This window comes from Urocitellus parryii, chromosome 7, assembly GCF_045843805.1.
Source record: "Urocitellus parryii isolate mUroPar1 chromosome 7, mUroPar1.hap1, whole genome shotgun sequence".
Taxonomy (NCBI): Eukaryota; Metazoa; Chordata; class Mammalia; order Rodentia; family Sciuridae; genus Urocitellus; species Urocitellus parryii.
Genome location: NC_135537.1, coordinates 147,576,005 through 147,864,362, shown reverse-complemented (window position 1 = coordinate 147,864,362; position 288,358 = coordinate 147,576,005). Strand labels below are relative to the sequence as shown.

The following is a 288,358-nucleotide window of genomic DNA, read 5'->3' as shown; positions in this document are numbered from 1 at the left end:
TTTAAATATTTATTTATTTATTTATTTATTTTTTCCAGCAGATACAACATCTTTATTTGTATGTGGTGCTGAGGATCGAACCCGGGCCATACACATGTCAGGCGAGCGTGCTACCGCTTGAGCCACATCCCCGGCCCCTGATTTGGATATTCTTAAAGTAAATTTTTGGCTTGAAAAGGGCAAAAGGTGTTTTTTCAGATTTCCTTATAAAGATGTTTAGCTAGGGAACAGAAACTTAGTCATCTTGACTATGACAGATTAAATAGGGTTCACTGGAAGCATGAAAGAGATCTACTTAACTTTGGGAGGTGGGTAAGAAGAGGTGTTCCAAAGGAAGTGATAATCAAGTTGAGGTAGGCAAAAGAAGTTTGGAGACAAGAGTGCAAAGGAGAAAGGGAGCAAGTTAAGTCTAGCTGGAGAATGAAGTATAAGATAGAGTAGTGATGAGAAAGAAAAATGAAGAAGATAGATCCTAAAGGACCTTTTATAAAGAACAACACAAAAATTTATTGTGCAAACTGAGGCACTTTTAAGAGTGAGTCAAGGAAATATTAATAATTATATAGATACAGATGAGGTGTAAACAAGGAAATGCCGAAGCAAACCAGGTATTATGGTCACGTGCAGGTGCTTGGACCTCCAGAGAAAGTACAGTGCATAACTTCTCTTCTATGCATCTTGCCTAAGTGACTTCATCTATACCTTTGCGTTTATCTATTCATTTCACAAATGTTTGTTGAAGATTCATTTCTGGGTGCTGAGATTACTAAGAAAAGACACTGTCCCCAGGCTCTGTTTAGGGAAGACACAAAGAAACTATTCTATATTTATGTAGGTTTAGCCCTTACCTCTCCACTGACCTACAGTCTCATTTGTCATTTCCAGTTTGAAGGCAAAACACAGATCCAAAAATAGAACTTTAATTCATTTCTCCTCCAAATCTCTTTGTTCAGCTGGCCTTTCCCATTCCCCTCACCTGGTCTAGTAAGTGATGCTACTATCACTCCATTGCTTAAGGCAAAAATTCAAAAAAGCACTGCCTCAATATGTGTTATTCTCCCTCTTAGTGTGCATTTTAATTTCTCCACATCTTTCTTAAGAACACTGACTAAACTGTGCTTAGAATTAATTCTAAGGAGGACTTAAAATCAACTGAAGAGGGAGGGTAATTTCCAAGCGTTTGAATTCTACGTTTTTAATGAACAGATTGGGATATTATGTGGGACTGTTTATTCCATAACAGTACAACATTGATGCCTTCAGTTAGTTAATAGTCATGACATGCAGATCTGGGCATATGCCCAAGCCAGACTAAAAAAAAAAAATCTGTTTATGTGATACACACACACAAACATGTTTAAGTAATTGACTCTAACTCTACTTTCATGAAAAATTGAGAGTAGACGTAAAGGCATAGGTAAACTATCAGCATTAACAAGTTATTTTTTAATTAGCTGCTGTGTAAAAGGACAATTGATGCTTTACAAGGCAATTTCTATGTTTCTACCATCCATTCTCTACAACACTGCCAGAGTGATCCTTTTAAAGTAAATCTGATTATTCCTTTGGTCTCACTCTTCATGGCAACACATTCAAATAAAATCCAAAGTCCAATCATGGCTTACCAGATGGTACATAATCTAGCTCCTTGGCTGTGTTTTTCATCTTATTTGTCTAATTTGCTAGCCACTCTGATCTCTTTGCTTCTCCATTCCAAACAAATCCCTATGTCAAGGCACTGCATTTACTGTTTCTTTTCTAGAATAGTTTCCCTCTAGAAATTCACTTAGCTTCCTTTCTCATTAAATGATTATGTTTTTGCTTATGTGCTGCTTCTGCTAAGAGGCCTTTCTTGTCCACCCTAACTAAAAGAGAATCTCTGCATTACTCTTATCCCTTTATCCTGATTTATTTTTCCATAAAACCACATAAACTGGCATGATTATTTAGGAATATGTGTATTACTTGTCAATCTTCCCCCAAATAATACGAGCTCTATGAAATTGCACCTTTGCTTTGCTCACTACTGAATTCCCAGCACCTAGTACAGTGTCTGCTCATTAAATATTTGTCAAATGAGCAAATAAGTATATTTTCAGGATACATCAAATATAAAATATCGCATATTTATTTAAATGATGCATAGGAAAATGAATGGAATGGTATAAGTCAAAATTTAACTATTTAATATGGCGAGGCGGTTTCGCAACTTTTGCTCATGAGTTTTCTTTCTTTTTTAACAAGCAACTTGTATTACATTTAAAAAAAGAAGAAGAAGAAAAAAAATGAATATGGGGGCCTATAGGTAGAAGTGTAATTGAATTCTAAGAGGTTGGGCAAATGTATCAGAGACATACTTCTGAATAAATAGTATTTGGTTAAGATAAACCATGGTTGGAAGCCCCTGTGCCAACACTTCCTAGCAGTGTGATTCCAAGTTACAAATATGCCAGTGCTTGATTATCTTCACCTGGAAAATGGGGAAAATAATGCCTACATCATAAAGTTGCTTTAAATGAGACCACATATGTAACCTGCTTTGTACAAATGCCTGGCATGCAATAAATCCTCAACAAATAGTAGTTACTATAATAACCACTGGTAGTAGTAATAAGAGATGTTGGGACATACCTAGCCCTCAAGATTGACATCAGAGTGGACCACCACATCCTCTCATCATTGCACCTCCATTTGGGCCTCTGAATCCCAAAGAGGGGATGGTTCTTTCCAAAGAAGACAATTTCGACGTTGCAGAAGCATCTAAAGGAAACGTGCCCTCTTCACCCCTGGAGCCATTCAGTCTGATCAATCCAAGAGCTGCACTGAGGGGCTGGGACTGGAGTGGCGGCCCGCTTCGCTGTCCTGGAGACCCGTGCCTCAGCCTCAATTTCCTTGGCTGCAACTGGGGTGGGAGTGGGAATGTTAACACAAAACCCAGACTGCACCAGTCGGGCCTGTCTCACCCCGCTCAGGAGGGGACCAAACAGCACCACGAACAGGAAGCCTCTGGCGCCGGACCACGCGCCACTAGGGAAAAGTGATTATTGCTTAGATTCAACAGTCAGGCAAACGTCTCAGCCAGTCCTCAAGCACCCGAACGGCAGCGGGGGCCGGGTGGGGCAGGGGGAAAGGACAGAACGGGAGAGGGGCAGAGGCGTGGCGGGCGGGGCCGCCGTGGCCGGAGAGAGGGAGGGGAAGGAGGCGGCGGGGGCGTAACACACGGCGGGCTCGAGCCTGCGCAGCCCGGGACCGCGCACGCATACCCTGGCAGCGCACGCCGAGTCGAGCGCGCACGCAAGCCCGGGTAGGGCACGCCACCGCTGGCAGCGCGCGCGACTGGTGGCTTCTCCGAGACGAGGTTGCAGACGCGGTGAGGTGAGGCGCGGGGCAAGCTTGTGGCGGGGCGCGAACCCCTCGGGCAAGACCTAGGGGGACGCAGGGTTGCGAGGTACGGGCTGCTGCGGCGGCGAGGGGAGCCTCACATGGCGCGGCGTTTGGCCACGCCGCACCGTGGGGGAGGGCGGCGCGCGGCCGGGCCTGACCCCGCTGGAGCCCCGCCCCACGCTTGGGCTGCCGGGCCGTGTCCCAGCCTTGGTGTATCGTTCGCTGCAATGGAGCCCATAATCACTCCTATAGCAGTGCTGTTCGAGATGCCCTTGATCGACGTTACCAAGTGAAATTTCCAAGTAGGCCTTTGTAAGTAGGTGCGTTAGCACCATTTTGGAGCAAAGAGAAAAAAAAAATGACTTGCAGCTAATAGAGACGAAGTAAGTTGGCTGCAAAACTGTAAAGCCTGCGTCTCCTCTGCATCACACGGAATCGCTTTTCACAGCGCCTTTCTTCCACATTCCAATATCTAATTTGAATTTAACCAGTGTTCCCGTGGAGCTGGCGCCTATCCTCTTATGTTAGTGTCACTGTTCGGTCTTCTATGAGATGGAGAGAAAGGGAGATTCTGCATACTGCAGTTTTGTGTTTTCTGACGTGGGGTGTTTATCAAATTATTCTAAACATCCTTTATTTGACCATCTGTATCACCTCTGTTGAAATGGCGCAGCTGTTCACTACCAGAAAGACATTGTGCAAGCACTCTAAATCTTTCAGAGCTTTTATTTTGGGCGGGGGGTGGCGTGCTGGGTATTGAATTCTGGGGCACTTGCCCACTGAGCCACATTCCCAGCCCTGTTTTTTTTTTTTTTTTTTTTTATTTAGAGACTGGGTCTCACTCATTTGCTTAGCTTTTGTTGAGGCTGGCTTTGAACTCTGATTCTCCTGCCTCCCAAGGTGCTGGGATTACAGGCATGCACCCCCCCCCCCCCGCAAAGCTTTATGAAAAAGGAGCTTGTCGCGAGGCTGAGGCAGGAGGATCGCAAGCTCGAGACCAACCTCAGCAACTTAGCTAGGACTTAGACTCTTTAAAAAAAAAAAAAAAAAAAACATTAAAAGGGGTGGAGAGGACACAGGGGACTGTGGCCCAGTGGTTAAGCGACCCTGGGTTCGATTAAAAACAGGTGGTGGGTAACTGTACCCAGAGGCTGAAGCAGGAGAACCCCAAGTTTCAGGCCAGCCTCAGCAACTAAGCAGGCCCTAAGCAACTTGGTGAGACCACGATGCAAAATAAAGAAAGGGATAGAGATGTGTCTCAATAGTTAAGTGCCTGTGGGTTTAGTCCCCAGTACTAAAAAATAAAAAGTAGCTCACCCCAGAAGGTAGTGAGGATTCAGAGATCATCTGCATGGGTGTTTAACAATCAGCACCTAGCATATGGGACAAGTTCAATAAATGTTGACCATTCTTTTATTACTGGATGTATAATATGCCCTTGCTAACCTCATTTTTTGTCAAAAACCAACTAGACTTGGGACTTTGTACAAGGAGGCTCCACTCCAAAAACGGGAAAATTGATTGACAGCCTTATTATGGGTAATGATTTGAGCATTTTGTGCATTTGATTTATCAAAGTGAAAAAAGTCACTCCAGGAAAACTAAAGATGAATTCATTTTTTTAAAAAAAAATTTGGAATTGGGGCTGGGGTTGTGGCTCAGTGGTAGGGTCCTCGTGTGAGGCACTGGTTCGACCCTCAGCACCACATAAAAATAAATAAAGGCATTGTGTCCAACTAAAAAGACATTTTTTAAAAATCTGGAATTTATTCAGTAGCCCAAGTAGAACTAACTTTTGTGATTATTTAGTGAACTTAATGAACTCTATGTATTTGGTACTTTAAAGGCATATAAATTTGTATCGAATGTAGTCCCTGTTTTTGTTTAGTCTTAAAGTGAGAAAAGGTGTGCAGTTAGAAGTAATCTTCATAAAATATATGGGGAAAATTCTAGAAAAAGGATGGAAAAATCTGGTGTATAGAAAGAGGATGTTTCTTGGTTTGATGTGAAATAAGATTTCATTTCTGCCTTCAAAGAAGGTATTTTGTATTTTGTTGAAAGAGTAAATTAGTTAACTATGTGTTTTATAGATAGGATTTTGGGGTTTTAGTAATAGAAAATAATTCTGATTAAAGTTTTTATTGGAAAGACAGAGAAATTAGAGCCAGAACTTATTGACTAAATTCTTTGACTAGAGAATAAACTCTGTCTACCTTCTGTCCTGGAGCAATGTCTTAACTTAAGATCCAGATTTCTGGAAAAAAAAAAAAAAGAAAAGAAATCTTTGGTGTAGCTTCTGTGGAGGTGGAGATTTTGAATATTGATTGGTACCTCTACCAGTACCATATAAAATATTAAAGGGTCAGTTCCCCAAAAGACAGAGGCCTTAAGAGAGAAGGGTAGAGAAAGCTGGGTAGAGAAAGGCAACAGTTACTATTAGAAATATATAGCATTTAGGGAGGGACGATATAGCTCAGTGATAGAATGATTGCATAGCACAGCATGCATGAGATTTTTAAGTTTGATCCCCAGCACCAAAAACAAAACAAAACAACAACAACAACAAAAACCCTTTATATCTATATAATTTATAAAGGACTTGCTCTAGGCCAGATGTTTGATTATGATGACATTTTCAGAACAACCCTGGGAGATAGATATTATTATATCATACCAGTTAGACATAATAGAGGTAAACTAATTTGCTCAATATTACAATGGTAGAACTGAATATGTTGTGTATTTTCCTATCTCTGAATGATTTTCTGATCCATGTGCCACTTTTGTTTGTTCCTAGGGGGACATCAAGCTTTGGCGTATGTGCTGGCCAGTTCTGAGATCTTGAGGAAGCTCTGCACAAAGGAACATAAAAAGCAGCAATCTTTGCCAATTAGGGAATGGACCGTTTGGGTTCCTTTAGCAGTAAGTATAGTAGAAATGAGTCTCAGGTGAATATTAACAGCAAAATGAAATGGAAATTTATCAAGGAAGAAAAATAACCCCTTTGAAGTTAAGCAATAGTGCCCTGTAGATCTGAGCCTAGAGTATCAAATCAAAATCAACCAATAGGTATTGATTATCCACTGAAAACTTGATAAAATATATCACCCTAGATCCTAGAAGAAAATGAAGCTAAATGGATCAGGCTTAGTATGTATAACCTGTAGTTAAAAGCAGTGGGGTTGGATAAGAGGAATAACTAGAAATTCTAGTGTTCTGGTGCATGATAGGATAACTATGATTAACAACAATTAATTGTATAATTGAAAATAGCTAGCGGTGACTATTTTGAATATTCCCAAAGCATTGATAAATGTCCAAAGTGATGGATATGCCAGTTGTCCTGATCTGATCATTACACATTGTATACATGTATCAAAATGTCATACTGTATCCCATAAATATATGTAATTATGTGTCAATTAAAAATAAAAAAATTTAAAAATAAAATATTTTTGTTTAACAAAAAAGCAGTGGGATTTCTCTTTAGAACTAATAACTTGTATCAGGCACCTTTATAGTGTTAATTTTGGATAAAGAAAATATTCCCTTTTCCCTCCTTGTAAGTGGAACTTGTGTTCTAAGAGTAAACTACAGTATGATAATGATGTAGAGAATTATGGTGTGAAATAAATTGAAGAAGCCACAATTATGGAGACTTATGTTGCTATATTGTGAAGAGATCAAATTTGCCAGAAATAGCAATCCCATTATCAGATATTTAGTAGTGTTCCAGTAAAAAGATCAGGTACTTTTGGGGTTTGCTTCTTTAGCAACTTTTTTAGTTTTAGATGGACACAACACCTTTATTTTATTTATTTATTTATTTTTGTGTGGTGTTGAGGATCAAACCCAGTTCCTCACATGTGGTAGGCAATTGCTCTACTACTAAGCTACAACCCCAAACCTCTTCAGCAGTTTCTTAAAGGAGCTCTAATTTACTCTTTTACCACACTTCCTATATATTCAGTTCAACCCTTTCATTTTACATTTGGAGAAAGAATCTAAATTGTTCCAGTGCTAGAAGCATAAGCTGAAACTACTCCCCGCCATCTTTGAAAATATAATTGTTAAAACGTGTTATTTGGAAATAATTTCAACTTACAGAAAGTTGCAGTAAAGTTGTATGAGAATACACAGAATACCCACATATCTTTTTTTTTTTTTTTAATATTTATTTTTTAGTTCTCGGCAGACACAACATCGTTGTTTTTGTATGTGGTGCTGAGGATCGAACCCGGGCCGCACGCACTCCAGACGAGCGAGCTACCGCTTGAGCCACATCCCCAGCCCCCCACATATCTTTTGTATGATTTCTGTTTTTTCTCTTGTTATAATAAGCAGTGCAAAGGGAGATAGTTTGAGGTTAAAAAAAAAATGCAGGGCTGGGATTGTGGCTCAGTGGTAGAGCGTTTGCCTCGCATGTGTGAGGTACTAGGTTTGATCCTCAGCACCACGTAAAAATAAATAAAGATATTGTGTCCATCTACAACTAAAAAAAAAAAAAAAATTAAATGCAGCTTTTAATTAGAATTTCTCCCATGATTTTGTATCTTCTGATTTTTGCTTGATCAAATCTTTAGTATGATGGTTGCAAAAAAACATATTTGAAGAAATGCCACTCCCTTTTATATCTCTTCCACTACATTCCAGTCCCCCTTTAACCTCTTGTAATTATCCAGCTTGCTTGTTTTCTAGTTTATCTGCCCTTTATTTCTTTTTGCAGAGATAAAAGGATATGTGGTAGGCTGGGGCTGGGGCTCAATGGTAGGGCACTTGGTTCGTGTATGTGGGGTGCTGGGTTTCATCCTCAGCACCACAAAAATAAATAAAGATATTGTGTGTCCATCTATAACAAGAAAAATATTTTTTTAAAAAAGAGATACGTGTTTTACTTCCTTATAATTAAAAATTTTTTACCTTCAGTACTGGGGATTGAACCCAGGGCCTTGCACATGTTAGGCAAGCACTCTACATTGAGCTTCATTCTCAGCCCCCCCCCCTTTTTAAATACATATTTTTTAGTAGTAGTTGGACACAATACCTTTATTTCACTTATTTATTTTTATGTGGTGCAGAGGATTGAACCCAGGGTCTCGCACATGTGCCAGGTGAGCACTCTACTGCTGAACCACAACCCCAGCTCCCTAGCCCTTTTTTTTAAAAAAATTATTTTGAGTCCAGGTGCAGTGGCACTATAATCCCAATAAAGTGGGGAGGTTAAGGCAGGAGGATTTCAAATTTGACACCAGCTTTGACAACATATCAAGATCCTGTCTCAAAAAAATTTTTTCAAAGGCCTGGGGATGTACTTTAGTGGTAGAGCACTCCTGGGTTTAATCTCTAATGCTGTTTTAAAAAAAAAAGTTTTTAAAAATTATGAGACAGGGTCTCACCTCCAACTTGTAATCCTCCTGCCTCAGCTTTCCAAGTAACTGGGATTACAGGTTTGTACCACCATGCCTGGCTTTCTGTAATTTCTTATTAGAAAGATAGCATACTAAGTATTTTTTTTTGTACTTTTTTTTCTACTTAATAGTACTTTCTGGAAATATTAGTTTACAGAAATTGTTCTCATTCTCTTTGTGTGAGATGCTGGGGATCTAACCTAGGATCTTGTACATGCTAGGCAAATACTCTTACGCTGAGCTATACCCCCAACCCTTAAATTTTTATAGTGGCAGAGTGCTTCATTGTGTGGAGATAGCACTGATTTATTAAAATAAACTAGTGCTTGGACATCTTCATAGTTTTTTATACTTAAAAATAATCTAATATATAACCTTGGGCATATGTGTGTATTCTTGGAGATGTATATTCAGGGTAAATTCCTGGAAATGAGATTTCTGGCTCAAAAAATAAAAAGATGCATAATTTTGTTTAGATACTGTGTATTCTGCTTTATAGGAGTTGTACTCTTGCATTCCCACCAACTACATATGAATTCCTATTTTCCCATTCTCCTAAGAAACTATTATTAAGCTTTGGAATCTCTGCTAATCTGATACATAAGAAATTATATCTGAGTGTAGTTCTCATTTTTATTTCTCTTATAAGTAAAACTATATAATTTTTTCATATGATTAAGGCCATTTTTTTTAACTTTCTTAGATTGATTAGTTTGCCTTAATTATTTTATTTTAGTTTTGTGGTGCTGGGGATTGAACCCAGGGCCTTGTGCATGAAAGGGAAGCACTCTACCAACTGAGCTATATCCCCAGCCCAATTAAGGCTGTTTTTATGTTTCTCCTTTTCCCCTAATTTTTTTTTTCCAGTACTGAGAATTGAACCCAGTGCCTCACATATGCTAGGCAGGCACTCTACCACCCAGCCCTTTTTATTTTTTGAGATGTTGCTAAGTTGATAAGGCGGGCCTTAAATTTGCGATCCTCTTGCCTCCTGTGTCAGCCTCCCAAATCCTATGAGTACAGATGTATACCACAATGCCCAGCCCTCAGCCCTTTTTGAATTTTATTTTGACACTTGATCCTGCTGCCTCAGCCTACTGAGTAGCTAGGATTACAGGTATCCACCACAATGCCTGGCTTTTTTTTTTTTTAGTGGGGTTGGGGTAATGGTTTCTCCCTATGTTGCCCAGGCTGGTCTCCATCTCTAACTCTTGGACTCAGGTGATTCACAGTTCTTTTTTGGCCTCCAAAGTAGTTGAAACTATAGCCAGGTGCAATCGTGCCTGGCTCCCCCCCCCCCCCCCCCCCCCCCCGTTAGAGATCAAACCCAGGGCCTCACATATGCTAGGCAAATTCTTTTTACATTAGGAATTTCAGCCCTTTATCTGTCATAAGTTTGCAAATATTTTTGTTCAGTTCATTTGCTTTTTACTTTGTTCATGGTGTTTTTGCCAAAAATAGTTGTTATTTTGTTTATGTAGTCTAATTAGCCTTTTGTTGCCTCATTATTGGATGATGTTAAAAACGCCTTTCTCTGCTTCTAAATTACAGAAATATTTTGGAATACTTTTTTGGAAGATAGTTTGGCTATGTGTATCAAAAAAATCTCAAAACCCTCAATCTGTACCCTCAATAATTCTAATTCTAGGAAAATATTTATTCTGAGGATAAATATAAAATGTAATACATAAGAGGATATGGATCTCAGCATTCTTTGTAATAGTGAAAAATTAGAAACAACATAAATGCATAAATGCCCACCCCACCAGTGGAGAACTGGTTAGATTAGTTGTTTGTTATCAATATATTAGCCGAGTGATTTCTTTTTTATGATTTTTTCCCCCTTTTTAAAAAAATTTTTAATTTTGAGGGTCTCACCAAATTACTGAGGGACTTGCTAATTTGCTGAGGCTGCCCTTTAACTTGCCATCCTCCTGTCTCAGCCTCCTGAGTTGATGCACCCAGCTACTTTTTATGATATTTTCAAGGTCCCTTTTACTAATTGCTAGTGAAATATAGATATGTAGATACTGTATTTACACATATGGTTTCAAGAAATAAAAATAATGATCTACTATAATAAGGGACAAAGTAAAAGAGATAACAAAGTAAGGCAACTTACTATATATCTGAATATTCTTAGACATAATAAAAGACAACAACATGAGTAGGTAGTCAGGTACCCATATATTGAATCACTGAGCATCTTACACTACAAATGAAGAATGATTCAAGTGCATTAGTGAATAAGAAATAGCATAAGCCTGAATAACTCCTGGTAAGATTTTGAACAAAACAATAATGTACACACACAGCATATATTTTATATATATAATATTTTGCTTTACATGTAATATGGAATTAGGTTCATCTCTAAGTATGAGATTTCTCATCTACTTGAATGGTGGCACATTTGAAAGTTAAGCAGGATGTAGGTCAGTATTTTCCTAGTGTAGGAATGTCATAAGCACTGCAGGGTATCTAGAATCCTGGTTTCTTGTCTTCAAAATGCCAGTAGTGCTCCCTCGTCATCTGGGAACCAAAAAAAAGCACCTCCTCAGATTTCTAAAATGTCTTCTTAAGGGGTAGTTGAGAATATCAGTTTAGATAATTGATACATTAGAATATCATTCATCCATTAAAGAGGACAAAGGGAGAAGAAAAACCAAGAAGATCTATGTGTACTATCATTAAAAAAAATGACTGCAAGTGTATTGTTAAGAGAAAAAAACAGGCAAAGCATGATTAGTATTCCACTTTTGTGAAAATAAATATGTAGATACATGTAAGTAGAACAAAGTTCAGAGAAATATTTTTCAAAATGTTAATAGTGGATGACAATTCATACTTTGTGTAAAATTTTAAGATGGATTGCTGTTACAGAATAATTGCTTCTTGAAATAAGGGTTTAAAAACTCTACTTTGGTCAGTAGACAATCTTTTTTTCTCAGGAAAGTTTGAAGAAAGACAACCTTAAATATTAAGATAGAAGATTGCTGGTTATGGTAGTACATACCTGTAGTCTCTGCTACTCTGGAGGCTGAGGCAAAGGAATTGCTTGAGCCTAGTAGTTCAGGGCCAGCCTGGGCAATGTAGTGAGACCCCTGCCCCTTTTGTTGTTTTATTTTTTAATTAAAAAAATTTTTTTGATACTGAGGATTAAACCCAGGGGTGTTTTACCACTGAGCTACATCCCCAATCCTTTTTTTTTTTAAATATTTTTTTCAGTTGTAGATATGGACACAATACCTTTTGTTTTTATGTGGTACTGAGACTCGATCCCAGTGCCTCACAGTGCTAGGCAAGTGCTATACTTGAGCTACAACCCCCATACTCCAATCCATTTTATTTTTATTTTGAGATGGGGCCTCATTAAGTTCCTGAAGCTGGCGTCGAATTTGCAGTCATTCTGCCTCAGCCTCCAGAGTAGCTGGGATTAAGGCATGTGCTATCTTGCCTAGCCCTCCCTTTAAAAAAAAAAAAAAAAAAAAAACAAAGGAAGTGAGAGAAGGTAATTTGGTAAAAATTTGCATCTAGCACTTAATATAAAATAATTTTGTTTTTCCATGTTATAATTTAAAATCGGTAAAATGGGAGAAATTGAGTAGTTGATATTCCATGTAACTAATTTGAAACTACAACTAGGAGTATGTTTCTTTTGTCATTTTCCTTCATGTCTTCATTTAGAAATAAAAGAACAATATTCGCCACTTAGAGGAGAGCAAGGTGCCTTGAGGAATATTTCTTGGACTAAGGAAAATGCCATTAAAGAATTTAAGAAATCTTGGGCTGGGGTTGAGTGCTTGCCTAGCATGTGTGAGGCCCTGAGTTCAATTCAGCACCACATAAAAATAAATGAATAAAATAAAGGTATTATGTTCATCTAAAATGACAAATATTTTTAAAAAAAAGTTTGAGAAATCTTGCCAAGACTAAAAAAAAAAAAAAAATCTCTTCATCTACCTTCAAGGTCTTTTTTCTTGTCTCCTGTGGTTGATCAGAACATAGTTTTGCTGGGTTGCCCAGATTCCAGAGAAGCAGAATTTGAGGCCACTGAGGACACATATGAGTGTTGAGGTCATACTCCTTGCCTTAATATTTTAGAGATACATTACTGTCATGGAAGTGGAAAAAAGTTGGCTGTGCTCTGTGTTTACTACAGCAGAAAGGGAGGAAGCGTTCTTGAGTTTAAATCTCAACTCATACGAAGTTTAAACCTCAAGACGTATTTAAAGATTTTTGTCCTTCCTACTGTTAAAAGAACGGTAGAGTGTTTACTTATGTGCCTGTTACTTGGATTCATCTGTTGTTAACATTTTGTCAGATATGCTTTATCTGTAAGTATTGTGTAGGTATGTTCTTTTTCCCCTATGGATTTATGAGACTTTGTTTAAAATCTGTGTATAGGGTTGGGGATGTGGCTCAAGCGGTAACTCGCTCGCCTGGCATGCGTGCGGCCCGGGTTCAATCCTCAGCACCACATACAAACAAAGATGTTGTATCCGCTGAAAACTAAAATAAATAAATAAATATTAAAAAATTCTCTCTCTCTCTTTAAAAAAAAATGCAGGGGGCCATGACTACCTAACTATTTTTGAAGCCATAGGTACACAAAGCTTCCCTAAAGTTAAAAAAGGAGGATACTTTTTTTGTTTTTGCTTGTTTGAAATGAGCTCATCTTGTCTCCCATGTACTTTTCAGCCCAGCTCACTTTCTATGTAGTCATTTGCAATTTTTTCACCTTTTTGCACTTGTGATATAATCATGAGGTGTTTTAAAGCTTGTGTATTTTCTTTTTCTTTGTTCTAGATGATCCGTCTGATAAGCCACCTTGCAGAGGCTGTTCTTCCTACCTTATGGAGCCTTATATTAAGTGTGCTGAATGTGGGCCACCTCCTTTTTTTCTCTGCTTGCAGGTAACTCACTAAGGAGAGGCTTGGCTGATTATGGATATAGTAATTCAGAGATTACTGTAGATTGCTTAGGATATACCTTATTATATCAACTCCTTCTAGTTAGTCTTTCAGACCAGATGGTTCAGGCAGATTGTTGACTGTTCCACAAGGCATATCAGTCTAATGCTTAAAAGTTTTTCCAAATAGATTAAAGTAATGAGATTAAAGGAATCAGAACTGGAGAATTGTTCCATTTGATGACACTGTTTATTGTCTTGTTGAAGACTGATCTCTGTAGAGGTGACAAGAGAACAAACTATTGTGTGGGTTGTAATGTTAGCAACAATATTAATTATAAGTGATTCCTGTGTGCCAGGCACTATTTTGAGTTTTTACATGAATTAACCCTTAAATCATCTCTAAAATCTTATGAAGTAAATAAATAAGTATCCTCGCTTAATAGATGAAACTCAGGCAAAGAGAAGTTAAGTAACTTGTTCAAGGAAATACCATGTTTTATCAGATCCCAAAACACTTGATTTTAAAAAACCATCCCAATTTCAGAAATACTAAAATGTAAAAATGGGTGATTAAAATTCTCATATACTTTAAATTACAAGGTGAATCCAAATTTTAGACTGTAAAATATGAAAAAAGAATTGTTAAAGGGGCTGGGGATGTGGCTCAAGCGGTAGCGCGCTCGCCTGGCATGCGTGCGGCCCGGGTTCGATCCTCAGCACCACATACCAACAAAGATGTTGTGTCCGCCGAGAACTAAAAAATAAAAATATTAAAAATTCTAAAAAAAAAAAAAAAAGAATTGTTAAAGTATGGTTAAGTACGGAGCCAGGGTTCAAATTTAGGCCATCTGATTTCAGGACTCATGCTTTGATTGAGGGAGAATCATACTATAAAAAAGCCTTTTTTCTCCATAAGGGCCACTGAAAAACGATAACTGTAAATATAACATCCTATTGTAGCTGCACAGAGGATTAAATTAACTTTCTTAAAAACTTCATCATAAGCTAGAGCACCCACAAACCATCTTCTACCTTTTAAGAAAGCATTTTTGGAAAGTAGATTTTTGGTAACTTAATTTTTCTTTCTTTACAGTGTTTCACTCGAGGATTTGAGTACAAGAAACATCAAAGTGATCATACTTATGAAATAATGGTAATGTTGAAATTGCTGGGATTTTCCATTCATTTTTCAAGCATTAGATTGGGAATTAGTTCTCTTTAAATATCTTTTTCTTTTTTTCTCTTCTGAATTTGATAATCATTATTTAGTAAGTTTTTTAGGATTTTGTGAACCTGCATTTTTTTTTTTTTTTTTTTTTTTAATGTGTGGACCTGGGGATCAAATCCAGGGCCTCACACATGCTAGGCAAGTACTCTAAAAAACAAGTATTATTGTTATACTCAGATTTTTGTTTCAAACTTAGAAGGTGTTTAAAGGAGATACATTTCAAGATTCTCTGATATGAGGATAAGAGGTATGTTGCTTTTTAGGTTTGCTGATAAACATATAGTCAGTGTGTTGTCACTTTGTGCTAACGGCATTTGGGGGTGAATATTAGGGATTGAACCCAGGAGTGCTTAACCACTGTCACTGGCCAGATCCCCAGCCCTTTTTTTTTTTTTCCTCCAATTTTTTATTTTGAGATAGGGTCTTGCTAAGTTGCTTAGGGCCTTGTAAGTTGCTGAGTCTGCCCTCAAATTTGTGATCTTCCTTCCTCAGCCTCCTAAGCCTCTGGGATACAGCAGTGAACCACCATGTCCAGCTTGCTAATGATATTTTTATGTGGTTCCTGTTGGTGATGGTGAAGTTCATGTCTAGTGCTCCATTCCTCTGCCTTGTGAAAATTAATTATCCTCTAAGAGTTACATCATAAATGTACACAGAGCAAATAAATTACTACTCTACATAAAAATGACATTGAAGAGGCAAATTGGTTTATAGGCCAGACTATGACTTTGCTCTGTTTGATTGATTGTATTACCACCTTTAAAGAAAAAATGAGAATGCCGCTAAGTGCCCCCTCCTGGCTGGGAGAATGGGTGGTTTAGTAAGCCAAAGTGAATACCCAGTCTAGTCAACAGGTATGTATAACAGATACTTTTGTCAAAATAGTTTTGTAAGTTTCAGAGCATATTGAGCATCTAACTAAATCTCCAGTTTCACCAAGCAGTTTTTGACACTTGGCCTTCTCTGTAGTTTTTCTTATGGAAATAATGCTGGTTGGCTTGAAAGTAATAATTTCACATTGTAGTTTAATCATTTAGCACTATGTTGCTGTAACAAATAACCAAAATTAAGTAGCTTAAGACTGCACAGATTTATTATCTCCTAGTTTTGTAAATCAGGAGACCATTAGGCACACCTGGTTTGCTACAGGTCTCATAAAATTGAAATCAAGGTGTTGGTGGCCTAAGCTTTCATTTGGACGCAAATGCGAGGCGCTAAGCAAATCAGTGAGACCTTGTCTCTAAATAAAACACAAAATAGGGCTGGGGATGTTGCTCAGTGGGCAAGGTGCCCCGGAGTTCAATCCTTGGTACCAAAAAATAAGAATGAGCCCATTTCTGGGCTTATTTAGTCTGGTGGCAGAATTTCATTGCATTAAGGTAGGACTGATGCTACTGTTTGTTAATAGGCTGTTGCTCAGAGCTTATCAGCTTCTAGAGGCTGTTTACACTCCCTGGTTCCTGGCTCCCTTTTGTCATGTTCAAAGCCATCAATTCTGGGAGTCCTGGAGGGTTACTGATGAAATGCTAGGAACCTCTGCCCTCCTGCTATCCTTCCTGAGCAGTATTTCTACCTCTTCTGCACCCCCCCCCCCACAAACACACTTTTTAAAAATTTAATTAATTAAACCTTTTAAGGGCTCATATAGACTACTTTGAGCCCATTTGGATAAACCAGGATAATCTCCCTACTTTAAGATCAGCTGATTAATAAACTTAATTCAGTCTACACAGTCCTTTCACAGCAGTACCTAGTGTTTGAATAATCTTGGGAGCAGGAGAAACTACCACAGAATTCATAGTATTTTACCTCAGTCTCTTAAAAGTTTAGTGTGAGCTGGGTGAAGTGGCACATACCTATAATCCCACTGGCTCAGGAGGGTGAGGCAGGAGGATCACAAGTTCAAAGCTAGCCTCAGCAAATGCAAGGCACTAAGCAAATCAGTGAGACCTTGTCTCTAAATAAAACACAATAGGGCTGGGGATGTGGCTTAGTGGGCAAGTTCCCTGGAGTTCAATCCTTGGTTCCAAAAAATAAGAAAAAAGGGGCTGGGATTGTGGCTCAGCGGTAGAGTGCTCGTCTTGCACACTCGGGATCCTGGATTCAATCCTCAGCACCATGTAAAAAATAAATGAGTGAAATAAAGGTATTATGTCCAACTATAAAATAAATGTCAAAAAATAAGTTAAAAAAAGTTTAGTATGAATCAACATCTCAGAGTTCTTGGGAGCCAACTGGCTAGTTTTCATCTACCTCTTTCAAAACACCTTCAATCTTTTAAATAGTCTATTCATTAATTATAGGACTTAGGATAATTTTTTCCATTTTAATTGCAAAATGAATGAAGGGTTGAAGACTGTGGCCACAGTAGCTGTGACTTTTGAGTTCCTTTTATCAAAGTCGTCAAATCTTCAGAAAGCTGATTATTTTTCCCAGATTCACACAAGAATGCCTAGAGTCAGACTACAGATTTCTCCTCCTGCTCTTCCTCTCCTTTCCCCTCATCCCCCGTCTCTTTCTACTCCTCCTGTCCAGGGCCTCACATATTCTGCCACTGAGCTACATCCCCAATCCCCAAATTTATTAATTTAAGATGGTGAAATAATTCCTTAAAAAATAATTCAGTATAGCTTGGGTAGGTTGATAGTCATGCTTTTTCACTGGAGAAAAATTGACCATGAGCTATTCTGGGTACCTCATCTTCTGCTTAATGCTGAAAATACTGTTTTGTTCCAAGTTCACTTAATTCTGATTACATCATCCTTTTCTCACGTTTTCAGCACCCATACAAACACATTTCAGAGTTCTCTACTTTCCTTTTGAGGATTACTAATACTCTCTCTCTCTCTTTTTTTTTTTTTTTTTTTTTTGGCCAATCTTATCTATTCCAGTGAATCTTTTCTTCTGTGGGAATGATGACCAAATTTTGGTTTTCTACATGTGAAGCTGCTAAAAATTCGATTTTTTGCATATGAAGCTTCAAATAACTTTAAATGATTTTTAGTACTTTTGTCATCTCATAGTGCTGTATTTTGGGGAGTTACTCATGCTGTGGTGGGTGGTGCATTAATCAAGATTTCTGAGTTCTATACTTACTTTTGTCTTGTAATTCTCAGAACCTTGAACAAGTAAAGGCAGCTCTTTCTACCACACCCTTTATATCTGTGATTTTTAAACTTTAGTGCATAAGAATCATCTGGAATCTTCTTAGAAATGTAGATGTCTAGTCCCTACTGTTGGAGATTCTGGTTCAATAGGGCTGAGATTGGGTCCACTAGTTAACTAACATTGATACAACATCAAGAAAAACTGCCTTTAGCCTTTTTTTTTTTTTTCAACCTGTAGTGTAAAATTTTTTTATTGTTTATCTCTCAGTGAAGTTGGTAAGGAGTAATTAATATTTCAAAATACAGTTTTAGAACTGGCTCTTCAACTAATGTGTGAGTTGTCATATTTACATATCATTATGGTACTTGCCAGATTGAGAATGATTAGTATGAATTTAATATAGACATAGCCTCCAAGGAGTGTTTCTTGGATCTCATAATAGCGCATATGTTAGGCATATATTCATAGTATGTAGTTAGATCAAAATGTGTTGCGTATTGGTTGTATAATTTTGTTAATCATGACAGATTTTTTAATCACTAATAAAAAATGTAAGATGTTTCTAAATATCTGTTATCTGGAGACCTATTGTATCACTTTATGAAACTTCTTATGGAATATTTCAAACAGACATTAGAGAGAATGGTGTTTAAATATCTGTTGCTACATAGCTACTTCCTCAAAATTTGTGACTTAAAGTAACAACCAGGGGCTGGGGTTGTGGCTCAGTGGTAGAATGCTCGCCTAGCATGCTTAAGACAGTGGGTTCGATCCTTAGCACCACATAAATGTAAAATAAAGATATTGTGTCCACCTAAAACTTAACAATAAATATTTTTAAAAAATAAAGTGACAACCATTTAATTATCTTTCAAGATAGAGTGGCCCTTAGCTCCACATGAGGTACTGGAGTTAGAGAAGTACACCAGACTTTCTTCATAGACCTCTGGCACCTCATTAGGATAGCTTGAATTGATTGGGAGTTAGCTAAAACCTCTTAACTGAGGCCTTGGTTCTCCACGTGGTCTCAGGGTCATTTCTACATGTGGCCTCTCCAGATAGTCTTTCCCACAAGAGGGTTAGATTTTTTTATTTGGTGTCTTAGGAGTGCAAAAGTGGAAGCTGCTAGGTCTTCAAAAGAGCAAGTCACAGGTCCAAGCCCATATTAAATGAAAATTCTAAGAGAAATTCATCAGGGGCCACTACTGTAACCAGCTACCACATATAGAAAAATAAATTTTCATATACCCACCCTAGCTCTTAAAATGATCAATTTATGGCTAATCTTGTTTGATTGAAACCCTCACCCGTCTGCATTATTTTGAAGCAAATCCTCCCAGACATTATAGCATTTAAATGTTTCATTTAGGTCTCTTAAGTAATTCTGGTCAATTTCCAGTCATCTCATAAAGTCTTTATTTTTAAAATCCTATCTACTTCTCCACCTATGAAGTTATCACTGTTCTGATTTTTATCAACATAGTCAGTTTTGCATATTGCAGAACTGCATATAAATGGAATCCTACTGTGTGTGCCTTTGTTTCTAGTTTCTTTCACTCAGCATGTTTTTGAGATGTATTTATTTATGTGTATATTAGTAGTCATTCCTTATAATTACTGAGTGATATGTTATTGTGTGGATCCATTCTCTCTCTTTAATTTTGTTGTTGTTGTTACTGGTTTAGTACTTTACCACTGAACTACACCCCCACCCTTTATATTTCTCTCTCTCTTTTTTTTTTAATTTTCTTTTAGTTGTAGATGGACACGATACCTTTATTTTATTTATTTATTTTTATGCGGTGCTAAGGATCGAACCCAGTACTTCACACTTGTGAGGCAAGCGCTCTATTACTGAGCTACAACCTCAGCCCCTATATTTCTCTTATTTTGAGACTGATTCTCCCTGAGTTGTTGAGGCTGGCTTTGAACTTGGGATTCTCCTGCCCCAGCCTCTAGAGTCGCTGGGATTACAGGCATATGCCACTGTGCCAATTTATCTAATGTTTAAAAACTGGGTTGTTCACCTTATAGGTGTTAGTACAGTCTAGGTTTTGCTTATTAATCTGTTCTTCCATCTTTTGTGTTTACTGGAAATTATGTTCACTGGCTACATCAAATTCATTTATAATCATTGTCTAGATCTGTTAATTGGTCAGGAGTTGCAGAATAGGGATCTTTTAATTTTTATTTATTTATTTATTTTTTATTGTGATGCTAGGGATCGAACCCAGGGCCTTGTGTGTGTGTTTCAGGCACTCCACTCCACTAGCTGAGCTGTATCACCAACCCGTGATCTTTTAATTTATGAGTTGGAATAATTTTGTAAAGAAAGTTCTTATCATTATCTATGTGGTCATCCTGAATAAAGTTTGTATAGGAAAGGCAGGATAAATGCTAATTTCTAGTTTTGAAAGTTGGTTACCTAGCATCATTCGAATATTTAAAATATTTGGTGTGTTTTAGTCTTTTGAGGTTGTCCTTATTGATGCTCACAGTACTCCTTTTTTGGTTAGTAGGAGCTTTTACAAGTTGTCTCTTGAATCCTTTTGATATGACCCTTTTAGTCTTGGAGAGCTGCTTTGCTTCTCAGTATGACAGTGTGTTTCAATCTGGTCTTGTTCATTTCCTGACCCAGACTTGGCGACAGCCTTTTCTTTAAGGAACCCTAGTTCCTTTTAGTGGAAAGTAGTATTTAAAGACTGTGAACTGGGTACTAGAAGTACTCATACTGCTGGGTTGGTTGTCATTTAAGATAAAATATATCTTATGTGTAAATACATATGGCTTGGTATATAGCTCATTGGTAGATATCTTGCCTAGCATATGCAAGGCCCTATGTTCAATCCCCAGCACTGTGAAAACAAACAAAAAACCCAAAACATTCATACTAAAACTTTCTATTTTATAACACTTTTTAGTTAAATTTATTTCAATTGGTACTTAAAACATAAAAGTTGTATATATTAATGGTATAACATTTTAGTATCACCAAAAAATGAGTTGTTATTTAAAAAAATGTTTAAACAAAAGTAATTTTGATTAAAGTACATTTAGAATCCCAATTTCTTTTGTATAATTGATGTTTTTGAAACATACACTCTAAAAATATTATTCAGAAAAAAAAAGTCCATTTGGAATAGATCAAAATGGTCTGTTCTTTCTTTATTTATTTATTAGTTGTAGACAGACACAATACCTTTATTTTATTTATTTATTTTTTATGTAGTGTTGAGGATCAAACTCAGTGCATCACACATGCTAGGCGAGCACTCTACCACAAAGCCATAATCTCAGGCTCACTTTATTAATTCTTAAACATATATGGGCTGGGGATGTGGCTCAAGTGGTAGCGCGCTCGCCTGGCATTCGTGCGGCCTGGGTTCGATCCTCAGCACCACATACAAACAAGGATATGGTGTCCGCCGAAAACTAAAAAATAAATATTAAAAATTTAAAAAAAACCATATCGTTATATTTAACAAAAATTTTAACTGATAACACAAAAACATTAAAGTTGTACATATTAACGGATTACTGTGTAATGTTGGATGCATTTATGCATGGGTAGTGTTTTAATCAGGTTAAACATATTTATCTCCTCATTTTATCAATTCTTGGTAATGAAAAATCAAAATCCTTTCTTCTAGCTTTTGAAATGTACAGTATATACTGTTCAGTAGTGCTCCAGAGCTTCTTGCTCTTATTTAACTGTAACTTATGACCCATTGACTTTACCTATCATTCCCTTGTAGTAAAACTTTCAGTTCAAATACAAAACTACTACTTTTCTATTTCTTCCTTGATCTCTTCTTTTTTCCCAGGCCAAAACTCCCAGTTTCCAATGATGATAACATAATTACTAATTTGGTTTACCCCGTAAAACATGTATATACAGTCTCAGAAAAATTATCAACACTAAAGAAAACAGCCGGATGCGGTGGCGCACACCTATAATCCTAGCGGCTTGGGAGGCTGAGACAGGAGAATTGTGAGTTCAAAGCCAGCGTCAGCAATTGCGAGGCTCTAAGCAACTCAGTGAGACCCTATCTCTAAATAAACCACAAAACAATACTGGGGATGTGGCTCAGGGGTCTAGTGCCCCGGAGTTCAATCCCTGGTACCAAAACACCCCCCCAAAAAAAAGCAGTTTAAGATTTTCTTTTGTTTGGTTGGTTTGTTTTTCTGTTTTCAAGGTATAGCCTACTGTAGGTATAGTCAGTTTATAGTGTTTTAAAATCACTTAGTTTGTTTCTGTATGATTATGCCTTCAAGTTGATTTGCATGTTTGTTACATTTTTTCTTTTGATTCTTACAGTTTTGAAATTTGAAATTTAAAATTTGGTTTTAAAATTTTAAGTTTAAAACTTCTCACTTTTTTACATAAATGGGAGCATAACTTATATCTCTACCTCTGTGCCAAGTTTGAAATGTATTGCAGTTATGGGTGAGAATATTTATTAGAACCTTTGTAGCTAGTGGTGAATATAGAGGTGGACAACTAATAAGAATGTACTTTAGTTGTTTCTCAATAACATGAGAATGAAAACCATTTAACTGTAGTACTTACTACAGTTGGGATTCCTTGAGTTTCATTTCTATCAGTGTTCTTAGTCAAAACTTTTTTCTCTTAGACTTCAGACTTTCCAGTTCTTGATCCCAGCTGGACTGCTCAAGAAGAAATGGCCCTTTTAGAAGCTGTGATGGACTGTGGCTTTGGAAATTGGTAAGATCTTGGTATTAAGAGTGGTCCTTCCCTAGTGGGCTCAGAGAAGAAGTCACTGTTGAAGGGTGAAGGGAGGAGCTTCAAAAAGAGGAAAACTATGCTGCTCTCCTATTGATTCAGGACTCAGAGACAAGTTCTCTTCCTCTTTGCACATTATTTTCCAGGCCTGAAATGCTTCACAGGAATGTGGGATGTTTAGTGGTCCATGACTGAGCAGCTCTAAAAGGCTACTTTGGAAATATCAACACTGGGAAGGTTTGTTGTTCCTTTCTGAATAGTGGAAAAGTTTTACACTTATTAGTTATTGCTCCCTTATAATTTTATTTTTATTGGCTATAGATGCCCATGTCATTTAAGTGAGTCAGACTTGAGGTAGATGATCATAGCTTATGAAATTCAAGTCGTCCTAATAGCACTCTTTGGTTTTTGCTGTCAAACTGCCTTAGTCCAAGCTGGGCAGAACTGAATTGCATTCACTACTATTTTGCCCTAAGTAAGCACTTACTTAAAAATACCATCACTTGCTGGGCATGGTAACACACTCCTATAATCCCAGTAGCTCAGAAAACTGAGGCAGGATGATTGTGAGTTCAGACCCAGCCTCAGCAACTTAGCAATACCCTGTTCCTAAAGTATTTTTTAAAAGCTGGAGATGTGGCTCAGTGGTTAAGTAAATGCCCCTGGGTTCAATCCCTAGTCCCCCAAAACCCCACCACTTTCATTTTTTACCTTTTGAGAGCTCTTTCATACCATTGATTTTGTTTTGTGAACCAGATAGCATATGCATTATTAACTATATTTTGTTTCTGAAGAATCTGAAGCTTAGTTAGAACTATTTTTTATTATCATATGGCTTATTAATGAAGGACTCTTAACTAGATCCTCCCTATCCTGACTTGCTAGTATATATAATTTTTCCTGGTATTCATCAGAATAATCCATGCTGCCTCCCTATGTCTAGGGTCCTGAAGAAGGAGCCCTGAGTTCAATTCATTTATTCAACATTAAGCATCATAAAATATTTTGTACTGTGGACAATACTAAAGAAGATAAAAAAGTGATCACTTGTGAGGAGTTTACTAGTCATCTTTGGCCTAGGTTTTCAGTTTTTGCTTGCCATTCTAATTCTAAAATGGGCTAAACCTTTCCCCCTTATCCTCCTTCCCTCTTAATAAAGGCCACAAAAAAGACTATCACCTCTCTAGGGCTGGGGATATAACTCAATGGTTGCGTGCTTGTGGGAGGCTCTGGGTTTGATCTTCAGCACTACATGCACACAGAACAGAGACTTGCTTCTCTGTTCCCTGTGGGTAAGACACTAAGGTTGGTGGTGAGGGCGCTAGAACTAAGAATTAAGATATGTATCTTGCCCTCAAGAAACTCGTAGTCTAGTAGAAGAATCAAAACTGTATATATAGATGATTGAAGTACACAAAACAGATCATAATGATGCTTAGAAGAAGGAAGTGAAGTGCTCTGGTGAGGCACTAGGGAAGTACTCTGGAAGAGTGAGCTTAAGGAGGGCACTTTGAGAGATTTTACTATCATCAGAAATATATAAATTTTGGCTTTGTCACATAGGAGCTTTATATTCTTGAGCAGGTTTATTAATCTCTTTGAGTTTTATTTTTTCTTCTCTGAAGTTGAGATGGTAATAATAATATACCACAGAGTTCATACTAGGAATAATTTAAATAATTTTATGAATTTTCTAGCTCAATGTCTGGCATATTGTAGGAGCTCTAGTTGAGAAATGTTTGTTCGTGTGAAGTGTTTTGTATATTGTAAAACATTATGCAAAAATAAAACTATACTTGAGTACATTGTGCATGTTCTTATAATGCTATAAATAATAGTGGCTTATTATTTATAGCATCCCTGGGGTCTAGCTCAGAAGGAAATTTACAGATTATTCTAGTCATCTTTCTCATGGCAAGAAAGGACTTCTCAGTTATTGTTTCTACATCTTTAAGTACTAGGATTTAGAACATCAGATTAAACTAAGATTAGGCTTATGTTCTTCTCATAGTTCAGCTGATATCTCCATGATATCTGTTTGGAGGTATTAGATTATTGATGCTATATGGATTTACTTAAACATGGAAAGAAGAAATCATGCTTTTAGAATTATGTATACATGGAAAAATTACTCCCCTTCCTTTTTTTGCCCACACTTCTCTAGGCAGGATGTAGCAAATCAGATGTGCACCAAGACCAAGGAGGAGTGTGAGAAACACTACATGAAGCATTTCATCAATAATCCTCTGTTTGCATCTACCCTGCTAAACCTGAAACAAGCAGAGGAGGCAAAAACTGCTGATACAGCCATTCCATTTCACTGTAAGTTCCTCCCTAATTTGGTAAGAGATACTTAGTTCATTTTGGAACCCTGTTTCAGTTGCAGATAAATAATGGTTTGATGACTTGGATAGATAAAGAGCTTATGGAAAATAGGAGGAGTTGGAATGAAGTTGTTGAGAGTTAGGGTTATCAGTGTCAAGAAGGGGTCAGTTTTATAATGGACATCTGGATCCTTTAAGCCAACATGTAATTCTACCCACTCAGAGTGAATATATCAGTTAACTTTAATGCATGTTTCTATAGATGAAGTGTCAAAAAGGGATCAACCTGTCCATGCTTTTATGAGTACAGGCCCTGTAATCCAAGGGTTTGTCATCATAGATAGAAGTTGCTTAACAGGGTCCAGTATTATCTTATTATCATTAATTGCCCCAATGTCAAGTCCAAGGAGCAGTTTGTTATTTTTGTTTACTTAAGGTTGTGGCAGTGAAGGCAAACATTTTAATCTTATGCGCCTCTGGGATTAATGGGTCTTTTTAAAAAATCAACCAAAAACATGATGAATTATAATAGACATATTTTCTGAATGACATTCAAAGCACAAGTAATGAGATATTATTGTTTTCTCTCCTCCCCTTTTCTCATACTTCCTAGAAACATTTTTTTTTTTTTTAAAGAGAGAGAATTATTTTTTTTTTTTAATATTTATTTTTTTTTAGTTCTCGGCGGACACAACATCTTTGTTGGTATGTGGTGCTGAGGATTGAACCCGGGCCACACGCATGCCAGGCGAGCGCGCTACCGCTTGAGCCACATCCCCAGCCCACAGTTTTTTTAATATTTATTTTTTAGGTGGACACAATATCTTTATTTTTTTTATGTGGTGCTGAGAATCGAACCCAGTGCCTCATGCATGCTAGGCAAGCGCTCTACCACTTGAGCCACATCACCAGCCCCTAGAAACAGTTTTTATAGTTGACTAATTCAGAGGCTGGTGATACCTCCTATTTGAATAATATTTTAGATTTTAGCACTTTATTCTAAAATTTATTAGACCATTTGTTTCTCTAGTAACCCAATGAAATAAATAGAACAGGTGCTTTCATTTTACACATTGAGGTAACTTAGATTCAGAAAGTTAATTATTTAATAATAATTATTATATAATTATTATAATATTTGTTGTATAAAATTATAGTAATTTAGATAAATATTAATTAATTTAGATTGTTAGATAATTTGCATAAAGTCACAGAACTGCTGTATATTGGAGCTGGGATTCACCTTCAGCTAACTTCCAAATGTAATGTGCTTTTGCTTCTCAGTTGGATGAGATTTGTAAATTGAGATTGACCCTAAGGGGTAAGAGAACGGAAACTGACAGGATAAATACTTCGGTTCTATAATGTTAAAATAGAATTCTTGCTGGGCGCAGTGGTGCTTGCATGTAATGTAGCAGCGTCAGAGGCTGAAGCCTGAGGATCACAGGTTTGAGGCCAGCCTTAGCAATTTAGCAAGGCCCTAAGCAACTTAGTGAGAACCTGTCTATAAATAAATTTTATTTATTTATTTATTTTTCATTTTTTTGAGAAACCTTGTAAGTTTCTTTCTTTTTTTTTTTTTTCTTTTTTTTAGTTTTCGGCAGACACAACATCTTTCTTTGTGTGTGGTGCTGAGGATCGAACCCGGGCTACACTCATGCCAGGCGAGCGCGCTACCGCTTGAGCCACATCCCCAGCCCTATAAATAAATTTTTTAAAAAAATTTAAAAACTGGTTTCCTTTCATTTCAGAAAAGCAAAAATCAGAGGACATTTCCCCATTTTAGAGAATCCCTTATTCTTGGTTTTCTTTTTTAAGAAATCAGTCTGTTTCTGTAATGCTTCATCTTTTTCATAAAAACATTTATTCTCTCCAACACTGTTTATTTATTTATTCTCTCCAACACAAACAAAAATATTTCCATGTTAATAAGGAATTTTTTGTGTGACTTCTTTGTGCCAATATTTTATTAACTGAGGAAAACTTAATTCTTCCAGCTGCAGATGATCCTCCTCGACCTACCTTTGACTCCTTGCTTTCCCGGGACATGGCAGGATACATGCCAGCTCGAGCAGATTTCATTGAGGTAGGAGAAACTTGTTTTTAGCTATAAGTTAGGAAAAAATTGTTTTTGTTTCTGATAAGGCTTCTATCTGCTACCCATGCCACTGAAAGTAGATTTTCAAATCACTGTTATTTGTGGGTCCTTTATGCAGCCACACTCTTCCATTTGAGTTCCTTTTCTCATTTGTAAACATTTCCACTTATGAAACAAGAATCTACTATTGAAGTTTCATCACTGCTGGCTTTTATTTTCTTTGTAGTATGGTATTTTTACAGCCTGGTTCTCATTTCACACCTATGAGGCTTCAAGTTTGAGCTAAATCAGGGCTTGAGCCTCTTATTAAGGACCAGATAGTAAATATTTAAGTTTTCCATATCATAAAGTTCTGGTTTAAATTAAACTTTGCCATTATTGGGTGAAAGTAGCATACATAATACATAAACAAATGTATACCTGTGTTCCAGTAGAATCATATGTAAAAAACCAGATAGTGGGTGGGATAGTTACTTGCCTATTCCCATAACTGCATTCACCAGTATATAAAGAATGACGAGTGTATATAAAAACCATGTTCCCCATTCAGCCATGGAATTAAAATCCATGTGAATGTAGTCACAAGTGTCTTATTTATTATTGATCAACACAATAGTGCTTCTGGAGGCAGCTTAAAAGTTTAACAAACTGCAAACAATTTTGATACCCAAGTCCACATTTTGTTCACGGCAGTGATATTGTAAACCTACACAATAGGGACTACCCTGATAATTTTTACTCATTGAATAGAATGTGAACAAATCTACATATAAGTATAATATTAACTAATTATTAATATTAATTATTAACTGTATAAGCAATATTATTAACTACATAGAGTCTTCAAAAGAATATAAAAGGTAAATAAATTAGTACAGATAGTTTTTCTTACCTAATATTTGAAGGCCTAGTCAAAGTTCAGTTTTCTTGATAATGAATAGAGTATTTAAAAATTTTAGAACAGTAGATCTGGCTTCATTCCTAGACTCCTACAACTATTCTAATTTTTTGTTTTTGCTACTGCCTGAAAGCTTCACAGATTTTCACCATGATTTCCTGTTACTTGTGGCAGAATCCTGGCTTTTTATCACATTTAGTATTTTTTTTACAAATGATTGTTTGTGTATTTTCTGTTTCTTCTAAAGCATGGCTACTGTAAAGGCATTATTCAAAGCTGATGGGTTTGGGGTGGGGGGTTTCTTTTCCCCTAACAGGAGTTTGACAATTATGCAGAATGGGACTTGAGAGACATTGATTTTGTTGAAGATGACTCAGACATTTTACATGGTAACATTTTATTTTATCAAATGTTCATTGAATACAAATATGAGATGACACTTGTTTTGGATGTTGGGAATATAAGAATAAATAAAACATGCACCTTGCCCTAGTGGAATTCAAAATCTAGTGGTGGGGGCTGGGGATGTAGCTCAGTGGTTAAGTGATTGCCTAGCGTGCATGAGCCCCTGGGTTCTGTCTCTAGCACTACTATGCACGCGCGTGCACACACACACACACCCCTTATGATTAAGTTGCTGTATGTATTCTGTTGTTGGGTTTTGACTATATCAAATACAATTTTTGATGATGGTGAAAATATTGATCATGTAAGAATAGTTGGGAATATCCCATCCCTTGGGCTGTGTGATCTTTCTTTTGACTGAGGTAAGCCTATACTGAGATAATTGGTTAAGTAGCCCTCATTTCTCCTTAGAAGAAAGGGAAATGGTGTTCAGTCCTTGAGATTTCAGTAACTGCTGATACTGAATGTTCACTATAATTTATCCCCCCAAATTGCCAATAGCAAAGAAAAAGAATGGAAAAATTTCAAGGGTTTTTAGTTCAAAATTGGGAATTTCTTGCTTCTTAAAACTGTTGGAAGTTTTAGCACTTCTGAATCTTAACCTTAGATTAGATCTCTACGTTTTTATGATAACTCTTCTGTTATAATTTAAGTGCTGAATGCCACAGAGTTACTGAAAGTGGGTAGTCAGTAGCATATGAAGCTTTAGGTTCTATTCCCAGTACTCTGCATCCTCCCCCCAAAATGGTTGAGCTTTCATTGAATCCCTTTTCCTCTCCATTTTCAGTGAACTGTGTACTTAAATAGCCCTCGATCTTCTCTTTCATTTCAGTCCAAAATTGATTATGATACAATAGATCAGTAATGCTCTGTTGGGGTCTGTATTCCTCAAACAGTTTTCATTATTTCTTTTAAATCTATATCCTAGATGGGAAAGGCAGGTAGGATACTTGTTGAATTATAAATCAACACTGTCACTAGAAGAAGAACATGTTCCTCTCTCTGTGGAAGAGCTGCATGAGTATTTGTCTTCAAACCAGGGACCAATACAAAAATTTTACCTTTGGGCTGGGGTTGTAGCTCAGAGGTAGAGTGCTTGCCTAGCATGTGTGACACTGGATTCACTTCTCAGCAACACATAAATAAATATATGTCCATCAACAACTAAAAATTTTTTTTAAAAAAATTTATTTGAAGTTTTTATCTGTATACATTTTTTGAGCAATTTTTTTTCTATTTTGCAGAATTTGATTCCTCTTCTTTTCTCCCACACAAGTTTAATGAAAGTCAAAGTGACGCAGATTGAACTAAAAGAGGAAAACTTGAAAGCAGACTACCTTGGCACTCATTAGATCCATTGTATTTGTTCAGTCTTTTGTGTCAATCTCTTCTTTTCAATTCCAGTGACTCATGCTGTCTTTTCTCATCTCATGGGCTGTTCCCTTTAAGGTAGTGTGCAGATTGCCATTCAATCTTTCTCTACAGACACTTTCTCTACATACATACCTTTAATTAAAAATGTATTGTTTCCTGGCTTGTATCTTTCTTATCCAAACACGAGGCTCTATATGCAATAGGGAAGCTTCATAAATATCATCCTTTTAGATATTAAAATTCATTGCCAGATGTGGTGGCACACATCTGTAATCCCAGTGGCTCCGGAGGCTGAGGCAGGAGGATTGTGAGTTCAAAGCCAGCCTCAGCAAAAGCAAGGCGCTAAGCAACTCAGTGAGACCCTGTCTCTAAATACAATAAAAAATAGGCTGGGAATGTGGCTCAGTGGTCAAGTACCCCCGAGTTCAATCCCCAGTACCAAAAAAAAAACAAATTCTTAAAAGTCAAAAATCAAAACCTCTAATTGTCAATAATGGCTCAGTTATGCAGGGGACTTGCTGAATCACTTCTCTAGGCTTTAATCCAAAGTCTTCATTCTTACATTTCAACATTATTAAGAAAACGGTAGTAGGGGCTGGGATTGTGACTTAGTTTTAAAGGGATTGCCTAGCATGCGTGAGGCACTGTGTTTGATTCTCAATACCACACATAGATAAATGAATAAAATAAAAGTCTGTCAACAACTAAAATTTTAAAAAAGTGGGGGTGAGGGAGCTCAGTGGTAAAGCGCCACTGGGTTCAATTTCTAAAATAAAATAAAACTATAGTAGTGATTGGCATTAGTTTTTTTCTTCATTCTTTGTAGAAGCAGGATTTTTACCTTTTTCTGATGCATTTGTGGTTCTTTCTATAATTAAGGGAAGACAAAAAGAAAAATCAAAAAGAAGCAGTTGATAAGTGATATTTAGCTTAGCTAGCTTTTCACACCTGTAACATAAGTTATTTATGCTCTTCCTACAGTTTCAACAACCTTGTAAATCACTGATTTTCATTTGTACTAGAACAGCAGCACTAGTTTTTAGTTCTTATAAATAAGTGACTTTAATATAACATGAATAATAATCTTTCTCCCAGCCCAATAGTGAACTATAAAATTTTTAGATAAGTACCTTTATTTACTTATTTTTAAAATTTATTTAGTTGTAAACAAGCACACAGTATCTTTATTTATTTTTATGTGGTGCTGAGGATCAAACCCAGTGCCTCACATATTCAAGGCAAGCTCTTTATCACTGAGATACAGCCTCAACCCCATATTTACTTATTTTTTGGTACTAAGATATAGCCCAGGGGTACTTTACCATTGAGCTACATTCCCAGCCCTTTTTAACTTTATTTTGAGACAGGGTCTCACTAAGTCACTTAGGATGGTCTCAAACTTGGAATCTTCATGCCTCAGCCTCTCCTGAGTCACTGGGATTACAGGAATGAGCCACCATGCCTGGCTAGATATGTACTTTTAAAAAGATAACATTTTAAAGAGGTTTGGCAGCACTGAAAGTCAAAGGGTCGCCTTGGTGGTGTTACCACAGAGATGATTTGTTTATGATTCTGCATTCTTAGGTATCTAATATAGTAGCATGACCCATGTGTGGGGCATGTTGCCCTTGAGCAGTCTCTCCTAGAAAAGGGATTGAGAGCCCAAGGAGACTCAGAAAGCCATGAAAAGGAGTTATTAAGTGTGCCTGGCTCACAGAGATGGGCACAGATATAGTGAAAATCAGGACACTGAATCAACCTCAGACTTGTTTCTGAGTTACAAGTGGTCAAGTCCTTGGAGTCTTGATTGATGTTTTTTCTGTGTCTCCTGCCAGTAAAGAGGTGACACTGATTAGTCAGAGTGTAAATGGCTCCAATGAAAGATGGTGCACAATTCAGGTTGGTGTTATTACCATTCCATTATACGATTATACTCCTAATATTACTGAACATTAACATTCCTTTTATGTTCCCTCACTTATAAGTACTAGAAGGAAGCAGAGTGGCTGGTTTTTGTATTTGGAACCCATCTAGAATATCACCTGGTGCCACCAAGCCATTTTCGTCACCTGAAAGCTTTTGCTTTGGTTTCTGGAACTTGCCTAATAAAATTGGCTTGTATAGTCCATAATAGAGGCCTGGGATACAATGGAGGAATAATTAATTGGCATTCCAGCTATAACAGGAGGCTTTCAGAATGGGTCCAGAAAGAGTTCTATAAGTGAAGGCACATCTGAGGAAAAAAGGAAGTGCTGACATCCCTAAATGTCATCTTCTTCTATTTTATTGACATAGGAAAAATTTTTGGTTCAGAAAGAGATGCAGAAGACTCATAAACTTGGATCCTTTAATGTCTCGTGTATGTTGTGGGAGCTCAGTGCAGATGCTTAGTATAGTTCTGTCATCTCTTTTTGCTGACATCTCTTTCCCCATCTTGTGAAAAACTCTCCTAAATCTGTGTACTCCTCTTTCTTGAGTTCCTCAGTGTTCCTAAATTATGGATTCAGCATCCTTCTGGTCATTGTTGTCTCGCAACCCAGGCAACCTAGAAGCATTATGAACTTCTGTTATGTGTTGGGTCTGTGTTTTCAACATAGGGTTGCACATAAGTAAGTTTACATTTTCTCTATTTGGAAAGCTTAGTTCATCAAGGTTTCTCTTCTAGGCATGGAGCCTCTTTCCTTTTTCAGATTGTATTTCTTTGGCCCATATTCTTCGCCCATATCCTTTGACAATTCGTAGATCAGAGATCCAGCTTCGTTTCAATGTGCATTTACCTGTTTGGGAGTGCCCTACATTTAAGTTATCTAGATGGTTTCTGCATAAGACAGTTTTAAACATAAATATTATTAATAATAGGGTTGAGGTTATGGGTCAGTGGTGGAGCGCTTGCCTAGCACATGTGAGGCACTGGGTTCGATTCTTAGCACCACATAAAAAATAAGTAAAATACAGATAGCTCCATCCAAAGCTGAAAAATACTTTTTAAATATTATTAATAATATTCATATATATATATATATACATATATATATATATAAAACATATATATAACACTTTTGTTTGCCACATACATGAAATCATTTAATCCTCACAAAACCCTATTGAGCCAGGTGTGGGTAGCACACGCCTGTAACCCCAGCTTCATGAAGCTTGAGTCAGGAAGATTGTAAGTTCGAGACTAGCCTCAGACCCTGTTTCAAAATAAAATAAAAGTTCTATCCATTTGTGTTTCAGTTTGTCAGGATGAACCGAACTGCTCTGTATAACCATAAAGCTCTTAGTACAAAAGTAAAAAGAAGGGCTGGAGTTGTGGTTCAGTGGTAGAACGCTTGCCTAGCATGCATGAGGCACTAGGTTCAATCCCCAACACCACATTTTTTAAAAAAACTAAATAAAAAAATGAGCAAAGGATTTGAATAGTTACTTCCTTTTTTTTTCCACGTGTGGTGCTGGGGTTGAACCCAGGGCCTTATGCATGCAAGGCAAGCACTCTACCAAGTGAGCTATATTCCCAGCCCTTCAATAGTTATTTCTTAAAAAAAAAAAAATGTAATAAGAAAAATGCTGTAAGATAGCTCAGTAATAGAATGCTTGCCTAGCATTTGGAGGGGCCTGGTTTCAATCCCCAGTACAACAGAAACAAACAAAAAACCTCATGCGTTGAGTGTTATTATTGGTCCCATTTTATAGATGAGAAATTGAAGCATGGAAAGATCTAGTAACTTGCCTGCGATCATACAAATGGCAAGAGGCAGTGCCATCTCCAGAGTCTATGTTCTTAATACTGTATAATATCTTTACATTTTTTAATTTTTGTTGCTTTTAAAATTTTTTTTAATGTGGTTTCTGGTTTGTTATGGCTTCATCACATTGTTGAGAAGTAGGAATAGATATTTTCCCATTTTACATTCGGAGAAATGTGCAAAGAAGTTAAGTAATTTGTCTAAGGTTTTTTTTAATATATTTTTTTAGTTGTTGATGGACCTTTATTTATTCATTTATATGAGGTGCTGAGAATTGAATCCAGTTCATACATGTGAGGCAAATGCCCTACCACTGAGCCACAACCCCAGCCCTATCTAAGGTTTTCTACTTGCTGACTTTAATCATTAGGTCACATAGGTTTCCCCTCACAGAATTATTTGTGTGTATCTTGGCTAAAAGCTCAGAGGATAATGACTTTTATTTAAAAGCTTTGCTTCTGGGGAATACCTGAGTCACAAGTTTGTGCTTATGTGGTTGCAATTAGGATTTTGATTGGTCTTCCCGAAGTTAAAGCCTCTGAGTTGATTTTCTTGCCAAGCAAGCAGTAAGTGCCTTCTGTCAAGAAAACAGAAACATGTTGCCAGCTATTTTGAACAATGTTAGAAATACATTGCAGTGGGAAGGAGCTGCCTCTGTCTTCTGCCCACTTCTTGAAATATTTTAAGGCCAGCCGATGGGAAACTTTATCAGTCCTCAGTGTAATCACAGAGAGACTGTTCTTCCCCCAAAGCTGAGATTTCAGAGGCCTTCTATCAGTAGATAGGTTATGGGTAGTTTTGGTTGTTCATGTTTAATGATCTTTGTTTTTTATTTGCCAGCTTGTATTGGAGCTTCCAGTCACTTTAAACGAACATGAACCAATCCCTGATTCTCATTCTTAGTTTGCTTTCTTGCTTCTATTCTGCCTACTGTGCTGAGGTCCTCCCTGGATTATTTATGCAGCCAAGATTTTGAAATCAGTTGCTGCTATCTGAGTGTGCTTTATAAAGAAAAGAGAATTTCAAATACGAATTTTTTTCTGGGAGAATTTCAGTTTCCCTCCCATTTGTCTCTATGCATTCTTTCCCACCTTTTGTCTTCTAAAGCCAGTTGAACAAGTTTAAACTACTGATGTGATCAAGCAGTAGAACTAATCATTGGCAATATTTATTTATAGATTTGTGTGTGTGTGGTAATATAGTCACTTTGGTTTTTTCTTTTTTAATTAAGCCATTCCCACACAAATCTCAGAAAGCAACATGGTAAAGTTAGTGTCTTAGAAAAATTATAGAAATTAAATTAAACAAAATGTTTTAGCAAAATTAGCAGTAATTCCCACTGGATCTTTAGACATTTCTTTTCTATTGAATTTATTTTATTGAGCAGACAAATAAGGTATATAAAGAGCCTAAAACATCAGGCTGGGGTTGTGACTCAGTGGTAGAGTGCTTGCCTAGCATGTATAAGGCACTGGGTTCAATTCTCAGCACTGCATTATAAATAATTAAAGTCCATTGACAACTAAAAATCTATTTTTTTTAAAAAAGCCTAAAATATAAGAAGTTCTCAGCTATTTTAGCTAATACTACTATGTTTGTTTTCCTTCCTGCCTTGAACTGTTGACTTCCCAATTCTTCCCTTTTAGTAAGAAATAAAGTCTATAAAATTTGTATTTGGTTATAATGTATGTTAGAGACTCTTTTACTCTTCATTTTTCCACCATGGTGGCACATAAAGTGCATCTCCATTCCACAGCAATTGTTTTGTAAAACAGGTAAAACATAGGCCATTCTGTGGTATCAGGAGTTTTATATGGAACAACCCCATAATCAAGAAAGATGTCCTGTGGCCTGGCATGGTGTCACATGCCTGTCCAGCTACTTAGGAGGCTGAGGCAGGAGGCTAGTAAGTTTGGGGCCAGCTTGGCTAACTTAGCCAGACTCTGCCTCAAAAAAAAAAAAAAAAAAGAAAAGAAAAGAAAAGAAAGAAAGATATCATTTGTAGAAGGAGTTTACTACCTGAAAAAGAGTTTGAAAACCATTACCTTAAATCTTAAGATTGATAACATTGAAATATTTTTCATTTGTTGGCACTTATGAGGAAAAATCAACCATTGTGGTTTAAATCTTTGAACTTGTTAGAAACAAAGAAAAAGAATCCATGGTAGATTTTTTTTTTTTTAAATACTTAAACATTTTTTTTTTAAAGGTTGCATTTACTCATCTCTTCAGATTATCCTGCTAAGATTTAGGTTATTTTTTAAAATTTTTAAATTTTTAAAAAATCTCTGACCCACAGGAGAATGGCCTGGATACAAGTATTCCTGGACATCTTTCAGTGATTGAAGCTACATTTATATATAGCACATTCCCTCAGAGCCCAGAATGTAAGATTTGGGTATGGAACTTTCTAATCTAAGAATATCTCCAGGGCAGGTAGCAGCAAGATGCACAGTAAAATATTTATATGGATTATCCAGAATTTATTTCTGTTATCTTGCCAGGGTACCGTATTGACAGCCTTTGAGAATTGTACATGTGTAATAACTTTTGTTCATTTTCACATAGTAAAAGAAATAGGTGGGGTTTTTTTTTTTTGGGCACCAAGCACCAAGGATTGAAGTGAGGGGTACTTGGCCACAGAGCCACATCCCAAGCCCTATCTTGTATTTATTTAGAGTCAGGGTCTCACTGAGTTGCTTAGTGCCTCACTTTTGCTTGCTTTGAACTTGCAATCCCCCTGACTCAGCCTCCCGAGTTGCTGGAATTAACAGGCATGTACTTCTATGCCAGGCAAAATTGTGATTCTTATAAGCCATTGTGTGTTGTTCTTTTAATTAGAGCCCTCTCCCCTTTTTTCTCCCTACCCTAAAGTCTAATTTTCCAGTAAGGACTTCTGCTAGTCAAGATAGTTGGGGCTAGAGTAAGAGATCTAGCAAGAGTAGATCTGACTTAGTAGTTTATATAATGTTTTGTTTGAAAACAATGTTTAAAACTTATTGTCATAGAATATGACTCATGGCATCCACTGGGCTGAACTTGAACTTGGATTTCTGTACTCTCTAGAGCAGGATGAGATTACATTATTGTTTTGAGTTATCAGCATTTCAGAGGCTCTAGGCTATAATTTGAAAAGAAGCTTGCTATCTTGAAAGAAGTGATTCTCATACAAAGCCAAATTCTTTGCTACAAAGTCTGGTGGTTTTTTTTTTTTAGGAATTATATTACCTAATATTTGGATAATGTGTTGTGCTCTAGGATCTTTCTTCTGTGAATACAATCAATAATAAAAATGAAATACCAAACTCTCAATTTATACAAACCTTAAGGAAACAGGAAGTTGTTAATGTAGTTCCAGAATCTTCTAAAAATTCATTAAATCTTAACATGCTTTCAGAATCCATAGATGAGATAAATGGTTTAATGTACCATAGTACAGTACTCAAAATTTTTTCAGGAGTTGTTAATAATTGGTCTTCATTTTTTAAGCCTAGAGATCCTTTGATTATAAACGGCCTGTGGTAATTTTCTGCCTCTCAAGTTTTTTTTTTTTAATATATTATTTTTAGTCAACGCAAAGCTAGAATGTGGGACTAATATGGAGAAAGTAAGCCCACTAAAAGTAAACATACTGGGGCAATTTCTTTTTTCCTACTCACAGCCTTGGAACCAGGCCATCCAGTTTATCTGTACTCAGTAGCCATGTGATCTTGGCCTGGTGTTTTTGTGTGTGTGGTGGATAGGGCCTATGAGGAAATGGTAGGAAACAAGACTGGTAAAGGTAGGCAGTATTGAGACAGTAAAAGACCTTGTATAATATGTAAGAGTTTGAACTCTTGAAGTGGATGGGTAGCCACTAGAGAATTTCAAGCAGGGGAATTGCACCATGGATTGTTTTGTAAAATATTACTCTGGCACCATTTGGAGGGGGTGAGTTAGAATAAAGCAGGAACAAAGTGTTATAATGCCTCCTACAAGATGGCATCAGGATGACAAGAGAAAAGAGGCCTGAGTTAAGGCATGGGATTAAGAGTGAAGAAATGAATTTGAGAGACAAATATTTAGATAAGATTGACCATATATGAAGAGAGGGGGAAGGAAGAGTCTACATTGATTTTTTTGGCTTAGACAACCAAGGTAAGAGGATGGGCAAGGGGTGAATACAAATTTGCAACTAAAGGCCATGTGACTAGAAGTATCCAATAAGATCTAAAGCTTCAAATAGATACTGAGTTTGAGAGCATATGATTCTAGGAATCATAGAAATATAAGAATAAAGTGAAAAGAGAAATTAGGATAGAAGAAAAAAGTGGACAGGGAAAGGAAAAACTGGAACTGTTGATTAAAACTTACAATATCCACTGCCTCTTTTCCACTTATGAGGCTAAAGGCAGGAAAGGATTGGAAATGGGTAGCCAAGTAGGGCATGGCTTTTACATTGATTAGGTTACTTTTAAAAATTTTTTTCTTCTTAGTTATACATAACAGTAGAGTATATTTTGACATATTTATACAAACATTAAGTATGTCTTATTCTAATTAGGGTCCCAGTCCTGTGGATGTACATTATGTAGAGATGCACTGTGATTAGGCTACTTAATGTATCTTTTCATTACAGAAAGCAGAACCTTACCACCCTAAACAGTTGCTACTACTCTGGAAAATGTCTGTACTGAACGTTAGTTCTGTCTTAACATTGTCTCTTGAGCTTAGTCCTGTACAGTTAAAACCACAATCCATCAATATTCATTTTTGGATTGGGGAATGTAACTTAGTGGAAGAGCACTTGCCTAACATTTGTGAGATCCTAGGTTCCCAAGATTACTCTTATTGATGTAATTTCTAGCCCATATACTGCCATAGTTTTAACATTTCACTGTATGTAGTAATATACATAATAAATGTCCAAAAGAGGTATGTATGTATTTTTGTGTGTGGTACTGGGGATTGAACCCAGTGTTCTCTGCCACTGAGCTGCATCCCTAGCCCTTCTCTTATTTTATTATTTTGAGGTACAGTCTTGCTAAGTTGTTTAGGCTGGCCTCAAATTTGTGTTCCTTCTGCCTCAGCCTGCTGAGTAGCTGGGATTATAGGCATGTGCCACTATACCTAGCAAAAGAGATGTGTAGTAGAAAGGAGAAAATGTAGTCTACAGAGTACTGCCATACACTAAATACATAGGGAAAAAGAACTTCTTCATAATTTATCATCAGAGAATTTCAGAATGCTAGGATATTTTTGTGCTTTTAGTGGACATATTTCCAAACTAGTGAGTATGGAATTGTTAGAAATTTCAGGTTTACAGTTTGGGTAAAAGATTGATTTTTTATAACTTATATAATTTTTATTATATATATATATATATTTATTTATAGCTCTGAAGATGGCTGTGGTGGATATCTATCATTCGAGGTTAAAGGAGAGACAGAGACGAAAAAAGTAAGTACAGAAAAACCATCCTGCCTTCTTTCAGCTTTGGATTGTTTGATTGCATATGGTCTATAAGAATGCTTCACTATGGCTCATCTTGTGACCTTGGGGAAGAAATTTATTCTCCTTGAGCCTCAGTTTTTCATTTGTCAGATGGAGATAGTATCTCTTATTTTTATATCTTCCTTTGTTGATGTTAGGATAAAACATGAATAATGTGGTTACAGGGTTTTAAGCTCTTAGGAGAAAAAGAATAATATCAATTCGAAGTGTTTAGTCATTATATTCTTTTTAATGCCCTCATTCTTACTACTGTAATTTTATGAGAAGTCTTTCATTTAAAAGGATTACAAAGAAGTTCCGAACAAGTTTCAGGCACCCTGGTTTTGCTTCCCTTCACAGTATGTCAAATATACACATTCAGGGGTTGGGATTGTAGCTCAGGTGGTAGAGCCTTTGCCTAGCATGTGTGAGGCACTGGTTTCAATCCTCAGAACCACATAAAAATAAATAAATAAAATAAAAGTATTGTATTTGTCTACAACTAAAAAAATAGTTAAAACATACACACACACACACACACACATATTCAGGCCAAACATGGTGACGCGTGCCTGTAATCCTTGTGACTGGAGAGACTAAGGCAGGAGGATCACGAGTTCAAAGCTAGCCTTAGCAACTTAGCAAGACCCTAAGCAATTCAGTGAGACCTTGTCTCTAAATAAAATATATAAAGTTCTAGGAATGTGGCTCAGTGGTTAAGCACCCTGAGTTCAATCCCCAGTACAAAAAAACATATATATAAATATACATATAGATATGTATATAAATATACAATATAAATATATATTTATATTGTATATAAATATACAATATAAATATATAAATATAAATTACATATTTTTATATATTTACACATTCAGCCAGGCATGGTGATACATACCTGTACCAATGACTTGCCAGGAGGATTGCAAATTCTAGGGCAGCCTTAGCAACTTAGCGATACTCTGTCTCAAAATAAAAAATTAAAAAGGACTGGGGATGTAGTTTAGTGGTAAAGCACTCCTGAGTTCAATCCCTGAACTAAAAATATACACATACATATACACATTCAGATTAGAAATTATGGATCCCTGATGCTTGTTGGATTACAGAGACTTACCAGTTCTGAGAGGGATTTGCAGAGGGTGTGAGTGTGCAGGTATGTGTATATGTGAAGGCATGTATGTTGAGATATTACTAAGTATAAACATAGTGGTATCAGCAATAAAAATGTGAGGGAGTAGTTGGAGGCACTCCTGAGAGACCAGATGTGATCTAAAGTGAAGTTTACTCTCTGCCTGGCTGGAATCAGCTTCCAAGAAGTACTGAAGAAGCTTACCCAGCTACTTCCATGAGATGTTTCATTGCTAGTCATGAATTCTTCTGGAATAAATAAAGGTTCCAGAAGAATAACCCTGTGTGGTTTACTTAAATTCTCCTTTGCTTAAAACACATAATTAGACCTAGAGAGTATTGAAGAACTCAATTGTTGAGAGGTGCTGTTAGATCTTATGTTTTATGATGCCCTTCCATTAAAGATGCACAATATATACTTATTTCAAATAGCTTCAAAGTGTTGTTATGAATGCACAGTTGTAAATGTTGAATATGTGATCATGGTGCCTTTTTATGGTTAGCAGGTTTCCCTTGAATGAGTATTCTCAATTAACATTTCCACAAGCTGAATAGATTAATTGTATAATGTGGACACAGATTTCCTTCTGTTCATCTTAAGTGACAGACACATATTTTTCAGTATTTGTGAGTAGTAATTGATTCATTTATCTAGCAAATAGCTTTTTAGAGTCTCCAACGCCAAAGAAGAGGGAAAATGTGTGATGCTGGAGAGCCTAAAATTGTGTTAGTGATTCACTGATTGCAGAATTTTGTGGGGAGCGACTCTTTTGGATCTCCGTATTCTACCTCAGAGTGTTTTAAGATGTCTAACAAAAGCTGCATATGAAAAACATTAAATGTGAAACTTATTCTAAAAGAGATTATTATGGTTTTTTATTCTAGAATTATAAGAGATCATGGATTAATCAACCTTAGAAAATTTCAGTGTAAGTATTGGCTATTTTTTCTAATTTCTTCTAATATTACTGAATAGCTTTAACAAATCATGTAACAAATACTTATACCAAATTATAACAGATCATTTATAGCACTAGTTCTTAATTCAAGTTGCATGTTAGCATCACCTAGGATGATTTTAAAAATTCTGATACAGGACTGGTGGTAGAGCACTTGCCTAGCATGTGCAAGGCCCTGTTGCCGCAGTCTGGCTGGGCACAATTCAGGAGACACTTGTCAAAAGAAACAAACTTTATTTTTAAAACTACAAACGCCAAACAAAACAGCTCCTCAGGAAAAACCCTCAGAGCCCAACTGCCACCACCGGCTTCCACAAGCCTCTCCACACACCAACAACCACCTCCCACCATCCTCCTGCTCTTGAGGCCGATTGGCTAGGTCGCGTGGGCGGAGCCAAAGAAGTCCCCCAATGAGCAGTTCCGTAGTCTGAAGGGCAGGGAAACAGCCCAATGAACATGACCGCAGAGGAGCCAATCAGCTAGATGTTGCTGGGGCCACTGTGAGCCAATCATCAGCTGGCAGTCTGAAGGGCAGGGAAACAGCCCAATGAACATGACTGCAGAGGAGCCAATCAGCTAGATGTTGCTGGGGCCACTGTGAGCCAATCATCAGCTGGCAGCTTGAAGGGCAGGGAAACAGCCCAATGAACATCACCGCAGAGGAGCCAATCAGCTAGATGTTGCTGGGGCCACTGTGAGCCAATCATCAGCCGGCAGCTGGAAGTTTGCTGGCAGCTGGAAGTTTGCTGGGGCCCCTTTGGCTGTGGCTCTCAACATCTCCCCCTCTCTGTTTAAACAACAAGCATGTGGCTTAGGGACCGTGCCTGCCTTAGGTTGTCCAATACTACATATGGTCCTTACCCGTCTTCGGATGAGCTGACCTCAGGGCGTCAGCCTCCTGTCTTAGGTTGGTACCATTGTAATTGGATCTTACCCGTCATTGACTACCGGTCCAGTATACAGCCACACCTGTGGAGAGGTACCAGCGGGGGGGGGGGTGAGGTTCTTTGCCTCACCTCTGTTGGCCCCCAAATAGCTGAACGATCATTACAAGCAGAAGGGAGGAAGATATACCAAATCAATACTCCAACACTACCACAAGTCGCTGCACCAACAGATAGTTCACAATGCATACAAGTGAGTTTACAATGCATACAAGTGACACATAGTTTAGGCAAGTTCTGTAAGCGGTTCAGTGATGGCTATTGCAGAAACTGTAGATTAGTTTTATCTTTGTCTTCACCGGCACAGGGATGAAGATAGGAATTCTGGCAATAATGGCTAAAGAAAAAATTATATAACATTCTAGAAGGTACTAAAAGAAAACAATTTTCTTAACAATTCTTCACTGGCACTGGGATGAAGATAGAAATTCTGGCAATAATGGCTAAAGAAAACATTGTGTAACATTCCAGAAGGCACTAAAAGAAAACAATTTTCTTAACAATTTACATTATCTTCACCGGCACTGGGATGAAGATAGGAATTTTGGCAATAATGGTTAATATTAATAATTGTGTAACATTCTAGAAGGCACTAAAAGAAAACAATTTTCTTAACAATTTACATTATCTTGAAAAGAATTATTAAATATAATGAAAAGGATAGGTGAAAGTAAACAAACAGATCTGTTAACCTTTTTTTGTTTACATATTAAAACAATTCTTAACAGTTATTTACCCAATTTAAATTTTTGGATCTTTTTTTTTTTTTTTTTTTTATGAGCGCTCATCATATATGATATATGGACATATGAACATTCAAACACATAACACAAAACACAAGTGTGCACACATAATACATACAACACATAACATAATGGTAAAGGCCTTATAACTTTTTACAGGTGAAATCTCCATTGCAATGTTTAACAACTCTATAGTAAAAAAAATATATATAGAACTGATCAGCAAAACATTAACCTAGGTCTGTATGAGCTCAAAAAACAAAATAGAACTTCATGATATGGGAAAGGGCAATAATAAAATAGATATTGAAAAAAGCATCCTGGTTCTGTCGCAGATGTAAGGATAGCCAAATTGGAGTTTTGGATATCAGCTGTTATGGATTTGAGCCAAATCATCTTCTTTTTGGTCTGTAGAAATTGCTTTAGTTAATCTCTCTGGAATCCAAATCGGCTGCTGTTCTCCCTGTGGAAACACAAAAACAGGCCCCCGACTCCAGACAATCACTGGGTCAGGACTTTAGTTAATCTCTCCGGAATCCAAATCGGCTGCTGTTCTTCCTGTGGAAACACACAAACAGACCCCCGACTCCAGACAATTACTGGGTCAGGACCTTTCCATTGTCCTGTTAGAATATCTTTCCAAAGTACCTTGGGCTTATGTACATTTTTTGGACACATATGCCTTTCTGCAGCACTAAGTCCTGATGAATCTAAATTTAAAAAGTTTAGAGTAAAAAGGGTTATTTTAAGTTTATCTTTGGGGAATATATACCCCTTCCCAATTCCGTCTTTTTGCTTTAATAAGTACATTTTAATAGTTTGATGAGCTCTTTCAACTATGCCTTGTCCCTGTGGATTGTATGGGATTCCTGTTATATGAGTAATGCCAAATGATGAGCAAAATTGTTTAAAAGAAGTAGACGTATAACCAGGGGCATTATCTGTTTTTAACTGTTTTGGAATGCCCACAGTGGCAAAATTTTGTAAGCAATGAGCTATAACATCTTTAGTTTTTTCTCCGGCATGAAGGGAGCCCATCAAAAATCCAGAAGAAGTATCAACTGTAACATGCAAATATTTTAATTTTCCAAATTCTGGCAAGTGTGTGACGTCCATCTGCCAAATATGGTTAGGTATCAATCCTCTAGGATTGACTCCAAGATTAACTTGTGGTAAAAAGGTCACACAATTTTGACATTGTTTTATTATTTGTCTAGCTTGCTCCTTAGTTATTTTAAAACGCTTTTGTAAAGTATTAGCATTGACATGGAACCTTTTATGAAAATTTATAGCTTCTTCTAGTATAGAGAAAATATGTACGTCATGTGTAGTTTTATCTGCTAAATCATTGCCCAAACTAAGGGCTCCAGGCAATCCTGTATGTGCCCTGATATGTCCTATAAAGAATGGATCTTTTCTGTCCCAGATTAAACTTTGTATAGTGGAAAACAAAGAGAAAACAGTAGAAGAAGGCGAAATCCTACCAGCATCTTCAAGGGATACTATAGCATTAACTATATACTGACTATCAGAAAATAAATTAAATACAGAATCTTTAAACATCACAAAAGTTTGTAATACTGCATTAAGCTCTACCTTTTGAGCTGATTGTTTGGGTACTAAAAATGTAAAAGTTTGATCAGGTGTAACTATTGCTGCTGTACCATTATTTGACCCATCAGTGAATATATTTGGAGCATTCATGATAGGTGTTTTTCTTGTCATTTTTGGAAAAATTACAGGATGCAATGACCAAAAAGACAATAAAGGATTAGATGGTAAGTGGTTATCAAATGAAACATTAGATTTGCACATGATTATTGCCCAAGTATTTAACTCATTAGCTAATTCATCAATTTGATTCATAGTATATGGAGTAATAATTTTATTAGGAGAAATTCCAAACACTGCCTTTGCTGTTTTTATTCCTTTGAGTACTAATTGTCCTACAGCCTCAGGATACCTAGTAAGAATAGTGTTAGGAGAATAAGATAAATGTATCCATAATAATGGACCTTCTTGCCAAAATACTCCTGTAGGAATATTTTTTGTTGATAATACAATAAATAATAAAGGCAAACTTATATCAATTCTATCCAAATGCATATTTTCCATATATGTTTCAATGATTTTTAATGCCTTTCTTGCTTCAGGCGTCAACATTCGGGGTGAATTTGGATCTGATGGACCTTTTAGGATATCAAATAAAGGTCCCAATTCTCCTGTTGGAATACCTAGATAAGGCCTTATCCAATTTATGTCTCCTAATAACTTTTGAAAGTCATTAAGTGATTTGAGTTGATCTACTCGTATTTGAATTTTTGGTGGACGGACCATGGTTGAGGATAATAGAACTCCCAAATAATTAATTGGAAAATTTAATTGTACTTTATCTATTGCTATCTCTAGATTATAATTTTTTAATAAGTTTGTAAGTGTGGCATAACATTCTAGCAATGTGTTTTTAGCTTTGTGTGCTAATAATATGTCATCCATATAGTGAAATATTTGTAGCTCAGGATTTTGATTTCTAAGTGGCTGGATTACTTTGTTAACATAAATTTGACACATAGTTGGGCTGTTAGCCATCCCTTGAGGGAGTACTTTCCATTCATATCTCTGATCAGGACCTTCATGATTTAGTGCAGGGATAGTAAATGCAAAACGTGGACTATCCTCAGGATGAATTGGAATTGAAAAAAAACAATCTTTAATATCTATAACTAAAACATACCAAGTTTTTGGCAAAGCAGACAACTGAGGAATCCCCGATTGAGCAGGTCCCATAATGACCATTTCATTATTAATGGCTCTTAAATCTTGCAATAATCTCCATTTACCAGATTTCTTTTTGATGACAAAAATGGGAGTATTATGGGGAGATACAGAAGGTTGTATATGTTCTTCCACTAATTGTTGTTTGACCAGATCATGGGCTACTTGTATCTTTTCTTTAGTCAAGGGCCACTGAGGGACCCATACTGGTCTTTCTGATTTCCAGGTAATTTTTATTGTCTCAGTGGCCCTTTGTGAAAATCCAACCCATGTCTGTCTGTTCCTTGATTTATTTGTATTGGTGCTGCTATACCTTGTTCTTGTTTTTCTAATCTTTTTCCTTTCCTAAAACCTTGTCTAGCCATAATAGTGGGTGCAGTTTGATTGATATTATTTGTTAATGTCAAACCTAATTGATCTAAGACATCTCGTCCCCATAAATTTACAGGAAGATGATCCAATACATATGGCTGTATAGTTCCTTCACATCCTTCAGGATCCTTCCAATCTAATACCATTGCACTTTTATCGGGATTATTCGCCACTCCTAGGCCTCGAAGCGTTTGAGTGGCTTGTTGTAATGGCCAATGTTTTGGCCATTCTTGACGAGAGATAATGCTAAGGTCTGCACCTGTATCCAGTAGCCCATTAAATTCATGTCCTTGAATATTTAGTTTTAGCATGGGGCGAGAATCTAAATTTAAAGAAAGCATAGCCCAATCTACACCTGTGGAGCCTAATCCCTTGGAACCTCTTTCTACAGTATGATTGGAAAATTTATCATGTAGGCTTGGTATTATTAGTAATTGTGCTATTCTATCTCCTGGTGAAATTACTGATATACCCTTTGGAGAACTGGCTATAATTTTTATTTCACCTTCATAATCGGGATCAATTACCCCAGGACTTATCAAAAGTCCTTTTAGAGTAGAAGAGCTGCGTCCCAATAATAAGCCTACTGTTCCTTTGGGAAGAGGTCCTTTCACCCCTGTGGGAATGATTTGAACTCCCATCTCTGGAGTTAGTACTGATTTGACGGAGGCGCAGATGTCCAACCCTGCGCTCCCTCTAGTCTGTCTGATGAGGGATCTGATGCCCTGGGCACTACCCTGATGGGGTTGCTGGGGTTGCTGGGTTCCTCCAGAGCTCCGTATATTTGTGGTTTGGGGCCCCGGAGCATTGGGGCCCCCTGTCCGTTTTTTGGCAACGGAGCCCGATGCCTTTGTCCACGATATTGTGGATAAAAACCTTGTCCTTGTTCGTTTTTTGATAATGGAGTACCCTCTATGGTGGTTTGAGAACGGCATTCATTAGCCCAATGTCTCCCTCTACGGCATCGTGGACAAATACCCGGTATTCTATTCCTTTGATACCTAGTATTGTTAAACCCTCCTCCTATGGGGCAATTCCTTTTAAAATGTCCTGCTTGTTGACAATTGTAGCATGTTCTTAGCCCGGCATCTAAAGCCTGTTTTACTGCAGCTGCCACAATTTGCCCTTGTTCATTAATGTCTCTGGCATCTAAAGCCTGTTTTACTGCAGCTGCAACAATTTGCCCTTGTTCATTAATGTCTCTGGCATCTAAAGCCTGTTTTACTGCAGCTGCCATGACTTGCTCTTGTTCATTAATGTCTCTACACAATTTAATATATTTGTTTAAATCTTCCTGTTTCCATGGTCTAATGATATCTCTGCACCAACGATTCGCTTGGTCATAAGCCAGTTGTTTTATTAATGGCATTGCTTGTTCTGTATTCCCAAAAACTCTGGTAGCTGTTTGAATAAGCCTATCTACAAATTCAGCATAAGGTTCATTAGCTCCTTGTATTATCTTAGATAATTGACCTTGTAAACCTCCATGTCCTTGTAAAGTCTTCCATGCCTTAAGTGCATCTATAGCAATTTGTGCGTATACACCAGGATCATATGCAAGTTGTTGCTGCCGATCCTCATAAGGTCCCTTTCCTAACAACATATCTAGATTTCTCTGAGGATAACCAGCTGCTGCATTTCCCATAGCTGTCTCCTTGCAAAATTCCTCATTAGCAACCTTCCATAACAGGTATTGTCCTCCAGTTAACACAGCTTTACACATATTAGCCCAATCTGCTGGCGTCATGTTTAAGTTGGTAATGGATTCTATCAAGCTTACTTGATAGAATAACCTTGGTGCTGATAACGCCAAGGTCGCGGGTTCGTTCCCCGTACGGGCCACCAAATGCCGCAGTCTGGCTGGGCACAATTCAGGAGACACTTGTCAAAAGAAACAAACTTTATTTTTAAAACTACAAACGCCAAACAAAACAGCTCCTCAGGAAAAACCCTCAGAGCCCAACTGCCACCACCGGCTTCCACAAGCCTCTCCACACACCAACAACCACCTCCCACCATCCTCCTGCTCTTGAGGCCGATTGGCTAGGTCGCGTGGGCGGAGCCAAAGAAGTCCCCCAATGAGCAGTTCCGTAGTCTGAAGGGCAGGGAAACAGCCCAATGAACATGACCGCAGAGGAGCCAATCAGCTAGATGTTGCTGGGGCCACTGTGAGCCAATCATCAGCTGGCAGTCTGAAGGGCAGGGAAACAGCCCAATGAACATGACTGCAGAGGAGCCAATCAGCTAGATGTTGCTGGGGCCACTGTGAGCCAATCATCAGCTGGCAGCTTGAAGGGCAGGGAAACAGCCCAATGAACATCACCGCAGAGGAGCCAATCAGCTAGATGTTGCTGGGGCCACTGTGAGCCAATCATCAGCCGGCAGCTGGAAGTTTGCTGGCAGCTGGAAGTTTGCTGGGGCCCCTTTGGCTGTGGCTCTCAACACCCTGTATTCAATTTCTAGCACCAAAAGAAATATAAAAGTCTTCAAGGCCATTTTGATTTATAGTGATAATAAAGAACTATTAATTTATAGTCAAAACATTAACATGAGAATTTTTTACACTAGTGTAGTAATTACAGCATGGAAAAATTATCATTTTCTAGATTTGTCATGTTTTGAAACAATGTGTTAAACATAAAATAACCTTTATCCTTAGGTTATAAAATTATTTTTATAGAAACATCAATAGAAAGTGATGCTTTCATTTTGCATGGTGGCATATAAAAAAGATATTTAACATTGTGTGATGATGATAGTAAATAAAGGCTTTTTTTTTTTTTTTTAAAGAGAGAGTGAGGAGAGAGAGAGAATTTTAACATTTTTTAGTTTTCGGCGGACACAACATCTTTGTCTGTATGTGGTGCTGAGGATGGAACCCGGGCCGCGCGCATGCTAGACGGGCGCACTACCACTTGAGCCACATCCCCAGCCCCAATAAAGGCTTTTTAAATGAATTGCTAACTTAAATTTTACACTTTTAAATAATGGAGGAACTTAAACTGGCAGAAAAAGCCCCAGTACTTTTTTTTCTACAACGTAGAGTCTGTTCAGGAAATAATAATACTTTCATAATAATAATAATTGTAGTGTTCAAAATGTTTATAATGGTTATGTGTCATAATACTCTTTTTGTAAAAGTCTTATTTGGTAGAATCTTCAATAGGTGTCTTTTGGACACTGTGGCACTGACAGGGTCAAGTTAGCCAGTCAGACAGGTTGAGTGCATTTTCAATCTAAATAATTTTTTTTTTTTAAGAGAGAGTGAGAGAGGAGAGGGAGAGAGGGAGAATTTTTAATATTTATTTTTTAGTTCTCGGCGGACACAACATCTTTGTTGGTATGTGGTGCTGAGGATCGAACCCGGGTCGCACGCATGCCAGGCGAGCACGCTACCGCTTGAGCCACATCCCCAGCCCAATCTAAATAATTTATATATAATTTTTTAAAAATATGGTTGTGGTCATAAGAATGTTACATCTTATGCCTTTATTTTGGTACTTTATACATTTTTCAAGTTATTATGGTGTTTTATTTACTTTACATAGTCAGAATATGTTGTATATAAAGTAATACAGTTGTGTGTTTAATCACTTATTTCTAAATATTTAGCTTGTTTTCACATTTTTTGAATCATTACATAAATAATGCTATGATGAACTTATTTGTTCTCTGTCTAGGTTTTTCTTTTTTCTTTTTTGAACCAGGGATTGAATTTCAGGGGTGTGTACCTCTGAGCTGCAACCCCCAGCCCTTTTTAAATTTTCAGACACTCTTGTCAAGTTGCAGAGGCTGGCCTCTCACTTAACAATCTTTCTGCCTCATCCTCCTGAGGCACTGGGATTATAGGCTTGTGCCACTGTGTCTGGCTCTATTTATGAATGTTTAATGGTTTTTTAGTTTTTTTTTTTTTTTTTTTTTTTTGCACCGCTAGGGATATAAGCCAGGACCTCATGCATGCTAGGCATACACTGCACACTGAGCTATAGTATCCCCAGCCCTATTATTAAAGGTAGATTCCTTAAAGTAGAATTAATAGGTCACAAAATAGAATCATTAAAAATTCTTGGTCTGGGGTTGTAGCTCGGTGGTAGAGCACTTACCTTAAGACATGTGAGGCATTGGGTTTGATCTTCAGTGCCACATAAAAATAAGTAAATAAAATAAAGGTATTATGTCAATTTACAACTAAAAATTAAAAAGAAAAAAAATCTTGGTGCATGTCGCCAGATTGCTTTCAAAAGAGGTTATATCAATTTATATTCCTTCTTGTAGTATTAGATTGCTTATTTAATTCCATCCTCATCAAGACCTGTGGATTTGCAGTCCAGTGTGGTGGCACAAGCCTGTAATCCCAGCAGCTTGGAAGGCTGAGGCAGGAAATCTCAAATTTGAAGCCAGCCCCAGCAATTTAGCAAGACTCTAAACAACTTAGTGAGACCCCATTTTTTTTTTTTTTTTGGCAGGGTGGGAGTACTGGGGATTGAACTCGGGCACTAGGCCAGTGCGCCACATCCCTGGCCCCATTTTGTATTTATTTAGAGACAGGGTCTCACTGAGTTGCTTAGTGCCTCACTTTTGCTGAGGCTGGCTTTGAACATATGATCCTCTTGCCTCAGCCTCCCTCGTGGCTGGAATTCCAGGCATGCACCACTGCACCTGGTGTAAGACCCCATTTAAAAGTGAAAAATAAAAAAGTCTGGGATGTAACTTCATGCTAAATGTGTCTTTGGCTCAATCTCCAGCCCCCCCTGTATCCCCTTCCAAAACAAGAACTATGGATTTGCAAAAATAATTCAGGATCAGATTTCCCATGCTTTTTCTATAGACAATAATTATCCGTGTTCTGGTAGACACAATAATGAGTTCCTCTATCTGAATTACTGGGTTTTTCATATAGATCAGTTAAGTTTTGACTTTTACTCATGAAATTTCCTGTTACATAAATCCAATTTTAGCACACTTGCCTAGCATGCGTAAAGCCTGGTTTCAATCCCAGTACTAGAGGAAAAAAATCTACCCCTGTCTCTGCTCCCCTTTATTATTATGAAATAAATTTGGAACTGTCAGAGCAAGAGAAAGGAGGGTAAAAAAGCCTAATGGCCTCCTCCCGCCCCTAGAAAAAAATGATAGTTTGGTAGTTTTTCTCCCTACTTTTTATTATGGGCATATTCAAATATACACAGAAGTAAAGGTAAAACAAAAAAAGTTATTTTTCCAATTTCATTTCAGATTCTTTGTTGTTATCCTTGTTATGAGTTGTGATTTCTGTTTTGTTTTTGTTTGGTAGTAAGAAAGAAATAATCAGTCTGTATTTATTCAGTCAGCTCCTAGTCCAGGCATGGTGGTGCACACCTACCTAGCTGCTTGGGAGGCTAAGGATGGAGGATTAAAAGTTTGAGGACAGCCTGGGCAATGTAGTGAGACCTTGTCCCAAAATAAAAATTAAAAAGATGGAAGGCTAGAGCTGGAGCTCCATGGTAGAGTGCTTGCATAGCAAGCATGAAGCCCTGGGTTCAGTCCCTAGTACCACCAAAAAGAAAAAAAAAAAGAAAATTAAAACAAACTCCTGGAATTAGTAGATAAGAATGTCTCTTCTAAGTGAAGTAGATAAGAATGTGTCTTCTAAGTGAAGAAATTCATCTAAAATAAAGGCAATTTAAATAACTGTCATGTGAAAAATTATCTTTACTTCAAGAGTAGACTGAACTAGGCTGGGAATACAGCTGTGCTGGTATCGATTGCCTTGCATGCACAAGGCCCTGGATCAATTCTCAGCACCAAAAATTTTTAAAAAGAGAGAGAGAGAGAGAGAGTGCGCGAGCGGTGACCTAGTTACTGCTGAATATGGTTAAAATCACTGAAAAGCAATCAGAGCTCCTGGCCACATCAACTTACCAGTTGTTGATTGGTTTTACTCCTCATCTTCTTTGTAAATTTTACTCTTTTGATTAGAGATTTCATCAAAAGAGATCCCCAGAGTTGCTGCTCCTGGCTCTGTTGGATATGTGACCATTTATTTGCATGATAATTGTCAAATTATAACTTCATTGGTTAATTAAGTTGAACTAGTTAATTTGGTCTGAAGAAAGGCAAAGTAACCCCTATGGGCAATGAAGAAATATACACCTCACCTGAATGTTTGTAGACAGGGAGATTTCACAAGGGTCATGTGAGCAAGCACATACTTTTCTAGGCTAATCTATGTCCTGTAGATAGATTCTGTGTCTGCAATTTCCTAGTTATCCTGTGGGTAGTAATTCCAGAAATTTTGGCCAACATGTTTCTGAGAATGCAAGATCTACCATTAATCTTTTCCCATTACTATAGCATTGCCTGTGCAGATAAAAGACAGTGAGGTGGGAGAAGTCACTAGTGCTTAGTGATGGAGATGATCTCCAGTGATAATCCTTATGGAGATGCTGTGAAGCAGTCACTATGATTAGTATTTTGCATTCTTAGCTTTCCTGTTTGCTTCCTGTCATGGGTAAATTAGTCATATGAGGTCAGGAATAATGTCCTTCCATTTCACTTCTGTGAGGGGGAGAAAAATGTGGCCAACTTGGGAATCCTTACATTCTCCAATGACACGGTTATGTTTTACTTTCTCTGTAGTAATGGAACGGCGTTATCCCAAGGAGGTTCAAGACCTTTATGAAACAATGAGGCGATTTGCAAGGATTGTGGGTCCAGTGGAACATGATAAGTTCATTGAAAGCCATGCATGTAGGTGGTTTTTGAGCCTTAATGAACAAGTGTGTGTGTGTGTGTGTTTTATGTGAAGTAAATAACATGGATATGTCTGTTTCTACTCCCCTTTATTATTATTGAAATAAATTTGGAACTGTGAGAGCAAGAAAAGGGATGTTAAGGGGCTGGGATTGTGGCTTAGTGGTAGAGCGCTCATCTAGCACAGGCGGGACCAGAGTTCAGTCCTCAGCACAACATAAAAATAAATAAATAAATAAATAAAGGTATTGTGTCCAACTACAACTAAGAAAATAAATAAACATTAAAAAAAAAAAGGTAGTTTTAAAAATGGGAGGCTGAAGCCGGGTGTGGTGGCACACACCTGTACTCCTAGTAGCTTGGGAGGCTGAGGCAGGAGGATCCCAAGTTCAAAGCCAGTCTCAGCAACTTAGGGAGACCCTGTCTCTAAATGAAAAATTTTAAAAAGGGCTGGGGTTGTTGCTCATTGGTTAATAGCCAGCCCCTGGGTTCAATCCCCAGTACCAAAAATGGGAACAGAGTTGGATGACTCATGGAAATTGTACTTCCATCATTCTCTTGCCTTTCTTTGGTATTCTGGAGGGAGGTCATCCATTTTATATTTTGATTTTTTACTAAAAAAAATTTGAAGTGAGGTCAGTAAGGCCTAACCTAAGACCTAAGACTGGCTGACTTTTCTACACTTTTTGTTATAGATTTATTTGGCCCTTTAGTTTTGTTCTGGGTGGTTCTTTGCCAGGGCTCTTACCCTGTTTCATGCAAATATTTCTGAGGAAGCATCACAGGCATTTATCTGAGGTTGATTGTCCTCAGCAAACACCTTGTTTGGTTGGCATTCTGAGTGACTGATCTTTTACTTCCTGTCCCAGTTTGTGTCATCCCTGGTTTATGTGTCACTCCAAAGAACTACACCCCATGGATTGTCCAGGCTTTTCCTTCATCCTCTGTTTCAAAAGCACCCAAGTTTGAATGCCCTTTCACATAATAACATGAGCAGTGCAACCTGATCTGTGTTCTCAGAGGAGGCAGAAATCTTTGGTTTATGGAAAACACAATGCTCTTTTGTCCCTATAGGAGAAAAGCTGTAAAGAAACTAACTGGGACTTGAGTAGAGAGCTTTTGTTATTCTTTTGCATTAGGGCAACATCAAGTAATACCAGAGATGGGTTTCACAAACTTGGTTGTATGAGTAAAAATTTTGAGAGAGAATAGATAGACCAGGAAAGCTTGGTTATTTAAGAAATTATATTCATTACTTTGGGGGACACATGAATTCAGCCAATTTAAGTTTTCTAGGAGAAAATTTAAAAAAAAAAAAAATTCCAGCTACTGCATTTGGAGATGGCAGCTTGAGACATTTAGAGTAGGCTTTTCTCAGCTTTTGGGTAAATTTCTAATAAGAGATTATCAATAAAAAGGATTCCCTAGATGAAATTGCCCAGCCTTTTATGTAAGACAGAATTACTGAAAATGCTTAACAGCAGAAGTACTTATTGATGTTGATTTTGTTTTTCAAATTTTTTTTTCCTTTGTTCTTTGGGGAAAACAGTGGAATTTGAACTTCGAAGGGAAATCAAGCGGCTCCAGGAATATAGGACAGCAGGCATTACCAATTTTTGTAGTAAGTATATAAAAGGGGCGTCTTTATATGCAGGGATTCTCAAAGGGGTTGTGATTTTTTTTTTTAAATTAAGCTTTTCTTTTTCAGAATGAATTTTCAATCTTTCTAGAAAAGTTTCATCTGTTAAATCCCTATAAATATCACTATATAGATTATCTGAGGTAGCATAAAAGTCATAACACATAGAAAAGAGAGTGGTGCTTTAGATGTAGGATGCATCATGTCATTTAGTGTCTCATGACAAACTTATGGGGTACTGTTACTTCTGTTTAATGAAGAAACTAAAGTTTCAAGATCAAGTTAACAGTAAAGCCAGGTTGTATGGGAAGGCAGTGTATTACTGCAGTTAAAACCATACAGCTTACGCCTGGGGATATAACTCAGATAATTTGGTGATAGAGTGCTTGCCTAGCCTGTGTGATGCTCTGGGTTTGATCCCCAGCACAGGAAAAAAAAAAAAAAAACTAGTCAGGTTAGGTTTAGATTCTGACTCCACTGTTTACTGACTCTGTAATTCTGTTCAAGTTTTCATTTTCTGAGTCTCTTAGAATGAAGACTAAATTAGAGATTGTGTGCCTGGGCAAAGTGACACATGCCTGTGATCCCAGTGGCTTGGGAGACTGAGGCAGGAGGATCACAAGTTGAAAGCCAGCCTCAGCAATTTAGCTAGGCCCTGTCTCAAAAAATTAAAAAAGGGCTGGGGATGTGGCTTGGTGGTTAAATGCCCCTGGGTTTAATCCCTTTACAAAAGAGAGAGAGAGAGAGAGAGAAAGATTGTATGGAAAAACATAGCACCTGGCACACAGCAAATCCTTAATAAAGGCTATTTTTTATATATATATTTTTATTTTAGATGGACACAATACCTTTATTTTGTTTAGTTTTTTGTTGTTGTTGTTTTTTATGTGGTGCTGGGGATTGAACCCGGTGCCTCATGCTTGGCAAACACTCTACCACTGAGCCACAACTCCAGCGCATATACAGGCTGTTTTCTGTTGTTTTACTATTGCTGTTGGAGTGATCTATAGCATTCCTTTCTTCTGCATATTTGAAGTTTCTGTGGTAGTTAAAAGATATCATCCACTACACACAAGAAGTAGCTATGGCCCAGTACATAAAAGATATCATCCACTACACACAAGAAGTAGCTATGGCCCAGTACAGTGGCGCATGCCTGTAATACCAGCAACTCAGAAGACTGAGACAAGAGGATCATAAATTCAAGGCCAGTCTCAGCAGCTTAGCAACACCCTGTCTCAAAAAATAAAAAGTAGCTGGCTGAGGCTGTAGCTCAGTGGCAGAGCACTCACCTAGCATGTGCGAGGCCCTGGGTTTGATCCTCAGCTCACATAAAAATAAATAAAATAAAGGTATTGTGTACAACTACAACTAAAAAATAAATATTTAAATAAATAAAAATAAAAAGTAGTTAGCTTCTTAACATAGCTCTATGGATATAAGTTCAAGTGTAATAGTCTTTATTTTTAACAACAGAAACCATTTTGGAAATGTAAAATTAGCCAGGCATGGTGGTACATGCTACTTAGGAGGCTGAGGCAGAAAGATTGCAAGTTCGAGGCCAGACTCAGCAACTTTTGTGAGGCCCTATTGTCAAAATAACAAATAAAAAGGATTAGGCGGGGGTGGGGGTTGTGGCTCACTGGCAGAGAGCCTGCCTCACACGTGAGAGGCACTGGGTTCAATCCTCAGCACCACATAAAATTAAACAAAATAAAGATATTGTGTCCATGTATAACTCAAAAATATTTTTTTTAAAAGGACTGGGGGTGGTAGTGCTGAGGGTGTGGCTCAGTGGTAGAGCCCAGCACATGTGAGGCCCTGAGTTGATCCCCAGCACCATATAAAAATAAATAAAAGTATTATGTTCATAATAAAGGACTGGGGGATAAAATGACCGTGTGTTTAATCCCCAGTTCAATAATAATAATAATAAATGCAGTTTTGCAGAAAAAAAAAAAGACAGACTGTTTGCTGATTGGTTAAGAGGCCCTTGCGTTCTGCTGCATTGTTGTTGTGATCATGGTGTTTTCTACACCTCCAGGTGCCAGAACGTATGATCACCTAAAGAAGACGAGAGAAGAAGAACGCCTTAAACGCACCATGCTCTCTGAAGTTCTCCAGTACATCCAGGACAGTAGTGCCTGCCAACAGTGGCTCCGTCGGCAAGCTGACATGTGAGCAATTCAAGACCTGGATGGGGAAGCACTCCTTCTGGGACACTTTAGCTTCACATGTGTTTCAGATTCTGTGGGCACCTGAGATGGCTAAGTAATAAAATCTGGGTAGCTAGAAGAATTCAGAAAGATACTAGGGAATGATATTAGCCAAATTATATTGTTATATTGTGTGTATGTACAAATGTGTAATGACAGGTCCCATAATTAAAAAAAAAAAAAATTCAGCTGGGTCCAGTGGTGTACCCCTGTAATCCCAATGATTTGAGAGGCTGAGGCAGGAGAATCACAAGTTTGAGGCCCTAAGCAACTTAGTGAGACCCTATCTCAAGATAAAAAACAAAAAGGCTTCTTTGTTTTACCAGTGTTCACAGTCTGTTTACTGTTGTGGATATTCTGTTTATTTACTGGAGATATGGCTCAATGGTAAAGTGCCTCTGGATTCAATCCCCATTACCCTCCTGCTCCCCAGTTGTTTTCAAAAAGATTTTAGAAGTTCATCTCAGAAATAGTACAGCACTGACAATTAAGAAACAACTGGGCCTCCTCCTACTTTCCTATTGTAATCTTATTTTTAAAAATTAGTATGTTCTGCCTAGCTTTCCATCTGTGCCCTTTTTTTTTTTTCCCTTGTATGATTTGCATTGAAAATCACATTCCTTTCTCTTCCCCATGAATGCTGTTGGGATGTTCCATGCTAAGAGCTCTTATTTCATACAAACTAACAAACTTTCCTTAGCCAATCCAAGGAATTTTTTTCCCCTCAGAAGAGATTTTCTTTCCTGGTCAGTATAGTAAGGTATCCTATAAAACATTATGTAGTTTATCTTATTATATCTCTTCAAAGTGACTTTCCTGATAAAGTCCCATAGGGACTTTTGGAAATTGCCTTCTTTGATATGAACTAAGCTTAAATTCCTTTTCTTTGTTTTAGTGATTCTGGGCTGACTCCTTCCATTCCGATGGCTTCGAATTCAGGTAATTATTTCCCAGGCAAGTCTTTTTTGTATGTTTGGTGCTGGGGATGAAACTCAGGGCTCTGTGGGTGATAAGCAAGCTCTCTACCACTTAGCAGCCTCCAGCCCCAGGTAAGTCTTGATTGTGAAGTTTGTATTTGAGAGGTGATCCAGCAGTCCTCCTCTTCTCAGTGGATTAATAGTAATCAAATGTTAGGCTAATTTATAACCAGAGTACAAAGACAGGTGAAGAAAGGATTCTAGAAAGGTAGCTTCTTTGTTTTACTAGTTTTCACAGTCTGTTTACTGCTGTTATATCTACCACAGATTCTGAGATGCATCTCATACAAGATAAGTTAAAAATCTTTCTGATATGGGGAAAGAAACATGTTACTTGCCAGAAACTTCAGGCTTTTTATAAGTGGTAGACTTTATGTATTTCTATTTCTAAACTTTAACTCTTTGGGTATGTCCTATTTTTGAGATTAGTTTTACAAAGCAAGATTAAGCCATATGCTGTCTGATGCTCTTGGTGATTGGAAATCAATGACTAGGGATTTGGGAAGGTATTACTTGTGTTGCTCTGAACCAAGATTGTGGTGTTTCTTTGCCTGTTTTCCTAGTTATCATCTCCCTCTACTCCATATGAATAGATAGCCATTTCTCCTAATAAGAATATACAGACCATTCCACTGAGTAGGAATAGAGTAGTCAAAAAGCAATTCATGGGGCTGGGGATGTGGCTCAAGCGGTAGGGCGCTCACCTTGCATGCATGCGGCCCAGGTTCGATCCTCAGCACCACATACAAACAAAGATGTTGTGTCCGCCAAAAACTAAAAAATAAAAATGTTTTTAAAAAAAAAAAAAAGCAATTCATGGGGCTGGGGATATAGCTCAGGTTGGTAGAGTGCTTGCCTCGAATGCACAAGGCCCCCAGCACCAAAAATAATAATAATAATAATAATTTGCTCTTTTACCATTCTTTGAAGGCTCTGAACAATGGACTTTGCTAAATTATTTATGATATTCAGAATCTAGACAGGGCTCAGATAAGGCTCTTTGATGAATAATATTCCCCCCCCCCTTTGTTTTAAGTAAATTATTTCTGAATACTTAAAAGAGGAAAAGAAGCCATTTAGGGAGTTGTCAAGACAATGAAATCCATGTTTTATTTTCTAATTTTCTTACTTCCAGTCCTTCCATGCAATCTAAATACAGAATACTTAATACTGGCTAATTAAAATGAATGAACTGGCTAACATGATTACACAGCTTTGGTATTTGTGGGGTTTTTTGACCACATGCACTCACTTATTCACTGTTTTTTTGTTTTTGTTTTTAGGCTAGCGTTAGTTTTCCTCACCCCTTATATTTAGGTTGAGGAGACCCTGCTTTCTTACTGCTGGGAGTTGCTCTTTAGGTAATGAAAGGTTGAAAGCCTGGCATCACTGCTTGTAGCCAGCCTCTGGTGACTTGTGAGATGCCATATGATTTTTATCTTCTTTTTTGAGCATTTAGGGTAAGCCCTTATCGCCTTTGTTGATATTATAGAGGAGCCTCTTTTCCAATAGAGCAGTTTAAAATAGTCCCTTTTCTTTCTGTAAAAGGTGTTCCCCATAAAACTTGTTAATATAGTATTCTACATTTTCTTTTGCCTAACTCACTCCATTCACCCCTAGAACATTAATCTCAAATATACATTCAAAATACACCCACCCCCCACCCCCGCCTTTCCCACCGCTACCACCCCAAACTTGTACCTCAAACTTGCACCTCAAACTTCCCATCTTGGCCTGGCCAGTGATCTCCTGTTTGGATTTCTTTCTCAGGTATGTGAGTTGACCTTAGTTCCTGCTTTGCCAAATAATGGCTTATTGTTCCTGTGTGTGTATCTTTTAGGTAAACAGGGCTCCTTTGAAAGGAACAGATATTCTCTCACATATTAATAAGAAGGGCCTTTTGCTGGCCTAACAGTTTGCCTTTGATCTGAAGGCACATGGTATTTGGTTAATTACCATGTTTACCTTGTCTTGCTGGCAGAGTTGGGAGGATTAGGAATGTCTCTCCTGCAGAGTTGTTATTTCCATTCATCAGTTGTCAGGTTAGGCAGTGGATGTCCTTTCTTTACTGAATGACATCTGGGCTTCGGATTTTAGTCTCCTATGTGGTAGGAAGAAATGGATGATAACTGCTGTGATGAGCAGTCATATTACATGCTAAGATATATGAGATTGTGTATTTTGGCAGAGCAAAGGACACGTGAATTATCATTTTTACTTTATTTTTTTTTTAAGAGAGGGAGAGGAGAGAGAGAATTTTTTAATATTTAGTTTTTAGTTTTTCGGTGGACACAACATCTTTATTTTTATTTTTATGTGGTGCTGAGGATCAAACCCAGCACCCCGCGCATGCCAGGTGAGCGCGTTACCACTTGAGCCACATCTCCAGTCCCTCATTTTTATTTTCAAGTGAATATTGGGATGTGCATGTTTCTAGCTAAACAGGCCTGAGGGGCAGGTTGAGTGTTTCTGCAGATTGATGTATTGATCCTACACCTAACTGGTCTGTGCTTCGAACTTTATTTTACTTTATACCGGAGCAGTTGTTGCTCCTATGAAATACATGTGTTTTTTTTTTTTTTTTTTTTTTCCTGCCTGTGTCTTGTAGGTAGACGGAGTGCACCACCCTTGAATCTCACTGGCCTCCCTGGCACAGAAAAGCTGAATGAAAAAGAAAAGGAGGTAACAAAAAGAAGGGGATTTTGGGGAAGAGAATACGGGCTGATTATTCATTTACTTGTTATGAGAAGCCTATTAAAAGCTGGGCATGGTGATACCCTTGTCTGTAATCTAAATTACTTAGGAGCCTGGGGAACTATCTCAAATATAAAAGAGTAGGGGCTGGGGTTGTGGCTCAGCAGTAGAGTGTTCGCCTAGCACGTGTGAGATGCTGGGTTCGATCCTCAGCACCACATAACAAAAAATAAAATAAAGGCATTGTGTCCAACTACAACTAAAAAAATATTGGAAAAAATATATATATATATATAAATAAAGGACTGGGGATGTAGTTAAACCCTAGTACCACATATACAAAAAAAAAAAAAATCATTACAGTATCAAGCCTATTTTGCTGTGCTCATCTAACATATACACAGGTCTAGTGTGTCCCAGTAGTCTAGGAGCTATCCTTGGTAGGTTTCAGAAAGCTCTTTTCTTGCCAGGCATGGTGGTGCATACCCATAATCCCAAGGACTTGGGAGGCTGAGGCAGGAGGATTGCAAGTTCAAGACCAGTCTCAGCCGGGCATGGTAGTGCACACCTGTAATCCCAGCAGCTTGGGAGCCTGAGGCAGGAGGATCACAAGTTCAAAACCAGCCTCAGCAACTTAGCCAGGCTTTAAGCAACTCAGTGAGACCCTGTTTGTAAATAAAATATAAAAAAGAGAAGGGATGTGGCTCAGTAGTTAAGTGCCCCTGGGTTCAATCCCCAGTATCCAAAAAAAAAAAAAAAAAAAAAAAAAAGCAGTCTTAGCAAATTAGTGAGGTCCCAAGCAGCTTAGCAAGATGCTGTATCAAAATAAAAAATAAAATGGACTAGAGATGTGGTGGTAAAACATCCCTGGGTTCAGTCCTTAGTGCCAAATACAAACAACAACAAAAAAACTTTCTTTGCCCTGCTACCATTCCTCTTTTGGGGGAAGTTCATGTGATAATGTCAATTAAATAATAACGATTCTTATTTACTAAGCATTTACTTTGTGTCAGACAGTAGGTACTTTATGTAAATGAAGTTTTTTTTATAAACTTAAAATAACTTACATGAAAATAGGTATTTCCTATGAGATTGGTCACTTTGAGAAGTTCTGTACTTATTCCAACTATGTAACCTTCACTTAAAACATTTTTGGACTGTCTCTATACCACTTTTTATAGTCGCAAATTAACTTTTATTCGTTTGTTTTGTGGTGCTGATAATTGAACCCAGAACTTTGCACATGCTATGTAAGGGTTCTACCACTAGCTATGTCCCTAGCCCTAGTCACACATTAATTTTTATGTATTTAGTGGGACTGGGAATGTAACTGAGTTATAGAGTGCTTGCCTAGCATACTTGAGGTCCTGGGTTCTATCCCCAGCATATCTCTGTCTCTCATATCTCTCTCTCTCACTCTTGTGAGCTTTTCTCTCTCTCTCTCTCTCTCTCTCTCTCTCTCTCTCACACACACACACACACACACACATACACACACACACACACTGCCCTTGTCAGATTTTCAACAGGATATGTCTGAGACATGAAGTCCATATTTCAACAGAGAAGCATCCTTTCTGTTCCTCACGTACCCCTTTTACAGTTCCCCAGATCAGTCCCCCACCTGCCATTCTGTGGCATTAGCTCATGTCACAAGGAACCATTGTAGTGCAGTTCTGTTTTATCCATCAGGAATGGTAAAGATTATTTTGGAGGTAGAAGGAGGTACATATTTTATCTACATATTGCTTAAGAAAGTCACAGGCCAGTCTGATTCAAATTTTGAATGGCCTGGAAATATTTTTATCCTTAGCCACATAATGGTGACCTCAGACTACTCATTGCTAGATAATGGCAGGTGAACTGGAATTGAGCAACCTTTCTAGGTTTTTAGCAGTTAAAGTGGCCTCTTCTCCAGAGTAGGAAATGTAATCACAAAAACAGGGACTACTCCTTAATGACAGTAGTACAATAATGTGATTCACACTTGGGAATCTAAGCACCTATACTCTGTCCCCACTGTGCCCTGTGGCTCTTCCTGGACAGAGTGTTGGGATGGTGTTGGGCCTCCACCCAGGCATTTAATGCTCCACTCCTGAGTGAGCCAGGTTCCTCAGGAACACATACATGTATTTCCTAACAGATCCAGGCCCCTGAGCCAGCCTGCACGTGCTATAGGCTCTCCTAGCATCACACCCTGATTTTTTTCTTCCTGGGTGTCTATCCTTAGGTAGTGTTGGTCTCCAGATAGGAACAGACTAAGTGGAATGTGGTCCAGCCACTCAACAGCTCCTATAAATAGTTTGAAGTTGATGTCACTTTTTTGTTTTTTGCTGTACCTGCTGGATTAAATTATGAGAAAGACAGATGTTAATGTTTATTAAATTTGCTGTGTCTTGCAGCTCTGTCAGATGGTGAGGTTGGTCCCTGGAGCCTATTTAGAATACAAATCTGCTCTTTTGAACGAATGTAACAAGCAAGGAGGCTTGAGACTGGCACAGGCAAGAGCACTCATCAAGATAGACGTGAACAAAACCCGGAAAATCTATGATTTCCTCATCCGAGAAGGATACATCACTAAAGCCTGAGGCTCCAAGGGCTTGGGATCACAAGTCAGAAGTTTGGAATGTGGTGGGTCAAAGGACAGTATAAGCATTCTGAAGAGTTTGATTTTCATCCAAATTATCATTGTAAAAAGAGGGGAAGGACAAAGAAAACCTTCAGTTGTATTAATGTCTGCTTTCTTCTTTACCCTGCTTTAAAGCACTCCTATGTTGGTATTGTGCTGCAGAATTGTGTGTTAGATAAGCTATTATTAAATGTGAGTGGGCATTTATTCCTAACACCTCTTGTAACTAAAACAAGAACCATAGTACCTCACATCACAGTGTTGGTAGAAATAGAACCAAACCAAACCACAGTGTTTATTCCCAGGAGTTCAGCTCAGATCCTTGTACTTAAGAGCTATTTGCTGATTATCTGTTTTGCCTTCAGACATTGCAGAGATATTTAGAATAAAAGAGAAAGGTTTGAGAGCATGAGAAAGGCTCTCTTCTAAGGATTTTTTAAGCTGAAACTTATGTTTATAAGCAAAGAGGAGGAATATCTCCCCGTGATGTTCTTGTCCCAAACTGCATCTCTGATGTCTGACTTTGTACTTTGCAGTGTGGCTGTCTGATCTGTAGTAGACTTTTGAGGAGGTGGCACCGGATATAAAATGTCTCTGTTATTTTTAGAATTAATGGATTAAAGTGTTTTTGCTATTTAATTTGTGGGTGTGTCGAATATTCTGGTAACTAAAGCACACTTAGGGTGTTGGATGCCCGCCCCGTCACGCTGCACCATCTCTCCTAACATGTGTGTCCTGGACTCACCCTGTTCTTACCCAGGGTTTCCCAGGATACCAGGTCCCTGAGGATGGAGATGATGCAACTAACCTCAGCTTTGCTTGGACTGAGACCTGAACCCTAATTTCTTATGGTGAAAGGCTAGCCTGCAATAAAAGCTGCTTTTAAAACAGAAGTAAAACAGCTTCATATACAAGACTCACTAGATATGGGGTGAGTAGCACCACCACAACTGAAACTTGGACATCAAACCTTTCTGCAAAATTAGAAGCCAAATTCATGGATATCTTATTTCTGCTAGAAGCAAAATGTATATAGAAATTTGTGCAGAATCTGCACAGATCACTTCCAATAGCCAATGATTCTTCAGTTCCTTTAACATTCAAACATGTGAGTAGTATGTGGTTGTTGGGAGCATCAGTGCAAAGTTTTGACTGATGTAAATATGCTTGCAATTTGCTAGTAGACATCATATAGGAGATGAAAAGTGAAAAGGATACTTTTTAGAGAATTTAAATAGAAGAATTCCATTCTTTGAAAAGGATGGTTTGTGGAAATGGTTTTCTTTTTTTGCATAGTTTTATCTCTAGAAAACATATTCCACCACCACCATCACCCTGGTTAGTTATGAAGGAATTGCCTCTTATTTAAGAAACATATTTCATGTTTTGAAAATTTGGGACACAGTAGCCATCAGTGCAGAATCCTTCATCTTGATTAAGGGAGGCTTCTTGGGAGAGGTGGGTTTTGAGGCAATGGTAAGATCAAGAGGCAAGAGAAAAATGGCAGATGGAAGTGGGAGGCTGTTCTAGACATAGGAGGTGGGGGATGGTGTGGGGGCAGCAGTGGGAATAAGGAAAATGGTGCCAAGAGATGTCTTTGGCTAGAACACAAGGGGCAGCTGTGGTAGTTAGGAGTGGGAGGTTAGTAGGACAGACTGATAGAAACCTCAGAACCAATTGAGTGCTGAAAAATGGGTGGGGAATCAGTAAATTTGAGGAGGAGAAAAACATGGTTGAAAATAATGATAGGAAAATAAAGTTGCAATAACAAATGACTAGATTTTAGAAAGTTGGATTATTATTGTTTTGGTAAACCCAGCTTTGCAAAATTTAAGACCTAGTATCCCTAGTGGGTTTCTCAAAGGTCTAGCCTTATTTTGGGTGAGGAGTACTCTTGAAAGGAGTCCTTATTTTTTTGCATTTATAATAAAAGAGCACTTACTGGTATCCGATGTGAGTATTTTAAATACATTATTTCCTTCTGTGTCATCCCCTAGAGAAGGCCACTTCTTAGTATTAAAAAACCAGAGCTGGCAAGGGTCTTTCCAAGAACATTGGATCTCCTTCTTTGCTTTTAGGCAGGGTTGGCCATAAACCAACTCCACTGATTAGATGTCACTCCTAGTCCAGATCAGCTCAAAAGAGGGAGAGTTTACTCTGGAAACTCAGCAGTATAAATAAAGAACAGGATCACAGAACTCAAGAATTTTTATTCCAATTTAACAATAAAGATTTCTGGTGTGGGGCTGGGGATGTGGCTCAAGTGGTAGTGTGCTCGCCAGGCATGCATGAGGCACTGGGTTTGATCCTCAGCACCACATAAAAATAAAATAAAGATATTGTGTCCACCTAAAACTAAAAAATAAATATTTAAAAAAATGATTTCTGGTGGAGTTTTATGCATATCTTTCTCTCCCAGTGGTAGGAAATAGAAAACAAATTTCTTTCCATGTAATGAGTCTCTCCTGTACTCAAAGACCAAGACTGTTTCTTGAGATCAGTTAATATGAAATATTTACAGATTATTTTTCCTGGGTTCCAGTTTCTATCCTCCTCGTTTACCTTTCTCCCCACCTTTTTTAAAATCTGAACTTCAATTAAGCAAACCAGTCACTGAAATCTTCTTCAGCTGGTGAGTTAGCTGGAAAAGTAGGAAGATTGATAGTATTCATCTGTAAAAACACAATCCCAATTGATAAGTTATTCTAATTTAGGAAATATGTAATCAGAGAACTAAAATCTCTGCTGTGAAGAATCAGAAGCCCAGGGCTGGGGACATGGCTTAGTGGTAGAGCACTTGCCTAGCATGCATGAGGCCTTGGGTTCCAACTTCAGTATTGCAGAAACAAAAGAATCAGAGGCCCAAATTACACATTCCCTATTTACTTCAAAAAAACACTATTCTACCCATCTCTAGGCAGGAGAGTGATCTGTGTTCTAAACAGCATTCTGCAACATCACCCATCCATTTTTAAGTATGTCTTTGTGGATGCTTTCTGTTTTTTTGTTTTTGTTTTTTGTTTTTTTTTTAACTTGTTTGAATTACTGAACTGGGAGCTTTGTTTTCCTTTCCAATGTGCTTAGCTAGATACAGCTCACCTTTCTCAGATCTGCCACACACACACACACACACAAAAAAAAAAAAAAAAAAATCTCTGGTACAATGGGATACTGCCATTTCTGTGGTCTTTTTTGATTTTTCTGATACTAGAAATTGAGCCCAGGGGCACTTTACTATTGAGCTACATCCCCAATTCTTTTTATCTTTTACTTTGAGGTAGTTGCTTAGGCTGAGGCTGTCCTCAAACTTACCATTCTCCTGCCTCAGCCTCCAGAGTTGCTGTGATTATAGGTGTGCCTCACTGTATCAGGCTCATTTCTGTTGGTCTTGTGTAGAAAAGGTGGCCCAACTAAGGTAAATGATCCCTCTTTGATCAGACATAATAATTAGCCCTTTTGAATGAAATTGAACAGGATCTCAGAACTCAAGAAGGATTAGAGCAGCCTGTATGGTCAAAGTTATGTTGCCTTAGGACTTTTAGGAGTGGAAGAATAGTAAAGAACATTTAATTTGGGGGATTTTAGAACCTAAGTAGCCTGTCCTGGAAACAGGCATCAGCACTGAAGTCTTAGTGTGCTGCCTTTGAGGAGGGGATAGAGTGGACAGTTTCCATGTCTAATGGAAGGAAGTTCTTTTTCTATTCATCGTTTGCCTGCTCTCCTGGCTTCCAGCAGTAGAGGTATATACTACAGTGAAAGAGTATCAGCTGCCCTTTGATTTGATCAGCCAAGCTTATAAATCAAAAACATAGGTATTTGAGGGAAGGATGAATGTTTCGCTCTGACATTAAAATTGCTTTGTCACAATGAGTTACTTGCTTGTTACCCATCACATGCCCTTTCCTTGTTGAGATGGTAATAAAGTGGGGATAAGAATACAGATAGTGCTGATCGAGGTGGCACATGCCTGAAATCCCAGCGACTCAGGAGGTTGAGGCAGGAGGATCTCAAGTTCAAAGCCAGCCTCAGCAACTTAGCGAGGATGCAAGCAACTAAGTGAGACCCTGTCTCTAAATATAAAAAAGGGCTGGAGGTATGGCTGAGTTTGATTAAGCACACTTGGGTTCAATCTCTGGTTACAACCCCCCCCCCAAAAAAAAAGAGAGAGAATATGGACAGCGCAGATTAAAGGCTTAAAACCTAAAGCCAAGAGAAAAAAAAAAAAAAAAACTTAAAGGTCACTGCCCTTGTCTTTGAAAACCCAGTGCTTAAACTTTGCTAGCCCAGAATTCAGAATTGTTCTATATCTTTTAGGGCTGAATAATTGAATTTGATGCATTCATTATCTACTTTGGAGCACAGGAGGTGGGTTTCTGTGGCACCAGACTAATCTTGGGTTGAATTCATTCTAAGCCAAGCAATGGTTTTTCTTTCCTTCCTTCCTTCCTTCCTTCTTTTTTTTTATTTATTTAAATTTCCCTGTGCTACTTGGATTGAACCCAGGGTCACTCTACCACTGAGCTATATCCCCAGCCCTTTTTTTTATTTTGAGATCGGATCTCATTGAATTGCACAGACTGGTCTTGAATTTAGGATCCTCCTGCCTCAGCCTCTGGAGTCACTAGGATTACATGTGTGCACTACCACACCCATCAAAGCAATGATTTTTCATCTAGTATGATCACTCCTGAGGTCTTATGTAGGGTAAAAAAATTCCAGATGGCTTACTGCCTTGATTCAGAATACCTTGACTAGAATCAACATCTTAGGAAATATAGAAAGAAGACCTCATAATCATTTTAAGAAACCAGCACTTTCTTAGATTGAAATGTTGTCATCTTATCACCTCTTATTCAGTGAACTGACAGCTAAGTTCCAATTCATGACACTTCAAATACAGCTCTCTTTTGTTAGGAGAGCTCTCTCCCAAGGGTACTTCCATTTCCAATTGTTTGAAATGACCTAGCCTCTCATTTCTCCCACTGAACAATAGAAAAACTGATTTGCTCCCCCCACCCCATTATCACCCTTCATGTAGGGAATTTCTTGAAAACAGAAACGTTTTAAGAAATAAAAATGAAATGGATTCTGGGATGTGGAACTTATTTATTGTTTTGGTACTGGGCTTGGAACCTGGGACCTTGCATGTGTTAGGCAAATACACTACCACTGAGCTACAGCCACAGCCCCCCCCCCGCCCTTTTTTTTAATCAATCATTGTAATTTATTCATTAAACATTGGTTAAGCTCGCTCGTTCTTGCTCGCGCTCTCTTTCTCTCTTGCGCGCGTTCTCTCTCTCTCTCTCTCTCTCTCTCTCTCTCTCTCTCCTCTTTTGTGGTGCTGGGGCCACAGCCCCTTTTGAGACATGGTCTTGCTAAGTTGTCCTTGCCCAGGCTGGTCTTGACTTACCATGTTCCTCCCTTGGCCTTTTTTGAGTATCTGGGATCACATTGTTGACATAGGCAACATTCAGGGTAATTGGCTAGTTTCTCCCAAAAATTATTGGAAAAAAGTTCAGATATGCCTTGAAGGCACTGGCTGCCAGGTATCAAGGATGGGTGGGCTGATGTGAATCTTCTGTGACTGAGGGCAGCAGTGTTCTGACCCTGATAACATAAGCATTTTCTATTGGTGTCGGGAGAGATGGGAAACAGCTCTTCCACCTGTTACCACCTTGTCCCATGTTAGAATCCTCTTTTTAATCAAGAGCAATCTGCAGCAGATAAAGCTACTCTGCTGGGGGATAGGAGCCAGAGCCCCCATGTACCTAAACTGCAGCCAGACAGCTGAGAGCAATGTCAACTTTTCCTTGATCCCCCCACTCCCCCCCCCAAAAAAATAATAATCTTCTCCTAGTTCTGAGTGTACACAGCTTCAGATTCAGGACACTGTCAGATCTAAGTCAGGGCATGGGTTTTAACTTCTTGATGTAAAGCAAAAAAACGCTTTTGAGAGCACAGTCTCCCAGGAGTGCCTCCGCCCCCAGCAACTGCAGAAAAGAAGGCGTCCGTCTGTGGGAGAGAAGGGTGGCTATAGACGTCATTGCATCATCCAGATCCCAGCTGTGACCTGGCTCAGAGTTTTCCAGTTAAAAATAACCATGGCTAAGACTTGGGGGAAAAAAGTAAATTGTTGGGTCTCCATGGAAACTAGGAAGAGGAAAGACAAAGCATGGGATTTCCAGCACAGGTGGCAAGATTGGGGAGGATATAGGAGCCCTAAGCTTAGAGGCCCTCTGATGAAAAGGGATACCCCTAATTAGCATCCAGGATATAGCCAGACACTGCCCCAGGGCTCTGGAGACACACAATGCAGAGGGTATGTTTATAGGGAAGTATGCTTCTTGAGTCTGGTGAAGAATTATTTGAGGTTACTGACTTTCTGTTACAAATTTGCTACTATTTAGCAAAGCAAGAGCAGATGGGCAACTCAGGAGGTTAGATGTTGCCTTTTAACCCATCTGGGAACCTTTGCTGCTCTACTATCACATTCCACTTCATCATTTGCATATTCAGCGGCTTTGGATGTTATGGGTAGCATTCCATAACCAGAGAGAAGTCTCCAAGCTTTTGGGCTGACGTGTACATGTACTTCCCTTTTGTAGGACCAGGTTTTTCCTCTTTGGTGTGGTAGGAAGTTATGCAAAGCAGCATTAATTACGTTAGGTGTCTTTAAAAGCATGTCTTTTACCTTTTATGGTGGTGTTATCATCACTCTTGGGGGAGGGGAATATTTTCTTTCTTCACTCTACTTAAAAAAAATTTTTTTTAGTTGTAGATGGACACAATACCTTTATTTATTTTTATATGATTCTGACAATGGAACCCAGTGCCTCACATGTGCTACGCAAGCACTGTACCACTGAGCCACAACCTCAGCCCTCTTTGTTCTACTATTTTTTTTTAATTTATTTTTTAGTTGTAGTTGGACACAATACCTTTTATTTTGTTTATTTATTTTTATATGGTGCTGAGGCTCAAACCCAGCACCTAGCACACTGCTGAGCCACAACCCCAGCCCTTCGTTCTACTTTTTCAAGAAGATTTTTAAAAAATATTTTTTTCCTTTCAAGAAATACTAGAGTACATTCTAGTTATTAAAAAAAAAAAAAAGTACCAGTGCCATGAAGGGGGGTGCGGGGCACTTAACTCCAGAGCCACATTCCCAGCCCTTTTTATTTTATTTTTTATTTTGAGACAGGGTTTCACTAAGTTGCTTAGAGTCTTGCTAAGTTGCTGAGGCTGGCATTAAACTTGTGATCCTCCTGCCTCAGCCTCCTGAGCTGCTAGGATTAAAGGTATGCTCCACCATGCCTGGCTTAAACACTCACTTTTGTTTTGTGTGGGATTTTTTGGTGGTGCTACTAGGGATCGAACCCAGGGCCTTGTGCATTCAAGGCAAGCACTCTACCAATTGAGCTATATCCCTAGCCCTCTTAAACACTCACTTTTAAATGAAGGGTTTATGCAAGAAATAATTGAGGAAAAAGTACGGATTTTTTACTTTTTTGACATTACTGACCTTATACGGATACATGATCTCTTGTTTACCTGCCTGGTGTGTTAGAAAAACCTGAGTACTAATCCTTGTTCTGCTATTTAGTAATATGCAACCTTGGGCAAGTTTCTTAACCCTCCAGTCTAAAGTGTGGTTGATAATCCCTACCTGACTGGGTTTGGCGAAGATTAAATGGGATAAATAAAGCTGAGGGATGTGATCAGTGCTGGAGCATCTGCCTAGCAAGTGTGAGGCCCTGGGTTCCACTCACAAGTACTGCAAAAGAAAAAGATGAACAGTGGGGGGATAAAGTATATATCACATAAGATACACAACACAACTGGCATCTCCCTTTCTTTCCCTTTGAACCTTTGCTAGTTCCGTTTAACTGCATTCAGGTTGTACCACATAATTCACATCATGCTAAAGTCACATGGAAGGACACTGAAATCTGAGCCACAGAATATAAAAAGAGGCAGATGTGTATTGTGCATGGATGCTGTTTATCTTCAAATTCTCATCACTGCATCATTGCCATAGCCCTGGTATTGAATTAAAGGTAGAAAATTTCAGAGACAGATTTCAAATTACCTAGTTATCCTTGACATGTTGTAATGTTCCCTTATGTAATGCCTAGTCCAAGAAACTTGATGTTGGTTACAGAACTATATATTATGATTGTAACTGTGTAAAGAAAACTAAAAAATCTTTCATAGAAAAAAGACAAATTCAGGTGCTAATCACTGTTTTGTTAATAAAGTGATGGTGATGCTTTTTTCTCTTTTATTTTCCTTTTTTCATTTGTAATATGACATTTCTTTATTACTAGAAAATTAATTTTATGAGAACTATGAAACTAAAAATGGAAGATTAAAGCATTTTTTCATGTAATAAAACCTAGTTAGTCCTTATATAGGTGTTCTTACATCTTCTGAAATAGCACACGCCTTAGGCAAACCTCTGTAGTAGATGAAATGTATCTTAAGACTTCTGTCCTGCTAATTCTTTTATTTTTCCCACATGCATAGAGTTTTCTCCCAAGTACCTGGTGACCACTGTTCCTCTCAAACCTGTAAAAGGACAGTAGTTTTAAAAATGTTTGCTTCTCTTAGGGTATTTGCATCTTTATAGAAATCAGTGGCATATATATAAACTGTAATTACAGTCACTAGTGAGCAGGCTTTGAAATACCTGTGAGGCACAAGACCTAATGGCTACCTGAAATCAAACTTCTGTAGACTGGAGTGTCCTGATCACTGCTCTTATCCAATTCTGACAGGTAAAGCAAAGCTGTTGCCAGGTTTTGTTTTTGTTTTTTGGTATTGAATCCAAGGGTATGTACCACTGACATCCCCACCCCCCTTTTTAAATTTTTTTGTCGTTTTGTTTTTGTACAGGGGATTGTACCCCAAAACTGCTTAACTACTGAGTCTCTCTCTTTTTTTAATATTTATTTTTTAGTTATCAGCGGACACAACATCTTTGTATGTGGTGCTGAGGAACGAACCCAGGCCACATGCATGCCAGGCGAGCGCGCTACTGCTTGAGCCACATCCCTAGACCCACTACTGAGTCTCATTACCTGTATTTATTTATATTTTTATTTTGCTGGGTGTGGTGGCGCACACCTGTAACCCCAGTGGCTTGGGAGGCGGAGGCAGGAGGATTGCAAGTTCAAAGCCAGCCTCAGCAAGAGGCACTAAGGAACTCAGTGAGACCCTGTCTAAATAAAACACAAAATAGGACTGGGGATGTGGCTCAGTGGTCGGGTGCCCCTGAGTTCAATCCTCAGTATCCCAAACAAAATTTTTAAATTTTTTTTTATTTTAAGTGTATCACTAAAAGGCTTACAGCCTCGCTAAGTTGCTGATGCTGTCCTCAAACTTGGAGTATTCCTGTCTCAGCCTCCTAAGAATTTTAAGTATACACCACCACACCCAACTTTTTCAATGTTTTGAGACAGGGTCTCACTAAATTCTCAGGCTGGCCTTGAACTTGCCATCCTCCTGTCTGAGCCTCTTAAGTAGCTGGGATTACAGGTGGGTGCCCTATGCTCAGTTTATTGCCAGTTTGTTAGCAAGAGGCAATGATATGAATGGAAGATGCAACCATTCTTTCTCAGGGACCCATAAAAGTGTATTCTAAGTAGCCCATTGCCCAACCAGTGAGAATATGTTCAGAAAAAAAGACATTAGGGCTGGGGATATAGCTCAGTTGGTAGAGTGCTTTCCTCACATGCACAACACCCTGGGTTCAATCCTCAGTACCAAAAAAAAAAAAAAAAAAAGAAAGAAGACATCAGAAGCTAATTGGAGAAGAAGTCTCCACTCTTTATTTGCTTACTCAAATCAATTCTCATCTAGCACAGATGCTGCAGTGCTCTAAAGAACTGTTTATTTAGTTGTAGTCAGGAAGACCCAAACTCTTGCTGGGCCCAAATCATACTTTTGTAGGAGATGACCCCTAAAATAATTGACACCCATAAACTCACATATTTATATTCTAGAAAGTGCTGTCCAGACCAGGTGTAGTAGTAGTGCATGCCTATAATCCCAGTGACTTGAGAATCTAAGGCTGGAGGATCAAAAGTTTGAGGCCAGATTCAATTATTCAGCAAAAACCTAAACAATTTAGTGAGATCATACCTCAAAAAAGTAAAGGGGCTAGGATGTAACTCAGTGATAAAGCACCTTGGGGTTTAATTCCCGGTACCAAACCAAATCAAACAAAGCTGGGCCCCATCATGCACGCCTGTAGTCCCAGAGGCTCGGGAGACTGAGGCAGGAGGATCGCAAGTCCAAAGCTAGCCTCAGCGATTTAGCGAGGTCCTAAAGCAACTCAGCAAGACCTTGTCTCTAAATAAAATATAAAAAAGGGATGGAGTTTAGGGCTTCATCATGTCTTTTGGGGGGAACACAATTCAGTCAATAACAGGGAGATAATGTTTTGCTTAATTGGTGTTCAAGGTGGGTGCTCCCTATCAAATTGATCACAAACATTCATCTGTAAAAAAAAAAAAAACATTCTCAACTTTGGTCATACATACATAGGCGGTGCTCAGATTTGGTTTGTGGGCCATAGTTTGCTGACCCCTGGTTAAGATATAGATATACAGATAGTAGAAATGATTTAAACAACAGCAGCAACAAGGGAAGAATGATAATATTTAAGGTAGTTTTTACTTGTGAGGTGGGACAAGGAAGGAGGATAGAGTGGAGAGGAATAGACAAGTGGCTTCTAGGGTGGTGGCAATATTTTATTTCTTGGTTATACCACCGTTCATTTTGTGGTTCAATGGTTAATCGCCCCTGGGTTCAATCCCTGGTACCACCCCTCCCCCCAAAAAAAAGTGTTGTCCAGTAAGATTTAAATTTGAACTGATTAAAATAGAATAAAATAACAAATTTAGTTCCTTGCTCACCCTAACTACATTTAAAGTGCTCAGTAGCTCCCTAAGGCTAGTGGGGCTACTATATTGATACTGTATTGGATAAATGAAGATGTTAGTGGTCACACCAAGTTCTATTGGACAGTGCTAATCTGGAACGGCATACTTTACAGACCCTTTTTTTGGCAGAGGCAAACATGAGTCCACACTTCCTCATTCTGTAAAGACAGAAAGCACCTCCCTCCCCACAGGCATATGTACAATCATTACATGGTTATTACTTGACTTCAGCACTTCTTCCTACTTAATCTCTCCATCTTTAAGTCAACAGCACACTCCACATGTACTCTATTTTAGCCCATCTCCCTCCTCTTCACTGATGATGATTCTTCGTGCTAGGTTTAGTTCCCATAGTCCATGAAATGCCTAACTCCTTGTCACTACTTAGAGATTGTTTTGGAAACCTATGTTAACAAACAAGCTGGAATCTGATGGGCGATATGACTCTTTGTCCTGCTGAGTCATTAAATTGGCTGAAGGAAGGACTGTAGGGAGAAAAGCTGCATACAATCATTTCTGTTAAAGAGTTTGCTATTTTGGTATTGGCATGTCAAAAATAAGTCACTATATGAACTGCTGGAACAATTTGCCTAATTTAAAAGCTTTTTTTTTTTTTTTTTGAGAAAAAGGAAAAAGGTTTAGGTTTATTGCTTTGCTAGCAAAGGAGAAACACAGGGAACTCCTGTCCCAAAGGCTGTGATTCTGCTTATCCATAGGGATACAAAGCATCAAGTGAACCCCCTATTACAAAATCAAACTCATGGCATTAAAAAAAAATTGTAAGATATGAAAAATTTAGTTTCTATCAAAATAGGTTCCTGCTCTCATAATGTTAGGTTAAAAAAGTATAAATTTACTGGAATTTTAAAACAAGAAACTGACTGGGCCTCGCAGGACACGCCTGTAATCCCCGTGATTCCAGAGGTTGAGGCAGGAGAATTGCAAGTTCAAAGTGAGGCTCAGCAATTTAGCAAGGCCCTGAGTAACTTAATGAGACCCTGTCTCTAAATAAAAATATTTTAAAAGGGCTGGGGATGTGGCTCAGTGGTTAAGTGCCCCTGGGTTCAATACCCAATACCAACAACAACAACAAAACAAAGGCAGAGCTGCATGTGCCCATCTACCCCTCTAATCCCAGAAATTTAGGTGGCTAAGGTAGGAGGAGGATCACATGTTTGAGGTCAGCCGCAGGTAATTTAATGTGACCCTCTCTCAAAAATAAATAAATAAATAAATAAATAAATAAATAAATAAATAAATAATAAAAAGGGCACGGGTGTAGCTCAGTGGTATATAATACCTCTGGATTCAATTCCCAGTAACACAGAAAACTGAAATAACAACAAAAAGCACCAGAGGCAGAGAAGATTTGTCAGCACAGAGAAGGCAGTGTTGTTGATGAAAGCTTGGTCCTGGTCCCTGATGCCAATCCAATAACAAGGACACCGTTTTGAGAAAAAGGAAAAAGACGAGTTATTGCTTCGCTAAGCAAAGGAGAAATACAGGGGACTCCTTTCCCAAAGACTGTGGTTCTAGCTTTGATTCTTTTTATGGAGGCAAAAATAAATCTCTACGTAGCATCTAGGCCTTTTTCGCTTTCCCAGGATTATCACTAAAATGTCTTTGATGTTATATTTTTATCTGGGAAGCAGACAAAACTTCTAGATATTCCAGCACCCACAGGATGAGTCTGAATCTGGTTAGCCAATGGCGATCAGGAAGAGCATTTAAAAAGCCTCAAAGCTTTTGCTTCAAGCTGTAGAGAGATGTAAACCCAAGCGCGGTTCATGCTCCCCCTTTAACCCCTCCCCCCAAACCTATGACTACTCGTTTGACTGTTCAGCAATTCTGATGCCAACGATTTACAACGGTGAGGAGCTGGGTCTGGTGAGTACAGGACTGGGCATGGAGTCGGCACTCCGGTGTCTGACTCACTGCAGAGCTTGAGGAAGTCGCTCATACCTCCCCTGTGTTGCCCCTCACCTGCTGGAGGTGGGAGGGCGGGGAGGATTGTGCTGAAGAAAGTCCTTTTTGCATCTACTCACGCTACGGATGGGCAGACCTAAATAAAAAAGGACCCCCCCCCCAGAGTGTCACAACAAATAAACCTTCAATGTCCAGCCTGGACTCCCGAGACCCTACCTGCCCACTCTGGGAGCACTGATGGGCACTCGCGCTGTGGTGCCGGTGGTTTGGGCGTCTTGGAGCAGGCAGGAGATCATACCTTTACCTCCGTTTGAGTCTCGGACAAGATAGCTTTCCACAACAGATACTAGAAACTGCCCACACCTGTCCAAGCAAAATTCACCCAACAGTTGCCATGAGACTTATTTTTCCTTCAACCTTCCATCCTAACTCCTGGGTTCTCCAGCGCCGCATGGAAGGTGGGGGTGGGGAGAGAGGCGGTGATTAGTCACTCTCTGCGGTGCTCGCACCTTTTATATTTGTATTGTTTTGTTGCCTTTAATACTCTCCCATCCAGAAAGTAGTACCCAAGTACACTACCCCTGCACCCCTTCTCAAAATCAGCTGGTGGGCAAACGCCTAAGTGGGATGGAGGGGGTCTATGTGTGGGAGACAGGTGAGAAAACTACACCTGACCCCCCTAGACTGAAGCGGAGGAGCTGCTGACCTCTGAGTCCTAGGGCGCGACCCGCCGCAACGCTAGGCGCGGAGACCCAGCGCGCACGCGCAGCGACGGACGCCCCACGCGTCTACCTCGGGCTCCCCCCGCCCATACCACTCCTCCCCCGCCCCGGGTTCACCCCCTCGGGAGAGGGCGACGGGGCGCAGGGAGCGTGCGCGCGGCCCGCCCCGGGCGCGGGCGGAGAGGAGAAGGAGGGGCGCGCGCGGCTCCCAGCCCGCAGAAGCCGGGAGCCGCGCAGGAGGACGGAGCGCCAGCAGCGAGCCGCGCCGCACCGGTAGGGGGCCCTGAGGCCCGGGGGGTGGGGGCTGTGCGGGCGGGCGGTGCGGAACTTCGCGCCTACCGGGCCCGGGTCCTGGCGAGACTAGGGGCCCGGGACCCGCTCGACCTTCGTGTCTGGAAACTTTGTGCCGGCGAACCTACCTTCTCCCGAGCGGTCTGGCGTCCTGGAGGCGGATCCGGAGCCCTCCGCCGCGCCCCCTCCTCCCGGGACGTCGGCGCGCACCCCTGTGGCTCAGCAGCTGCCGCCGTTGCGCCAGCCCTGGGACCCCGACCCTTTTCGCTATGCCACCAGCATCCTGGTCTGCTTCTCCCCTCTGATCCCTCTCCTCTCCAGCCCCGCCATGGCCTTTCTACCTCCTCACCCCACCGTGAGCATCCACTTGCGGCGGATCTTCTGGAGCCGAGGAGGCTTTTTGCATCTTTCAAAGGTTTCTAGTGCATTGGTAGAAACAACTTGACTTTCAGCGATGCCAAGTATTCAACTTGAGTATTTTTCTGGTGTGCACGACGCCAATAAATAGCTTTTAAAATTTCTCCTAAGTACCCTTGCTCCGGAGCGAAGTTGAGTTGTGTGAGGTGGTGGGGGTGGGGAAAATGAGTGCTGTAGCCACCTTAAGTGGATTGTATAACTATATTTTATTTAGGTGGATGTTGCCAATGGTATCAGCCAGTGTTATGGTAACTGGGCATCCCGGAGGCAAGGGAAGGAGGAGTGACTTAAACATACAGTTTTACTGTGTAGGGATTTTTTTTTTTTTTTAAACCACCTTGTACTTTCCACCCAGCAGGACCTTAAGGCATTTGGCATGTGTTAACTCGTTAGCTGTTCATTATAGTTTATAAGAGGAAGGTGGAGAGCATTACCTTCCCGTTTTACAGATGCAAAAACGGAGGCAAAGAGCAAACTTCTGATTCTTGACTGGCCTTAGAGGAATAATGGACCGTAAGATTTAACCCAGAGTTTGCTGGAATTCCTCCCCCTAAGTAGCCACTCCGAAGTATAAATGGATGGAACGTTGAAAAGTCTTCCCATGGGATTGTACATTTCAGTGAAAAAAGAGGCCAGTGATTAGCAGCCCGGTGAATGCTACTGCTACAAAGTTAAGTAACATCTGACAAGTCACAACTTCTCTGTTAATTTCCTGCTCTTTAAATGAAGGAAGCATAAGTACTGTATTCTTTGTAAAGTTGTGTGTGTGGAGGCTCCATTCCCTGGAGCTGCAGTTTGGTTGTTGTTACTTGTAGACTCATAAAGGTCCCCAGTCTGGGCTCCCTTGAGAAACACAGGGAATGAGGCACTCGCAGAATGAATTACCACCTCTTCTTCGCCAGAGACATCTTGAGAATTCACATCAGGCTGGGTGAGAGCTGCGAATTGAGAATTCCCGGGAGGAGGCAGGAAGGAGCCCTACATAGGCGGCTTGACACATGGGCCCCATTCCTGCCTCCAGCTCTGACTCACCTTCTGACGCTTGGGGGAGGAGAGATAGCTGCTTGGTATTTTTGGCTTTCCCCCATAAAACAGGAGACAGTTTCCTTCATTTCAAGCCTTAACATCAGTGTAGAAGGTGTCCCTGCTGAGTTCTCATCTAAAATCTTTCATATTGGTTGACTGCAGGTATGAATTCTGTGATGTTCTTTAATAGAATGGCATATGTGTGTGTGTGTGTGTGTGTGTGTATAATATCATTTAAAAAATTGGCCAGGTATACAAGTACAGCAAATCCTTTAAGATCTTAGCATAAAAACTAGCATTTTAAAAAGATGGGCATTAGGAAAGGAACTGTTTGATGGATTCTTTTACAATAGGGATTTTGTTCTAAGGCAAGGGGGATTAAAAATATGTTTTTCCAATATCACAAGAAATGCTTTAATTATTCTCTGTGTAAAAATTGAAAGTTTACCAATAGGTTATAGCTTTCTTTTGGACATCTTTCTCAAAAGTAACAGCTGTGTCTGTCTCTATTGGTTTGTGTTATCCTTCAGACTTTTCTCAGCATCTTCATAAATGTCTATTTGCACAAAGTGATTTTCTAGCTGAAATTAATTATTTTACAGTTGTCTGGTTCTGTTTATAGAGATTTTATTTCAGTCCAGAATAAGCAGCGTGTTTTTTTTTTTTTTTTAGCTGTAGATGGACACACTATATTTATTTATTTATTTTTATGTGGTGCTGAGGATCAAACCCAGCACCACATAAAAATAAATAAATAAATAAATATAGGGCCTCACACTTGTGAGGCAAGCGCTCTCCCACTGAGGTACTGCCTCAGCCCAAGCAGCATGCTTTTTAAGTACAACTGATTGTAAAGTTTTATTAACCCTGATGGCATGGTGGTATTTCTGAAGGCAGTGGGTAAATGATCTCTTTATAAACAACTTCAAAGTAATTGAATCATTATGATCCTTACTTTACTCTCAGATGCAAATGAAAACTTTCCCATAAAAAGAAATCTAAGACTAGGGTGTTCATCATTTCTTTGCTTAAAGGAGGCACAAAAGGTAGTGGAAGGCAGGGAGAGTTGCTAAAGCAACAAGGTGTAAACTTACAGAGCTAACATTTAAGGTGGTAGCTTTATTATTTATGAAAGCTTCAGGGGGTGAAGACAAAGGAAAGTGTTAATGGTTGTACAGTTCAAGTAGGTAATTTCAAGAAATGAGTGAGTTAAGTTCATATCAGCAGTTTATGCACTTATGAAGGAAATATTTTTTGAACTTTTACCATGCCAAAGGTACTGTGATGAATACCAGGGTAGAAGGCAAATAAGGTTCCTGGCATTATGAAGCTGATAGGCTCGTAGTAACATTCAGTGAGGAAGAAGTCTTTCCAGACTGGCCAGAGTTGTAATGGTTCTGAATTTCTGGAAATCAACATTATATTTATTTAACCTTTTAAATTGTGAATTATAACATGAAGAAGAAGGAGGTATAAAACAAATGGATAAATTGATAAATTATTTTAAAGAAAACTCAAGTGTAACTAATCATCTTGCAAGTCGAGAAGCATCCTCTCCCTGTTCTTTCCTAAGGACCATAGGTAACCTAGCCAGTGACTACCCTGGTTTTTATGAAAATAATATCCTTTCTTTTCTATAGTTTTTGTCTTCTAAATAGCATAGTTGTTTTTGCTTGTTTTTCACCTCTATAAAATAAAATCAAGTGAGTAGTCTTTTGGATTTTTTTTCTTTTGGTTAATATATAATGCTGTAAAAAGTGTGTGTGTGTGTGTATATTATTATATATTATATATATTGTGTGTGTATATATAATATATTATTGCTGCAGCATGCTCTTTTTAAAAATTCATCCACATTGTTGCCTGTGACTCTAATTCGTTTATTTTTGTATGACTTCCCACAAATTGTCTGTCTATTATTGAGGGACATCTGGATTGTTTCTGATCTTGGGCAATTATGTCAGGTGTACATATTTTTAGCTTTACTAATTGATGCTTTTTGCCCAAAGTAATTGTACCAATTTTCATTCTTGCATTGGTGTCTGCCTTGAATTTATAATCCAGGATATTTGCTGTTTAACCACAATATGCTTGCATACTTCTTAAATGAATAAATAAATGACACTTGTGTAGTCTGCAATGCGTTTATATTTACTTCTGTTTAGTTACATAGTTTGGACTAACATACTGCCCAAACCCTAGAAGTGTTTTTCCATCGTGTTTGGTTGACAGATGCCCAATAGAATCCATCCATTGATTTTTTTTTTTTTTTAAGATAGATGACTAGTTATAGAAAATTGAACTACTCACTAACTACTGGAATCAGTGTTCTAATCTCTTAGTGGAAACTTTCAGTTGCTTAACTGTGTATTTGAGGATTGTTTTATGTTCTACATCATTTGTTGTATTACAACATATGTAGAAACAGTAACCTGTAAACTATGCTTTTCCATAACTTTTTAAAAATATATATATCTAAATGAATGCAATGTGCATAAATATTTTTTAAATGCCACAGTAAACTATTGCACCTTTTGCTAATGCCTCTATTTACTTGCTTTGGCATATGAATGAGCCAATGAACCTGTGTCCTGTGGAAAAATGTATAAATGTTATCTGATATTTCTCTTAGATGTTATGCTAATTAATGTTAAATCACAAATAAACAGTATTTTAAATATAAAAAAAAAAAGAAAATTGAACTACGCAAAATGCAGTACTGGAAATAAAAGTGTCTAGTACCTTGAAACCTTTTAAAGGTCTTGAGTGAATCCTACTGGTGAATGCTTGCCTGAGCCCAGCTCTGAATATAGAACAGTGAGTGTATCGTGGGTGCGGGAGCTTGGGCCTATCCTCATTAAAAGTACCTTGAGGACAGGACTCCCACATTGTGTGTATACACACATTCCCTACGGGGCAGGGGGGATAGATTATTAAATTCAGGTACTTGTCCCTTTCTTTCCTATGAGCAGAATGTTATATACATCTGTAGGTTTTTACTAGTTGCTCTGGGGTAGGGGGGATGATGGAAGAGCCCAAAGGACCTGAGATTTATAGTTCCTTTTTATTTCCTTTCTTTTCTGTCTTTATTTACATAGATCACTTTTTTTTTTTTTTTTTTTTGGTTTACTAAAGTTTTTTTTTTCCCAGATCTTCCAATCATAATGTAAAAAACCACATACATATAAATTGAACTTTTTTAAGAAAAGATGATGGGAGGTGGATTAAAAAACATTGTTGGAACCTTTTAATTTGAGTGATGAAGGAAAAGATCCCGCTTGTGTGCTTTGATATCCCCTTGGCCTTCCAGGGGCTGCTCAGGTCACTGCCAGGGACCTGCTCAAGTCACTGCTGGGCATCCCATCCAGCGCACCTGGACACATGGAATTCTTGCTCATAACTTAAACTGACATAGAGCAACTTCTTATCCCCTTTGGTCAGCTTTTGCATTCCCCTTGCCTGTATTGAAGTCTCAAGACTTCAGTTGATAAAAGGGCTCTTTTGAAATTCATAGTTAACAACTACTGGGCTGGCTTCTGCCTTTGTCCAGTTTCATCATGGATGGTCCTGGCATGTTTTCTTTTTTACTTCTTAGGTCATTAAGTTTGTGTATACATATGATAATACTCTTTTTGTTTGGTTTTGAGGTGCTGGGGATTGAACCCAGGACCTTGAGTATACTAGGCAAATGCTCTACTACTGAGCTATATACCCCAGGCACAAGAAAACTTTTTTTTTTTTTAGGCAAAAAAGAAACTTTTTTTGTTTGTTTTTGTTGGTGCTGGGGATTGAACCCAGAGCCTTGTGCATGCAAAGCAAGCACTCTACCAACTGAGCTATGTTCCCAGCTCTTTACTTTATTTTTATGTGGTGCTGAGGATTGAACCCAGCACTCCGCACGTGCTAGGTGAGTACTCTACTGCTGAGCCACAAACCCATCCTGAAGAATATTCTTTTTTTTTTTTTTTTTTAGCTAGAAAATTTTGTTCCCATTGACTGGTAGAAATTTGTGTGGCCAAGAGAATGTGTGAAGTTCTGGCCTTTCTCAGTTGGAAGATGACCTTTCTGGAAGTTCACGGAAGCACTGGTGAAAAGAAAGGCAGGAAGAATACTGTGAATACACAAGTTACATACAAACTAGAAATCAAAAAAAAAATCTTTTTTTTTTTTTTATCTTACTATGGTTTGAACCCAGGGCCTCTCGTGTGCTAGGCAAGCACTCTAGTACTGAGCTGCCTCTCCATTAACTTTTTAAATTTTATTTTGAGACAGAGTCTTGCCAAATTAGGTTGGTGTTGAATTTGTTATTCTCTTATCTCAGTGCTGTGGGCCCCCTTCCCCCTTAGTAGCTGGGACTATAGTTATGTGTCACTGGTGCCCTGTGAAACCAAGATTTTTAATTAAGAATTTTGCTGATGTAGCTGTTGGGGCATGCTAGTATCTTTGACAGATTTTTTCACTAAACAACTTGTTATTCTAGTCCCATGTGAAGAGTACTTCCATGTGCAGGCCAGAGACTGGAAGCGGGTTTGGATGGACAGCTATTCCTAGTAGTTCATTTTCTTCTATTAAAAGTAATTTTGGAAGCCAGGCATGGTGGAGCGTGCCTGTGATCTCAACTGCTTGGGAGACTGAGGAAAGAACATGGTAAATTCAAAGCCATCCTCACAGTCGTGAGGCACTAAGCAACTCATGAGACCCTGTCTCTAAATAAAATACAAAACAGGGCTGGGGATGTGGCTAATTTGTCGAGTGCCCCTGAGTTCAATCCCTAGTACCAAAAAAAAAAAAAAAAAAAAGAAAGAAAGAAAGAAAAAAGAATAGTATTAATAATTTTGGATCCTGGGACTGTTGCTCAGCTTGCCTAACGTGTGCAAGACCCTTGGTTCAGTCCCTAGCACCACAAAAAAGATGGACAGGGATGGAGCTCTGGTAGAGCTCTTGGCTAACATATTGGAGATCCTTAATATTATTTTTGGAGTGTTAACATGCTAGAAATACAGAATCCTAGACCTTCATCTCCCCCTCCCCAAATTCTGATTAATTAGATCCCGAGTGGAGTCTAGGAGTCTGCAGTCTAACAAGCAGGTGATTTTGATGTAGGGCATCTTAGCACCACACTTTGAGCAATACAGTTTACCATACCATGATGGTTTTATAATGTACTAATTTCAACCAGGTTTGGTAGCCTTCTTCTGTAAAAGGCCTCCTAATAAATATTTAGCTTGTGGGCCATGGCGGTTTTTGTTGCGGCTACTTAACTCTGCCATTGTACTCAGAAAGCAGCCGTAGTTAATATGTAACAAATGAGTGTGGCTATGTTCCAATAGAACATAATTCGTGAATGCTGAAATTTGAATTTCATGGAAGTTTTATGTGCCAAAGTACTGTTCTTTTGATGTTTTTTTCCCAACCAACTAGAAAATGACTAAATGATTCTCAAATCATGAGTGATACAAAAACAAGTGGTGGACCCAGGCTATTCTTGGTTGACACCTGATTGGAACAAGAATAAAGTTCAGATGCCATTGCATCCTCTTATAGAATGTGAATAATATAGAAAATTTTTTAACATTTAATAATACAGTCTTCTAATGGGGCCTGTGTATATATATTTTTAATTCTTTTTAGATATACATGACAGTCGAGTGTATTTTTGACATATTCATGGAATATCACTTCCCATTGTGGTTGTACATGATGTGGAGTTACACTGGTCGTGTATTTTCATATATAAACATAGGAAAGTTATGTCCGATTCATTCTACTGCCTTCCCTATTGCCATCTCTCTCCCTTCCCTTCATTCCCCTTTGTCTAATCCATTGAATTTTTCTCCCTTATCTGTGTATATTTTCTTTTTTACCTTTTTTTTTCATTTGTCTTATTTTGTTAAGACATTATTTTTTCAGGAGATTGTTAAGGCCACTGGAATAATCAGGATCCTCTGCCTTTTCACTCATATTCAGCTTAAAATTCAGTTCCTCCCTTTGCTATATGTTGGTTCAGACACCCAGTTGCCTTCAGAGGGCTACTGGCCTGTTGTCTCTCAGTATGAGAGGGTGTAGGGCAAGAGACTTTATTTATTTTAGTACTCAGGGTGGAACCCAGGGACACTCTACCACTGATCTACATCCTCGCCCTTTTTATTTTATTTATTTTTGTTATCATTATTTGTTCTACTTGTATATGACAGCAGAATGCATTTCAATTCATCATACCCAAATGGAATGCAACATTTCAATTTTCTGGTTGTACACAGTGTAAATGCACCATTTGTGCAATCATACATGTACCTAGGGTAATGAGGTCCATATCATTCCGCCATCTTTCGTACCCCCCATAACCCCTCCCCACCCACCCCTTTGCCCAATCCTAAGTTCCTCCATTCTTTCCATGCCCCCCACCCCCATCATAGATCAGCATCCACTAATCAGAGAAAACATTTGTCCTTTAGTTTTTTGGGATTGCCTTACTTCGCTTAGCATAATATTCTCCAATTCCATCCATTTACCTGCAAATGCCATAATTTTATTCTCTTTTAATGCTGAGTAATATTCCATTGTGTATATACACCAGTTTCTTTATCCATTCATCTATTGATGGACATCTGGTTGGTTCCACAGTTTAGCTATTGTGAATTCAGCTGCTATAAACATTGGTGTGGCTGTATTGCTATAGTATACTGATTTTTAAGTCTTTTGGGTATATTGATTGGGTTGTTTGTTTTTTTGGTATTAAGTCTTTTGAGTTCTTTATATATAATCATGGAGATTAGTGCTCTGAGATGCATGTGTTAAAAATTTGCTCCCATACTGTAGGCTCTCTTTTCCTCAATGATTGTTTCCTTTGCTGAGAAGAAGCTTTTTAGTTTGAATCCATCCCATTTCTTGATTCTCGATTTTATTTCTTGCGCTTTAAGAGTCTTGTTAAGGAAGTTGGGGCCTAATCTGACATGATGAAGATTTGGGCCCACTTTTTCTTCTGTTAGGCGCAGGGTCTCTGGTCTAATTCCTAGGTCTTTGATCCATTTTAGTTGAGCTTTGTGCATGGTGAGATGGAGGTTTAATTTCATTTTGCTACATATGGACTTCCAGTTTTCCCAGCACCATTTGTTGAAGAGGCTGTCCTTTTTCTCCAATGTATGTTTTTGGTGCCTTTGTCTCGTATAACTGTATTCATGTGGGTTGGTATCTGTGTCTTCTATTCTGAGAAATGGTCTTGCTAAGTTGCTCAGGTTGGCCTCTTAAGTTGCTATCCTCCTGCCTCAGCTTCTTGAGTTTTGGGGATTATAGGCATGTGCCACCATACCTGGCAAGACTGCACTGTTTTTATCTCATCCTTCTCAGAAATTCTTATGGGTTTAATGCTTTTGATTTTTAAAGAAAAAATGGGAAATTAATGTATCAGTATTTCATATATGTTATTAATTTAGCATAAAGTCACACACAAAAAAGTGGAATTGGACCAGGTGCATGGTGAAGAAGTGCTTGTAGGGAAATGGGTGAAGCTCACTGCTGGTGTGTTGAGAATTTGATATGTCCTATGAGATATCAAAGGGTAAGGTGATCAAAGGGTGATTATTAACTCAGATCTTCTCCTTTGAACTTAATTCTAATTGGTAAATTCCTTTTTTGTTTTCTTTAAAATAATGAACTTTCAAGAATTGAGATCTTTTTTTTTTTTTTAAAGTTTTTATTTATTTTTATGCAGTGTAAGCATCAAACCCAGAGCCTCACACATGCTAGGCAAGTAAATGCTCCTTACAAAAATATCTGAGACCTTACAAAAGTATCAGCAGTTTCTGGTCCTGCTTCTCGGAGGTCACTAATGACTTTGGCAATTTTTTTGCTGATTTGTGATTTTTTTTTTTTTAGGTACTTTGCCTCTCAGAATTCTGACTTATAAAAATCAAAAGTTATCTAAGTGTCTATGATTCACTTTTAATTTTTACCTCTTACTCCTGTAAGATTTTAAAATACTATTTGTGTAAGTGGTTGCACAAATTGGTTTGTGGTTATCATTAAGCAAGGGTAATGTAAGTAATGTAATTGTAGACTTTGGCAGGCATTTTCTTGGTTCAGTTTTTATCAGATTTTTTTTTTTTTTTTTTTTACTTAAAAATCATCTCATAGCACCACCAGTTTAGGATTTGGGGAGATTAATTCCTAGATTATAGATAAAGCACAGACTGACCTTATGTTCCTTAATTTGTTTCTCTTTGCAGTTTTTACTTGTTTTCCCCAAGGAAATGTACATTTCTGTAGTCTTTAGTTTGGTTGGTCTGTTGTGGTCAGGTTGTATGACTGATCAACCATGGACAGCTCATGGAAGGAGGGTTCTGGTCCCAGAGGGGCTACTAATTTTCTGTCTAGAGTCTGGGAAAGCCTCTTAACCTCCATTTACCTCTGATACCTAATCTGGGAGCGAAGACAGCAGAATGATACTAATCTGGGAAAAGCTCAGCAGGCTCATGTGGCTTAAAAAGGGCAGGTGCTCTAGCTTGCGTCAGGAAGTTCCTTGAGATAGTGAGGTAGATGAATGAGTGGCACTGGTCACTTTACTATGTATACAGTGACTTGGGATCTTGTTCTATAGGTTTTGGGATGGTCCCTGAAATTCTTTCTATCAATGCTGTTAGGCCTTTGGTCACCTCTTTTGAGTAGTGCAGACAGAAATGGATTGGAGAAAAGCCTGATAATCTAAAGACACCTATGGTTTGAGTGTCTCTCCTAGAGGTTCATGTGCTGGAGGGTTGGTCCTTAGTGTGGTACTGTTGAAGCAGTGGAGTCTTTTTGAGAGGTTGGGTCTATTGCAAGGTAATTGGGTCATGAGGGCATTGCCCTGGGAAGGATTAGGGATTAATGCTGGTCTTGGAGTGAGTTCTCATGAGAGCAAATTTTATAAAAAGCAACACTTGACCCTTCCTGGTGTCTAGCTTCCTGTTTTGCCATGTGATTTCTCCCCCTCTCCAGTGCTCCCACCATGATGCCATTGTCATGTTGTCATATAGCCCCAGGAGCCCTCAACAGAGGCTGAACAGATGGAGCTGCCTAATATTGGACTTTTTGTCCTCCAAATCTGTGAGCTAAATAAATCTTCTCTGGGGAATGGGACAGATATGAAGAGAATGTTTTGGGATTGAATGCAGGGCCTCTTGCATGCTAGACAAGAGTTCTGCCACTGAGATAATACCCCCAGTCACTCTTGCTCCTTTTTTTTTTTTCAGTACTAGGGATTAAACTGAGGGTCTCATGAATGCTACGCAAGTGCTGTACTACTTAGTACATTCCTAGCCTATTTTGAGACAGTCTCACTAAGTTGCCCAGGTTGGCCTCAAACTTGCCATCTTCCTGCCTCAGCCTCCAGGTAGCTGGGATTATAGTCACCTGCCACTGTGCATGGTGCACCATCTCTTTAAGATAATCAAATCGAGCAGTGTTATATCTTGTTACTTTTATGTTCCCTGTTCTACTTTGTGTTGCTGTGTAACATAATCCCAGAACTCAGTGGTATAAAATAACTATCTGTATTGTGCTCACAGATTCCTTAGGTCAGGAATTTGAACCTTATAGGGTGAGGCCAGTTTGGTGGCCGGCTGCTTGAATGTCAGTGAAGTGTCTTTACTCACATATATCTTGTTTATCACCAGGGCTATTGATTGGATCACCCACATATGGCTTTTCCATGCATAGCTCTGTTGGGCTAATTTGGTTTTCCTCATAGCATGGCAGTTGAGTTGCAAGAGCAGATCTCAAGAGAACAAGGTAGAAAGAAGTATGTGGCATATTTGTAAGCATCATTTCTACTGTTTTCTTTTGGCTCAGGCAGTTGGGAAGTTTCTCCAGGTTCAAGGGCAGGAGATACCATCTAACATTGGATAGGAGGAATGTCAAGATTATACTGTAAGAACTTCCATGTAGGGCAGGGCATGGAGGTACACGCCTGTAATCCCAGTGACTTGGACTTGGAAAGTGGAAGCAGGAGGATTGCAAGTTTGAGGATAGCATCAGCAATTTAGTGAGACCTCAGGCAACTTAGCAAGACCCTGTCTTAGAATAAAAAATAAATAAATGAAAGGGACTGGAAATGTAGTTCAGTGGTAAAGCACCCCATCCCTGGTTTTAATCCTCAGGACCAATAAAATGTCTTGTAGGATGGGTATTGTTGTGTCCATCTCTGGGCAAATACATTTTGCAGCAGTCTGCAACAACATTTAGTATTGAACACGGCACGGATTCAGCAAACACTGTTGTATGGATGAGTGATGAATAATTTAAACATTTAGTTGGGCAAGGAACAAATTTATTTTATTTTTATTTATTTATTTTTTTTTTAAAGAGAGAGAGAGAATTTTTTTAACATTTATTTATTTTTTCTTAGTTCTCGGCGGACACAACATCTTTGTTTGTATGTGGTGCTGAGGATCGAACCCGGGCCGCACGCATGCCAGGCGAGCACGCTACCGCTTGAGCCACATCCCCAGCCCAAGGAACAAATTTAAAATTGCAATTCCAGATGTGAACAGATTATGGTACTCAAATGAATATGTGTACCTTCATCTTTAATAGTTATTGATAGTGTCTTTGCCATACTCATTCTGTTCCAACATGGAAGATACATGAATTTATCATGTGGAACTAAGTTCTTAAAATCACTGCCTTGGCATTTTTTTTTTTTTCTTTCTCCTGTGCTCATGAAGTGGCCAGCCTGTCTCCTCCTTTGGATTGTGGCGTGTTCCACATCCATCAGCTGGCTGGAATCTTACAATGATGGGCTTTTGTTAAGTTTAGCAAGTGCCATGTTCAGGGGCTAGAGTCCACTTGTGGTCATTGAGATGGGCAGGTTGGTCACCACTGCATAGGCAGTTGCTTGGTAGCTGTGTGTCACACTGGGGGAGGATGTGGCTAAAAAAAAATGGTACTCTTCAGTCTTTAGCTTTATGTGTATGATGTGTATTTAACTTCATGTCCAAACACTAACATATCAGTTAATTAATCTGATGGGTGACCTTGTCTTCAAATATAAGATGTTGTGCTGCTTCAGCCAACCGCTGAGGCTTTTCAGGTGCCTGAGGACAATTGGTGAATATCTTTTACTTCATTTTACTTTGACATGAATATTACTCAATATTTGTTTGATTTTTTCTCTATATTTTTTAGTTGTAAATGGATCTTTTATTTATTATTTATTTATTTATTTATTTATTTATTTATTTATATGCGGTGCTGAGGATCGAACCCAGAGCCTCACACATGCCAGGCAAGTGCTTTACCACTGAGCCACAACTCCAGCCCCTGAATTTTATTCTTAATGTTCTATCAGAAAGTTACTTTTCTTTAATGAAAGATTGCCACATTGTGATTTTATTTTTCTTTTATAAGAGTAAATATCTTAACTCTTCCCCCAGTGGAATACATTTCTGATTTAATAATGACAGTGAGTTAAAAAGTAATATTATGACAGTGCAGGCTAAAATGTTTCTTTTTTAAAAAGAATGACTTCAAGGTGTTTATTTTTTGATGCATGCCATATTGGAGGCTGAAGCAGGGGTGCTGTACTACTAAGCTACATCCTAAGTCCTTTTTATTTTTGAGACAGGGTCTTGCAAAGTTGCCCAGGCTGACCTTGAACTTGTGATCCTCCTGCCTCAGCCTCCTGAGTAGATGGGATTACAAATGTGTGCCTCCATGCAGTTTATCTGTTTTTTTTTTTTTTAAGAATTATGCATTAAGGGAAGGAGAAAATGTGATTTCGTGAGCTTTTTCCAGTATAAAATAGTGACAGTGTAAACCTCTAGTGTGTATTCTGACCCTCTGAAATTCCTAAAGCCAAAAATATTTTAGATAATTTTATATTCTCTGGCACCATTGTGACCATTTTCTGCTTGTTCAACATGAGAAGAGAAAGCAGTAAGTAGAATTTTACTTCTTTAACTGCTGATTCTAGTGGTGGTTATCTAGAGAAAGAGAAGGAAAAGTAGCCCCCGATAGCACTGGGGTGGATGCTGTGAATAGGCTGGGACCCCAGATAGCACTTCCCAGAGGCACCATCAGTAAGGATGCTGGTGCTAACCTCGGGATTGGTGCTCCGGTACCAAAGAGAGCAAGCAGCTGGTAGGTTATGGATTATTGAGATTACAGGTGGCTGGACAGACACTAATTCTTTTAGCATTTAATGCTTGATGTTTATTATTCTAAGAGTTCAGCATCATTTTTAAAAAAGTATTTTTTAATTATAAACAGACAAGTGACTTTATTTTATTTATTTATGTGGTGCTGAGGATTGAACTCAAGTGCCTCACACGTGCCAGGCAAGCACTCTACCACTGAGTCACAATACCAGTCCTCCTCATCATTTTGACAAGATATTTCTTATAGCTTGTTAAAAAAAAATCCAAAAAGCAATAATTAAAAATCCCCCTAACCTTCTGGGGTTGGTGTAGGACAGCTCTTCCTTTCTGTGTTTAATACTACCTCACCTCCATCCTCCTGGCTAGGAAAGCATTTTTCCCTCCAAGAAGTGAATGCAGTTGAACACCTTGGAGCTGCGTGGATGTTCTGTGTCCTCTGACCACCCTCATCCCAGACACCATTGTGCTGTAGCACGAGTGTCATGTTCTCTCAGAGCACCATGCCATCTTTCATGTCTCAGATATGGGCCAAACTCTCCTAATAGATCTCCTTTCTCTGTCTTCTGGTACACATTTACTAAGTTGATTTTGATGCAACTGTGATGTAATACCCATGGGTTTTTTTTTTTTTTTTTTTAAAGAAATTTCTTTATTATCAAGTTCTGCTAATCTTAGAAATGGACCAAACTAGGGCTTCTTGTTGTGACCATCCTGGGACTGTTCCTGGACTCCTCCTCTGCTGTGAGGAAGTCTTGTCTGTGACCAAAAGGTGGCTGTGGCAGCTCTCTATTTTGGACACTAGATAAAACTGGAACACCTCCGCCCATCTGGGCCTAGTCTTTTTTCTGTAAATAGCACTTAAACATGTTCTTAGGCAGGTATAAGACCCCTCTGTGGCACTGCAGGTGCTGACTGGTGGTGTTAGAACCCTGCAAGCTGGGTAATGAGGGCACGGCTGCCCCACACCATCCACAGAGAACATGTGTGGTCTAGAGCTAGAAATGGAGCACCTTGGATCTTTTCCTGGTTAAAAACTTGTCTTCTCCAAGTTGCCATCATCTCGCTGTTTCTCACCTGGTATTGTCCAGTCTGTAAAGGGGGTCAAGAGGATCTGTCAGAGGAGCATCTGTAGTATCTGCCCTCTGAGTGCTCTCTGGCAGAAGTTGTTTTTCTGAAACTGTGGACCAGCTTTGGCATTTTAAGCAGATTTGTTGGCACCAGATTGACTAGCAGCAGCAGGGATGGAGCATCTTGTCTGTCTCACTTGGATTCTGCCCTAAGGACTCACAATCTGTTTTCCCTGCAGCACCAAATACCCTATCACTGTTCAACGAATGAGGTAACTGAAGCAGCCAGGCTTCCAGCCCTCCATTGCACAGCCATGGTCCCTCATGAAGCCCTTTCTACGGAAAAGGCCAGTGAGCCTGGGCACCCAGCTCAGGAGGGCAGGTGACTTCCAGTCGGTATAATTATCTGGGAGGACACAGAACCAAGTCCTTCCTAATTAGAAAACCAAATAACCTACTTGAATATTTGATTAGCATCTTCCAGATTTTCTTCAGTGAGGAGAGTCCCCAGAAGTTTGAAGGCCTAATTTTGTGTTTGTTATCACAGTGACTTTGCTTTTTAAACTGCCAGGAAAGAGTGTTCTGCTGTAGGGAACATGTACTCACCTAAGTTACTGTCCTGTTCATGTTTTACACCGAACACACCTTTCCTTATATGACTACCTCCTTGTGCCTCCTCATGATGCAGTTTTACCTGCAGCCCTGGTTGTACCCCTGTGCATGAATTAGTCATCTGGTGAGGGCCCCCACGGAGGGGTGTAACCTTGGGTGAGCCAGCACTGATACTAGGAGCTGTCAGATACAGCACTCTAATGCCTCAGTCTTGAATAGGGGATCTTGCAGCGCCCCATCCCAGCTACTTCTGCAGTGGTTCTCGGAGTGTGTCACTAGCCAGTAGCTTCAGCTTGAGCCCCACTCTGGATGTACTGGATCAGATTGGGGCAGGGCCCAGTGACCTGTGTTTTAACAAGCCCTCCAGGTGATTTTGATAGTTTGAAGACTGCATTACAATGATATAACCATGTTTTGATATTTTTTTTTTAAATCTTTGGGGCCTAATGTGTGCTAGTAAGCACACTACTGCTGAGCTAAGTCCCAGCCCTTCAGGTTTTCTTTTAACCTATTGTTTTTTTGAGGCGGGGTTGAGAGTCTAGAAAATGCAAACTGTAGTAACAAATAACAGATCAAAAGTTGCTTGAAAATGAGGGAAAGGGCAAGGGAGTGAATTATAAAGGAATATGAACTTGGGGGGGGATTATTTTGAGGTCACAGTGTCTTGAGTATATCTATATGTCAAAATTCAGCAAGTTGATTAAATCACACAACAGTCTGTTATTTACACCTCCACAAAGCTATAAAAAAATTTAAAGTGATACTTACCTGGGAAAGGCAAGGGACCAGGTGAGAACAACACATTTTTTATGATGTTCACAGGTTCTCATCATATTGTTACATAAATGAGTAAAATAAGAAGGCTAACATGAAAAACAAAATGGAATTTGCTCTCCTGAACACCACCATTGCTTGCAGCTGGCATTGGTGGCTAAAGCCCTGCTGCCTGTGAAACTGTCCTCAGTGTTCAAAGACAACCCTCCTGGCCATCCCCCTCCTCCCCCATCTTAGATCTCCCTGTACTGTCCTCCACTGTTAGTCACATGTCTGCTCATCTTTCCTTGCATCTTGCATAGCTTTTCTACCCGCTGTGGCATCCATCCCAGATCCTCACTCTCCTGGGTTAGTTGAGGGAACCAGGAAGAAACTCTGGATCAATTTTGCATCTTTTACAGACCTAGTGAAAGGAGCATTCTGCAGTGTTTTGTATTTCATTGATATGGTCTCTGAATTATTGTATTAAACATTTATACACCACAGTTACTAATAAAAAGCTGAGACTTAGGTTGACTTTTTCTTTTCTTTTTCTTTTTTTTAGTACTGGGGATTGAACCCAGGGGTCCTTTACTGCTGAGTTACATTACCAGCTCATATGTTGAGACAGTCATGCTATTTGCTGAGGCTGGTATCAAACTTGTGATCCTCCTGCCTCAGCCTCCCAAGCAGCTGGGATTATAGGCTTGCACCATTGCACCTGGCTTTAGATTGATATTTCTTAGCAGTGCATTCCTTGGATGCAATATTTAGGAGGCCTTCTACTTCCTAAATTTATTCCAGTCAAACTTGATTTAGTAGTAAAAACCCAGGGGGAATTTTTCCTCCTCAGTATGGGGATTGAACCCAAGACCTCATGCATACTAAGCTAACCCTTTACCACTGAGCTCCATTCCTAGCCCCAGGGGGAATTCAGTGAACTTCCTGACAGGCTGTGTCCTTGCTTCCTTGTCTTCCTGCAGATCTGAATTTTATCCACTGTAATCAGGACTGCTCACCTAAGAATTTCTGGATCCAGACCAAGGGCTCCAGCATTCACTGGATTCTGCAGCAAGTGAGTGGCCGCAGCATTACCTCTGTAGAACCTGGGGATGCTTTTGTCATATTGAGCACTATAGTCTTCCTGTGGTATCTAGGTGTGCATGATATACTTCCCAGTGGGCAGACTATAAAGCATTGTGACTTTGCAATGAGAGAAACTGATAAATCCAAAATCTCAAGAAATGAATAGTTTTCTTTTCTGTGATTATTAATACTCTTTATAGTAAGCATATACTCAAGAGAGTGAACTATATTAATTTTAGTTCCAATATATTTGAAGCTACTGGGATTCACTTGAGAGCTTAGAATTGGCCGAGGAAGGTAAAGTTACCATTTAGCTCTACCCAGGATCAGGTCAGGTCAGGTCAGGTCAGATCAGGTCAGATCACATGCCCATTTAATTTATAGGAATGAACTTTTAAGACCATGGCCTTCAGATTGCCTAGGATTATTTCCATGGAAATGCCACAGCATATTACCAAATTTAATTGGATTTCCGGTGTGTTCATGTGTCACAAATATGATAGAAAATAGTTGTTTTTAATAATAAAGGAATGAGGTGATCTGGCTTTTCTGTTTTGATCCAATTCAGTATCTTTTTAGTCTATAAAGGTGGTTCACTAAATACTTAATCTAATATGAGGTCCATTTTTGCTTTTGTAAGATCTCTGGGTCTGGAATTAGATTTAGGAAAATTCAGCCACCATAGCTGCGGGAGTAGGCAAAGTATGAGAACATGACTATCGGGAGATGAAAATTTCTGATTTCTAATCAACATAGAATGCCATTCACTTTAGTAGGGGCAGGGCCCTGCAAGATGGTTCTTCAGGAACTAGTTGGTCATGTTTCTTCTGTCTTTGACTTTTCTGAAAATAGGATAACTAGTTCCACTTAGAGCTGAGTTTTATGTTGATTTTACATATTGGGGTCTTAGGCTACCTGTTAATCAATAGAAAATGATTTTTCTTCATTCTATTATAGAAAATAACTATTTCTCACCCTTTCCCCTTCCTGTTTCACGAAACACTGCAGAAGGCTGTGATACATCAATAGCTTTTGAAGTACTGACAGATACCTGTATTTTGCAGGAAGGATATTGTGACTTAGGATTCCCTGGTGGAAGACAACCACACACTCTGGTCTTACCCCGACGATGCAAGTGTGACTGCTGGCATCTTCATGAGCTCCAGAGGTCACAGCACACTACCACGGACTCTCATGGCTCCTCGGATGATTTCCGAAGGAGATGTAGGAGGCATTGCTCAAATCACCTCCTCTCTCTTCCTGGGCAGAGGCAGTGTGGCCTCCAACCGGCACCTCCTCCAGGCTCGTGGCATCACCTGCATTGTTAATGCTACCATTGAGATCCCCAATTTCAACTGGCCCCAATTTGAATACGTCAAAGTGCCTCTGGCTGACATGCCTCATGCCCCCATCGGACTGTACTTTGACACTGTGGCTGACAAGATCCACAGTGTGAGCAGGAAGCATGGGGCTACCTTGGTGCACTGTGCTGCAGGGGTGAGCCGCTCGGCCACTCTCTGCATTGCCTACCTGATGAAGTTCCACAACGTGTGCCTGCTGGAGGCGTACAACTGGGTGAAAGCCCGGAGGCCTGTCATACGGCCCAACGTGGGCTTCTGGAGGCAGCTGATAGACTACGAGCGACAGCTCTTTGGGAAGTCTACAGTTAAGATGGTACAGACACCTTACGGCATAGTTCCAGACGTTTATGAGAAAGAGTCCCGACACCTGATGCCTTACTGGGGGATTTAATGCCACCAAAGCCTGCATCGGCAGCCCCCGAGCAGTACCAGCATCTGCTACACACTGTCTGCTCCCCTCTTCATCTTTCTTTTCAAATTGTTGACTTTTGGTTCCCCCTTAAAAGAGTTTTTAAATTGGGTGTGAAATTTATTTTGAGAGAGAGGGAGGGGACATAGGGGAATGCATACATTGCTAGTAACATTTTTAAAACTAGCATTTTGAAATAGTGTTTATGAAAATCTTTAACTGGCTTTTAATCATTTTTAACAAATTGAACAGTTTAATAAGCTGTTTGGTTCTGCTTTTGGCACCATGGCAGGTGCAGGAACAACTCAGTGCAAAATATCACTGTGGGTCCTGACCAACCCTTTAGACAGGCTTTGCCCATGGCTGCCCGCCAAACAGACGCTTAGAGAAGACTGATACCAGCTTCAGTCTACTGGATTAGCTCTACTCTTTCCTTTCTCATTATTTAGTGACTCTGTAAGTTAAAATAACCTAACCTTTATTATTTAGTTGATAAGTATAATGAAATCTGCTGCAAAAACCCTCTTGAAATCAATGTGCCCAGGATTATATTAGCATTATTTTTAATAAATATATCTGCTTAACAGAAGTTTTACTAATTTGGGAGTGTGTATGTATGTGCATGTGTTGACAGTGGAAGATGGTATCCAATAACTGCTAACCTATGGCTCTAATGACAACTATGAACACTACTTGAAGTAGACCTCCCAGTCATGTCAGTGTTACATGTCCTTGTGGACGGCAGACATTAATATTCATGTTGGAACAGTGGAAAGTTTTTGTATTGGGGATTTACCTAGGATGCTTTACCTTTGGGTCAACCTAAATTACTTAGGGCCTAAGTTGCTGAGGCTAGCCTCAAACTGTGTTCCTCCTGCCTCAGCCTCTCAAGTCATGGCTAGAGTGTTATGTTCTGATAAATGATCTGGCTTTCTGCTTTCTCTTGGTATATGGAGTGCACCAAAGTATTGAGTCCTTCATCAAAGAAATCAGTCCCACCCCCCCCAGTCCCGTACCCGGGATTGAACTCAGGGGCATCTGACCTGACCCAAGCCACATCACCAGCCCTATTTTTTTTTTTTGTGTGTGTGTGTGTGTAAATGAACCTTTATTTTGTGGTGCTGATAATTGAACCCAGTGCCTCACACATGCTAGGTAAGCACTCTATCACTGAGCCACATCCCCAGCCCTAAAGACAGGGTCTCACTGAGTTCTTTAGTCCTCACTTTTGCTGAGGCTGGCTTTGAACTCATGATCCTGTCTTAGCTTCTGGAGCCACTGGTGTTACAGGTGTGCATCACCATGCCCGGCTAAAGAAATCAATTCTTAATAGTCAAGCAGACACATACCTTTTGTTAACACAAAAATATTCTAAACCAAACCTTAAGTATAAATGATAAGCAAATAATGGCTTCCTTTAACTTTAGATATGTCACCCAGTTTCCTGCTCCCAATAAATTCGACAACACAATCCATGAGAGTTGGGATAGAAGTTTAATGACCAGGTTGCCCCTTGTTTTGAATGAGAAAGTCATCCAGAAATCTGTACCACACAGCAGGAAAGTCCCATCACTGCCTCATTTTACTTGGTCTGTTTTGGCAGGAAGCCACTGACAGGCCAGCAGGTAGGCACATGTTTAGACAAACAAAAAAGTCAAAGATAAAATTTCCTGACTTTACCTGCTTTGTGGCAATAGTTTTCCGTCTAAAAATCCTACCTTGTTTTATACCATTTGCCTACTCTTATAAAAGTACATCATTCTTGCCTAAACAGGAAAATTAAAGTTTATATGGAAATTCAAAGGAACACAAATTAACATTAGCACATGATCAAAGATAAAATCCAGAGATTGATTCTATTAGGAAGCCCAGTTTGAGAACTGATAGTCTTTGAGTAACAGCTCAAAAATAATCATTGTACTATGAGGAAAACAGCTGGTCACAGGTATTAAAGAAAATTTCCTGTAGAAATCCCAGCAAACTCCACTACTGAGCTGTGACTAAGAGCTTTCTTTGCGTTCGTGAAGCCTGATAACCTAAGTGCTTTGGCCTTAATTCATTCTGCTTACTTTGCATGTGCACAATGTTATTGGGGATTAAACCCAGGGGTGCTCTCCCTTTGAGCTGCCTCTCCAGCCTTTTTTATTTTGAGACGGTCTCACTGAGTTTCACAGGCTGGTCCTGAACTTGGAGTCCTGCCTCCGCCTCCTGAGAAGCTAGGGTTACAGGTATGTGCCTCCACACCTGTTAGAAAAGACCAAAAGACTAGTAGCTTGAGATTTTTCTACAGTTGGCTTTTCTGTTAGAGAAGCTTAACACATGCTTAATTCAGAACAAACCTTGACAATATTTTAGAGATCAATCTTTATAATGTCTAAACATGGCAGTTAGGGCAATTGTTTATTAAAATGTAAGCAAAGGGGAAAAAGCCATACCATCTTTTAAAATACAGGACCAAATTCCACATCACACCAACTCATTTCACTGTGGATGTACAGCACTGGTTAATATGGCCACCACTACAAAATCATGAGATGCACCCCCATAAATGCTTTTTCAAAAAAACCCACTTTCTTACACATCAACATGAAGAATGGAATTAAGAAAAAAATTTGATATATTTTGTTAGAAAGGTATTTGTAAAGCATTTTTCACCCAAGGGCTATTTAAGATTTTTTTTTTTCAGCTTGACCTAAGGGCTTTTCAATATTTTTATTTGGCCTATACTTCTCCAAAGAAATACTCCCCAACCTAAACAAAATAGGCTAAACTTGCCCTGCATTCTAACATTTGCCAGAGTGGTCTACAACAGACTATAATGCTCCCTTCTAAATGGCAAATATCTTTGAAAATATCAGTTTATTAGCTGTTCACACAAAGTAACATGTTTGACCTAGAAGGTATAAAAGGGGAATTTTCATAGTGGTCCCAGTATAGAGCAAGCATTTCAAACGTATAGGTCATATAGCTCCTCATAATCTTTTTATAGCTTTAGGAACATACTAATTAAATAGGAAAGTAGAACATATCTTTAACAAATCAGACCAAAAAAACAAAACGCCCAAAGTGCCCACAATATGTGTATATACACAAAATATTCAAATAATTTAGAATATGCAACCCATATACAATGTTAACTAGTAACCATAGGAAAAACATGGAAACTGTCCTAGTATACCTTGTACTTTTCTATCTCAAGCGTGTCCAGACAAAAATTAAATTACATAATAAGCCATAGAAATTTTAAAGCTAAAATGCAATGCCAAAAAGAAAAGTGCTTATTAATCACCATTCAAGCAGTGGGGTGAAGCTGCCCGACACAATACACAGTATGGAAATAAGTAACCTTGGTTACTGTTTCCAAGGACACTGGGCTCTTGGCTAACAGGAGCCGAGGTGAGGCTGAACGCAATGATGAGTCATTTTAACAAACATGTACAAAGAAAAATCAGCCTGATGGCATTCCACACTTAGCGAATCCTTATTGGGGTAGGTAACTAAACATTTCAAGTATTAAGCAGATATTAAAAAGTAGTGAACACTTTTCATCACAAAAGGTTTTTGTTGACATCTACTGAATTTTCTTCTGGCACCTCCCAAAGAGTCACTGAACCTATCACTTGATAAACACAGCTGTGATTACATGCAGGAATTTAATCTGATGCATTCTAGAGTCAATCTAGGAAGGAAAACCAATCTAGTGAACAGGTACTTTAAAAAAATATCATTGACATAGGCCACTGTGTCCATACAGCCTTCTCCCCAAAGTATTTCAGCAATATAAATTCCATCAAACTGGGAAACATTCTTGCTAAGGTAGATTCAATTATGGAATCTGCAAGACAGTTAAGCCTGCGTGTTATTTTAGTGCCATAATGAAAACTGTTGCAGTCCAGGATGAAGTGGGGCAGAGACCTCAGGAAAGGTCTGCTAAACACCAGCCCACCTGTCCCGTTACAGACACCACACTCACCTTGCAAAGGCAGAAGGCTCTAGGTGACAAATCAGAAAGCCATCTCAGTTACAAATAGCTGGAGATGGCATCATTGAGAGCAAATGAGAAAAACAGACTTGACTTATCAACACTTCTCTGTGCACCCTGTATACAGTAGGGTAAAGCAGAAGCCACATCAACAGCTGTTTAAAATGCTCTACGACTTTCTTAAAGAATATGTAAAAGGTGTAAGTTGAAACAGCACAATTCCTCCAAGTTTTGTCCCAAAGAGAGAAAACAATTATGTAAAAACAGCAGACATCCAGACAAAAAAATGCAACCTTCTCAAAGTTTACAAATAAAAAACAAGCCTAGGTCAGAAAGCCTAAGTCATACAAAGTGAAACATACTAGATCCAAAATATCTTCATGGAGCACAAAAGCAACAGAGAAATATGTGTCCTAGATTGGTCCATTCTTCCAAGAAATAACAGCCTTTAACATTTGGCTCTGGGTCCTCTGATTTTATGCATTCGGTATAAGCGGCAAAGAAAATCTTACACCAGAGAACATGAGCCTTTTCCTTCTAAAATTTAGTGAGGTTGATGAACAATTTCCTTCCATGCTTCTACGGCATGTATCTCTACCATAAATAGACACGTATCTTACTATCCTGCTCACTAGGCTGGGAGTTCCTCTCTCACCCTGAGTTAATTTTCAGATCTCTCACAGATATGCAGTGCTGGCCCCTATGCAGTCATCTTTGGAAATGTGGAGAGATGCCACTGCAGAGAGATTTTGTTTCACAGCCTTTCCAGATCTTGTCTGGAAAAATAACTAGCCTTTTTGTGGGGCAAAAATGGTTTTCAATGAAGGCTTCAAAGGGGAAGCATATTCATCCTGATGTGCAGGTTTGGGGCCTCTGTCAGAAGTGGATGCTCCTCTCCACTGCAAAGGACTCAGGCATGTTTTGGGAAAGAGTTTTCTTGAAAGGTGACAAGGGTCAGGGGTTCAGTTGTGACAACAAAGATGGTACATCTGCCTTCACTGCCCGCTATTGTCCAATGGAGATGAGCAAAGTTTTTTTCTTTAAGAACATAGAGTATCAGTTTAATCACAATTTCCAGTTTATTCATTACAGATATTTACAAACTAAATGCAGAGAAATGCATTCTACTTCACAGGACCACGTGTTCTAGACATAAAATAAGCACTGGCTTGAACAGTCCTGCCAATACCAGTACCACAATAATAAGTTATTTTTCTTCAAATGTCGAATTCTTCACAGTTTCAGTACTGCAGCAGCAAAACATTCTTTAAAGAAAACTGTGGTCCATATTTTCAAACATCTTTAAGAGAACTAGAAATAAGTGTGTGAACTTCTGTTGTCACATGTGGTTTAGGTAGGCAATTTTATCTCAAATCCAAGAGACTGGCAGTAGGAATCAGAGATCAAAGGTTGTCTATAGGAATGTCGGGGAACTTCCACTGCATTTTCTTTACCTCTTGGGGAATTCATAGATCCATGCAGGTGAACCTTGCAGTACTCATATTCTGTTTATTGACCCTGTCACCCTCAGAGGTGTGACAGAAAAAACACAAAAACAAAACAGTGCTTCCTAAAGGACCTTTTCAGAGCAAGTCAGGCAGGATGAGACCAGGAGGTTTTGGTTCAACACAGTTGATCCAGAAGTTTGCACAGCTGGCGTGATACTGGTGCCCTCCATAGGCCAGCTTGAAACTGTCTGTTTCTGAGTTGAACGCCTGCCGGAAATAGAGATATGGATGGGGCAAGTCAGGTGTTTTCTGCTCCCAAGTGCTTATCAGCAACCAACACATACACCTCACCAGTTGTCACAGAGGCTGAGGCCTGAATGGCACACACACAAAAGCTGAGCAAGTAGCTTGGGAATTCAAGTAACAAAAGTTGTTTACTGCTAATTAAAGGTAGAAAGATTGTTACTATTCAACCTAGTTTCAGCAAAAGAAGGCCAAGTCTTTCCTAGAAAAGGCAGAGGCTGTGGGGATTGGGGAGAGGTCATGACCCGGAACTAAAATTACCAACAGCCACAGATAATTGCCATCCCTTACTGTGCTGAAAGATGCCCTCTAATTGTAACCCCTTAAAATTCTGTGGCTGATTATAGTCCATTTATGGCAGAAAAATTATAGGAGAGTTAGAAAAGAATCAACAACTCTTAGGTCTAATGCCAACAGGAATAGTCCCTCTTATTTGCAGTTCTGCATTCTGCAGTTTCCGTTATCCACAGTGAACTGTGGTTTCACAATATGAACACATATCCTCACTCTTTTGAGAGATCGAAACCACATTCACCTGACTTTTATTATAGTGTATTGCTATAATTATTTTGTTATTGTAACTATTCTCTTACGTTAAACTTTATCATAGGTATGAGCATATAGAAAAAAACATGGCATATGTTGGGCTCAGTACTATCTGAGGTTTCAGGTATCCCCTGGGTGTCTTGGAACATATTCCTTTAGGACAAGGGGAGACTATTGTAGTTAAAAAGTCCCAACAGGTATAGGGTTTATAAAAAAATAATGAACATTAAACACACAAGACTTATTTCCAGATTAGTAATTTCTAAAGGTAGGTTACAGTCAACTGGGGAAAAGTAGTACCAACCTGGACCACTTCTGTGATTAGTTTCCTAAAATGCTAAAAGTAAGTAAATAAAACTCTAAAACCCAACGGATTTGTTTTTGTCTGTTAACAGCTAATTCCTGAAGCTCTCTGATCTCATTCTATGCGTCACTACAACTTCCAGTCTTCCAGAAGTTGCTCATTCTGTTACCCTGTTCACTGCAGAGAAAAATAACTATAACACCAGAAGCCAATTATGAGACACAAGCATGCAAACAAGACAGCAGTGGTCCACACAGATGTTAGTTGATTCAGTCAAACATTATGGGAACAGAGATGACTCAGTAAAGGATCATGATTGGAACGGTCCAGGATGGCAACAGAATCGTCTGTTTGCCTTCCACACTCAAAATTAAGATGGACACGCTAAGATAATGTGTAACTGGTTCATACTTTTTTAGGATGTTCTTCTGCAGGCTTCTCTTCTTTCTGAAATAATGTTGAAACCATAAGGTCAACAAAACAAAACAAAACAAAAACAAAGAAAACCCAAAACAGGGCTTCTTGCCTCCACATAAATCCTCATAGGAAACCTTTCCTCTTTTCTACCCCAGGGTGCAATGCAGACAGCATGTTTATTAGAAAGGGAAGGACCACATCTGCTCCTTCAACAGCACCCCCGACTGCCCCTGGAAAGAAAGGTATTCCCTACTACCTCGGCTTTTGCGATTTTTTCAAATTCCCACCTGTAGTCACAAACCTTGCACTGAAGCATGCTACATGATGTTGTCACCCAGGTCAAGTTAGGGAAGCACTTTGCCCTCTTTGGAAGGCATACGACTTACCCGGCTCCTAGAATCCACATTTAAGAGGCACACCCCACAAGCAAGTTCCTGAGCATTTTTAATCCCAGGTCGCAGCATACAAGAAGAAAAATCCAGGGAATTTTCATCTGGCTGTAAGTGACAAGACAAATGGGTAAGAGTCCAGGAATTTCAAATGCTGTTTGCTTCACTCCCTGATCATTCATCCTCCGGAGGTCTGGCAGCAAATTAAGCCAAGTCTCTAATACCATCCTAGTTTCCCCCCTCCCGCCAAGCACTTGCCAAATACCTGCTATATTCTAGGTAGTAGGGATGCCACCATGAGTAAAAAAATGCTCCCTGTACTTTGAGGACTCACGGTCTACAGAGGGGTCAGGTGGGTATCAGGCAATTCAGGGTCATAATTGTAGCCAGTGCTTACTCAGAGGCAAGCACTGAGTACCAGGACAAGGGGAAGGGCACCTCACTCAACCTCGGGAGAAGGAGCCTGAGGTCAGGCAATGCTTCCTAAAACTTGAAATCATCTTGGCCGAGTACAGATGGGATGTGTTGGGTGAGGTAGGGGAGCAAAGGGTATTAAATGTATTAAGTGGCACAAGGCAAAGACCTCTAAGCATGGATGTGGGCAAGAAGCTAGAGGGTGGGAGTCATGCTTATGAAAGGTGGGAGGAGGTGAGGCTAGAACACGAAGAGCCTTCAAAGGGATGTAAGGAGCATTGTAACCAGATCACAGCAGGATCCTTCTGGCTGCATGGTAGGCAATGAGTTGGGGGTGGCCACCCTCAAGGGATAGCCTGTTAGAAGGCTGCTGTAGCAATCCAGGGGACATACTAAAGGTTAGAGCTATGGCAGCAACAGTGGGGAAGAGAAGAGAATGGACACATGGAAAAGCTTTGAAGGCAGTGGAATCAAGGACTGAGCGATCTGTTGGATGTGAGAGGAGGATCAGGCTTGAAGGTAGAGGGTGGGAGAAGAGTTCAGTTTGGAACAGCTGAACTGAAGCTGGAGTTGCTGTGGGACAGCTAAGGTCAGGTGCTCTGTGTGCAGGTGGCTGGCTGGCTGGGCCTAGTCCTGAGAATGAGATTTGAAAAGTCAGTACTCCAAGATCTGAAAGTCAAGCCTTGCTTTTTTTTTTTTTTTTTTTTTTTGTACCAGTGATTGAACTCAGAGGCACTTGACCACTGAGCCCCACCCCCAGCCCTATTTTGTATTTTATTTAGAAACAGGGTCTCAGCCTCCAAAGCCGCTGGGATTACAGGCATGCACCCCATGCCCAGCTATTATGCTCACTCTTTATAGGAGTTATCTAATGCACTCCTCCAAAATAAATCTATGAAATATGGAATATAGTGATTAAAAGGGTAAGGTCTGTATTTTGGAAAGTTGTCAATTTCTTTCCTTTTTTGGTACTCAGGATTGAACCCAGGGGCTCTTAACCCCTGAGCTACATCCCTAGCCATTCTTATTTTTTCAGACTAGGTCTAAGTTATTGAGGCTGGCCTTGAATTTGAGTTCCTCCTGAGCCTCTAGTATTACAGGCATGCACCACCACACCCAGTTAGAAGTGTTGGACTCTTAATGTGAAGAAGTTTGATTCTTTTAAATATTTTTTTAGATATTGATAGACTTATTTTATTCATTTATTTATATGAGTTAGTGACAATCTAACCCTCACACACGCTAGGCAAGTACTCTACCACTGAGCCACAACCTAAGCCCTGAAGAAGTTTTTAAAATATCTAAAGCAATTTATTTCTGACATTTTAGGCTGGATAATCGTTTGTTCAGCAGCATCCTTGGCTTCCTTAGAAGCAAAATGGTCCCATTCTCTGCCATCAAGAACTGATCTTCCAACAAGAAAATAGTATGCATACAAACACTCACAATTTACTATAAACTTAACTGCTATAAAGGAAGTGCAACAAATAGTTTACAAATAATAAAATATATAATCATCTTTATTGTAAATTCCATTAGTCAATTGATTCTCATGGAATGTTTTCTTTGATTTTGGCAACTCTTGGATTCATAGTCACTCTTCGGTTACTTTCACAAATGTGTAGTTTTGAAATAAATACTGGTTGATATTTTCATGTTAAAGACTAAGACTAAAGTGAAACAATAAAGACATTATCTCAGAACTTCACTCGTCTGTCAAAGACTGAGTAACTTCTTTGCTGAACATTGAGGAATATTTTCTCAACTTTGTGGTATTCACAATACAATCCCTATACACACAGCATGCATAAATTTAATGCACGTTAATATTTTTTTGATTTTTGGTACAGGGATTGAACCCAGAGGTGCTTAACCCCTAAGCCATAACCCCAGCCCTTTTTATTTGTTGAGACAGGGTCTTATGAAATTGCTTAGGGCCTTGCTAAATTGCTGAGGCTGGCCTTGAACTTGCGATCCTCCTGCTGAGGATTACAGGCATGTAAACCTCTGGGATTACAGACATGCGCCACCATACTGGGCTTCTCTGACACCTTTTAAAATCTAAATAATCAGCTAAAATAAAATAAAGCAACCCTGATATAAAGCATTTACAGGTTTCCATGATACAAATACTCCCACCATTGCTGATTTCAGGCTTTTAAAAGTGATGTCAATGAACAAGAAATTGGGAAGAGATGTACAATCATATCATTACCTAGTATCTGTATCATGTTATACAATATTCTATGGTGACTACCTGTCTTGGTTTGTGGAAGACTGTTCTGGTTTTAGCACTGAAGAAATTCCTTAGTCCTGAGCAAACAGAGACAGATGGTTGTCCTATGACAAACATAAATAACCCACAAAGCTAGATGATAGTAAAATATAATAAAAGAACTAGAGAGCCTTGAGTATTTGTCTTTTTTTTAGTATTTTTTTAACCTCTGTTCTTACTTTTTAACTGCAAATTTATATAATTTTTAATAACGGTGTGCTTAACAACTGACTTACAAAATTCCTGAAAATATAACAATCAGTTCTTATAAGCTGGGAAGAATTGGTTCCAACACACCACTGCAATGGAAGGAAACTCAGAGGGCCTGTCCTCTCTCTATAGGAGGTGGTGAGCTTATCAGTAGCGTATAAATGGCAGTGGCCTTGAGAACTGATCAAGGGCAGCAAACTGCGGTGGTGGGAGTCCCTGTACCAGCAGTGGTCAAGATGGCTGTGAGAAGGAAAATGGCTGCACATATCTGGGCTGGCTGTCTGATGAGCCTGACTGAAGGAAGGGAGTTGGGCACACAGGGATTAGCAGGTGGGAAAGGAAGTGAAGACAGACAGGAGTTGAAAGGAACAAAGTAAATGGTCCAGCCAGTGTCCTGTCCTAAGAACCAAGAACAAGGGCAGTGCAGGTGGAGTGTGGGGAGAGTGGAGGCTTGCCAGCGTGGCTGGGCTCAGAAAGTCAGCTGTCTGAACTGAGGACTGCAGACGCACTGCAGTCTGACACGGGAACACAGTCTCCAGGGATCATGCACGCAGGTGAAGCCAGCAAGTGGACACAAGGGCCCTGCGTCCAAGTGGTCAAGGACCTGGGAACCTGGCACGGTGTTGGTTTATCCTCATGGACACTGAGGTGAACCGGGATGATGGCAAACTCCTACCAAAGTAGTAGCTACATTTTCTGAAGTTACTCTAGGTTGAACCACAGAGGGTTACCAGACTCTTTTTGAACAACAAAGGAAAGCTGTATTATATACTTTTAGTTTTCTTCCCTAGAGAAAAAAAAAAGCAGCTTCTTCCTAGAAAAATGTGTGAACTACGTATCATGTTTCTCCATCCCTTTCTATTGTGAAATAACAAAGCATTAAGTAGTTTCACAAATTTTTCTTAAACTCCAGGTAGGGCAGGAAAAACATGTGTGTGTGTGTGTGTGTGTGTGTGTGTGTGTGTGTGTTGTTTCAATTATATTCTGAGGATTCTACAGTAAACTCACATGGCCTTAGCCAAGTCAGAGGATAAATTTTCTTCTCTCCCTTTCCTTTTTTAGTGTAATCATGGGCACTTTGGTCAAATGTCGTGCGATGGTACTGTTACTTGTTTGTTTTCTAGTTCTATCATCTGCAAATGGTAATAATTTCACTTATGCTAGCTTACTTCCTTAATAGGCGTTGAGACTCTCAGATATCTTTGAGAAATGTACTTTGAAGGATTCGATTCCCAGCACCACACTAAAAACAATCAACCAAACAACATCAGACCAAAAAATAAAACTGCTCTGGAAAGTAAAAAATAGTCTAAAAGATTGTCACAATCATTCACTTTGATAAACTAAAGCTTTCCAAAGAAGTTAAAAATACATTACCACCTCTGTCATCTACATTACAGACATTCATCATCTTACTGAATCAGGACTATTTGAGAAATAATTGGAATCTGAGAAAACTGTGAATTTGAAATCAAATTAATAAAAGCCCTTTAATATGTGTTTACTGAAGGCATTAGAAAAGTGGAGGAAAAGGTCACACTGTAATCTCCAATGAAAATCATAAGGCTCTGCATAAATTACCCTGTGATCAAATTAATCTTTCAAATGACAAAATTAACCTTCCTAAATACACCTCTATAAGCAGGGGATTATTGTAGTGTATGTAGCAGTTTGACACCAATCAATAGCTGAAGTTATGCTTTCAACAGGCCACCATAATTATTTAATTAGAAGATGTTTCATGTATTTAGCAAGGATTTTTAAAAAACATACTATATATGACTTGCTTATACTGACAAGTCCCAGAGTTAGACTGAGATACACAGTATTGAATCCTTAGCTAGTAATGACCTGCTAAAATGGTGTCCAAGAAAATCATTATTAAGGAAGAAGAGTTTGGTGGTAATTAGTATTCCTTACCAATATTCTCAGTCTCCTTTTCTGGAAAAGTGATACCCTGATCTTCTCTGTTTCCTTGAAATTAGGCATGGCCATGTAACTTGCCATGGTCAAGAGACCATAAGTCACATGTATCACCTCTGAAAGGATGCCTTTAAGAGCAATGTGCTATTTGTCAGGTTAGGTCCTAGACCCTTCCTCTATTTCACATGGTGGAGGTTCTGTCTACCTGGGTCTCTGAGTGAGAAGAACGTGGCATAGAGCCCCCTCGAACTGGAGATGAACACACAGCATGAGCAAGAAAAAAAAAGTGTGGTTGTAGTATATTGCTAAGATTGGCAAGGGGGTGTTTGTTACTGCAGCATAACCTGGTCTAAGTTGACAGATATGAAGAATGATCTACACACGTTTCAAAAGCAATTCTAGACTTTTGGATATTGGTTTCATTACAAGGTTTTGTGTAATACTCTCCTAGTCTTCTGTGACAAACTAGTGCAAATTTAAAGGCTTAAGACATAAATTTACCCTCTTATAGTTCTGGAGGTCAGAGTCTAAGATGGCTTGGAAGAGCTGCCTTCCTTCTGGAAGTTTTAGGGAAGAATCTCTTTCTTTGCCTTTTCTAGCTTCTAGAAACTGCCTGTGCATTCTTTGGCTCCAGGTCCCATCTCCAAAACCAGTAGGATAACACTTGCCAATTTCTCTCTGCTTCTGTTGTTTCATGACTTTTTCCTTCCTCTTACTCTCCTACCTTCCTCCTATAAAGTTGCTTGGGATGACACTAGGCCCAACCAGATAATCCAGGATCATTTCCCCACCTGAAGCTACTTAACTTATCGCCATCTGCAAAGTTACTATTACTAGTAACATCTTCACAGGTATCAGGGATGGGGGCATTTTTGTGGGGCCATTATTCTGTCTACCACTGCCACCTACTGTCAGCTGAGAATTGCCATCCAGAGACATGGTAAAGATGTTTTCTCTAAAACACTGCACATACTGGCAAGAGAAAAAATTGCTATCATTAAACTGTTCTCTTGATATGCCACAGCAATCGGAAATGAATCTGAAATTCACTGCTTAGTTTACACTGAAAGGCATTATCAAACAAACAGCCTGTATCATACTCACCATAGCAGTGAGATCAAAGAGGCTGAGTGATTTCTAGTTGACTACAGGTCTGAGGAAAAGAGTCCTTTCTCTTCTTGTAGATTTTATATGGCAAAATTGATTGGTTTTGTTTTCCAGGATTGAAGTTTTTTTTGTTCCAAACCTACTGAACTTCAACCCACATCCATGAGATAAAAGCTTGGGTAACTTTTCTCTTTTGTATCAGTTCCTTCTTGGTCTGGGTGCTCAGAGGGGAAAATGCTTCTACCAACGGGGAGTCTCAGTTCACAGGCAGAGGAAGTATTTAAGGGAAGTGTGTGTGGGGGGATGCAAGCACCTTTTTGCCTCATCAACATCCAGCTTAAGTACCAAGGAGTCCCAATTTGAAATTTAAGACTGTGTATCCCGCTTTCCTTAGCCAAGAATCCCGACCTACTGTGAAGCACACTATACCTGGGACTTTTTTCCATTTCTTTTTAAAAATTTTTTTTGATGTTCCCTTGAAGGGGTTGCACCATTTCTGCAGGTACTATGATATTAGATGGATGTGTGGAGCACATCTCCCTCCTCCAAAAATCCATTTAACATTTTGTTCTTGGACAGAGGATATATCATACATTAAACTGTAATAAATAGATACTACACTTGATCTTAGGCAAAAGTCCAAAAAGCAACCTAGGGGACTTTTTCAGTGGAAGAAAACAGTGCAGTGAAGATTTTTTTTTTTTTTTTTGCACTGGGGAATTGAATCCTGTTTATGCTAAACACTTGCTCTACCACTGAGCTCCACCCTGGCCCCGCTGCAGCTGTCTTTCAAAGGGAACAGTCCCATGTAATCTTCACAGCAGAAACAAGTCTATTTCAGCATCTTGCAAGCTAGAAATAGCATAGCAGGAAGAAATAATTTCAAAACAATGTGGATTCAAATCCCAGATTTGTCAGATTCAGTCAGGTTTTATCTTCTCTGAGCCCTAATTTCTTCACCTGTAAAAATAGGGTTTAGTGGGGCAGGGGAGATAGCTCAGTTGGCAAAGTGCTTGCCTTGCATGCACAAGGTCCTGAATTCAATCCCCAGCACCACCACAAAAAAAAAAAAAAAAAAAAAAAGGATTTATGCTAATGACCTTTAGGGTTGTTACCAGGATTAAATGTAAATGGATGTAAAGATCATAGCACAATGCCCAGCAGGTCAGTTCTAGGTACAGAACAAATGGCAACTCTTTGCTGGTAGCAGTATTAAATTCAAAGCACCTCACCATGGCAGTGTAGTCCATGGGGAGCTTATGTACCTAAAATGAAGAAATGGTATAAAGAGCAAAAAGTTTCCTATACAACCTCCATGAGGATGCTGTAAGAAGCTACTGAATGAAACCTATTATTTTATTAATTGAAAGGGTATTTTTTGAAGATAATGTTGGTTACATTAGTTTTCTTTTGTTGCTGTTGTTTCTGGAAGTTTTCTCCTAATGAGAATTCACAAAAGAAATTACTTTCTGATATTAGTGCCAGCAGTAATTATGCTGCTTCTGAGTATTAAGTTATGAACGCAGTGAATCATGGAACTGGCCATGTCTTATAAAATCCTAGAACACATAATGTTACTGTACAGCTCACCAATAATAAATACAAACACTTTAAGCACACATTTTTGTACAATTAACTTCATTCTTGGCTTTATTTATCTTCCCTATTTGTTTTCTTTGCTTCATTTTTCCTTTTCATTGTCTTTATCCATTTACTAAAACCAAAAAATCCCATCAAACACTGTGTCAGAATACCAATAAAGAAATAAAAGACAGTCCTCTTTTTAAGGAAATGACAAGCTAGGGGGCAAATGAAAATAAAACACACAATTATCAATAAGCACAGTAAATACTATGAGAATTGAGAGAAATGTGCTAAGGACACACACAGGAAGGGCTCTTGGAACACCTTTTGGGGAAAGGCAGCCAAACCGTGAGACAAGCGCAGTCCAACGACAGGAAGACCTTCACTGAGCTAAGAAATTTGAACTTGATCCTGAAGACCATGGAGAGCTCACTACAGGATTTTAAATGGGATTTAAATGGCATGATCAGATCTGCATCTTGGAAAGAACAGTCTAGTAATGGTATAGAAAAGAGATTGAAATGGAATTTAAAAATGGAATCATCACTCTAACTATAAGGTCAGAAGTTCAGTAGTGACGAGGGCCTGAATGATTTAATACTTAAAAAAAGATTTTCCACTTTCATTATATTTTCCAGCTCTTGTTAATTTGTAGGAACACTATGATTTTTTAATTTATTTTTATGGTACTGGGGGGTTGAACCATTGAGCTACATCACTAGCCCTTTTTATTTCTTGAGATAGTCTTATTAAGTTGCCCAGGCTGGCTTTGAACTTGTGATCCTCCTGCCTCAGCTCCCCAATTAGGTGGGATGGCAAGAGTGTACCACAAAGCCCAGCTATGAGTTTTTGTTAACTTATACATTTAACCTCTAGAAGAATTCCATATTACCAAATGAACATACTTTCATCTCTTCTTTCCAAATGTTTGCATTCCATTTCTTATTATATTATCTAGGAGAGTTATCTATTTTTTTTTTAATTACCCAAGTTGTACAATTTTAGGTTATAAATTGAAAAATCATTCTAAAGAACAAAATAGAGATTTTGGAAACTATGTAAACTCTTTAATAACTTAATATTGTAATCCAGAAGCAACATAACAATGGTGAGAAGATTTGCTGATATTTAATACATGTTGTTGGGATAACTGGGTTCTCAGTTCAAAGCAGTAAGAATTGCTTTCTACCACAGCTGCAAGCTGCAATCCTTTTCAGATGGGTCACAAAGTTAAATATAAAAAAAAGAAAAAAAATAGCATATTTATTCCAGCTGTAGAAGGAAGATAACTTTCTGACTATTGTGAAATAAAGAATATCCTAAGAGACAAACTGAGTAAGTATGAATACATAATACTTTTGCACAATGAAATTAAAAAGGTGACAGTAATAAAGGAGGGAAAAAACTGATAAAAGTTTACTAGCCTATATATATGTACATAAATCTATCACAAATATGAAATGTGCAAGGTCAATAACCAATATATTTTCTCAGTTTATACATGATGGAAATAAAAACAGCAAATTATTATTTTGCAAAGCCTCTTACAAAATTAAATGCTATCTGGAAAATCATCTAAAAAAATGCAACAGCAGCTATAAATGATGCATGCATATACACATGCAGCCCCACACTCTGGCCTCTTAAATGCACTTCGAGGAACTTTATCACACAAAAAAACCCTAATCATTTGTTTATTTGGAACAGTACTACTCATAACAGGAAAAAATGAAAATAACTCAAGAATCTAAGAAAGGTAGTTAACTTTAAGACAGCAACATGACATTTATCTATCATATAGCTTTTTAGAAGGACACATATGAGGACATAATAATTAGAAGTGCAAAAGGAGGAATTCAAACCAATGCTTTTTTGCAAAATTTGCATATATGTGATTTAAGAAGGATGTAGATAGAGCAAATGTCCTCTACCCCCCTTTTAAATTTTTCCTAATTAGTTATACATGACAACAGAATGCATTTCATTTCATTGTACACAAATGGAACACAATTTTTCATTTCTCTGGTTGTATACAATGTAGAGTCACACTATTTGTGCAAACATACATATGGCTAGGGTAATGATGTCCTTCTCATTCTACCACCTTTCCTACCTCCATACCCCTTCCTTCCCCTCCCTCCCCTTTGCCCAATCCAAAGTTCCTCCATTCTTCCCATACCCCCTCCCCCATTATGGATCAGCATCCACTTATCAGAACATTTCAGCCTTTGTTTTTTGGGGATTGGCTTACTTTGCTTAGCACAATATTTTCAAACTCCACCCATTTACCTACAAATGCCATAATTTTATTCATTTTTAATGCTGAGTAATATTCCACTGTGTATATATACATAGCTTCTTTATCCATTCATCTATTGAAGGGCATCTAGGTTGGTTCCACTGTTTAGCTATTGTGAATTGAGCTGCAATGAACATTGGTGTGACTACATCACTGTAGTATGCTGATTTTAAGTCCTTTGGGTATAAACCAAGGAGTGAGATAGCTGGGTCAAATGATGGTTCTATTCCAAGTTTTCTAAGTAATTTCCATACTGCTTTCCAGAGTGGTTACACCATTTTGCTGTACCACCAGCAATGTATAAGTGTATCTTTCCCCACATCCTCGCCAACACTTACTGTTGCTTGTATTCTTTTTTTTTTTTTTTAGTTGTATATGGACACAATACCTTTATTTATTTATTTTATTTTAATTTTATTTGGTGCCAGGAATCGGACCCAGTCCCTCACACATGCTAGGCAAGCACTCTACCACTTAGCCATAGCCCAGGCCCTGTTGCTTGTATTCTTGATAACTGCCATTCTGACTGGAGTGAGATGAAATCTTAGAGTAGTTTTGATTTGCATTTCTCTAATTACTAGATGTCTTTTACTCTCATTTTATCTAGGTACAGTGGGCCCTAAAGCTATCCCAAAGTCTACCCAGCACCACTCAACTGCCCACACACACATTCTTTCCTCCTTTAACATGAGGGATCCAGTGGGCACCTTCATCCTCCTGTAAGTGCCAGCATAGAAATATATTTGCTGCTGTGCAACATAGGTTTCTGGAAAGAAAAGCAATTACTGAATTGTTCACCAGGCTTACTGTGAGTGTGGCGAGGGACATGAAGCCCATGAGATTATTCCATACTTTATCAATGTCCTTCAGCAACTGCTGCAGTTTCTCACTGCACACTGCAGTGGCTTTTATTCCCAGCTCCACGCGCTTGGTTACTCTGTACACTTCAACAACACCTGACCGACAAGAGAGGAGAGAGTCAAGAGTTGCAAGTGCAGAAAAAGACATGAGCAAGATAGGGCAGCACTGCTGTTTGCTGGCACACTGGCTGGAATTAAGGAATGTATCTAGACAGAGGGGAGCCTACTATTCTTAGGGACCAATTCACCTCTCAATGCTGCAGGACAGTTTACTGGTAAAAACAGACACTCTAGGGTGACACTGCTTGGGTTCAACCTTATTCTGTCCTTTATTAGGCATGTAACCTTGAGCAAGTCACATAAATTGCTTTCTGCCTCAGTTTCCTCATCTGTACAGTTGGGATAATAATGATATCTCCTCCAAGGATGGTTGAAAGGATGAAATGAGTTAATGTTCTAAAATAAAGCCTAGAATAGTGTCTGGAGAACAACAAGCATTAGGCAAGTAATTAGCTTTTTTTTCCCCTTCCAGGTTTATGAGTTTCTGTTTGAATCTAGGAAATCCCATTAAATTGACTGAAAATAGGAATAATAAAAGTTTAAAAGAATCTAAATGTTAATATCATCATAGAGTAATTAAAGAAATATCTCACCCTTCTGAATCCTCAAGGATTTACAAACTCACTGGCTTCACGTATCATATATATATTTTAGTTATAGGTAGACACAATATCTTATTTTATTTTTATGTGGTTCTGAGGATCGAACCCAGTGCCTCAGGCAATGGTAGGTGAACGCTTTACCACTGAGCCACAACCCTAGCCCTTCATGTATCTTTTATACACTTAATAGGATGCAGAATGGTTCTTTTCCTTCTAACCCTGCATTGGGCTGAAATCTTCAAGTAAGGATGAGAGGTGCCAAATACCTCCACATTCTAAAGACAGCTACCAGGCATACCTGGATTCCTACAATGTGACAGTCACTAGATAGATTATCCCAGCCTCTAAGTGAATGCTGGAGAATCCGGGGTGGGGTGGGGGGGCAACAGCCTTGTATACAGCACTATGGCTTTTCCTCTTCTTTCCCCAAGGGAAAGGGAGAAATTATGTCTACTCTAAAAAGTGAGTGGGCTTTTAAGAGAATCTTCCACTACTAGATAGAAAGACAGGTACCCCGTTTCCTGGTGGATATCTGCTAATACAGTAGAACTGTGCCTATCTGAGCAGGAAAAGGGGAACTAGAGCGAGGTGTCAAGAGTCTGGCAGAGACTCCAGCCCTTCACTATCTACTTGTCCAGCAAATCCTTTGAGTGACTTCCATGTGTCAGGTACTCAATGAGATGTTGGGGGCACAGCAGTGAACAAAACATGCCCAAATCCCTGCCTTCATTGAGGTTCATCCTAGCAAAGGGAGAATAGACAGTAAAACAAGGATAAGTAAAATATATAAAATATTAAAGGTGACAGGATTAGGTTCGATCCCCAGCACCACAGGGGGGGAAAATGGATAAGGCTAAGGAGAAAACCAAGCAGAGACAGGGCACAAGGACAGGAGTGCTAGGGGCAGGAGAAGAGATACCATTTTGAGAAAGAATACAGAGAAACCTCAGTGAGAAGGTGACATTTAAGTGAAGATTTGAAAATGATTATTAGACTAGTACATGTGGCCCTGGCCACAGATCAGGTATGAACTTGGGGAGGGGAGGAACACTGAACTGGACAGAGACTGAGGTTTCAAGTTGAGTTGGAACGTTTAATAATTGAAAATGACCAGGAAGTTAAGGAAATCTGTTTATGCCATTAAGGAGTAAGGAGAAAGAACCTACTGAGTATGGTAAGGAACTCATAAGAAATATATTTTTTCAATATGGGAGACTGAACCAGGGGGTGCTTTATCCTTGAGCTACTCCCTCAGTTTTATTTTGAGACAGATTCTTACTAAGTTGCTCAGCTGGAGCCTTGAACTTGTGATCCTCCTGCCTTAGCCTCCCAAGTTCCTGGGATTATAGGCATGCACCAATGCACCTGGCTAATAATTTCATTTTAATGCCTCATTAATACAAACTCTTGGATAAACTAGTTAAGTAAGTATAATTTATATTGCTATTATACATATAAAACAAAGACTTAAAACTTGGCCCTAGAGTCAAAGTTACTGCCTATGAATTAAGTGTCTTATATTCAAATGCAGATGCCACTTAGTGAAGTTGTATATGGCTTGAGAGATCCAGCTTCAAAATACTTAACATAAGCAAAAACCGATAATAATGCGTTGTCATGATTTCAAATAAGTAAAATACAAAACGAAGATACCTAGTAAATATTCCATGCCTTGAGCTGACTGAATAACTTCTGTGCAAACAGCACTACTACTAATTCCATTTAAGGTGTCATTTGCCTTCTTAATGACCTACAAGAAATGAAATCATATTACATTATGTAACCAAAAAAAGGTCACCGCAAAACAAATTTATTATTAGTAGAAAACCCAACCAGGAAGTGTGAAAAACCATGACTGACTGGCATATTATATACTGAAACAAATCTGAGAATTTAAGTTTAATCTTAAAGAAACCATCCTCCGTTACATTGGCAGAAAAAAGATTGAGGTTCTTTAGTTTAAATATTATTTTGATTTAGGCAGAGGTAATGATATCACTTTGTTATTTCTCAAACATAGTGACAGTCAAAGAGACAGCTGACAGGTGAGCCAGCATTTTTAATAATTTTTGCCATATGAACATGAAGGAAGTCTTATTTATGACCTATGACTTTCACTTTCTAAGGGCCATGGGAGTAAGGCTCCCCTCAAGTTTTCTTCTGTTGGTTCAAAGGAACCAAGAGGAAGGCAAAATGATACAAAAGAACACTTATGTTTGTTTGAACACAAAGGTGACATACTCACATCCAGGGCACTCCCTAGGCATCTCTGCCATTCATATGCGTATCTCTCATTTTCCTGTGAATTTTGGTAGAAAGAACTAGGTTATAAGGCAAGCCTAGGATCCTGTAATTAATAACTTCTGTCAAAAAAAAGAGCTTTTAAGAGTTTTTATAAAAATCATTTTTGTAAAAGCAGTTTACCCGTGTGTGTGTGTGTGTGTGTGTGTGTGTATTTGTTTTTTTTATTCTAGTCCTGGTGATTGAACCAGAGTGTTCTACAACTGAGCTAAGTTCTCAGCCCTTTTTATTTATTTATTTTTAACTTTTTAAAAATATTTATTTTGGGGCTGGGGATATGGCTCAAGTAGTAGTGCGCTTACCTGGCATGCGTGAGGCACTGGGTTCGATTCTCAGCACCACATAAAAATAAAATAAAGATATTGTGTCAACCTAAAGCTAAAAAATAAATATTTAAAAAATATTTATTTCTTTTAGTTGTACACAATATCTTTGTTTTTATTTATTTATTTTTATGTGGTGCTGAGGATTGAACCCATTGCCTCACGTGTGCTAGGCAAGTGCTCCACCACTGAGCCACAACCCCAGGCCCTGAAGCACATTTCTGAGGCTGGCCTTGAATATGTCAACCTTCTGCCTCAGCCTCCCCAGTTGCTGGTATTACAGACATGTGCCACTGCATCTAACAATAATTATTTTAAATTATTAATAAATGTAACTTCCGAGCACATGACTTGTGAATCTGAGGTAAATGTTTAATAGCAGCTTCCCTCTACAAATGCTGCCTCATTTGTTTTAGTAACAGTGTAAGCCTTTTTCAAAGGTACTCACCTTGGAAGTTTCTAGTGTGAGAGTTCATGTCAAATCACTGACTTCCACTTCAGTCACAGTGCTGTGTGAGTAGTGTGTGTGTGTGTGTGTGTGTGTGTACGTGGAGCAAAGAGAGTTAAGTGTGTTAGTCACAGGAGGAAGACAGCATGAGACTAAGAAGCAATAAACAGAAGACTCAGAATATTTCCCTTCTCTCCTCTATTTTGACATTTTAATATTCAGTAAGATGATATATAACTATGAACTCAAAATTTAAGTCCCAAGAATTTCCCTCCTTGTAAAGTCCCCCAAATAATTTCAGTTTTAGGGTCTCTGACTACTTCAGTGGATGCCACATCTGGGAGGTATTTCACCCAGGCAGGGCCATGTTCCAGTGTCTCACTTTGATTATGTATTTTATGTGTGGTGCCTTGTGTCTTTCTCCCCCTCATATTCCTAGGTGAAAGCTGGAAGGACTCTTTTCTTGGAGTTCTTAGGGCTCAGCTACTCTTTTATTTGTTCCTCTGAAGAAAACTACCCCACTCACCTCCACCTCTCCGGTCAGATCTTTGTACTTATCACGAATGACAGGCAGAGCAGGCTTCTCACTTAGAGTATTGGAACGGTCTCTGAAAGGTTGCTCCAGGGCTGGAGAAGGAGAGGACCGGCTTATTTCTTTATCACCAAGGCTCAAGCTCCTCTTGTGTGATCCTGGGAGAAGTGGATGGTACAGTTGGACCTTTTGATTACTCAGTTTAGCTCAAGCAGAGGCTCCTGCCTGTTAACAGGACTCTCCTTTTCAGATGGTTATGTCATGAGGCATTTAGAAAAACAATCTCATTCATTCTTTCTAGAAAGCTACTAGCTTTCTAGAAAGCTACTTTTACTGTTTTTTCTTGCTTGGTTTCCCTGCACTGGTTTTCTTCGTTACTCTGATCTATTGTAGCTCTTCTATAACTCTAAGTGCAGAATCATCAGAGTCTAGAGGACAGAAGTGCATTTCTAAATATCAGTGCACATGAGCTGTGCTGCTTTTCTACTTACTGGTCATGGATTTGTACCTGAGCTCCTACATGCTCTCTCAATCCAACTGAAATCAAAGATCTCATTAGGATGGGATTAAAGCAGAAGAGGCAAATTTGAATGTCATCTGAAACAGGCAAGCAGTGTGAGGCAGAAAGTGGGGGGACAATCACAAATTGGGAGAATTACCTATGTGGGGTAATGCTAATCACCTACAGCTGATTGTCAAGACATGGGAATGCAGGCCTAGTTTTGCCAGATAATATGACTTTTCAAGAAAAGCTAGAAATAGAGATAATTTCATAATTTTTAAATACTGGCAATTGCTTCCGACTTTATGGATTAACCAAAACAGATCTGCAAATTAAAGGCAGATCCACAGCCACCATATTGAAGCTTCTGGGTTAAAAGACACTGTAGCCAGGGAACAAGAGCAAAGCTAACTTGTCCACAAGTGAAGCAAATCCATTTCTCTAGCTATTTTAAACAGCATACCACTTTAGGGGCTGAGACTGTGGCCCAGTGGTAGAGTGCTCACCTGGCGTGTGTGAGGCACTGGGTTTGATTCTCAGCACCGTATATAATAAAATAAAAGTCTATCAACAACTTAAAACAAAACAAAACAAAACAACACCAATATATATATGTATTTTAATTAAAGAAAAAAAAACCCAGCATACCACTTCATTAATGAACAACAGATACTTGTGTTTCATACAAAAGCGGTTAAAATATTCTAACAATAATGTCAATTCAGTTTCAGGGAAAACTTTATTAGAGCTATCTATAATTGACCTGATTTCAAAAGTTGGAAAATCTATTTCTTGCTAAACCCCAAACTTTCTTTTTCTTTTCTCTCTCTTTTTTTAAATTATTTTTTGATATGGGGGATTGAATCCAGGGGTACTTAACCACTAAGCTACATCCCCCAGCCCTTTCTTTATTTTTTGTTTTTAGACAGGGTCTTACTAGGTTGCTTAAGGGCCTTACTAGTTCTAAGTCTGATCTTGAACTTGGGATCTTCCTGCCTCAGGAGGGATTATAGGTGTGCTCGACCACATCTGGTAGAACACTTTATTTCTAAGAAAGGTTGTCTAAACATCTCAGTGGAATAAACCCACAATAATAAAATCTACCTTGAAGTTACTTACCTTGAACAGAAAGGTCAAAGGTTGCCAGCTCACTTTTGATCATTTCTTCACTGGATTTCATTTTGCTTTGCGAATTGGCTACTAAAAAGTCAAATTTGCTGATTTTGGGCTTTTCACTTTGAAACTCTCCAAAGTCATCTGAACATTCTTTGGGGGTTTCATGAGAGGCGCTGCTGGAAGCTGGGCTTGAACATGTGGCCTCTTGGCTCTGTTCAGCTATAGATAGGTCTTGTCTTATAAAATTTTTATAGTCCCCACTTTCGTATTCCTTTTGCTCACTGGTCTGGGGAATCATGTCTTTAAAACTGGCAAAAGCTGGGAAGGTAGTTTCTGGAAGAGCATCTTCACTTGCAAAAGTTGTTACTTTGGAGAGAGAGGTCATGGTGATGTTTTCAGAACTGCCAAATGATGTCTCTTTCTTTTGAAGAATTGAGGCAGCTGAGGAGGATCCACTTCCTGCTGAGAGGACAAATGGAGAGAGTTTTCTGCCCTGAGATGCATCATCCCTGTCTGACCAGTCATAGCTTGTAAGGGTGCTCATTGTAAAAGTGCTACTGTAGCTCCCAAAAGCAGCATATTTTAAGTCCTCTATATCTGAAAGGGAAATAAGACCCCACAATTAGAGGCAAACTCACAATTTGGGCAAAATGCCCTGAACTCTGCAGAAGCAAAATGCCTAGCACATTTGACTAGTTTTCTACTATGTTGAAGAATAACTAAATTTAGAGCTTCTACTAAAGGAGTTGGGCTGTAATATCTGATCTGATCTTTAAAAAACCTGCAATAGTTTTGAGTTGGTATTTACATTTAGTTTAAAGGGGTCACTTTGTCTGGCTATAAAAATTACTAAAAAATGATGAAAGATTCATCTATATACTGTTGAAAAAAGATTAAAGTAATTTAATACATTATCTATTTCCTTATAAACTTTAAAATGTATAACATATTCCCTGCTTAAAATATGTCTTCCTCTGGATTTTGTTGGAAAATATTCCCCGAAGACGTGGTCATATAAAATGTACATGGCAAACTGGTTAAAAGTTAAGTTTCTCAAAACGAAAGTGAAAGCAGTATCACCTCACTTTAATAAATTAGGAATTTCTGTCTCAGGTAAGGCCAAATATGAGATTTGAATTAAGCAATTACTTACCTAATTGTTATTTTGGTCAATGTGGACGTCATATTGCTGTGGTAGATTATGAGGAAAGAAAAATCAATCTAATCTACTTTGGCCCTTAGAAAATGGAATCAAAGATCTGGGTTCTATTGGGCTCCCATGTCAGCTTTAGTTATGTATCTACTCCCCCCACCCCTCCAACCATTGAAAAAAAAGAAAAAAAAGAAAAAAAATGATGGGGCATAAGACTTATTATATGACACATTCTTAATATGTGTTTAAATAATTTAAGAGGAGCATAAGTAACAGAAAGAATGTAGGATTTTCTTAATTTAGAGAGACCTGAGTTCAACTCTGACACCTACTTACTTGTGGGTCACTAAGCAAATCACTTCACATTTCTGAATCTTGGTTTGCTGATCTTTCAAATTAGGAGAAGACCATGTACTTGGACGGACTGTGTCCAGGATGATCAACTGTGATAATGTGTGTGGAAGGCCAGCGCAGGGCCTGGCGAGCAACACATAACAGCTAGTGGTTGTTCAGCATAGCTGCCACCACTCAATTTGGCATTTAGTTACTAGTTTATGGCCTACGATGAAATTATTTCAAACTAAAAATTAAAAGTCAATTTATCATGTTAGTGATGTTACTAGGGAAAATTTCTTGCTGTTTCAAAAAGCACAATCAGCTGAGGCTGAACATGGCTGGTGTGGAAAAGCCACTTTCACAGCTGTGCTGTCCAATCTGTCAGGCCGAGCAGTGTTGGGTTTCATTTTAGACACGGGTCCAAGGCAAGCTAAATGCCCCTCTGAAAACCACATATGTGATTTTCAAGGAAAATGTTCGAAAGTTTTGTGACCCAGATTTTCACAATTAAGTCAAAACACTGGGTCATTTCTTTTACAACAAATCTATTTTACAAGGTGAAGGGCTCCTAACATTTCCCAAACTCTCCCTCAGCTCTTTTAAGGAAAAGGTACAAAATTAATAAAACTGCTAGGAAAAAGTCAACCAGTGGGCTGGGATTGTGACTCAGTGGTAGAGCACTTACATAGCATGTGTGAGGCACTAGGTTTGATTCTCAGCACTGCAGACAAATAAATAAAAATAAAGGACCATCAACAACTTAAAAAAATAATTACTAAAAAACATCAACCAGTGATAAAAAATAGGTATTTTTAAATTGTGTAATGCAAATGGTACCCTTCAAATATGACTTATTAAACAGAAGGAAAAAATATTCAGGCAAAAAAAAATGCGTAGTTTGTAATGAATGAAACGAGCCTTTAGACAAAATGCTTTCCTAGTCTCTTGCTGGAGTGATTTTCTCCCACTATTTAAAGAAGTCAGAAAGTACCCAGACTCAAATGAGATGAAATTCAATCAGGAGGCAGATACAATTAAACCTGTCTAGTCTTCAAGGGATTCAGCAGAATGTTTCATAGTATAGATTTTAAAATTGTTATTGTTTTTGTCATTATTATTAGAGCCTACCAGAAAGTTCTTTGGGGGGAACTATATGAGAAACAGCTTTTAGAATCTCATCTATTAACAGGAAGCAATTTTTCTAGAGACCAAAGGTAAATTTAACGAACACGGCTCCAGTTCAAACACTGCAACCAAGTTGCTATGGTAATAAAAAAGATCATTTTGTGTAATTATGTGACAAGAAGATTTTTCTTTTTCTTTTTTTTTTTTTAATTAGAAATGACTAAAAAAAAAAAAAGAAAGAAAAGAAATGACTCATCAGATTAAAGGCTTTATAAGCAACAGGGACTACCTTAGCTGAAGAACTTTTAAGTATTTTTATAACTATATAGGTCTTTAATAAATCTTATTTTTTAAAAAGTGACATGCATATAACATTTTGCCTTCTGGGGCAATTCACAAAAATGGGCAAATAAGGGCTAGAAATATAGGCTTAGTGGTAGAGTGCTTACCTAGCATTTGTGAGGGCCTGGGTTTGATGCCTAGCACCAAAAAAGAAGAGACTAAAAAACCAAATGAAAGACAGAAAAGGAAATATAAAAGATTCACTAAAGTCAAGCCTCAAAGTTGAGTTTTAAATTTACTTTTGCTTAAATATACTGGCTACAATGGGGTCAAAATGTAATTCACTAAGGTGTAAATCCTTTGAACAAATAAGTACTAAACTGAACATTATATAAGCGATATAAGACAGAACATTGACATAACACTTATCTTTAACCTTTAGCATTTATCAACAATATGGTAGTGTTTCCTGGCATAATGAATACTTATAAACCATTTTCTAAGAAAAATGTGATACATCAGTTCATTGAAGGTAGATAAAAGGAAAAAAATTCCTCATTTCCTGTGTTATTAGTTCTACAGTTTCTAAGCAGTCCTGCTATACATTATTATTGTATAATGGCTTTAAAAATATTAGAGATTATGTAAAGCTTACACTATAAGTGCTAGAAACCTTATCTGGAAAAAATGATGTGGAACATCCCACACTTTATTTTGTAATCACTGAAATTACTATAGATGGGTTTTCAATTTGATAGCTGAATTCTGAAAATTGTCAAGAGAAAAAGGAGAAAAGAAAATGGAGAATGAATGCCACAAAATGAACAGAGAATCACTACTGTATTTCCAATTCTCCTGGAGGAGAACTGCCAGGCTGCACTAGGTTGAGCCGCAATTGCACACAGATAATACACCAAATTGTGTGCTTTAATACAACTATTTGTTTGCAGCCAGGAAAGTCCTCTTACAAAGGGTAAAGGAATAAACTATACAATCTGCTTTCCATCATGGATCTCAAATCAAGACATAGATTTCTTGTGCATTCTGGCAAGTAACCCTATCAGTCTCTTCTGTAACCTCTATTCAAATCCTTTTTGAATGGAGGTTGTACATGAAAACAAGGTATTTCCAGGAACGTGAGCTGGCACTATAGGACACAGAAGGCCATACCCAGTCCTATGGACATTTTCTAAAGTTGTGAACACAGGCCTGGGGGATTAAGAGTTACTAGCTTTTGAGGAAGGAATTTAGAGAAAGAAGAAAGACAGCACATGCTCAAATTCCACTATTTTTGAAGGGATTTTTTTATAGCAATAACAATGTTCATTGGACTAAGGAAGAAACATCTTTTAACTTCCCATACTGATTTAATTCAGATTTCACCAAATGCAAATTATGAAATATTTATATATTTCAGTTTCTCTTTACTCCTGGCTCTATTCTACCCTAGAAAATATTCTGCATAATTATAAAACTTGGTCTCAGTGTGTCCTGTTAAGTTTCTTCTGCAACACCCAGATTTATACACTTAAGATCATTTTCTTTCAAATTTTTAGCAGAACATGTAATAATTAAAACATAATGCATTTATACAAGGTTTTTTGAAACCAAGTATTATTCAGCTTGCTCTGGAAAACACCCAGACAGGTGTCGCAGAAGAAAAGTGGGAACAAAAAAAATCATAGTACAAGTGTGACAAGCTATCAAACGCTGCTGTATAACTGCCTTCCAGTATTGTCTAATCTGCGTGAAAACCTCCAATTCTTTCTTGCTGCTGACTTCCCTAACACTATGGTTTAAATTATATCCACACCCTCTATAAGCACCTTTAGGTTTCTACATCAGTGTTTTAAGTTCACTAAAGAAAAATGGCGGGGCTGGGGTTGTGACTCAGTGGTAGAGTACTCGCCTAGCATGCATGAGGCATTGGGTTCGATTCTCAGCCTGGGGGCTTCCTTGCATCAACCATGAATATTTCTAGTTCATAGATTGGCAACTGAAATCCTGTTTAGATTTACGGTACTCAGTCCATCTCAATACCTTTTGATGATTTTAAATCAAGCTTATGTTGGGCTGAGGATGCAGCTTAGTGGTAGAGTGTTTGTCTAGCATGTGCGAGGCCCTGCAATAGATCTCCATCACAAGAAGAAAAAAAGTTAATTTAAGCTTATAAATATCTAGTTATTTAACATCAGTGTCTTTTTTTCCAACACTTAATTCTTACATTCTCTTTCTCACCTCCCCTTTGTCTCACAATGTAACTCCTAGTAGACAGGCGCTCTGCTAGAATATACTCCAGTTTCATCTAGAAAAGAAAAATTTCTCTTTCCCTATTATATAGTGTAAGGTTTAAACTTTTTAAAACAAGTTTTAATATATGTGTGTGTGTGTATGTGTGTGTATGATGTATACATGAAAAAACATGTAAAAATAAATATAAAATATTTATAATATATATGATCTATATGGCTGGTCCCCAATGCTGGGAATCAAACCCAGGGCCTAAGCAAGTGCTCTACCACTGAGCTACATCCCTAGCCCTATAGTTATATTTAAGCCCAATGCCATATTAAGAACATACATCAATGTTATTTATAAGGGGCAAAGGCTAAAATGTACCAGTATTCTTTTAGGAAACAGATGTTTGAGGAAACAAAACAAAAGGGAAAAAATGGTCTAATCTCAAGGGATACTGCTGCTTTAAACTTGATACCAGCCAGGTATTTCTGTGGTCTAACCCTGAAAAAATACAAATTACACACACCCCCACACTTTCAAAATATGCCAAAGAATTATTTATTAACACAGGACTTACAGATCACAAAAGATAGTGGTACAGAAGAGCTGGAAAAGAAGTCATCAGAATAAGCATGCAGATCAGTATTTGCAGAGGAATATACTAAAGCAAGTTCAAGAAGGCACATTCACACAGAAAATGTCTAAATTGAAAAAAAGACATTAGAAAAGCGGCCAAAAAAAATTAAGGCGCTGATTAAAATACAAAGATTTTCAATGTCAAAGAAGAGCTACTTTACAGGTAGGTAGCTACAGAAGTCTTACTAACCCTTTGAGGATGTCACAAATAAGAGTAAGCTCTTGCTGCCAACAAAACCCAATGATCTTAATGACTGAACATCAAGATGCTTCAGTGCCAGAGAGATTAAATTTGGTGGGGGAAAGAAGCAGCCTAGTTGAAATTATATGCAGCAAGGGCTCAAAGGGTTAAATGTAATAATATGCAGAGAAATCAGGCAATGTTATTAGTATTATCTACCTTCCATACAAAGAATTATAGCAGGAGTTAAAAAGAGACAGTATCCCCTTCAGAGTTAAGTTAGGGTTTCTAAATAGAATTAAGGTCCACAGTTCAATCTACTAGGTTTTATTCACTTCATCAGTCCCCTTTTAATTTCTCCAATAGGATACACCCTTAACCCTCACACTAAGAGAGCAGGAGATACTGTGGTGAATAGAAGAATAAAACCACATCACATTGAAGAAAGCTCTGCCATTTACCCTCTCGGATATATTTATGTAGCAAACTTGCTCAACAACAGTACAGACATCCTTGGTCAGACATCAACCCTTTTTAACAACCGCTCTAAAGGGATACTGCACCTTTCCAACAGGAGGTTTACAGATCAATGGGAGGAAACAATCTGCTTTTCAGAGTATCCTCACACTAAAGAGAGGTGGCTTGAACATGACAGGTTCCAATCTGGGAATGTTCCAAACATACATAAAGAACATGAGCACAGATTATTTTAACAGGTTCATCGGAAGAAGCTCAATCAAAAACCCAACCTCCCCTCCCCAAATAAAAAGAGGGAGGAGAAGACACCCCAAACCCAGATTAGACTCGTTTCATAAAGACATCTAGCTTGGCACTGTGAAAGAATATAGATTCATTTTCAGAAAAATAGCTTCTAATTATAACTCCAGAGTCCAAAGGCTAGTAGTATACATGTTATGAGCTTTTGAAATAAAAGTCAAATATTGTTGTTTAGAAAACAGAGCACTTTGCAACCAACTGCTGTGGCTCAAGCAGCTCATACAAAAGAGAAAAACAAAGTCACCCTACCAAACAAACAGCAGCAAGGGAAAAAAAAAAAAGAAAAAAGAAAACTTGCAAGAAAAGTACCAAAAATTCAACAAAAATGAAAGAAAAATAGCCAAGGGCACAAGGAGCTCTTCAGACAGCCCACTGCACTGGCAAAATACCTTTGCAAGTAGCAACACTAGACATAAGGTCTCTGCTAACTTGCTCCCAATTCAGCACCCAGCTTAAGAAAACCTCCAGCATTTCAATAACCAAAGGACAGGTACAATTTTGTTTTCTGACTTAGCAATCTGATATATGCAAAAGCTATAGTACTTTACAATTTCTGCCTGAACCTGTAAACTTGGAAGTTGTCTTACGTGTCTCTCTCAGGTTAAAGGAAAAACAAACCCTTCATTTGCCGAATACATTTTCTAGAACACAGTAATACTGAGATGTTCTCATTATTAAAGGCCACAAAATAGGTTTATCTTATTATATACATATCAAAAAAACAAAACAAAAACTAGGACACTTGGGAATCTAGTTTTTGTGATAGGAAGTTGGACTAGAGAATAAACTGCTACTCGTAATTCCACACAGAATTTAAAGAGGGTTCCATAATAATGTTTTCAAATATTCTATCAGAAAATCAGTAGTCACCTGATCCTAGCATCTACACATTTGTTAAAACTTAATACTTCCAGTAATAGAGCTCACACTGAAAACAGTACCTGGATTCCACTAACACAGGCCCTCCTCCTTGCCAGACAGTGCCACACAGACATCCATAAATAAGCTCTTTCCCTCTTCTTCTCTTGAAGGGTTGTGGCACACTGAAGTATAACTCATTAGATTTTTTTTTAAATTTTCTTAGGCTAATAAGAGTCAGTTTCTGTAAATCAAACATAATACTACATTGGCAGCTTCTAAATATACCCAAGAGAAGAAAAAAGGAGAGGAAAACACTGATTTCGCTCACAGAAACGAAGACTGCTGACACTGCAAAAATCTATAAAATTTCTGGCAATGTAGGGTTCATTTAGCAGTGGGTTTTTATGTGCCTCTGATGCCAAGAGAGTATTGGATTTCAAAAATAAAAATATTTTAGCTATCCAACCTAGTTTCAGTGTAATCACAGTATCCATATATTCAAGGATCCATAGAATCAAATTTAACACTGCTTCCAGGAGACTGGCAACAAGGAGGCTAATTATCAGAAATTCATTAAGGGCCAGAGCCTCACTCTTCTGTAAATCAACACCCACAGAATCACTTTTGAGATCTACGTTACCATCACCAGAGCAATCTCACCAATTCCTCACCTGCAGCAGGAGGATGCTGGCCACTAACTGTTGGTAAATCCAAAGAGCTATCAGACATGACATGCTTAAGATCTCCTCCCACATCAGCCAATTTCATGTCAAACTGAACAGAGAGTGCATCTTCAGAGTCCTCCTTGCCAACGCTGCTGCCACCAATGGAAGGGAGATCCAAGGACTTCACTGACGCAGAGTCTTCTTTGGTGTGTCTGAAAGCCACTGCTTTCTCTCCCAGGGATTTGTCCGAGTTCATGGAAGAAAATTTACTGGAGTGGAAGTCAGCAAAATCATCATCACTTTTTCCAGAAGGAGTGTTATCTTTTAATTCTTCCACACCTAGTCCAGCTCCTTCTAGAGAAAGCTGTTTGAAGACATCGTACTTGGTGGATAAAGCAGGTGGGTTTTGCGCACTCTTCACTGTACAGCCTGTGTTGCTGGTTAGAGGAACAGGACTAGCTTCTTCCTTAAGGACATCGTATTTGTCTTCTGCCTTTTGCTCAGATGGAATAGAGCTATTACTGAAGGCCATAAAATCTGCGAAGTCATCCTGCTCCCCAATAGATGCTGGACTAGAATATTCCCCAAAAAGGTTGAATTCTCCAAAATCATCAGCCAAACTAGAAGTTTTAGTTGATGCCAGTGCTGTCATCGTTGTGCCTGAACCTGCTGGCTGAGGTCGTGTGGAAACGGGTTTTGATGTGCTAAATGCAGCTGAAAAAGACAAGGGCTTCTCGCTGCTGCAATTAACCGAAGAAAACATATCTAGGTCTGCCAAGTTCAGAGGATTTTTCATGTGTGTTTGCTGTTTCTGTTGTACAGTTCCTGAGGGGAAGGGTGCTGGAAAAGTTTTGTCTTTTGTGGGTGGCTCTAGTGGTGATATACTATCTGCTGTTTTAAAATCGGTGAAACCATCATCAGTTCCTGCAGATCTGAATTCTGCAAAGCTCTCTCCTGAAAGAAAAAACACCGACAAATAAACAAGAATGCTAAACTGAAAAACCACATAGGGCACAGCATATTAAACTGCAAGTGTAACTTTATAGGGTTTCCCCCACTGGTTTGATGTTAATCATAGTTTGAACTCTATCAAACTGTGTATTTGTTTCCACACCGAAGCCTAGTGATGAGGAAGTAGGCACTGTTCTCAGAGACTTTTTCTTGCTTTGGCCAGCCAGTTGAGCATTCAACAGAACAGAAACAGGCACTGGAGGTTCCTGAGAGAGGCATATTGAAATAGTAGCCCTTTAAAGATAAAACATGTTACACGGTTAAAAAAAAAAATTCCCCAGAGGTATCAGCAAAGTATTAAGAGCAATCCTGCATCTAATATTCAGATCATACAACACTTTGAACAACTGGACATCTTTAGAATCATTAGAAGCTGGGGATGTAGAACAGTGGTATACCTTGTGTAGCAAGCACAAGGTCCTGGGTTCAATGCATAGCACCAAAGCGCGGGGCGGGGGGATACTATGTGATCTTGCTCAAGTATACAGAGGCACTATTAATTTGAGGAAAACTGTGGTGAAAATCTTTGAAAAGGTAGCTAGTTATTTGCCAAAGAGTCTGGCACAATTTAAAGCAGCTCCTCCCCATACTCTCTAACAAATAAATTGAATCTCACAGAAAAAAATCTGTGATCCAGTGACCTTTCTTGAAATCAGCCATCTCACTGTACTTATGAACACTTATTCTTAACAATGGGCTCATGAGTCTTAATAGGGTCTCTATTCATTATTTCTTATATTAATGTTATCATTCATAGGTATGATGTTAGGATACAGATGATCTCAGTTTTCTAAAAGCACCTCAAGGTCTACCATAAAATCCACTAGGAAACACCAGGTAATGAAAATCAGAGCTAAGCTAATTATGAATATAGAAATTCCAACCAGTATTTTTACTGTCATTTCTGGAGGTTTACAAATTAAAATAACAAACTTTAATTTCCTTACCTAATTTTTAAATATCCTATTTTTCCCCAAAAACTGAGACATAGAAGCATAAGAACTATAAAATATTTTAAAAACCAAATCCAATTCTTAAAATTGGCATATAAAATGTAGGCTTTAAATATATTCTTAACATAATATATACTTTGATATATCAAATGAAAATAATAGAGGCTGATTTTTCCTTCTAACATGTTATTCAACTTACTAGCGAAATTCATCAACACAAATCTGTTTAATATTAGGAAAATTTTAGAAACAGGAACAGCATTCAGATTTTCTGTAATTTTTAAAAGACATACCATTAATAAAACTCAAGTCAATTTCACAAATTGACAGGAGACACAGATAAAACTTACAAAAATCACCTCAGAATTTTAGACAAGCATGTCACTGATTATATTTGTGTTATTTCTATAAAAGAAAAGGTAATGACCACCAATTTTCTCACAGCTTAAACTTTTGATGTATTGCTCTGATTATTTGTGAAATTGACAAGTTTTGCTTGGTTATTTTTATAAAGAAATCACCACAACAAACTAAACTTACTGATGAATTGTAAACTTTTCCATCAGAAATGGAAGCCGGGTGAAGGTTAAAAGAAAATAAAAATGGGTGGATTTATAAATTCAAAACAAAGGAAAATTTTCTGGCAAAATAAATTAATTGCAATATTTGGAGTTTGCATATTAAATGGCACACTGAACATTATTTTGTAGGTAGCTTTTGGGTTAACTTGTGAATTAAGTTTTCCTCTCTAATTTGTCACTTTTGGGCCCTAAAAATCTCAAAAAAGAACACTTTTGTTAAAACTTCAATAAGAAGTGTCCTTTCTATATATAGAACATTTTCTTCATCTATATCAATTCATGGCTCTAATTGCACAGGTAGAAATAAGGAAATACAAAACCGTCATTTATTAACATAAGAAATTCACAACTCGGGCTGGGGATGTGGCTCAAGCGGTAGCGCGCTCGCCTGGCATGCGTGCGGCCCGGGTTCGATCCTCAGCACCACATACCAACAAAGATGTTGTGTCCGCCGAGAACTAAAAAATGAATAATAAAAAATTCTCTCTCTCTCTCTCTCTCTCTCTCTCTCCTCTCTCACTCTCTCTTTAAAAAAAAAAAGAAATTCACAACTCTAATGTAATATCTAAGATTCTTTATAAATTCCAAGACACTAATATACTTTGTTGAAGTTAAGCCATATAAAAAAAGATAGCAAGCAAACAAAAATGACAACAATTTGGGACTTTGTTAAGGACTGAAAAAGCAGGACTAAGGTTCTGCTTACATTTTGGTGGCACCTCTGTATTTCCCTATTGTCTTTAAAAGGAATAACATATATATCATGATCATTAACACCAAATTACCCAAAGAACCTAGATGTTTTAAATCAGTGGTCTTTAATCCAAACTTGTCTTGGCTCAAGAGCTGAAGAAAGCATTTCTAGGAGTAAATGAAACATGTCAAAAGTTCCTCTAGGGTTCATCTTTATACTCCTAGTACCTAATACACACACTGAGGAAGAAATAGTTGTTACACCCTAAATGCTTGGACAAATACAAGGAAATAGTTCTGGAACCTAGGAGCTATAAGGGATTGGATATTCTTCCTAGAAGTGGCTTTAACTCTTTTATGTACTGGGGATTGAACCCAGTACTTTACTACTTCATTCCCAGTCCTTTTCATTTTCTATTGTGATAGAGTCTCACTAAGTTGCTGAGGCTGGCCTCGAAATTGTGGTTCTCCTGTCTCTGCCTCCCAAGTCCCTGGGATTACAGGCATGTGCCATTGTGCCTGGCTGGCTTTCCCCTTTTAGAGATGTTCAAACAGTATAGCATGTACCTTACCGCTATAAAATCTTCCCATCCCAAACAGAAGGGTGGAAATAAGTAATTGTTGAAGGATGTCCCAAGTTTGAGCATTTAGTATATAAAGGTAGAATATGGTACTGTTTCTAAAAGGAAATATATATGCCTCATTAGAGCATATACATTCCATAACATACACAGTTAAATTGTGGAGGACACAATTTGACCTATAGATTACCTAAACTCTACATATATATCATGTTTATCACAGGATTTAGCCACAAATATTAGCTTTCAGTTTTTACATGTGGTTCTCAAATAATCATTCTATATTCTCCTTTTACTCTTTTTTAAGCCTTTCTATCAGAGATAGTAATGACACATGCATATAACCTCTTCTCTCATTAATTCATAGCCAACTTTGGAAATCTTGAGTAGTGATGACTGAGTCAAACACAAGCCAAGGACAGTAAGTGACCTCCCCTTCTTCCTTTATGAGTGAGAGGACAACTAAATTTTATTGTTATATTTGATTTTTTGCAGTGCTGTGGATGGAACACAGGGCCTCGTGCATGCTAGACAAGTGCTCTAATACTGAGCTACATCACCAGCCCAGAATAATTAAATATTGATGTTAGCATCCATAGAAATAGCCATTGGGCACTGTTCAGCTACTGCTTCTGTTTGAAATGATGCTGTGTTCTGATTGTGGCCTCAGATGCTAGAAATGCTCCCCTTTCTTCCATGGAGCTCTCACCATTCAAACATGGCAGATTTAGCAAACAGTAGTTAGGCCGAGCCTTGCTTACCTGCACCTGGTCATCTTTATATGAATTCAATGTTTTTTTTTTTTTTTTGTTATTGTTCTTAAATGATTTTTAGCTCATGTTCTTGAAGAGTAGTAAGTACTTAGAACTGTGCTACTATGAAAAGAAATCCTAAGAGACACATTTCTTTAGCAAAGCTAACATACCATACTTTGGGCCCTCTGTGAGAAAAGTAGATTAAATCTCAATGCCTTCTAATTCTATCCTCTTGCGTTATAGATGCACTATATCATACCTCTGTGAATGTAAAATATCTTGTATCTACTTATGATATGTAATAGTGACTGCTGTATCAGAGTTTTTTTTTTTTGAGGGGGCGGGTATTGGGGATTGAACCCAGGGGTATTTTTACCCCTAAGATACATCCCAGCCCTTTTTATCTTTTATTATGAGACAGGCTTTTACTAAGTTGCTAAGGGCCTCACTAAGCTGCTGAGGCAGGCCTCAAAATTGCAATCCTTCTGCCTCAGCCTCCCAAGTCAATGGGATCACAGAAGTACACCACTGAGCTTAACTTCAGAGCTGTTTTTAATAAAGTTATTCTAGAATGTTTTCTTTCTGGATGATGATTTAGAAATTAATGTACACACATGGGTGTGCACACATACTTTTGTAGTACCTGGCACTATATGTAACAGGAAAAAAACCTTGAAAAGTAAAAGACTGGTGGATACCTTTTGCACAGTCCACATGCACTGTGAAGAGTTCAAGTCTTCTCTAACATAACAATAAACAAAAGTGGTCACAGCTGACCTTTTGAGACAGGATTCCAACTTGGCTTGCAGACTTCCAGTGAAAGGGAATATACTATCTTCAGATGAAAAAGCAGTGATTTGAGCTTTGCTCTTAATTTTAGAAAAGAATTCCCAGTAACTGAGCCACATTTGCCTCTTTTAATTTTTTTTTTTTAATCTTTTTTTTCCCTTAGAGATTGAACCCAGGGGCACTTAATCACTGAGTCACATCCTTACCCTACCTCCCTATTTTTTAGTTGGATGGACAAATACCTTTATTTTATTTAGAGATAGGGTCTTGTTGAGTTGCTTAGGGCTTTGCTAAATTGCTGAGGCTGACTTTGAACTTTCCTGCCTCAGCTTCCTAAGCTGCTGGGATTACAGGTATGCACCATTATGTCCACCTTCCTTTTAATTTTCAAAACCACAACATTGAAAGGAATGTCCCTCTTCCAAAAGATAATTCCCTACCCATACTCTATCACAACATTTATTAAATGTGGTAGATAGTCATTGAAGATTTCTGAATTAAAATATTTCTAGCTTAAATACCTATCCCCAAAATCACTACTACACCATATTGTCTTATCTACCCAGTTTTTTTTTTCCCCAAAACATACATAATGTTCAGAAGTGAGAAGTGTTACTGAAAGAAACATCAAAATTCTCTTCAACAATAGAAACAATATATCCTTTAGGGATTCAAAAACTTACCTAAAGATTTACTCTCTGATGTCTGTTCCAGTTCTCTGAAAGCACTATACTTATCACCAGGCTCTATAATAGAAAGACAGTAGCTCAATTACGGAAAGGAAACTTGAGATCACATCTCAAGGAAAGAAGGCAGATTGGGTTAACCAAATATACTTAATACGTGATGCAAGCATTTTACATATGTGTATATATACACACATTTGCATCCATACATGTATGTTTACACATATGTAAAATGCTTGTATCATATATTATAAATATATACGCACGCATACATACGCGTGTGTGTGTGTTTGTGTGTGTATTTTTTCAGTGTTGTAGATAGAACCCAGGGGCTTATACATGCTAGGCAAGCTAGGCAAGCACTCTACTACTCAGCCACATCATAACCCACATTTTATGTATTTAACATAAAAGGTCACCATTTAAAGATTCATATAATTTAAATGTTACATTCAAAGATTTATGAATTTATAAACTATTTTTACCTCCAAATGGAACAGTATTTTCAGAGGACTTGTCAGCAGCAATTCCTTTAAATACTGCATATTTATCCGTTGAAGCCATTGTTTTAGTTCCAGGTACTGGCATCAACAAAGATGGAGTACTAAAAGGAAAAAAGAAAATGTCTTAATGACCAGAACATTCAATCCTTCCCTTGTTATCAAATAGGAGCTTAGAATTAAAATGGCAAGCAAATTACCTAGTTACAACTCATGGCTCTCTGCTTTAAAAGCCAGAAACTATATATACTACCACAAATGACTAAAAACAATGTTTTTCTTGAAAAAAAAAAAAAAAAAAAACCACAATTTTTTTTCTTGATTAACTGAAGAGGGGTCAAATCTACATTGAACATCTAAGCATCTCTTTAAAGCATAATAATGATTTGAATGGCAAGGGAAATAGATTATTAAAGAATAGCCATCTTCCACAATGTTTACTTAAGGTCCATAAATCTATGAAAGTCAACTGCTCAAAATAGGTATACACAATATTTTAAAATAAATTCTGTTAAGCTCAATATAAATTATTCTCTAAAAGAGATCGAGAGTGCAGAGGTGGAATAGTTAAGATATAAATCTATTTATGAAATGATGTTTAAGCCAACATGTAAATTGTTCTTCTTTTGATCATACTGCACTGCTTTCTGGCAGAAGTTCATACATCTGATAAGCAGCAGCAGAGTTAATACAATTTGCATTTTTACAAGGATCACAACAGCAGTTCCAGAAGCTATCTTTGTGGCAAAACAACAATCACTTCAAAATTAGATAAAGATACTTCTGCCTGTGGTTGTATTTTTCCCTGGCTGGAAAAATAATGTAATGAGTAGTATCTGGGTGGGTAATTCTTGGAAGGCTTAAACATATACTATAAAAGCACTGCTTTTTTTCCCCCCTTATCAGACTCAGGCAGCTCCCTGGAAGAACAACCTTTACATATGAATGACTACATTCCACCACCAGTTTGTGTCATTCAATACCACACATGCAAGGTATATAAATGGATTTCTATTGAATTCTTTGCCCTAGGGCAAAAATCTTTCCACAGTCATTTAAATCTTCTTATCAGTGGCCTACAAGCAAGGTAAAAACCAGGCTTTTGCACATGCATGCTAATAGGGGTCCACAGTGCTTTAGGACTTAGTGCCATCAAATATTAAAATTTCACATCACTACCAAACAGCTGCTACATATCTGATCTTGAAAAATATAATGGGCTATCATCTATACTTTAGGTGGATTTTTAAGTTTCATAAGTAATTAAACTACAGCTCACTGCACAGAATGTTACATAGGAATAAAAGTAATTAGTGTCTTAAAAAAAAAAAAACCCACAAAATTGGATGATCTATTTGTTTTTCATGATCCTCCAATTTTAGCTATGGTCATCTAAAGCTCATCAGTAAAATCTTTCTACTAATTATGATATTTAATTGAATATATTTTAAAACTATATCCACATAATTGGAAAAAAAGAGGATCATCAGGGTAATGAAGTACTGCTGATTGAAATCAACAAAATAAAATTCTAGCCAAGAAGGGTTTGACTCAGACTATATAATTTTGTGCATGCTGCAAATGAATGTTTCATTTCAGTTCTTTCTCCGAAGTTATTAAAAAAGACTAATCACCATGAGAATGTTTATGCCAGTTATATATAGTAGTTATTATCTGTCTTAAACATGAAAACAGTTCTCTCTACTTTCTTTTTAAATATTATTTTTTGTTATAGTTGGACACAATACCTTTATTTTATTTATTTATTTTTATGCGATGCTGAGGATCATCCCAGTGCTTCACACGCTTTACCACTGAGCCACAACCCCAGCCCCCCTCTACTCTTTGACTCTAATGAAAGTATTCAAGTGAGAGAGGCACACTGTTTTAAAATTTAAGAACCTGCATTCTATTGGACGGTAAAGCTAAAAATTTGGCCCTGAAAAACCTGTTTTGCTTTTTCTTTAGTGAATCCATTTGTTGTGTAATCACTCTACCTGGTTGTGGTACATAGCTTCACTTAGTTGCTCACTCTACTAAATACAAATATCTAAAAGAAATGTTTTGATCTCTACAAAATAAAACAAACTGATGAACCCCAGACCTTAATCTTTTTGAATTTTTCTATCATCAATGCCCCGTGTCTGCTTTGTTGATTATTCTAGGCCCTCTAGTGCCTGGCACACAGTATGTTCTGAATGGTCAGCTGTCTTCCAAAAGTCTTCTGTCTTAGGAGAAGGCTCAATTGCTCTCTCTCCTCTGACTCTGATATCCAGTTCAACATGGAGTCGAACCAGGTCCTCAGGTAGAAACTGTTCAGTGTCTAACTCTAAGCTCTAGGGTATCTCATCTCACACCAGGATTATAGCCACAGGTGAAGGGATATCATACAGCAGCTGAAAATCCCTCTCACTGTGCCACTTCTTTTTTTTTTTTTTTTAAGTTGTAGATGAACACAATACCTTTATTGCAAGCGCTCTACCACTGAACTGAGCTACAACCCCAGCCCTCATTCTGCCACTTCTTATTCCTAAGATGCTCTATGAATCATAAGGCTTCCCATAACTGGGGCTGCTCTTAACTAAGAACATTTTCTGACTGATTAACGTTTTCTATCCCAGTCTACTTCTAACACTTTAATGACTTTTTACATTTTTTAAGACAAATAATGTCCATTTCCTATGTAAAAATACTGCCAAAGTGGTTGCTAAAGTTTAAGGTGGATAAAGAGCAGTGAAGTTCAAAGAGTAAAAGTATGAATAAAGAAGGAATAATCAAGCAAAGTATTAGAGCAAGTCACCTTAGCTGTTCTTACTTAGGCTTCCTATTGTGGATGCCTCTTTAATGATGAAATACAATATTAAATATATTCAGCTCCTTTTTACCTGTTTCCATGTTGGGAATTGCTTGGTTTTGAAGAAGTAGGTACCTCTTGGAAATCAGTGAATGAGTCATCAAGGGATCCTGACTTAGAAGCATCTTGAAAATCCTGGAAGTCATCTTCTTCTGGCTTTCCCACCTAGATTTAGAAAGGACATTTAAATAGAAAGTATCAAATTGATAAAAATAAGTAAACAACAAATCTCCAATTGTCAATCTCAAAAAATGTGATTTAAATTTCCCAATTTATAGAAAGAAGACCAGTAGAGTAGAGAAAGGGGATTAGGGAGGGAGGGGGCAGGAGAAGTACTCAGAAATGGAATTGACAAAATCTTGTCATGTGCATGTATGGACATGTTATAATGAATTCCACTATTATTTATCATTATAATGCACCAACTTTAAAAAATTAAAAAAAAATTTCTGTATTTATAACTACTTAATTTTAGAAGAGCACTTTGTGTGTGTGTGTTTGTGGTGTTAGGGATCACATGTTAGACAAAGCACTCTACCAATGAACTATACCTCTAGCTCAGTAGAATACATTTTAGATATAACATCAACTCAAGTGCTTAAGGCAGGAATCCTATTTTGTATTTTTAGATACTTTCTAGTATAAATGGTAGAAGATTGACCAAAAAAGCTAATCTATACATTTTTTTAAAAAGCCTAATCATGGGGCTGGGGTTGTGGCTCAGTGGTGAAGCACTTGACTGGCATGTGAGAGGCACTGGATTTGATTCTCAGTATCACATATAAATAAGTGAGTAAAATAAAGGTCCATCAACATCTAAAAAAAATTTAAAAAAAAAATAGCCTAATCAAACTTATTTGGGTTACTGAGAGGCTGTCATCTTTAAAAAACATTTTATGCATATTTTAAATTATAATAGTGATGCAAATATGGCATAACCCGTCACATAAATTTATAAAGTAAACTGTAAACACTGGCTCCTCAGCATACATTCCAGTAAAAAGTACTGTTAGAACAGTAGGCTTATATGGTTCTATACTTTAAAAAAAAAAAAAAGTAATTATATAACACAGACAACTTTCCATGCATATCTTTCATTTATTTTTAAATAATTAACTTGAGGCAGTAAGCTTTCAAATTAGACTAGTCTTGGTAAAAAAGATACAAGAGATCTTATAGTATTTCTACAAAATTCACAGGTGTGGAAAAAGGACTGCAAAGTTCACTTCAAAACACATTCTGGAAGCAATCCCAGCATTCACTTATCCAAATGTCACACCTGTTTGTCCTTTGGTATAAGAACACAGACTGACCAATGCTGATGACCATTGCTAGAAATGAGCAACTGCCGAGGACGCTGGAAGGTGTTTCTGCAGGATCATCCAAGCTCTTAACACTTGTGGTCTTTGCTTTAGCTTCCACTACAGAAAACAAAGACGCTGAAGGCCACCCTGTCCTCCACCACCAGAACCTGCTGCTGGCCACTTCCAAAGCCATCTCATACCATTTGGAATTGATTGTGCTGTTTCTCTATCTTTGAAAAAATAAGTTTCACTTATTTTCTGTTGAAAGTTACAAGTGAGACAGAGGCATCCTGTCTTCTACCAGCACAGTGTCCTTCCCAAACTGGTCAGTGCACTGCTTCACGGTGGCTAGTACATTCAGGAGCCGCTGGTCCACAGCGTCCAGGTGAGGATCAGAGAGCATGGGAGAGACAGGATCATGGGCCATGGCAGATTTTAAGGCAGACTTTAGCACTCCATTCTTTAGGTAGTTTAGTCTGTTCTAGGTAGAAACCCTAATGATGCAGCACTGATAGAAAGGGGTGAGGATATTTCTCTCATCCAGCAAGGGGTTCCGAGAGCTTCTGGCATTATCAAGAAGGATGAGCATACTAGTGACTTCACCATCTTGAAAGCTCTCATAGTGATTGGCATTGCCAATCAGGTAATCAAAGACAGAGGTGTCAATGATGTCCAAGAGGCGTGGGTCTGAGTCATATGGGGACGTTTTCTTCACAGTAACACAGTAGCTCTCATCATACTCCCACCTGGCCAATTTGCCCTCTTGGTAAGTCCTACTCCAGGAGTGTCAGTGTTTCTGCAGAGGCCACACATCTGGAAGCCAAAGCGTGACAGATCCCTCCATTGTGTCTCCATCTTCACAAACTGGCTCTGTTTCTCAGCAGTAGTAGCACTTCCCATTGAAACAAGTATTGTTTCCTACAGCTAGGAAGGTGCTCAACAGCTGCTCCGTAGCAATAGGCTTGATCTCTGTCCGTAGATTAACAAACTGCCAACCACCAAGGAGGCTTGGCAGAAACCCCGAATCCTGTCTAAATGAAAGGCTGCTACCTCTGCATTGTGTCTATCATAACCAGCATATGGCTCCCCTTCCACCACATAGTCTCGCCTACACCGCTTAGGTTTGAAGACAACTTTCTGTCCTCCTTCAAGTATCAGTAAGGCTTTCAGCTCTGTCCCTTTATAACCTACATCGGCTTTATTGATTTTCTTGGTGGCCATGGCATGCATGATTGCTCCCAGCTCTGGTGTCTCTTCAGGGAACACTTTTCAGGGTACCACCCCCTGGGCTGCAATCTCCCTGGTGACTGCAAGGTGTGGTCCAGCTTGGGTGCCAACTCTACCCGCAAGCCATCATTCGGTGAAAAGCCCTCTGGTCCTCCTGGTTGGCAGCTGATGTATCTAAGTTGTCTATCAGGAAAATTTTGGTGAAGATAAAGATGACAAGGAGTATTGCTAAGAGCATGGCTCGCTGCTTAAGTTTCATGGTGACCCTTTTCTTTCTCCCCTAACCCACTCTCTTGCTTATTAAGGAAAGCAGGTGGTGATGGTCAGCAAGGAGATTCCATGATTATACACACTCGTCCATTTCTTCACTGGAGTGCCTCCTGTCAATTCCCGTCAAGCCCTACGCTCACTCCATGGTCGCCCGCGCGGTGCGGTGAAGTACAGTGAAGTGCAGTGAAGTGCATGCAGTGTGGCCTGGCTGTCCCCGCCGGGGAGGGGCAGCACACGCAGCTCTCACTGCCCCCAGCCGCGGCCAGCACTGTGGCTCCTTGGACAGTCAGCTTTTCTACTGTTTTATTCTAACAATATTATAACAAATATCCCTTTACTCATAACTCAAAAAACCCTTGTAATATCAGTGACTTGACAGCAGGATCTCAAGTTCAATGCCAGTGTCAGTAACTTAATGAGACTTTCAGTAACTTAGCAAGACAATGTCTCAAAATAAAAAGGACTAGAGATGTAGCCCAGTGGTAAAGCACCCCAGGTTCGATCCCCTGTACCAAAAACAAGTGAACAAGGGCTGGAGTTGTGGCTCAATGGTAGAGCGCTTGTCTAGCATGTGTGAGGCACTGGGTTCAACTCTCAGCAGCACATATAAAAACAGACCTTAACAACTAAAAAAAATTAAAAAAAAAAAGTGAACAAGCAAAACAAAACTCAAACATCTTAATGCTTAATAAATTTCCTTGTGGTTTTAAATAATGAAAAGTTAAAACCTGTCTAGATGCACTTTCTGTGATTATTTGGAATACACAGCTTCTTCACTTACCTGATTTGCTGAGTAAGTTGACATGAAGCCACTAGGAGCCGGGGCTGCAGCTCCACCCACTGGTCCAACAAGGTTAATACCCATGACTGGCTGTCCAAGGCTGAGGGGCATGGAGCCAGCAGGGCCTGCAGGTAGCACAGTTGGTTGACTCACCGGGGTAGGCAGTGTCATAGGAAAACCACTTAAAGTTGGAATAGGAGCAGCTGGGAACTGATTTAAAGAATCAGGACTCAGGGCAGGAACACCCCTCTATATGGAACAGGAAGAAAAGGGACACATTTTAGGGGGTTACAAACCACAATTTATATTTGGTAAAGAGAGACCTAAAGGTAAAACCTGAAGTCTTGGGCTGGGGTTGTGGCTCAGTAGTAAAGCACTTGCCTAGCAAGTGCGAGGCACTGGTTTGATCCTCAGCACCACATAAAAATAAATACATAAAATAAAGGTATTGTGTTCATCTACAACAACAACAACAACAACAAAAACCCTGAAGTCTTCATATTGTTTTCACTCTCTTTTTCTGATTCCCAAAACTCATGAATTTGATACAAGAAAATAAGTAACAAGGGTAATGTAAACCTAATATTCAGCAAAAAAGTGGCTAACACCCATCAATTCCAATATTTTCCCTTTCTGACAAGTTCAGTTAATTTGCTATCATCAAATAATTTTAAATGATTTTATAAGAAAAACTATTACCAGACTTAGACTTACTTTATCCGTACCAAAGGAATTTTGTAAAAAGACTTTGAAGGACAGAGAGAGTAATTTGTCCACCTATTACCAACTTTCAAGTTTAAAAGGAATAGAGTGAGGCCAGAGAGTATTCATACATTACATAGTCCTTAAACAAAAGATTATGCTAATATGTGCACCACATGAACTGAACATTTTTGAAGTAGAGTACATTAAAAGTGATCTACAGGGCTGGGGATGTGGCTCAAGCGGTAGCGCGCTCGCCTGGCATGCGTGTGGCCCGGGTTTGATCCTCAGCACCACATACCAACAAAGATGTTGTGTTCGCCGAGAACTAAAAAATGAATATTAAAAATTCTCTCTCTCTCTCTCTCTCTCTCTCTCTCTCCTCTCTCACTCTCTCTTAAAAAAAAATTAAAAAAAAAAGTGATCTACATTTTAGTGTACAAGGAGTTCTACAAGGATAGTTAAAAAGGATTAATATTCTTTCAATTTATATTTACAAGTTTATTTGAACTATCTTAAGAAACATCACCTACCTGTGTTACTGCTATCATGGCGAGAACAGTATAAAGTTCTTCTTTAGTAAGTTTGCCAGGTGTAGTTCGATTAGCTAAGGCCCATATCTGTCCAAGAGTTTCTCTGGGAAGTCCAGATGACATCAGAATGGGATAAAGTTTAGCAGTATCTATTCCAGTTGGAGTCATTGTGGTTTCTAAAATTTTCTTATAGGCATCTAGTAGAGGAAAAAACAGATTATAAATGTAAACATATTGTAAGTGGTCAATCCTTTTTTTTGTCATTGTTGGTGTACAATAATAATCTTAAATCAAACTGTTTTAATAGAGCTGAACACATAAGGGTCTGAATAGCTATCAAGAAATTCAAGTGGGACTATCTAACAATTAGGGTATGGAGCTCAGAAGAAATGAGGCTTGGTCCTAAAGCTAAAAATTTAGGGCTAAGGTAACAAAACATCTCATAATTTAGTAGAAGACTGTAACGATGTTTTTGTATTTTTCTGGATAAAAACAACATACAAAGATGAATGTGCTATAAGCAGATGCTTTGGACTTTAAAAAAGAAGAATCTGTAAGTGATGCTGGTGGAAACAGTTTAAACATAGCAATGGGAAAAAAGAATAACAACAACACCACCTTTCTCCTGGCCCAGTGAATCAGAGGCTATGAAAGAAACACCACTGGAGAAGATGCTCTGGAAATACAGCCTTCAAGGAAAAACCCAGTTGTAGTTAAAGTGATAAAACAGAACCAGTGTTTGAAAAAAGGGAGAGACTGCTGATGAGTTTTTCACAATCACATGGGTTTTTCAAAGGACAAAGTAGAAAAGGCCTTTAGAGATAGGGTGACCAATCAAGGATAAAGAATACCAACACTGGTTAGGTGTGGTAGTACACACCTATAATCCCAGTGACTTCAGAGACCCAGGTAGGAGGATTGCAAGTTTGAGGCCAGCCTCAGTAAATTACAGCAACTTAGCAAGGCCCTAAGCTACTTAGTAAGATTCTGTCTCAAAATAAAAAAGAAATAAGGGCTCAGTAGTTAGCAGCCTGGGGTTGGATCAGTACCAAAAAAAAAAAAAAAAAAAAAGGCAATATTACATGGGACATACTAACACTAAACAACTATTTGCTGTATATCTGAAATTCAAATTTAACCAAGCATCCTGTATGTTGTATGTTAAATCTGGCAGGCCTAGTTAGAGGAATTGATAGAAATGAAAGTCAGTAGGGCTAAGAGAGGCAGAGAAAAATGTTTAAAACAAAAACTTTACACCTAGGATCATAAATATGAATATGGGGGGCTGGGACTATAGTTGAAGAGTGCTTGCCTTGCATAATTTGCACTGGGTTTGATCCTCAGCACCACATAAAAATGTACAAATAAAATAAAGGCATGTTGTCCATCTACAACAACAACAAAAATTTTTTTTCGAAAAATGGATATGGATTACAAGTTAGTAGATTGGCAATAAAACCACATATTTTGGTGCTGGGGTTGTGGCTCAGTGGCATAGTACTTGCCTAGCATGTGTGAGACACCGGGTTCAATCCTCAGCACCACATAAAAAAATAAACAAACAAAATTAAGGTATCATCTACAACTAAAAAATTTTTTAAAAAAACATATTTTAACTAGGAAAGTATGTGTATATGTTTGGAAGGAGAAGAAAAAAAGAAATAAGTTGGCTGAAAATGGATAAAACTAAAAAATATTCAAAATCTCATTGCTTTTTGGGGGGAGGGCTTAAAGAAAGAGGAAGAGAAAAAGACACAAAATGGGTAATTGAAAGAAAACTTATTATTTTTATGTAAAATTGAGATCCCATTTTTAAAATAATTAACCTTTTAATTTTTGATTATATCATTGTAATATAGACATTACCAAATTTCTTGCAAAAAGAAGTTCAGCTACAGAACTCTTGCATGAATTTTATTTAATCAAATGAAGAACAACTTTAGCCAACCCAGAAAACTTAAGATCTAATGAAAGCTATCTTTAGCTTTCAAGGTGTTGGCAAAATAAAGTAAATTCAACAAGTTACAGTGTATTAGGATTAACATATGCTGCTGTAATAGTCATTAATTTGTGCATATCAGTCATGGCTAAAAATGACCATTTCCTTATTTCAATTGAGTACTACTACAATATGCACTTTAGTAGGCCTTTTTTTTTTTTTTTTAATGCTAAGCAGTAATAATACACAAAAAGGAAAAAATAAACAGCAATATAAAAGAGATGCCACCGGGTCTTTTACTTCATATAGTATCACATAACAAAGAATATTTTAAAATATTAACTAATCACTGAGAATTCAGAATATGACATTAAATATATTCGTGTAGTTCTTGGTAAGTTATTGATAACCTCTGAAATAAATATTTGACAATGTCTTTAAAAGATAACTAAAGAAAGATTTTGGAAATAAAAGTATATTATAGTCAATCAAATATTAAAAAGCAAAATATTTCTCTTTCATTTATATAATTACTCTATCAGTCTGAAACACTCGATCTATTGAATTTTCTATACTCTTTCTGGAAAAAAAAAGAGAAAAGTGACAACTCCTTCTGCATATTTTGCAAATACTTACAACTACATCTATGATATTTAAAGCAAAATATTCAGATGGTAAAGAGGCTTTTTTACCTGGGACCAAACTCTCATTGTAAATCCAAGGAGGCATTCTGGGCTGAACAGGGTCCTGTGAAGGAAACACTCCCACACCTAGAAAATAAGGAACATTAATGTATATAATGGTCCATGAGAAGGTGGGAAAATGACATTGAGTGATGACTTTTTATAAAGAACACTGTCTGGAGACACTAGAAAAAAGTCACCAATACAACTGAAGTATTTGGTTTGTTTTTTCTTTTCTTCTTTGTACTGGGGATGGAACCCAGGGGCACTCTATCACTGAGCTATATAGCCCCAGCCCTTTTCATTTTTAGACAGGATCTCACTAAATTGCTAAGGCTAGTCTTAAACTTGAAATCCTCCTATCTCAGCCTCCCAAGTCACTGGGATTACAAGCATGCACCACTATGTCCAGCAAGTGTTTGGTTTCTAAACAACTCTTACACAGTAACTGCGTCCAAAAGAGTAAATTAAAGAAAAGCTAACATGTACTGAATCAATATTCTAAATCATGAGGCTTGAACCATTTCACATTTTTATAACTTAAAGGAAAAAATGATTGATGATAGTTTAAAATTATACATGTAAAAATTTAATTGCCTAAGTTTACTTGCAGCTTTTTATAAATGACTTTTTTTTTTTTAAATGATTACTGATGATTGAACCTAGGGGCTCCCGGCCAAGGAGCCCTTCTTGTTTACTGAAACAGGGTCTTGTTAAGTTGTTCAGGGGCATCTTGAACTTACAATCCTTCTGTTTCAGCCTCCTAAGAAGCTGGGATTTAGGTGAATGCCACTGTGCCCAACCTGATTTTTTTAAAACCTGAATACAACATTGCTGCATTAGATATATGGGATTTGGAGATATTTGTACTATTCAGTAAAGTATCCTCTAAAAGTCTGCTTTCAGGGCTGCCACATTCTAATTTATCTCTGAAGATTAATTGAAAAAAATTTTAATTTCTGTGTGTGTGTGTGTGTGTGTGTGTGTGTGTATGTAATGTGCACGTACTGGGTATGGACTGAACTCAAGGCATTGTGCATGCTAGTCAAGTGCTCTACTACTGAGTTATATCCCCAGCCTCCAAATTTAGATCTTTTAGGCAGCAATGCATATAATTTCAAGGAACACAAAACTATATTTTCATTGGTGACTTTTCCAGTTCCAACTCTTTGATCTTTGTGGAAGAACAGAAATTGTAAAGGGAAAAAATAGAGAATTTTTGTCAGACAAAAGGAAAGGAAATTTTAACAGGAATGATTCAGATTAAGAAAACTGGTTATCAAAATCATTTTTTGAAAAGGAATAATACAATGTGTTGAAAGAATTCAGAGCAAAAACTTAGGGGTTAATTGAAGAAAGGATTGCATTAAATATATTTTAAGCAAACTTTTAATTGGCAAAATCAAGCAGCATTCATTTTAAGATTAATGCTTAAGGTGTTAGCAGCTGAGCGACATTTGGTTAAACAATTTTCTTGCTTTGTGAGCTCACCACTTTCGTCAATTGACAGGTTTTGGTCTGAAGTCTTTTCTGCCTCTGTAGTGGTGGTACCACTTATATATCCATCTACAGCACCCCCGTTATTGGCTGTTAAACTGGAATGGTTCTTACTGGAACCTGGGCCTACAGCTTTGTGCCCAACTTCAGAAGTATTTAATTTAATTTGTTCCTGCTCAGGTGAACTTATATCACAAGATATTAGGAGCTTCTCCTCCAAGGAAGGGCCTAAACAAACAGCATGAAGGATTATTTGTACAGACCTGCATATTTCTCATCTTTTCAATCATCCCTTTCCACCCCAATATTCTAAAGGGAAAACCCTGCCACATACAAAGTAAACTTAGACATAATTCAATAGCCACCCATTTGTATAGGACTTGAGAGACTAGAGATTTTAGAAAACTTAAACATAGTTATCTAATCTGATTCTCAAGAATTCTGAGATAGTAGGTAAACAGTGTAGCAGAAGCCACTACTTAGAAATCTGGCAACCTACAAGACATAGACACTTTCACTAACTACTGGGAAGGTCTCAAGCTGGGAGCATCATCTCCAGGTCTGTTTTCCTATCTGTCAAATGAGAAAGTCTGGACTAAGTACAAGCTTGCCAAGTTTCCTCCCAGCACTATACCATTTCAAGACAGAGTGCGTAGCTACCCCCTTTATTTCATAGGTGATAAAAACTGAGGTACAGACTGTTTAAAGACTTGTCTAAGGACAAACTGATAGTAAATGAACAAACATCCCAAGCCTCTGCCTCCAGTGCTGTCACTGAACCAGAAAGAGCACTTTCTAAAGGAGTGTTCCCAAGCTCATGATCTTAAGACAATGATATTGATGATTTTCCCAAACAAAAGAGTAATGCTAAGAAATGAACTTGTTTTTAAAGTTTTAAGGTGGTTTAAACTTTTTCTACTTTAGTAGCAAAATGTTTTAAATTACTTTTCTGGCATGTGAAGACACTAGAACTAAAAATCAAGACACTTATTTTAGTGAATTTCAACAGTACTCATAGATTTGTGTACATGTCTCTTTGCAAAACACCACTGTATCATTATACGGTAACAGAAACAAATTATCCTAGAATAGCTTAAGAATATTTTCATTAATACTGCTAGGAGTTACCTGCTTTCTGCACATTGTGTGAGGCTGAACCAGTAGAGAAAAAAGGAATTTGCCCAGGGACACCATGTAAGGCAAAAGACACTGGAATCTGACCTGGAGGGAGAGGCTGTGCCCCGGCCTTCTGAGTAAGCAACTGGGCAAGTGGGGTGGTGGGATGTAAAGACTGAAAGGGCTGGGCTGCGGAAGAAGGCCCACATGTGGGAACTTCAACCGGCCCCTGCATAAAGTCACTGAATTCTTCTTCATCAAGAAAGGCAGGTGATGGGGAGACAGTTTTAGTAGAATGAGATGAGGTGGGACAATCTGCAAAATGGAAAATGGCAATGAAATGCACAGATATGAAAATCCACAGAAAAAGAAATTAAGGTGTAGTACAATTCCAAAAGAATACAATGAAATATGAATAGTGGAGGTGAATAAAAAATAACAAGTAGTAACAGTCAAGTGGAACTATACAACACATGCAAAACACTTTGATGTCTATGCACAATTTGTCTTTTTAAAAAGAAGTTTTATAGCTAACTTGCATTTTGTCCAAAAATGGATAAAAAATAAAACTCAAAATCTCCTTCTTTCATTAGGTGAGTACTAATTGCTTTTGCTTACCCAAGACCACTAATAAATTTACATCAAAGTGGTAAATACTCTTGAAATCCAAATGATCTATTTATCTGGATAATATTCCTTCAAACCAATGTATATCTTATATCAGAAAAAAATCTACCTATACCCTGCCAAAAACATTCTGATGTTTACATTTTGTTATTTAGAAAGAAATTCAGTAATAATCACACAATACAAACTTGTAATTTTTATATCATGCCTGATCTATACTTTGCAAAGATCACATTTCAGTAAAATGATCATATGAGAAATGAATATCACAGAAGCCAAGAACACTAAACACATTATTAAGGTGATATTTTCTTAAATATCACCTTAAAAAGCATTAAAACTTAGATACCACAAAGTGTTGAATGAAACAAGGGTCAACTTAGAAAGTAAACTTTGACTGAGGACTATATTTAAAAGATCTTTGAAACTAAAGGACAAAAACATTACTGTGGCTTTTTATCACTAAATGTGACATTTCAATTTAGGGAATAAATCAGCTCTACAGGGGCTACATTTAACCTAACGCTCATTAATAATACTATTTTAATGTTGCTTCACCTGTTTGTTTGTTTTTTTTCTGGTACCAGGGATTGAATCCAAGAGCACTTAATAAATGAGCCACATCTTCAGCCCTTTTTTAAAAATTTTATTTAAAGACAGGATCTCGATAAATTGCCTAGGGCTTTGCTAATTTGCTGAGCCTGGCTTTGAACTTATAATCCTCCTGCCTCAGCCTACTGAGCCACTGGGATTACAGGCGTGCGCCACAGTGCCCAGCAGTTGCTTCAGATTTTTATACATTTTTAGTAAATATTTTAATTATTACTAAATATTAAAGCAATTACTTATAGATAATCTTTTTTTAATAGCTCTCATCTGAAATATGGGGACATTAAATGATTACTCCCTCTCTTTAGGGTCAATCTGCAAGCACTGAAGGTTCTATGAAAGATGCAAAATGAATATGCAAAATTACTGCCATACACAGGCAATTTTGTCTAAAAAAGAAAAAAGCCACACATTGAATCCCAGTCTTCCCAACAATGGTTATCAAGAATATGGATTTAGATTCTCAATTTAGGTTCTCAGCTACTTTGAATATTTTTTAAATGTACCCTAGCTATTTACTAGCAATAACCATCGAAGGCTAAACCAGTGTTTCTTTGCATTTGGTTGCAATTATGTTAATTACTGTAGATATTTTGGCTCATAAAATCAGGCAGCTATATATATTATTAATAAGAATTATTAAAAGTTTCATAATATAGTTAGTTTATTCAATATTTTAAGTTAAAAAGTCTATGGGGAAAAAAATTAAAAGATGGCTTTGGTGGTAAAACAGTTGGAACTCTTCTTATATACTTTAGTCCTAGTTTTAACCCTAACTTGAGAAGTTTTGGAATCTCCCTGGGCTTGCTTCAGAATACTCTTTTTCCAGTGAGCTAGAAATTGTTAATGGCAAATATGTTGACAGAATCCAGAGATTTGAACAGCAAAACACCAATTTATTACTTAACAGTGAGCCTTCCTCTTTGTCAATACTTATTGTTAAAACTATAGCTGGATGCTGAAAATGGCATTTTATATGGACAGCACATTGTTAACCTAACAGCTATCATTCCTCTCTGCCTGCCTTTCTTTTATCCAAGTTCAGTGCCATGTCCAGTTTTTAGTATTAATTTCTGATGTCTGTTTTGTTTCAATGCTATGCCAAGGTCTATTTCTAAACTACTTCTTACTGACATATTTGGCTTTTTAAGTTATGGTTTCCTTTGCGAATCTCAATCTGATTGCTAATACCTATTCTCTTTTGAATCTTGGTGTATAAGTTTATATAGGGACATATTTTTGCAACAGAATCTAGGCACATACTCTAACCCATGAAATTAGTAGAAAGAGTAAAAGCTGTCCCGGAAAACCAAGAATTGAAAGCAATGCTGATATCAGATTATTCTCTCCTGATACCCCATATAAGAGGTACCATAATATAAGGAGTTAAGATAAAATTTAATAATCCTTAACACTTTAAAATAATACTTCCGGGGCTGGGGATGTGGCTCAAGCGGTAGCGCGCTCGCCTGGCATGCGTGCGGCCCGGGTTCGATCCTCAGCACCACAAACAAACAAAGATGTTGTGTCCGCCAAGAACTAAAAATAAATAAATATTAAAAAAAAAAAAATAAATAAAATAAAATAATACTTCCTTGGTTGGCTGAATGGTTTTATGAAAACTCTTCACCTATTAATGATATGTTATTTTTGAAATTAGCAGATGTCAAAATATTGTATTTTTAATACAATATTGTAAAAGGCTGTAATGACAATTATGCACAGGAAAGACTCATTTCAACTGCTAAATGTTCAAAGCAATAACAAAAAACCAAAAGCATCTTTTTAACCTGCTCTAAATAGGTACTTTTTCGCTTATCTAATGATAAAAACTTCAGAGAAATTTACTAAAGAAATCTTTCATAAGGAGTATCATTAAACTCATGACTTTAAAAAAAAAATGGAGCATTTGAAGAATTTGCAATCTGCAACACTGAACATAAAATCTGAACTAGCTCATAAAAAAGTAAAATTATAGTAAAACAATGAGGATGAAAGTGTAAACTTTATTACATTTGCTTTGAGTGAATAGATTTTGCTAGTGTTAACATATTCATTCATATATAAAAGATCTGATTTACAATAAAGTTGTCATATTGACATTTAACTAGAAGACAAAAAGGGTTTTATTCCTCCCAAGACAGTTGTTATCTAGACTGGATCCTTTAAGCCACTGTAAAGTTTTCTTCCTTTCTTTTTTCTTTTCTTTCTTTTTGGCAGTGCTAGGGATCAAATTGAGGGCCTTGCAAATGGTAGATTAACTCTCTGCTACTGAGCTACATTACCAGCCCAAGGCAGCGTGGACACTAAAACATCCACATCTGTACTTAGATTGAAGGCAAAGTCTAGCATTCACTTCACACATACATAATAGTCAATTAAACACAGAGGGACTCTAAGTTTTTTCTAAGAAAGAAAATATTAATACTTCTTAAAACTACCTGGTTTCTTGGGGTGCGATGCTGGAGTAGGATGCATCTTAGCATCTCTGGAAAACCCATCTAAGTTTCCTTTTATGGCTTCCAAAGCATCATCTCTACTCTTCTCTCCTGTCTAAGAAACAAGAAATGTACGTTATTTCTTCACTTATCTCTCTTTGCCTAAATCCTCCAAGATTAAAGGAAAAAATACAGATATTAGTCTATTTTCAATATTCTTTTTAAAAAATATTTATTTTTTAGTTGTAGTCGGACACAATACCTTTATTTCACTTATTTATTTTTATGTGGTGCTGAGGATCAAACCAAGGGTCTCACGTGTGTGAGGCAAGCGCTCTACCACTGAGCCACAACCCCAGCCCCTATTTTCAATATTCTTAATACCTATTTCCGATAACAAATTCTCCAAGTCAGAAAGACACTGATATGTTCATAAAACAAAGGCATAAAATGACATTCCACAGAATATAAAAATATTAAAGGCCCATTCATAAATGCTTTCGGATAGTGCTCTTAGACATTAAGTGTTCTGTGAGGTCCTAACAGAAACCCATTTCATATCACTAAGATATGATCGGTCCCATTGGTATCCCTGCCTAGAAGAAAATCAGTCCCATTGGTATCCCTGCCTAGAAGAAACAAAGGCTTAAAAAATATATATTCTTTCCTTTTAATTATCACAAAGAAAAATGTAACCTGCACAAATTCTTTAACATTTACTAATATTTATTTAACATTACTAAGATTAATACCTCCTAAACTAAAAAGATTAGAAACATTACCAAGGTAGTAAGAGATAATTGAGAATATAATGACTGAAATTCTATTCTTATCAATAAGAGCATATTTACAGAAAAAGAGAAATCCTTTACTTTAGGATTTAGGTAAATTGAAGTGGAAGGAATCAATCAGAGCTTCAGCTTGAGTTGGTGCTTCAGAGACAAAATCCACCAAACAGGTGAGAGGAGACACAATGGGGATGTGTATGTCTGGGGAGGGAGAAATGGTAAATACTTTACCTTGGGTTTCACACTACTCAGAAGTCTGAGCTTTTGCTTTTGCTCTTCAAACTGGCGCCTTTTTCTTTCTTCTTCTAGGAGTTTTTGCTGCTGTTCAAATCGTTTTCTGAAGGAAAAACAATCTAATAAATATCCATCTTTGGGATTATTAACTATGTTATAGTCAGATTTTTATTTTTGTACCAGGGATTGAACCAAGGGGGGCTTAACCGCTGAGCCACATCCCCAAACCTTTTTATTTTTTGAGACAGGGTCTCACTAAGTTGCTGAGGGCCTTGCTAAATTGCTGAGGCTGGTTTTGAACTTGCAATCCTCCTGCCTCAGCCTCCCGAGCCACTGGGATTATAGGCATGTACCACTGTGCCCAGCTTATAATCAGATTTTTACTAACAACTGTAGCAATATTATATTTCTAGAACTATAATTTTCACTCCTAATTATATCTAATTTTTCTATGACAATGTTTGATCACTATATTTGTTCTAAAATATTTGAAATGAATCTAAAAATGGCTTAAATTATGTATATATGTATTCGATTTAATTTGCACCTTTGCATATAAAAGTAATCTCTCAGAACTAGAGGTAGATAAACATAAAACCATCTTCTCTGCATATGAAAAAGAAACTTCCTTCAGAAGGCAGCACCAAGAGTAGAAAGAGAATCAGTGGCCTGCATCTGGGCTCAGGCTTTGCTGGTAATTATAAACTGGATTGATGCATCATTTCATTTCTTTGGACTTCACTTCCCATATATATAAATCAACAGCCTTAAACTGGAGGATCTCTAAAGTCCCTTTTGACTCCAAATGTCTAATAAAAGTATTTTGAAATGTTTCAAAGGCAACTTTACTATTTCAGCTTCAACTATGCTCTACAGAACATCTGACAATTTATAATAAAGCTGCTATTATGTATCTTTGTTAGCCTTGAATCCTGGAGATCTCTTACTGCTGCTCTTCAGCAAACTGCTTCTGCATGTCTGGAGTGTACTGTGGACCTGGAGGACGCATGCCCAGGAATGGTGCTTGTCCTAGGTAAGGCATTCCCGCTGCTGGCATCGGTCCCATTGGTATCCCTGCCTAGAAGAAACAGACAATGGCTTAAAAAATATATATTCTTTCCTTTTGATTATAACAAAGAAAAACGTAACCTGCACAAATTCTTTAACATTTACTAATATTTATTTAACATTACTAAACTATAAAATATACTCAAAGATTCAAAGCAGTAGGCTAAAAATGGAAAGCATCTCCATTCCCTTCAGTGTCTCAGAGGTGACCACTGCTAACGGTGTGTGTAAAATCCTTCAGGGAGGGTATGGAAGCCCCTACACAGTTGTATTCCTGAGAGTTTATTAATCCACACATTTTGAGATGAGGCATCTCATCACGCTTATCTCCGTATTTCCAGTATTAGATAAGAGCCTGAAACATGGTAGTAATTCTACAAATAAATTAAACCTGATTTCCCAATATTTATGATAATATCTTGATGTTCATTATAACAGGCCTGATATCCAAACTTTTATAGGAAATATATTTAATCAATAGTAGATGATGTATCAATGCAACAGTAAAACGTTTACTAAAGTGTCAGAAGTAAGAGTACAATAACATAACAAGTAATCACAAAATCTAATATTAAAAATTATGGTGACATTGATAATAATGGCTAATTTTCACTGAGTGAAAACTCTTCTACTTCTTAATCTTCTCCCTTTTGCCCTAACTGAAACCTGGCTTTCTCTGAAGCCCTCTCATTTGGAGATTGCTGCTTCTACACTTCTGTAAGTGGGGAATATTCCTTCTCGACTCTTGTAAACCTTTCCTCTTCTTTAAAAAGTTGAATACAAGGGCTGGGGTTGTGGCTCAGTGGTAGAGCACTTGCCTAACATGTGTGAGGAACTGGGTTCAATTCTCAGCACTGCATGTAATTGAATAAATAAAAAAATAAAGATCCACCAACAAAAAAAAATTTTTTTTTAAAGTTGAATAAATTTTAATTCCCTGCCATCCGACTTCATCATTTACTATAATAACTTGTTCCTGTCATCTGTTCACCCCCAACTTTCTCACTTTTCAATTGAAGACTTTAGAACTCTGTTATCTTCCATTCTATCCACAAACTACTGGAAGTGATGTTAACATTCATATAGATGACTCGTCTAACGCTGTGGCCTTTCAGGTCTCTGATCTCCTCACCTCAGTCATGTCCAACATATCATTCTATTTTCCCATTTCATGATCATATCCTTGATTAATCAGCATCAATAACATTATCTTCAAATTCTTGACTTTAAGCATCCCAACATTTGACCATTTCCTATCCTTTCAGTTCACCTACAATCACCAATTCTCTTCTCATTAACACTTGCCATCTGTTCATTTTCCCACATTTGCCACTAGCCTTCATCTTCATCATCATGGCCTCACTTTTCTTCCTGCTCAGCTTAGATCCTAAGGTTTGATACTAAATGGCTTTTTAAACAGCCTTAACTCCCTTAATTGTCAATTTCTTAGTATGGTCTCCTAGTTTCTCTCTGATGTATCTGCATCTGAGGACTTGGGGATGGTACCAGGGGTTGAACCCAGGAGTACTTAACTACTGAATCACATCCCCAGGCCTTTTGTTTTTATTTTGAGACAGGTCTCACTAAATTGCTTAGGGCCTCACTAAGTTGCTGAGGCTGGCTTTGAACTTGAGATCCCCGGCCTCAGCCTCCCTACTCGCTAGATTACAGGCGTGCATCACTGCACCCAGATTGCTTGATAGGATTTCATTTTGCCTGCATTCTAGACAGCTTCTCCTGACCTATTGTCAGTTCACTAATTCTTTCTTTAGCCATTTCTAAATTTGCTATTGAACTATTCATAGAACTCTTCTTTTGGTTAATGTATTTTTCAATTCCAAAATTTTAAAATATGCTATCAATTTTTATAATTTGAGTCTCCTGCCAACATTTTTCACTTCAGATTTTATTTCTTAGACAGAAAATGCAGTTCCACAGTCTATTCTGCTAGTTCCAATAATGCACATTTTCATAATTTTTAGAGTACTTGCTAAGCATGCTTAAGGACCTGTCAGGCTGCTGCACTGGGGGTTGGAGGTAAAGATGGTGTGACATAGGAGGCCTGAGCCCAGGAGTTCAAGGCCAGTATGGGCAACAAGGCAAGACCTCAGACCCTGTCTTTAAAAAAAAAAAAAAAAAAAATAAGTAACCTTGGGGCTGGGGTTGTGACTCAGAGGTAGAGCGCTTGCCTAGCATGCGTGAGGCACTGGGTTCAATCCTCAGCACCACATAAAAATAAAGATATTGTGTCTACTTACAACTAAAACATAAATATTAAAAAAAAAGTAACCTTTGTTTTTACAGTACTGGGGATTGAACCCAGGGGCCTACATATGCTGTGCAAGAGTTCTATCACTGAGCTTCATTCCCAATCCTGTTTATTTATTTTGAGAGAGGATCTTCCAGGCTCTCCTTGAACTTGCTATTCTCTTGCCTCAGTTTTCTGAGTAGCTGGAATTATAGGTGTGTGCCACCAAACCTGGCCAAAAGCTTATATTGGTAAGCTCTTAAAAATACAGTTCTTTGACCAATAGAATAGAAGAAGAGGGCTAGGGGAAGGGAGGGGAGGGAAAAGGGAGGTACTAGAAATAAAACTGATCAAATTATATGGTTTTATTGTGTGCATATATGAATATATTACAACAAATCCCACTGTTATGTATAATTATAACATGCCAATAAAAAGGAGAAAAAATACAGCTTTTATTCAGCCATTGAGAAGAATGAAATGATGTCATTAGCAGGAAAATGGATGGAACTTGAGAACATTATGTTGAGCAAAACAAACCAAACTCAAAGTCAAGGTTGTATGTTTTCTCTCGTATGTTGAGGGTAAAGAGGCAAAAGGAAAAGCAAGTATGTATGTGTGGAATCTCACAAAAATAAAAGAGATCGGCAGAGTAAAAGAAAGGGGAGGGAGGAGGAGAGAGAAAGGGGAAATAGTGAGAAATGATATAGGCCAAATTATATTGTTATATTATGTGCATGTACAAATATATGACAATAAATCCCACTGTTACGTATACTTATAATGCACCAATAAAAAAAAAACAGCTCTTGGTGTGCTTGCATCTAACAAAAAACAATAACTTTATAAACAATCAACCAAAGAGGCAAGTACCTGCATAGCGATGGGTCCTTGGGACATTTGGGAGCTGTAATTCATTCCCATCATGCCTTGCATATTAGGCTGCATGACAGAGACCATAGGGAATCCTTGTTGCTGCATTGGCATCAGGCCTGCTGGAAAACACCAAGGCAAAACTAAAGTCAAGATGTTTTAAAGTTTATTTTCTTAAATACTTGTTAATTAGAAGACTACACAGTATAGTGGGAAAAGCACAGGTTCCTAATTAGACAGACTTGAATATGAATTCCAATTCCATCATTTATCTAGTTGTGTGTTTAACCTATAAAACCTGATCAGTATAATGAAGATAACAATATCTGTTCCACAGAATTTGTATGCATATTAAAAAATGGACAGTATGGGCTCGTTGTAGTATTTCTACCTCCTGGTATTCATATGCTTGCATCATTCCCTCCCACAATGAACTAGTCCAACCAATTGGATATTGTGGAAACAGCAGTATGCAACTTCCAAGGCTAGTTGTCAAAAGACACTGTAGCTTCTTCCTACAAGCAAGCTACTATTGTGTCATGGGAATGCTCAAGCTGTCCTACAGAGAATCCATGTGGTGTTGAACTGAGCCCTCCTGCTAAAAGGAAGTGAGAGTTTGCCACCTATGTGAATGAGCATCCTGGAAAAAGATAGTCCAGCTCCATGAAACCTTCAGACTACTACAGTTCTGGCTGCCATCTTTACCACAATCTCATGAGAGGCCTCAAGCCAGAATCCCTAACAAAGTTACTCAGATTCCTGACCTATAGGCACATAAAGCTTTGAGGTAATTTGTTGTGCAGCAGCAGATAGCTAATACAGTAACAGTTAAGAGCATAAGCTCTGGAAGCCAACTAGAAGTGTCACTTACTAGCTTTGGGACCTTGGGCAATTTGCTTAACTTCTTTCTATGTCTTGTTTTCTCATATGCAAAACTGTATAATACGTAAAGAAATTTTGTTATTCTTCCTTTTCTTAGGTGATAATATTATAACATTTATCACAAAACAGCCTTTGACATGCAAACTCTAAAGGCAGAGACAGGAAAACTACTATGAAAGTATGATTTAGACTATTATCTCCCAAACTTTTCCAATGAAGCATTTCCAAGATCAGAAGAAAATAAAAATATATCCCTTTGGGGATTTAAATAAATACTAAATGCCTAATGTTAAGGCACAGTTACATATGCTTGGTGTATAACACTGAATAAAACAAAATCCCTATATAGCTTGAGTGTACATTTCACTCTAAGTTTGCATTTACCACAATACAGTCATGTTGGTTCTACTAGGTGGTTTTTTTCTTTCTTTTTTTTTTTTTTAAATATATACTTTTTAGTTTTTTTTTTTAGGTGGACATAATATCTTTATTTTATTTTTATGTCGTGTTGAGGATCGAACCCAGTGCCTCACGCATGCCAGGCGAATGCGCTACCACTTGAGCCACATCCCCAACCCGGTTTTTTCTTTTAACCAAATTTTCAATTTAAAAAAGTAAAGGGGTTGTGGCTCAATGGTAGAGTGCTTGCCTAGCATGTGTAAAGCACTGGGTTCAATCCCTAGCACCAGATAAAAAAACTAACAAAATAAAGGTATTGTGTCCATATTCTAAAAATATTCTTAAGAAGAGTAAAGGTCTAGTAAAGGTTATCAATGTTTATCTTGTCACTGTTTACTACCCAGTTTGCTATTATTATTATTTTTAATGCTTTTGGTATTAGGTATCTAACCCGGGGTTCTTTACCATTGAGCCACATCACCAGTCCTTTTTAATTTTTATTTTTAGACAGGGCCTCACTAAGTTGCTGAGGCTGGCCTCAAACTTAGAACCCTCCCGGGTCAGTGAGATTACAGGAATACACCAACCACTGTGTCTAGTTTACCCAGGTTATTTATACATAGCTTAATTTCAGAAGCATGAACATGTACATTTGTAGGTAATAACTATTAGAGACAGAGTAGTCCTTTATTCAGGGGATCATTCATACAGATATTTAAGGGACTACTCTATGTCAGGCACAATTCTATAAACACAGCAATGAACAAATCAGATCTACACCTTCATGGAACTTACATTATAACTGGAGGAGACAGATAACAATAAAAAAAAATCCAAAAAACCTATGTATCAGGTAGTGGTAAGACTAGAGAAAAAAATAAAGCAGAGGAAGGGGGAAGAGGAGAGTCAGAGAATGGAGTGGCTGCTCCTTCACACAGAATAGTCAGAACAAGTTTCCACAACAGAGTGGCATTTGAGCAAAGACCTGAGGAAAGGGAGTAAGCCATGCAGCTATTAAAAGGAATATTTCAAAACAGAGGAACATCAAGTGCAAAGATCTTGAGGTGTCATGGAGAATTAGAATGAACAGATTAAAAAAAGTCATAATAAGATATTTTTCCTCTTATCCTTTGACCTGAAGTTTTATGAATTTTAATTAATTTTATTTTTGAATGGGTAACTCAGATGTTTGATATCACATTTAAAAGAATAAAAGTGAAAAATAAGTTTTCTCTCCCAGCTTCTGTTGAGGTACACATGATCTTGTGGCCACCCCACTGGTTTCTTGTGCTTTTAAAAACAATTTGTGCATAATTTAAAGCCTTTGAGTGATCAAAAAGCCCATTGCAACATATTTTATAAAAAAAAAAAAAAACACCTCCCAAACCATTACAAATTTAGAAGAAATAAGTGTCAGGAAACCTTTGGGATCTCTCCTTATTCAGTTTCTTTGATCCATATGTAGATTTTTACTTGCAAGTTTGTGAAAATACAAAGTAATAAACCACACATGATAATGAACATGTAACTCAGTAATACCTACTTGAGGAACAAAAGGTCTCAAAACCATTTGATCTAAATCTGGGACACATCTTAATACAGGTACCTTCAATAATGTATAAATGTGAATACAATGAAAAGAATACAACTGACCCCTGGAAAATTTTACCTGAAACTCAATCTTCACCACTGATTATAAACAGAGACAAAGTCAGAATGAGGTACTGACCACCTGCTACTGAGTCGCTCTTTATCTTTCATCTCTTTTGGTGACCTGGAAGTCTCTGTTTCCCTAGCGAGTCTACCACAACCAGTCAACACTGGAGAGCCAGTTTTCAGAAGCAGCTTGACATGGGTGAGATGGAGACAGGAATATGCTGGAGTGGAAGAAGTGAGCAGAAAGAAGAGAAGGGTAGAGATATTTATCTCTCAATGTTGTGTCCCCGTTGCACAGAAGCAGGGGTCAAGATTATGTCCCTTCACTACTATTTCCTTGAAGACAGAGCTAGAATTGATATTAGTGGGCCCTGGTTCTAAAATCAGAGGGGGTACATCTAGTAGAGAAATTTCTAGGAATAAAACTGAGACTTGAATACTTTAAACTACATATCTTTTACGTACAAGATCATATACAGAACTAAAGAAGCTCTTTTATTCATTGAATAAACATCTATAGGGAACCTACTACATACTATTAGCACATTGGGTGCTGGAGATACTGATGAACAAAGACAGTCGTAGCTCTGATTGTATGGCACTAACAGTCTTCTATTTAGAAGACTAAATAGAAGGAGGAAAATATCTTTAAGAGAATTACAGGTCATTTCAATTTTATTACCTTTTCTTAATAGTCTTGCCCTGAAAGTCTCCTTCATCTCTGAGATGAAAAATCAATCTCTTGACATAATGTTTAAGTAAGTTTGGTAGAAATGAGGAGTGATTTAAATAATTCTGAAAAATCTTAGAGTAAGTTATCTTAGAGGTTCAATAATATAAGAAAATTTTACTCTATTTGGCAACAATACAACTTATTTTCTACTTTGCTTTTTTATCCCTAGTTTCAAAAATATAATAATAAAAAACAAAAGTTAAAAACTCAAGTATTCACATACCTTGGGGGGCTCTTATTCCACCTGCAACAGGAAACATGAAGCTGAAAACAGAATACAAATACATCACGATCATCATATATACAAAGATTTCAAACAAAACATGAATGTCTTTACATGAATGAAAGAATCACAGGCAGGGCCTGATGTTTGTTCAGCAACACAATACTGAATTGCTCAACATTAATATACATATTAAAAAAACTCCATAGGATGCATGAGCATCAGCACGTTAGTATAGAGCGAAAAAATTTTAAAAAGGTCTGGCTCTGTCACTTGGTGACTTCCCTGGATTCCATCCGTAAAATGAGAAGGTTGAATTAGTTTCAACTTGGTGAACATTTATTGAGTGTCTACTACAACAAAGTACTGACATAGCTTGTGATCTTGAAGACTCCGATGCAGGCAAATAATATATCACTGGATAAATGTGCTAACTGCTATAAGCAAAATACTAATAGGCATGAGAAGTCAAAGATTAATTTTAATGGGTTACATCTTGGAAAGTTTTTTGGAATTAGCTTTTGAGCTAAATCTTAAATAGAAAGAGAGGCACACTACATAGCCTGGGCAAAAGATCTGAGACCAGAGATGCAGGGATATTCAGCAAAATAACTTAAGGGTAAATATAAAATATATGATTATAAAGCAACTAGATTGTAGAGGGTCTTTAAAGTGTTTAATGTTGATTTTAATATCATATATTTCCAGTGGGTTCTTTTGTGGTTATGTCTTCATTTTAGTCATTTTTAAGTGTATAATTCCGTAGCATTAAGGGTATTTAAATGTTGTAAGACTATCCTTTTCTAGAACTTTTCTTTCCTCTCAAATAGAAACACACCCATTGAAAAAATGAATCCTCACTGATTCACCCTTTCGAAGCCCACTCCTAGTAACTACTATTCTACTTTTTGTCTCTATGAATTTGCCAATTCCAGGCACCACATATAAATGGCATCATATAATATTTGCTCTTTTGTTTATTTTATTTAGGGAAACATTTTCAAGATTCATCTATATTGTACCACTTTATTAAAATTTCTGTCCTTTTTATGGCTAAATAACACTCCACGTACATATATAGCACATTTTATTTATCCAATGATTTCTTGATGAATACTCAGGTTCTTTCTACCTTTTGGCTGATGTGAATAATGCTGCCATGTGTAAGTATCTTTGAATCCCTCTTTTAATTCTTTTGGCTACATATTAGGAGTGAAATTGCTAAGTCATATAATAATTCTCTATGTATTTTTTGAGAAACTGCCAAACTTTTTCACAGCAGCTGCATCATTTCACATTTCACCAGCAATGCATGGGGTTCCAATTTCTCTACATCCTCCACAACACTTCTTATTTCCTGTTTTTTGTTTTACATGATAGCGACCCTAATGGGTATGAAGTAGTATCTACTGGTGGTTTTTATGTGATTTTCCTAATGTCAGAGATTTTTTTAATATTTATTTTTTAGTTTTCGGCGGACACAACATCTTTGTTGGTATGTGGTGCTGAGGATCGAACCCAGCGCCTCGTGCATGCCAGGCGAGTGCACTACCTCTTGAGCCACATCCCCAAGCCCATGTCAGAGATTTTTAAGAAGATTGATCAGAAATGTGCTTTAGGTTATTCTGTTAACAGAATATGGCAGAGAAGAAGTAAAAAGAATTAGCTAAGAATCCCATTCCCTCTCCCCCCTCCCCACACACACAGGGTCTCAACTGTGTTGCCCAGGCTGGACTTGAAGTCCTGGCTCAAGTGATTCTCCCATTTCTGCCTCCTAAGAAGCTGGGATCACAAGAGCACACCACTGTGCCCAATTTCCATTATAATAAGAGATGAAAAGCTACCAAGACAGAGAACAGCAGTGGAAAAGGAGAGGGAGCAGATGCTGCTGAGACACCGAGTGAGTCTAGGAAACTGAAAGGATGAGGATGCTGTTTGCTGGAAACAGGAACCTGTCATGGGTAGATTTGGGGAGAAAGGTGGGCGGAATGCCTTCACAAGGAGCAATCTAGCTAGCAATCAGAAAAGTAACTCAGGCTCAGGAGAATGATCCAGATAAATCTAAGGAAGATCTTTCAAATGAAGACTAAAAACAATAGCAAAACCTGACTGCAAATGAAATGTTCCTACCTAGTGAGAAGATGACAATTAATGACAATCTTGGGAGAATTCTCACAGTGAAAACTGAGGAGGGAATGGTCACTGAGAATCAAAGGAGCTGCTTATAACTGAGGAAGAACCGTATTTCAGAAGAAAGTAGCTACCAATGTTTAATATTATAAAAAACGGTGGTCAGAATGAGGATTAAGCAAAAAAAAAAAAAAAAAAAAAAAAGAAAAAGAAAAAAAATCACTGCTTTGAAAATGATCATCTTTGGGCAGTTTTAATAAAGGAAAAGGAAGACATTGCTAAGAAGACAAAAAGATATACTTAGCGATTCTAAAACAAGGTTTCCGAAGGAATGGAATTAACATAGCAAGGCAGCAAAAGAGGTCTGCTTTGAAAAGGAAGGGGCACTTCATTCTTTGAGATTAGAGGAAAAAACAAAGAAGAGAAACTCTTGAGTGGGAAAAGTTCTTAATTTTGGAGTCACAACTCTGAAGAAGCAGTTTCTAGATAGTCTTTAGAGAATCTAGTGAAATCCAGGATTGGGACATGTCAAATTTATTAACCCTTGCACTTTGCTATTATAAAGCCCTCTTCCCCAAGAAAAAGGTTATAAACTAAACTCCAAAGTGTTTAAGACTGTGGAAAGATGCGTAATGTGACTGCTAGCTAGGCATCCATCTAGTTGTTACTTACAGCCTTGTAGACCATTGGGATCATGAGCAAATTCTGCTGCTGACAAGCAGGCCTGAGCTGAGTGAGGCCTGAAGAGTGAATAGCTTTTTTGAACTATAATAGCTAAATAATGTGCTAAATGGATAAAAGATTTAAACTGAAGGTGAAATATAGTGGTATTCTGTTTTTAGAGAAATCACTCATATACTAAGATTGATAAAATTTGGGCACAATGAGTGCATTTAAGTAATCAAACTGTCAAAAATTTTTCAAAATTATCTTTAAAGATAAAATTACCAGTGTGGCTTAGTGGCTCAGTAAACACTGGACACACTTGAGTTATTCTCCTTTTTCTTCTGGCTCTGCCATAAGGTAACTGTGAAGCTCTGTGCAATCCCTTCACCACTATCTGCCTTCCTCTTTGTCAGAAGAGGACACAGAACTGAAAGTCTGCCAAAGTTCCAACTATGACAAGCACACAGATAATAATGTTACCTACCGATGCATAAAGGTTATTTCAAAAAATAAAACAGAGATAAAAACAAATTTAAGAACGCTACTGATAGTGTCCTATTTTAGTAAAAACTTAGCAAACTGAACTGCCTCAAGATCCATGTGCCATTCATATGATTTTCTGAATCTATATCTAATATAGACTATATACTCTAATGTCAATATGCTTAAAGACTGGTTAAGTCAGCAGCTAAGTAAGACTATAATACAGCAAAAGCTTGGCAAAAAACTAGGGAGCAGGGTGACCTACAATTTGATTTCAAAGGTAAAAGCACTAATTCATATATTGCTAATGTCCCTGTGGGAAAGAGACCTGTGAGTTTTGTCTCAATTCCTATCTCCTTCATCTTTCCTTTTCAGATACCTCTGTTGGTAACCTAGATTCCCTCCTATCCTCATTTCTCAGGCCTGGACTCCTAAAGATTTCCTAATGGATTGCCACACCTCCAGACTTTATGGTTTCTAATTCATCTAACACAGCACAGGAGAGATGCATATTCCTAGTGGATCATTTAATAATGACTCCTTTAGGAAGATGCACATCTGGGGTTAAAACTATGTAATGATTGCCCAGGAAAATTGAATTCCCTTAGTTTAGCTTCAAGGCCTTCTCCAGTTTGAGCACAACTTCTCTTTTGCAGTTTTCTCTCACAGAACTCTTCTCTCCACTCAGGACCACAGCCCATCTGGCACTGTAGAAGTGTTGTTCACATTGTTCCTATAAGTGTTAATCTCTTGATCCCTTCCTCTTTCTCCAACTGAGGGGCGCAGCTGAAACAAAACAGCTTTATTTTTAATACAGGTGGAATCATCAAATATTTACCAAAAAATTTTTTGTGTGCCCAAATGGGCCAGAAGCGGTGGAAGATAGAATGTAAGCCCTCAAAGAGTATACAAGACCAGGAAAAAACAGAAGAGCTCACAAATTAGAATATCCCCAAAGGATGTGATCTCTTTGTTTTCCTTTCCTTAGTGCTACAATTATTTTATATACTTTCCTAGGATAGGAATCTCGTCTTGGATATCTTTTAAATTCATCAAAACCAGTACCTTACACACATAGGTATTCAATGACTAGCAGTTGAACAATTACACTAATCCAGATCTTCAACTCTTTTGCTGCCTTAACTTCATTTAAAAAAAAAAAAAACTATACTTCTCCATTCTTGGAGAAGTATATATATTCCCTTTATACATTATCTACCATTTATTCTAAAGTCATCCTTTCAGGATACCAAACAAAAGCAGATGATTGTTAAAGTTGGAAAATGCCACTGGTTTTTACTTAGGTTTTTGGAATAGAGAGACGTTCTAAGAAATATGATCATTTCTAATTCATAAATATTCCCCATTAAAATCTTAGGGGGACAAGTGGAGGGGTTTAGAGAGGTTGCTTGTTTCTTTTTCATAAAACATAGTTAGGTATGCCCCTTACCATTGCCCTCTAAAAACCATAATGTTCTTTACTGAGCACATAGCTTCTCAATTCAGAAAGTTTCCAATATATGTAGCAAACTTGTCATAGAGTTTTTGAGAATGCAGACATTACTATGTTTACAGTACGGTATTTTTTTTTAATGAGTCATTCTAATTTCTATCAAAATTCAGGCCACAGTTAAAAAAAAAGATCTGTATCCTTGGATCAATGATATTAAAATAGTATAAACCAAAGTTAAAAAACAACAACAAAATAAAATAATCCTCTTAACTTTCTGCACATGAGATCCTTTCTAAATAATTTTTTTTAAAATTGAAATTTGAGCCAGGTATGGTGGTGCACACCTGTAATCCCAGCAACTAGGAAGACTGAGGCAGGAGAATCACAAGTTCAAAGTCAGCCTGAGACCCTGGCCCAAAATAAAAAAATAAAAAGGGCTGGGGATGTGGATCAGTGGTTAAGCACACCTGGGTTCAATATCTAGTACCACTTCCCCCTGCCCCCCTGGCAAAAAAATAAAAATAAAATTCTTTTGATATTTTCCAGAACTTGATGCTATTAATCATATACTGCTTTTTTGCTGCCTTACTTGATTTGAAAAAAAATTATACTTCTCAAGTCTTGGGCAAATTTTGCCCTTTATAAATTATCTACCATTTATTCTAAAGTCATTCTTTCAGGGTACAATCAAAAGGAGACTAATGTTAGAGCTGGTCAAATTAATGTCACAAACATTTTAGAAACTGTCATCATACACAAAAATAAATAGATTAAATTTTTCTTTAGAAATTTATACCAAGTATTCACAAAAAGCTCTAATGAAACAAAGAAGAAAACAAAAGAAGAAGCAAAAAGTTTTATATTTGAAGTCAAAGAGGTCTGCAGAGAAAATGAAAAATGGGGCTGCACACAAGTGGTTTCAACAGAGACTGCTTTTCCCCCTAGCATACAGTAAGCACCTGCAAGAGGGGATAATATTAAAAGGTCTCACTTTGTAGTGTTCATGACTTCACAAACTATATGTAAAAACCGAATACTTTATTTTCCAAGACAATTTAGGTTATTAAAGATAAAAAGCTAATATTACTTACAAATGTGCGTGTAGTAATGTGTTAGTTAATAAAACAAACTCAGACCAGGTAATTGTACCTCTCCCCTTACAGTTCTGGGTATAAGAACTGCAGCCATCTATTACCTGAAACATGACAATAGACAGATTTTTAAAGGGCTAAGTCAAAGTCTGGAAGCTTTGTTCTAATAAATGCATAACTGCTGTTTAACAATGAATTTTCTTTGTTTTTAAATGCCTTTTTGAAAAGGACACACATGAGTCTTATAGTTAATCTTCAAGAGCACTATTTCAAGCCAAAGGTCTTCAGATTTTCCTGATTGTCGTGTGTCAAGAAAATAAACAAAAAGGAGGACAAGACACAGTAAAGGGAGAAAAGACAAATGGAAAACATACACATCTCGGCAACAGCTTTGTATTCAGATTTTTCAAAGCTTGCCCTACAACATCTTGGTCAGCCCAGGAAAGCCCTGTAAAAGGGAAGACCCCGGTCGCTTCAGATGCAGGGGGACTGGAGGCGAGGAGTCGGGGTTCCTGGTGGCCCAACCCGCCGAGCGGACCCTTCCTTTCTCTGCCTCCCCTCCCCGCACCCGAGCTCGCGCTCGCTCTCCCGCGGTGTCCCAGGCTTCGATGCCCCGGAGCTTGGGACACTAGCGCCAGGCGCCGCGTCCCTGGAGACGACCCTTTTCCTGCAGCCCAGCCGAAAGGAAAGGGGTCGGAGCTGGCGAAAACCGCCATAACCGCCAAGCACTCCTCGCTCCGGCGAGGCCAGCACCGCTGGGCGGCGGCGGCGGTCTGGGGGGCTCCCCGCCGGCCCCCACCCAGCTCTTCACACCCACCTGCCTCCCCCGGCGGCCCCCGCGCCGGGTCCCGCGGTCCCGCCGCCGCCAGCTCCGGCTCCCGGCCGCAGCGCCATCTTGCTCCGGGGCCGCCGCCGTGCCAGCAGCTGTCAGCTGAAGACAGCCACTTCCGGGGCAAGCGCCAGGCCCCACCTCGCCGCGGCCGGGCGACGAGGCGGGGCCGCGTGACACCCCCTTCCCCCGCCCGCCCTCGGGGAGGTGCGGCAGCCCTCGTCACTTGGCCTGGAGCCGCCGGGAGGCCTTCAGGTGCAAAGCTGGCTCTGGGCTGGCCGGGCTCCCCTCCGAGGGAGCTGATTCATCCTCCGGGAGGCCCGCAGCTAGGGCCCAGCTTGACTCGGTCTTTCGCGTTCGCAAACCTGCAATTCCATTAGTGGAAAGCAGGTCGAATCGTAATTCTGAAACTGGATGATAGGTACACGGATTTCATTGTTACTTTGCACATAAAGAATAGATGAAGGAGGGCACGCATGAGGTACCGGGTTCGATCCTCAGCACCACATAAAGTAAAATAAAGATATTGTGTCCACCAATATTGTGTCATATATATATGAAGAATGTATGGAGGGCTGGGGTTGCGGCTCAGAGGTAGAGCGCTCGCCTAGCATGCCTCAGCACCACATTAAGTGAAAGAGTGGATGGATCCCGGCTGGCCCTTTGATAGCTTCACAGTGCTTGAACACTGATGAGCTCTCTCCCCCTGATACTCAGCATGCTGTTTCCTTTCAGCATTCGAGACACCTAATGTATTTAAAATTTACTTTAGTAAAAAACCAAAAGCACAAATAAAAAAACAAAACCAATCCACATAAAAAACCTCCAAGGTGCACAAGTCTTGTATTTGAGCCTACCATGGTGCCACTTAGTAGTGCCATCCTGACCTCTACCCCATTCTTGCAGGCAGAGGCAGCAGTGGTGTTTGGAAAGCAGTTAATTGCTCTAAATATATTTGGGCATGTTTTTCCTGTCATTTCCCCCTCCCTAAACAAACTACTAATCTGTAAAGTTTTTAAGCCCTTGAGTAATAGATTAGAATAAACCTATTCACTCTTGCTTTAGGACTGAGAAATAATTTGTAATACGTTTTCAGTTATTGGGCACAAACCACTAGTCAGGAACTTTAGGTGCATTTACAAGTCCGGTGTACCTGTGGAAAAAAATTACTTTAAAAAGTTAACATACCCTGATCATACAGCTATAGCAGTATGACCAGAATTCAAACCCAGGTCAGTTTGATTCCAGTCCTTGCTGCTTTTAACTAGGGGCAGCTATTCAATTTTTATGTATTGTCTTTTCACTAAATTTCACTCCTCCCCTTCCTTGGACAATGGTGAAATTTATGTAGCCGATAGCTCCAACTGATATAAAGGAGTTAAAATCCAGTATTAACCTATCAACAAACCAATTTGATACAGATTTCTAAAGACACTTTGTGGACTGGATGTTTGCAAAGGAGGGTATACTTGAGAAAATAAAGTAGTATAGATTGAGGATTGCAGATGTGATCTCTGTGTCTGGTATACTTTGTTCCTCTTCACTGCCTATTAATTTCTTTATCTGCAGGACTCAACTCAGATGCCAGCCTTCCAAGGCATTCCCAATCTGGGTTAGATGACCCCTGATTATGCTTCAGCATCTTGGTCTTACATCTAACAAAGCATTTGCCACACTATTTGTTCTTTCACTTATCTCCTTCAGTAATTTTAAGAGCAGGGATTGTGCTATGTAGCCAATCTTAATGTTTGTTGAAGGTATATTTGTTATGAGTTTAACTGTATGTCTTGAGACATAGTTTTCATAAATGAAAAAAATTAAAGCTTTAAGAAAAAACATTCAAAGTCATACAGTTCACAAATGGCTTTGGACCAACATACCTACCTTCAGAATATAGAATCAGGACCTGTTTGCAAGAACAAACAAACATAAAATAATATGCTTATCAGTATTTTTTGCATCCTGTGGCAATAGGTCCCATTTAAATAAATTCCAATGAATAATTCTACCCCATGTAAAACATTCAAGACAGCGTTAATCTGTGTTGACTCTAGAATAAAAGGCTGAATGAATAAATTTAAAAGTTGCTAATAACTTTTTATATCCAAGTCATTCTAAGATGTCACTCTACTTGTGTTTTTTTTAATTCCACTGTACAAAAAAATTAGTTATTGAAAAATATCTGCTCATAGCAAATAGCCTCATTCACTACGTGATCATGATCCTTTATCTCTGACAGAGACTTGCTTACTCAATATATGAAGGGCCATCAGGCCTCAGGAAAGATAAGCTGTAGGAGAATGAAACCAGAGTATATCAAGTAACAACATTCTTCCTTATTGGGATAAACTTAATGGGTTCAAGCAAACCGATATTAAATGGAAAAGAGCATGGTTAAATGATGGAGAATGAAGTAAAGGGAGAGGCTGATCATAATCTTGCCATTGCAACATTACAACAGCTAAATACAAGCTACCTTACTAGAGGTGTAAGAATACTAAGGGTAAACTGAGCACAATTTCAAATCCTAAGAAACTTGAATAACCAGCCACAGAATAAACATCTCTTTAGTGTGACCCACATCACAAAAGATCATCAAGAAACTGAGAAATATTGGGGCTGGGGTTGTAGCTCAGTGGTAGAGCACTTGTCTACAATGTGTGAGGCACTGGGTTTGATCCTCAGCACCATATAAATATAAGCAAATAAAATAAAAGTATTGTTCCATCTACAACTAAAAGCATTTTTTAAAAAATTAATATTAATAGAACAATAGTTTTCTTTTTGGTAGATAATCTGTGCTGCCTCCCATCCACCCCCCCCCCAAAAAAAAAAAGCATGTGGAAGGGGCATTCAATCTCAAGGCTTTATTTTAAAATTTAATTCCAGGGGCTGGGGATGTGGCTCAAGCAGTAGCGCGCTCGCCTGGCATGCGTGCGGCCGGGGTTCGATCCTCAGCACCACATACCAACAGAACACATCCACATCCGCCGAGAACTAAAAAAATAAATATTAAAAAAATTCTCTTTAAAAAAAAAAAATAAAATAAAATTTAATTCCAGATGCCTCTTTATAGCATACATCACACTTTCCTTCAAACTTGATGGGAAAAATCCATAAGAGTTCACCACATTTGGATGTTATTTTTTAGCATAAACTTTTATTCTTCTATAAGAAGTATCTCTCTGGATTCAAACCACAAAAATAACAATGAATATTACATTCATTGTGTGATTTTAACCTACAAATTAAAATTTGGCATGCTGCATTGATAGTTTCTGATCATTTTTCAGTCACATGTAGTTGTAGTTGATTTCAAATGTTTGGTAGAGGTGATATTAAAACTTGAAGTATTCCAAGAAAACATCATTCATGCTGGTATCATATAATTATATTTCTGGGTTACAAAGTCTCTTTTTAACTTTTATCTTCAAGAGCTACCTTCTTTTTTGCTGTTCTGACTGGTGACCTTTTTCCTATGAAAAGGAAAGAGAAATTCAATCAGAAATTCTATATATATTGACTTTCCATAACTCTGAGGGTTTAATAAACACTGAAACTTGCTGAATATCAAAATATAAGAGGCACAGGAACACAAAGATGCATTAAACATGGTCTCTGCCCTACAGAAAATCATTATCACATAGAGGAGACAGAAACATCACAACAAACTACACTAGTACAGTCTTTGATCACTTTCATACTTATAACAAAGACAGATTCTAATACTAACTTAATAATACAAGTTCACATTGATTCACTGCTTATTAAATACTAGACACTGTTACAAAGTATTTTACATGCATTAACCCAGGTAATCTTACTAACAACTTAGAGGATTCTATTATCCTCATTTTATAGATACAGAAAATGAGACAGAGTGGTAAAGTAACTTTCCAATTATCTTACACTAGTAATAAATGTCATATATGAACTCCAACAATCTGATACTATGGCCTAGTAACTGATGAATGTCATTAACTGAATGGTAACACAGCAAAAGGAAAAATTTTTGAAAAAATGTTTGCATACTATATTATAGTAATACAAAGTTCTATAGTATATATTAACTTATCCGGTCTTCCAAGGCTGAGCAACACAGTTTGTATTATTTTTATTATTGGTACTAGGGATTGAACCCAGGGGCACTTAACCACAGAGCCACAACCCTAGCCAATTATTGTATTTTATTTAGAGACAGGATCTCACCGAGTTGCTTAGGGCCTTACTAAGTAGCTGAGGCTGACTTTGAACTCACGATCCTCCTGCCTCTGCCTTCCTAAGGCATTCGGATCACAGGTATGCCACTGCTCCTGGCCAGCTAATGTATTATTTATATAATTATTTCCACTATATATAGGAGTAAAAAGATTTGGGTGAAGTGACTTGCACAAAGTCACAAAGGAAAGTAGGTATTAGAATTAGTTTTCTGGCTCCAAATTCAGTTTTTCCCTCTATTACATCAGATGGAGGGCTGAAGATACAGCTCAGTTGACAGAGTGCTTGCCTTGCATGCACAATGCCCCGGGCTCAATCCCCAGCACCACAAAAAACAAAAAAACAAACAAAACAAAACAAAACAAAAAAAAACAAAGTCCTGGGTCTAATCCCAATTACCATATAAAGAGCATACACCAGGTGGAGTTTATAGTGCCTAGGTAGCAAGACTCAGGTTTGTAGCCCACTGGGGAAGCTGGGCTAAAGGCATGAACTTAAAAAAGTTACCAGTCCTGTGAGGTAATGCATGCCTGTACTCCAGGTTACTTAGAGGGCGGAGGCAGGAGGATTCCAAGTTCAAGGTCAGCCTTGGAAACTTAGCAAGACCCTGTCTCAAAATAAGGACTGAGGATGTAGCTCAGTGGCTCAGTGGTACAGTGCCCCTGGGTTCAACCTCCAGTACTACAAAAAACAAAACAAGAATTATCAACAGAGCTATGTGCTAGAGCTACAGGCATAGAAGAGATCATTAATAGAACATCTATAGTGGAAAGGTAAGCAAGAACCAGATCAGATTGGGTCTTGTTTGTATGCTGCATTAAGAAATATGGTCTTCAAATGTATGAATTGCCAGATCATTGTAATGTCGTGTGTAGCTAATAAAAAATAAATAAAATTTAAAAAAAAAAGAAAGAAATATGGTCTTTAGGGCTGGGGTTATATCTCCAGCCCTATACCCACTTTAATAAACAGTGGTAGAGAGCTTGCCTGGCAGATGTGAGGCACTGGGATCAATCCTCAGCACCACATAAAAATAAATAAATAAATAAAGGTATTGTGACCATCAAAAACTGAAAATAACTAAAATTTAAAAGAATAGAAAAGAAATATGGAAGTGGAAAGAAAACCAAAGCAGGTGATATGACAAGACTTATACCAAGTATCATCAAAGTCTTTGCGCAGCTATTTTAATAATCCCTAGAGTATAAATGCTACAGACATAAAAATATTTAAGGTGTAATTATTTAAAATGCTAATGTAGCTTATTAAAATTTGATATAGCCACTATCTTATGCTCTAGCTGATTTTTTCAGTTTTCATAAACACTAGTCAGTTGCTGCTCAGTGCCTTCAAAGATTGCGTATGTAATTCTAACTTTGAGATCGTACAAAGAATAAGGTTTGTAACAGTTCTGATATGACTACTTTCCTCCATACATAATAAAGAAATTATTAGAATCAAGCAATTTTATTAGAGCATATATCAACCTATTACTGGAACTTGAAGACTGCCATTTTTCTTAAATAGTAGAAAGAGTAAGACTGTTCATTATTTTGGCCTACTCCTACCAAAACATGTATAATACATATTCTATGCTTTAAGGAAAAAAAAAAAGAACACTAGACTAAGTTCCTATAAAATATATCCATGTAATACTTTTTAGAGCTTACAATATGCTTCAGCAAAAACCTAGGATTATATTGAAATTCTACCCAGAATATAAAGCTGGTCCTAACTATTGGCTTCAGTTGCACATTGTGATGCAGACTGTGTGGAGATGGTGGGCAATACCATTCTAAATCGAAGTGAAATGAACCCATTAAGAAAAAAAAATATTTAGTTGTAAATGAACACACAGTATCTTAATTTATTTTTATGTGGTGCTGAGGATTGAACCCAGTGCCTCACACACCACTGAGCTTACTACACAAAGTACAATCTTAGCCCCCCATATTTTCTTTTCTTTTTTTTTTTTTTTTTTGGCACTGGGGATTGAACCCAGGGGCACTTACACATGGAACTACATGCCCAGACATTTTATTTTTTATTTTGAGACAGGGTCTTGCTAATTTGCTTAGGGCCTCACTAAGTTACTGAAGCTGGCTTTGAACTCCTGCCTCAGCCTCCCAAGTTTCTGGGATTACATGCCTATGTGCCACCACATCTGGCTTGAATCCATATTTTCAAATATGGGAAAACCCAGGTCATTAATGTACATATATAGAAAAAAATTCAATATCAAATCATCTTACTTCCCAAATCACAGGCAACCTGAGATATTATTTTTATCACATTTTATAATGGCCCATAGACCTATTAATTCTACCTCTAAAACTATATCCTACGGAAAAATAATGCCTACCCTAACTATACGATTGAGTCAAAGAGCAGCTTTTTTTTTTTTTTTTTTAAACCATATATACTTACCGTTTGTCTTTAGATTTCTCTAAAAAATATTTTGGAGTTGTACTAATACTTTCCCTTTCCAGTGGTTTCTTAATCATCTTTTTCTTTTGTTTGCTGAAAGTTACAATGTGGGAAAGGAAATAAATTAAGTGCAACTTCATTCAGAAAAACAGAAAAACAACAGCTAACATTCATTTTGATTCTTGATCACAAAATTCATTTTTTAACTACTTACAGGTTTAAGGTGGGCTACATCCACTTTAATAAACTAGCATTTACAGAGTATCTCAAAGGCATGATATATTCAACTCAACTTTTTAAAAAGGCACTGACTGATTAAAATAGGCGACTTTATACCCTTTATCAACAAGCATTAGAATCTGATTTTGGTCAGTTAACTGTTTTATATGATTTTATGAACTAAAATAATTCTAAGTATATTTCACTCACATTGAATAATTTTTTAAAAGTCTGAATAGTTAAAATTTCAAGGATGAGAAAACTGGCAAGGAAAGAAAACAGCATTTACAAGTATTCAGAAGCAATGTTTTTATCTTAAATGCCCTGAAAGTAGCAGTACTATTAGAACTATAATGTCGAGATGGTACAAATCAATACTGTAGGAAAATAGTCTTGAAGACATGTGTACACCCATGTTCACAGCAGCTAAAATGTAGAAACAACCAAAGTATGCATCAACAGATGAATGGATAAATAAAATGTGGTACATGCATACAGTGGAATACTATTCAGCCTTTAAAAGGAAGGAAATTTTGATTATATTGTATAGGGGAACTTTGAGGAAATTAAAATTATGGTAGATGAAATAAGCCTATCACAAAAAGATAAATACTGTATGATTCTATTTAGAGTAGACAAAATCAGAGACACATAATAGAATGGTAGACGCTGGGGCCTAAGGATGGGAAAATGGGGAGTTACTATGTAATGGATATAGAATTGCAGTTTTTTAAGAGGAAAAGAATTGTGGAGATGGATGGTGGCAATGCCTACATAACATAATGAATGTATTTAACATCGGAGAACTGTACACTAAATGGTTAAGATGGTAAATTTTAATGTGTATGTATGAGTATGCAACAATGAATCCCACTAATATGTATAATTATAATGCTCCAATAAAAAATTTTTAAAGATGATAAATTTGGGGGCTGGGTAGTAGCTCAGTGGTAGAGAAAGAACCTGCCTAGCATGTATGAGGCACTGAGTTTGATTCTCAGCACTACATAAAAAAATAAATTAAATAAAGTAAAGGTATTTTGTCCATTTACAACTTGAAAAAAAAGGTGATAAGATTTTATTATGTAGTTTACCCCATACTCAAAAAATAATAATAAAATAAGGGCTGGAAGTGTAGCTTAGGGGTAAGAGTGCTTGCCAAAAATTAATGAGGCCTTGGTTTTGATCCCAGGTACCACAAAATACACTAATTAATTAATTAAAAATTAATTTTTAAAAAACCCCACACAATAAAAAAACTGAATGTTGAGCAAGAAACAAAGTAAAAGGACATATCTAGTTTTGACACCATTTACAGGAGATCCCTGACAAGAATGGGTTGACTTGCAATTTTTAAAGCTTTATGATAATGCTAAAATGACACACATTCAGTAGAATCTATATTTTGAATTTTAACTATTCCTGACTAGCACTATGCAGTACAATATTCTCTTGCAATGCTGGTGGCAGCAGAAAACCAAAGCTCCCAGGAAACCACTCAATCATGAGGTAAACAACTGATACTCCACAGAGTTGCTAAGCTATGATGTTCAGTAGGGGAGTAGATTAAATGCATTTTTGACTTACAATCTTTTCAACTTATAGTGGGTTTATCAGGATGTAACCCCACTGTAAGTCAAGGAGCATCTATGTATAAGATCAAAACCACTTAAAACTAAACAATATACTGTTTGAAGATATATACTTATATTATGAAATAAATAAAAGGCAAGAAAACAAAAAAAAAAAAAAAACAAAAAGTAACAGTGTATATGCAAACAGAAAGAGAAGGTAAATTCAAGATTATACCTTAGTAGTTTCTGGAAACCTTTTATGTACTCTGGTACTGGACATCCAGCCTGCTGTATAACATTGGCAACACTGAAAAGGAACCCCATAAACATAAATCTGTATCTTGTCAAAGTACAACATAAAAGGAACTATAACTACATAAAGTACTCCAGTAGAGTGTTCTAATATACAACAATGTGGATTACTAAGAAAACCATCTACTGGTCTGAAATCATGTACTGATGAAGAACTTTAGATAGCAACCATTTTAACATTAATCAAGCCCTAAAAAGCTACTAGGCCAAATCATGGAGGAAACACTGAATGAAACCAGTATCATGCTTACATTTATTAAGTGGTAGTGTTTACTATGGAGTTGCATTAAACTTTTCACATATAGTAACTTATTCACTCCTCACAAAAACCCTAAATACTATTGTTATCCCTATTTCGTAGATAGAAAACTGAGGTGCATAGTTACACTATGTTGGGGTTGCTAAGGAGACCTCAGGTGGATCCAAAGCTGTTGGAATACACCTCCTACATAAGCATATGTGAAAGGCGCTCAAAGCAATACTACTTCCAAGTTCTAATACTAGAAGGAAAGATAAGGCTGTTCATTTTTCCTTTTTCCATGGCTAAAATTTAGCTGCTTAACACCACCAGCAGAATTTGGGACATAGCTATTTTGTAGTTATCTGTTAAAAAAAATACATACAAAAATAATGAGACAATTTTGCCAATTGGATTCTCAGGTACTTTTCCTAATTTACCTTCTTAATAATGGTTTATCATCTTCAGTGAAAAATGTAATGGCTTTCCCCTTATGCCCTGCTCTTCCAGTTCGACCTAAGAGAAATCAGACCATAAAAAATTTTTTTGGAAGTTTCAAAGGGACTCTCGAGGTTCACATAAAAAGTGATGGGTTTTCATAGCATTAAAAAGTGAGTATTTCTAAAGGATAGATGAGTGGGCACAACAGAGGAAGAAAAAATAAAGAGAACTTACCTATCCTGTGGATATATTCTACTGAGCTGGTTGGAAAGTCATAATTGATCACCAAATTCACACCTTTAAAATCAATCCCTCTTGCAAGCAAGGCTGTACAAATAAGAACCCAGATTTTTCCTGCTCTAAAGCTGTGGACTGTATTATCTCTCTGTTTAAGAAAATAAATATTAAATGCTGTAGTACCAAGCTAGAAATGAAAAATGGGCACTTCATAAATTTAATGCCAGTATTTCTTTAGGGTTTTGAAAGTACACAATTACCTGTTGTTGTGTTCTTTCTGCATGAATAACATCCACATTAATACCCTCATATATGAGCTCATGAAAAAGTTCTTTAGCCCTTTCAATGGACTGAACAAAAACAAGAACAGGTGGACTGAAACCCTTTTAAAACAACAAAAGCAAAAGTTAGTACACATAACTCATAAGCAATAATACAACCAGACATATATCATAATATGATTTTAGTTCACAAAAGAACCAAATTCAATTTATTGTACTTTCACTGCCAAATGCCTCAGGCCGGTGGTTTAAATCTGCCTTCATCTTCCTCACCATCCATTCTCTACAATGAGCTCTTTCCACTTAATTTGAACTATATTATTTATCATGCTAATTCAAATAAACTTATCAATTACTTTTTAGTCACAATACTGGATGTCCATTCTGAAACAATCATTTCTTGGTTTATATGCCTCAGAATTTCGATTCTGCTTGTTATGTAAAAACTTGTTTCTTTAATTGTTATCTTAGTCTTTGGTTCTAAGTTCTAAAATAATTTCTATCTTATTATATAAAATAAAATCTCAGTATCAATCTCTAAGCAGATTATTTTTATATTTATATCATTGAACCCTGCCTCTTTCAAACCAAGTTTCTGTATCTTCAAATGCCCATATTAGTTCTTCTTAGCCTTTTTATTTTGGTTTACACTCCTTTTGGCATCTAATGAAAGTGATGAGGCTTTCTAACTGGCAACCACTTATTCACACAATCTGACATACAATTCACAGACTTCCCAAAGTTCATACATTGCTAAAAAAATAAAAGAAAACAAAACAAAACAAAAACAAGAATCTCTGCTGTATTATGTCCATATGATTATCTTTGAAAACCTTAAAATTTCCTTGTGGCAAGTGATACCTTTAAGAATGTTGATAAAATGAACATATAGAATTTATTATGTGCCAAGCACCATTTTAAGTACTATATTTATATTAACTCAAATACTATTAATAGTTCTATAAGGTAGACGAAGAAACTGGAACAGAGGGGAGTTAAACTGCATCAAAGTACAATGTTGGAGCTATAATCTTAATCCAGGTGGTCTGGCTCCAGAGTTCATGCTCTTAACCTCTAAAGCATACCACTTATATCATTGACAATTACTTACAAATACCTTATTAGCTGCCACACTTGTTTATTTTCTCCTTATCTCTGCTCAGTCTAATTTAACAGTCTAGTAATTATTTTCCTCACTTTCAGCCTTTTTCTTTACACCCCATCTTATATACTATTGTTTGACTAATTTTCCTTAAAAATTATGTGGCCACATTCTTCAGAAATGTCCAGGGGTCTCTCAATCTGACCCTAACTTCACTGTCCAAACTAATCCTTAAATTCCCACCATACACCCTGCCTTAGACATGTAACCTCTTCATTAGTCTCCAAACATATAGTATGCACCGTCACCTCTTCAAGTTTTATTCAGGCTGCTCTCTGAGCTGGGAACACTTTCCCCCTCCATTTGTCCTATAGACCCTCTTTCAGGGCTCTGATTAGCAGGATACCTTCTCCAACCAAATGGGCTTACCCCAATAGTCCATTATGACTCTTTGGATGCTTTTGCCTTTTATGGCATTTTATCACAAACTATATTATATAAGTATACTTAACTTTATCCCTTAATTAAGACAAAATTTCAGGGTGCAGAATTTATATTTCTTTTTGCTTAGTATATATGACCCACAGTACTTAACTTTTTAAACTGTGGCTTCTGCTCCGCACTTACCAAAGGTACAACAAAAGAAACCTCCACTCAGTGTCTAACTCATTCTACAATACCCCAGTTCTTCTGTAACAAACCAGAGGATGTGGGGATGAATGGGACATATATACAGAGGGGAAAAATATGCTTTTAATAGCATCAGGTGGGTCTTCTCCTAGCCAACGCTGAGGCAGGAGAGACAGACTCACCACCACTGGACCACTAAGTAAGAGGCAGTATGATGATGAGGTATTGCGGAGCCTCCCACCAGGTAAGACTTGGTAAACCTTACCAAAACCCACATACCTTTTTAACAAGTTCTCTCATGGCCAAAAGTTTTCCAGTCTCAGACCCAACAAAGAGAAGTTCTTGTTCTACTGTCTCTACTGCAGAATTCCTGAGGAGAAAATATATCTAGTAGTTCATGAGAGCCACTTTTTGCTTTCCCCGCTGAACTCTAAAATAATAATCAACAATTTTACACAGAACTCCATAAAATCAACTTTTCTACTGTCAACATAAGTAAATATTTATACTTTAATTTGAAAGTAGAATTGTTATTTTAAAATGTTTTGTTCTAATTATAAAAATGTTATCTTTTGAGAAAATTTTTTAGGAAATATTCAAGTTATATAAGCCAGGCACAGTGGTACATGTCTATAATCCCAGCTACCCTAGAGGTTGAGGTTGGAGGATCACAAGTTTGAGCCCAGCCTGGGCAACATGGCATATCTCCATCTCAAAAGAAAACAAAACATACAACAACCACAAAATAACAATATATATTATAAAAAAATAAATAAATTACCTACAATTCTACCATTTTAGAATGAATTTTTATGTTTTATTGTATTCTAGTCACAATTTTCATGTGATTATTTGTTAAAAATTCTAAACATAAAATTACTGGGTAAAATAATGAGAACATTTTTAAGGTTGTTATTCTGTATGGCTAAACTTTCTTCTTAATGATTAGAGGTAGGTTATATATACAATGACGATTAGAGGGAGAGGTATTAAAGCTTTATTTTTTCCCATTCTGTTGTCTGCCTTTATATTATACTTATGGTAAACTGGCTCTGCTTTCTTTTTATGAATTTTGAGTTTAAAGCAGACAGTATATTCTTTTTTTTTTTAATTTTTAAATATTTATTTATTTTACTTTTTGGCGGACACGACATGTTTGTTTGTATGTGGTGCTGAGGATCGAACCCGGGCCACACGCATGCCAGGTGAGCGCGTTACTGCTTGAGCCACATCCCCAGCCCGACAGTATATTCTTTATTGTCCCATTTTGCTTCTTTTTTTGGCGGGGTCAGGGGGATGGAGTCTCACTATGTTGCCCAGGTTGGCCTTGAACTCCTAAGCTCAAGTGATCTTCCTAACTCAACCTCCCAAGTAGTTAGAACTACAGGTGCATACCACTACATCCAGTTTTCTCTTCCATTTGATATGATGTCACAAGAAATTTTTTAATATAGCTACAGTCTTTATACTTATTGTTTCATTGTTGTATAATATTCTGTTTGGTCACAGTATAATTTCCCTGTACTGCTTTCTACCACGATACATTTATTTAAAATAAAATGCTCTCCTAAATTAACTTCTGCCTCCCTTCTTCCTTCCTTTTTTCTTTTTTGGTGCTATGGATTAAAGCCAGGGCTTCACACATGATAGGCTCTACCACTGAGCTATAATGCCAGACCCTACCAAATTATTTTTAAAAAGGAATTATAAATCGATCAATTATGACTTAACAACAACAAAAATTTAAGTAAAACTCTCTTATATAAGACTCTCATGCCAAACAAGCTATCTCCTTGAGTCTAAGAATCACGTGTATTTGAAAATAAATCAGTGGGATAATGTGCAACAACAATTAGTTACCTTGCTCCAATGGATATAGTAATAATATTGTCCAAGTTGAGTCTGCACCACTGTTCAACATCATATGCAAAGGTTGCACTGAACATAGCTCTTCTGACCTTGTGGGATGTGCAGGCCAGGAAAATGAAAGCCAGTTGGTCTCTAAACCCAGTTTTGCCATCTTCAAACAGTTTGTCTGATTCATCTACTACCAGCCACTCAACACTAAGAAATAACAGAACAATTTGTAAACATTAAACTATAAGATCCAAGACACTTCATTAAACTGTGGGGACACATGAGGAAGTCAAACCATGATTCTGCTTTTCAGATCCACTTTATCATGTTAGAAAAAGGTATCATACCAGAAAAAGATATATAAGAAAAATAAGCATGAAAAATCAACATTGATTTAAGTTAGCAGATAAGCTCCAAAGGGAAGTAATACAAGTAATTGAGAATAAAATATAACCAACTAATGAAAAACACACATGAAGGACATTAAAATATTATCTGTACCTTGTTAGGTCTATTCCTGGTGGATCTTGCTTCAATAAATAGATTAGTCGATTTGGAGTAGTCACAAGAATATCTACAGGAAACAAATAGTAAAAATTGCAAAAAATAAGTCACATCACTTTTGTGTGTGGGGGGGGGGGGCAGGGGATGGGGTGTAGTACTGGGGCCTGAACCCAGGGGTGCTTTTCATTTTGAGTCAGGGTCTTGCTAAGTTGTTGAGGCTAGCCTAGGACTCAGGAGCTTCTGGCCTTAGCTTCTTGAATCATTGGGATCACAGGCCTGCACCAACACTGGCTAGGTATATCCCTCTTTAAAGAAATTAAGCCTTCTGAATCTCAAGTCAATAATGTTTCATTGGAAGGGGACAGAAAAGTTACTGACATAAAAGTTTTTCCTTATTAGAAAGCCAATAAACATTTTTTTTCCATGATAGCATAAACTACTGTATCTCTTTTATTTATTTGGACAGTCTTCTCAACTTCTAAGAGGCAAGAATAATATACAATCCAACAATTTGATTTTCAAACCCCTCCCGCCACACAGAAAGATCCTTTTTTTTATATTTATTTTTTTAGTTGAAGTTGGACACAATACCTTTATTTTATTCATTTATTTTTATGTGGTGCTGAGGATCGAACCCAGGGTTTCGCACATGCGAGGAGCGCGCTCTACTGCTAAGCCACAACCCCAGCCCTGTAAAATTCTTTCTTTAAATGAAATTTTATTCAGAACTTAAAGATGAAAGACAAAAATCTGATTATCTGGCTGCTGTAAGGACAAGGAGTTAATCCATTCTTACCTGCAAGAGTATTTTCATGACAGATTAAAAATCAGTACTATAAAGCAGGATATAAAGCAGCCTCAGCACTGTTAACATTTTAGGTCCGATAACTCTTTTTTTTTTTAATTTTTTTAATATTTATTTTTCTTTAGTTTTTGGCGGACACAAAATCTTTATTTGTATGTGGTGCTGAGGATCGAACCTAGCGCTGCGCGCATGACAGGCCAGAACGCTACCGCTTGAGCCACATCCCCAGCCCTCAGATAACTCTTTTGTAGAGGGCTATATCTTGGGTATTATAAAATATTTAACAATATCCCTGGCCTCTACCCACTATTAGCTATTGGATTCCCTTCCAGTTGCAACAATTAAAAATGTCTACAGATATTCACAAATGTCCCCAAGGTAAACGGAGATAGGCAAAATCATCTCACCATTGGTATGTATTTATATTGCCATTGAGTGGAATAGGGAGGACATCTCTTTAGTTTCTTTAAAAATAACACTAATTACATACATGGATTTAACAACTCTTATGTGGTAATTAGGATATTTACAACTTCCAAATCCCTTGCTTGCTCTATATCCCAAGCATGAATTTCTTACCAAACTTCTTAGATGATTTAGGTCCAAATTTCTTGGCTGCTACTGCTGCTTTGTGGATCATGTGTATCCTGAATCCTGTTCCCTCAGAGATTTTAATTAACTCTCGATGAATCTAAAACATAAAATGATAAAGAGATGAGGTGCTACTTGGACAGGGTGGATATGCTTTACATTATTAATAAATTTATCAACTCATGAATACCTCAAATTAAACCTATAATAATGTGCTGATTAACCTAGCATATCAGCATTTTAGAACTTCAAGACCAAAGAGGATTTAGTGTTTTTTTCCAAGACCTAATAAACTAGTTTCAAGAGATAAAACTAATATTCCTTCAATCTGTGAACATATTGTTCTTTTTAGAATACAGAGTATTATAAGACTATTTCATACTTTGTATGTGTCTTATATTAAGCAAATTGATAGGGTGGAACAGCTCATAGTTTTACTTTCTCAAAAACTAACAAAGTTTCATTTTTTCTAAGTAGAAAAATAAAATTTTAGAAATATAACACAGGAGCTTTTCAATTTCAAGCATCTTAAAACATTTACTTCTTCAAAGTATAAATGATAAAATCATCATGTTTTAGAAAATTATAAGAAGTCTTAAAAGACTGGTCCATATGCAGTAATATACAGAATATTTGACTATGACAAAAGACATGGGTCTTATTATTTTTTTTAATGGGCCTTATTCTTTTGAGATCCTTTTAATTAACCTTGCTAAAATCAATGAAACAAACACAAATGCATTCACTCAAAAGCTGTAAGTCATACCTGGCTGGCAAGTTCTCGTGTTGGGGATATAATTAGGGCTCTGAAGCCTTTATTTGCAGGTTGTTTCAGCTGCATTAAAATGGGAATGCTAAAAGCTAAAGTCTTCCCAGATCCTGTTGGAGCAGAAGCCAGAAGTTCCCGACCCTGAAAATGTAAAATAAGTACAAAGTACATAAAAATTCCAGAGCCTGATCAAATTATTCTATCAGTCATAAAAACAACAAAATTAAATTAAATTATCCAGTTGTTCAAGTCCTATTCACTTTCCTATCTTTTCCCATATTTGCTTTTCTATCACTCTCCATTCTTGTTATCACCACCCCAATAGTCTCTGAGCATTGGTGTTTAAGTCCATTTGAGTGAGTGGACAATGTGAACAACTAAAATCCAAAGAGAATTACATCCACTATTTCCAATTTTTCTTCCCCACTGGACTTTTTCATAAAAGCAAAATCACAGAATCAACTTACTATCCTGACATCTGTACTGCTCAATCCTTAAGGAGGATTCTGTTAAATAATTAGGTTAGAAATCAAAAGTGGCAATGACCTGTCAGAGGAACTTATAAGTAACAATGCATTGTTGAAATTCACTAAACTGTGCACTTAAAATCTATGCATTTTATTATACATGTATTTAAGTAATCAAAAGTATGGAAAAAGAAACTAAATTGGGTTATGTACAAGAATTTTAGAAGGCATTTGTTTCTGAAATAGCTTCTGGATATTAAAAACCCAATTAACAATGTAAAGATAAACATACTCCCTATCCTCAGAAGATTCAAATGTTGCAAGAAAAAGAACAAGCAATCTCTCTACTTCCTGGCTGCCACAAGCTAAGTAGCTTTCCTCAGCCATGCCCCTTCAGCCATGATGCTCCACCCCACCTTGCACCCAGAGCATTGGAGTCAGCTAACCATGGACTGAACCTCTGAAACCTGCTTAAGTTGTTTTTCAGGAAAAGCTTCCAAAATCCACTCAAGGATGATATGAAACCAGCTTTTCAAGAATGGATGTGCATAGGAGAAGGCAGATCACCCAGCACTTTGATGTTTTAAGCTCAAAATCCCCCATCAGATGATGATACCCTCTGCCAAACAAATGTGAACTGTGAAGAAGCATGATGATTATCTATACTGGTGCAAAAGAACCCTAAAAATTTCCCTTCTTACCATCCCATTAACAATCAGTGTCTCCCTTCTCCCTTCCTTTTAAATTCCTCCAACACTAGCTAATCAGGGAGGCAGATCTGAGCTTCTGGTCTCTTAGCCCAGTGACACACACTGATCTTTTTCTTTTTGAAAACACACACACACATACAGAAGAAAAAGAACACACTAAAACCATGGAGAATTGAGGTTGGGCTGAAGAGGCAAAGGGTATTGATAAAGGAAAACAATCACATCTAACTATAGTGATCAGGACAAGTTTTACGGAGGCACAGGCATTTGAGATGGACCTTAAAATCAAGTGAAGGATTTTAACAGGGCAGATAAGGCAGAAAGGATTTCAAGGAGAGAGGGAAGAGAATGAGCAAACACACAGAGAAAGGAACGTTACAGGCATCTTAGACCTTCATACTCACATGCAGCATAACTGGAATAGCTTGCATTTGAATTGGTGTAGGTGTTTGGAAGCCTGCATCTAGAATGTTCTGAAGCAATCGAGAATTTATTTTATATTCCTGCTCCAGCTGCTGAAATGTAGTAATTGGATCAGGAAGATCGGTTCCTTGGATATGAATCTTGTGTTTATTCCGGAAGAAGTTTATCTGAAAAGTAAAGCAAAGGGGCCACCATTGATATTGTAAAATAAATACATTCTCAGATATTGTAAAACAACAGTAACTGTTTCTGGGATAAGCTTCCGCAGCACATGAAACTTTCTGATTAAATCCAAGTCCCAAAGCAACATAGATGGTAAGTATATTTCATAGACAGAAGATCTTCCTAATAAAAGTACCTATGCTTTCTTCTTATTAATGTGTTACTGCCATAGTCATACTTATACTCTTACATAACTTCTACAAGGTAAGCACTGAATCCATCTATTTTCTTTATAGTATACAAATGCCAATGTTTTTGAATAAAATGCTTTTTACAACTCTATTTATTAAAACTGAATGCCAAAATGGAGTTTAGAGGTATTTATTTGGTATGTGTCCTCATTCTCTGTCTCAAAGACAGCCAAATTCTAGCTTCTGTAGTGAAGCAGGCTGCAGTGATCCCTATAGTTAGCTAGCTATACACACATCTCTATCAGCAACATGGCAAGTGTATAGCAGATGCAACAATGATATATTTGATGTTTCTTCTATATCCCACTTCCCTTATTCTGTCCCTACAGAACAAGTTTCTCAAGAATTCTAACCTCCTAATCCCTGTCTGAGGAAATCTTTCTCAATCAGTGAACTCAATATAGAAAGAGAGCCAAATTTTGTTTATCAAACAGGGTTAAGAAATTTAAGAAATTTAATTCTAAAAATACTAGTAATCTTAAAATTTGAGCAGGTCAAGAATTGCTAAACACACATATCTATACCTATTTAAATAGAAAATCTTCAATTATAACTTTAAGCTTTTAAGTTTTTCCACAATAGTACAAATATCTATTTGCTTTAATTTATCATTAAAGTAAAACCTAAACCTAAGAAAATATAATTATTCTTCGATCTTAACATTCACTTTTACCAAAAGAAATAACCCAAGTTTAGTGAAAAAGTTCCTGCCTCAGAAAAACATAAACTTTAAGGGCTAAGACATTTTTCTAACCTTTTCCTTTCTGAGATGTTCCAACTTTCCCGAAGTTAGTTTATTCTCTCCTTTAACTTTTTTATCTTCAATCTTTGCTTCCACAGATGATACCCACTGTATACTATTATCTTCTTCTTGAGAAATAATTTCTAAAACACATTTTTAAAATTAAAAGATTTTAAGTACAACGGTCTTAGAGGGAGCAAACAGGCCATACTTTCACCTGAACAAGAAAAAATAACAGCTGTGCAACTAGATAAGAGAAAGTAATAGGCAAGTTGTGTTGATAATCAGAGCTCTGAAGCTCACTCTCTTTTCTTTGTTGGTTGCTTCGGCTACTTATTATGTAAGTGAGATGACTGCATACTTGAAAAGAGGGAATTCATTGAAAAAAACTACATGATCAGTAAGGCAACCAGCTTCTTTATATCCAACAACCAGCCAGAAAGAGGATAAAAGAAAGATTTTCACTTACAATAACAATGAACACAACAAAATACTTAGGACTACTCAATATTGTAAAGAGAGCAATTCTCCATGTATCTATAAATAACACAGGTTTAATTAAAAAGTAGATAGGATTGTTTTGGTGACTGGACTAGATGACTTCCATTAACATGGGGGAACAAATAACGTAATAGTAACGTAAGAGAAATCTCAAAAACTTTAGGAATAATGAGCAACATATCCCACTGGAATTTTATTTTAAAAATATTTTTTAGTTGTAAATGAATACAACATCTCTTTTATTTATTTATTCTTATGCAGTGCTGAGGGTGGAACCCAGTGCCTCATGCATGCTAGGCGAGTGTTCTACCACTGAAACACAGCCCCAGCCCTCCACTGGAATATTTGTTTTTCCACTCCACTGAACTTAAGTGACATACAATAAACTGCATATATTTTAAAGTGTATTTTGGGACTGGGAATGTAGCTCAGTGACAGAGTGCTTGCCTAGCATGTATGAGGCCCTGGATTCAATCCCCAGCACCAGACACATATAAGCATATAATTTGATGGGTTTTGACATAAATTAATTAAGCACTCAGCACATTCATGGTTACTTTCATCAGCCCCAAAATTTCCTCATGGCCTCCTGTAATCCACTGCTCCATCCCTAGACAACTTCCAATTTAATGCCTGTCATTACAGATTAGTTTGCCATTTTTAGAATTTTATATAGTTGGAATCATATAGTATGTACTAATTTTAGTCTAGCTTATTTTATTTGGGATGGTTATTTTGAGATTCATCTATGTTAAAGAAGGTATCACTAACTTAACATGTTATTACTAGGTAGTATTCCATTACACGGACATACAATTTGTTTATTCTTCCTCTGCTAAAGGACATATGGATCATTTCCAGTTTGGGACTATTACAAATGAAGCTACTATGAACATTTGTATACAAGTCTTCCTGAGGACACTTTTTTCCTCTCTCTTGGGTAAATATCTATGAATGGAATAGCTGGGTCATATGATAGGTACACGTTTAACTTAAAAAAAAATCCCTGTTTTACAAAGTAATTGTACAGTTTTATTAGCAATAGTGTGAGAGTTTATTTCTGTACATTCCTGCCTACATTTGGTATAGTCTTTTATTTCAGCCATTCTAAAGGATATGCATTAGTATTGCATTTCATTTAAATTTGCCTGATAACTAATGATTTTGGATATTTGTCTTTTATATACTTATTGCTATGGGGATATAATCTTTGATTAGTGAATACAAGTTTTTTGTTTGATATACATGTTGCAAACATTTTACTCCCTATGGCTTGACTTTTCATTTTCTTAATGCCCTCTACTGATGAGCAAAAATGTTTAATGTCCAATGTACTGATTTTTGCTTTATGGTTTGTGCTTTGGGTGTTCTAAGAAACCTCCACATACCTCAAGGTAACAAAGATAGTTTTCCTGTTTTCTTCTAGAATCTATCTTCTATAGATTTTGCATTTCAATCTGAGTTGTTTCAAGTTAACTTTTGCATATAGTCTGAAATAAGGGATGACATCGACTTTTCTCCATACCAATCCTACAAAATTTGTCAAAAAGACTTTCCTTTCCCAATTGAATTGCCTTAGCACCTTTGTTGAAATCTAACTGAATATATATATGTATATATACACTCTCTACTCTGTTTGATCTATTTATTTCTTTGGTAATATCAACTACCTTGATTTGTAGTTAGTTAATTTTATATTAAGTCCTGAAATGAGATAGGGTTAAGTCTTCCAAATTTATCTTTTTAAAAACTACATTGGTTATATGAAGTCTTTTGAAAATTTCTACAAAAAAGTGCTGCAATTTTAATTGAGACTATACTAATTCTATAGATCACTTCAGGGAGAAAATAGTTTCCCAGTCAAAAACATGATATGCCTTGCTGCTCTACTGGATTTTTATTTTCTTTTTCAAATATATTATAAGGTCACAGTGATAAAATCGAGCAGATATTGGTGTACAAACACAGAAATACCAATGGAAGAGGAACAAAGCCTAGAATAGACCTGAATATTAATTAAAGTTGAATACAACAAAAGATGTATTAAAATACAATAGGGATGGTACAGAATAGAGGACACAGTAACCAATCCACAAAACTACAACTATCTTATTTTTGATAAAGGGGCTAAAAGCATGCAATGGAGGAAGGATAGCATCTTCAACAAATGGTGCTGGGAAAACTGGAAATCCATTTGCACCAAAATGAATCTGAATCCCTATCTCTCGCCGTGCACAAAAGTTAACTCAAAATGGATCAAGGAGCTTGATATTAAATCAGAGACATGGCATCTGATAGAAGAAAAAGTTGGTTATGATCTACACGATGTGGGATCGGGCTCCAAATTCCTCAATAGGACACCCATAGCGCTAGAGTTAACAACTAGAATCAACAAATGGGACTTACTCAAACTAAAAAGTTTTTTCTCAGCAAAAGAAACAATAAGAGAGATAAACAGGGAGCCTACATCCTGGGAACAAATCTTTACTCCACACACTTCAGATAGAGCCCTAATAACCAGAATATACAAAGAACTCAAAAAATTAGACAATAAGATAACAAATAACCCAATCAATAAATGGGCCAAGGACCTGAACAGACACTTCTCAGAGGAGGACATACAATCAATCAACACGTACATGAAAAAATGCTCACCATCGCTAGCAGTCAGAGAAATGCAAATCAAAACTACCCTAAGATACCATCTCACTCCAGTAAGACTGGCAGCCATTAGGAAGTCAAACAACAATAAGTGCTGGAGAGGATGCGGGGAAAAGGGCACTCTTGTTCATTGCTGGTGGGACTGCAAATTGGTGCAGCCAATTTGGAAAGCAGTATGGAGATTTCTCGGAAAGCTGGGAATGGAACCACCATTCGACCCAGCTATTCCCCTTCTCGGTCTATTCCCTAAAGCCCTAACAAGAGCATGCTACAGGGACACTGCTACATCGATGTTCATAGCAGCTCAATTCACGATAGCAAGACTGTGGAACCAGCCTAGATGCCCTTCAATAGATAAATGGATAAAAAAAAATGTGGCATTTATATACTATGGAGTATTATTCTGCATTAAAAAATGACAAAATCATAGAATTTGGAGGGAAATGGATGGCATTAGAGCAGATTATGCTAAGTGAAGCTAGTCAATCTTTAAAAAACAAATACCAAATGACTCCTTTGATATAAGGGGAGTAAACAAGGACAGGGTAGGGACGAAGAGCTTGAGAAGAAGATTTACATTAAACAGGGATGAGCGGTGGGAGGGAAAGGGAGTGAGAAGGGAAATTGCATGGAAATGGAAGGCGATCCTCAGGGATATACAAAATGTCATACAAGAGGAAAGGAGGGGTAAGACAAGATAATACAAATGGAAGAAATGATTTACAGTAGAAGGGGTAGAGAGAGAAAAGTGGAGGGGAGGTGAGGGGAGGGGAGGGGAGGGGGGATAGTAGAGAATAGGAAAGACATCAGAATACATCAGACACTAGAAAGGCAATATGTCAATCAATGGAAGGGAAACTGATGTGATACAGCAATTTGTATACGGGGTAAAAGGGGGAGTTCATAATCCACGTGAATCAAACCGTGTAATATGATGTATTAAGAACTATGTAATGTTATGAACGACCAATAAAAAAAAAAAAAAAAAAAAGAGCCAGTTGATTTTGAGCAGTGGATTGAAGATAATGTTGTACACACAGGGAAGCTGTTTGAAAATAAAGAAATTGTGGCTCAAAAAAAAAATAAATAAATAAAATACAATAGGGAAACTATAGATTATCAAGTACTCTATCACAGGATCAAAGATTTCAATACAACAAAATGAAACTACAAACAAGAAAGCAAGAGAGAATTAAAAAAATAATTAACTTAAATGTCAGAACTCCCCCTACCCCTGCCCAAGACAAAAGAAGATAACTTTAACCCATAAAATGGAGGAAAAAAAATAATAATAAGGGGCATTATTATTATTATTTAATAATAATAAATTCTCATATATTGCTGGTGTCTCTCATGATAAATAATTTTTTAAAAGTATACTCCTGGGGCTGGGGTTGTGGCTCAGTGGTAGAGTGCTCACCTAGCACGTGCGAGGCACTGGGTTTGATCCTCAGCACCACATAAAAAAATAAATGAGTAAAATAAAGGTATTGTGTCCAACTACGATTAAAAAATTAAAAAAAAAAAGTATATTCTTTAACAAGACAGTTGGCATTAACATACCCAAATCATTACCAATTCATAAGACCTTGAATTTTCCAATTAAAAATACATATATGCACAAGTTGTGTGGTAGACTCCTGTAATTCCAACAACTTGGGAAGGTGCGGGAGGAGGATCACAAGTTTGAGGCCAGCCTGGGAAACTTGACGAGACTATGCCTCAAAATAAAAAATAGAGGACTGAAGGGGCTGGGTTGTGGCTCAGCAATACAGTTCTTACCTAACACATGTGGGGCACTGGGTTCAATCCTCAGCACCACATATAAATAATAAAATAAAGGTATGGTGTCCACCTACAATTTAAAAAAGAGGACTGGGGATATAGTTCAGTGGTAAAGTACCCTGGGCTTAATCCCCAGTACTGCTATATAAATAAAACAAAATTTTAAAAATAGATATATGTCTATATATTTTATCATACATCAATGTTCTATATATATATATCTGATGCTAAATGGTTCCAGTATCTACTTGTATTTCTGGCTACCTAACACTTAAATCCTTTTCCCAAGTTTACTGCATGTTTTTCTTACTAATAGTGGGGAAAGGTTTTATCAAACTTCCTTGCAGCCACTGCAATGACTACAAAATGACATTTACATGGTAACAGCAAATTTCTGAAAATACAATAAATATCTATCACAAGGGAACTTGCCAAATCAATTATGGGCCAACCCTACAATGTATATATGATAGGATACTACACTGTGTTACTCTAAACAAAATGGTATACTTCCTACTGACAAAATGTTTCTGATGAATAATTCTATAATTTAAAATAAATCTAATTATTATAAGAATTTATTGGATGATATACTCACATATATATAAACATAAAGTAGAACATTTCTGGTAACACTGCAACAACAAAAATGTAGAAGTGACCTAAATATCCATCACAAAGGAACTTGTTAGATTCTGTTGGGTGAGATACTGGGGATTGAACCCAAGGCCTCACACATGCTAAGCGTGTGCTCTATCACTAAGCTACAACCCCAGACCCTTAAATCAGTTCTTAAGTCAACCATGGAATGCACAATGAGATACTGTGCTGTGTTAAAAATGAACAAAGAGGACATTTCCTACTGATTCCAAACAATTTCCAAGATACATTTTTTTTTTTTTTTTAAAAGGCTGGTCACCATGGCATGCACCTGTAACTAGGGAGGCTAAAGCAAGACGAGTGAGAGTTCAAGACCAGACTGGACGACATACAGACTGTCTCAACAACAACAAAAAACAAACAAACAAAAAAAATAGGAGGGTAGGAGGGAGGGAGGTTCACATTACAATTTATACATAGACTATTCATGTTTATAGACCATATCAACATGTAAATAGAAGATTCATATTTTTAAGGAATACATTAAGATATATGAATAAAATATCTCTAGAAATATGAATAAAATATCCCTAGAAATACACAAAAGAAATTGATTAGCAGTGGTTCCCCCCAGAGAAATACAGGACTGGAGATAAAGAGTGAGAAGAAAATTTACTTAAGTTATACAACTTAAGTATCTACTTCAAAAAAAAAAAAAAAAACAAAACACAACAACAAAAAAAACAGTACAGGGCCAGGAAACAATAGATATAACAGAAAAAGAAAAATACTCCTACAGTATGATACAGAGGGTGGAAATCCTATGAAAAATAGGTAAAGAGTAAGACCTCCCAAGTCAGAAATTTTAAAATGTAAATGTCCAGTAAAGCATATGAAAAGATGCTGAACCCCACCAGTAATCAAGAAAATAAAAATAAAAAAGTTTCATTCATTAGATTGGCAAAAACTTTAATCCAATAATATTCAGCATTGACAAAGGTGTGGGAAATCATTTTGTAATGTATGTTGAAAGGAGTGTAAATACCCTTTCACCAAGTGCTTCCACTTTGGGGATATTATTCTACAGAAATAAAAGCACATATGCAAAAGGATATATGTATGAATACCTTTACTATAGCAATCTTGATCATAGCAACTACATGGAAACAACCTGAATGTCAACAACTGAAGAATGGTTATATATTGTTTGACTTATAAGCATACATCTTTAGTTTGTGTGTGTGTTTTGCTGAGGATTAAACCCAAGGTCTCAAGCATGCTAGGTTAGCACTTTACCACTGAGCTATATCCCCAGGCATTTTTATTTTGAGAGGATCTCACCAAGTTCCCCAGGTTAGTTTCCAACTTTCAATCCTCCTGCCTCAGCCTCCTGAGTATCTGGATTACAGGTGTGAGTCACCCCACCCAGCTAGTATGTACTAAATTATAACTGAAAAAAATTCAATAGAAAAAAACATTGAAATCCAACACTAACCTGAAATCAGCTTTCTCCTCTTTTTCTTGTTTGGCTCCCTCTTCTTTTCAGTTAGGCCCTCTTCTTTTTTCTCTTCATTTTGGAGTTCCTGGTGTGTTTGTGATACTTCACAATCACCTAAGACAGACTTCTTGTTTCCAAAGAAGTCCAGTCCCTGCATCGCTTCTGAAGAATCAAAGTCATATTTCCTTTTCCCTACCTAAAACCCAAAAAAATTTAAATGAAACCTGACAGAATAGTATTGCTTTCATCCAAGGACTTGCAATAAGAACATAAAACAAATGACTTCCCAACCTTTTTATTCTTTCACCAAATATTTGTGGAGCTGATGAGTATGTTTGGGCAAAAAGAATCTAAAAAGACCTTTTTTTTTTCACTTTATAATAGTAACAATAATAATAATAACATGAACTCTTACATATATTTACTCTATGTCAAGCAGATTTCTAAGCATTTTATATATATTAAATTACTTCATTCTCACAGTAACTCTATGTATAGCAAAAAAGAGCAGTATTACAGATGTAAAAGCAAGGCATTAGGAAGTAACTTGACCAAGGTCTAGAAACTATTAAATGGCATTTGAACCCAATACATATTGCTCAAGAACAAATACAGATCTAGCATTTGGACCCAGAACATGTGGCTGAAGAACTACAGTAAACTGCAATCAAAAGAAACACACATGTTGCACGGGGCGTGGATGGGGTGGAAGTTTGGGGTGGTGTCTCTATTCCCTTACAGAGAGGTTGACATTCAAGTTTTTCCACACTGGACCCCAAATGATTTCTCTCAATTGTCACTACTTTCCCTATGTAAGATCTCTTATTCCTAACTTGCTCTTCTCATTGGTCACTTAACGTGCCGCGGGTTGGAGCAATTAAAAGAACCACGTCCGATACAGCTATATGCATATCAAGCCAAACCTGGTCGTCTATAATGGAAAAAAAATATTTTTGAAATTCCTTTTCACCCGTTTTGGGAAAAGTTCCTTTTAAAAGGAATTCCGATTTTGTTTTGAATAAGAAGTAGGGAAAGAGTTTCTGCATCAGGATCAACCAAGTCTACCAAAGGCTCTAAAAAGATTCATTCGGAAGCGAGCGCTGGTTAGGCCTGCGAGTAAGCTGAATTCCCAAAAGAGGAAAAATGCCCCACGGAGGGGCAGGGCCAGAACATGGTGTCTCCGGGTGCGTCGGCTCCCTCCGCAGCCGGTTTATTCTCACACTTCTGCTTCTTCTCAGTCACTCCGGCCTCGGTCCCCTACGCACAGTACCTGGAATCGAGCTGCGTCTGCTGAGAAGCGTTTCACGTCGAATTTGGCTCCCGCGCCTAGACGGCGAAAGAGATCGTGGACATCCATCTTTACCCAGAAAGCTTCGCGAGATCATTGCGTCTGCGCAGTCGACTTCCTTTTCCGGACGGCCTTACTTCCGGCGGAAGTGCCTCCGGGGGAGGAGCCTGCCTGTGATTGTGGGCTGGGTGGTATTATCGTCGCGTAGTCAGTCGCTACTTATAAATTCCCTAAAAAAAATGTTAGTATCTTCTTATGCCCAGGCCCTGTTTAGATTTTTTAGGGAAAGTCTGGTGAAAAACATCTCAAGATTCTTGTCCTAAGAGAGCTTACATTTTAGCGGGGACAGAAGATACTGTTAACAAATTAACAAGACAACCTAATTTTGGTTATAGTTTACTACAGTTTTCCTCTATAGTCTACCAGGTTTGGCTTGATATGCATATATCTGTATTGGACGTGGTTCTTTTAATTTCTCCAACCCTTGGCACGTTAAGCAAATCGAAAGGTGTAATTGGTAGAGAAGAGTGTGAGGAATTGCTTATAGCTAGAGTAATCAACTCTGAAGTAGTGATATTTGAGCTGAGAGAAGGCATCCCAGATAGAGAAAATACGTGTTGGAAGAAGGGAAAAGATTTGGAACTGTGGGAATAGAAGATCAGAGTGACTGGAGCCAAGCTGCAGTGAGAGAGTGTTACAGATAGAGTTGGAGGGATAAGTAAACTAGATCTCAAAAAATTTTGTAACCAGATCATGATAAAGATTTTGGATTTTAATGTAAACATGCTAGGAAACTATTGAAAATTTCTATATAGAGAGCAACATGATTTAGTTTATCATTTTATTTTTTATTTTATTCATTGCATTTGTTGTACATAAAATTGCTTACTTCAGTATTGCCTCTCTTCTGGAAGTCATGAACTCAGGGATCTGTTTGCTTCTGTGTTCTGTCTCCAGTTTCTATGCACTTTCCCATCCAACTACTAACCAGGCTTGATTCTGCTTAGCTTCCAAGATCAGGTGCATTTAGGGTGGTACATCTATAGATAGTTCCTGTGTGCTCTCAAAAAAAAATATTTGAGAAATGAATAAGTGAATAAAAAGATTACTCTGGCTATTTGGAGAATGAACCATAAAAGGGCCAAGAGTAGAAACAAACTAGTAAAAATAGGAGTGATGGTGGTAACTTGTTCTATGATAATATCTGTGTAAATGGATAGATTTTGGTTATAGTTAAGTGGGTAGAACTTAATGTAACTATTGAATTTCATGTAGAGGTGAGGGAAAAGGAGGAATCAAAGATCATCCCTAGGCTTTTGGCAGGATATATGATGTGCCATTTACTGAGCTAAGAAAGACTAATGAAAAACAACTTTTGGTGGAGTTAAGAAATAAAGGGTGGAATTGTTAATTTTTGCACACAGTAAGCTGTCTAGTTGATTATAGTGAAAACATTCAGCCAGGTAAGTAGTTGGTTCTAAAAGTTTGAAGCTCAGGAAAAAAGATCAGGACTGGAAAAATAAATTAGGGAGTCAACATATAAATGGTACAATGGAGTCACATTCTACAATCATTTAACTTCTTAAAATTTAGTTGTATTCATCAAATAGTGTGAGTGATTCCCTTACATCTGAGGAGAGCAGGTGTGAGTGGGTGTGAGATGAGAGAACAGCAAACCTGCTGTTCCCTTGGGTGGATTCAGTCCCTGAATCACTCTTACAGCAGAAATACCTTGCTATTCCAAGTATGTCTACTCCCTAAAAATAGAAATTTTCCAAGCACATTATTTATAAATAATAGATAAGTAGAAACAATTTGCTTGTTAAAAACAGTGTGTTTCAACATAGAGGAAAAAAAGTCAATTGTTCAGGCTTACTAGGAAATGGACTGTTGATCTTCAATTTGGCATGTAAATATGACCACAGCCATGTATATAATCAAGAAGCATGAAATCATAATCACTGTACCTTATGGGTAATTAAAAGAATTTTTAAGAAAAAAATCAAATTCATGAGATTTGTTTTTCTTCATGAACTAATTTATAACCCTATCCCTGTACAAGTAGTGACAAGCTTATATCCAAAAGCATGAATATGCATGTGGTCACTGAGAAAGTGTAAGAAAAAGGAACCCAGGACTGACCCTTCTGGTGCTCCAACATTTTGAGATCAGGTAGAGGAGGACATGTCTGTGTTACTTCTGAATCCCAAATGAGATCATGCTTCTCTGCTTAAAAACTGTTTGATTTTGTGTGGTCCATTGAATGTGGTCTGAGTTCCTATAACTTATATGGAAGATCCTATGGGGTGGTTCTGAAACTTTTTTGTGCTTCATAATTGTGATGCTTCCTTGAGTAACTTCAGATTGGGTTCAGCTCTCAGCCCTATCACTTATCTGCTGTGAGACCTTGGACAAGTCACTTATCCTTGCTAAAGCTCAGTTTTCTCATCTCACTTCAGCTTTGTTTCTTCTAACTCTCAATTTGTACATATTTTTCTTTCTTTTTGGAATATTCTTTCTCCCTTTCTTCATTGGCAAACTCCTTATATTTTTCAAAACCCAATTTACATGTCTTATTATACTGAATGTCTCCTGCCTGACACAATTCATCTTTCTTTGAGTTTTCATGTCACTTTCTAAGTACATCTATTTTAGCTCTTTTCCTGTTACATAGTAATTTTATTTCCACTTTTGTCTACAGACTTTGAGCTTTTCAGGGGCTAGGCCTGCGTTTCATTTAATTGTTTTCTCAGCGTGGAGTCTGTTTCATAGTAAGTTGCCAGAAAATTTTGTTGAATTAATGAAGTGAGATAAAGACTCTGACACTGAAAACCTTGTGAATTTAGGAATAGATCTATATGTCTTTTGCTTGGTGCTTTGTAATACATTTTGGTTAAGTGAATGAATGGAAGCTGTCAGACTTAATACCATTTCTTGCCTTAACAAAGTGCAGCTGAGTCATCCAGAGACCATTTCCTCTTGGGGACAAAAATAAAACTATTTAAAAGCATCATCAATAAAAGTGGTGAGGAAATTGAATCATGGTTTTGTGTAACTGGAATTTCTCCAAAAACTAGTATGGTCTGACTGGTAGACACACATGGTTTCTCAACTGTAGCAAGTGAGAACACAAAGTTTGTATAACACTGCAGTGCTGGCTAGCTTGGCCTAGCTTGTTATTATGAACAGAATGAACACTCCTTGCCCAAAAAGTGTGTTTTGGAAAAATTTTTTTCTCCTCTACTTCCTGCCTATCATTCAACAAACTTTTGGTGGTGTTTTTACAGCACTCCATCATAGACAAGGGCCTAATTCAACAATGAATTAGTTAAGAGTCCTTGCTCTCAAGCAGCTTAGAGTCTACTAGGGATAAAGAGCTGTTTTCCAACAAAGCAAGAAAATTCACTAGGTCCAGCAGTATAAGTTACAGGAAGTAAGGGAGTAGTCACTGTAGTGGCAGAATGGGCTGGGTTTGTGGGAAGCTAGGAAAGGCTCTGAAGATACAGTTAGCAAAGCTTTTTAAAAAATAAGATGTTAACCAATAGTCAAAGCACTTAAATAGAACAGCAGTAATGAATGTAAGGATGCAGAAACAGCCTGTTGTGTCTGAGAATCTGCTAGTGATTCAACAAAGCTGGAGACAAGAATGCAGCAAGAGTGGAGCTGGACAGGTGGGTAGGGACTCGCCCATGAAGGGCCTGTGTACTGAGGCTCTGAGAGCTGTTCAAGGATGTTAAGCCAGTGATATCGACACTTTGTAATTTTAAAAGAGCACAGCAACATGGAAGGGAGGCAAATCCAGAATCAAGAAGTCCAGAAGAATAGTACAGTAGCAGTCTAGTGAGGAAAGAAAGCAGGAGCATTGGGAAGTGGAGAAAGGAGCAGGCCTAAGTCACATTAAGGACATAATGTGATTGGATGTAGGAGGACAAAGGGACGAGAAATTAAAATTACTTCCAGGTCTCCAACTTAGGTGATGGAATGAGTGTGGGTCTGTTCATGGGGAATGTAGATAGAAAAGATATGAAGTTTATATTGTGTGAGGACAGTAAAATAAGCTTAATTCTGAATAGGTTGAGTTTGGGATTTCTGTGGGATACTCGAGTGCAGTTTCTGATGGTCATTTGGAAAAAGGAATTATTATTTCTTTCCAAAGGGAGCTAGAAACTTCTGAACCATAGCTTTGGGGCTATAATTAAAATCTAAGCCAAGAAGAGGATGATTGGCTGTGGGTAATACAGTGGGACAAAAACCTCACTTTGTGTGGGGCTGAGGTTTTTTTTTTTAATATTTATTTTTTAGTTTTAGGTGGACACAATGTCTTTATTTTATTTTTTTATGTGGTGCTGAGAATCAAACCCAGTGCCTCACGCATGCTAGGCAAGCATGCTACCACTTGAGCCACATCCCCAGCCCAGGGCTGAGTTTTAAATTTCAAATTCTTAAGATACATCAATAGTCTAGTACTTAAGAGACCCAATCAAGTGCTTAAGAAATTCAAATTATTCTATGTATTTTTAAAAACTTCTTCTTTTTTTTTTTTTTTGCCATCAAGAGCCAATGGAGTGTACTTTGCAATCTTTACTGTAAGTAAAATCAATGTAAATGTTGCTGCTCAGCCTTGTAATGAGGACAGAGTTCAAGGAAATATCGCCAACACCAAAGCTGACCTCAGGGTGGCACTCCAATCTTGTCTGAAAAAGAACTCTGGACTCATCTTACTGATACTATGTACACAGACCACATGGAAGTAAGGAGTTGACATGAACTCTGGGTCCATAGAACCCACAGTTTACTTAGCAGAGAAATTAAGTGCATAAATATACTTTTTTGTTTGCAAATCACCTTGGATGGCAATGAGGTATATGATGTGGCAGAATGTCTCCACTCCCCCCGCCCCTCCAAAATTTCATCAGGGTTCAAAACTAACCAAAACAACATTTTCATTGTTATTAACAGCTGCCAGGTATTGAGTGCCTCATGTGTGCCACATAGAATTCCAGGTGCTTTTCAGATCATATGCACTCATTGAACTGCCACAACAGCTCTATGAGGTTGGCGTTATTCCCAGTTTTTATATAGGTGGTAAGTAGCCATGCTGGATTTTAAATCTGATTTGCATGATATCAGAGCTCCAGCTCTAAAAAAAGGTTGTATTGCTTCATGTTGTTGATGCCAAGATCAAAGTAGTAGCTAATGAAACTTGATGTTCTCCTGTATAGGCTGCATTAAGTGGTTTAAATGATACCATACTTAAAGAGATCTAGTGAGGATCCCTCTTGTGAATTTAAGGCATCTTCATAAAACTTTGTCACGTATGAGAAATGGGATATTTACATAGTCCCAAAGTATGTCCCACAAAGTATTTATTAATTACAAAGAGAAAAATAATCAATTTACAGTGGAGAAACCTGGCAGACACCATGTGAAGGATATGATCAAAGCCTATACAAATAAGGCAAACATGGTAAAGTATTGGGGCCATAAAGAGATTCTTTTGTTTTTACAGTAGAAAAGACAAAGGGACAAGGGAGGATTTGTTGACATAATTGGTCAGCAGTGGAATAGAGGACTGATTCCTATCTTTGATCTCAGTCTGTAATATCCCACGTTGCACAGAGATGTCCAAATGAAACATGAACCTTTCTAAGGGGTGGAGAATTATAGGTGAATCCTACACTCTGTATGAGGGATGCCTCCCAAAAGAAGACACAATTAATAAAACCCCAAAATAAAATAATGTTATTGTACTGAGCATAGACTGTGTGTTTGTGTAGGGGGTTAGTTATCTTTGCTCCCAGAATGTTTAATCAAGAGTGTCAAATCATAATTATAAAGCATTTTTTAAATGCCTTACCAACATCAAAGCCACCAAGCTTCTCTGTATCTCTAGAGGTTAGTATCAGCATTTTGTATATTCTCAGCCTGAGATAATTACCAATCTGCCTATTTTTTTTTAAAGAACTGTTCTTTTATTGAGAAGGAGATGATGTCTGGAGAAGCTTTTTGTTCCACATGTCCTTGTTTGCATGATTTACAGTATAATTAACCGGCCTGGAGCAACAGCAGACTGGCTCCCTTCACTATTCATCATGTTTCCAGCAACTTCAGATCAACAGCTCTGCTGGGAGGAAATGCCTTCTCCTTAGAGATGCAAAAATATTATGTCCCTGATTATTCCCACAGGCAGAATGTGATCTATTCGTACATATCACTGTGTCTCAGATATAAAGGATCTCCCACCTCCATTATTTTTGTTCAGCATTTATTACTCTTGGAGCTGATATATAATTAAACAACCATGAAACCTAAATCTACTTAGGAAGAGTTTTGTTATTCAATTGCATACCATCATCAGAACACATTTGTTAAGGTATGTTTGTGCAGTATAAAAAACATATAAAGTCTGGTGACTCAAAAATCTAGAACAGAATCATCTTTCTGGATAAATATGTACTGAAAATAATCACAAAATAACTTTAAATCTATTAAAACTTTATTTAGTATCTAAATAAACATTTCAAATGAGTTTATTTTGGGCCTACTAATCCTTCTAGGAATTTACCCTGGATATATACCTTCAGCAATATGAAAATACATGCACGTGAGGTTATTTATTGCAGCATTGTTTGTATGTAAAATAGTGGATATGTTCTAATTGCCCATAAAGAGAAGAGTGGTTGAATAAAATATGCTACAAGCAAATCAGAAGAATAGTATACATCTGTAAAAAGGAATAAGGAAGATATCTGTGAACCAACAGGGAATGATTTCTATGACAAATTGTTTAGTGAAAAAAGCAAAGTATAAAAGAGTAGCTATAATATACTATTTTTGGGGGGTGAGAAAAAATGGAAGTAAGAAAATATACCTGTGTCCACTTTTTTGGCCAAGAAGAAAAAAGGAAAGACAAATCAGAAATTAATGAGATAAGTGACCCAGAAGAGGTGGGTGAGAATGAGGTAAAAAGGATAAAGGTTCTAGAGACTGAGTGTAAGGAATGGGAAGTGATATTTGACAGGGCCTCACTATGTTGTCTAAGCTGATCTTGAACTCCTGGGTTCAAATGATCTTCCTGCCTCAGCCTCCTGAGTCACTGGAACCACAGGTATGTGCCACTGTTCCTGGCATATGGGTATTTCTTTTGTACAGTTCTACTTTCTGGAAACCTATTAATGTTCATATGCTACAGAAAGCAAAACAAAACAAAACAAAAAAACAACCCCCTCCAAATTTGGGGGAAATCCTAAAATGGAAGACAAATCAACCTAACAGTTTTAAATGAATAATCTAATCATATTAAAAAGCAGGTATGTATATGGTAGGGCACTGACACACCCAAGGAGCTCTGGAATACAATTTTCAATTATTTATTTGCAGTATTGGGGATTAAACCCAGGTCCTCAAGTATGCTAGGTTGGTACCCTAGTGCTGAGCTACACCCCTAGCCCTTTTAAAATTTTATTTTGATACCAGGTCTCACTTGCCCAGACTGGTCTCAACTTGCAATCTTCCTGCCTCTGCTGCTCAGTTAGCTAGGATTACAGGCGTGTTCCACTCTGCCAACTAGAATACAATTTTTTAAATTATATACTTTCAGTATAAAGAAACAAAGAACCATAAGTGAATATCTAATTTTAGTTTATTTTCTCATAATAGTGGATTTTCTTTCTATTCTTTTATTTCTTTCTGTGTGTGTGTGTGTGTGTGTGTGTGTGTGTGTGTGTGTTTGGTAGTGATTCTAAAACTATTTTCTGTATATTTTGGGATTGAACAAATAAGTAAATATTTTATGAATAATGGGGTTTTAGTTTCCTCAGTGAGAGAGAGTTACAAATATGGAAAGGAATGGATCCTGAATCCTGCAGTGTTGTGCTAGAACTGGAGAGGACAAAAAAAAAAAAAAAAAAAAAGGATTGGACAGGACACTAAAAACTGGTTTTAGTATAGATAAACATGAATGTGTGTGTTTCTGCTTCTTGAGTCCATTCATTGAGAAAGATAAGAAGCAATGATACCCCAGGATCAGTGAGCATACCCACGTATATCTTAGTTTCTAAATTATTTGCTATTAAAAAGAAGCAGAGATTCTTAAATTGGCTGATTATAGGGGTAAGGCTCGGAAAATACAATATGAACCTTGAGCATGTTATTAAGCTAGTAAATTAGAAAGTGCTCAAAAAATATGGGAAACGTCAAAATTAACAAGCGTCATTCTGAAGGGTTTCTTGCTGGCCAAGTCTGGGGCAATTACACATAAAAATAAATAATAAACATAATGCACCATATCCCATTGAATAAAATATATAAACATAAGTAAAAAAAATAAGGAAATAAATGTGGAAGAAAGGCAAGTGAGTCTCAGTAGACCATCAAGTAATAAATGTAAAAGGAAGGATGGAATCAGAATCACTATTTGGCAACCATGGTAGTAGAGATAATTGAGTCATCAATGAATGATAAAATGGGTGAGTGAAGTCTGGATTAGAGACAGAATATTTACATAGTCACAAAATATGTTCCTAGAAACTATTTATAAATCGTAAAGAGAAAAATTGAAAATTTAGAGTGGAGACATCTGTCAGACACTATGTTAATGAAATGATCAAAATATATTTGATAAAATAAATGTAAAATATCAGTATTTAAGAAATCTGGGTAAGGCATATGTGGGACTTTTTTGAACATTTTACAACTTTTCCATAAGTCTAAATTTATATCAAAATCAAAAATTAAGAAGAAAAAAGTAAAGCACTTCTGAGCTCAGTTATTAGCTGAGTTATGTTAAGCTATAGCAATACAAAGGCTGTATCAGTATATATAAAAAGTTAGTTCTCCCACCTCCTTAGCAGAGCAGCTATGGAAACCCAGAGTTGGGGGGTGGGGCCTGGAAACAGGTCAATGTATCATTAAATTTTTCTGAGAACACAATAAAAAACATGTTTTGTTTTTGAAATGACATAAACTTATTGCAAAAGAGTTTTTGATAGCTATTTTTAAAACTCTTTTATGTATCAGCAACTGTTTCTGATAGTTAAACAGTATCAGAAGACTTAAAAATCAAAGAAATGAAAAATAAAGAAACGAAGTGATTTTTGTTCTCTTTCTAGATGGTAACTTTAAGAAGAAACTTCTAAGAATGATGGGGGTTTAAAGTTTTATTGTTACTCATATAGACATGTGCTAAAATTCTTTTGTTCTTCCACATCGAATGAGTGTAGGATTGTTGAAGAGAACTGTCCTAGGTAATGAGGTGGTAAAATACCTTGATTGCTACAACAAGGTGCCTGATACTATTCTATATACTTAAAAATTTTTTTGTAGTTTTCGATGCACACAATATCTTTATTTTATTTATTTATTTTTATGTGGTGCAGAGGATCGAACACAGTGCCTCATGCATGTGAGGCAAGTGCTCAAACACTGAGCTACAGCCCCAGCCTCTCTATATACTTTTTGTATATATTTTTTTATATATATCTTTGGAAAAGTATACAATGCTATTTTTTTCTTTAAATATTTTTAGTTGTAGATAGACACAATACCTTTATTTTATTTATTTATTTTTATGTGGTGCTAAGGATCAAATCCTGTGTCTCACATGTGTTAGACAAGCACTCTACCACTAAACTACAACTCCAGCCAGCTATTTGTGTGTTAATTCATTTAATCTCATTTCAACCCTAAGTTGTTGTATTATTACATTTAGGTTACAGTTGAGAAATCCTAGGTTCCCAAACTTTCTTGATTAACTGTGCTTATGGTGTCTCAGTCATTTTCTTTCTTTCTTTTTTTTTTTTGGGGAGGGGGGGCCAGGATTGAATTTAGGGTCACTGAACCATATCCCAGCCCTATTTTGTATTTATGTAGAGACAGGGTCTTACTAAGTTGCTTAGCATCTCACTTTTGCTGAGGCTGGCTTTGAACTCATGTTCCCCCTGTCTTAGCGTTCCAAGCCTGTGGTATTACAGTCATTTTTAATAGCAACTCAGGCTAAAAAAAATACCTAATGATTCCATTTACTAAATTGTTAGGTCCAAGTATTTTAACATATATTTATGACATCACAACTTAGTAGTCACTTGAAAAATAATAGATATAATTTAAAAGAAAAATAAGTATTTAAATTTCATTTTGAAATAAGTACACTTACCTGGTGATGGGATGTATGAGTATGTTGGGTGTGGCACAATCTTTCAGACTTTGAGCTCAAGTTGGGCGCGCATGTTCATTTTCTACTCTGCATTAGTTTTCACAGTACTTGCCTTTCATCTTGGCAACTGCACAAATCTCAGCTTTGTAAAGATCTGACATTATCAAAAGGATAACACAATAGCCAGGCATGGTAGCAGACACCTGTAATTCCAGCAGCTTGGGAGGCTGAGGCAGGAGGATTCAAAGTCAGCCTCAGCAACTCAGTGAGGTCCTAAGCAACTCAGCCAGACCCTGTTTCTAAATAAAATATTTTAAAAGGCTGGGGATATGGCTCAGTGGCTAAGTACCCCTGGGTTCAATCTCCAGTACAGAAGAGATCTACCTCAGACTAGTAATTTATATGATTTCTCACAGATGTTGAGTATCACTGTGTTGCCCTTAAAGTTTTAAAATCTACATTGCTAGTTGGGCAAGGTGGCTCACACATGTAATCCCAGTGGCTCAGGAGTCTGAGGCAGGAGGATCACAAGTTCGAGGCCAACCTCAGCAATTTAGCAAGACCCTAAACAATTTAGCAAGATCCTATCTCAAAATAAACAATAAAAAGGGCTAAGGATGTGGCTCAGTAGTTAAGTGCCCCTGGGTTCAATCTCCAGTACCAAAATAAAATAAAAGTTGCAGAATATGTAATGACTTATTGCTGAACCATGGTTCTACCACAGAATTGTTAGTTTGGAGGACAAAATTCTTGAGAAAAAAATAAAAACTAGGTTGTCATAATTAGTGTGAATGCTAGCAAATTATATGAAGATATACTATTTTAAAAATCTAGCTCTCCTTGTGCCTTTTTAATGCATGCCTTTTGTTTTATCTAATTGCTTTGGGATAGACTTCTATTTTACAGACAACAAAAGAGAAAAAGAATCATTTGGAATGAACAATAAAATGTTAACATCATATAGGTCAAAGGTAAAAGGTGGCATTTAAGGAGTGGGAAGCTAGAACAACAGTACATGACAATATTTCAGCTGATAATATATGCAATAAAAATATTTTATGCCAACAACTGCCTAGGGTGAACTTATATATCTTTGTAGGTTAAATTTAATCTCTTAAATTTATTACTTGAAAAATTGAATGTTCTGAACTAGTATTTAAGGGAGATCAATTGCTTTACAAAAGAATATTACCTGAGATTCTTTAGTACATTTAACGTAAAGTATGGTTCACTGAAATTGAGATGTATGCCCAATTTTTGAACATGTTATTTTATAAAATGTCTCTTTGTTGTTTTATGTTGTTTTGAGTCTCCTCAAACATTCATCTGCTAATTGTTTACAAAGGAAAAATGAAATGTAGAGAGAAGCAGTGAGTTTATTCAGTATCACACAGTAGGAACTTAGAAGGTATCATCTACTCTTCTGAGTTACAAAAATTCATGTTATCAGTATCAAACAGCTATAGTTATTTCATAATAAGGCAATAGTACATAATAATAAATAAAATCAAAAGTGGCCATTTTTACATGATCTGATGCTAGACTCAGCATATGTGATTGTTGCTGAAGAACCTATCTGTTCTACTGACCACTGATAAAGTTGGTACTGGCAGCACATACAGCATCCCACGTGTGATGTGGTTGAAATAGGTTTAATAACAGATGGAAGGAGACACTTTTGTTTTACTCCTATGTCTCTGATTTGTTTAATGTCAAGTTACATCAGTGGCATGAAGAATCAAGAACACTTCACCCTGGGACTTGGTGCTTAACTAAGTCATAGAGTGCTTGCCAGTATGCATGAGGTCCTCGTTCCATCCCCAGCACCCTGTTTCACTCATTTTCCATCATTGTTTGGATAGTAAGTTGAGCAACAGAGCTGGGATTCCTAGAGCATTAAGTACAAAAACTCGGGTATCTTTGCAAACTTACTCTGCAACCTAGGCTGGAAGACAGAGATCACATTTTCCCTAGGGTTGCTGTTATTTAAATTACAGAGCAATTACTGAGCTTCCCTTGGCATGCCCGTTAGATGCATGTTGCTCCCTTTCTTTTCACTGCTCAGACTGAGTACCTGGGTCCCAGAGAAAAGCAGAAAAATCTAGGAAAATCCTAATGAAGAGGTGGTCTATTTTAGATATGAATACTAGAAGTGCCCCGAACCATTGTCTTCAGGGATGTAAATCACGGTTTACTATCTGAAGTTGCATTTCAATATCACATGACTTGGCTGCAGAAAGAGGATGGGGAGGAATGTGAAAAGATTTGGATAACAAAGAACCATAAATCATCTCTGGTACAGTGCCCCCCATCACTCAGCCTGTGGGCTTTGTCACAGGAGCTTCAGGGAGAAAGATGAGAGGGAAAGGGGTCTTCAAGCTTTGGGGATGCAGCAATCTCAAGTCCCTTCAGAGAGATTGTTTACTTACTCATTTTGGAAATATCTGTCAAGAGCCTACTATGTGCCAGGCACCATTCTGGAGCTCTTAGGGTAAGAAGAGAAAGGGGAAGGAGGTAGCACCAGGTGAGTAAGATACAGTACCTGCCTTACTGTTTATTAGGCATGTCCATGACAAGAAGCTGGCTTCATTAGCACCACCACAGGTACATAACAAAGGTGTGCCTAACTTCATTAAAACAAATGTATTTCTGAGCCTTTATGGCATTAAAATAAATTTTCGTCAAGTGAGTTTCTGTTTTCCATAAAGCTGTCCCTGTTATCAACAATTGGAATGAATTTCTTCTGTCCCTCTGTTTCTGTTACCCTTTCTTTGCGTGTATACCATCTTCCTGGGTAGGTCTTTTTGAGGCGATTGTCATGGAGTAGGAAGTGGAAAGATCATGGGCTCTGGAGTCAAACAGGTTCAAATTAGAATCCCAGTTATTTCCTCAACTTCTAATCCTTTTCCTTCTCTGTAAAATGGGGATCATAGTTCCTATTTACTAGGATTTTGTGAGGATTAAATGAAATAAGGCAAGTCAGTGTCCAGAAAAATGCCCAGAATAAGTAAGCATTCAGTTGTTCGTCATTGATGTTATGTGCTTTACAGATGATCGTTTCACAGGGAAGGAAACCAAAGCTCATAAAGGTTAATTAGCTTCAGTACTTTAAGTCGGAGGAAGCAGAGCTCTGGACTTAAGAACTCAGGAGTTGCACATGCCTTGTTCACGTTCCTTTCTGCCCTTTACCACTTATATAACCCTAAGCCAATAACAATTTCATTTCTCTTAGCTTTCATTCCTTTATGTGTAAAATGAAGATGAAAATCGATCATAACATCTAACACACTGCTTATTATGAGGATGAAGTGAGGATGTGTATAAAGTGCTCAGCACATAGGACACACTCAGAAAATGGGAGTCACTATTATTACCAGAAGACACCCACTTGACAAGTGGCAGGTCTTGGATTTAAGCCCAGTGAGTCTGATGCCAAAGCACTTTCCTTTTCTGATAAAAGGGGACCACCCAACTCCTTTTCTCTCCAAGCTGGCACTCCAAAGAATTAGCTAATGCTATCAACACTTGAAAGGCTTTTCTTTCAAGTATAGTAAAATTAATGAGTAGATTACTTTTCTTCTTTGGATGATTGCTTTAATATTTGTACACAAATATATACTCACCCATAGTCTTGAACTAGCTTTTCCCCCTCAATCAACAGACTGTATATATATTTACATATGTATGTGTGTGTACATGTGTTTCCCATCTCACAGAGAACTAGCCAACATCTTAAATGAACATACTGATGATGTCACCCGCGTGGACTTTTCACAAAACACTTGTTTTTCAAAGAAGTCATCATTCCAGGGAAAGCATTCCAGGACATTCTTGCAGAAGGATCGATGCTTGTTTGTGGAATGAAACCCAAGTGGAAAGGGAAAGCAGAGCTTGCCTTCTTCCTCCCAGTAAGCCCTGCCTTGGAGTACTGACCCTCCCCAACCCCAGGAGGGGCAAGAGCAGTAGGGTCAAGGAGTGGTGATCAGGTTAGCAACAAGGGCAACAGAGGGAGGAGACAAAAGAGCAAAAGTGGAAGCTGCTGGCCCAGTGCCTGAGCATGTCTCTTTACTGAAAGAGAATGGCAGGACAACAGAGAGAGGAGGGTGGAAGGGGATGAAGACAGCTAATGGATGAGGTGGCCCAGCAGGGGTCAGAGGTCATAAGGGCACCGCAGTGAACTAATTGGCCACTCTGCATATTCACTTTCTGCTTCTAGCCTACAGCTGGGTCCAGAGAGGAAAGTATGGGGCAACAGCTGGTTTTATTTATGTTTGCCCCAGATTTAAGGCCAAATCAACTGGTGTATAGTAACTGAAACTGAAAAAGGTGACAGGAACCCTCTTTGCTCCTTTCAGAACATCTAACCAGGGGCAGCTATCTGTGAGGGTAATATTAAAGATTCTACTTCTTTCATTCATTCATCCAAGCATTCATCCATCATCCTCATTATCATCTCCACATGCTAATTAGATGCCCACAGAAATGTGGGTGAGGCACACTCCAGATAGGGAAGGATGATTGACAACTTTAGCTTGGAACATAGATTCCCAAAGTTAGACTTGGGCCTTGTAACTATCTAGTTCAGCTCTCTTGTTTCCTACTTAGGGAAATGAGAAAAGCAGTTTGTTTGAGCTCACAGAGAAAGTAATAGAAGAGGAATCAGAACTCAGCTTTTCTCCCAGGACAAAGTTGTTTTATTTTATTTTATTTTATTTATTTTTTGTTTTTTCCTATAAAACACTTCTTAGAAACATATTGACTTTGAAAACTTGTGCAGAATGCTATGGCTAACAGCTCAGCCTCTGGGTCAGACACCCTGAGCTAGAAAGCTATCCACTATCTCTGTGACCTTAACATAGTTACTTAATCTTTGGAAGTGCCTCACTGTTGCTGGGGCTGGCTTTGGACTCTCAATTCTCCTGCCTCAACCTCCCAGCCACTGGGATTACAGGCCTGTGCCACTGTGCCTGGCTTATCTGGCTTCTTTTGTTAATCATGTTTTTGAGAAAAGATTCATTCATATTGTTGCAGATACAACAGCAGTTTTTCCTTTTTATTCAGTTTTGTGAGGAATAAATGCTTATTGATAAAGGCACTCAGTCTATGGTATTTTTTGGGTAGCAACCTGACCTGAGACAGAACAACCTGTGACTTCCCAGCTGTTCCCACTTCTAGGCTGGATCTAGCTTTCTTAGGTTTATTGGGTCAGTAGCTTTCAAAATTTTGTTGCTATACACTTCTCTCTCTTTCTCTTTAGTCATTATGAGTTTATGATTTTCATAAAAATAATCACTAAAATATGAGGTCTTTAGAAGAGAAAGCTGTATGTACAATCTGCTATTTTCCTAGGAATCTCTCTAGTGATTTTTTTGTTTTTGTTTTGTACAACTGGGGGCTCTTTACCACTGAGCCACATCCCCAGCCTTGTATTTTTTATTTTTTGAGATAGGTCTCATTAAATTGCTGAGACTGGCCTCAAACTTGAGATCCTTCTGACTAAGGCCTCGGAGTCGCTGGGATTGTAGGTGTGCACCACCACATCCAGCTCCCTTTTGTGGTTTGAAGTTGTAATTCTTTAAATAGTGGTGAGGCCAAGTATTTTTTAAAGGTACATTTTTTGGCCATTGGGTTTGCTTTCCTGTTCATATTCTTTTCACATTTTTCTCTTATTTATTTACTAGCACTCCTTTTTATTAAAGTTTAAAATTTAGGAATTGTTTATTTCTGGAATTTGAAATTTAATGTTTCTGAACTGCAGTTGACCATAGGAAACTCAAGCTATGGAAAGCAAAACCACAGATCAAGGCAGGGCTACTTATATCTCAGGTATGACTTCAAAGCCCAATCTTAACTATAGAACTGAAGTGCCTGCTTCTCCTCTCCCCAATTTGACATAGCTTCAGCATTTGCAAGAACATTAACAGTAATAGATACACCATGATTTATTTCCCTATTCTCCCATTATTAGTTAGATATGTATGTGAACTGCTGTTATAAATAACTCCATTTTATATGTATGTGTATGTATATATTGTTATTGAAGATGATTGAACCCAGGGTTTCACATATGCTAAACACATGCTTTACCACTGGGCCATAACCTCCATCCCACAATTTATTTTTAAAATCTGTCCCTATTTGTTTTTTTGTTTTTGTGGGGCTGAGAACACATGTTAGGCAAACACTCTACCACTGAGCTACTTCCCCAGTCTTGTTTCTACTTTGGACAATCACCTTATTGCCAAAATTTATTTAAAAATAAGTAGGGAAAATGGGCTTGCACATACAAAACTTATGAGCAGCAGATAAATATTTCAATGCAGCTTTTATCTACATTTCTTACTTTTTTTTTTTTTTTTTTGGAGATAGGCCAGCCTTGAACTTGAAATCTTCCTGGCTCAGCCTCCTGGGTAGCATGCACCACTCTATCTGGCTTTTTTTCATACAGAATGAACAGTTATTGGTTGGGGTTGTAGCTCAGTGGTAGAGCACTCACCTACCATGTGTGAGGCACTGGGTTCTATTCTCAGCACCTCATGTTAATTAATTAATCAAAGGTCCATTGACAATTAAAAAAAATTAAAAAAGAAAAAGAATGAACAATTACAGGGCTAAAGATGTAACTCAGTGGTAGAACACTCTTGCCCAGCATGCTGGCTCTGAGTTCAATCCCCAGTGCTGCAAAAACAAACAAAAACAATTACAAACATAGGCCGAAAGGGAACAAAGGGATTACTCAGATACCACAGGGACAGCCAAAAACCCGCATTTGAAGACAAGCTTGGGTTTCTCAACTTTAGCAGGCAGAAGGAATAGGGGAAAAAAAATAAATAAAAGTGAGGCCACCACAGAATAGCTAGGTTTTGTGAGAGATTACACATCATATATCAATGATCTTGCCAATAATGATTCCCATCTGTAATCAACACTTCCAAAACTGAAAGTTATATATATGTATATATGCATATATGTGTAAATATGAATTATATAATACAAATATTTTGCCTGTTCTTTAGTTTCTAAAGCATACTCATTCATTCAGACAGTGACTGAAATACATAGGAACATTCTTTTATGACAAGCCAGAATATCTACATTATCTCAACTATAAAAAAAGAAATCAGGTCCAAAATAGTGTTAAGAGTCTTCCTTAACAAAATAACTACAAAATTAAGTGTGTATATTTTTAAATCCCTTCATTCTCATTTCATTCTTTTGGCTAAATTTTACAAAAATAATATCTGCTTGTCTGTTTTCCATTCATATTAATGGTATCACTACCCAGTCACTCAAGCCAAACCTCTTTGTCCTTTACTAGCCCCCCCCCTCCTGTAATCATCAAGTGATAACAAGCCATCTTCCTAAATTTCTCAGGAACTTATCTCTTCATTAGAGCTCCCCCTTGCCAGTCCATTTCTTCATGAGTCTGGCATGTGAGATTTTAATTGCTATGTCACAGTTTTCTCCTCTTGAGTCAGTGTTGACAGCTCCAGGCCTGTTTGCTTTTGTAGTTCTTGTATCATGGTCATAGTCTTATTCAAAGTAGCATAAGTGTGACTCTTCGTCTCTTTCTGCTCAACAACATCTGGTTTAAAACATGCATATAGAGCTGGGGTTGTGGCTCAAGTGGTAGAGCGCTTGCCTAGCATGCATGAGGCACTGGGTTTGATCCTCAGCACCACATAAAGATAAAATAAGGATATTGTGTCTACCTAAAACTAAAAAGTAAATACTAAAAAAAAAGTGCATATGAAGACTTTATCACTGATAGTTCCTTTAAGACTGTAACTGGATTTTTCATCAATGTGAGCTTATTGACCTCCGCTTCCATGTTGACTAGTTGACCCAGCACTCCTTTTATAATTTGGAACTTAACCATTTTTTAGTAATACTCATTGTAAAGATTTCCTCCCATTTGACTTTTAAGTTTGTTTGTGGTGACTTTTTTCCATTTTAATGTAGTTAGCATATTTAATAATGTATTGAATTTTTGTTTAAATACAGTGAAATTTTTTCTTTATGATATTGTACTTTTTGGATCCTATCTAAGAAATCCTACCCTACCTGAGGGGAACAAAACTTCTCCAAATTTTTCTTTTAGAGCACGAAATTTTTCATGCCATGCTATCTGTACGTATAAGCCATATGAAGTAGGATTCTAATTTTATTTTCTTATATTGATAATCAGGAGTTCTAGCACCATTTATTAAACTGTCCATCCTTTCTCCGGTGATCTGTGATGCCATCTCTGTAATAATATTAATTTGTATTTTATTTTATTGGGGTAAGAACACGTAACATGAGATCTATCTTTTGAACAAAATTTTAAGTGTACAATATATTATATTGACTGTAGGTACAATGTTGTACTGCAGATATCAAGGGCTTATTCATCTTGCTTGAGTGAATGAAACTGTATGCCTGTTGATTATGACTACCCGTTTCCCACTTCCCCTGGCCCTGTTAACCACCATTCTACCCTTAAAGTCTATATATGGTGAGTATTTTAAATACCTTATATAAGTGAAATCTTACGATAACTTTCTTTGACTGGCTTATTTCACTTAGCATAATGTCCTCAAGGTTCATCCATGTTGTCATACATTGCAGAATTTCCTTTTTTTTTTTTTTAAAAAAAAAGTTGTATAGTATTCTATTGTATACATATGCCACATTGTCTTGATCCATTCATCAATCCACTGATGGACATTTAGGTTGTTTCCACATTTTGGTTCTTGTGACTAGTTCTACAATGAACATAGTGTTTAATACTCTTCGAGATCCTGATTTAAATTCATATGGATAAATATGCAGCAGTGGAATTGCTGGAATCTGGTAGTTCTATTTTTAATATACCAAGTTATTTTATTTTGGGGCCTGTTTGAGAGCTTGCTTCTTCATTCTGTTAGAGTTATTTATTGCTGTATCTGCCAATACCATACTGTTGTAATTAATATAGTTGTATCATAAATTTTGACATACAGTTAGATGAAGGCCTCCTTCTCTTCTTTTTCAAAGCCGTCTTAGTTATTCTTGGATATTTTCTACTTCATTTTTTAAGATCAGCAAGTTTCTTTATACATAGATATAACTAACTCAGGATTTTTATTGGGATTATATTGATTAGATTCATTTGGGGGAAAATTGACTATTTTTATAATATTGAGTATTCCCTTCCACACAAATGGTATATTGCTCCATTTATTTAGAACTTTTTAATGTCCTTCAATAAAGTTCTATAATTCTTTCTATTTGGGTTAACACTTCTTTTAGTAGATCCATTGTTAATATCTTAATTTTTTTAGGCTGAAAATATAGCTCAGTTGGTAGAGTGCTTGCCTCATATGTACAAGGCCCTGGGTTCAATCCCCACCCAGCACCATGCACACACACATAAAAAAAACTTTTTAAATTAAGACCACACAATAAGTGGAAGATTCAAATAGAAATTTTTGTATACATGGTGACAGCAATTCCTAACAATTACATTTTCTACTTAGTTTTGCAGCTGTATAGGAATGCCTTTGATTTTTTTGTAAGTTGATTCTTAATGTAGCAACCTTGTGTTCTTCTTATAATAGAATTGATAGTCTACCCTATACATCCTCTTAGATTTTCTATGTATATAATCATATTGCCAACAAATAATAGCAATATTTTTCCATTTTCAACCCCTATACTTTTTTTCATTTCTTTCTTTTTTTGGGGGATGGGACCAGGGATTGAACTCAGGGCCACTTGGCCATTGAGCCACATCCCGAGCCCTTTTTTGTATTTTATTTAGAGATGGTCTCACTGAGTTGTTTAATGCCTCACTTTTGCTGAGGCTGACTTTGAACTTGCAATCCTCCTACCTCAGCCTCCCGCCCTACACCTTTTGTTTCCTTCCTGGCCTTATTGCATTGGTTAGAGAAACCAGTAAAATGCTGAATGGAAGTGATGAAAGCTCATAGCTGTTAGTTAAAGGGACATGCCATCCTAATTATGATATTTCCAGAACTGTTGGGTCTAGAGCTGCACTGTGCCTTACCTACCAGATCTGTGCCAACAAAATGTATAGGCCTTCAGTGTTTAAGAATAGATATTAAAAAATTTTTTTAGTTGTTGATGGACCTTTATTTTATTAATTTATTTATATGTGGTGCTGAGAATTGAACCCAGTGCCTCACACTTGCTAGGCAAGTGCTCTCCCACTGAGCCACAACTCCAGCCCCCAGAGAATAGATATTTTTATTCTCATTTAATAATGAAGAAACTCAAAGAGCTAAATAACTTGCCAAGACCACACAGTAAGTGGAAGATTCAAACCCAAATCTTATTCCCAGTTGATTGGCATTCCCATGATTCCACACTTTCTTCCAGTTAGTTTTTTAATAAATTACCTATTTGTGCTAAAGTGCTACCCTTCCCAGATAACTTACTGCATTTGAAAAGAGAGACTAGAAAAAAACAATTATTTTAACCCATTTAAATGACTCCAACAGTGGCAGTTTTAGGCAGGCATAAACAGAAGACTCTGCCTATTTATAAATTCTTTTATTGATTCATAGACTCTTATAGTTGAATGGAATCTTATCCAACCCGATATTTGAGGTAGTTATCTATGTAACAGCATGCCTTTCGGATCATCCCCCAGTATCTACCAGCTACCAGGGATGGGTTAAGTTCATTGACAAGCAGTCCAGTAAATTTTCCTGTGGATCCAGTTGTCTGCCCACTGGTCCAGAGTCTGGTATGTCCTTTCCCTGGCATAGCTGCTCTGCCTTCATTTCTCCTTCTCCTTCGGCCCTCCCTTTTGAGACCACCTATCTCTAGAGTATTTGGTCACTGTTGAATGAGGTGAGTCCCAGACTTCTTGCTATTTTGGTCATTCTCCTGTCAGTAGTCTCTGATTGATCAGAGAGCCTTTAGAAAATGATGCCCAGATTTTAAGTTATGGTCTGATTGCAAACAAAATGAGACTCTGATGTCACATGACCTGGATATAATTACTTGTATTTTTGTCTTTTTAGCAAGACATTGCTGACTTGTGTTTAGGGTTAACTATGTTCCCCACATATTTTCCACTTGAACTGCAGTGCTGAAAATGTAATATCTGTCTTTAAAAACGGAGAAGATGCCGGGCATGATGGAGCATGCCTGTAATCCCAGTGACTCGGGAGGCTGGGGCAGGAGGATCAAAAGTTCAAAGCCAGCCTCAGCAACTTAGTGAGCCCTAAGCAACTTAATTAGACCCTGTCTCAAAATAAAAAATAAAAAAGGGCAGGGATGTGGCTCAGTGGTGAAGCACCCCTGGGTTCAATCCCTGGTATAAATAAATAAATAAATAAATACAGAGGGGGGGGGGGACCCTGAAGACAAGAAAGTGCGGGCACGCACACACACACACACACACACACACACACACACACACACACACGATTTGATAATTTGTGTTCCCACCTCTATATGTGCCATAAAGCCTGCCTTTGTGGAGGGAATTGGGCTTGGGGAATGCAAGAGGAGATTGTCCTGCATTGCCTAATCACTAAAGCCAGAAGCCATGGTGGCATATTGGTTTTGTTTTGTTTTTCTTTTTAAAATTTCTCACAGCTTTGGAAAGCTCCCGCCACCTCAACCTGCAGCACCCCGCAGGCGTCCCCAGCGAGGACGCCCCAAAGAGACCTTCAGCTTGGCCACAGGAGCGGCGAAGGAGGGGCCCGAGAGGAGGTTGTCGGCTCCTGCGAAAGTGGACACCAAGCCCAGGCAGGCGGAGGGAAAGGAGAAATTTTCAGACAAAAAATTGCAAACAAAGCGGGAAAGGAGAGCAGAGGGAAAATAGGCTGAAGTGGCTAGCCAAGAAGCTGAAGGCTTACCTGCAGAAAAGGGGAAACTAGAAACGAAGCTCGTCCAGCCTCTGATGAAGTAGAAGAAGCTGTAAGATTAATCATTCGCCGCGACTCAGCAGTGGTCCCGTCTCCCTTCTACAACTCAGAGGAACACTTTTATCAACTATTTTGTAAATGCAGGATTTTTAAAAAAATATTCCTAGCTCTAGAAACTTACTTTTTGGGGGAGGGCGGGGTGGGTACTGGGTATTGATCACAGGGGCACTTACCCACTGAGTCACATTTCCAGCGGGGGGGGGGCGCCCCCCCCCCGCCCCTTTTGTATTTTATAAAAGATAGTAAGTATCTCATTGAGTTGCTTAGGACCTTACAAAGTTGCTGAGGCTGGCTTTGAATTCGTGATCCTCCTGCCTCAGCCTCTCCAGCCAGTGGGAATATAGGTGTGCCACCACTCCCAGCTAGAAATTTGTTCTTTTTTTTTTTTTTTTTTTTTGATTTTTGAAAAAGTTGTAGATGGACACATTACCTTTATTTCATTTACTTTTTATGTGATGCTGAGGATTGATCCCAGTGCCTCACACATGCTGGGCGAGTGCTCCACCACTGAGTCCCAGCCCCAGCCCTAGAAACATTTTTTAAAAGGAGGAAATCCTCCCTTATTCCATTTTTTAAAGTGTAAATGATTTTGTTTTTAAAAGAAGTGAAATCCTAGCAACTCTGGAGGCTGAGGCAGGAGGATCACAACTTCACAGGCAGTCTCAGAAAATTAGAGGCCCTAAACAATTTAGTGAGACCCTGTCTCAAAATAAAAAATAAAAAGGGCTGAGGGCTGGGGATGTGGTTAAGTGCCCCTGGGTTCAATCCCCAGTAACCACCATGCCCCTCCAAAAGAAGTTATCTATTTTGGGGGTACAACTAGAAAATAGTGGGATATTGTATTGTGGGAGACTTCCACCGTCCTAGGTGTCAGCTTAAACATTTCATAAGTTAGTTTTATATCCCACAATACAAAGCATGTTAAATGACAGTTTAGAGTCACAGTCCTGCATTTATTGTGTTGAATGTTTTAAATTACTTGTATTCCTATGTTTTCTAGTAAAATTGTTTTCTAAAGAAGACCACTCCTGGATTGTTGCCCAGGCAGAACCATGCATACTCTGTAACATCTTTAGTGGCAAAAATTCAATAATTATAAATATATTATTTAAAAAAATATTTTTATGTGGTGCTGAGGATTGAACCCAATGTCTCACACATGCTAGGCAAGCGCTCTACCACTGAGCCCCAATCCCAACCCTTAATAATTTTTTTAATGTGCTGTGATGGAAAATTTGAGTATGTAGTTTATATGAATGACCACATTGTGAATGAATGGGACCTATGCGACAGTGTAGCTGCATTGGAAGATACTGGTTCTTGATATTCTCTTAAGGAGAAAAGTTGCCTTCAAATTTGAACCTGGAAAGTCACTGAAATAACTGAAAAAGAATCACACTATATGATTGTTTTTTTTTGGTACATGCATTAAGAATTGTTTATAAAGTGAAATGTCTAACAATCCTCAATGCGACCAATAAAATATCGATTATGAAACAAAAAAATTCCATTCCTTTTACCCGTTTTTACTATAGCGCTTGGGAGCTCTCTAGGTCAGGATGAGGTCTGTGGGGAAGCAACCAGAACAGTGGGAGCATCTATTCTGGGGTAGTGTCTATAGTTTGGTGGCTGCCAACAGGTTACAGGAAATATCTGCTTGGTCAGGGGGCAAGGATGAGGTTAGTAGGACTGCTGTTCCAAGTCAGGATGAAACACTGTCCTTCAATTTTAGAACACTGGTACTCTGGAATTTTTGCTGTAGAGTTGAAATTAAATGTTTTACATGAAACCAAAAATGTCATTATTTCTTTTTATTTATTTAAAGAGAGAGTGAGAGAGTGAGAGAGAGAGAGAGAGAGAGAGAGAGAGAGAGAGAGAGAGAATTTTAACATTTATTTATTTATTTTTTCTTAGTTCTCGGCGGACACAACATCTTCACACAACATCTTCGTTTGTATGTGGTGCTGAGGATCGAACCCGGGCCGCACGCATGCTAGGCGAGCGCACTACCGCTTGAGCCACATCCCCAGCCCCATGATTTCTTTTTAAACCTTAATTGATGATCGAAGAGTCACAGGTAGGGAAGGAGCATCAGGAGAAAAAAGCTCTGTTCAGCTTAGCTCTAGACCCCCTCGTTTAGGAATTTAGTAGGATTGCCTTTTGCCCTTCACTGGACTAGCACAAATCAACTTCAGGGGGACGTCTTTGAGACTGAAATTCTAGTTACCCAATCTCCCTCACCCCTGCCCTTCTCACAAATCCACACTTGCAGATGCATCAAGATGCCCTCACCCCAACAAGTCCTCATGTTCACCCTGTATAGTATCTACAAGGACAGTGTTGGGTGTATCTAGTACTGGAAATGTAATAAGTTACAAACATGCATGTGCTACTGTGTGCTGCCCATTGTTCTAGGTACTTTATATACATTCATTCATTTCATTCTATCCACTGTTCTTTGGGTAGATACTATTGTAATCTTTGTTTTACAGATAATTAAGAAACCAAGGCACAGAGATTAATGCTTACTGAAAGTTACAAGTGACAAAGTGTGATTGGATCCCTGATAGTCCAGCTCTACCATCTGGGCTCTTAACCACTGTGCTACACTTTCTCTCTATGCTGGAAAGGGAATAGCATTGGGCATGTGCAGTCTGCAGCCCTGGACCTGGGTTACTGCCTAAGAGCTATTTTTTTTTTTTTTTACAAATTATTTCACCTTATAATCACCAAGAGTATTACTTTCTTTCATTGTTGTTTTGTTTTCAGGACTAGAAAATTGAACATTATGCTCAGCTTTCTTTTTTTAAGTCTCACTAAGTTACCCAGCCTGGCCTCAAACTCATGATCATCCTGTTTCAGCCTCCCAAATAGATGGAATCACAGATGTGTGCTAGTATGCCTGATAAAGAACTTTACTTTCTTAAGGCAGGATCGTCCAGAAGATTTTAAACCTTTACAGATGAAGACATACAATATTCTCAGGAAAATAATGTTCTCGGGGTCATATAGAGAATAAGTGGCAGCTTTGGGTGATCTTTGGGTCCATATACCTCTCCCTACCCTACACTGCATCTGTTGCAGGGCCTTGTCTTCATAAAGAGCAGGGACACTCTCCATACTGTTTTTTGCATGGGGTGGAGAATGCACAGGGGCTCTTCTATACGGAAAAATCATTATTGCAACTATTACTCCCAAATCTTGTGGAAGGTCTGATTGGATGCAGGATGCTGCAATTGGGAGCACTTTTCAAATCTCAAAGTGAATCCCAAAAGGATGTGTGTTGCAGAAGTAAGCTGAAGGGAAACTAAGGCTCCAGCCCTGAGAGAGGTTCCTCTGACTCTTGAGCTGACAGGTTGTACTGCTTTCCTATACTGTTCTTTGGCCCTTGCTTTTAGATCAAGCATAAATATTTGCATTCAGAATATGAGTCAAGGGTGTAGTTCTGAGAGCTCTAAGTAGTGGTGCTAGGGATCACTGGGATATGCACACTCCTGTGCACACACACAAATATGACACACATATTTCTGGCATAGACAAGCATCACACCATCACATTTGTGATGAGAGGTCCCTGCACACAAAGAGGAGCAAAAAGTGCCTGGTGTTGTGGTCTCCATTCCTAGTGCATGGATGTGGCCAGTCATGCCCTGCTTTGGGGTGGGACTGTGGAGGAGCCTATCTTCTCTATCCTGAGACCTGATCAGTCTTTTATTTTTTTATTTTTTGGTACTAGGAATTGAACCCAGCAACACTTTACCACTGAGCTACATCCCCAGTCCTTTTTAATGGTTTGTTTTTTTTTTTTTTTTAAACAGGGTATCACTAAGTTGCTTAAGGTATCACTAAGTTTTGAAGCTGACCTCAAACTTGTGATCCTCCTGTCTCAGCCTCTAGGGTCACTGGGATTTCAGGTGTGTGCCACTGCACCCAGTTGAGAAAGTCTTTATAGAGTTGTGGGGACACAATTCCTATTAGGCCTGCTCAACACATTCCCCTGGTCTTAAATCAACCATGCAGGCTGGCAGGATACCCACATCAGAGCCTGAGCAGAATTCCATGCATAGGTAGGCCTCCTGGCCAATGATGCCAGGGATGCTTTCTTAGGTCAAAAGGGAAAGCATTGTTGCTGCCCTGTGTTCCCTAAGCATTGTTGTTCCTCGGGCAAACAAGCTGCTGGCTTTGAAGTCACAGGGGGATTTGCTCAGGCTGGAATTGGGAGTCTGAGGGAGAGGACTGGGAACCTCCCCCAGCCTTGCTGTGTTTGTTAACTCCACCCTGCCTGCCCAGGCCTGGTGCTTTTGATGTCTCTGGAGAAGCAGGAGGTGAGAGGCACACCCTAGGGGTCCTCCAAGGGACATCTCCCAAATCCTGCTGAGCCTGCAGTCCCACCCAGGAGCAGGACATAGACTAGGTCCACATCCTGAAGGGCTGATGACAGGCCTGCTGTGGAAAGAACACTTGATCCCTTCCTTCAAGGTGGTCTGCAGGGTATGATCCAGGGCACAAGGGGGGTTTGCTGCTTGCCTTGGATTCTGCTTTTATTTAGGCAGCATCCAGTGAGAGTCAGGGGAAGACTTGAAGGAAGAAAGAGGCATCCAGAGGCAGCACTGGGGCCTTCAGGAGCCAAGGACAAGTATATATGATTTGCCTTGAGGTTGACTCACTCTCTTCTCCCTTCTTACCCTCCTTCGTTGCCTCCCTGACTCCAGCATGAGGCCCCACCCCTTTTCTTCCAAGCCAAAGCAGCATGGGCAAACAACTTGCCATTTCCCAGGGACAGCTCTGCTGAATTCCTGCCCCCAAAGCTTTAGATTATGACCAGAGATACTGCCACCTGCCTTCTACCCACAATCAATAAAATGAACTGGAGAGAAGTCCTGTAGGGGCCGGGGAGAAATTCTGTGAGAGCAGGGACCTGAGTGAGATTGTGTTCTCATGAGGCTGGCTCCTTGGGCTTGCTCCAGGATTTCACCATGTTCCAAAGCATGGTGACTGGACACAGGAATGGGACAAGTAAAACCTTATTATTAACCAGTTCAATGTCCCATACGACAGTGAGCCATGAACAGCTCTACCTCTCTTTCTTCTCTCTCTCTCTCTCTCTCTCTCTCTCTCTCTCTCTCTCTCTCTCTCTCTCTCTCTCTCCTCTCTCTTCCGCCATATCCTACCCTGCACATGGTTACTAGATTCTCACCCCCACCCCCATCCCCTGTCTCCAGCTTTCCCTATCTGTCTATTCCCCTTACCCAGACATGTTGCAATTGAGAAAGAGCTTGTTTATGATAAGACCTTGAAATCTGGAGTTATAAATCCTGCCTAGGATGACTGCCTATCTCTGTGCTAATGCTTGTGGTGCCAAAAGGAGGCTCACCTGGTTGTGACCCATTCACTCTTACTGCCTGGAGCTCCTCGCTCCTCCTCTGCAAATACAGGACAATGGGCAAATAAGAGTTACCTGTCTCAACAGGTGTTAGCTGGGCCTCACTTTCCTACAGGGTGATGGGGAGGTCACCCTCAGCCCACCCACTCTGGGCATTCCTGTGATTGTGAAAACCCACCTTCAAAGTTGACCCTTCCTCTGCCCCCCATGACTTCAGCCACCTTGATGGCTTCTGGGTCCACCCACTATTAGGAGGCAGGACCTGCACTGTTTGGAAGGTGCTATCCCTTTTATTTTTGGACATGCCTCTGTTGTAGTACTTATACAATGAGCACTGGGTCATGGCAACTACACTGGGCATTTTCTGCATTAGCCTTCTCTACTAAGCTATGAGTTTCTTAAGGGAAGGAATATTTTCTTCCTTGCTTTCATTTTTTTAAAAAAATTTTTGGCAGCTCTGGGGATTAGACCCAGAACATCATACACACAAGGCAAGTGCTCTACCACTGAGCCACATCCCCAGCCCAAAACTATTTCCTATTCTTATGCCCAGTGTAGACAGCACAGAATATAAATATTTGTTACGACTAGGTGAATGCAGTTGTCTCAGTACCAGCAAATATTTATTGAGGGCATCTTATGTGTAGTGACTTCACTAAGCAGTAGGGGCACAGTGATTAATGAGACACCGTTCCCACTCTAAGGGGCTTGTGCTGGAGTCAAGGAGGTGTAGGGAAATTTCTCTTGCCTGGGGGCCCTGAGGGCCCTGGGGGCCAGAGGAGGGAGATAGGCTATGGGGACCCTAGGGAACCTGCTTTGACAAATTGGAAATCTGCGGTCTTAAGAAAGTTTGCCCAGGGGCTGGGGATGTGCCTCAAACAGTAGTGTGCTCGCCTGGCATGCGTGCAGCCCGGGTGCGATCCTCAGCACCACATACAAACAAAGATGCTGTGTCCGCCGAAAAACTAAAAAAAAAAAAAAAAAAAAAAAAAAAAATTTAAAAAACCTTTTTTTAAAAAAAAAAAAAAAGTTTGCCCCAGAAGGAACTTAGAGATTACCAGATGCCCCAGACCCAGGTAGATACCCATTCACCCTCAACCTCAGTACATTCCAGAATTGCCCTGTTAACTCACCAACCTGCTGCAGGTCTAGCTGCTCCCTGTGATTTTAGTATCCTCTCAAAAATGTGGATCAAAGTTTTTTCTTGTGTCTCTACTTGGAAAATTTTTTTTCAGCCCATTAGCCCTGGGACAAAAAGAAGTGAAATTTGTCCCCACTGAGCCCCAGCTGGAGCTGCTTTTGAGAGCTGTGCCCATGCTGCCCTGTGCGCTCCCTGTGGATTCAGTATGCAGAGCTGCCTCTGACCTCAGGAGGAAGGAAGGAGGAGACTGTCGCATCTGCCCAGAACTCAGTTCATCCCCATACATGTTTATGGAGTGTCTCACCTGTGCCAATTGCTGTCATGGCCAACTGAAGCAGAGAGAATAATAACAGGGGCATACACGGGACTCGTATCTGAGAACTTGGGAGAAGAACAAGTTGATTTCTTGGAACCAAGGGTCAGACCAGGTGATAGAGAAGTTGTTGCAGTACCAATGTCATTGTTGCATGAAGGGGACCTTTACTGCATGGGATGAGGGTCCAGCAACATGCATGGACAGTGTCCTGTATGCACAGTATTTCCTGAATGGCTCCCTCTGGAATTTCTTGACTGAAGTACCACTAGTGGCAGAGAAGCAGGAATGAGTGTTTCTCAAAGGGGTCTGGATTTCAGAGCACTGCAAACAGGAAATTTCTTTGAAGCTTCATATTTTATCTTAAAATGCATTTAAATTATGTTTCCTACCGCAATGTATGAACTTGCTTTTATATATAAGTGCAGTTAAGCCAGGTGTTGGTGGTGCGCACCTATAATCCCAGTGATTTAGAGGCTGAGGCAGGAGGATAGTGAGTTCAAGGCCAGCCTTGGCAACTTAGGAAGACCCTAAGCCCTTCTCTTTTAGTGAGATCTTGTTTCAAAATTAAAAAATAAAAAGAACTGAGGATGTGGTTCAGTGGTTAGGCACCCCTGGGTTCCATTCCAGGTACCAGAAGTTGAGCTGTTTCTCCTGTGGCTTAATAAACTTGCCTTTTAGGATAGAGGGCCCAGATACATGTACCACATTTCAGAGAGCCACCCCAATGTGGGCTTCTAATACAGTAGCACAGCTCTTGCCCTTGATCCCAAATTACTCCTCCAAATTTGTCCTATGCCACTCTGGCCACACACTCCTCCAGTCTGATAACTGAATGATTATCCCTCTACCTCTGGGCTTATCCTGGTCCCTCTAGAAGGGTTTGGAGTTTATGGATCCTGCAATCCTATTCCCCAAGTATCTGGGTCAGTGGCTCTAATCATTTTTCCAAGCCAAGTGTAGTGGTGCACACCTGCAATCCCAGCTTCTAAGGAGGCCGAGCAGGAAGATCACTTGAGGTAAGAGTTTGAGGCCAGTCTGAGTAACACAGGAAGATCCTGTCTTTACAGTTTTTCAGAGAAAAAGAGCAGGGCAGGGGTAGCAGTGAGTTTGGGACCCCGAGGGGAGTTTAAAACTAATAATCTGGACTAGGGATTGTCCTTGTATGACCTTTGGGATAATGCCCCACTTTGATTTTCCTGACAGGACTGCTTTATCTGTTCAAGGAAACTAGAAATCCAGACTGCCTGCTTATCTGATGATGTAGAAGTAAGGCCTTCCAAAGTCCATAGTAGGTTTGTTATGGAGTCACTATATCAGCATTTTTCACATTTTAAAAGAAGTGCAACCCAGTTATTGATTGATTGATGCCCTCATGCCCATGCTTATTCACTCAGCAACTCTTTTTAGAGAACTTATTATGTAGTGGACACTGTGTGAGGTGCTGATGAGAGGGTGGGGAGCGAGAATGGCGTAGTCTGAGTGCCCTTAGAACTGGCAAATGGACATCGAATCAAACAGCCTCTAGGGAATCAAACCAAACAAGCCCAGGTGGGGGTAAGCCCAGGGTTTTCTGTCACCAATTTTCCTGCCTCTGGGTGTTCTGCCTGTGTGAAGATACAGCTGGTAGGTCTCAGACTAAATCAGAGGTAATGAGGAATTGTCTGTGATCTCTCATATGAAGGTTGAAAAATCATAAAATGAAATTCTCCTCCAAGCCCCTCCACCTGCTCCACAGCCCCAGAGACCATGCATCAAATCCTGCGCATAAACACTTGAGAATGAGGAAATCCATTGCTTCATTTCATTCTCACCTTAGAACTGGGAGGTTAGTGACCTAGTGCTGCCCATTGCACAGATCAAGAACCCAAGATCTTAGAGAAGTGAGGCAGCCTGCCGAAGCCCAGGGCCAGGCCAGGATTGAGATGAGGTTTACGAATGAGATGGGAGGGAGTGGGCCCAGGGCGTGACTTTTTTTTTTTTTTTTTTTTGCTACCAGAGATTGAACCCAAGGGTACTGAGCCACATCCCCAGCCCCACCCCATCCCCCCCCCCTTTTTTAATGTACTGGGGATTGAATTCAAGGGCACTTGCCCACTGAGCCACATTCCCCGCTCTATTTTTTTGTGTTTTATTTAGAGACAGGGTCTCACTGAGTTGCTTAGTGCCTTGTATTTGCTGAGGCTGGCTTTGAATTTATAATCCTCCTGTCTCAGCCTCCTGAGCTGCTGGGATTACAGGTATTCACCACTGCGCCTGCCTCCCCAGCACTTTTTTATTTTATTTTTTAATCTTTGCACACCTTTATCAGCCCTGCAAATGCAAGGCCTCAAAAATTTGGGTTAAGTCTCAGAATTGTTCCCCCACAGAAATTGTTTCCCCACGGTAAAAGGCGAAAGAGTTATACAATCTGAAGAGAAACCAGAGTATCCCTAGCTCTTTTTAAAAAATGTTTTATTAGAGACAGGGTTTCACTGAGTTGCTCGGGTCCTCACTAAATTGCTGTGGCTGGGCTTGAACTTGCGATCCTCTTTCCTCAGCCTCAGGAGTTGCTGGGATTACAAGTGTGGGCCATCACACCTGGCCAGGGTGTGACTCTTGATTCTTCTCAACAGTGCTGGGCAGGCAGCCGCCAATGACTTGCTAGACAGACCCCCATGGATCTGGAGACTCGAACCGCTGCCCTTTATCTCTCCTCTGGATGGTGCACACAGATTGGATGGCTCTAGGCAGCAAGATCCCTGGACTCTAGAACACAGCTAAGGACGTGCACAGCTGGTGGGACAATGGAAACACGGGCTTTGAAACATATTCAAACAAACCACACCCTGCACCCTCCTCTGCCAAAACTGACCAATGACCCCAAAACCAGGACTGGATTGTTCCTGAGAAACCTGGCATGGCTTTGGCAATTGCCTGACAAAGGATTACAGCTCTTTGCCACCATTCATCTTTAGAGTATCTTCATCTAAGCCTTTACTGCCATAAAGGAAAAGTCGGCTGCATTTGGAGTGAGTGGGATTGTTCAGCTAGTCATGTTTAGAGTCACCTTTCTATGACATTAAGATCTCGAGGAGAGTCACTGGAAAGTCTGTGAGGCCGGCTAATTCCACTGCAAGTGAGGAATGTGTTTATTCTTCCAAGGGGCAAAGATCCCCCACTCAAAGTGACGCTGCTACATTGTGTAACCAGGAACACGGGTTGTTGCTGATGTAAACAAATAGCCAGGGCAGAGCTGCCAGGAGCCTGGGTCTCCTTTTCCCAGAGGTGTTTCTTATGAATGGTTGTGCCCAGTGAAGCAATTTCCTGCCTTCTAAACTTCTGCCTACCAAACCACATCTCCTATCTATCACTGCCTGGCTCTGGGTCATAAAGCAATTCACCCCAAGCCAATCAGAGCCTGGGCAGAAGTCCTTGAGTAACAGGAAAATTACCCTCCACCTGCAGACACTTTGCAAGCTAGTGGCTTTGCAGTTTCTGAATGTAAATATCACGTGCCTTACCCCATGGCCTACCTCTGCTCATGGGAGATGTGGGGCCCACAGACTTGATTCTCAGTCCCTGGTTCTCTCTGTCCAGGTACTGGCTGGCTAGTGACCCATTACCTTGACCTGGGGACCCTACAGCCTGAAGAATATTTTTCACTGTGTCAGATACTGATTTATAGGGCTAGGGCAAGGGAAGTTCAGATGGTCCCAGGCATGCAGACCTGGTGTACAAAATCAGTGAGGACAGAAGAAAAAATTGGACGAAAGCAATTCCAGGAACTCTTTGATTTAGACAGTCATTTTGAATTTGTGGTTCTTTCATCTGGAATGCCTCCTCCACCCACCCCTAAGCCCTAATCTGCCTGGTTAACTGTCACTCCTTCTTCACGACAGCATTCATGTATCTACCAAGGAAGCTTCTCTGATTTCCACCCAAGCAGAATTCCCTCAGTTGTTCCACCACTATACTTTCTAACACATACATATTGTATTGAAATCACTTGCTAATTTGTTTGTCTCCCCAGCTGGGCTGGGATCCTCTTCAGGGCACTTTAGAATCTCCAGCTACCAACACAGTTCCTGGCCCAAAGTTGGTTGTAAAAAGGTTCTTTTGAATAAGAAAAACTTTCCCCTTCCACACTAGGTGCTTTGCTTATTGAAAGCGAATGGGGAATATTCTGCAGACCGAAGTTTGAAGATCTAGTTAAGCTGGTAAATAAGGCATAACAGAAGATCTCTGCCTTAAAGTAGCTGTAATCTGAAATCTGATGAATGGTAGGCATATTTGCAAATGGGGTATAGAGATTGGACCCATGGATAGATGGAAGTGGTTTATAATTTTTCCCCCTTTCTTTGGGTGTCAACTTAGAAGCTGAAATGAATTAGAGAAGAGGCCTGTTTCTCATTTAGCTCTTTCAGTCCTTTTAACTTTCACTTGTAGGAAAGCATTAAACAAGCTGCAGGTCTAACTCGCCAGAGTCCTCTTGAGCTATAAAGTCTCACCCTGAACAGTCGTTTTTTTTTTTTCTCTCTCTGCTTTCTCTTCATCCCCATCTATAAAAGTAGCACCAATGACTCACTTGTTTCTTTGAATCTCAGGGGTGCTCAGAGAACGGTGAGGGTAGTGGTGGGGATAGGTGCGTACTTGGGTCATTGTCCAAACATAAACTGGTAAAGTCCATAACATGCATACATATATTCATTAAGAAAAACGATTACTGGGTGCTTCATATGCGCCAAGTGCCAGATGGGGACAGACCAGCGAATAAAACACTGTGTCCCTGCTCTAACAGAACTTACATTCTAGAAGAGGGAGAAATTTGATGACCAAAGGAGGGAGCCCATCTTGCTATATCATGTTGTCCTCCTCGTAGGGCTAGATCACATTTACCAGGCACTTTCTCATGTACAAGGCAAAGGACTTTATGCATTTTTTCTCATTTAATCCCCAGCCAACCCCATTTTCAGAGATGTTAAGAAGGCTTCCAGCTGGGCGTGGTGGTGCACACCTGTAATCCTAGCAATTTAAGAGGTTGAGGCAGAAGGATCACAACTTCAAAGTCAGCCTCAGCAATTTAGCAAGGCCCTAAGCAACTTCATGAGACCCTGTCTCTAAATAAAACAGAAAAAGGGCTGGGGAAGTGGCTCAGTGATTGAGTGCCCTGAGTTTAATCCCTGGTACCAAAAAAAAAAAAAAAAAAAAAAAAAAAAGTCAACTATCATATGGCTTGTAGGTGGTAGAGTCAGGATTTGAACTCAGATTTGAATGACTCCCTAGCTGAGCTCTTAACCACAACTCTTGATGGCAGCAGTAAATATTTACTAAATGGACAAATGAGTAGATGAATGGTTAACCCTAATTACGGTGGCAGCCTGTTGTTTTGTCACCGCGATACAAACATGAGCAACATGTTTAAGTTTATCATTTACTTATTGATTCAGGTTGCCCCAAATCATGGCTCCTGTTAAGATTTTTTATAAAGATTAAGGAACAAGTATCTTTCTTGTTACTAGCTATGTTTCCTGGACAAGACAAGCTATTTTATAAAAATAATGATGAATTAGAATGGAAAGGGCTGTAAAAAAATAAATGATCACCTTGTCTTTCTGGGTTTGAATTTCTGAGTTGGCTGTAAAGTCTCTGTACTAGGCTGAGCAATGACCTCCTAGAATTATCAGGTCCTACTCCCTTGAACCTGCAAACGTTACCTTAAAAGGAAAAAGGGTCTTTGCAGAGGTGTTTAAGGAAGAGAATTCCACAGAACACAGGCGAGAACTAAATACAATCTCATGTATTCTTATAAAAGGGAGGAAGAGAAAGGTTTGACACAGAAGAGAAAGCAAAATGACCACACAGGCAGAGATTGGAATTATGTGGCCAAAGGCCAAGGAATGCTGACAGCTACTAAAAATATTCTCCTTTTGAGCCTTGGGAGGAAATATAATCCAACTGCCAACCTGTTTGGGCCCAGCAATGATGATTTTGGATTTGTGGCTTCCAGAACTGGGAGACAACACATATATTGTTGTAAGCCACCAAATTTTTGGTCATTTGGTCATTTGTTTTGTTTTTGGTACCAGGGGATTGAACCCAGGGCTGCCTAACCACTGAGTCCTCTCCACTCCTTTTAATGTTTTATTTTGTGACAGGGTCTAGTTAAATCCTTAGGCCTCACTAAGTTGCTGAGGTTGGCCTTGAACTTGCAATCCTCTGGCCTCAGCCTTCTGAGGCACTGGTATTACAGGTGGGCACCACGACACTCATTTGGTCATTTGTTAAAGCAGCTAAAGGGAAATAATAGAATCTCTCTTTTTTTATATATTTATTTTTTAGTTGTAGTTGGACACAATATCTTTATTTATTTTTATGTGGTGCTGAGGACCAAACCCAGGGCCTCACCAGTGCTAGGCAAGCGCTCCACCGCTGAGCCACAACCCCAGTCCCTAATGGAGTCTCTTAGCGGAGGTGGCAGCAGGGGAAATAAGTCCTCAACTACCAGTGCACCCCCACCTCCTCTTTCCTCTTTCTCTGATTTTTCCCCCTAGAATGTATCAGCAGTCAGCACCTTTGTTTATTTAGTACATATTTAGTGTATTGCTATTCAGTTATTGCTGACTCCTTCCCAGTAGAATGTAAGCTCCATGAAGAAGTAACCTTTCAAAAGCTGCATTTCTTCCCATGCTTAGAAGATGAAGTAGCACATAGCTTCAGTAAACATTTGTTGAGTGAATGTCATGTTACTGGAGAACCTGACATCTTATTAATAGATTCAGTAATCAGTCATCACAGCATGACTTACTGCAGGCCATTCCCTAAGGTGCCACTCTAGAGAATGACCAAGCTAGAGCCCATGCTCAGTTAACAGTTTTTCATTTCCTACTTTCTATTTCCTACTTTGTTTAGAGCCCAAACCAACCCTGAAATTAGTTTTGATGCCCCTTGTTATGACTTGGGATATGAGATATTCCCCAAATCTCCTGTTAATGCAGGAATGTTCAGAGGTAAAATGATTAGACTATGGGAGCTGGAACCCAATCAGTCTATCCCAGTTTGAATGGACAACTGGGCTGGGTGGTTACTCTGGGCCAGCAGGGTGGGGTCAGAGGAGGTGGATCACTGGGGTCCTTGGAATGGTTTATCTTCCCTTTGGACCCCTCCCCTTTTTCTGCTTTCTGGCTGCCACAAGGTGAGCAGCTTCCCTCTGCTATACCCTTCCACCATGATGCTCTGCCTCATCTTGGATGGGCCCAGAGCAATGGACTTGGCTGACCATGAACTAAACCTGTGAAACTGTGAACCAAAGAGAGGGGAGTAATGAAAACTTACCTTATTGTTCTTGTTGAGTGTTTTGGTCACAGCAATGAAAATTAACCTTCCTCTCTTTCTTCATGTTTAAGCCATCAGGAAATCCTGCTATCTTCAAATATTCTTATCACCTCTGTTACCTAGGTCTGGGGATGTAGCTCAGTGTTACATTGCCCTGGGTTCAATCCCTAGTACCAAGACAAAACAAAACAAAACCTTGAAAAAACAGCTTTATCTGTTTATCCCTTTCATAATTTATTTGGATTAACAATCTATCAGTTTATTAAGGATGTCAAGACAATAGAGTACAGGAAAGAAATCTTCCTTTTGGGATTACAACAGTATATATCTGATGAGAAAATAAAATAGGTGCAAAGGAAATATCTCGTATTTGTGTTGTGTGATCTGTTGACATAAATGTACACATAAGGCCACATGAAACTTGCTTTGATGATTCCTGCCTTTGATATTGCTTGCTCCATGTTTGCTTTGCTTGGTCTCCATTAGAAAGTGTTTCTTCTATATAAATACACCCAGGAAAAAGAAAGTTCAGACCAGTGTGTGCAAAGTCCTGCACACCCGAGATTCATTTATAAAATAGTCATGTTGTAAATCTCAGCAGGCAATCCAGTATTTGCCTAGCCACAATGACCTCTGCACCCAAGAGGGAAGGAGGGAGGGGAAGGGAGCAGGAAAGAGGAAGGGAGGGAGGGAAGGCGGAATCTTATAGGCACTTGGTTCAGTTCATTGCAATTTCTCATAGGTATTCAGCCTATGTGATAGGTAAAAAGTATAAATACATGATTGGGTAAGAAGTATAAACACATATCATATTCCATTGCACCATCCATTTCTGACAATTGCCATTTTCCAGAGTAGTTATTGATGGCATTTGTTTGAATTCATTCCTAATTCAAAGGGGACCCAAGGGCCCTGTTTATCCTTGGGCAAAAATTAGCTTCTGCCTTTTCCAGAACTTAACCTTCCTGGCTCCCCATATTCTAAAACCAACATTTGTAGGAGCAGGAAGCCAGTTTTAGCCCCAGCTTCAGGGTATGCCCTATGGCCTTCCTCTTACTGTGTTTTCTCCCCATACAGTATGAGTACACTTCTCATGCTGTGTCTTCTTCTTTCCCTGAGGAAGACAAGGCCTCACCCCAGTCAAGCCTCTCCCCTATTCTTGGGCCTCTCTGACTCAGCTTTGTTTGCCATAGAAACAAACAAAACCATTTTACCAATTATTGGCAGTTTTCTTTACCAAAGCATCAAACTGGTGATGAGGTTATCTGGAAATATTGCCCAAGCCCAGAAGACTCCCTGAAGGGGTGGGATGAGAGAGTCCTCACTAACACATGGTACTCATGGTACAGCCAGAGTTCTAAGTATTTAACATGTATTCACTTTTTAACTCCTCAATGGTCTTTTTAAAAAAATTTTTTTTTAGTTGTCAATGGATGTTTGTTTTTATTTATTTATATGTGGTGCTAAGAATTGAACCCAGTGCCTCATACATGCTAGGCAAGTGCTCTACCATTGTCCTAAGACCCCAGCCCACTTCAAGGGACTTTATGAAGTAGGTACTAGTATTACCATCCCAATTGTACACAGGGACCAGAGAGGTTAAGTGGTAGGGTTGTTGATTCTAATCAAGGCATTCTGGCTTCAAAAAGAGTATCAAAGGACTGCCCCCAACTGTGGGCCAGGAGCTCAGACTCCTTGACTGTCTGCATTGTATTCTTATCTATCTGAATTCAGCAGTGAACAGGGTGTTTATCTGTGTCTTTGGAGGGAATACCCCACGACTGTTTGGCATGAAACAATTTAATATGATTTAAAGTAAGTTTTTCATTACTGATTTCATTTCCTATCCATGGATGTTCGAAGGAAGTCTGACTCCCCCAGTGCTCACCCTAGAACATGACAGTGGGTCCTGGAACATCTATCCATCTGTTAGCCTGGACTCAGTGTGTACAGACAGACACAGGACCCCCCATGTCTGGACAGAGTGGATACCCTTTCCTCTTAGTTAATTGAGGGAGGTTCCTGATTGGTTTAGAAAGCTGCTGCTATGAGGCTCCAGGTTGAGGCAGGGGTGCTGCTTAGTGTAAGGCTCTGGGTTCAAACCTCAGCACCACAAAAAACCAAAACAAAAACCTGCTGAATTTTCTAGGGATCCTCAGTTGCCAGGGTCATCTTTTTACATGTCTTGGTTCAAATAGGGTCTGGTTAGGAAAAATCCCCACAGACTTCTATGACCTTCTGGGCTCTGAAGATTATGACACCAATGAAAGTTCTAGTTCTAAAATCTGCTAAATGTAGACACTTGTTGTTCCTGCAACAATGTGATCCAGATATGGAGTTCTAGGCTAGGGCTGATGCCTATATTCCCTTCTTCTTCCTGGAACTTGAGACATTTTTTGGATCATCTCAGTTCATAAAAGGGGTCTTGTCATCTTTCCACAGAGTGCTTGGTGCTGTGCTTGGCCATGTCCTTAACACTTTTCAACCCCACCCATGAACTTTCTCTCCATCACTTCATCCCAGGGGACCGAGGAACCAATGGAGGCCAGTATTCCATACCCCTAAGTATGGAATATCAAAGGACTGCCTCCAACTGTGGGCCAGGAGCTCAGACTCCTTGACTGTCTGCATTGTATTCTTATCTACCTGAATTCAGCACTGAACAGGGTGTTTATCTGTGCCTTTGGAGAGAATACCTCACAACTGTTTGGCATGAAACAATTTAATAGGATTTAAGGTAGGTTTTCATTACTGATTTCATTTTCTATCCATGGATGTTCAAAGGTAGTCTGCCTGCCTGCCTGCCTGCTGTAGGTATTTCACTTCACTGGATTTTTTTTTTTCTGGTACCCAGAATTAAACCCAGGAGCAATTAACCACTGAGCCATATCCTAGCCCTTTTTATTTTTTATTTTGAGACAGGATGGCTAAGTTACCTAGGGCCTCACTAAGATGCTGAGGTTGGCTTTGTATCTGCGATCCTCCTGCCTCAGCCTCTTGAGTTGCTGGGATTATAGGAGTGTGCCATCATGTCTGGGCTCCATTGGGATTTTGAAAAACCTGTCCTTCAGCGCCTGGTCAGGCCTGGTCAGCACAGTCTCCTTGCTCATACCTTCCGGGGAAATGCACCCTTAGAAGTAGAGAAAGCACAGGCCAGCAGGCCCAGTTATGCAGAAAAGGAGACAGCAAAGGAACGCGCCCCTCCCCCTTATCTTGGAGTTGGGTTCTTGGTAGTCAAGTCCTTGCTGAGCGTCTCCAGCCCTTTGGCTTTTCACCTTTTGGACTATTTGGGTTCATCAGCATCCTCACTTGGGGAGAGGATTTGGGTAAGTGGTGACATCCACAGGAGCCTGTTCTCCTAGTTCCTGGCAGCCCTACAGAAGGAAGAGAAGGTGGGAAGGCTGGCTGGAATGAATGCTTAAAAGGAGGCTGGAACAAGTTACCCACTGCATTTTCAGTCTTCCTGCCTTTTGCCTGTTTCTATGCCCCCGAGAACCGGCTCCACAGCTTTGCTTCTGTGAGCTGCAGGGAAGGCGGCCATGCTGGCTCCTGCTCCAGCCAGACCCCTTCACAGGAGGCGGACTGGGGGAACCAAAGCTTCCCTAGTTTGAATAGCAGGCAAGCTGACGCAAAGACTCCAGGGATAGGACAGCAGGTGCAGGCTCCTCCACATCCCAGGGGACACAGGCTTTGATCCCTAGGGTATGTGGAAAACCCCAAGGAGACCAGGGCCAGAGGCTCTGGGTGGAACCATGGCAGGGGAGGTGTCTGAGACAGAAATATGAGACTCTGGGCAGTGATAAAATAAACTGTTTTAATAGGAGGCTTCCTGAGATGGCCACTTTTTTTTTCTTTCTTCTTCTTTTTTTTTTTTTTTTTTTTGCTATCAGCCAGTCAGTGTCCCTGCCCTGAGGTTTCTTGGGTGTGCCCTGGCTGAACTCCTGGCCCCACTGGAAGCCAGGATGTCACTCTGACATCTCCAGCCCCTCCAGGCATCCAGAGGTGTGTGTCTTAACATTGGGAGATGGGTGTTAGCTGGTGGTCAGTCCAAAGGATGCTGTCCTTCTGTGTGTCCAGGCCAGAGGGAGGTGGGTGAAGGACTTCACTTCCCATTTGGGGTGTTTTTCTCCATGGGGAAGAAAGAGGTGGCAAATCACTTTTGAAAGTTCAACTCTGACCTTTACAAAGAAAACTAATAGGCACTTTAGTATTATATACAGGGTAGAGGGAGACGATGCGGAGGGGAAATTGCACTTAATTACAGTAGTTTATAGTTTACACCCATTGGACAAATTTACTTCTTTAAAAGAAATCTCGAGATCATTTGGGCTGGGGGTGGGGAGAGGGATTTGCCGATATTTACAGTGGGTTTGGCTCAGTTCAACAGTGCGTGTCCTCCTCTCCTTGTTTCAGTAACAGATTCAAGTTTTCGCATCAGTTTGTTCGATGAAGGGTCACAACACGGGCTCTACCGTTTTCCCTCTGCCTCCTGCGCGGTTTCGTGTGGCCCACCTCTAGGATGGACAGGAGCACTCGACATCTTGGGAGAGGCATCATGACAATACTGCATAGAAGGGAAGCTGGGCTTCAGGCTGCGCCTCCCGAGAGCGGATTGTCTGAGGTGCCAGCAGGATGTCAGCTAAGCAGGGACCTCTCACAGGTGCTTGTCAGGTCACTGGGCTTTTCCATGACAGCTGCCCAAAGGGTGACGGTGTAGAAAACAGAGTCCTTGTTGCTGTGCACCAAGTAAGTGATAGGTGGGCATCACCAGGCTTGCAGTGGACACTGCAGAGAGAGAGGAGAGAGAGCTCAGCTGTGTGCATTAGCCAGGGACATTAGTTTGGCTTCTCCAAGGGAGCTGACACCTGGCTCAGCTGGAGAGAGCTGGGGGTGGGGGACTGGGCATCTAGGGCTAGGCAGTTCTACAGTGTTGGTTCTGAAGCACACTTTCTTGGAGCTGGCTTTTCTGGCCACTTCAGTGGAGAGAAGTGAATTGCTGGGGACCTTGTAATAGTCCTAACATGCTGACCCTAACCCTGAAATTGAGCTCCTCTTTTTGTGAGAGTGGTATTTATACAGCACTCAGGCCAGTGGCAAAGGCAATTGGGTGGGTTGCCTCTTATGGAAGTGTTTCTTCCTAAGATCTCTAAGCACAGGGGTGCCCTAGATCACTGCTTCTCAAACTTTAATGGCCCTACCAGTACAGAAAGCCCATTAGAACATAGACTCTGGTTCTATTCTGATTCTCAGACCGGGTGGGCCTAGGAATCTGCATTTCTAAGAATTTCCCAGGCTGTTCCCATGCGCTGATCTACATGGAGCAGCGAGGCCATAAGGCATGTGAGAAAATGACCCCTTAGGGGAGGGGAGGGGGGATAGTAGAGAATAGGACAGACAGCAGAATGCATCAGACACTAGAAAGGCAGTATGTCAATCAATGGAAGGGTAACTGATGTGATTCAGCAATCTGTATACGGGGTAAAAGTGGGAGTTCATAACCCACTTGAATCAAACTGTGAAATGTGATATATCAAGAATTATGTAATGTTTTGAACGACCAATAATAAAAAAAAAGAAAAATAAATACCAAAAAAAAAAAACCAGATAAGAGGTAACATAAAAAAAAAAAAAAGAAAGAAAATGACCCCTTACTCAAACTTTCCATCCAGGAAGGAACTTTAGAAATTGCAAAGTGCTTTCTCAAGATTTGTTACTATTAGGACAAGAAACTTGAAGGACTAGGGAAAGGATTCAAGGGATGAAGCCTCTGATGCTATGCTTCTTGGGGGCTGGAAAAGGAGACCCCAGAATGGTTGGAGCAGCCCTCTGAGAGGAGTTACTCCGCCTGTGTGGGGCAGCTCCCCCTTCCAGAGCACTGGACCTCCTTTATTTTTTTTATTTATTTTTAATTTTTTTTTTAAAGAGAGAGAGAGAGAGAGAGAGAGAGAGAGAGAGAGAGAGAGAGAATTTTTTTTTAATATTTATTTTTTAGTTCTCGGCGGACACAACATCTTTGTTTGTATGTGGTGCTGAGGATCGAACCCGGGCCGCACGCATGCCAGGCGAGCGCGCTACCGCTTGAGCCACATCCCCAGCCCCTGGACCTCCTTTAATTAAACTGTTTGGCAACATCCTCCTCTCCTTTTCCTTTTCTATTTCTTCCTCCTCTTTCACTTTTTTTTTTTTTTGCATCCAGGGTTCTGCCTTTTGGCTTAGTGGCTTATTCTCTCAAGACTCCCTGCCCACAGCGCACATGTGCATACACACACACACACACACACACACACACACACACACACATCTACCATGACTACCAGAGGCCTATCATTCCATTATTATCTCATAAATCAGTGTTCCTAACCACAACCCCATATGAGGTTACCATTTTTGTCTACAGATTAGAAAAACAAGGTTTAAAGAGAGCTAATGATTATGAAAATTAGAGAGTGTGCAGAGACTCAAATGGGTTCGGGATGATCTCCCAATGTGAGATTTTTTTTTTTTTTTTTTTTTTTGTGCTGGGGATTGAACCCAGGGCCTTTGTATGCAAGGCAAGCACTTTACTAACTGAGCTATACCTCTAGTCCCAGTGTGAGATCTTTATGGGACTAGGAGTCTTTTACTTACTTATGCTGTGCTTTGGTCAAGTTACTCCCTCTCTGCCTCAATTTCTTCCCATATAAATGAAGGCTGTGGTGGGTTTGGATGGGTTGATATAGCTGAAGTCCTCTAAATGGTGCTTGGCACAATCCTACACAGGGGGCTTCTCTCCATGCTGCTCTTGAGGGCTCTTAGAGTGGGCCTGAGCTGTGCATTCATGTAAGGAGACAGATTTCTGTCCCTCCTACATTCTTGAGGGCGTGGTCAGGGTTCTCTTCATACCCTTTGCCTTCTCTTTCTCCCTCTGCCCACCCCCACTCTTGAGTTTCTTTACTTCCCACTATCAGCCTTTTTCCAATTTTCAGATTTCAGGTAGAGGAGAGGGAAAATGGCTTGTGACCCTGCAGGTTTCAATAGAAGAGCAAACAAGAAGGGCAGATAAGGAGACGCCAGTGAGATTCTATGACCTGTCATTAGGGATGGGCTTCCCAGATATCAAGTGTTTGCTCACATAATAAAATGGTGGCAGAGCCCTAAATGTTGTCAAAGGAACTAGAGTTATTTGCCCCCTTCAGAGTCTAAACACAAACATCTGATAAGGGGTGCACTGTGGTCCCTTAGTACTAGAGGCCCAGCATACCCAGCCCCCCAGGAGCCTCCCTATAAGATCCCTAAGTGACCATCCACCTGGGATGGGGTAGCAGTGGCCCTCATCTTGAGAAGGTTCATTGCATGATGGTAACAGCTACACAGACTGTGGTCCTTCCTTGGGCTGGGAGCCACACTCAGGGCTTCATACACATCCTTGCAATTATTTCTTCCATCGTGGGCTGGGGGTGTAGCCCAAGGGTAGAATACTAGTCCAGGATGATCGAGCCCTAGGCTTGATTCCCAACATTGCAAAGTAGCTCTCCCATCAACCCTCTGAAGTAGGTGGTTGCCATTCATTCACTAGACACATTGTTGGGTGCCCGCCATGGACTTGCACTTTTAGGGGTCAGGCGATGCAGCTGTGGACAAGGTCTGCCCACAACTTCATAGAGTTTCTGTTCTAATGGGAGTTTTGAATGACAAATAAGTAAATGCATATACACATCTTCCTACACAATCAACTTTAAGTGGAGATAAATGCTTTGTTGTAAAATAAGCGTGGTGGGAGGTTAAAGTGAGTTGAGGAAAAAGGGAATAATTTAGGGGAGGGGGTTAGGAAAGGCCTATTCAAGTTGATGACATTGCTGAATGGAGGAGCAAGCACATAAAGATGCACATTAAAGAGTGGGATCACTTCAGCCTGGTACCCTTAAAGCTGAGGGAGAGAGAATGGGGATACCAGCAGTGGTCTGACCATGCAGAGCCTTGTAAGTCTTCATTTTAGTTTGTGTTGTAATGGAAAGCTATTGGGGAGCTTTGACAGGGGAGGAACATGCTTGATTTCTCTTTTTAAGAGAACACTCTGAGCTGGGTGCGGTGGCACATGCCCAGTGATTTGGGAGGCAGAGGCAGGAGGATCGTAAGTTCAAAGCCAGCCTCAGCAAAAGCAAGGCCTTAAGTAACTTAGTGAGACCCTGTCTCTAAAACGAACATAAAATAGGGCTGGGGAGGTGGCTCAGTGGTTGAGTGCCTCTGAGTTCAATCCCTGGTACCCTCCCCGCCCCCCAAAAAAGACAGAGATCACTCTGGCTACTGATGGGGCCTCTGAGGGGATTAGTTGGAGACAAGGAGTGCCTGAACTAGGACTAGAATGGTACCAATGGGAGTGGCGGGAAGTGGCCAGATTTAGGATGCATTCTGAAGGATTCCCAGCAACACTTGTTGATGGATCAGGTGTGTGGCATGGAGAAAAGTATCAACAGTATTCTCAGGTATCTTACATAAACAAATGGTACAATTTTTGGAAATGGAGAAGCCCAAGGAGGAAGAAATTTGGGTGGGGACCGATAGGGGTAAAATGGAGAGTTCAGTTTGAGAGGCATATCAGATATATTTGGCATGTTCATGTCCCTGTCAAAGGTATTGCATTTGTCAAGGGACCCTCTGTGGGCAGAATTGAGTTAAGGAACTGTCAGTGTATGCACTTGTTCCAAAGTTCTGGGACTGGAGGACACTCAGGTGTGGGCATAGACAAGAAGAGGCTGAAGAAAGAGCCCTGTTCTCTCCAACACATGAGTTGCTAATTAAGGAGATGAGAAGGAGCTGTAGGAGGAGAACCAGAAAGATGGCATCCTAAAATCCAGGGAAAAGGAGGGGAGTGATTAGCTGTGTCAAAGGTACTGAAAAGTAACTGCTGGACTTAGCAACATGGCCGTGTGAACGAGCAGTACACAGGGGAACATGGGGTCAAAAGCCAGTCTGCAATGGGCTCTAGAGAGAATGGAGGGCGAGGAAGGAGAGAAGGCTAACACAGATAACCCACTTCTATCATTATTAACTTATAAGTGTTGCTCTATTAATTGAAAATAAAAACTATAATTCCAATTTTACAGAAGTACAACCCAAAGAGATTGTAAATACCTGTACCCAGATTCTCACGACAGCAAAGCTCGTGCTCCTAACCATTATATAGACCATCTCCTTTATCTTCCATGTGACAACAGGGACAAAAATGCCCTTTGCCATTTAAAAACCTCCTTCCCAAGCTCTGGAAATCCTCTTGGTCACCATGGGGGGAATCCCAGTGTGACCCAGCTTCCATGAACTGTCTGTTTCCTTTGGGCCAGGCACCCAGTGACATACGTTCTAAGTCCTCTTACAATCAGTCCTTTCAATGATCCCATGAGAGAGGTGTCGTTCCCTTCATTTTATAGATGAGGTTCAAGAGGCTAACCCATTTCCCTGAGGTCACACAAGTAGAAAGTGATAGAATTTGGAGCCTGGATCTGCTTAACTCTGGGGCTGGTGCCTAGCCCCCGGACCATTGTGCCCCGCCCCTTCTGCAGCTCCTGCCATCTGTCCTTCCCAGAGCATATGTCTCCCCCTCCTCCTGAAGTGGTGGGTGCTGGCAAGTTGCTTTCTGAGTGGGTTTGTGCCTCAGCTCTTGCATAACAATGCCCCACTGGTCTGGAAATAAGACCGCAGCAAGCACTGACCTTGGTTAGGACAAGTGTGGGCAGGCTGTAAGCCGACTCTTGTTTCCACAACTTTCTCTACCCACTACTTCGCTTCCTACTTTATAGAGAGGTCAAGAGAGGCCCCCAGAGCAGTCACTAGTCAGGGGTGCTGACAAGAAAGAGGTGGGCAGCCTCACCATAAAACCTCTGTGGCTGTACCCTCCCTCCCAACTCTCTTCACTGCAGAAGGATTCTTGGCAGAAGAAAGTGCCAGCCTGGGGTTCCTGAAACATGATCCCCAAGGCCCCGGGGGCATGCCTGTCTTCACAACAGGAAGTACTGGGGGTCAGACAGACAAAAGTTCACAGACTGGTTTTAGCCTTATACTTGCATAATCTTTGGGTCTTGAGTATGGGTGCTTAAAAATGGACATTGGAAAGTGAATGTTGTTAATGGATTTGGAATGAAAAGTCCAACTCTGGAATTTATCATCTATGTAAACTTGTCCAGAACCCTCCCCATCTCAGAACCTCAATTTTCTGCTCTGTAAATCAGGCATACAAATATTTACTTTGCAGGATGAGTAGGGGGTTAGCCAGACAAGGTAAGATAGAAAAATACCTGGAGGGATGCTTGGAAAGTGGAAGGTATTCAAAATATACTAATTCAGAATCCATCCACCCATCCATCCATCCATCCATCCATCCATCCATCCATCCATCCATCCATATTTACTGAATATCTACTTTAGCCCAGGCAGTTAGGTGAACACAAAGGGCTTGGACTACTTGCTGTTTTCCCAGGAGCTGGTGGAGAGGGGACCTGTGTGTCAGCAGAATGGGAAACAGGGATCAGGAGCCCAGGTCCAGGATCTGGGTTGTTACTGTCAGAACTCCTCTGACCACATAGACCAAGAACTGAGTGCAATATTGAAGAAACGGTGCAAGGAAAGACATCAGCCTTCAGAAAGCATCACATACAGACAGGAGAGGAATTGGGAAGGAGCTCCACTTTGAATATTTTGTGAGATAGGAGTAGGATTTCCTCCCATTTACACATGAGGAAATTGAGTCTTACACTGGGCAATTAACTGCCCAAGGTCACATAGCAGAGGGGGACGAAGCTGGGATTAATTTAGGTCTCTCAGCTTTTCCTACCACTGCACATGCCTCTAAAATAGCATTGCCCAGAGTGTGTCCCTGTGACCTGAGCACAGTGCACACTAATGACCCACTTCTACACTCAAGCAAAATGTTCCAAGAAGCCCTGCCTGAGGTGTTTAACTATGTTTAATCCAGAAGTTCTCCCAACACATTTTAACAAGAAAAACTCTCTCCCTTCACCTCATATGCCTCCTGACACCTAGCAATGGTTTTAAAATCCCTCTTGGAAAAAAATAGTTTAAAAAAAAGAAAAATTGCTACCAGGACTCTTTGGCAACTCACTTGTGACGTCTTTGCCCTAGGAACAGAGTTTGTAAAAACTGTCTTCACCTTGGATATTTTGTGCTGTCAGGAGGTAGCACTTGAACCTCATTTTATTTCATTCTGCTTTTCTATTCTTCCTTGTCCTTTGGTTTGAAAGAAGAAATTTATCTGATTGGAACTTAGCTTAATTTTTTACTTTGGTTCCTGACCACCACAGACAACAGAGCAAGTAACAATTACCATGGGAATTTTAAAGGGATATTGGGTTGGGTGTGGTGGCACACACCTGTAATGCCAATGACTTGGGAGGCTGGGGCAGGAGGATTGCAAATTCGAGGCCAGTCTCAGCAATTTAGCAAGCCCCCATTAAGCATCTTGGAGGAACCCTGTTTCAAAATAAAACATTAAAAGGGCTAGGGATATGGCTCAGTGGAAGAGCTGCACTGGGTTCAACAGGGCAGGTTAAAAAAAAAGAAAAAGAAAAAGATGAGTATTGGAAGGCAAAATGTTGTTTAAATGGAAGGAGTCCAGGATTTGGAGTCAAAGACCAAAGTCCAGAGGTCAAGCTCTAGAATTTACAATCTGTGTGTGACCTTGGGCAGGTCTATCTCTGAGCTTCGGTTTCTTTGTACTTAGATTGCAATAAAAAGAAAATGATGATAGAGTGGTCATGAGAAATATAAACTATAAAGTTCTACATGAGGGTTTTTTTTCCTCCTTACTGAGTATAATAATCATCTTCATAATTAAAAAACAAGTCTCTTGCCAGACTCCTGAACTGTCTGAGGATGCAGAGACAAGTTCATAGTACATTAACAGGCGGCTCACGCAGTGTCAAGGTTGGCTGGCTACCGTGTCCAATAGAGGAGAGAAGCCACTTGGGCGCTGGTAGCAGCATGTTGGGGAGCATCTTAAAGCATTCTGATTAAGAGACCATTTCCTGGATTCATAGGACTCGTTTCAACAAGCAAGCATCAAAGTCAACTTGGGAAAGACAGGAATAATTAATCACAGTCCTGTCTAGGGCTGACCAAGCGGTAGATGGATTGATAAACCTTTCAAAGGGGAAGGTATTCCCAAGGAGGGCTGCTGTGCCTGGCTGCCCTCCTGATTGAGATTTGTGAGCACAGATAAATGTTTTCCCTGCTCACTACAAAGAGTGGGAAATCGCACAGGAGTCGAAGGGCAGGGCAACGGGGTGGGGTGGGGGTTGTCCTTTCATCTTCTATTGGGTGAGAGAACAGTGGCAAAGCAGGTCCCACACCCCTCTCCCTCCACCCCCAATGCCAGAGCCCAGCTGCCCAGGCCATGTGTCTATTTCAGCACTTAAAATGTGCCAGGCACTTAATCTACGAGACCTCACTGAATCCTCGGAACAAGAGGATGTTACAATCATCATCATTTTAAACATGAAGACTGAAGGCTCAGGGAGGTCAAGTTCACAGGAGTAGTTAATGGCAGAATGAGAAATAGAACCCATCTGCTCCACCTCACTCTGGGCCTAGAAGATGGGGGCACTGTAAAGAGCAAGGATTGCTGAGCCCATGAAAGAATCTCAGAAGCACAAGGTAGTGGATGAGGTATGATCTGCTGGGCTCAGATGGAAAAAGACCATCAACTAGACAGAATCCTGCAGAGTCCCTCTGACATGAAGTTCAAGGTTGTCGCCTCCTTATCTAGTAATCAATAAAGGCCAAACAGTTCCCACACTGCTCAGACCCCAGGTACTAAAAGGCCTTATTGTGTTACTCTGGACTCATCATCTGTGTGCAGATATGGCGTCTTATTTTTTAACCCACAGGGCCCTGCTGCAGTCCAGCTATCTGAGCTGCAGCCATGAGCCTTGCTGTTGGTTGCTTGTCTTTACTAGTCCGTCTCCTCTGTGGGGAAGTGGCAATTACTCATCAACTGGAGCAGTGACTAAGCCTCTGGATTCCCCACTTGTAGCACACCAGGAAGTAGATTCTAAGTTTCTCAATAAAACACCAACTGAATGCAGACCCCTGAAATGGCCACACTGTCTACTGGGGGAGTCTCCATGGGATGGCAGAATCGGGTCATTCCCTGGAGCTTCCAGTGTCTGTGTCTAACGTGGATCCTGGCCTGGGGGGGATGAGCTTCAGGATTCCTGACGCACCACACACCTTCCCCACTGACCACCTTTGCAAAGCAAGAAACTCAACAAAGGATCTGACCATCTCCGGAGTCCTGCATGGAAACACCTTTTCTATGACCCTCTGCCATTCCACTGCAGAGTGCTCAATCTCAAGGCCTAATGGCTCTGTGTGATCCAGGCTCCAGTGACCTGGCAAACTTCAGTCCTCATTTAGTGCTCTTGTTAGGGATGCAGGCCCCTTTGGCCTGTGACCTCAGAAATTCTTTTAGCAAGTAACTAAAGGAGCCTCGGAAGTGGCTGAATCCGCCCCCCCCCCATGCCCGCCCCATCCCGCAGGCATTACCTGTTTACTGGAAGACATGTTGGTGAGTGTACTGATGCTGCTGGTGTCTGTGACCACCATCGCAGAAGGAAACCGGGAGGTGTGGGAATACTGGGGGGGCTCCTGCTTGTGTGCATACACTGCAGAGAGAGGGAAGACAAAATCAACGTGTAGATGTAGTTACATATGCAGCTACAGACCTCCACATTCTATGGTATAGCTCCTGTTTCCCTGGGCAGATAAAAGAGGGTTGTGGTTATGTTTGAAAAGAATGCAATGTGGCAAAGACCTGGTTCCTTCGTTGAATTATATAACCTCAGTTTCCTCACCTGTAAAATGGGGCTGATAGCTATTGTAGGTGAGGAGATATCACGAACAGCCTTGCACAGTGTCTTGTATACAGTAGTACTTTGGAACACTTCTGTTCCTCTGACTTTCGATAAAATAATAGGTGCCTGGCTATCAGCAAGTGATCCTTAATTATTTGTGGCACAACTAAGATTTTTAAGTCAAAAAATGTTCTAGCCAGGTACATTGGCAGGAGGATCACAAGTTTGAGTCCAGCCTCAGCAACTCAGTGAAACTCTATCTCAAAATAAAATAATAAAAAGGCCTGGCAATGTAGCTCAGTGGGAAAAGTAGCTCAGTTCTCAAAAAAGAAAAAAAATTCTAAGTAGCCAGCCAACATGAAGTACATGGCCAAGCACAGGTTTGTTCTTTCAGCCATGACTCAAAACATCAGGTCTTCTGCTAGAGTTGTAGACTGATTGACAACTGCAATTAGACACATGTACAATTAATTGTATTATTCTGGGCTATTCTAGTTGGCACTGAAATGATGTCATAGCCTTATGACATCATAGACATAGAAAGGATAAACCAAAGGAGACCAGATTCAAAGAAAACTTTCAGGAGCACGTGACTCAACGTTCTGTTTTTCCAGTGCTTGTCTACCACATCTGGAACATTTTGATTCAGGTTAGTTATCAATAAAAATAATCTCGGGGGGAGGGAAGAATAGAAGTTCATTGGATTAGACAAAGGGGGATGAAGGGAAGGGAGGGAGGATTAGAATAGGAAAGACAGTAGAATGAATCAGACATAACTTTCCTATGTTCATAGAGGACCAGTAAAACTATACCATGTACAACTGCAAGAATGGGATACTAGTTAGAATAAGTTATACTCCCCGTGGGTATAATATGTCAAAATACACTCTACTGTCATGAATATCTAAAAATAACAAATACAAGTTTTTTAAAAAAGAATAATCTAAATTCCAGGTCACATGATCAACTAATGAAAACATGCAGATGATTGGCTATAAGGGAGGGAGGGACAAGCCTGTTGTCAGAACACGGAGCCTACCAAGGAGTCCTCCAGTGGGGAATGGGGGTGAAGGTCACATGCTGCCTCAATTTGCCCTTCTTATGCAGGGAGGTTATTGGGTTCTCTCTTTGTGGCTAGCCAGGCCTGCTGGGCCTTAGCAACCCACAGGTCACTGATGACCACTCTGACTGTCCCAGGCTTGGCCAAGAAAGGCGCCTGCCCAGACAAGGAAGGGGGTAGGAGCAAAGAAGGAGCATATCACCTAGCTCTGGGGGAGAGAAGTGAGCCACTTGTGGTCTGAGACTCTGCTACAGGATGTGGCAGATTTTTAGAAGTCACGAATATGTGATTGGAATGTGAGATGGTGCCCAGAAACCAGCTCTGCCGGCCCGAGTAGGGACTGAGCCCCTGAGGATAGAAGGCTGAACTTGGCTGTTCTCCTTCAGACCTACAGCTTTGTTCAGGAGTTTCCAGGGGAGAAACTCAAATCCCCTTTTCCATCCTTGCCCTCTGAGAGTCCCTTAGTAAGCAATCACTTGCAGTTCTAATACTCTTTATGCTTAGTAGACTCTTTATGCAATTCATCCCTATTTTTATTTAATTTTCATAACCACCCTATAAAGCATACTATTCCCATTTTATCCAGGGAGAAACAGAATGGGCATAGGTAAGTAATCTGCCAGTTGCTGCATAGCTGTTAAGAGTCAGAGCCAGGATTCAAATCCAGGTCTGTCTGATTTAGGATGAGTCTACACTGGACACTTTCCTGGTGTTTCTGAAGCAGGGACACCATCCATTCTTTCATGACTCCTCCCAAACTCAGAGTCCAGGAGCCATACGCAGACCTGGCCAGAGGCCTGGAGGCCTGAAGGTCTGAGGTCTCAGGATGGAAGACAGAGATAGGCAAACTTAGGGGAGGTATAGAAACTGGATGTGGGGTCTCCTCTGTGTGAAGGGTATAAACTCTGACACTCATTTGGGTTAGCGTGCAGGTATTAGTTTCCACCTATGTTTGTGTTTTTTTTAAATTAGAAATATCTAGGGCCTATAAATCGAGGGTGTAGGGACTCCAGAAGATTTCTTTTATTTCAGAGAGACAAACAAGATACACATTATATGCCTCCTCGAATTATTTGGTAATGGCTTCTTGGAATCTTGGATTGAAGAGCCTAAGTTGAGCCCTCCTGGGAAAGTGCCACAGCTAATCAGTGGTACCTTTCCCACAGGTACTGGAATGGGAAATTGTGCTGTGTTCCACATCCCATCTCCAACTCCCCTTTACACGGAGGCCTAAGCCATTCTTCACACACCTGCCCCTGGGAATCTTGTGGATAGGTAAGAGGTGAAAAAGGAAGAGCAAGACATGACAAAGAGTTCTGCTTGATAAATCATCTTGATTGATTATGGGTAAGGAAAAGTGACCAAGCCAATAACCTTCCAAGAAAGTCACGACCCAAAGAGGAAAGTGATCGGGGTGTGCCTCCTCCCCCATCACTCTTGTGTCCTTACTGTGTGAGTTCTGCAGCTGAGTCACAGCAGCCATGAAAGGTTGCTGGGCCATGTGGCTGCCGGGGCTCTGCTGCATGAGGGGCTGCTGGTGAGGGCTGTGCAGCTGCTGGGAGAACTGGACGGGCTGCAGGGCTGCCAGGCTGCTGGCCACACTGTTGATGACTGGGACGCTCTGTGCTTGGGAGGTGTTGAGGCCTGTGGGGGCAAGAGAGAAAGGTCAGAGATGGCTTCAGGGATGAGAAGAGGTGACCACATGACAACCATCATTGACGGAACTCCTGCTCAATGTATGCAGGATGAGCCTGTTAGGTAAGAGACTGCATGGGAGGCGACTTTGTGGACAAGGAAACTGAGACTTGGAGAGATGATTTTCCTTGTTCAAATTCCACAGTGGGTTGTGGAATGAAGACAAGCATGAAACCAATCTGACTGGAGCTGGAGAAACTCCCCAAATCCTGTGAAACTCCCCAACTCAGCTCCCTTGAGGTTACCAGAAACCCGGGAAAGTTGACTCTATTTGCCTGCTCCACCCATGCTGGACTGTGAAAAAAAAATGCTTGTCTTGGTCATTCTAGGTCATGGATTATTGCCCAGATTTGTCTTTCCAGTAGAGGGCAGTGGTGTGTAGGGACCCACATTTTGATTCAAAACAAAATAAAGGTCTGAAGACCCTATATAGCAGACTATGCAAAGACCCAGAGGGAAGTCAAGTGACAACTCTCTTGACTATAGCAGAGCCGGAGGAAAGCACTGGAACACAGTGGGTCTATGAAATAGGTATATCCTAACTGTCTGCACAGGGCTTGTGGGTATCAAAAGTTCCAGGTTTGGGAAGGAGGAAGTAGTAAGTCAAAGGTCAGCCCTCACAGTGGCAGTGGGTCTTGCCATCTTTCTGTTCTGGAGGTATGAGGGCCTCTGTGGCTTGGGACTGTGTCGATATCCTGAGACCTCTTTAGGACCTGGAGCAGGACTGGGTCCCCTGGTATGCACTCTGTAGCTTACTCCCTGGGCAGAACTCTGGGGAAGACAGCTGAGGCAGGGCTGGAGTGGGGACAAGAGAAGACACACAAACCTCTTTCTTGGATTAAAGTTCCTTTGTTCATGCTTTCAGTGAAGTAAGGGGAAGAATGGGATTGAAGAAAGAAATCCAGAAAAAAGGTCTAGATTCAGAAAGGACACCTAGAGAGCCTTTCCTGAATTCGAGATGGTTTCATAAGTAGCCTTGTGGGAAGTCCTCCGTGGAGATAGCACAAAGTCCTCAACAATTGCTTACTCAGAGCTTTAGCTGATATGGTTATCAGAAACCTAAAAGCTAAGACCCCTGAACAGAAAGGAAGGGGGAGTAATCTTCCTCTTGACTCTCCTGGGTGGAGGTGGGGGTGGGACCTCTGATCATCATCAGAATAGCACCATCTCCAATTGACTGGGGCGGGGTCAGTTTGTCCCCAAGCCAGCCTATCACCTGAAACTCTGGTATCTTTTTTCACTATGCCAACCCCTACTTGTGGTCTCAGTCTCCCAGGAAGCCCCACAGATTGGCTATTTTTCCAGGAGTCCATGGCCACTGCTCTTGTGGGAGGAAATCTCTGGCCAGAAAAAGCAAATTCATCTGTTTACTATGGTTGATATTTGAGGGCATAGTTCTAAAACTTTCCTGAGCTTCAGAGCCTTTTGGGGGCTCTGTTTTAAGAAATATACCTTCCAGGAGTTGGAGAAGTAAGTCAATGGTACAGCACTTGCTTAGCATGTGTGAGGCGCCCCCCACCCCCCACCCCCCCACCCCCCGCTGCCAGAACTGAAAAAGGAAAAAAAAAAAGAAAAAAAATGGGGAAAAAAAGAAATATACATTCCTGAGCCCTGCCCAAGCTTAATGACTCAGAACCTTCAGAGGTGGGGCCTAGGAATCTTATTTTCCACAGAGTCTGCGATCCTGGTGTGCCTCAGTTCCAGGATGGAGAGCCTCTGATGTCATTCTAGTTCCTGCAGTGTGACTCTTGATATTTTCATCCATTTTCTGGGCACAGATTCCTGCTTAAGCAGCTTCTGCTGGAAGCAGTCCAGTGGACAATAGAGAATGAGGAGTTGGCATGGACAGATCCTGTATCCTGAGTCCTCTTATCCCCAGACACAGCCTCCCTACTCAACAACATTTGAGTGTTGGCTCAATGAGAATTTCTGCAACTGGCTCTTCATCTGATACTCCTTGGGGTGGGACCATTGTGTCTCTGCAGAAGTCTGCTGCTGATCCTCGCCATTCTTCACACTGAGTGCCCCGAGTACACATGCACACCCACCCATCTAATGTACCTTCCAGTGCTGCCCACCTGCTATCAGAGAACATTGTGGGAAGACAGAGAAGTATGGCAGAGGAGATTTAGAAGAACAAAACTGAAAAATATTCAATGGCTCTGTAGAAAACTTTAGTTCAGATTGTACCCAAAATAATATATACAACTGTGTATGTCAGCCAAAGCTTGACATGGGAAGAAGGAAGGCAAGTGGAACACTGGTGTATTATTTTGGTTACAGAAGTATGGAAGTGCGTATCTTACCCATGGGTTTTTTAGTTAAATCTTTTAGAGGGCAAGCAAGCTGGTTTCAGGTATCCTATCTCATTCTCAATCCAAACCCTGGTGTTAATTTGGTTATCATTGTCCACGCACATACCAGAGGGTTTGTGAAAAGAGAGTAAAGTTTAAATAACTTTTTAGTTTGCAAGTTTTCTAAAGGCTTCTCCATTCCCATTCTCCTTCTGCATAAATCAACACAGAATGTATTGATTTCCCAGCAGTCAAACTCAGTCAATAAATCTATGTGCCTCCTGAGGGCCCTGTTCTGCCCTCAAAGGACATGTAAGTCATTCCCTTAGGAAGTGATCCCAGTTCTGAGTGATCCTAAAATCTGAGAGCCAGTTTAGGGAGAGATGAGGGAAGGAAAGAAAAATTCAGGAAGCAAACAAAGAGGTGGTTCACATGGACAATAGACCTAAGAATGGCCAAGAGGACACAGGGCAATACAGAGTGAAGTAAAAGATGACCAATGTGTCACCCTTAGATCTCTCCCGAGTCATCTCAGAATACTTCTAAGGGTCACCATGGTGGTTTTGAGAATCAGTGACTTGCCCTGAGCTGTCCCAGTGAGTCTACGAATACACAGAACACTTGTCACCATGAAAACTCCTCAGAGATATCCACAGCCACAGCCTGCTTCTGACTCCCTATGGACAAGAATGGCCGGTCTGCGATGGGAAGCAGCCTGTATTAGAACGGGAGCCTCCTGGTGCTGAAAGGAACTGGTACATTTCTCTGTCTTTAGGCATGTGCCTAAATTTACCTATTTCTCCTTAAAGTTTCCAAAGCTCAGACACATAAATGTGACAGTGTCCCTCTGGATCCTCCCCATGTATGTTCAACTTTAGTTATAAAGAGGTCTTGGCTCCACATAAAATTTCCTATTCTTGCTCCATCCCCACCAACACAAAGAATTGCATGAAAACTATGCCACATACATAAGCTGTGACATTATACATATTCATGCTTTATAGATTTACAAGCATGTCAGCATTCACTGCCATTTGATGGCTTCAACAACTCACTTTATAGATGAGGAAATTGAACCTCATAAAGTGCAATGATTTGACCTGTGCCGTCCAGCTAGTGATCAGGATTCAAATCCATTCCAAAATTTTCCTCTCGCTTTGAAGTAAACAATATGAATATTGTTAAGGAGAGAGAAAAGGAACTAAAGAAGTTAGATACAAAGGGGAGTGCCTATGGTCCTTTTTTAAAAATCATGTTGATTTGCTTCCCATTCTTCTTCTCCCTGGCCCCAAGTTTTCTGACCAAGAAGAGAACTTACTTTGTGCAATGGCCATGACTCCGGACAGTGGGGTCATGATGAGGTTTTGAGATTGCTGGGGATTGTGGTGGGACAGGCTGTGGATGTTCGTCAAGGTGCTGACCGGGGGCAAACCTCCTCCTGAGACTGCTATCTGCTGGAGAGGATAAACAAGAGTAGCATGAGTGCAACTGGAAATACTGAGGGCAGTTTCCAGAATGACAGGACTTAGCAATTCCTTGGCACAGCTAACTCGATCATTCATCCATTCACTCAATGAGTATGAAGCACCTACTGTGGGACAGATACTCTAGGGGCTGAGAATAGGGTAGCAAGTAAAACCGGCAAGGCTGCTGCCCTCGTGGGGTTTGCATTTGTTGATCATCTTTGCACGTTTCTTTTGCTTCAGAAATCCTGCTTATGTGTCCCCAGCTCACTTTGTGTGCACCCTCTGTTCTGCCTTCTGCCTTCTACATTATGGGTGTAGAGACACAACGCCAAAAACAGCTCAAGAAATGCCCTGGGGTTTCCTGGAGAGAGTATTCAGGAACCAGGCAGGAGCACAGGGAAACTGTCCCTGAGTCCAGACCCCACTACAATCCCAGGAGGATACTTCTGTCCTTCCCATTTCATGGATGAAAAATTGAGACTCAGAGTAGATATGTATCTTGTTAAGATTCTGTAACTAGTAAACGGCACCCCTTTTATTCAAGCCCAGGTCTGTCTGACCCTAAAACCCAAGTTCTTATCTGTTATGTGGGGTACCCCTCCCCCTCCCCCCATAATTGTTACTAAGGATTGGGGGAGCTAAAACATTATTGGATAATTCTGGGGGTTTTTTTCCTCCCAACTCTTCACTATACATTTTTTTTCTTCCTTCCTTTCTTCCTTCCCTCCTGTCAAGCGGCTAATATTGTAATGACAAGCTACTAAGCAAGCTCCCCATTTTGTTTCTCCATTATATTCTGATGACAGTAAGGAAAACCTACTCTGATTCTTGCTTGTTTACTTTAATCTCAGCCACTTAATTGAATCCTTTTACTTGTTCCTACCAATATTTTTCCCTCATATATTTTTTTTTCCAAGTGTATAATTGCATCACAAGCTCAAAATGTTAACAGAGAGGGCTGGGGTTATAACTCTAGTGGTAGAGCATTTGCCTAGCATCTGTGAGGCACTGAGTTCAGTCCTCAGCACCATATAAAAATAAATAAATAAGTAAAGAAAGAAAGAAAGAAAGGCATTGTTTCATTTACAAGTAAAACAACAACAACAAAAAGAAAAAAGCAATAAAAAATGTTAACAGAGGCTCTTCCTTGCTAGAACAAACGCTTCTACGTGTCTGTCGGTTAGAACTTCCTGAAAAGTATTAAACAAAAACAACTGTAATAGGTGTGCTTGTTTTGATCCTGATGTTATCAGATATGTTTTTAATGTTCCCATTAATTATTATTGATTAGAATGGAGTTATCAGTTTAATACACACACTTTTTTCACGATAGTTTGCTATTTATAGTTTAAAAATAATTTCTAAATTTGTTATTAGGAAAGGATTGTTTCCCCTCATTCTGAACAAGCTCAGATGTTGTGAAGAGCGTCAGGAACCCTGGGAGATGCTTTAGGGTTAGGATACATCATGTGTCTGAGCAATTTAGCTTCCCTTCTTCTTTTTCTACCCAGAGCTCTTCCAGATTATGGGTCTCAAATCAGTGCTCAGGTGTAAGACGCGATCTCTGGCCCTGCCCTTCTGGTCAAATCCATAGTTTCCAAGGTTAATTTTAAAAAAGAATGAAAAAACCCAAACAGGTTTGTTTGTGTTTTTAAAATGAGCATCAATAAATGAGTTAGAAGTCACATGACCAAGAAGGAATTCCAACCACATCAAACAAGAGAGAACCAGCCTGTTTGCTGGACTTGTTTTTCAAAATGTCAGAGTCATAAAAAAAAAAAAAAAAAAAAATTGGTAACCTGCTCTCAGACTCAATCCCTTGGGTAATAGAGTCCATTGGAGAAAGTCAATGAAGTGACAGTCATCTTACTGCCATTTCAACATTTGGTTTAGATGGTGCAACAGTCGAGTGGATGCCAATGATTAAAAACAATTTAAATATGTATAGCTTTAGAGCTTGTTACTTGCTTTTACTTGTTATTCTCAATAGTGACCCAGGCATTATTATTATTATTGTCCCTGCCTTACAGATCAAGAAACAGATCCTCAGAAGAGTTGAGACTAATTCTATGTCACCTGATAAGTAAGAGAGGAAGCCAGAATTCAAACCTAGTTTTGCTGGAGTTTGAATCCTTTCCACTCACTATTGTTTGAGTAACCTTGGTCAAGTTACTTCTTACTCCAAAAGGTGACTACTACTTTTCATTTGCTCAAAGACTGAGAGAAGCCAGAGAACTGCCAAGGATATCATGGTGACCCTAACATGACAATTTGGAGAGCTGAGTTATATAATGCTGCCATTGACAGTCCTTTCCCTGAGCCAATTTCTTCACATGCCTACCACCTATGTGGGTGGTATTATTACCCCTATTTTGTAGACAAGGAAATTGAAGTTTAGAGAAGTTAAGAAATGTGTCCAAGTGGGTAGAATGGGGTTGAAAGCAGATAATCTGCCTCTCAGGCCTGACCTTTTCAACCTTGGGCCATATTGCCTGATACTGTGAAAGTATCCAGTATGTGCTTTTTTTTTTTTTTTTTTTTTTTTTTAAGTTCAACACACACAGATTTCAACCCTAAACCTGGCCAGCTTTTTGTCAGTGCATATCATTTTGGTAAGAAGGTGTGGGGGGCCAACAATGCAAAAGAAAGCTCAAATAGATCGCATTATTTCTAAAACCGATCCCTGGAGGCAGATTTGAAAGGTGTGTCCTATTGAAAGTTAGACACAGAAACTGTCATTCCTAGAACAGAGCTGTAAGCAATCTTTGCACCAACCCTATGACGTAGGCCCTATTATCCCACATTTAACAGATGAAGAAACTGAGGTTAAGCACTTTTCCACCCTTCTGCTGGTACATGAGAGACAAGACTTGGACATGTGGGTCCCCTTACCTGTGTTCCTTTTGAACCATATTCTACTCTTACTTTGGTGGGCCAAGATCTGTGATGGACTTGTTATATATTAACAGGGAACAGGCTCTTGATTTGGGGTGTCCAGTGATAGTGACATAGCATAAGAGCCAGAGTGCTGGAGACAGGGGAAAATCTGGTCCCTGCCAACAAGCTTCCAGATGTTTGCTAACAGTGTGGAGCGCTATCTTGGTCAATCATCAATCCAATAATCGCTGCCCAGTGGGGCACCATGGAACAGGAAGGGAAGAAAAAGTGTCTGCAGGCTGCATTTGGAGCAGCTTGGACCTGGGCGAGGCAGCTGGCCTCTTAGAAGGAAGAGTGGAGAGTGGGAGAGCTCCAAGGGAAACCCCAAGGACTTTTAAGCTGTAAGAGCTGAGACTTGGTTTTTCTTTTCTTTTGGTGGTGCTGGGGATTGATGGAGCCCCAGGCTTCTCACCACCAAGCAAGCGCTATACCCCAGAACTGCATCCCCAGCCTGGGCCTTGGAAGAGTTTATCCACTGAAAAGTGAAGACCTCTTCCTTTTTCTAGGGAAGCCTGGGTAATGCTTAACTCTAATTTGTTTGGGTCTTGACGTGCCTCTTGAGAAATCATAAAGACTTTCCCGTGTCTCTCATGAGGTGGCTAAACACAAATTGTTCTTCAGGAAGAAGGATCTTTCTTAAGGGATGGGGGAAGGGCAAGAGGGCTGCAAAATGCCTCCCACTGGGTGTCCTTTCCTTTTTTGGTTTGCAAGGATCCCCTTCCCTCCCCACTGCCCTTCACCAGGGAGACCAGCTCAGGTCCCCTGAAACTGGAGTTGGCTGGGCCAGCTCTCCCCCAGAAACTACACTTTGTTTTTCCTCCAGGGAGCTGGGACTTGATCACCTGTGACTCACTATTCCTGTGTTGCCTACACAGCACCCACGTCAAGGTCTAAAATGGCATCTGCTCCCTATGGCCCTCTCCCCATTCAGGCCCCCACTGGCCTCCAGGTCAGATGCCTTGCGGGAATGTGTGCAGCTCCACCTCCCCCGGGGAAGTCAGGAACCTGCAGCTCCTCCCTCCCGGAGAAACACAGAGCATGACCCAAAGAATAGAGTTTTCCACTTCCTACCCTCACTAGTGTCGAAATACCTCTGTTGTCTCACAAGTCGCTCTCCCCTGCCCTGTGTTGCCACAGGATCAGAACCTTGAAAAATTCAAATTATCCATTCCTTTACCAAGTAGGCTGGCTGAACTCACATCTGGGTGTGGGGCTCTGGGTCTAGTTACAGAAAATTTCATTTAATGAGAATAACATCAACCTTAACATAACAGAAACACTGCCACGTATTAAATCTAGACTGTGTTGAATGCTGTTGCTAAATATTGCACGTGTTGTTATGCTCCCCACAACAACCCTATTGCTATTGCCCCCATTTTATAGATGAGGAAAAGAGATCGAAGGTATGATTCAGTTAACCTGCCCAAGGCTATGCCACTATTAAAGTGCTGGAACTGAATGCAGGTAATTGTAACTTCAAAGTCCGCCTTTCTTGCTCCAAGTGACCGCCCCACCCCACCTGCCATTTTGTGCTTCCATCTTCACAGATAGGACATGCGTGTCCTTCAGAATCTCAGTTCCAGAAACTTCTTCCATCTCCTGCTATTCACTAAATCCTGACTTGCTAATGACTCTCCTCACCAGTACCCAGGAGGATGGTAAAGAGAGGGCTTGCTTCAAAGTGAGGTGCTTTCTGGGTTAAAACACTGGCTCTGGAGGCCTTGGGGGGGAGGGATGAATGAACATTTTATCAACACAAATGTCATTGGCAGCCCCAAAACAAACAGCGTCCCACCCGGCTTGCTCCTTTATGAGGCATTCAATCAATAAAATGAGAGCAGAGCTCTGTCAGATTTATTGGCTGGGTTCAAACCGAACACCTCTTCTCCCCGCCAAAGGCTAGGTCACCAGCTCTACCTTTCCGTTCCAGCTCTGGACAGCCCCCATTTTCCCCTGTGGGGTTACAATGGTTCATTGTTTGAGGCAGGCCTTGTGAGAAGTTGTGTTTGTTTTGCCTCTTATCTTATCAGCTCCAGAGCTACAATGGCCCAGGTGTACTCACCATTTTACCATCAGGTGAGAGGAGATTGTGGCCGGGGTCCAGGCTGGCTGGGGAGACTTGCTGTAAAACTGACTGGCTGGTCACCATGGCACTGTTGCCATGGTGACTGATTGTTGAAGAGGAAGTGACCTCATTGCTTCCCTGCTGGCTGTAGCGTACTCCTGCAAAACAACAACAGACCCAATAGGGAACATTAGTGTCACCAGGGGCCCCAGAATACTGACTCAGCTCCCCTTGTTTTCAGGGGTGGATGACAAGAAGTCAAACTTGCCTTCTCCTCCCCTGAACACACACACACACACACACACACACACACACACACACACGCACACACACACATCTACCAGTTGTCTTTGGAACAAGAATAGCATGCCTCTACTTTAATTCTAGAATGTAAGCTCCATGAGAATAGGATATATATCCAGAGTCTTGCTACTTGGTAGCCATCTGTAAACTTCTGCTGAATGAATCAAAGACTGAATGAATCCTGCTTGTTATTGCTTTAGCATAGTTTTTTGGCTTTTTTGTTTTTTGTTTTGTTTGGATTTGGAGGCCGAGATCAGCCTTCTCATCCTGGCTGGAGTATTTCTTCTGTTCTTCAATATACCTTCTAGAAATGCTTTCCTGGTGTCTCTTGGCTATATGGAATTACAAAGTATGAGTAGACCATTTGACAAAGAAGAGGCACTTGTCCAGTGACCTCTATAGGAGCCACAGCTCAGGCATTGGTCTCTGTCTACCACTTTTTGACTGAGCCCTAGAGACCAGGGGACACAGGAAGAGCAGGGCATGGATGGGGTTATAATTAGTCATCTTTGGCCCTGGAACCTACATTCCTTTGATAGGTCCCCTTTGTCTGACTTCCCGGGCCCAGGGAAAGGTGTGTCTGCAGAGGTGAGGCAGGCAACACACGTGGGCAGGAGGTGAACGCTTAGTAAACCACTGAAGAGTCAAGTGTATCTAACCCTCACTGCTCTGACCCTCCTTAGGAATCAAAAAGGAGGTCTGCTCTCAGGAAAGGGCAAGTGCTGGACAGAGACCAGGCAACTGAAGGAAGCAGAAGGGCAAAGAACCCGGGGCCAGTTTGCAGAAGCAAGTCCTGCTTGAAGTCTCCATCAAATAGCCAAGGACAAGGTTGGGGGTCCTTGAGGGCATCTCTCCTCCAATGTCTCCCTCCTAGACAATGTACTTTGTATTTTGTTTTCGATTTGACGAAAAGGTTTGGGAGGGAGGGGGTCCTTTTTTGCAAGGGAGGGAGACCAAATGCTTTAGGCTTGGAATCATTTGAAGAAGCGGGCCAACTCTTGGGCCATCCTTTTCCTTGCCCAGTGTTCCAAGATGAACCATCCCTGTATACAAATTCTGTGGCTGTTGACCCTGCCCTGCCTCCTGTCCCAAGCAGAGTCCCACCTTCCAGGGGAGGCTACTGAGTCCCCTCTGGCAAGCTGTCATAGCCAGTAGCCTTGAATTCACTAATCTAAAACTTAAGAAGAGACTCAAGCCAGTTTTCCCTGGATCCTCCTAAGGATATGACCCAAGGCTAGTTTGACCTAGAGTTTAAGAGGATTAGGGGAAAAAAACCAAAAACAAATGCTAAAGCAGGTTCTAACCTTCCAAAGCAACTTGTTTGGCTAGGAAGTGGCTTGATGCTTTGCTCTGCAGGCTTTTCCTATTGTTTTTTTCCCCCTCATCCTTCAATTCAAAGGCCGCTATGGGGGTGAGTTTGGCACTGGAATGGCCTCTGGTCCAGGGCACTACACTTTTTTACCCCCCTAAGAACAGGAGCCCTGAAGTTAAAAGAGGAAAGGCCTCTATCTCTCCACATCAACAGACCCTGCCCAGTCCTGTCTTCTTCTGTACCTGTCTGCAGTCCTCTAAGGACTCACCACCTTCGACTCCATCCCATTGGATTAAATTGGGTCCTTTTTCTCCACTTACACTGGCCACCCAGTTACAGCAGGATTTGCCAACAGTTCAAAGAGTCATAGATAGAAAAAGAAAGAAATGTGAACCTCGTGAACACTGAAGATTTCCAATCCATAAAAAGACAGATTTTCTGGCAAGAAGGGTCAGTGGGAAGACTGTAGGTTCTGGAACTAGACCAACTCAGGTTCAAATCTTGCCTTTGCTCTTAATCACACACGTGTGTGATCATAGGAACATTGCTTTCCCTCTCCGTGTCTTAGCTTCCTTTCCTAAAATGAAGAGAATACTGCCTTAACAGAACTATTAAAATTAATTTTTTTAGATGTTGATGGACTTTTGTTTTCTTTCTTTATTTTACATGTGGTGCTGAGAATCGAACCCAGTGCCTCTCACAGGCTAGGCAAGTGCTCTACCACTGAGCCACAACACCCCGCCCCCACCCATGAACAGGGATATTTTGGGATTAGAGATAACATTTCTACAGCTCCTAGCTTAATCTCCAATTCATGGCAACTGCGGGTGGGGATGCTGGGGGGAGGGAGCTGGTATCAGGATGGACCTGACATTTGTCCTATGAATCTAGAATTCTAGACAACATGGGGGCAGATTCTAAGTAGTGAATGCAACTGTCTCCCCCAAGGATCGTGCTTAGGCAGAACCACTGATGTCCTGCCCTGGAAGCAACTTGGGAGGAGGCCTGGCCTCTGCCCTGTTGTTCTTTTCTCTCAGAGGAACTGGAATTCACTGTGTTTCCCTCCTGACTCCCTGACCAGCTATTTACCTCCCCAAGATGCTCTGCTCCGGAGAGAATGGTGATAACGCTGGGAGTCAGGTGTGCGTTCACCTCCCAGCCTGTCCCCGTCATCGATTTGGTCTCAAGTCAAACAGTCTCTGGATTTAGCCTATTTAATTTGGCTGAAGGAAAATGGCCAGTCCTCTGATGATCAAATATGGGTCAGAGTGAGGCTTCTCCCCTGTCACCATCTACACAATTATTTATTTAAAAATAATTAACCAAGGATATCTAGAGGAAACAAAGGCCTTCTTTAGAAGGGAGTATGGCAGGAGAGAGTCCAGAGCCATTTGTTAAGAGTCCAGGCAGCTCGGCCAAGGCTGCTTCAGGCTACATACTTTTTCTTCCCCAGTGGAATTTTGTTACACAAGCTACACAACCTGGGAGCGGCTCTGGGAGACTGAGGTGCCTCTGAACCTTCCTTTGAAAATTTCTGGCTTAGGGATAGAGTCTTGGCTGGGAGTTAGGGGGATCCCTGTTTGGATCACAGCTTTGCCACTTGTTCTGTGGGTAAGCTCCAGCTTCCTCACCTACAAGCCAAGGGAATGCCCACTGCAGGAAGGGGGCCACTGTCACTGCAGTATGGTGGGAGATAGATGGTGGGGGGAGTAGAGGGGCTGCTCCTCAACTCCAGATCTACCTGCATCCTTTTCTACTGATGCTCCTCTTACAGGGATTTGGACCCTCACTGGACCCTGAAAGTACTGCTGCACCCAGTCAGCCCTCTTTTTTAGTAGGGTGACGTAATAGAAATAGGTGCTCTTGTTAGAGGAAGGAGAAGCCAAGTAAAATTTCACAAATTCAGAAGAACATTTGAAATGAGAATAAAAGTGGAGTGCACAGTGGAGCCAGGTGACCTGGGTTTGAATCCTGGCTCCATCGTGTAATAGCTGCGTGACCTTGGGAAGGTTATTTAGCCTCCCTGAGCTTCAGTTTCGTTACTGTCTACAACATCCACCGGTGAGATTAACTGCGAAGAAGACAGAATTAATAGATGTGACAGCATCCAGGCCATACTTGGCATATAATTGTGGCTGAAAACACAACAGATCCTCCTACTGTCAGATTGTCTTTAAGACACTTTTTGGAAAGCTGGGATCACAAAAGCTTACTGAGTGCCTGTCATGCAGGCACATTGCTAAGAAGGGGAATGACTCTTCCCTTCACCATGGCAAGCTCTGAAATTGAAGATATGACAGGGCTCTGGACCAGCCTCGACTTGCCAAAAATGCCAGGTAATCAGCCACAGAGCACCCGAAGGAAAAATGACCATGCCAGAAGGTGGCCCACACCCTCCACTCCCTCACTCAAGCCTCTAATTGACCCTGTCCCCAGTGAACCACAGCAAGTGTGTCCAGAAGGAAAAAGCATCCTGGGTGGAGCAGGGAGACTTTCCTGAGGCCCTGCTGAGGTCATCCACTTTCCCCTATTCCTGGGCCTCAGCTCCATGGGGGTTGGGTGGTTGCTAAATTCCTAATAGCATAGGGGACAGACCCAGATTGTCCAGTTTCTATCCAATATGACTGACCAGAAGTGTCAAAAGCATAGACCAAGCCTATGGTTCCAAAGAGCCAGCTTTCCCTGCATTGCCCTCCTGGGCCAGTACACATCTCCAGGATGCCCTTCACCCCACTATGGCCTGGGATTTCTTTCTAAAACAAAACCATACCAAGTCGCTGCTCTGCTTAGAAATCTAAAACTGGTAAAATCAGGACTTTACAACTTGTCTTATGTGCATCATCTCTTGCCACATCCCATACAGCCAAGAGAGATCACAGGCCCCGCTTCAATAAGCCCTGCCTGCCCTGCCTCTGTGCTTTGCTTACACTCTTTGCTCTGCCTGAAAAGCTCTTCCCTTCTCCACATCTCATCCCAGAGAGGACTAACTGTCGGCTCTCTGGGAAGCCCTTCTTGATTGGTCCTGGTGGTTGTCTGCTCCATCCTTTGTATTTACTTGTGCTGGCGATTCGTCCCCCAGGACTGTGTGATCCTGAATCCTGATGTGTTTATTCCCCTCTCCTTAAAGGAGGAGAATGGCTTTTACTCCTTGCCACATCCTCAGCCTCACACAGCACCTGCACTGTGATTATCTACTGAATGAAGGAATGAGACCCCAGCTGCTTTGAGAACCCAGGTCCCAGAACAAGGGGCATCGCTTCTAGAAGGAGAAAATATGATCAGTTCTAATGTAGCAATTGTATTAAAAGTGTGAGTCTGTTTCAATCCATTGCTGTTTTAAGGAATACTTTGAGAGTCACGTGAAATTCATTCGAAAAACACCAAGTGAATTCAGAAATTTGCATCCAGATGAATGGGGCGGTGCAGGACTAAACCAAATCCACCTTGTGTGCATGCGTGTGCAAACACACACACGCACACACACATCCTGAACATCTGCCAGCCATCTCAGTCACTCTGTTGCCGCAAGCTACATTCATGACCATCAAGAGTAACAACATGGGGCTAGGGATATAGCTCAGTTGGTAGAGTGCTTGCCTCACATGCACAAGGCCCCGGATTCAATCCCCAGAACCCTCCCCCCCCCCAAAAAAAAAGGTAACAATGTTCTTCTGATTTCAGACATCCCTCTGTCTCTGACACCCATTTCCTTAAGCAAACGTCAGGAGTTTTTCAAGCTCAAGTACATATTTATGACTGCATAGCATTTATGTACTTCTTAACTATCAAGTGTAAAACTCTGCTAAAGTTTTTATTGGATTCTTATCTTTTTAAAATGTGTCACTGATAAGGTTTTCAAGAATTGTGCCTTTAAACTTGATTTTCCCAACAGTGCTGTGGTTTTCCTTAGCAAAGCATGGTGATTTTTAGGTTATATAGAACCGACTGTGCAAATGTATTCAAAGACAGACACAACTGTCTTACAGGAGGACCCCAGGGAGCAGATGCTCAGAGGGTGTCATTAACCATAGAAACCTGTGCTTCAGGGTTTATAACTGTAGCTCATAGAGCCCTAGATATATGATTCTCTAAGATCTTGGGAAAATGGTTGCAATCCCTATTCCATAATTCCAGAGATCAACAAGACATCTCTTGATACTTTAAATCAGTTCTCTCTCTCTCTCTCTCTCAAAGATGTGATGATTCTGGGTCAGCCAATCTGTAAAATGGGCCTACAGATTTCCTCTCCTCAGATACTAGAATGATGAATAATATCAGAGAAGCTCTAGATTCTGCTGAGAGACAAAATGTTAGGCGAATCAAAGAGCAACATCAGCCAGGATCTCACATCCAGAATTGTTCTTGTATAAGAAGAGAGGAGGAAGTGCGGACTCTCTTGCAATGTGGGGGCTCAGACTGTCCTCAAGTGGTCCTTGGCACTGAAGCCTGGGGGTTCCCTTCACTGAAGTCTGCCAGCTGCACCCAGAACCTGGTGGGATGCCTTTCCCCCTTGACATTTCAAGCCAACCTCCCATCCCTGATAATGCAGGAATGTTCCTCTGGCTGGTGGACCTCTGCCAACAAGTGAGCGTCCCCGCCACCAACAGAGTAAACATTACTCAACTGGCCAGGGCTCTGTCACACACATTCTTCCCCTGTGTTCCTAACCTCATGCAGAGTGTGGCCCAGCTCCACTGGGTCTGGAAACTGGGAATTTAAACTCAGGCAGGAGGGAGCATGTGAAGGAGAAACTCTCCCAAAAGGAAATGTCCATGTCCATAAATTATGGGCAGACAGCTGTCTTTCCCACGAAACCACAACTTTGTGTAGGGGAGAGAAGGGGGTGGGGCAGGGGTTAGGCTAGTCTTGATGGCCTTTTACTATGTGCTGATAACTCTAACCTCCCCCTACTCCAAGCACGAGTTGCTTCTCTTGAGGGCAGAGGCAGGGAGACAAATGATCCAGTCTGGTGAACTTGTGAGACACTCATCTGAGGTTAGAAGAATGTGAACAAATTCCCTTGGCTTGAAACCCAGGAACCCTAGAAATGAATTTGCATTGCTGCCTCGGTTTCCTCCTTTGTAACAGTACTTTTTGCCAATTCTTAATGATATTTCCTCCTAAGGAAAAAAGATTGATGTTTGCAAAAAGTTTAGGAGATTAAAAATCTGAGAGCCTAGGAGGAAAAAAGCTGGTGCGAGATGAAAGCAATTTAAACACTGGGCTGGTTTCCATTCCAGATCCTAAGGTGGCTTAGGTAGGAGCCCAATTCATAAGAGAAGAAACACAGACAGACCCGTGGGGACGGTAAACATTCTTGACTCAAGGAGTAAAAAGTTGAGTGACACTTCAGGGAAGCCCACAAACTGGTTTTCTTATAAAAAATCAAAGCAAATGTAACCAAGAAAAAAAAATCTTCCATTAAAAGCATCTTGGCTGAGATCAGGAGCTAGAAGTGCCCCCATGCACCTGAAAACATCACACAGGGAGGAGGCAGAAGAACAACAGAAACCTCGAGTGTCTTCCCACTGGGTCTGAGGTGCCCCACCTTGTCCTTGCCGCATTTGGCAGGCAAACATCAGGCAGCTTGTAATGATCACTTCAGCCTGGAGATGGCCGCTCCAAGCCCTTGGGAATTTGAGCAGTCCTCACCCTTGTGAGTATTTCCCACTGTCTGCTTCTCAATGTGTCACAGATGCCCACTTGGCAGAGTGAAAAGCTGAGGCTCAGAGAGGACAAGGTCATTTCCACTGCCTTTTCTCAGGGAACATTTAGCAAGTCTGTTATTTTGAACTTGACACTTTCCCCTCTTCCCCATAAGCCCCACAACAGCTTTAGATAAGTGGAACCACCCATGATGACCCACTAAATAATTTGAACTGATTTTAAAGATTTGTTCCTTGGCTGCACCTTTCAGGGGAATGTAGGCCCCATGAGGGTAGGAAACTTGTCTGTTTTCTCCTTAGCACCTTGCCCAGCCTGTGCCAGGCACTCAAATATGTATTAAATGAACAAATTAGGAATGAATGACCTATGCTTCAATTCTGATGGAGGGCTCCCACCTCCCTCAACTTGGCTCGGTGGAGTTGAATGGTATACATCTGTCCTCTAAATCTCCTGGGTTTTCTGTGATAAAAGGAGGCAATTTTTTTTTTTTTGAGGAGGAAAAATAGGAGAAAGAAAGGAGAGATTAAAATACAATCAAAATTGGAGAAATAGTACTGCCAATTTTGAGTGATTTCATGTCTGAAGGCACCAGACAGGTCCATCAAGGGTGAGTGTGATGTGTTAGAACCCATTCTGGGGGTCCATTAGGTTGATTTCAGAAGTAAGGAGTAAAGTCATCTAATGGGGATTTATTATGGCAACATAAGTAACTTAAATGCCTTTTTCTGCAAAAAAACTGGGGCAAAATTAAGAAGGGTTAACTATGGGTGTTGTTAGGTGTAAAGATTGTGGGGACAGACAGTGACCTGCTGCAGTCTGGCTCCTGGGGTCTGGTCTTTTCTGAGGCTGCCTTTGCAGGCAGGGATAATATGGCTGCAACAAAGGCCCCTAGGCTTGGCTGTTGAGGAGAATGGTGATGCTCCTAGTGGGAGTGGGCAATGGGAGAAAGGCTATAAAGCCATCAGCAGACTGAGCCACTGGGTGTCCATACAAAGTAGGGTCCTATAAACAGACATCTGTATTGTGACTGAAGGGCTAATAAAATTGCCTTAGAAAAGAGAGATTTTCCACTGCAACCCATTCAGAAGCAATATCCTACTGGGAGGTGATACCCAGAGAGAAGGTCTTTTGAGGTCTGGCAAGTTTCAGAGATGCCTCATTATGTGGGTTTGCCTGGCCAGACCCCAGCCTCTTCATCACCATCACCATCAGCAGCATCATCAGCATCATCATCATGATAGATAGCCACTGATCACCCAGCAGGCTTGTGGATGCTGGCCCCAAGGAGCACCAGGTGTTGGGTGCAGAGACCTTGGAAGGTGGATAATAACTAGCTTTCCTTCAGCTGGGAGAACAGAAGCACCAGTCAAGTGCTCAGGGAGCACCCTCAGAGAACTGATGTCTGCCCAGAGCCAGGCACTTTGGCTTCTGTCTCTCCAGATGGCTTGGATTTGCAGTGCGTCTAGAACTCAGCTCACTCAGTGGAAACTCAGAAAGATTAGTTCTCAGTCTCTTCTTGCCCTGGGGCTACTGATAACAGATTATCAAAGGAACCTAACTGGAAGAACATTAAACTGACTAGTAGAATGAAACTAAATGGATTGACTAAACTAGCAAACTAGACTAGAGGAAATTAAGCTTTCTGGAACATTGGGGAGAAAGTCATATTATATTCTTTGAAAACTTCCTGGTAGCATTAATGGTGATATTATTTTGTGAACTGTATACTTTAGGTAAACAGTGTTAACAGAGGTGGAGCTGGTTGACACTGTTTTTCGAAAAGGGAAGAGATGCTTTAAATAAGACACAGAGATGTTATATCAAACACACTGAATTTTATGCTCAGTTTAAAACTGAACACTAAACTTGCAAAATAGGGCATTTATGCATCATGCTTTTGGACAGAAAGCTCTCTGACAGATACCTTCATTCCACAAATATGTGGAGCATCTGCTATGTGCCAGGCCTGGCTGAAGAAATCCAGCTTTGGCTTTGATGTCAGTATAACCCTCAATTCTCCCACCCAGAAAGCACACAGTGAGGTAGGTGTTTACAAACTCCAGGGGCCTTCTTCATGGTAAGAATAAGGCTTATTTGTTTTGGGTTTTCTTTGGCAGGTAGGGATGCAAACCCTATAATTCACCTGGCAGTAGGATTCTAGACAGCAAAGAGGATGGGCTGTTCATTTCTATTTCCATCTATAAAACACCTAGAGATAAATAAAGCACTAACTTGGTGTCCAGTGTGTAAACTGATGTCACACAAAAAGGAGATGCTGTTTAGAGGGCTTCCACCCTTGCTGAACAAGGACTTGCTTGGATTTCACTATCAACCCAGTTCAGCGGATGTTGACCTTGTGGTGGACAGGGCCAAAAAGCATGGACACACAGGCTGCCACTCAGGGGCCCTGAAAGTGTTAACCTCCAGCAGTTATAGATGTCCCATTTATACCCAGTATAAATCTGTTTATTGTGACTGGCCCCACCCGATCTGCTGGTGCTTGTAAAGCTCTAATGATCCCTAATAAAGGTGGAAGGCTTCTAACAGCACCCAGTTCCTGAACTGGGGACAGAATGAGAGAGTGAGGGAGAGAAGGAGGAGGGAGGCAGATGATGAGCTCAATTCTAAAGTACCACAAGGGCAAACCTCCCTCTGCACTTCATGCATCAGAGCTGTGGGCCCCAAGTCTGGAAGCTACACACAATCTCCAAAATAACCCGTCAGAGAGGAAAGGTCCTCGTGCAACACCTTCATTTCCCAGAATCCTCAAGAAGTCAGAGGATTTGCCCAAGGTCACCCCTGCTCATTAGTGGCTCTGGTCTCCTGAATCCTCATTCAGGGCTTTTGATTCCAGCTGCCTCTCCTCTCCCGCTTGAGCAAGGTACCATGAGGGTTATTGTCAACTCCTTCCAGAACTTTCCTGCTCTCTCTAGACTAGTAATCCTGGCTGTGCGTCCAACTCTCAAGACATTTGTTGCAACTTCCTATGCTGAAACAACCAATTCTGATCCTAAAGTAGGTGGGTGGGACTTTTAAAAGAGTTCCCTGGATGACCTTTATGTGGTCTGGGAGAGACTTGAGAATCACAGATCTTGACAATACTTGGTTTTCATGGTTTCTGATATCTCAAATGACAAAGTACATGGGAAGGAAAATCCTTCCAGAGTGAAACTGCAAAACCACATCCTTGCCAAGAACCCAGTGCTATCCATAGCCCCTCCCTGCTCTCAACACCCCAAAGGTTCCTGAGTCAGCCTTACTGCTCACCAAGGGCATCCAACCTTCCTTGTCAGGCACTGTGCTTGTTTTATCATATTTAAGCCTTACAACAGCCCTTAGAAGGTAGGTGTCATGATTCCTATTTCCTAGACAAAGAAACTGAGGCTCAAAAATGCTAAAGAATTTGTTCAAGATGACACTGTCAGATAACGACAGAAGCACAATTCAAGCCATGTCTATTTTGAATGCTACACCTGGCTTCCTGGGTGCACATGCTCAGTCTGATCTTGAAAGAGGCAACCTGTGAGCAGCTCATCCCAGGACATGCAGACATCCCAGGTCACTAAATGCTAAAGACCATGTCCATCGTGTTCCCCCAACATGCAGAGTATGACTCCTGAGAGGACTCAGCTCTTGACCTCCCAAAAGTGTTAGAAAGGTGGCAGCCTCCCTTGCTGATTGACTGCTTGATGGCTGAAGTCACACAAGTGTGCTATTGCTGAGGCTGCTGAGTCAGTGCAAAGGGTAAGGCAAAGCATGCTATGGGGTGAGGCAAGTGGCTTCCAGAACATGAGCCCTCAGGAGCTTCTGAGGTTTCCTGGGCTCATTGCAGGTCTGTATTCACCTCCTCTTCTTACAGCTCCTTTGCCTGAAGTTTGAGGGAACTTCCCTTCTAAGAACAAAGAGCACTAAGCTCTTCAGAGGTGGCCTCCACCAGGAAAGAACCACACCCCCTCTAATTGGCAGGTTCCCAGGGCTAATTACTAAGAAGCAATACACACAAGTGGGGTACTCACACCTCCATCAATTCACAGAGGAAAATTCCCTATTAGGTATAGGAAACTCATGGTCATCTTATGAACCTGACCTCCTGCTCCATGTTCGTGAGCCCTCACCCCCAATGCCAATTCATGACCCTTTCCAACTTCCTCTTACTCTGTCTTATATTTGTACTAAAGGCCTCATGACCCTGGATATGCCTTATGGTATCACAGAGCAGTTCTCTCAGGAGGAGTGGGAAATTGCCAAGATGCTACAAGAAGCTAGGCACAGTCTGTTGCAAACACCAAGATGAGTATCTAGTTGGAAATACTCAAGTTCCATAAAAATCCAGATTGAAAACTAGGGATGCAGCTCTGTGTGAGGTGCTGGCCTGCTATGTTCAAGGCTGTGGCTTCAATCCTCAGCATTATCAAAAAAGAAACAAACAAAACAAAACAAAACAAAACAAAAAGGATTGAATGAAATCTTGAAGAGAGATGGGGAAAGGGAAAAACCCCAAAGAACAAAACAAAACATGAGCCTCAGCCAGAAATGATAATATGATGGTCTGCTATGTCTGGGGTAATTTACATATACATATACACATACTTCATCCTATTAATCCTTTCAGCATGTGCCCAAGTAGGTATTCCCACTGTATACATCAATAAACTGAGGCACAGAGATTTTGGAGACTTGTACAGGGTCACACAGAAGTGGCCAAAGTAAGGTTGGATTTCCGATTTTGCCATGCCTACTGTATTTTTTAAGAGTCTTTCCCCAGAGTATCTTCAGTGCATACTAAATGTCAAAGTTGGTGATCATTTGGCAATGGTAGACTGGGAGACAAAGGGAGCTTAGTTGTTAATTGCCGTATCTCCAAGATACTCACTACTCAAAGTGTGGACCCTGGAACACCCTCTTCAACAGCACCAAGATGCAGAAACTCAGACCTCACCCAATACCTACAGAATCAAAATCTGCATTTGAACACATGCCCAGTTGATAAGCAATGCATTGTAACACTGTGGGTTACACTTGACTGCACATTGGGCTCACCTGGAAAATTTCAACAACTACTGATGCCTAGTCCTACTCCCAGAGACTCTGATTTCACAGGGCTGGGTTGCAACCTAGGTACTGGGACTTTTAGAAGGTCCCCAAGTGGTTCTAAAGATTGTCAAAGTGTATGAACCATTGTCCCAAAGTGGGCATGTGCTGGGGGAGGAGGGTGTCAGCAAACTGTAGTCTGCTGGTCAAAGCAGCCTGTTTTTATATGATGCATAAGCTAAGAATGGTTTTTCAATTTTTAAATGATTGAAAAAAAATCAAAGAAGAATATATCATGATAGATGAAAACTACATGCAATTCAAACTTCAGCTCCACAAAGTTGTACTAGAAGACAGCCACACTCATTTGTTTACATACAGTCTGTGGCTGCTTTTGTGCCACAAAGTCAGTTGAGTGGCTGTGACAGAGATAGCATGGCTTGAAAAGTCTAAAATATTTACTTTCTGGCTCTTTCCAAAGAAGTTTGCTGATCCCTATTCTAGAGTACTTGTGAACAGCCAGGATAATTACCAGGACTGAGAGCTTCACAGGACTTTATTTTATTTGGGGGATATGTTTTATATGTAACTATATATTTACACACACACACATGCATGTGTGTACATTATGTACACATTTATATACATATATGTACACACACACATATTCCCTCTCCTTCCTCATTTGTGTTTTTACTTCCCTTTGAAAAGTGAGTGGAGGCAAAAGGCCAGATCTTGTGCCTTCCTATTAAGCAGGTGGCTTCAAAGGCTTGCACAGATCTCTGCCTCTCTCTGCACCTCTAGTGCTTAATTCTCTCTAAGTTCCTGTCACTTCCCATCACACCTTTTACAAACAGGTCCTAAGAGCACTTCTGCCATAAGCTGCAGGCTGGAGCTCTGTGCTTGCAGGAAGTTTCCTTCCTCCTCAGAGCAGACTGGGGTTGGTGAGAAGTCCTTGAATCCTCTAAGGATCCTTCAGGGGGATTAGACATGGCCAGGGGTTGCCTTCAGTGATAGGAGTCCGGTATCTGCCGGCTTCTGTTCAGAGGTCAGAGCTCCACCAGCCCGGCAGCCTGGCTTCTTTGTATGCAGACCAGGGATAGTCCCCTATCAGGGGAGGCTGACAGCAGAATACATTGAAGGCTGGGCCTCTTAATCTCATTAATATCCCGATTGTCTTCTCCAATCGAGTGGGAGCCAATGGGGTGGCACCCGCAAGATAAAATGACCTTGGAATTCAAGAGATAAAATGGCAATCAGATAAAGTCCCTTAGCCGGAAAACACTGAAGCCATGTCCACCATGGAACCCCAAGTCAATATGAAAGTGTCTCCTACAGCAGCACGACCCACGACAGGATGTGTCCCTCTTCCAAACTGAAATAATCTGCAACTTAGGGACAATGGGTCTCATTTACTCTAAGAACCTTTGCTGCTGAATGAATATTTTTACAACTACCCTCATAAACTCCCTCCCCTTGTCTGCTGTCCAGGGAGGGGGCGGAGCTCCCAGAGGTGAGCTGAGGTGCCTGCACTGTCTCAGAGGCCCCCATTAAGTTGTTAAGGCATTTAGTGCCCCAGACAGGCCCGAATGCAAGGGCAGTTCAAATCTCCACACATGTGGGGATGAGCTGTGGAAGAGGGGGCTTCAATTTCTTCCCACAGAATCCCCCTGGGGGAACAGTTGGGGAGGAAATAGTAAACTAGCCAGGCTGGGGATCCTTACCATCTCTTTGGCCATATTCTCCCACAGCCCCTGTCATTCAAAGCAAAGAGAGATGGGCGGCATATAACAGCTCAACACCTGCCTCCACCACTTACTAACTCTCTGAACTTGGGGAATTACACCCTAATCATCTTACTTCCCTTGAGTGCGAAATAGGGATACCAGTGCAGATGGTCTCTGCCCTGCAAGGCTGTGGGAAGCTTAAATAAGATGATGCATGTAGGTGCTCAGCCAGGGCTTGGTACCCAGGAAGCACTCAATCAACACTAGCTGATGGAATTCTTTACCATCTTGCCATTGGGTACTTTTGAGGTTTCCCTGGGTCTTGTATATTTCTGTGTTAGAGAGAACAACAGCATCCTCACAGGCAACCTGGCCCAGAGTCAGGGTTGTCTAAGACCCAAGGTCAGATTCCTGCAGGTCACTTGAGAGGAGGTATGAAGGAGGACGAGGGGAGGCAGGCACTGTTTTGCAAGTTCTGATTTCAAGTCAGGGAAGTCAAGTTGGTTGGGTTGGGAATGGGACAAATAGAGGTCAAAGGGAGGGAGAAGCAGCTGCAGAAACACAGTCTCCTTTAAGGGAAAGAGGCTGAGGTTCAGGATACCTCAGAGCTACCCTGGAGAGGTTCTGTCTTTTCCCTGTGCCTCATTTTCTTTCCAGGAGAATGGGCCCCCACCTCTCTACCCAAAGGTGAGGACAGGATGTATGGGTGAGTGAAGGACGATGATTTGTCCCACCCTTGTCTCCTTGAGGCAGTGGCCAGGTGACTTATCTGGGGACTGGAGCGAAATGTACAGTGAGCAAGGACACCCCAGATCATGCAGCAGATATTGCGGTTTGGGCCAAGGCTAGCCCAGCCTCCATCCCACTCCAACTTCCTCCTCCTCCTCCTCCTCCTCCTCCTCAAGCCAATCAATACCAGCACCAGTCTCTAACCAGTCCTTTTTCTTGCCGCCGCCCTGCCCTCTGACCTTTTAGGGGCCTTTCTCTTGATTCAGCTCCAGAATGGAGGTAGAGGCCATCACTCCGAGCCTGCTCAATGGCCTCAGAATAGGCTGTCATGGGGCCTATAACCAGGGACAGCTCCTGCTGGCGAGAGCTGGGATGAGGGGGGAGCAGATAAAGGCCTTCCAGGCTCAAGATAAATGGCTGCCTGCAGCCTGCTACAGTAACTTCAGGCCCCCAAGAAGAGTAGACAAAGGGTGCCCCTGTGACACTCCCTGGAAAGATGAAGGCCCATCAGAAGCAGCCAGGCTGGTTCAAAGCCCCAGCTTAATTGTCAATTAAGCATGCATAAGGGAGACAAAGCCATGACAACCCCTGGCTGCATGCTGGTGTGCGATTGAAAACGCTGAAAACAGCTGATTCTGCTGACAATGTGTTTGTAGGGCACCTTGTAACCAATCAGCCGCTGACAGAGGCAAAGTGCTCCTCCTGCCACCCCTATTGTGCCGGACATTCCAGGACCAGGGTCACACTGTGGTCATCTTGGGCAAGTGGGCCACAAGGCAGTAAGCGTGGCTGGGAGAGAAGGACTCAGTAAGGGAAAGGATGCTCTGCCTCCCTAGGGAAAAGGTTTGTCTCCCAGCTCAGGTGCTGGTGTTTGCAGAGGAGACAGGGTGGGGAGTCGGGGGTATGAGACTGGGGGACTTAGAGGTTGCTAACACTGACTCTGGGTATGGGTCTTGCCTCAGGATCACAGAGTTCTTTTGGTATTCTGCATTCAGTTTTATGTTTTGGGCTTAGTTAGAGATCACACCTTAGCTGTGGGTACCGCCAAAGCCTTCTCTGAGCACTGGGCTCCAACCTGCTGTCCACCTACCCTGGGCCTATTACCCAGGAGCCCCATCGAAGCTCATGTGCCATCCCGGCAGCCTGAGATGGAGACACAGTGCTCTGATCCTGCACCATAAGCACTAGCATGGCAGCTGCCTCTGCTTCCAGTTCAGGGGCAGGATATATCTCATATATCTCATTATTAGAAATAATGTCCCAGCGTGTGAAAGTAAAAAAAAAAAACAAAACAAGACAAAACAACAACAACAAAAAAAAACACATAGTGTTCTGCTGCCTGGCATTCTTTCTACGACTGCTTATTTAACCTAATAGGAGTGATGATAAAAATTGTGTGGTCTTTTGGGGAAGGTGGCGTTCACACACTTGAAAACATTTAATCCTCATGCGGACTGTGAAGTACTACTTCGCTATTTTAAAGAGAGGAAACTCAGAGAAGTTACGTGAATTAGCCACATTCATAACCTGAGATTCAAAATTATACCTACAGAATCCAGTCCCTGGACTGGGGAAAATGACTCCTGTGATAAGCCCCTAATTATGGCAGAGGAGAAGCAGCCATTGAAAATAGGAACAAAGTCCCAAAAATGTTGCTCCAGAAATAGCTGGAGGCTAGGTAGGGTTGCACAAGCCTATAATCCCAGCGGTTTGGGAGGTTGAGGCAGGAGGACTGTGAGTTCAAAGCCAGCCTCAGCAAAAGCAAGGTGCTAAGCAACTCAGTGAGACCCTGTCTCTAAATAAAATACAAAATAGGGCTGGGGAGGTGGCTCAGTGGTTGAGTGCCCCTGAATTCAATCCATGGTATCCAAAAGAAAGGAAAATAAAATAAATAGCAGTAGGATTTTTCCCTCCCTAGAATGAACCAGGAAGCCACCAAAGATAACACTGATCCCCAGCTGGTTGTGGGGGTGCCATGCTGGTGTGATCTCTTTCCTATGAACAAGTTCTGAGAGGGCAGGGCTGTGAGTTCCATGTGGGGACATGGTAACGTGTGTGTTAAGGGGAAAGTATAGCATGAGGGTCCACAGACCTGAGATCCAGTCCTTGTTTGCTCTCATTGCTTGGTGGCTTGTCAAATCACTACCTCTTTCTGGGCCTCGGTTTCTCTCTTTTAAGACCCTCTTGTTTCTATCATTCCATGACTTATATAAAAGGTCCAGACTTCTGGGACATCCCAGAGAATCAGATTCTCATCCATGAGGTATCCAGGCTGTGTTTCCTGCGCACCTCCATCCCCCCATTCTGTTTCCAGTACCTGCTCCCTGTCCCTGCAGCCCTAGTTCTCCGTATCTCTCCTCAGGATACAGAAAGCCTAAGCTAACGACCCTATGGTGACCTCAGCACAACCCCAGCTTGTCAAAAAGCTGCTGGCCTTTGTTTGGCTTGCAGGCTCCCTGACTTTGGTGTGGAGATCACAGGTCCCAGCACAATGGCCATTGTCTTCTCAACAATGCTCCTCGCCCCAGCCACGCCCCCTGCAGCTCCCAGGCAGCCCTGTGGATCACCACAGTGGGCAAGTACTCCCATCCCTCTCCAGGCAGGCCACACGCCATCTACCTGCCCTTTGAACCCTGCTTTAAACTGCCTTAAAGAGGCTAAGTTTCTTTGCCATGAGGCTAGCGTTTTCCTGAGGGCTTCCCTGCCTCTCAAGAATAACCCACTTTCTTCTTCTGTATACCCGAGCCCTTCCTTTCTGTGGAAGCAGGAGCCAGAGAAACTCCAGATGAGGCTCCTATTTCACGGTGGGAACTGTCAGGTTCCCAGAGACCACTGAAGAGTCCATGCTACGGGTGTGGCATGCTCAGAACAAATGTTTGCATACTGCATATACTGCCCAGGGGGTGACTCTGAACCTGTCCCGGTGATGTGGTCACCCCAACACTTGGGTCAGATCTCAGTTCTTAGGCCTTTCCCATCAGAAGAGCAACTAGCAAGCAAGAGAAGGAACAGATTTCAGAACCACCTGAGTTACAATCAGTTGCTGGCTTCCCTTCACAAGCCTTCACCAAGAGTAGGAGGTTGTGCCACACTTGGTCAACATGCGTACCAAACAGACCCAAATAAGCACATCAGTTCTGGGAAGCCAGCTTTCCTGGAATAATTAAGGTGAAGAAGTGCTGGACCCCCAGCTTGTGTCCAAGATAGCACTCACAGTATAGGGGTGCTTACCATAGGGAGGCTGTAAGGTTCCATTCTGACAAATCCAAACCCCACAGCACGGACATCCTAATCCAGGCCTCGGCCTAGCACACGGTAGGAAGTCTGCCAGTTTTGGCCAACTCATCACTGAACAGATTTCAATTGACTGATCTTGCCCTAACCACGATGGAGAGTAAAAGCCTATAAGCAGAGGCTGCCACTAACAGATCCTTCCCTAAAGGCCACTGGGTTTCTCCTGCTGGAGCTAGAGAGAGTTCCAGTGTAGGGCATGACCGGAGACGGCAGAGGGTATCTAGGATGCCATTCTCCATCACAGGGATTGGTGATGCACGTCTGCAAATCCTCTGCCTGCAGCCTGGACCTGATACCAACAATACAGCCTTTGGGGGGCAGAATCTGACCAGCTGAGTCAGCGGCCACACAGGGAGAAGAATCGAGCAAAGGACTCCCTGGAAACCAAGCTATCCCTTACACCCAAAGCTTGATAAGGGTTTGGAAGAAATCCAATCAGAGCCATATACCCTTTCACAAGAATATTCTGGCAATGGGAGTCCAAAGGCCATCCTCAAATTTTACTTCTTGGGAAAAAAATCTTGAACCAGATAAGACCAGTGGGGAGGACCAGGATGGTGAGGTCCAGTGCAGTGAGGCCCAAACCCTGCTTACCTGGCAGCTTGTTTGGAGGAGACGTGCTGGGCTGGTGGTGGGGGGAGCTGTGCGTGAGCAGGGGGTTCAGGCTGTGCGTCTGGTTGGAGCTATAGGCATCCATGGCCAGCTTCTGCCGGAATGCCTCCTCCTTCCTACGGTTTGCAAACCAGTTGTAGACACGGACCTCAGTGACCAAGTTGGAGCCCAGGCCATGGGCTTTAGAGGGGGATACGCCTCGCTGCAAACATTCTGCCCTGGAATGGACAGAGTGGGGATGGTGAGAATGGCAGGGGGTGGGAGGAAGGAGAGTTCCTAGTGTTTGCCAGACATACAACTGTAGGAGTCTTGGTTAGGAGTGTGCAGAGGTGGATGGCTGAATGGGGAGCTGGGAAAACCCTGTCCTGAAAAAAGGTCGATCCATGTAGTTATCTGATAGGATGACCAGGGGGAGGCCTTAGCACACACAGAGTAGGCTGTGCTGCCCCGGAAGGCAGGGGCTTGGGTCTCTGGTGTGGCTCCTAATGAGAAGAGAGCTAGTTCAGGGAGGGGGCCATGTAAGGTTTCCTGACACCTCCTTGTTCTGCCATTCTTCCCATGACACAAAAGGCAAAGTCCCTTGGTGGCCTTGACTAAGTCTCTTCATAGAACTAGGAGAGAACTTCTGGGCTTTTAGGGTTTGGACACCCCAAAAGGGTGTCAGGAAAGTCAGATTCCTTATTCATACCCAAGAACTTCCTGCAGAGGGAAGATTGGGTGGGATATAAAGGAGGGCAGCTGGAGATGGCCAGTCTCTAGTTTTATTAGTGACGATTAAACCCCAAACCCAGGTGTGAGTAATATTTTTATATACCACTAGATGCGGGGAGAATTCTCAGCAGCACACCTGAGGAACCAGTGGCATGCACAGGTCCATTTCTCTGCCTCCCTGCTTCAAGCCTGGGCTTCCTGGCCTCATTCTACCATTGCCAAAGCCAACCCAGCCCAGGGACAAAGAAAGGGTCCACAGGCCCTGGCCAGAGTCAAGAGAAGGTTTTTTAGAAAGTCAGTACTGGAGCCAGGTAGACTAGGGCAGGGATGAAACAAAAAGATATTCCAGGGATTTCCAAAAGTTCTTTCTTAAAAATACACATAGTTATTAAAACACAAAAAAGAACTCTATTAGCGTCAATGTGGGCAGAGTGGAAAGAATACGTCCGACTCATTCTTAGGCTCTGGTCAAGTTTCCTTTTGGACCAATGGGTATACAACAATTGGTAGAGGCCAGAGCCAGAATCTGTGGCTCAGATATAATTTTGCCCTGGCCTGTAAAAAGGTCAAAGAAACAATTTTTTTTTCACTTCACTGGCTGGCATCATATTTTATACCAAAATTCTCCAGAGTATCTTCTAGAATAAGAATTGATGGGAGTGTTGGACAGTATTCCATAGAAGAAAGATGCCACGGTTAACCACCAATGACACTCCATGGGTTTCTTGGCTGGAGGACTTCTCAGAGCTATTCATCTATGAACATATGTTGTGACTCTCTAAGTATCCAGATGATGTTTCTCAAACTTATTTCTCAATACATTGAAATGGGGGTTCTGGGAAATCCCTCTTAGCCACACTTCTCTGGACCATCAGGGTCTCCATATCCCGGGACTGAGGGCATGGATCTTGGGTCCACAGGTGGGCTTCTGGTGGGGTTACCTGTTGCACTCCTCCACTAAGGCCTCCCTCTCTTCCTTGCTGGGGTTCTTTTGCCGGTCGTAGGCCTGGTACAAGATTTGCTGGGACGCGGGCCCCCATTTGAACCGGTTGCGTCGCATCTTCTTGTTGGTGGGCTCAGAGCAGGCGTCGTCGGACTGCCCAGGCCCCTGGCTCTGTTGACTGAACTCTGGAAAGAGAAACAGCAGCTGATCCTGACTGCTTTTGTCTGTCATATTTCCAGAGCTCTGGACTGTCTGGTTGAACTCTGAAAAGAGAAAGGAGTAGATTTGATAGGGCCGGTAGCCTTCACCCAGCAGACAGACAGACGGACGGACAGACAGACGGACGGACAAAGACCCCATAATTCCTCTCCCTTCTGCTTTGCAAGCTGCTGTGACTCCACGTGGGCCTCCTGAGGGGAGGCCTCGAGCCAGGCCGCTCACTGCCCACCTCAGTTGCTCCAGCAAAGCCACTGGGTTCCTTCTTTCCCTGAAGGAGCTCAAACGTAGCCAGCCATGGTTTTGAGATTAATTTTTTTTCCTTTGGTTCCCTGGCCCTCCAACAGGAAGCAACACTCTGCATCCTGAACTCTTGTATATGGATGGCAAGGGGTTGAACCCAGCCCAGTCTCAGGCCCACGGGGAAACTGCTCAAAGGTGCAATTTACACTGACATAACACATTCAGAGACTGCAGATAGCTCTCCCCACTTTTCCTGTCTCCTCACATATCCTAGGCATTTGCATTCTATAAGTTCTGGGAAAAATACCAAGCCCCAAACCTTTTAAATGATGCTTTGAAATAAACATTCCTGGAGCTTTGTATTAAGAAGAGAAGATGCACTTTAGATTTCAAGTGTAATTTCAAAAGCAAGAGTACGTGTGTGCATGTATATGTACATGTGGGTGCCAGGGGTCAATTTAAGACAAACCAAGATGGAAAAGTCTTACAGATTTGCTAATAAATCTAAAAGATGGCAAGTGCAGAGACCAAAACACAGGCCCTTTCTAGGAATGAGGTTCAACGAGTTGGAGAAAGATATACATAGATGGAATGGTGTTCTCTGTCTGCTTCCAGGGCCCAGGCATACATATTTCTGTTGAGTGAATGGAAAAAGATGGCAACTTGGTCCAGATTATGAAATTTTATATTCACTTTATGACAGCTTAAATAAGATTCGATATCTACTTTATTAAAGAGATTTATGGTGTCCTCTTCCTCGCTTCTGCATGCAGCAGAGTTCATCAGGGGCAATTGATTCCTTTTTACAGATGAATAGACATAGAGGCCAAGCACTCTGTTGAGCAAGGACATATAATAAATTCATTTACTAGCTCCTGGTCCCCATGTTCTGGACCTTGATGTTTTTCTTTCTCAATTCCAAGTAACTCCTGCAGGTCTCAGAGCATTGGTGGCCACAACCTCCAGAGCCCTATGATAATGACTCAATGTACCATCATTTCTTTTTTTCAGTACTGGGGAATGAACCTAGAGGCCTTCTGCCATTGAACTACACCCTCAGCCCTTTGTAAATTTTATTTTGAGACAGGATCTCACTAGGTTGCGCTGACCAGCCTTGAACTTGTGGTCCTTCTGTCTCACTCTCCTGAGTTGCTGGGATGACAGGCTTGTGCTACCATACCTGGCTGTGCCATCATTTTAAAATGTACTCTTTCCTGTTCCTCTGGACAACTGGACCCCAGATGCTTAAGGTTCAAAAGTCACTACTTCATAGCTGAACCCCCTCTACTGGGAGGACCCCCTCCCAGTGTGTTCCTTCAGTCCACTTTCCTCCAGCAGTTGTGAGAATCCATTTCCATCACAGGGAAACCAACCTGGACCCAGTATCCCAGACGCAGGTGGGTGGGCCTTGGCTTAAGCAGTAGCCAGATCATGAACTCTCTCCCTGGCAGATGGACTGAACTATCACTGGTGCCTTTGATTTGGGGCTCACCCACTTTTGGATGATTCTCAGGCCTTCTTAGGACGGTTTCCTCTGGTGCTCAACAATGCCTTTAGAGATCTAAAATAGTCTCTGGTAAATTTAGAAGGGAGAAGTCACTGACTCTTTGCGATAATGTGGTGTGCCAGATGAGTTGCTTAACTTCCTGGTCACTCGGCCTCCCCACTTCTGGAATGGGACTGGGCTGAAAGCCAAAGGGGCACTAAACAGTCTTTAAGAACATTAACCCCTGGTCAGGACAACGATGATGACCCAAATTCCTATGGTGGTCATACTTTCCAAAGTGCTTTCACGCTCCTTGTGTTATTTGGTCTTCATGGCGCTCTCTGTGTGCAATTACCTAAGGGATGATCAAAAAGGGGAAAGAGAAGTTGCCTGCATAAGACCAGGGTGTCTACTCCATGTTTTCTCTCCTTTCTGTGGTCTGGCAAAGCACCTGTTGAGTCACTCTTGAGACATTGCCAAAGCCCATGTAGATAATCCCAAGGACCTGGGATCAATGTAAGATTTTTCATTTGAAACGAATAGATGTTGTCATGGTTGACATGTAGTGAGCTATTTCTATGGTGAAGTTTGGTACCACATCTTCTCAATGTATCCTTTCATCCCACCCATTGTCACAGAACTCTCTCTGTGAGAAGTCTTACTCTTTCCATTTTACAGATGAAGAAATTGAGGTTCAGAGTGGGTAAACAACTTGTCCCAAATTACATGGACGAGGGGTAAGAATCAAGATGCAAACTCCGCCTGGAGACTCTAGGGCTTCTAACCACCAGTTTATAAATCACATATGGCTAAAAAGAAAACCTAAATAATACACCCCCAAACTCCTCAAGTCTGACTTCTGTGGAGGTGATAAAACTGACTCCTGAAGCTTTGTCTGTGGTCGGGGGAAACACAGTCTCCCCTAGTGTGGGGGCTGCCTCAGTCACCTGCCCTCAAGAGGCTGCAGCCTGAATGGTGTTTGGCCCAGAGCATGCCTGGATCAGCTAGGGGGATCTGCCTGCAGGTGCAAGGTCTACTGACCTCAGGGGCTTGAGGAACTAGATTCCCACTAGATTGCCTTCCAGCCACCTCCAATCCTCCACTTCCTTTTGGATTCATTGGGAGGGGGAGGGAGGTAGAAAATGTTCTTTGCCCATAAAATTAACTTAGAGAGGTTGGTTTAAGCAATCTCTTCATAGGCTTGGGGGGTAGTTTAGACAAGGAGACTCTGTGTGCAGACAGACCCATGAATATTACCATTTATTAGTTTTGTTTTTTTATGAAAATCTGTTCTCATGTATCATCTTTTTAAAAAAATTTTCCCTCTCTCTTTCTCTTTCCACTCACTCCGTTCACTTGTGTTCTTCTTTTATTCATCTCCCTTCCTAATTCTGATCCCATGCTATGTGTCTTGTCTTCATCCTACAAGATTTGATTCAAATGTCACCTCCACTAGGAAGCCCTCCATGATGTCTCCAGGTGATTTAGTAATTTCCCTGCTGCCCCCTGTGTACACCTTTATAAAAGCTCTTAGAGAGCAGCTGTCATTATTTACCCAAACACCTCAACTCCCTCAGTGGATTATAAGTCCCTGCAGAAAAGGACCTGTGTGTCCACAGCCTGGCATAGTGTTGGGCACATATTAGGTGTGTGTATGATATTAACAGAGGAAAGGAATGTTTCTTAAGCTTTATGTCTCCTGTGACTTAAAAACAATAACAATGACAACAGAAAGTCCCTTGCAAATACTACCATCATCTTTTGTAAATCATTCCTTCTTGAGCATCTTAAGAATCTGGAACGTCTGCCATTTTAGAAGGTCCAGCCACCCTTTTCCTGCCCCCTTGTCCTTTCTGAAGGGACTCCCAGTGAACACAGAGAGGCAGCAAACCAGAGATGGTGCAGAGGGAGCCCCCAACAGTTCTCGGGCCTCTGGAGACTGTGGCTCCTGAAATTTTTCTTGGACTTTGTAAGAACTATTGAGTTGGTTCATGTCAGGAACACAGATTCTTCCAGAGCTAGTCATCGTGGATGGGGGTCAACCCATAGTTTAAAAGGCCTGCCCTGCCAAGCCACAAAGGGTTCTCAATTGGCTTCTTCCCATCACTCCATGTAATGCTTCCAACCAGAGAGCAAACCACCATGCACATGAGATAAATACCTAGAACCTTTCCTTCCACAGTGAAGGGCTTTCCAGCAGACACTGAGATCACAAAGACGGTCACCATTGCTTCAGAGCAGTGTGTAGCATAAAACAACTAGTGATTTTTCAAAGTGACTATCCAGCAAGGGGGCGGGGGGGGGAATGCCCTACCCAGAAAGCAGTGGAAATAAACATCTTGACAAGGAGATACAGCCATGGCCCAGAGAATGGTGTGCTGCGAGAGATAAGTGACAAAAAAAAATTTTCCTAGGAAGTAGTCCAGGTCAAACTCTATGAAAGTGTGATGTCAAGGTTACTGTCCTAAAATTAAAAGACAATGTGCTATTTGTACCCCTGTTATTCCAACGCAGTGCAAGCTTCCCCAGAATTCAAACCAAAGACCTTCCTTCCAGTATTATTCCATAAAAGAAATCTTGAGACAGAAAGAAAATCTGGGGATAAGGGTGGGAATAACATGAATGGATGGGTCAAAGTTCCAAGCATAGAAACTTTTATTGTGCCCTTCCTCAGTCATAAATATAATCTTCATTAGACAGTCACCAGCTGAGGTCCCCAAACTACTGATGTTTGTAAATGTGCATCAGTACTTTAAATTGCTTCAGGATTCAATCCTACCACTTCCCCTCCTAAAGAACAGGGTCAGGTTCTGCATATATTTATCTACACAAACACCTTTACTTTTAAATACTTTTTCCAGCACGGAGGAAAAGAATAGTTCTTATGAATGATTGGAAGTTATTGACAGCTATGAAATATCTTCTCTGGAAACTCTGGCCTGGGGCCATGTATCAATGGGGGATGCTGGGTGTACTTGGTGGAAGATATTCCACTCTTTTATCATTTGGTGTCAAAGAAAAGGAAATTGGAAAGAAGGACCAAAATATTCAAGGTACATGGCACACGGTAAAGGGCCTGTCAGAGCAACTAGCTGGATGGTAAGGGGCTGGGAGAGATGAAAATGATACAAGTGAACCCACTGGGTATCAACTATGAAGGTCAAATGCACCTGCCATCTTCCTTATATTTGCCAAGTGCTCACGATGGGTCTCGTGATGAAGGGGAAACCGAGGCAGCCCACAGAAATCAGAGTGAGGACACAGATCACTCCAGATTGAGGCAGAGGCAGGCAAAGAACACTTACGTCGGAGGATCTCCCGTTGCTTCCTGACGTACCAGGTATACAGGGCGGCACGCTTCTGGGTCTTCATAGGGGTGCCCTTGTTGAGGTGCTGAGAGAGGTGTGATTGGTTCAGACCGGTGACATCAACCACTTCCCTCTGGGGGATGTTGTGTTGCTGCATGTAGCCTTTGATCATTTTGGCAGCCCTCCAAGGGTCCTCACTAGACAGAGAAGCAGATGGTGAGGGTGCTGGTGGGAGATGTCTGGGGAGAAATATGCTCTTGCTAGGGCTCTACCTATACTCTATACAAAACCGATCTTCATGGCCTTCTCCACCTGTTCAAGCTACAACCTTGAGAGAGGTGTGAGGTTAAAGTCAAATCTAATCAGAAGAGGAGCTACAGGCCCCTGAACAGTAAGGACACTCTTTTCCTTCTGATGTCAGCAGAGAACAGATGACTGCTCATTTTCAGGAATGGGCAAGGACCATCAGCACTCTCTCTCATGAAACAGAAAGCAAATCCATGTTTTATTGTGCTTTCTCTCATTTTCCTGTAATTCAAGAGACTTAAAAAGTGAGAGGCCCACTAGGAAGCTTGAGATGGGGCGGGCTGATCCTACAAGGATAGGAGATCATGTCAGTTTCTAAATTCACTTAATTTCTGTCTAAACCTCCCTTGCACAGATTTCCTTCTAGAAGTCGGTCTTGGTCTCTTATGAAATAGGCGTGGATTGTATGGGTCCAGCTCCTGAGAAGCCAGGAGGACTTCTTAGCCAAATATCAAATAACTTCCAGTGTTTTGGAAAAATTTTCACAAAATAACATGATTGAAGAATCACACCACTTGCAAGGCAAGTAAAGTTAAAAAAAAAATTATCCACAGCTGCACTTCCCAAATAAAACTTAATGGGGAGGAATGATTTCAATTTTGGAGTAAAACATTAATGATCCCAAGTGCCTTGCTTTCCTGTATTTTTACATTTCTCTTCTGAGAGGGAAAGGGAACCTGGAAGGTAATGTTTCTTACAAATTTCAAGCATGAGCTAATAATGTAGTCATACATTTCATTTCTCATAAACATAAGTGTGCAAAAAACTCGTATTTGACTTTGAGGTTTATTTATTTAAAATATTTTCAACTTTTCTAATATATTTTCTTGTTTATTGAATAGAAGATGTAAAAAGAGAAGATAATGCAGAGTACAGAATAAAATTATTCAAGAAGCAACTAATTCACATAGGTAATTTTAAAAAATGCAGCTACACAGTTAACTTATATATACATATATACACATATATATATATACATATATATACATATATACATATATACACACATATCCTTTTGAGAGGACGTAAAAATAAAGGGGAAAATTACTTTCAGATGAATCTATAAAAATAGGAATTAAAGCAGAGGCCAAAATAGATACCCTACTGTAATGCATAATCATTTATTTCTAATTGGTGCCTCTATGTCAAATAAATCTTGTTTAATGAATTAAAAGATCTCCAGTAATCAAACGGAGATATTTTATAAGCATTTGCATAGTTATGATTATTTTAGCAAGACCTTGATATTAAATATATGAGAATCCAGGCTTTGAAAGAGATGTTTCTGAGAAATGCAAACTTTCAGATTAATTATATATTAGTTAATAACGAATTTCTCAAGTATTTACAAAAGAATTTCCAAAGACTACAACATAATGAAGAAACAAGAACAAAAACAAATAAAATGAGTTCCAGTTTCAAACGTGGAGAATTCACTTCGAGTAAGAGAAAAACAAGGTAATAAGCAAAATTTTGGACATTCATGTAAACATCAGAGATCACTTAAAAACTTATTTCTGGCGGATATTTCCACAGATATTTTTAGGGTGGAAAACACTTTCAGCAGATGGGAACAATAGCTTCAAAACTTAAGGGAAAAAATATTTGGGTTTTAAAAGTTAATACTGTATCGCTTTAACAGATTCTTTTGGCTGTTTTCCTTTTGTTTAAATTTCTTTACCTGTGCTCATTTTTGCGTGCCTAAGAAATCCATCGAAATAGCCTAACGTTCTACCAAGTGCGAATGTTTCTGTGAAAAGAGGGAATTAGCTCAACGATCGAGATGATTAGATAAATAATAATATTTCAAAGCTCACAATAAACCTCATAAACTGAGGCCCAACCTTTAAGCACGAATTAAAAGACTAGAGTTGGGGGGTAAGATGGCGTAGTTATTATACCTTTATACCTCTCTGAGCCGAGAATTCACGTGCATTCCCTGGGAAGAGCTCAGAGAGCTGGTTACTTTTTTATTATTATTACTGTTTGAAAAATCGAGCTCACTTTCAGGTGTTCCGCACCCGGATAAAGGCTCTGTTCCCTAGGAGCGCTCGCTCGCAGCCATTGTGTTCCAAGCGCAGGTGTCAAACGCCGGACTCGGCGCCCGCATTGTCCGCGCGACACCCTTCTCAAACAATGACTTTGTTGCCCAGGAGCAGAAAAGACCTGGAGGGCCCCACTCCTGGTCGCCAAGCTTTCGTGAAGAAGCCGCGACTCCATTTCCTAGCCAGCACCCGATTTCCCTAACGCAGCCCGCTCGGCTGGGACCCGGGGACGCGGGAAGCGCGCAGTCCCCCACCTTTCCTTTCTGGCCCATCTCCTTTGTGGAGCGTCCAAGCTCCCCAAGCATCCAACCGCTCCCCCAAAGTGATCTTTTCTTTTCCTTCTTTTTTTCCCCCGCCTTAGATAACAGGGTGGGAGGAAACATGCATTCGCCTGGCGCTCTGGAGCCAACTCTGCAATCACCTGGGAACCGCTAGCAATTTCTTGAAAAATTGCTTTAATAAAGTCGGCCACTCCCGGGGGCGGTGGAGAGAAGGCAGCGCTCGCCTGGGAAAGGGAGGCCAGCCTCGGGGTCTGTCCTGCGTCCCTACCTCAGCGAGAATCTCGGCCTCCCTAGCCCTCCTCCCCAACCCACTTTGGGGAGGAAAGCGGGCTGAGTCCCAAGACCCCGGGACCGGGCCTTGGCTCGCGGTCGGCCGGGCCCTGCGGGTGTCCGCGGCCTTGGAGTTCCGCGGGCTGCTGCAGAGATCAAGCCGCGCTGCTGCGGCGGGCGCTGGGGCGGCGCCGAGGCCTGGGGGGACGCGCCCCGCAGCGCTGTGCGTGTGTCCGAGGGAGCAAGCCCGCGTCGGCGTTTTTATTTCCTTCCCTTTCTAAGCCGCGTTTACAACTTCACCAATGAATAACCCGCCTCTCGTTTCAACCTAATCACGGCTCTTTGTGTATCTTTCTGTTGATGATTTATAGAAATAAATTAATAACACCCCAACTCCACGTGCTACAGTTTATGTTACATCTCAGCCGCGTCCAGCCCCAAAAGAGACCGCGTGCGGAGGGGCGCCCCAGTTCTCCTCTGGTTTCCCCTTTTCCTCCCGGAGCCACGATTAGCAGCGGCGGCCTGAGGCCGGGCACAAACGGCCTAGGCCGGGATGGCAGGCGGCGGCAGCCCGGTTGGTCCACCAGGCCCTAAACACCTTCTGATCGCTCTGGAGCCCCAGACTCTCTCCAAGGGTCTCCTCCTTCGACCCGACTCAGCCTTCTAGACTCCACACCTTCCTGCTCCCTAACCCGGGTCGGGGAGAAATCACCACCAAGCGGGGGAAAAGGCGAGGGAAGAACCTCCAGTCTACAAATTATAGCAAAAAACACTTTTTTTTTTTTTTTTTTGGAGGGGGATCTGGAAGTCCCCTGGATAGCCTTGGCCAGAGGGCAAGTCGCCGGATTCTCAGAGCACAAATTCAAATGCAAGTTCATATCCCACCCCAAACTGGCGTTGCGGGAGTGCGACCGAGGCCGATGGAGTCCGGCGCGATTTCTGCACTGGCCCCTGAAACCTTGGAACCCGCCGTGGCGGTTAAGTGTCTGAGGCCAAGCAAGGGGTTCCTTCCTAAAGCTGAGTGGCCCGGGAGCGACGTGCAATCTAAGGGAACCGCTTGGCTCCTTGGATAATTAGTAACTAGCTGTCAAAGCGTAGGCCGGTTGGGGAAGACCAGCAAACGACCCCGGGCCTCCGGAGAGACCTCCAACCTGCCTGACTTCTCCTAGGGGCAGAACTGGTGGCGAGAAGTGTGCAAGCCCTGCTTTCTCAGATTGAGACCAAATCTTTGTGAAAGGGGTCTTATCCGAATTTACCCCACCCCATCTCGGCTTGCTTAGATTTGTGGTTTCTTATGCCCCGTGCGGGTCCACTCTCACTCTACAAGCAAAAGTTCCCCTTTACAAATCTAAACAGGCGTGGGGATTCGAGAAAATCCCGACCCTTGCATAGTTGCTGTGGAGGGGACTGCCCACCAGAGAGCTGGCCTCCCAGATCCTAGTTCCAGTGCTGCCAGTCCCTTGGCAAAGAATGGCAGATCGCTGCTCTTCCAGAGGCCTGCCTGGCCGAGCCGGGAAAAATGAGTGGCCTGAAGTTTGTGGGGTCGCAAGCCTCGGCTCCTGAGAAAATCACTGCATCTACCTGCACGTTCAGTTTCAGGGTCAAACCTCCAGTCAAAAGGTTTCATACCTTGGGTTCTTTCAGGCCGAGTCCCAGTCCCACTGGGAAGGCCCATGGGTCTTTCCACTCTAGCCTGGGGGCCAAGAGAGATGAAGCCTTTGGCCCTAGGGTCACCTGGCTAAGGGACTGGGAAGGGTCCAGGTGTTGGAAGAGAAGCAGAGCATCCTGGGGTGGGAGCGGTTTCTCTGGTAGAAAACCGACCGAGAGAGTGGTCGACCCAGACTCCTTCAAAACCAGGAGCAGGGGACGCCGGGGTCGCCGGCAGGTACTCTGCACCTAGCTTGCTGCCTACCTGAGCATTCGGTCCACCTCCGCCCGCTGCTCCGCTGCTTCCTCGGTGTTGAGAGCCTGCAGCTCCTTAAGGATGGGAGGGGTGTCATAGTCGTCACCGTCTTCGGAGCCCTCGTCCCCGGACAAGCGGCCCTTGGTGTGACCGTTGGTGAGGGTATGGAAGACCGGCTTGGTGTCGGGATCTGTCCCGCTTCCAGGGGACAGGGGCAACGTCTCCAGTTTCACCCCAAAGCTCGGAGATGGCAGCAACTCCTCCAAGGCCTGGATCAGCACCTCCTTGGTGACCCCGGAGCTCAGCAGGGCGTTCAGGAGTTCTTGCTGGAGCGATGTGAGCTTGGACACCATTTTCCAAGGACGGAAAAGAAGGGGGTTAGGGGGTGGGTGGGTGCAAGTGAGGAGGGTGGAGGGGAGTTCCACCAGCAAGCCCCAAGTTCTGGAACCCCTCCACCCTTCAGCCTCCAGACACCTGTTACTCCCCCGGGGTCCGGGAGTCTCCTCTGAGAGGAGTCAGAAAACTTCTAACTTGCCATGATCGCCACCATTAGGCCATATAAGATATGCAAATTAGTGGGAAGGGCCCAGCTTTCGGCAAGATGCAAATGGTGGTGGGGAGGGGGGGAACCGAGAGAGAGGAAGAGACTCAGGGGCAGTCGTGGGGAGCCGGAGACCTGGACCAGGAGCTCGGTTTGCCAGAGCCCATTGTACTCACGCTGGGGGTCTGAAGACCTTCTTTTACTGGTTCTGTTTATCAGCCAGACTTTAGTTGACCTTTGGACTTGTTAAACAAGTGGCCTGCAACCTAGGCGCGGGGGCTTTTCCACAGGCGGCAGGCTCGGCTTCAGCCCAGAAAGAAGAAATTGAGCTTCGGGGGTTTCAGGTGAGAGCTGGATAAAGTTGGGGGACCCTTGGAAGAAGTGGATGGAGAGGATGCGAAGAGTACACAGCCTCCGCGATCTCTGGTGGTTTACCAGGAGAGCCAGCTGGTGGAGGAGGAACCGACCCCTTGGGAATGGGCGCAGAGACCCGGGGGAAGTGGAGTGGCGTTGGGTCGGAGGAGCGTGCCCCGGAGAGACCCCATTTATTTCTACCTCTGTTACTGCTCTCCAGGCCCCAGGCCCTCACCGGCCGGGTTTGGCCGTTTGGATTTGTAGGACTGCGGGCCAGGACAACGTAGGGAAGGGGTGAAGGAAGCCCGGAGGAGGCTTGGAAAGCGGCACGGACTAATTTATGGCTAAGAGGGAGTAGCCAAAATGGAGCTTCCCCAGCAGCAGGCGCCCAGCCTGGTCAGGCCTCCGGGGAGCTGGATGCGTGGGTGGTGCTGTCTGTTTAAAAGCGAAATATCAAAGTGCCTCGGCTTTGGAGGCAAAACTAGAACTGTGGGGACTCCTTTCTAGTAGTGAAAGCAAAGCTCGGCCTGCCGCTGGATGGACAGATGGAGCAGCGTTTTCTCCCCATCCACTCATTTCTGGTTTGTTCTGTTCCAGGACAACCTCGGTGCCCGGGGCCAGAGACTCTCTCTGCAAATACAAGGTCATTGTGGCAGCATGCCAAGTAGAGAAGGCACCCACAAGCCACTGAAAGAAGTTTTTTTCCACCCAGGCCTGGCCAGGAAGGAAGCCAACGGCCTTTCATTATTACAGGAGTTTCTGCCACATCTCCCTGAAAGGCAGAGGGGGGAAAAGAGGGCCAAAGTAAGGGCTCCCAATCCTACAGGCTGGGACCTGACTTGCAGAAGAATAGGGGAGGGGCTTCTCATAATCCCACCTACTCTGGGGTAGAGGACACCCTTCCCCTCTTTGAGCTTCAGTTTCCTGTGTGTGAAAAGGGATACCAATAGCTAAGGTGCAGGGCAACTGTACCATTGAATGAGACCACCTGTGTAAACCCTTGGTCTAACAATGGTGCTCACACTTTCCTGACTGGGAAGGCAGGAGGCCTGTTCCCAGTAGTAAAATCTAGCCCTTCTGGAAGCTTAGAATTCTCAGAATCAGGGACTTGCAGTGCTGGGTTTGGAGCAGCAAGGACATTAGGGACAAAAATTCAGAATCAGCAAGAAATTTGCAGAGGAACTTCTACATACAGTCTCCTACCTCTCCCTCCTTTGAAGACAAGTAGGAGGAAATTAGGGTTAAGGTTAGGGATAGAGAAGAATTTCAGGATGAGGGGAAGGGTCCACCCGCTTTCATCTGCTAGGTACAGGCTTAGATCTGGGAAGGCTGGTGATGTGAGTGACCAAGGACAAGCTACTAGGGAACTAGGATGCCACTTTCAAACACAGGCTGGGCTACAGGTGCTTGGGTTTCTGTACTGGGAGTCAGAAAGAAGAGAAAAGCTTGTAT

At 39.9% G+C, this 288,358-nt stretch overlaps 5 protein-coding genes, 2 non-coding genes and 2 pseudogenes across 21 annotated transcripts; 2 read left to right on the top strand and 7 right to left on the bottom strand.

The window, feature by feature from the left end:
• The first annotated feature begins 3,277 nt into the window (after positions 1-3,277).
• Positions 3,278-63,554, top strand: Tada2a (transcriptional adaptor 2A). 3 transcript variants are annotated; one of them, XM_077800597.1, is made up of 16 exons: positions 3,278-3,375; positions 6,182-6,306; positions 13,602-13,708; positions 14,801-14,860; positions 22,678-22,769; positions 24,952-25,109; positions 27,109-27,197; positions 28,424-28,496; positions 39,008-39,071; positions 41,124-41,167; positions 52,647-52,757; positions 54,310-54,381; positions 56,444-56,576; positions 57,511-57,554; positions 60,201-60,274; positions 62,689-63,554. In XM_077800597.1, the coding sequence occupies exons 2-16, from the start codon at positions 6,282-6,284 to the stop codon at positions 62,872-62,874; spliced, it is 1,332 nt and encodes a 443-aa protein (XP_077656723.1). In that variant the 5' UTR covers positions 3,278-3,375; positions 6,182-6,281; the 3' UTR covers positions 62,875-63,554. The 3 variants fall into 3 exon arrangements, with proteins under 3 accessions (XP_077656723.1, XP_077656724.1, XP_077656725.1); XM_077800598.1 differs by lacking the exon at positions 3,278-3,375 and adding an exon at positions 3,614-3,696; XM_077800599.1 differs by lacking the exon at positions 3,278-3,375 and adding an exon at positions 3,701-3,767.
• A 6,717-nt stretch (positions 63,555-70,271) lies between these two features.
• Trnas-uga (transfer RNA serine (anticodon UGA)) lies at positions 70,272-70,341 on the bottom strand. The gene has a single exon. It is a non-coding gene; the product is annotated as a tRNA-Ser (tRNA).
• Positions 70,342-76,647: 6,306 nt separating this feature from the next.
• Dusp14 (dual specificity phosphatase 14) lies at positions 76,648-96,445 on the top strand. 2 transcript variants are annotated; one of them, XM_026398028.2, is made up of 3 exons: positions 76,648-76,782; positions 93,790-93,881; positions 94,957-96,445. In XM_026398028.2, the coding sequence occupies exon 3, from the start codon at positions 95,048-95,050 to the stop codon at positions 95,642-95,644; it is 597 nt and encodes a 198-aa protein (XP_026253813.1). In that variant the 5' UTR covers positions 76,648-76,782; positions 93,790-93,881; positions 94,957-95,047; the 3' UTR covers positions 95,645-96,445. The 2 variants fall into 2 exon arrangements, with proteins under 2 accessions (XP_026253813.1, XP_026253814.1); XM_026398029.2 differs by lacking the exon at positions 76,648-76,782 and adding an exon at positions 76,924-77,155.
• A 2,416-nt stretch (positions 96,446-98,861) lies between these two features.
• Synrg (synergin gamma) lies at positions 98,862-166,816 on the bottom strand. Of its 7 annotated transcripts, XM_026398077.2 has the most exons (24): positions 166,735-166,768; positions 160,095-160,135; positions 159,212-159,359; positions 156,202-156,320; positions 152,960-153,090; positions 152,010-152,115; positions 150,994-151,105; positions 147,329-147,631; positions 146,195-146,428; positions 144,713-144,790; positions 142,082-142,278; positions 140,847-141,095; positions 137,296-137,429; positions 134,396-134,514; positions 133,908-133,970; positions 127,868-128,815; positions 119,611-120,204; positions 117,984-118,147; positions 116,631-116,684; positions 116,039-116,135; positions 113,671-113,819; positions 103,049-103,159; positions 102,657-102,692; positions 98,862-101,359 (listed from the first exon to the last, which is right to left on the bottom strand). In XM_026398077.2, the coding sequence occupies exons 4-24, from the start codon at positions 156,313-156,315 to the stop codon at positions 101,228-101,230; spliced, it is 4,125 nt and encodes a 1,374-aa protein (XP_026253862.1). In that variant the 5' UTR covers positions 156,316-156,320; positions 159,212-159,359; positions 160,095-160,135; positions 166,735-166,768; the 3' UTR covers positions 98,862-101,227. The 7 variants fall into 7 exon arrangements, with proteins under 7 accessions (XP_026253862.1, XP_026253860.2, XP_026253866.2 ...); XM_026398075.2 differs by lacking the exon at positions 159,212-159,359 and having other exon boundaries at positions 156,202-156,323; positions 166,735-166,816; XM_026398081.2 differs by lacking the exon at positions 159,212-159,359 and having other exon boundaries at positions 119,611-120,069; positions 156,202-156,323; positions 166,735-166,816.
• LOC113189340 (U2 spliceosomal RNA) lies at positions 109,461-109,631 on the bottom strand (annotated as a pseudogene).
• On the bottom strand, positions 138,837-140,054 carry LOC113189332 (glycosaminoglycan xylosylkinase pseudogene; annotated as a pseudogene).
• A 2,819-nt stretch (positions 166,817-169,635) lies between the features above and the next one.
• Ddx52 (DExD-box helicase 52) lies at positions 169,636-194,114 on the bottom strand. The gene is given in 16 exon segments (XM_026398014.2): positions 169,636-170,196; positions 170,198-170,222; positions 173,392-173,484; positions 175,420-175,491; positions 176,175-176,250; positions 176,410-176,560; positions 176,673-176,795; positions 178,705-178,795; positions 180,286-180,489; positions 180,784-180,856; positions 182,171-182,282; positions 182,949-183,092; positions 184,533-184,718; positions 185,719-185,849; positions 192,749-192,947; positions 194,022-194,114. Coding segments are annotated over 16 exon segments (1,800 nt in total). The 5' UTR covers positions 194,109-194,114; the 3' UTR covers positions 169,636-170,163.
• A 31,147-nt stretch (positions 194,115-225,261) lies between these two features.
• Positions 225,262-225,382, bottom strand: LOC113189341 (U5 spliceosomal RNA). The gene has a single exon (XR_003301646.1). It is a non-coding gene; the product is annotated as a U5 spliceosomal RNA (small nuclear RNA).
• Positions 225,383-234,929: 9,547 nt separating this feature from the next.
• Positions 234,930-286,364, bottom strand: Hnf1b (HNF1 homeobox B). 6 transcript variants are annotated; one of them, XM_026398035.2, is made up of 9 exons: positions 286,021-286,364; positions 281,204-281,403; positions 275,952-276,216; positions 274,282-274,517; positions 255,622-255,782; positions 250,475-250,610; positions 246,617-246,811; positions 243,800-243,918; positions 234,977-235,051 (listed from the first exon to the last, which is right to left on the bottom strand). In XM_026398035.2, exons 1-9 carry the CDS (start codon positions 286,362-286,364, stop codon positions 235,031-235,033), a joined length of 1,677 nt encoding a protein of 558 aa, XP_026253820.2. In that variant the 3' UTR covers positions 234,977-235,030. The 6 variants fall into 6 exon arrangements, with proteins under 6 accessions (XP_077657068.1, XP_026253823.1, XP_026253820.2 ...); XM_026398034.2 differs by having other exon boundaries at positions 250,475-250,607; XM_026398037.2 differs by having other exon boundaries at positions 275,952-276,138.
• Between the last annotated feature and the right edge of the window lie 1,994 nt (positions 286,365-288,358).

Excerpts from the sequence above, each read along its gene's own strand:
- Tada2a (XM_077800597.1), top strand. The coding sequence starts at position 6,282 with ATGGACCGTTTGGGTTCCTTTAGCA. Across the intron at positions 6,307-13,601 it reads CCGTTTGGGTTCCTTTAGCA|ATGATCCGTCTGATAAGCCA; the intron begins GTAAGTATAGTA and ends TCTTTGTTCTAG. Across the intron at positions 56,577-57,510 it reads CTCCGTCGGCAAGCTGACAT|TGATTCTGGGCTGACTCCTT; the intron begins GTGAGCAATTCA and ends TCTTTGTTTTAG.
- Dusp14 (XM_026398028.2), top strand. The coding sequence starts at position 95,048 with ATGAGCTCCAGAGGTCACAGCACACTACCACGGACTCTCATGGCTCCT.
- Synrg (XM_026398075.2), bottom strand. The coding sequence starts at position 166,811 with ATGGCGCTGCGGCCGGGAGCCGGAGCTGGCGGCGGCGGGACCGCGGGA. Across the intron at positions 137,430-140,846 it reads CAACTTACTCAGCAAATCAG|GTGGGAAAGCCAGAAGAAGA; the intron begins GTAAGTGAAGAA and ends TTCTAAATCTAG. Across the intron at positions 133,971-134,395 it reads AAATACTGTTCCATTTGGAG|AGCCTGGTGATAAGTATAGT; the intron begins GTAAAAATAGTT and ends TTTCTATTATAG.
- Hnf1b (XM_026398035.2), bottom strand. The coding sequence starts at position 286,364 with ATGGTGTCCAAGCTCACATCGCTCCAGCAAGAACTCCTGAACGCCCTG. Across the intron at positions 246,812-250,474 it reads AGTCATGGCCATTGCACAAA|GCCTCAACACCTCCCAAGCA; the intron begins GTAAGTTCTCTT and ends TTGCCCCCACAG. Across the intron at positions 235,052-243,799 it reads ACATGTCTTCCAGTAAACAG|TGTCCACTGCAAGCCTGGTG; the intron begins GTAATGCCTGCG and ends CTCTCTCTGCAG.